At 36.0% G+C, this 241,515-nt stretch overlaps 1 protein-coding gene across 1 annotated transcript; it reads left to right on the top strand.

Annotated features, from left to right (window-relative positions):
• The first annotated feature begins 19,232 nt into the window (after positions 1–19,232).
• Positions 19,233–137,476, top strand: BMP5 (bone morphogenetic protein 5). Its single transcript, XM_030840979.2, has 7 exons — positions 19,233–20,445; positions 75,628–75,820; positions 98,405–98,553; positions 118,458–118,652; positions 130,251–130,327; positions 131,616–131,726; positions 135,476–137,476. Exons 1-7 carry the CDS (start codon positions 19,956–19,958, stop codon positions 135,623–135,625), a joined length of 1,365 nt encoding a protein of 454 aa, XP_030696839.1. The 5' UTR covers positions 19,233–19,955; the 3' UTR covers positions 135,626–137,476.
• The last annotated feature ends 104,039 nt before the right edge of the window (positions 137,477–241,515 follow it).

Here is a 241,515-nt window from a genome sequence, read left to right on the forward strand (position 1 = left end):
ATGCTATATTATAAAATATATATAATTGCATACATGTAAAATTACATATATATTATATTAATATGTTATAAAATTATATATAATTGCATATACATATGTGTGTGTGTTTAGAGGAGCAGTGGAAAACAAAGAGCTAGTGAAAAAGGTGCATCAGAAACTTCCCTAGAATACAAAGAGGAGAATCAGTCCCATATAATTCAGCAGAAGAAAAAATTTCATGGTGAAATAATGAGTCAACATTTTTAAATATTGTAATTACAGTAAGTCCCCTACATACAAACGTGTTCCATTCTGAGAGGGTATTTATAAGTCCAATTTGTTTGTAAGTCCAACAAAGTTATCCTAGGTACCCAACTAACACAATCAGCTATACAGTACTGTACTTTTCACACAAATAATACATAACAAACAAACACAAAAATAAAGAAAACACTTTTAATCCTACAGTACAGTACCTTGAAAAGTAGAGTAGTACAGTATAACAGCTGGCATACAGGGGCTGGCATTGAGTGAACAGGCAAGAAGAGGAGGTGGGAGATGGTAGAGCTGAAGGATCATCAGCAATAGGAGATGAAAGGCAAGCTGCAGTTTCACTCATGCCTGATGTTGATGGCAAAGGTTCCTTGCTGGATTCTATCTACCTCTTGAAAAAATGATCCAGTGATGTCTAGGTAGTAGCTCTTTTTTTCTCATCATAGATAACACGCTAGCACTGGATTGCATTCTGAATGGCTGCTGCAAACTTCGTGTACATACTGTTCTATATTCGGGTCCTGTGCCTCAAAAACTAACAGTGCTTCCTCAAATAAAGAAAATCCCCTTGCCATTTCCTGTGTCATGAATCTCTTTGGTTCTTCAGTTATTTTCACTTTTGTTTCCACCATTTCACTTGGTGCTTCTTAGCAGTAGCAGCTACATCACCATTGCTTTTACGCTTGCTTCCGGACATCCTGGGCTTGAAATAAAAATACTGTACTACCGTACTCTATACAATACTGTACGGTAAAGTACACAAAAGCACAACCACTTGTAGAGGATGCATGCACGTGACAATGTACACCAGACATGTGAACTAACTTATGTGATTGGACATGCGAATGCATGTTCATATCTTTGAAAGTTTGCAACTTGAAGGTTCATATGTAGGGGACTTACTGTACAGTGTCAAAATGCTGTTGAGATCTATCAGAGAAATCAAGAATGGAGAAAACTCATTTTCTAGTATAATTAGGATATCGCAGTTGACATGTAAGGGAACAGTTTCAGCTAAGTGGTGGAGAAAAAATCTTAATACTATAGTTGACAAAATGCATAGTGATAGAATTGTGGAAGTCCGGATAGGAGAGGGATTGAATGATAATTTGCAGGACTGGCAAGTGAAAGCAAAGAGTTTGTGTTATACTGAGACCAATGTGTATTTGTAAGGAGTGTGTGTTTGTCCAATGACTGACAATGGCTGATGGTGGAAAACATCCAAAAGGGAATGAGTGGTAAAGGATGATCTTGGGCAAAGTAAGACGTATGGATCCTTGCAAGTGGAGGAGATGGGAGAGGTCAAGGCATCTTTTCACAGAATATGGAAAAGAAAAAGAAAGTAGGTGGAGGCATGGAATCATCTTGAGGTAAAATGGGGATTCATTTCAGGTTTGTTAAAAGTTCTCAGTAAGTTATGACAATCAGCTGAAGATGGTAAGGTGAGTTTAGAATTGGGGTGGAAGGTTGAGAAGACTAGGCTAGTGGAGGAGCCACTGGGAACACATTAAACACAGAGTCAGCAATCTGGTAATAAATGACTTGTGGTGCAATGGTGAGGACTCAGCTGATAGAGCATGGTGCTGTGAACAGAAGCAGCAATCTGGTAATAAATGACTTGTGGTGCAATGGTGAGGACCCAGCTGATGGAGCATGGTGCTGTGAACAGAGGCAGAGAATACAGTCAGTAGGCATGACCTGAGGAATTAGTTCTGTTAGATGGGAATGTTAAAAATTTAAGGAGATGTTCCATTGGTCTCTGTGTCTTGTTTTTGTGCCAGTACCTTACTGTTTTGATTACTGTAGCTTTGTAGTGTAGTCTGAAGTCAGGGAGTGTGATTCCTCCAGCCACTGTGGAAAACAGTATGGAGGGTTCTCAAAAATCTAAAAATAGGACTACCATATAACCCAGCAATTCCACTCCTAGGCATATATCTGGAAAAGAGGAAAACTCTAATTTGAAAAGATACATGCACCCCACTATTCATAGAACACTATTTAGAATTGCCAAGGCATAGAAGCAACCTAAGTATCCATCAACAGATGAATGGATAAAGAAGACACACACACACACACACACACACACACACACACACACACACACACACAATGACGTATTACTCAGCCATAAAAAAGAATGAAATTTTGCCATTTGCAGCAACATGGATTCCCTTGGAGGGCACTATGCTTAGTAAAATAAGTGAGGCAGAGAAAGACAAATACTGTATGATATTACTTATATGTGGAATCTAAAAAGAGATAGATATAGAGAACACAGATGTAGAGAACAAACTTGTGTTTACCAGTGGGGAGAGGGTAGAGAGGAGGGGCAATTTGGGATGGGGGAAAAAGGGTTAGTATGGGATTATATGAAATCATGTGTGTGAAACTTTTGAAAATTGTGAAGCACTATCATAGAATTGAAAGAATTTTTCATTCAATAATAGAAAGTAAGGAGATGAGGAATTCAGAGACCTTGTGAATGGTCACACTGAAGTAAGTAATCATTTTAACTATGATGAGTAAGACAATGAAGAGTGAATGGATTGAGAAATATGGTGTAGAGATCAGAGGTAAAAATAGGAATAAAAACAATTTTAGCAGCTGTGAGGGCAACAGAGTAAAAAGCAGGAAAACAGGCAATTGTATTAGTGGAAAGAGAGTACCTTTGTTATTTGATGAGTATTTTTCTGCATTTTTGCTCCTCTAGCAGCCCATATGAAAGTGTTATCCTTAGATTCTGTGTGACCCCCAGACTTTTAGATTTCATAAGCCAATAAAATTTCAAATTCTAGTGACATAAAGTTGCTAGATTTTAAATTTATTTAAGGCCAATGAAAAAAAGAACTGCCGTCTGCTCTCACTATAATGTACTAAACATAAAAACACATTTTAATATAAAAAATCAGAAAAGGCAAAATCTCAGAATAAGAAAATAAATTTTTTTCCCAAGAAAGTACATTTTGCAATTATATTAATGCCTGAGCTTATATTTATATGCACATGTATATGCACCTATCTATCTATCTATCTATCTTTTGTCTTTAGTGTTGTATCATCATTAATGTAAATTATTTTTTGTTTATTTTGTCATAAAAGCTTACACGTCCACCTGGAACCTCAGAATGCCTCTTTGTTTGGAAATGTAATTTCCTTTGTAGATGTAGCTAGTTAAGATGAGATCATACAGGATTATGGCTTCTAAGGTCTGTCTGCTATAGCTAGGTCACTCTCGAGGTAGCCTTTGTGGGCTGGATCCTAACACAGTTCAACACATTGACTCTCCACCATCTGTGGCACAAATCTGGTCTATAGAAAACCCTCAAATAACTTTTGCTTTATTGAATTCTTGGAATAGGAGCCCATCTCAACTCAGCCACTGTCCTTTGCTCACCATTGGAACAATTAACAAATGATTTCTTGCCTTTAACATTTTCTAAGTGGGAGTAAAACACCATCCATTGCAACTCTCAACTCTAAGGCACACATGTTAAGTCCTCTGAAGGACTCATTGAAATCCTTGTAATTCAGTTTGTTGTTAGAAGCAGACACCCTCCCCTAAAAAGGAAGAGGGACCCTCAACACACTAGCAGTTTTCTCTACTTTTGACCACTGGCTACTCTTGAGGTGAAGGACTTATGGAATGCTTAACTGGTTTTTATAAACCTCCCTTGAACAATTTTATGTTTGATGTCTGATATTTGTCATCTTAAAGTGTTAGTTAAATCTTCCACCTTATCATCTTTTTACTTGTGATCAGCTGTTTAATGTTTCCTTCTTCCTTAGACTTTTACTTCTATGAGAGCAGAGACACCTTTTATTTTTCCTAACAAATGTATTCCCAGTACCAATCTAAATGACTAACTTATGGTAAGACAATAAATACAATATTTATTGAGCGAAAGAATGAATGAATGAAATTACAGAAGAAACATTTTTCCCCTGGTACTAAACTTTAAAACAAATTTTCCATGTGATGTTTTAAGAGCAATATATTTAGAGATGGACAGTGTCCTCAACATCAATATTATAGATGTTCTAAGCTAATATAGCTTATTTTACACTTCACCCTTAGATCAAGTTTTCTCAAGGAGTGGATGGATGACATGCCCATTAGATTATCTTTTCTAAATAGATTGTTTCTTAGCAGTTTTTAAAAATCAGAAATCAGAGTTTGATATTAATTTCTTTGATGAGTTGATATTTGTAAAGTTGATTGATGGTTGACCCATATTCTTCAGAAACTGGACCCTCAGGTGATATAATTTCACATTCCATTATGGTTGGTGAAATACTGGTACAAATACTTTTCCTAAGTTAAGGGACATCTCACTCATGTAAGAAACATTGCTACATAACAAATAACCCCGAAACTTAGAAGCTTAAAACAAAAAACATTTATTATTTCATAGTTTCTGTGGGTCAGGAATCTGACCCCAGCCTAAGTTGATGCCTATGGCTCAAGACCGCTAATGATGCTGCAGTTCAGCTGGTGGTGGTGGCTGTGGTATCCTCTGATGGTTTGATGGCAGTGGATGAGGGGAGAGATCTGCTTCCATGCTCACTCGTGTGGTTGCTGGAAGCCCTCCGTTCCTCATTTCACTGGCCTCCGCATAGGCTGATGGAATGCGCTCATGACAGGACAGCTGGTGGTTCGGGAGAGAGAGCCAGAGAGGGAGAAAGAGAGAGCACCTGCGATGGAGCCACAGTTTTTTTTTTTGTTTTGTTTTGTTTTTTACAGTACGCGGGCCTCTCACCGCTGCATCCCTCCCGCCGCGGAGCACAGGCTCCGGACGCGCAGGCCCAGCGGCCACGGCTCACGGGCCCAGTTGCTCCGCAGCACGCGGGATCTTCCGGACCAGGGCACGAACCTGTGTCCCCTGCATCGGCTGGCAGACTCTCAACCACTGCGCCACCAGGGAATAACCCCACAGTTTTTTTATTACCTAGTCTTGGAAGTAAGATCCCATTACTTCTTTTTATATATATATATTTTTTATTTAGGGACTTCCCTGGTGGTGTAGTTGTTAAGAATCCACCTGCCAGTGCAGGGGACATGGGTTTGATTCCTGATCTGGGACGATCCCACATGCCGTGGAGCAACTTAGCCTGTGCACCACAACTACTGAGCCCATGCGCTACAACTACCGAAGTCCGTGCACCCTAGAGCCAGTGTGCCCCAACTACTGAGCCCATGCACCACAGCTACTGAGGCCCGCACACCCTAGGGTTCACGTGCTGCAACTACTGAGGCCTGTGCACCTAGAGTCCAAGTGCTCCAAAACAAGAGAAGCCACCACAATGAGAAGCCCGAGCACCACAACGAGAAGCCTGTGTACCACAATGAAGAGTAACCCCTGCTCACCACAACTAGAGAAAGCCTATGTGCAGCAACGAAGACCCAAAGCAGCCAAAAATAAATTTAAAAATTAAAAAAATATATATTTTATTTATTTGGCTGCTCCAGGTCTTAGTCACAGCACGTGGGACCTAGTTCCTTGATCACAGATCCAACCTGGGCCCTCTGCATTGGGAGCGTGGAGTCTTAACCACTGGACCACCAGGGAAGTACCCCCATTACTTCTTTTACTCATAGAAGCAAGCAAGTCGATAAGTTCAACCCACATTTGAGGGGAGGCAATTACACTAGGGCACAAATACCAGGAAGCTATTTTAGAGGCTGCTTGTCGTACTCAAGAGGACCTAACTGCAAAGCTAGAATTGTCTTGAAGAATTCAAATTTCTGCATTGTAGATCATGTGAAAATTCTTCACTTCAATAATTTTAAAAACACTATTTGGCAACTTGCACATAGAATCCTTTTCTGATTATTTCAAGCAATATTTGATAGTACAGCAGTGGTGATCATCTGGGTAGAAGTTCCTAAAATCTGTCTAAAAATATTACATGGAGACCAAGACCCTAAGTTTCTTGAAGAGAAACCTGCCATAATGTTTTGCAGAGATTTCCAACACTTCCTTTTCATGTCTTTCACTTTATATTTTGTAGTGCATTTGGGTAAACTTCCCAGATAAATCTTCTAGTTCATTAAGTTTTCTTTTAGTTGTATCTTGTTGGTTGTTTAAATCATTCATTGATTTAAAAAATTTTTTGGTAATCATTAAAAAAAAATTCGATTAAATTTTTTCTCCAAATCATCCTATTCTTTTTTAAAATGTCCTGCTTTTTTTTTTTTTTTAAAAAAATATGGTTTTGATTTCTTCTGTTGTCTCTTTCCCCATTTTAAGCATATTTTGAAACAGTCTACTTCAGTTGGCTTCACTGCCTCTAGGCTGGCATGGGCAACACCTCTTGCTGTTTTATTTGATGACTCCTGCTATTGTTAGATTGTTTCTTTGTGCAGTTTGTAATTTGTGATTTTGAACTTCTCTTCAGTAAGGATATCCTCTGTTGGGATACTGTGCACCCTAAGAAGTGATGCTATGTACTCATGTTTGTTCAGTTGGTTTAGGACTAGTTTTTTTGTTTTTTGTTTTTAATTTCTAAGCTTGAGGATTCTACTATCATCCTTGAAGACTAGTATCGTGAAGTCTTTTGTTTTAATTTTTAAAGGGGAATTTTGTTTTTCCCACTAAGATCCTCAAGCCAAATCAAATATCCTTGTTACTTCCCCAGTGATTTTATCCCTTTCCTCTATCACTCAGGAGTCACTCTTTCATTTTCCTAGCTTTTTATAGGGATCTCAGGTCCTGCACCTAAATTCACATGTGCCAAGGTAATGTTCTTATCCCAAATAGGCATGTAATCTGTGGCCTCTAGTAATGAGGCCTTCCTTGAGTCTAATGACCCCCTGAACATCTACTGAGTCACTTTACAAAGTTTTGTTTTTCATTTCTCCTTTGTTGCTGGCTCCCAGGAATTTCTCTTTCTTTTCTTTAAATTCATATGTATACTTTTATTATTATTTTGATTATATGTTATTTACTGTTTTTCTACTTTTATAGCCAGAGGGCCATGTTGTAGGAACTGGACTAAAAAAATAGTATAATATGCTGTTCAACCAGTTCCTTTATTTACTTTATTTATAAAGTCTGTCTACTCTTCCATTCTTTATTTTCCTTGTTTTGTCCCCATGCTTAGAAAAACATCATAATTTCAGATCCTGCCCTAAATAAAATCTATGTCTATATATAGGCCTTTATTTCTTCTCACCCACCAATTAGTCCCTATATGTACCTAGGCACCTACTGTATCATTTCTTTTACCCTATAATTTAAAACTGTATACATAAAATACTTATGGGTGAGAAGGCATAAATCCCTCTAGCTGAAAGAAATGCAATATGTGATTCAGGGAATTTGAGTGTGTCATTGAAAAATCCTGTTCTGTCGGGTTTGGTATAAAAAGAAGTAATAGAAATATTCACAACAGAGCCCTAGGATATAAAAGTCCCTTTGTGTTTTTCATTACTGGGTCATTACTTGCCATTCTTTACAAAATAAACAGGAAGAATTGTTTCCAGGTTCTAAAGTTCAAGAGTTTGGGGACAAATTTGCAAAATACTTAAAAATAAAGGACCACAACTGAGGAACAAAAAACGAAAGATGGATATTTTCATACCAACAGAGATAGGATTATTATTTCTAAAAGCTGAAAGTATGTCTACACATTTTCATTAAAAAAACCTACAGTGAACTTCTGCAGCTTTACAATTTGTATAACCAAAAGGTGGCAGTGTTCCATTTGGTTTCCTCTGGAACCTCATTTTCTAGAAGTATAATTTTCAGATGTATTCTGTCTTTAATTTACACTTAAAACAAACATTAAGCAATATTACTCTTATCACATGTGCCAAAAGATAACTATGATTGAGAAGAAAAAAAATTTTTTTTGACAACAGGAACTTTAAAGGATTTATTGTATAGAATGCACTAACCTGAACAGCCAAAGAAACAACAAAAATAACCGGACATTTTTAAAATCAGCATATGGGTGATTCACATATAAGATATTCCATTTGTTATTCAATTATCTCTTTGGTCTACTCTGTCTTGAATATTAATTGATTCATTTTATAACACTATGCAAGCATAGGTTCATTTTCAGGTCTAACTAGTTAATGAGGAAAACAATTTGGCTTTTGTGTTCATAGGAGACAAAATATTTTCATCACTATGATTAAAATTTTTCTTCAACAAGCGAATAATAAATATTTAAGACCACTGATGAGTAGGTTGAAAATATATGCAAATATATTCTTAAGCTATTAATATTACAATGAAAGCAACTAAAATAAGTAATTGAAAACGATTTCAATCCCAAATCCTAAATCTGCTACAAAATCTTAAGTGAAAGCTTACATGAGGCAAAAACTCTTTTATGAGTGTATCCTGGCAAGAATTGACCTAACAGTCAATTATTATAAACAAAGTCCAGATTTCTTAATTAAAATACAAAATATTGGCTCTCCTTCTTAGACTGAAATAAGTTATGTCTTAAGGAGACTCTGCAATTACGGTGGCGCCTTCTATTGCCTCTGGTGGTCAGAGCCTGTCAGTATTTGCATAAAACCCTCTTTCTTAGAGGTTCGCAACAGTGCTGTGGATTGTTACTTCCTTAGCTAAAGCTTGGCATCAAAATTCTAAAACAGAAGTTGAGGAATCTTGTTTTGAGTTTGGTCCGAACACCAGAAAACTTTCATTTTTATTCTCATAAATGTGGGGAAAAAATAAACTCTTCCATTTATTATGTTTACATTTTTGGACTTGGGGATTTTATCTCTGTCCACCTACTATATATAAAAATTATAATTGGCTATATTTGGCAAATAATACTGACTACAAATTAATGAACCATCCATAGTACTTTTCACTTTAAAATTACTTTCAAAGACAGCCTTTATGTACTTAAATGATAGCTGTTTTTAGTTGGTGAGCCAAAATTAGTTTTTATACCTGATTTTATCAAAATGAGTAAACATTTTTTTCAGTTATCTGTGTTAGTGGCAAAGTCTTTTTAAATGACTTTACTTATTCCTTTAAACCTCCTTTACCATCTAACCTAAGAAAAATTTCTAGGACAGAACAGGTTTGACTAGTTTTTATTTCATCTTTCTTCTGTGTCCTTTCCTGTCAATTGAAAGAATGCAAGTGACAATAAAATTGTCTTCAGTTGGTCAAGGAGAGGAAGAGGAGAGAAAGTCATGAACTGATTTTTTCACCTTGGACTTGTATTACGATTGGTTTTGTTCATGGAGTATTTCTCAAGGTATTTATACAATCTGAAAAAGTGAAACTGTCTTTTCAGCTAAAGAAAACTACCATTAAAAGCATCTATTTCTAGATTCCTTTATTATAGCTCATCTGCTGCCCTTGGCTAGTGATGGTAAAGATCATATTGGCACAAGAAAACGTCCTTTAGGAGATTAGCATTTGGACCTTTTGTGTATTTAACTGTGGATGAATTTTGTTGTGCTGCATTATCAACGTGAAAACACTTTTGTGGACCAGTCACAATCATGGCCTACCTTCCATAGACTTTGATGCTGCATGAGTCAGGTAATTAGATGTGTAAATACTTATTGATTTGTTTAATGGTTGCTGTTGTTTAGCTACAGATATATGCTTAGTAAACATTTTTGAAACAGATGAATGAACATTCATTCTATTGGGTATTTATGTGCCAAATGCTGTGTGCAGGCATGCAGGGGTTGGGGAGGGGTGAAGGGTAGGTCTAGTGAGACATCTGAAGAAAATCCTGTCCTCCAGGAATTGGTCACTAAGCAGTGAAATCTAATGGTAACTGACATTTATTATTTATTATGTGCCAGGTCCAGTGCTAAGTTTTTTTTACACTTATTAACTCATTTAATCCTTATAAAACCCTATGTGGGAGGAACTGCAATTAACCCCATTTTACAGATCAGGAAACTGAGGCAAAGCCTGGTTACACAGCTAGGAAATAGTGGAGCCAGGATTCAAATTCTTTCTGGTTTCTGAGCCTAGGCTCTTAATCACTGTTTTATCTTGCCTTTCCAATGATAACAAGACACAGATTAATTCTTTTCCAAAATGTGCTGGTTGCAGATTAGTCCTAGGGTGTGTTTTGCAAAACAGCAGTCAGCTCATTAAATTTGCTTGGAAAATACTGCATACTATAACTCCTCTGCATCACCAGAGCCATTAAAATATCTTTGCTTATTCTATTGCTAAATGCTTTGGATCACCGCTCTGTAAAGGTGTTAGAATTGTTCAGTACATCTCTCAAAGACAGCATTCTGAGTAATAAATGCAGTGCCACTTTTTTTTAAGATGAAGTAACTGAAGCAGAGGTGTTAAGTGACCTTTCTCACCTGGAACAAAGCGGGCAGTACTGAGACAACTGCTTGAATCAATTCTGATCCGAAACCTAGTGCTCTAAATTGTGGAGAGCAAACTTCTCCTTTGTCTTTGCCCATATGCTTTGGACAATCCTTTTTCCCAGTTCTTGATCATGTGTGGCTTACTTGAGTCAAAGGTAAGCAAGCTAACTCTTCCCCTCTTTTCACTCACCAAGTTTCCATTAACACTAATGGAAAATCTCGGGGTAGATGTGCATTTTACATTTTCTTTCTTGTGCAGTGGAGGAGCAGTTAGCCAATCAAGGCTCTTTTTTTTTTTTGGCCACTGCACTGGGATACCCTAGGACCAGAATGGAGATGGGCTGATAAAACAGGGAGAGGATATCACCAAGGAGAGAGAGGCTTTGTGTCCTTTGAGCTGTTAGGAAATTGTATGTAAAGATAACCATAAAATTCCTGGCTTTGTCTACCTTTTTCTATTTGTAGACATCACAACCTTCTTTGGGAGAATGATCTTTTCATAGTAATTCTTAAGTGTTTTTCTCCCCATCCAGTGATTAAACAGTGGTACAAACATTGTCTCCAGTTATCAGTGAGTATCAACCAATGGAAAAGCTTACACAAATTGAATTCTACTGGGTCACTTGCCCATGATGAGTTATGAAATACATCAACTTTTACAAAGCATTTATTCATGTATTCTCTCCTTTAATGGGCTCAATCTTATGCATGCTGAGGTCTTGTTTTTTTTCTGATTTCACAGGTGAAGAAACTTAGATTCCAAAAAGTTACTCCTTCCTATTTATTCTCTAGTTGGATGATTCCAAAATGACTTTTCCAAGGTCATTCAGATAGTTAAGTGGCAAAACCAAGATATAAATCTAGTTTCCTGGCTGACATTCTCTGAACACGTGTTAAGTGATAAAGTATAGTGGGTGCCTAGGAAAAGATTCAAGCATCCAGATGGCATTTGGATACTTGCAAAGAAAATTGTATATAGATTATAGTGCAGTATATATTATAGGGCAGTGAGTTTTAAGCTCATGCCTTGTAGTTATTGATTTTACCCTTCTAAGTGCTTCTGATTCCATGTGTATGAATAATTCAGTACTTCATTCTGGTTAGAGGGGTCATGCCAGCAAGTTCTCCTGCAATCAAGCATCCATTAACATCTATAGATTTAGGAGAGAAAAGCTCAGGGTAACTGAACTGCTCCAGCCTTTCAGGGAAATAACTTTTCCCACCTAGAAAGCACTTGAAAAGCTTAAGCAGTCCTGAATGCTGCATATAAACCACTCAGTTTAAGGGACCTTATCAGATTGGTCTTTATCTAATGAGCCTTTAACTGATTTAGAAAGCATGTTTGAAAATATATGTAAATGAGTCGTATACCTACATATGAGGAATTCCTGGATTACATTAGAAATTGTAGCTGATTTGGCTTAACTTTCTTTTCCTTAAAATAATTGGAAGATAACATACAATTGATAAACATTATATCTAGAGAATTTTCTAGGAAAAGTATTAAAAGAAATTTTAGAAGACAATATTAAATCATATTTATCATCATCATTATCATCATTATCATATCATTTATCAATCATCATCATTATCATATCATTTATCAATATTAAATCATACTACATATATAATTAAGGCCTTCTATTAAAGAAATGTATCTCATGTCAGAATATAAAAACATTGAGAATAAGAAGTTAATGCTTTGGATTCAAAGATAATTATCCATTATGCTAGGTGTGGCCTGGCAGCAGGATATAATTTCAATACCTATTTAGGTTATTTTCTTATATTTTCACTATAACACTGCATATCACATTCAAATTCAGAGTTATTATTGTTGCTATTTTTAATATATTAGCCAGAAATATTAAAAAGTTGTGAACGTTTCAAAAGTATTTGTATCTGCATCTGAAAACACTGATCTAGAGTTGGATTGATAGGTTACAATATTTTCTTCTATTTCTCCTGAAACAGCTTAAAAGTAAAATGAATTTATCCAATGGGAAGAATATTATTGTACTGCAATTTAGTGTTATCACTGCCTTGCTAATGAACATACAGTGATAGAAAATACAACCATTCTAGAAGGAAGAAAGAAGTGGAGATTAGGAAGGGGGAGGGTAGGATTACCCTGCAGGAAGAGAGAGGTGGTGAAAGGTGAGAGATAAAGGAAACAGTCACATACTTGAAAGAGAGTTCTAGATAAGGGAGCTAGGCAGGATAAGGCTTTTAAAAATGGAGACACCAAGATAAAGAGTTTATTGTAAAATGGAAGAACAAAAGATATCAAGAGAATGCAAGGGTGAAGAAGAGAAAATCAATAGCTCTTAAATATAGAAAGTACCTGGGAAATGAGGATGGAGAGAAGTCCCAGTGTCAGAGGGAACTTCAGAAATGCATGTGCAGCTCTGAGGAACTTGTGTGCATTCACACACGAGCACACACACATACACACACACACACACACACACACACACACACGACACACACAACCCTCCAACAACCAGGACAGTAGGAAATTTTCAGAAATGAACATACCCAGTATAGGCATGAAGGACACCTGCTATGTGAGTTAAGATGACTATTTTTTAAAATTGAATTTTAAAGAGTTATGTAATGGAGCAGCCCTTGCGATTCACCTTACGTTATAATCCAAGAAGGAACTGGAAATGAGAGCAAAGAAGACTGTGCGATAAACAGATGTCATTTTGAGGAATATATTCTTTCTATGATGCAATAGCATTGTGTGTCTAAGAAATTGCATTTTAAGCCCAACATTCAAATACAGATATCTAAGGAAATTGTTCTAGAAACAACTAACCTCTAAATTTGGAAAGAGCGGGGGCTGTGTTTTATTCATTGCTATAGTAGGTGCTAAATAAGTTGTATTTAGTGTATAAACGGGTGCGAAACGTTTTTTGGATGCAAGCATTTTGTATGTCTTTAAAAATTTAAACAACAGTTTATTGCATACCAGAGAATCTTAGCAGCAGTCAAGGAAAAATCAAAGGTCTTGTTCTAATTTGGAAACTCTATTGTGATACTGAAACAACCTCTTATGTGTGTAGTGGTTTGAATGTTGCCAAGACTACTTGTTAGGGGTTCTTAAATTTGGCTACTTATTAATCAGTATTAAAAAATATACTGATGTCTCCTTAAGAGTTACGATTTAATTGGTCTTCTGTGTGGTCCAGCCGTTAGCTTTTGTGTGTGTGTGTGTGTGTGTGCTTTTTAAAATTAAGGCATAATTGACATACAACATTATATTAGCTTCAGATGTATAACATGATTCAATATTTGTATATATTGCAAAATGATCAATATAAAAAGTCTAGTTTAGTAAGATCTCCTCTCTTAGCAATGCCATTAGTATTTCTTAAAAGTTCTCCCTGATCCCCATTTATGATTGTAATGTGTAACCTGGTTTGAGAATTTATGTGTTAAAGGGATAGTGTTATATGCTTACAGCTTGAATATTAATCATTAATGTCCATCCTCATCATTATTAGTTATATTTCCCCAGCATATTTTGTCTTAGGGAACAGAGTTCATATCCTCTCATGTTGCAGAATAGGAATGGGTCTTGGGTGACATTTACACAATTTTTTTCTGTTGCTGTTGGACAGTTTTTGTGATATAATTGGGGCTAATTCATTAGGCTCTAAATTTATCCTAAAGCTTTACCTTAAAATGTTTGATGAGGCGTGTATGAAATAGTGTCTATTTCCTATTAAAAAAAAAAAGTGGAAAAGTAGGGCTATTTAATTAAAGCATTATAGATAATAGTAAGTATGCTATTGAGACACGTTTGTATTAGGTAAAGTAATTTAAAAATTTCCTTTGAATTGTCTCATTTTGAACATATCATGACTAGTGACATTTATAAATTGTATTTTCCACTGAGGACTAAATCACCATTCGTGGGAATTATGGGGATACAATGGTAGTCATGTCTTTCATTGATCTGTAAGACTCCTACAAATCTTGAATTGGTTAGTATGTTGGCAGATACTTCTAGAGTCTTCCATTCGCTAAAGTGTGAAGGATGAAAAATGTGGGTTGAAAGACTTTGACTTTGGGACTCCCCAGCATGCTTTATCAAACGCCTCTTCCCACGCTTCAGGCGTTTTCAGACTTCACTTCGTCCCAGTGTGTGTCTCAACTCTGTAGACTCTGCTCGAGTCTTGGCAGATGTGGTGTTCATTGCTAATGTCTGTTAAACAAAAAGTGGTCACTTTCATGGCTTCTTGCCTTGTAATATGGGTCATAAAAACAGCACCAAAACCCAAAACTAAATTAAACAAATAAGCCATTACAAGTCAAAGGAATGAGATATTAATTGACAGGAACAGAAGTTGCTCTTTTGGGTCAAAGGCCACTTTAATTCAGTGGGGAGTCACCTCATCAGAGCTCCCTGTAATGATAGACCAAGGTATTTTGCAAGTGCTAATGTGACTCATTACATGATGTTTTTTTGACATTTGCACTCTGATTCACAGCTGTGGGATGAGGCCTGTAATAGACCAGTTTCCTCATGAAAGGAACCTTCCCTGGTGTAGGTGAGCCTACCTGTTAAGAGATACAGCAATTTGTAAACGAGTGTGTTTAATGAATCCTTGTAACTTATAATGTTTCCAGAGACTATTGCCCTTAAAAAAGTCCCTGGAATATTGTTCATCTTTGTTAAAAAATTGTCTCTTCAACAAATATTGATTGAGCTGCTAATAGTACTGTTTGACACTGATGAACAAAATAAACTCAGCCCCTACTTTTATGCTGCTTGCATTCTAGCTAAACTCTCAAGGAAAAAGTAGAAATATCTCTTGATTAACAACCACATTTAAACAATAATTTTATGCCCTTAAATCAACTGAAACTGTAATATATGATTGTAAACTCTGTGAGGGCAAGTATCTTGTTTGATTTCTTTGTATATGTAAAGCATATAGCACATAGTAGTCACACATAGGCATTCAATAAATGCTTGTTGAATGAATAAATCATTCCAAATGCTGAGTTGTTGTGAATGAGTTTTTAAAATTATAAAGTGCTCTACAAATTAGATTATTCTTTCATGATTAACTATATAACTGCTTAATGGTCAACCTACCTAAATATTCTGTCAATTTGGATGATGGATAAAATATCTCCCCTAATCATTTGACTTACCAAATGTCTTGGGGTCAGTTAATTCGAGTCTATCTGTCAGATGAATCCTTAGAACAGTATTTTTCATTAACAGTGTTTCCTTTTTAATGATAAATGTTGGTTCATTCTCACTTAAGTAACTGCTAGACTACCTACTCTAATGAAATAATATAAAACAATCTTAGGAACATGTAATAATACAAAGCATATTGACACATCCTCTGTTCACTTACAAGTATTACATGATGTCACCATTCATTAAAAAAAATAATACTAAATATTTTAAACGTTTTGGGTCACTATCTTTTATTTTTCATCTCCAAGGTTTCTTTAACAACTATTAACCGGACAGAAAGTGGAGGCTGGTATAGCCTCCACAATTACAATCCCTTTCAGGTTACTGCAGGCAAATCCAAGTCAGATGGTGGTGTTGTAACACCACTCTTTTCCTTCAGACCTTTCCTATGCACACCATATTCTCTGTTTGTATATGTGCTATGTTTGAGTGAACGGAGAGCAATTTCATATCACAGATGCTGCTCTGCTCTGCACTTGTGCATGTGTTCACCAAGAAGATTCTAGAAGATGGTGTCTCCCCTGGACTCTCCCATGGCTGTAGCCTCTTCAACCTCCTAAGCATTCTCACCCCTCACTTCCTCCAACGCAATCTAAGATAGCTTCTGCTTAAGAATTTTAAGATCCTATTCAGATGATTTTGAATTGTTTTCGAACTTAAAAGATAATTTAGAAGTGCAGACACCACTGACATTGGGTATCTGTCTTTCACTGCAGTCACATCTTTCAGTTAGGAATTTTTGTTTCAAGGAGAAACCAACATAACAACAACAACAAAACCCGGAGTGAAGTAGAAAGACCCATCCAGAACAGCACAGAATTACAAATGCTCCAACTTTCTTTTGAAGGGCTGGGGAAAATGGGATCAGTCTATCCGTTGTCAGTTTGCATATCCATGGACTAAATATGTCCAATTTTTGTGAGGGAAAGAGAAAAATGAACAGGAGGAATGGCAGTGGGGAAGGACTTCTTCCATACATTCGATTATCTCTGTTTCCCACCAGAAGGCTTCTTATATTAGTATATACCTCAGGCAAATACTACGCCTGAGAGGTGGGTTTTTACGAAGGCCCCTCTTCTTGGAATGTGCTTATCTTTAGGAACAATTCTTGTGATGCCCTGGATGTTTCTCCTGTCCCAACTTATTTCATACTGAATATAGTTCTTCAGTCTGTTCAGTGACTTATGCGACTTTTAAATACATGCTCTGAAATTTGGAACGTTTATACCTTGCCATTGCAAAATACTTAATCTTCTAAATTGCTCTCACATATTGACTTAGATACACAACAACCCGGCAATCCCAACGATGTGGTAAAACACCTTTACTTTTAATTAAAAATGAATCTGACTTTTCGTTTGGCGGTTAGCATTTCCCCTCTCTTCCTGGAAGGTTTTTTTTCTTCTTTATTTTCTTTCTCTCTTTGCACATGTTGATCCTTTTGAAAAATGAATGTTTGCCAAATCTAGTCTGAGTTGGAAGGGAAGGTGGGGGGAGGGTGGATACGAGAAGTTCTGACCAAGAATGCTAGCAACTGATTTCCAGTCTAGAGGTAGGCTCTGTGCCTGGTGAAGCAATTAAATTACAATTACACTGATTGATATTATAAATCAGACTTTGGGAAAATGAGTTTGGGGGACTTGTGACACCTAGACTCATTTTTATTTTTATTTTTCTGTTGGATCTTAGGGAAAAAAGTCAGCATGTGTGGAAGATAAGAATTGTTTCTTCCTCAAGGGTAACCAATTTTTACTTGTAACTCTGCTGTGCTCTAGAGACAGGAAGCAAATTCATAACCTTGATCATTGCTTCTAAAATGTAGAGAGAAAAACTGTAGTATCCTTTATCTGGGATATGTTTAATAAATGCAGAGGAGAAATGGAGAAATTTTTTTATCCCCAAGTAATTGATTTGGATCTGCACCAATGGCCAAAAAGTTCTTAGTTTGGTTTGTACATGAAATCAACAGTTTCAAAAATTTTAGTGGTTTCAACCATTTCTTACTGAAACAGTATTCTTTCACCTCCTTTCAAACTACCCCACTGCTATTCAACGGATAGCGATGCTACAGACGTTCTCCATGTATGTCAGTATTTGGGTCTGCTACTGTGGTATCCTACCTGGCTATTAATAAAGTATTTTCAGTAGGGCAAATATTCAACAGTGTCATCAAGTTTGCAGTGAGTTTGCATAAGAAAAATTATGCAGACAATAAGATTCCACAAGCCCTTTTGGTATCTTGCCTTCACCAATAAATTGTAGATTTATGAGAAACATGGCTTTGCTTTAGACACTCAGAGGAAATATTTAAAAAGAAATTAAATAAGAAACCGGGTGCCTCTAGGTAGAGTAAAGGAAAAACATTAAAATTTCATAATAGCTTGAGAATTTGCTCGATAAATCTGCAACTGGTATCAGAATGCTATCCCAGACAATGAAAGTACTGTGAGCCCTAAGGTTAAGGGAGAGCTTGTAAGGAAAATTATAGCTGCACAAAAATGTTGTAGACTTCCAAATTTTAAAGGCATTAAACATTAAGGATAAACACCTACTTTGCTCATTTCCCCGGATTAAGTATGGTATTTTAGAAAGGTGTGCACTTTCCCCATTATACCCATCAGATTTTAAAAACACAAATTTCAGTCTGCATGTAGTCATGAAGAATATTTGACTTGTGTTTATTTGCATGGGTCAAGGCAAATCAAAGTACTGAGTACAACTTATGGGAAATATCTAATTTGTAAGTCAGTTTACATTTCAACTGAAATGACTTGAAAGTTGAGAATCATGACACCATTATCTTAGGCTATTTTTATTTCAAATGCACCGAGTTAACAAGAGAAATATGAATACACTTTTCTGCTTAAAATTTTGATGTTTAAAGATCATTATACCTGGGCTATCTCATCACCATTATGGAATTATTATAACTACTGCTTTGGGAGCTAGAATATATTTTCTGGTGGTGAATTCTCTACTGTATTTTATTCTAAAGAGATCTGGCTGTCATTAACAACAAATTAACCTCAATTTATGACGCTTCCTTTTATTTTTCAAGAAGTAAGCTTTAATAACTTATAAAAACTAGAAATAATCCCAAATACAGAACGGAGACATCTCATGCTAATTCAGCCACAACCTGAGACTTAATATAGAAGTGTATTAAATGTGTACTATTAAAAGAAAGATCTGAAAGGGTCCTCTATAAAATTGGTGACCAAATTTCCAGTCTGCCGCTTGAAAACTGGCTTTTTCCCCCGCAGAACTTATATGCTCCATGCATCACTGTGCTGTGTCAGATGCGTGCCTATAAAATTGCGAAAATGAAGTCTTTTCTGGTAGCAAAGGGGTTAAGTTCTTTTTGCTTTACCAGTTTCAAATTACAATGAGAAGCCTCTTCTTTCCCAGCAGGGTTGTGCTTACATTACTCTTTAGATCTCCCTTGAAGAGGGCTGGTATATTTGTGTCTGCTGGAGGTGGAATTAACAGTAAGAAGGAGAAAGAGAGTGAAGGGACTTTCAGGAAGGTTTGCAAGTAAATTCAGGAAAACACATTGACTTGAATAGTACAACCTTGAGTCTTGTTTTACACTAAGACGACACAAAAGATGTTAAAGTTATCACCAAGCTGCCGGACAAATATATATTCCAACACCAAGGTGCAGATCAGCATAGATCTGTGATTCAGAAGTCAGGATTTGTCTTGGAAAGAGCTCAAGGGTTGAGAAGAACTCAAGAGCAAGTGAAGATCACTTTGGGAACTACAGTTTATTAGAAGATCAACTTCCGTTCATTCAAATACCAAAGGCCTGATTATCATATATTGATATAGGAATGCATAGGTCATCTGATCAAATAATATTAGCCGTCTTCTGCTCTATCCATGCAGCAAAAACTCTTAACAACTGTGGATAACTGGAAATCTGAGTTTCAGCTTTCTTAGAAATAACTACTCTTGACATATTCCAATATATTAAAAATAGGGCAGGAAAATCAATGAGGATGTGTGTTCAGAAATGTCACTGTCATGAAGAATAGGTAAATTTGTTTTTCAGCTACTGGGGAAATATACCTCCTAAGAACTTAGATTTTTTTGTTTTTGTTTTTGGTAAGAGGACAAGAACGACTAAAAAATATCAACTTTTGCTTTTGGACAAAAATGCATCTGACTGTATTTTTATTTAGGGGTATTGTGGGTTTCCTCTGGAGCTGCTGGGTTCTAGTGGGTTCTGCGAAAGGAAGTTTGGGAGACAATCATGTTCACTCCAGTTTTATTTATAGACGACTACGGAACCACGAAAGACGGGAAATACAGAGGGAAATTCTTTCTATCTTGGGTTTGCCTCACAGACCCAGACCATTTTCACCTGGAAAACAAGCTTCCTCTGCACCTCTCTTTATGCTGGACCTGTACAACGCCATGGCCAGTGAGGAGAACCCCGAGGAGCCGGAGTACTCTGTGAGGGCATCCCTGGCAGCAGAGACCAGGGGAGCCAGGAAGGGCTCCCCAGCCTCTCCCAATGGGTACCCTCGCCGCATCCAGTTGTCTCGAACGACTCCCCTGACCACCCAGAGTCCTCCTCTAGCCAGCCTACATGATGCCAACTTTCTGAATGATGCTGACATGGTCATGAGCTTTGTCAATTTAGGTATGTTGTTCGTTTATTTGTTAATCTATGTTATTGCGAAGTGGACGTTTTCCTAATGGTAAAGTAGCTGCCTGGTAGGTGGTCATGTTTATATATAGTCATTTTCTATAACTCTCCTCTCCAGCTTCTGTTTCCTTTCTTTCATTGACATAAAATAAGATTTTGCCTTAGGCAACAAAGTCATATGTATATATATATTTAATATAAAAAGCTAAAATTAAACACATCGTTTGGGTAAATTTGGGTCTTTTCACATCTTGTTAAAATTTCAACTTTGCTTAAATGTATGAATAAACAGGCAATAGTTTAAAAAAAGGAGAATTTATGAGGATAGCTAAGCTATAGGCAAAATAATAGTCATAGTAATAATAATAATGATGATGATGATGCAAGTATTTACAGATGGAAAAGTAAAAGTGACATTCTGGACCATTTTTTGGTTAGTAATTTAAAAGGCATATAAGTGTAATTTATATGCCACTTAAGAACTCTCATTTTAGTGAGGAAACTACTGTGAAAATATTGATGTGAAATTAATTAAGTTTAAATAATATTGTAAAAGATTACTATCAAAGACTTTCAGGGATAGATTCTGAAATCCTGTGAAAAATATTTTGGAAAAGAAGTTTCAATCTAACATTTTTTAACTGTAATGATTAAAATATATTATACTTCTTTGACTTTTTTCAGAGGCAAGAGAAATGTAAAACATGCTATGATGCTTTACCTATACAGAACTTTCCTTGTCATTTAAGATAAAAAAATTTCAATTGAAAAATTCTTTAATTAACAGGATGGTTAGAGAATAATTTTAAAAATTATGTTTTAGTGCTGATACTGACGATACCTAGAAAATTGATATTGACAATATCAAATGATAAGTTAGTGCCCAGTATTTCATCTTGCAATAATATTAAAGAGTCACCACTTTAAAATGATTTTACAGGGGCTGTAATTTTCTTTAAATTTTTTAGTAGTGACTGAAGGTGAAAATTTACTATCTTTAAACATTCAAAAAAAAACCACATAGAGTGTATTTATTTTTGAAGACAAAACTTAATCAATAAATTTAATCAATTTTAATGTTATAACTTTTAAAACTTTATTTTAAAAGTGCAATCTACTTGGACTTAAAATTGACGTTTTATTACACACCTAATTTAAAACTTCCTCAAATAATATCTCAAAAAATAGTCTTTGAAAAGTCAGATAGCAACAAATCTTAATAACACATGATGCTTTTATAATATGTGTTGCTTAATATGCCCTGATCATTTGCTCTGAGCAATCCTAGCAGGAAGGATAAGGTGCCTAATAAATCATATGTTTCACGTTACAGGAGACAAAGCTCTCATTATAAGTTTTAGTAAGTCATCATTGGTTGCCTTAATCGGGTGTCATGGGGGCCTTTTCTTCTACATGTAATTAACAGGTTCCTTTGGAACTTTCAAGCCATTAAAATATATCTTAATTCTAAATTAGTTTGCTTTTTCTTCATGAGTGGCATGCAAATGTGACTCATGGTATGTTTGAATTTGTAGCAATTTCTCAAGCTTATTCATTAATTTAAGTAAGTTTTAATATTTTCATAGAAAAAATGCAATTTAGCATGATTTACATATTCATAAAATAAATCACTGAAAAAATCAGTTCAGGTCATCTAAAATCTGACAGGAAAGAATGTGTTATGTTATGTACTTTATAAAACAATAGCTCAGTCATGAATCTTTTCTAATAATATATTAAAATTGAATACTTTGATCATTCACAAGAGAGTGTATTTGTTTTTTCAGAAAGGAATGAAGTATGATTTTTGAACCCGTGCACCATTGATTTTTATAAATCTACATAGAATAAGAAAGCCAAAACCAATAATAAAGAGTTTTATTCAAGGACTTTTAGGACCATTTTTGTCATTAAAGAATACTTATATTTTTAAATCAGTAGACTTTTGATTATTTGTTTGGATTATAATAACAAAGCAGTTTATTAACTATACCATGAAATATAATTATTCATTTTACACTAGAGAAACAATACTGAATATAAGCTTCAGAAAATTTTTATTTATTTATATATTCTTATCATGCTTAACTTGCTGAGTAGTGATTTATCTTCAATAATAGACCGTATTGTTTTCTCCTTATTTAATAATTCCAAACGAAATGTCTCACATGAAATTACTGACAAATTGATTGTGATACTAAGTGAGTTTTTCCTAGTAGTCTCTGAGGAAAATTGACCCACAGTTTTATTTTATGATCTTTAGACCATGCCTTCTAATACGTCCAAAGCTTATAGTCAATCACTACTTAGTAAAAAGCTTTAACTTCTATATTTCTTCCATAATAAAATAGGTCAAAGTATACTTAGAAAAGGTAAGAGTGTAATATCATTATTAACGGTGCTAAGAATTTCAGTGCTTCTTACTGTAAAATTCATTAACCAATATTATCGTAAACTTTTTTCACTTTCTGTAAGACTCAAGAGGATTTTATTTTATTTTTTTAGTATCTTAAAAGATATGTATATAGTAGAGATTGAGGGCAAATGATCAAATTAGCAAGAGGCAAGGGATTTGTACTGAGGAAGTCACCTGATATTTAAAAATGTGAAAAGAATCTGTTGACATTTCCCATAACAAGTTGAATTATATAAAATGGATCTAGTAGCATCCTTGTTATTAATGCCTGCTGTGTCATTTTCAAGTCAAATAATGGATTTTCTACAATTATCTTGTCATTCAGAAAGACATTTTTTCCAATATAAGTTTTACTCACCAAGAACAATTAAATTTAATTCAAACTCTGAATCATAATTAAAAAAATATCTATTTTTTAAAATTTCAGATGAGATTAGTTTTATGTTCATAAGCATAAAATAGAGTAGAATTTACTAGAAGAAAAAACAAAATGTGAATAAATGGCCTCAAGGCCAATGTAAACAACTAAATATGAAACCAAACACATTATTCTGACCTTTAAATTATTTTAGTATTTGTTCACTTTGAAGAAACAAATATTAATTATTAATTGTGTGAAGAGAAACTTTCCACCTTATTTTATTCATTATTCTTAGGCCAACTTTTGTCAGTCTCATAGTCTATAGCTTTTACAGATTGACTTCTCTGCTTTCTCTCTAAAACTAATGAATATCAGTGGAATTTTGCTTAGTCAATTCCACACTATTTAGTTAGTAACAAAAATATCTTTCTGGTAAATTTTTTCTTTTTCAAAAATGTTAAGGGTTAGTTTATATATCAAATACCTTTGCAAATTAAAAGAATGATTAGGTAAGTTGCTTGCAACATTTAAGCATATCTCTAGTTTACATAAACAAGTAGTGTATTTTTAAGATCTTTTAGTTAGAAACCAATTTGATTACTTGGTGATCATAAAATTAAAATGACATAACATTGTAGATGTTTTAGAGGAAATTACAAAAATCAGTCAACATAGGAAATTCACTTTTGTATTATTCTTTGTCAACATGTATTTCCCTGATAAAGAGCTCCGGGTTTATTAATGGGCTTTGATCAGTTGGTTTGGAGTCAAATACTCAGATACAGTTCAAGAATGTATATTCATTCTCAAGCATAAAAGTATAAAAATGTGATGCTTACATTTTTTCATGTTTCATGACAACATATTTAACACGTTAAGGTATGAAATAGAAAAAAATGCTTAAACCCTTCTCCCCTATTTCCCCAAATCATTAAACTCCCTTGGTATTGGAAGAAAAAAAAATGCTTATGCCCTCAGTTGACAGCTTTGAAAGACATCTTTGATATTTATTGTTGGTTTTGGCTGACTCAAGTGCCCAGTGGAGAGGAATTTATACACAGATCTACCTAAAGATGCCTATCTATGTAGTCTCTCCAACAGGGTTATTAACACTTGTGTAACGTAAACACACCTATAAACACACACACAAATTTTTTTTTGAGGAAAGGGGGATGGGATGGAAGGAAAGATGATCTAAAACCATTATAGTACATATTCATGGATTATGCCTGGAATCACAAATGGTAATACTGGGTAAAACAATCATTCTTTACAACTTTTCACTTTTGAAGAGAAAAGAAGTCACTGAGGGTGGAGACTTTTTTCTCTCTTCTTCATCAACCCTTGGCATTCATGAATGCACCCCAGGGGGATTCTCGTTCTTCTCTAAAGCTATGTCCTTGCTGATTGATGGGCATGGCTGCAGAGATAGTTATAATCATAGTTTAAATAGAAGTTTTTTGCACGTTTGAACGGTCACTCACAAATCGCTAGTTTTAGAAGTTTAATCAGAAGTCATGGCCGGAGAGAAGAAGGTATGATAACACCTGTAGAAGGGCTTGGGGCTGCTCACCCACCATCTCCAGCTCCTTCCCTTTCATTCTTCCATTTTTGCAATATCACCTCTCTCTCTCCTCCCCACCTCCTGCCCCTCCCATTTGTTGGCCTTTCCTCTGTAGTTTTAGGGCCTCTCCAGCTTCAGGCTTTCTTGGCATCCCTCTCCTGACTGCCCCCACCCTTCCTGGGGTCTGCCTTTGGTCCTTGTTTCTTCGTGGCTAAAGGCTTAGATGAGCTGAAAATCAATTCGTCACAGCTCCATCATTGAGGTACAGTCTCCTGTTTTCTCTCCGTTGAGAAGGAAAAGGTTATGATGGGCCCATTGCAGCCTCCACCCATCAGGAGAAAAGCTCCCCAGGGCATCAGAACCTCTCTGGCTGTTGCATCCCCTTTAACTGTTTCTCTACCATGCCTTTCATCTTCGCCTCCTCACCTCTCCCCCAGGATCCCATGGACTGAATTTAATTGTTTTTGCCATTCTTATTTTATAACAGTATTAAAATTTAAAAGGGGAAATTCAAGGGCAAGTTAAAAAAAAAGGGAAAAACGCACCACTGAACAAAAATAACGCTAATCAAAAATGCGATCCATTTTTGGTTTATAAAACCCATTGGCTAATAGAATTTTTATGGAATACTCGTGGCACGTCTGTAAAGAAATGAGGATTTCCTTTGTTAAGTTGAAGAGAGATGTTGAGAGGGCATAAAGAGATCAAGAGTAACGGTTGGAGACAGAGAACAATGAGGATGAGATGGAGAGAGTAAAAGTATTTTTTAAAGCCCTGGAAAGGAGGAAAATGAATGGAATGAGTGTTAGGGGCCGTCTCTGGGCCTTGCAGGTGGAGGCTGTGGGGAAACCCTCTGTCTACCTCATCCTGACACTGCTGCTAGTACCACATCCCCAGCCACATCGGCTCCAGGGGGAAATCCTTTCATCCTTCTGGACTGAAACACCAAAGCGGGGCAAAGAGAGGGGGCGCTCTCAGTGTGTGTGTACAAGGAGCACACAGACGGGCTACTCACATTTACAGTCATAAATAACGTAGTAACTCAGCTTGAAAAAAACATAGGTTAAAGGAAGAGGCTTCCCTGATGCAGAGAGGGGCTGAGATCAGAGGAGCCACTGAAAGGCTGGGAGGGAAACAATGCATCCCTTGTTCTAGGGAATATTTATGAGTGCTTCTTTGCACCTTCAGTTCATATTTTATTGGCTGGGCTGTGGGGTTTCCCCATTTGCTCATCTCTTAAAATAATACCCTTGGCTAAGATATCCTTTAAAATACACCAGTCAGCCCTGACAACTGGCTCATTTATTTGGGGGGAGAAGGAAGCTGTTGTGATGTTGATGTCTAACGGGAATGTTTAAGATCCAGTCATGGAGCTTAAAATTATGACAGTGTGATAAAAATCATAGTGGGAGTATTCACCTGCCTTTTTTGGAGATGTTTACAAGAATCTATTCAACTAAGTAGTAACCCCAGGTTTGTACGAGTCTTATCTAAACGGCTGTGATAAAATGATAATCTAATAAGGTAGAAACAAAATCTGTTAAAGTGTACAATGTTTAAAACAAGCAAAAAATGTCATTTGTAGATTTGCAAGAAGGTTCTTTAGCGGTTTTGGGAGAAAAGGAAATAACAACAAACCTTCATAACCAAAGAAAGTACATATCTACACTTGGAAGGCAGTGAATTACATACACATTATACAAAACATAGAAACCCAGACCTTGTGTAATGTTAAATTGTTTGATTGGTATAGAAATGAAACAAAGGTTTAATTATTTAATAATTATTTTATAATTTCTAAGATGATGAAGATCCTTGCCTTTACGATGATGTGTCCTTTCATTTTACTTTTCATAAACAATGGAGTCTTGGGGCTTGCCTTACAAAAACAACCCTGCATTTTAGAAATAAATACATCTAATTATATTATCTCTTACATATTGTGTTTATTTAACTTCTTTCTGGAAGTAAATAACAATTTTATTGTTCTTGTGGTTTAACAGCTTTCCTTAAGTTGTTTGCAATAAAGAAAATAGTTTAAAGAGGTTAGATGCAAATCTCACTTAGATTTTATGCAGGCCTATGAAACATGTCAACATCAAAAGATTTATTAACATTTACAGACCCCTTCAGCTATGCTGTCCTGATATGAGAAATTCAATATTATTTGTTGCACACAGATTTCCTGACCTCAGTGAAACTTTGCTATTAGCCTTCCTATAGAGGGAGAGGCAGTCTATTTTCAGAATTCTGAGTCCATGGCATATTACTGCTCAAACGGCTTTAAGATTTAATTATAAATGAAACCTAATTGCAGAGTAGCATAGAAGAAGCCAGCATGCCTGGATTAGGATCCCATAGTCTACACTTTCTTGCAGGGTGACCTTGGGCAAGTTACATCTCACTGTGCCTCTCATTCCTTGCCTAAGAAGTGCTGCTGATAATAATACCACCTTCCTCCTTGGGTACTGAGAGGATTAAATGAGTTAATCACATACAATTTTAAGAAGAGTATTTGGAACCTAGTGAGACCTCACGAAATGGCCATTATTGTTACTGGAATTTCATTTGTAGCCAACATCTGTACCACATTTGCAGGAGCAGCTAAGTAATTCGCGGAGCCCAATGTAAAATGGAAACATGGGGCCACTTGTTTAAGAGTTATCAAGAATTCCAAGATGGTGGCAGCAGGGTATTAGACCCGATGCGGGACCCTCTTGAGTACATATTTGATGACATGTTACACTAGCAGGAATCAAGCCCTAGTCATCCTTTTCTTATCCCTAGTGGAAAGAGACAACATGCACAAAGTGCATCATTTGAGGAGAGTTTAATTAATGTTATAATATTTCTAATGTTGTAGGTGGGGTTTTCTGGAAAAACTGGAGATAATGCAGAATGTGGAAAAGCAGGGGAGCCTTCTTTCATGACTCCTAGGATGGAACGGGAGCAGAAACAGTTACCAGAAAGCTTAGAGGAGGACTGTAGAGGGAAGGCACCCTGACGGGAACAGTGGCCTTTGTGAGAACGATGCCAGACAACCAACCCCTATGGACTCAGCAGGGAGGGAGGTCAAGCAGTAAATACCCAGACCTTACTTTTCTGCTGCCTTTCCCATTGGCTGATCTTCACTGAAAGCCAAGGGCCGTGGAGCCCATTGGATCAGCTCCTGAAAAGTCAGCCTCTCCATGTAGAGAGCTGAGCAGAGAAACAGGGAGAGTGTATATTGAGACATCAACTGAAGATATTGGGGACAACTGGATAAATGCATATTGAATGTTTAGTCAACAGGAGTTCTAGAATCACTTCAATTTCAGTGCAAGTTACTGATAGGTATGTTAATCCTTGTCCTGGTCAATTTATTGCAAAATTTAAGAGATAATCATAATATAGTGTGAGAACTAATTATGTCACAAGTTGGTGAAGTGGCAAAAACAGGCATGGCATGCTGAAAAAAAATTCTTAAATTGTATCTGGATCAGTAATTTCACATGATATATTAAAACTGTTTTAGAGGAAACTGAAACTAGAAACAAAAGCCACAATACAAACAGCAGACTACCATTGCCAATCACAAAACTCAGTAAAGAAAGCGCTAGAATATACGCAGACTCATAGGGCAAATATAAAGGGCAATATGTGTTTTCAATCTCTAGGCCTGTTGATTCTCAATTCTATGTCATTCTTCCTGAAACGACCTGTGACTGTGTGTTAAAGTTTTGTGAATTCTGAGTGGAACCATATAAAATTCTCCACAGTGCATGTTGCAGGTAAAATTCATTTCAGGAGGAGGCAAATTCGGATGATTGTCTTTCCTCTTTGTTACCTTTCCTCTCCCCTAGCAGAGTTCCTGTGACTCACAGATGCGGAATTTCATGGGGGAGCAGGTGTGTCTGCTGTTTAGTTCTCATAAATAACCAACCTCTAAGCCTCGAGGCCAGAGCCATTCCCCTACCCTTTAATCCCAGAGGAGCTTTGAGTAGAACAGCTTCTTTCCAGTATAAACTGTTCCCCTTCAAAGCTTTGAAGGATGGAAATTTTAACCTGCTTTTACTTCTATAATTATCAAAAGCAGAGGAAGGGTGAGTTCGACTTGGAAATTATGTAGGCTCCTCTGCAAATAACTTTGATGCAGACATTGAAGACTCATTTAGTGAGGAAGAGGTGAAGGTCATCAATTCTATAAGCCTTATGGTTAATATTTTGTAGATGTTTTCTTTGCTCAGAGTGAGGAGGGGTTATTTGGTTCTCTAACCCTCTCAGGAGGGTTTAAGTGTAAGCGTTTTGGAGTCACACTGTTTCGAAAATCAGCTTTGCATTAACACCTGCATATCTTTGAAGAAACTAGTTCACTTCGTGGGACTATTCCCTCAACTGTAAAGTGGAGATCATAATGCAGAATTGTAGTTAGGACTTAATAAGGCAAGGGTATAAGTCTTTGAGCCGACATGAGCAAAGGATGCAATTAACGATCCCTATTGCTATTATAATTCCTTCTACTAGAGGGATATCCATGCTGTTCTAATGTTTCAGTTGGTGTTCTACGCCCAGTCCACCAGACATTGTCAGATAATTTTCTATCTGAAACTGTGGAACATTATGCACATGACTTTTGCTCCATCCAAAAGAAAATGAACTTGAATTTCAGGGACTCTGTCTTCAAATTGGTCAGTTGATGGGATCTGCTCCCTCCTTGGGGTGTCCAAGGAAAGGTCAGTTCATGACTGAGCCTTTGGGTAACTGTGGGGCTTCCCTGTGATCACCTGAAGGCAACACTTTCTGTGAGTTGCTGCTGAAAGGTGCTTTTCAGTTACTTTTTGTCCCTTTCCTAGAACGAACCCAACATTCTACTTTAGTTCCAGATATTACCTTGCTTGTTATGGAGAAGGGGAAACTGATGGCAGGCCAAAGTGATAATATAGAATTAGAAAACATGTGGGGGTGAAGGCTGGGCATTCTCTAAAAGACCCTTTTGAAAGACAGGAAGAAAAAATCTTGAGTTCGAAAGCTTATTTTCAGAAGCCAACTTGTGTTTTTCTTTAGTTTTAATTTTGCAAAAAGTTGATTCATGATGAAAATATTGGTGAATAAACTCCTGAACTCTAAAAGAGGAAAGCCATTCTGTTCAAATAATCATTCAATCCTGGCACTTTTAGTGTTGTCTGTTAATCAGATCATGTTTGAATTTATGATTTTCTAATTTGTAGCTGTTCTCATTACTATTTGTATTATTATTATCATTTTGTTTCTATTTCAAACAATTCAGCCTTAAGCATTTTGACTTTCCTAGACTATTTCTTTGGGTGTTTCTTTTGTTTTTCAGATGACAGTCAGATCCTTTTATTAATTTTCCTGAATTGCTTCTTGTTATAATATTTTAAAGCAAGATGGGAATTTATGAGTTTTATCCAAAAAGTCACACAAAAGGCCATGCATGAACTGTGGACCTCTGTTGATTACAGTATACATATTATAAAGTCATCACATAGACTTATGATATTTCCTAATATGTTGAGTGGGAAAATATGGATTTATTGTTTTTTCATTATTTGATAACATGCTAAAGATAAGTCATTACGATGCTCTTTGCTAAAGTTTTCATTGTGGTGAGTGAAGTTCTTAAACTAAAATATGGATTCCAAAATTTATTGACATGTTCAAATCAACAATTAGGATTTTTTTGTTCCATACTGCCATATCAAAAACAGTTAGCATTTTATAGTTATTTACTTGGAGGGAGAATTTATCAGAATTAAGCAAGCTGTTTATCATTGGTTTTTTTGTGTGTGTATGTGGTACATTTAAAGTATATGACATTGTCACATAATTTTAAATGATAGTATAGTTGTAGCAACAATGACAACAATTAAGTATAATTCCTGTGCTGGGAACTGGACTAAGTGATTTACACGCATTATTTTAGTTAATCTGTGTCTCAGTTTTATGGGTAAATATTTTTCTGTTCCCATTTATTGGTGTGAAAATTGAGACTCATCAGAGGTTAAATAACTAACAAAGGTCACCAACCTGGTAAATGGCAGAATCAGTACTAGGACCACGATCTGTCTGGCTATACTTTTTTTTGTTCTTTGTCAGTACTCTTTAGCTTAGGTAACCTACTTTTGAAATATATAGATAGCAGTGCAACTTCTAACAACAATAATCATCGTTTTCACTTTTCTACATCACTTTAGCATACAGCACTCAGGGAAGTGGATATGACCCCACAATACACATCTGTGAGCACTGGAGATCTGACAGGTCATTCATTCAGTCATTGGGCAAATGGAACTGACTACCTACTATTGGGTCAGGCACTGTGGAAAGACTCTGCCTGTCCCACTGCCAAGATCACAGGGCAAGAGGAACCAGGTCCAGGCCCAGAGTTCTTGATTCTTGTGCCAGAATTCTTTTGCTCAGTGTCACCAACTTTCAAGAAATCACACAAAAATTCCAGCACCAAGTAAAAAGAAAAGCACTAACAAGCATTATCTAAAAGAATGTGTTGCTTTGTTGTTGAAATAACCAGGCAGAATTAATCTCTTGTGTGCAGAGAAAATAGTTTTCAAACCTAAATTACTTTAAAGACAATTAAAAAAAAAGAGCTTCTTACCAGCAAACAGAACCTAAGGAAGCCTGTTAGTCCAAAAAGCATAAGGCAGAGGTAGAACCAATCTTCAGCAAAGCTTAGGGACTCTGAAACCTGCTGTGTAGCGGGTAGAACTTTACCAATAGGAGATATTTCCCCTAAAATCACCTAGTGATTTTAGGGGAAATATCTCAAAAGAAGGTTCACATTTTACACTGCATGCTTACTGCATGTTCCAGACCTAAGTGTGGCTTAAACATTCATTATTTATTTGTGCTGTACTTAGGAAATAGGGGTAAAGGTCATACAATTTTTCAACTTTAAGTTATTTGATCTGTCTAAATTTTGACCCCAGACCCTAACTTACTTCTTAATTTGTGTGCTAACAAGCTTGTGTTCAGTGTCTCCTTTGTCACTGTAGACACTGCACATGATGTGGATTCAGGATATAATGAGTCATTGAAGACACATTTTATCATGTAGGGAATAACAGAGAATTCCAAGAATTGGTATACAGATCTCTTGGATACATGTCTTTGAATCTACTCAGGATCCTGAGCATTAGACCATTATTACTTCAACTTGATTGTTGAGAAACATTGACAAATATTTTACCACTGTTTTACTCTTTACCAACAATCTGCTGTGACAATGAAATGAACTTATACAGCAAAATGTGGATCTAAGTCTCCTGGGGCTCCATGCCCCTGACTGGTGTTTACCTGTGAGTTCATATCAACAAACACCAGGTCATCAAAATGAAATGATAAAAGAAGCCCTTAAGATTTATAATGATTTCTGCTCTACTGAAATTCACTGTCTTCCACAGCTAACACTTATTTGGTGCTTATAAATTACCAGACAGAGTGCTAATAGCATTTCAAGTGCTAACATTTAATTCCCACAAAATTACCCTATTTTACAGATGAGGAAACTGAGATCCAGAGATGTTAAGGCATTGGTCCGAAGTACTACATCTTGTAAGAGGAGGAACTGGATTCAGAATCTAAGCTGCTCCCTGCTGTACTGTGTTGCCTTTGTAGATGCTGTTGGGAAGACTGTTGGTTGGGACATGGTTTGAATTCTATCAAGTTCTACATATTTTTCCAACACTTCCCATATTGGATTTGGAATATTTTTACTTCATTAGTAATGCTTTACATTTTAGGGAAAAAAAATTTCTAGTGATGAACTTACCAAGAGTGTTATCCCTGGAGTTGGACTCCTCCAGGCCTTCTTCTGAACTGGGATGTTTTGGCCTTCTGAAGGAGGCAAATCCTCATAATACTCACAAGGCAGAGGGAGGCAAGCATTTTGAAGACACCAGTGATACTGACCTTTGTGCCATGCAACCAGCTGGCCAGTAATGAGGAATGGAAAGGGGATTTGTGTTGATTCCCACCTTCCAAAGACAGACTTGGGATGAACAGGAGTAACGTTTGGCAAACTAGAAAAGAGGTAGAATTTCAAAGTTGCAAACAGTAACAGGCCTCAAAAACAATGGTTGGAGGTTGGAATTAAAAATCATGAGTTCATTTGGATGCCGGAAAACTATCAAAGTGCTGGCCAGTGTAGGAGGACACATAACAGGGCTGCCCTGCACCTAAGGAAGAGTGCCTTGTCACAGCTTTTCTGACCCAATCCTGGACTGGTCAGTGAATGTCATGAGATACCTACTAGAATAGAAGTTTGGGCTACAGGACCATCTACCTACAAGTGAGGAAATTCCTGCTGCTGCAGATGGGAACTCTGGCAGCTAGCCTCTGCTCCATCCTGCTAGTTGTGGCTGAAGTCTCCTCTGTATGCTATATAACTGAACACGCCACACTGAATGCATATCTCTTGATCTGTAGCAGCTACAGCCCTAATCTCTTGCACGTGTAAAGTGAGTGCCTTTCACATAACTCACTCATTGCCCCTATCTCACACCAAAGTTAAATCTATTATTTCTGCTTCTTACGTATTTTATAAATTATAAGCTAAGACCTTGGGATAATTAATTTTTTTTCCAAGAGAAAGTATTTCTGGGATGAAGTGTTTGAGGGCAGCTGCCCTCAGTTTCAGCTGCCCTCAGCCTCAATACCAAGCCAAGAAATCAAAAAAGGGCTTGTAAAAAGTAGGGATGATTGTTCATGTATCAACTCTTAGCAAAATGCCTGAGGTCTAATTTCTGCTTTGAAAAGCAAGTCAAGCGGTATCTGCAGAGTAACGATGAGCATCTAAGATGGCACCTGTTTCTTTTTAAAAATTCTGTTTTATTTCTCTCTCTTCCTCCCTTTACCTAACTGTTCCTACCCAATCAACCCATGGCCTGATTGTAAAGTAAGGGGAAGTGTGAACAATCTCAATATCTGACGTCTAAATATTTAGACTGAGATGTACTTAGAAGGTCAGAAGATAAAATTATTGTTTATGAATGGATCAAAAATCATTTTTAATTTCACTAACTTCACTAACATATAATAACTCAAGCCCATGCTGAATCATGATTGTTTAAATTTCTTGGGCACTTTCAATCACTGACTCTTTTTAATCAGAATTCTTAGTATTTGTAAGGTGATTTCATTGAAAGCATTTCAAGTCCTTCTAGGGAGTGAATCTGAAATTTTATAGTCAAATAAATTTGAAGGATGCTGAGAAACAGTAATTAAATAGAGTTTGATATTTCCAAGAGGAGACTTCTCAGTATCTTTATTATGCTAACGGGCATGGTGAATCTCTGCAAAGAGTATGTGGGTTATAGGGTTTCCTGTGCACATTGGACGCTGGAACTCTTCTGACAGAGCACCATGGGTACCTGGGATTACAGGGAACTCACTCTGACAAAAGCTCTTCCACGTGGAAATCCTGTTATATAAAAGCCATTTTGGAAATACGGCAAGCAGAGCATTATGATAAGCTAATTTGCTGACACCATGGCCACTTTATTTCCAAAATTAAGCAGGAAATAAAGACTTAGACGTAAAGAATGGACTTGAGGACATGGAGGGGAAGGGGAAGCTCGGACAAAGTGAGAGAGTAGCATTGACATATATACACTACCAAATGTAGAATGGATGGTTAGTGGGAAGTTGCTGCATAGCACAGGGAGATCAGCACGATGCTTTGTGACGACCTAGAGAGGTGGGATAGGGAGGGTGGGAGGGAGGTTCAAGAGGGAGGGGATATGGGGATATATGTATACATATAGCTGATTCACTTTGTTATACAACAGAAACTAACACAACATTGTAAAGCAATTATACTCCAATAAAGATATTTTAAAAAAAAGAAATTAAAAAAAGAAAAAAATCCATGACATTAAGAAAAACTAAAGAGGAACAGTTGAAATTATTTTTGATAATATATTTTCTTTAATCCAATATATCCAAATGTTACTGTTTCAATATGTATTCAATATAAAAAAATTAATGAGATATTAAAAATAGAAGGAAAAAGTTTAAATTCTATTATCTAGAATGACCATTGTTTATATTTTTATATATTTCTTTCCATACTTTTCAAACATACATTTTTCATAGAGTTGAGCAATGTTTATGCAATGTTGTACCCTTAGTTTATTCTTGATTTTTTAGTATATGACTTTTCTCATTTCTTTGCATGCTCTTTATGGGCATACTTTTAACGACAGTAATATTTCAGCTGAAAAATTCATTTGCGTAAACATTCTTTTACAGTTGGGCATGTAATTTTTCCAGTTTTTACTATTATATATTCCATTGTAATGGATATCTCTCTCTCTATAAGTGTTCATAAACATTTTTCATAATTTCTGATCATTTTTCTTAGAGTCTGTTCTTAAAAAGTGAATTATTAGAAAAAAAGGTATAATTGTCTTTTAAATCTCCTGAAAAATATTACTAAATTTTTTTTCAGTAAACTTCTTTCAATTACTCTTTGCACCAACAGTAAATGCTAGAACTATTTTATCATACTGAAACCTAAATTAAATCTAATATATTTACATTCTTGATAATCTTAAACATCTTTTTTTGAATTTGTATTTCTTCTAAGATTGATTCTTTTATATATCTATTGGCCATTTATATCGTTTCTTTGGGGAGTCATATTTTGATATTTTTGTTCATTTTTCTAGTTACTTTATCTCATTGTTGCTTATGCCTAGAAATTCCTCCTGTGCTTAGGTATTTAATAATTATTCACTTCTAATTTTTAAAATTTTTATGCTTTGATTTCTCGCTTTCCACCTCACTTGTCATTTGTGTATAACAGTCATGGGAAAACACTCCGTTATTTAAGAGTTTGGAAAATATTCCATCCACATCCCACTCTAGAAATAACTGCTCAAAGGTGCAATGTAGCTGATTCCTGGAATAGAAATCAAGAAGAATGGGGAATTCATAGTCTTCAAGGAACCACAGTTTGAGAATTAAAATCAGCTGAACAAATAAATTTGGTCTAAATAACCTTACACCCAAATAATCTCCTGTAATTTAATTATAAAACATGCATTTACAGATGACCTAAGAACAGAGCTGGCAGAGGGGTATAAGTATCTCATTGATTATAGTACTTAAAGGTGGCATTTGAGGATTGGAGAGAAAGAGCACTAAGTAAATATGCACATTATTTTTAAATTGATTAGCCATTGCCTGCATTTACCCACAAAAAAACATACTTTCTAGTTTAGTATCAAGTTTGTTTATTGAGTCTAAATCTCTTTCACAGAATCCCGAGATGGTTTGGAATTACTTTTGCCATCAGCCCTTGTTTAAATGATCACAATGATGTGGAATACTCATGACCCACTTCCAGCACCTTGACCTCTTTAGTACCTTCTTGGCTGATAGCTACATCTGAGATTTAGGAAAAGTGCCAGAATATGACTGCACTTTTGTTTTGGCTAAATCTGGTCTTTAAATCATGATTTTTCATTACATGTGTTCATCATCTTATCAATATCTCTTAGCCCTGAAAAGTTCAATACTGTATCATAGTGTATAGTTTTAAAAAAAGACATTTAAGCAACAGTTAGAAATCCAAATATTAGTACCATGGTGTCCTAACTGCTAAAATAACTCAGCTAAAGTGACAATCAAATAATTAGATAAATTCTGAATCAAGGAATAAAGTATATCACAGATATACAAGCAGAAGAAATTAAGGGTCAGAATTTTATATCAGCAAGTCTAAGGTCCAAGAAAAAATGAATGACATCGAACAGAGCAAGTCACTATGATCATGGACTATATAAAACAACAAAACTCCAGCATTGCCAAATCTTTATATGGGAAGTAATAAATCAAAATGCACAAAACAAAAATTGTTAAAAGTGGAAGTAAAAATTGATAAAAACAAATTTGTAGTATGAAATCCTACCATACAATTAAAACTACATGATAGAATACACACACACCCCCCCCACACACAAATATAAAACAAAAATGTACCTGACTAATACAATTAATGAAGTTAAATTAATTGACATATCTTAAGGATTGTACTTTGAAATATTTTGACATGTATCAAATTGTGTAGAGTATATACTTTTTCTGAGATTCCATGGACTGTTTACATAAATCACTAATTGGATGATACATAAATCCAAAATATTATAAAAGTTATGGAAAGCCAATAGGCACATAAAACCATGTTCAACGTCATCAGTCATTAGGGAAATGCTATTTAAAAGCACAGTAAGATGGCACTACACATCATAAAAATAGCTAAAAAGGAAAAAACAAAACAACAAAACCTCCCAGTACAAGTGCTGGTAAAGATATGGAGCTCTCATAAATTGCTGGTAGGAACACAAAATGACATAGCCACTTTGAAAAAAATCTTGGCAGTTTCTTATAATATTATACATACACTATCCATCGTGACCCCGATATTTCACTTCTAGGTATTTACTATAGAGAAATGAAATCCTAGGTTCACATAAAAACCTGTGCATAAATGTTTACAGAGGCTCTCTTCATAATTGCCCCAAAGTGCAAAGAACTTAAATGTCCTTCAGTGGCTGAATGGTTAAACAGGCGGTGGCACATCCATTCAATGGAATTCTCAACAATAAAAAGGAAAGAACTATTGATACATGTTAAGATATAGATGAATTTAAATTACATTTTTCTAAGTGAAAAACCACCAGACCCATATTGTATGATTTTATTTATATGAAGTTCTAGGAAAAGCAAAACTATAGAGATAGGGAACAGATGAGTGTTTGCCAGGGAGTAAAGATAGACAAGAGTTTGATTAGAGAGAAGCTGAAGGATGTTGATAGAACTGTTGTGAATCTTGGTTGTGGTGGTGGTCACAGACCTCTGCATTTGTCAAAAGCCACAGAACTAATGGCAGGTTTTACTTGTGAAAGTACGTTACAAAGAGGCAGTTATTTTATATACCATATTTACTGTTGAATATTCATAAAATACATAATAACTCTATTTAAAAATAAATTTCTTGGGCTTCCCTGGTGGTGCAGTGGTTAAGAATCCATCTGCCTATGCAGGGGACGGGGGTTCGAGCCCTGGACCGGGAAGATCCCACATGCCCACGTGCCGTGGAGCAATGAAGTCCGTGCACCACAACTACTGAGCCTGTGTTCTAGAGCCTGTGAGCCAAAACTACTGAGCCCACGTGCCACAACTACTAAAGCCCACATGCCTAGAGCCTGTGCTCTGCAACGAGAGAAACCACCATGAGAAGCCTGCACACCATAACAAAGAGTAGCTCCAACTCGCTGCCACTAGAGAAAGCCTGTGTGCAGCAATGAAGACCTGGTGCAGCCAAAAATAAATAAGTAAAATAAATAAATTTACAAATAAATAAATAAATAAATTTCTTGACAAATTAAGACAGAAATTAAATGTTTAAGATATAAATTTTAGAAAATACCATACATGAAAATTTATCAAAACATAAGAATGGTTGCCAAAGCTATACTCTAGGATAAATTCATGCCTTTAGAGCATTCATACTAAAAGGAAAAAAAAATAGAAATGAGTGTAGATTAATGAATTAAGTATTTTATTCAACATGCCCCATTAAGTCCTGAAAGGATAACATACAGAAATAAAAAAAATATATGGAATTAGAAGACAAACTATGAATTAATTCATTTAAATGCTCTTAATGTGAAAGGCCAAGTAATCAGTGAGGTTCTGGCAACTGTTATTATACAAAAAAAATTAAATAAATAAATAAAATGGAAAGAAAACAAATAGATAAATGATATATAATTATAAAGCCAACACTTTATGGAGTACTACGTTAATTCTATGCTAATAAGTTGAAAATCTTAATGAGATAGCTCAAGAATGAGAAATATGAATAGGTAAACAACACTGGTAGTTATTGAAAATTTGATTAAAATATTATTTTGTCAAAGATTTGGAGCTTTGTCATTTGGGGCAGGGGAGTGAACAAATTAAGAAACAGAAATGCAAATGTTAAATAAACTGGTCCAGAATGCTAAAAGAAATAGCTACAAAGTAATTTTTAATAAATTAGCAAACTTGGATAGGAAAATATGAAAAAGAGTCTTTTTCTGCATGGCAGAAATCTCAGTTAAAATTACTTGCAAATCAAAATCAAGAATCCTGTGGCAAAGTCTTAATTAAAATACTTGCAAATTGAAATTAATTTAAAATAGTCTTGTATCTTTACCAAATGAGTTTGATCCTAAAAATGAATGGATAATTTAGTATCAGGGAATCTGTCAATTCAAAGACTTACATAATCTTGATTGATGGCATACCTAGAATATTGACAATCAGAGTCATACACCTGGCTCCTCTGTCTGACAAATTATTTTCAATAATAATAATGAAATCAATCCAGTAAAATAAGACCACAAAGAAAATACAGTGAACAATTTCCTTATTGAATGACATATATAAACATATATATATGTATGTATTTTAATAAAATAATAAAAAATAAAAAAATACAGTATAATAAGAAAAGGGGTACTTGATTAACACTTTTAAATTACATTAATACATTTTTGGAAATAAAGGAAAATAAAGAAAAATACTGACAAATATCAATATTGGTCAAATACATAAGAAACAAGATTAGAGTTCTTCTGCAACTTTGTCAATGATTTTGTTAAAAGCAATCTTTTTATATTATTTTTGTAATTTGTAATTTACAATTACATTATTTTTCAGTATCAGTATAGCCATTTTCATCAATCTATGTTACTCCTACTTTATCAAAGTATAATTTTTGTAAATTATAGTTTTGAGAAGTTTCTTTCAGCACAGCAAGAGATATACAAATAGTTAAGGAAGGTCTTAAAACAAAAGGATAAATTTGAGATTCGTAAAAATCCCATTTCACTTTTCTGAAAATTGCAATACTGTCTGTCTGTGTTTCTTTGGGTTATTTCTAGTGGTTTTCAAAAGTTTTCATATTTGAAAATTTTGTGCTAAAATATCTTCATATTCAGAAAATTTATAATAAAATTCTGTTATATTTGGTAAAAACTTCTGAAGTTCAGAATTGTTCAGGCTCACTCTGGGTGCTATTTGTCTCCAAGTCATGTGATACTATGCATTCCTGTATTTAAACAGTATATTCAGTATAAATAATGAAAGCACAGTGATTGTAAAAAATATATATATAACTGAACTTAACTTCTTACTCACCCATGTGCATTGGGATTTGCTGTATAACCATCAGTTCTCCACATTAACATCCACATAATGAAATGTTTATTAAAGGATACAAAATAAAAATGTGCTAATTTGAAACTCACATATGAATTATGAAAATGCAACAGTAATAACAGCAATTTTTTGAACTCTGATCAACACAACATTTTTTCTGAGAGGAGTATTTTATCACTGAGAATTGCTGAGGCATGGTGATAATGAAAAGCAGAATGACTTATAGCTGGTTTTATTATTGTCTTTAATGAATCCCTTTCTTTCCTAGACCCGGCATGGATTGCTCTAACAGCCTACTCTTGGTACACCAATGATCTTCATAAAAAATTAATGGTGTACAATAAAATTCAATTCCCAATCCTGTTAGAGAGAGAGAGAGCGAGAGGGAGAGAGAGAACTGGGAATAGAAAGATATTTTACTCACATGGTAAAATCTATCATATATGAAAAACAAACATTTTAACACATTAGGCCTACACATTAGGCCTACACATTAGGCCTAACACATTAGGCCTAACTACAACAGCAGAAACACTTAAGTGTGCTGGTTATCACCATCAATAATTAACATAAATTTGGGAGTTCTGGAAAATGCCACGTCTAACTATACACCATTAACATTATTGTTCACTTTAGGAATCAACTGAAAAGGTACTAGAATAAAATTGGTTTGGCTAAATGTGCAGAAATAAAACTAAAATTAAAAATACACAGATTTCATGAAAATAAACAACAGTCAGTTAGAAACTGTAATGAAAAAATTACATCCCAATGACAGAAGTAACAACAAACACCAACACATGTAAAAAGTTTAATTGGAACCCTCCACGAGAATGTGTACAACCTTTATGGCTAAAGCCTTACATAAATAAAAAAAAAAGGTATAAATCAATTCAGAGACAAACTATTTCCTGAATGAGAAGAGAGATATAAAGTATTGTCTTTTTACATGCATATAGACTTATTATAATTCCAATTAAAACTCTTAACTGGATCTTCTTCCCTGGACCTTGACAAAATATATAAAGTTCATCTTGAAATGAAAATTAGTTAAGACCTAGTTGAACAGGAAGTTTAGGAATGTCCTACCATATGTTAATATACATTGTAAAGCCCTATCAAGTATTATAACATATTATAATGCTATGATAGTAGAAGTAGTATAGTATTTGTATATAACAGGGTATATATCCATGAAACAGGATAGCTAAGAAACAAACACTACCATAAATTATAATTTAATATACAATAAATGCACACTTAAAAATCAAATTGGAATTAATGTTTATTAGTTAATACCTTAATTTATTAATTGTTATTTATTTTGACATGTAACATTGTATTCGTTTTTGGTGTACAGCATAGTGATTTGGTATACGTATATATTGTGAAATGATTACCATAATATATTTAGTTAACATCTAACATCACACGTAGCTACCAAATTTTTTTTCTTGTGATAAGAACATTCAAGGTCCACTCTCTTAGCAACTTTCAAATATACAATGCAGTATTATTAACTGTAGTCACCATGCTGTACATATTAATGTTTACTTTGAAGCACTCATTGCGGGAAGAAATTCTGCTGTTAACAAAAGTGGAAAAAACTTGGGAAAAAGAGAGCTAGATTTAATTATATCACAAATGAGCAATTTCTCCACATAAGAAAAGGGGAATAGAAATAGAAGAACAACAACCAGTTGGATTAAAAATATATATATTTGGAATAAATATAAAATATAAATGTTAACATACTAGCTGTATAATGAGCTTATATAAATTAAAATAAGCACGAAGACTCTAATTGAAAAAAGAGGGAATATAATACAGATATGGATCAAACCACTGTTAAGGAATATATAATCTCTTATGCATACGTTTTAAAAATATATCACAGAATACCTGAGAAAAAATGAACCAAACTCTTAATTAGCTTAAACTCTGGAAATTAAATTCATAGTGATTTTCTAATTTTCTTCTTTATATACTTTGTTACTGTTTTTTCCAAGTGGTATATAATGTGTATGTATTTTTATCATCAGAAATAGATTTTATTAAAATACCTACACCAAAATCTTTTTACTATCTCCATTTCATATAAATTTCAGAGTTTTCTGCAAATCTTTCTTCCTTCTTCTCTCTTTCTTGAGCACCTATTATTTGCAAAGCAAGATTTTAAATAGCTTAGTTCCTGAATTAGGTCAATTTCATTCCAGTGAGGACAGATATATAAACAGAAATTTTTTCTAATTTTTTTTACTAAAGATGCTTGGTACTTGAAGTTTATTTTTTAAAATTTTTTTGATAACGGGAGATACGAAAATTTGGGTTAGTGTCTTTTTTTTCCTGAATTTACTGGAAAATTAATTTAATCTTCAACTTTTTTGTAGACTGATACACTCAAGATATCTTTGCAATAAAATATACTTCTTAAAAATCTGACAAAACCCAATCTTAAAAAGAAAGATTTTTGGGCTTCCCTGGTGGCACAGTGGTTGAGAGTCCGCCTGCCGAAGCAGGAGACACGGGTCCGTGCCCCAGTCCGGGAAGATCCCACATGCCACGGAGCGGCTAGGCCCGTGAGCCATGGCCGCTGAGCCTGCGCGTCCGGAGCCTGTGCTCCGCAACGGGAGAGGCCACAACAGTGAGAGGCCCGCATACCGCAAAAAAAAAAAAAGATTTTCATAATTTTAAAGTCGTTTTTCCTGTGATTTACTAGAGGAAACAGGTAGATTGCCTCTTATCAGATGCTTTCTATGACATCTGATCAGAGTAATAACGATGTAGACATGACTAGTGTTTAAAATGAACAAGTACTTTTTGTAATTCTTAATCCTTCTAGGTTGATTCTTATTTTTACCAAAATTATATAGGCACATGTTTTAAAGGTATGATACAAAATCTTGTTAAGAAAAAGCAGAAGTCCTCTCTATTTTCCAAGCCCTCAGATTCTTATGAGGGCCAGTGGCTCTGTGGCCAGTCTCTCTCTCCAGAAAGTTTCCAATAATATTCCCTGGGGCTGGAAGCCCACTTTCCATACTCCTTTCAGAGGTGCTATCACCCACTATCTCCAAGAAGGACCTGGCTCTGGACTCCTTCCATGGTCTCGGGGAATCTTTCTGTTCCATTTTGTGGTTCCTGCCCATCTCCCTTCAAAAGCATTTAGTCTCTCTGCATCTCTGACACACCTAGCATAATCCCATCAGTGACATTAAGTTACAGGCCTAAAAAAGCCAGGAAGGTTTTCTTTGTCTGTCATTAAACACAATCATCCCCTGAAGGAGAAGTTCACACAAAGAACTGCCTATCCGTTTGGAATGGGGAAAATTAAGAGAAGAAAATCATAAATGGCTCTCCTTTTTCTTTGTTCTGTTAAAATAGCAAAAGATGCAAACAAAACACAACAGAAGGATCAAAACAATAATGGTAATAGCCACCTTTTACCATGGCCGTGCTTTGCAATCCACAAAATGCTTGATGCTGAAAATACATTTTATCCTTTGAACCATTCTACACTATATCATGTATGTCCTGTTGTTTATGCCCCATTTGCAGATGAGGAAGCTGAGGTTTGAAGAAGCTAAGCAACCTCCCCAAAGTCACACTACTAATAAGTTAAGAAGATGGGATTGGAAATTATTCTATCCAACCACATGCCAAACAGCCTCCAGATATATACATTTAGTAGATGCTAAATAAATATTTGATGAAAGAATTTATGACAACAAACACATAGCTTATAGCACATGGCAGTGCTGCTGTCAGATAAGCATTATTGTGAGTGCTTTTGTTGGAAAAGAGCATATTGCTGTGAGTAGACAGAGGGGATGGTGGAAAACGCACACCAAATAAGGTTTATGTGGGGTCAGGCTTGCACTGGAATAGAGCTCTGTGGGGTAGAGTGGTGTGGAAATACAAGAGCATGCATGTGTGATTGGGGCCCAGCACCCCTGGTTAGGGATGAGGGAGGGGAAGGAGGGAGAGGAATAGATATGTATATAAGAAATCTATAATGCATATATGGTCTATAAATGTATATAAATCCACCTCTATATGTGTATAGGCTTCATGTCAGGTGAAAAGAATTAACTCTTATCTACTGCTTATCATTCACCAGGCATGTTCTAAACAATTTATATCTATTATCTCATTTAATCCTCAACAACATCGTTATTATATAAATACTATTATTAATCCCCATTTTACAGAGAATTAAAATATAGAAAAGTTAAGTCATTGGTCAAAGTTGCCCAACTAGTAAATGGCAACTGCAATTTGAATCCAGGTCCTCTAAGAAAAGGAGATGTATTTGAGAGAAACTGGAAGCTTCGCTCTAAAAGCAAAGAAAAATACAGCACTGACAGATCTTGACAATTACCATGTGTGCTGCAAAAGACTTCAGAATGTTCTTTGACCCTAAGTTCAAGAGAAAACGCTTGATAGAAAGTATATGTATTTAATGGAATACAATTTAGACTTTATTAATAGAGTAGATTATCAAGAATTGGGTGGAAATTGTCCTATTATAATGGTTGATCAGAAAAATCTAGGACTGTTTTCATTTCCTTCCCGTCTCCATGATTTAAAAGACATGTAGAGAAAGTTCAATAAATTCTTGGGAGATCACTGCAGGTTGTGAGCGTGTTCTAAATCATTTCATTAGTTCAGGAGCGCTTGAAGGAAATCTAAAAGCTTTCTATTACACAGAATAAAATTCAAACTCCTCGTCCCTAAGTAATTCAGTTTCTGGCTCGCTTCACTACATTTTGCCCTAACTCTTCCTGCATTTCACTGGGGTTCTAAGCTGCTTGTCCTTAAGCGAGTCAAACACCATTATGCCTCAGGGTCTTTGCACTGCCTAAATGTTCCTCCCCAGAGTATGTATGTGGCTTACTCTCACTTTACTTAATTGCCACTTCCTCGGAGAGCCCTTCCTTGACCAGAAAAAAATAAAAATAAAAATAAAACAGCACCCATATTACTCTCTATCCTCTTATTCTATATGAATGTATGCATGCATGCATGTATGTATACATACGTACACACATAAATTGCCTTTATCACCATCTGATGTTATTTCTGTATTCATCAATTCTTAGTCAGTCATTACAGTTTTCACCACTAGAATATGAACTCCGTAAGGACTGGGATTGTCAGTTTTGTTCATTGCTCCACCCCCAATCCCCAGAACTGTGTGTGGCACACAGTAGGCTCACAATAAATATTTCCTGAAGGGGGCTTCCCTGGTGGCGCAGTGGTTGAGAGTCTGGCTGCCGATGCAGGGGACGCGGGTTTGTGCCCCGGTCCGGGAAGATCACACATGCTGCGGAGCGGCTAGGCCCGTGAGCCATGGCTGCTGAGCCTGTGCGTCCGGAGCCTGTGCCACGCAACGGGAAAGGCCACAACAGTGAAAGGCCCGCGTACCACAAAAAAAAAAATTCCTGAAGGAATAAACAACTGATTAAATGATCAGCCTGGAGAAAGGAAAAATGCAGTAAGGCTAATCATTATCCTCAAATATTTGAATTGCTTTTGCACAGAAGTGTAATTTGACATAACCGGCAATAGCACTAAATTACTGGTGAGCCTAGTTGAGCACAAGATGAGGAAGGATTTTGTAACAGTCCCAGCTGTCAAAGATGAAGTGCACTGTTACAGGGAGTGTTTGTTTCCTGTCACCAAAGATATTCAAGCAGCGTCTGCCTAATTTCTCAGTTAAGATTTACAGGGGATCATGCTCAGACTAGAGGCACTTTAAGCGCTGGTTTAATCCCCAGTCTTTTTGACTGGATAGAAGAGGAAAATGGCTCCCACAGCACAGTCAAGCCATAATGTCTTAGGGCTGACAGACATGAGAGAACTTACAGAAAATGAAGTTGAAAGCTAGGAAGTGATAGTATGCCTTGCGAAAAAGTCCTCTGTGGCCATCCACTGACCACAAAGTCCCAGCTCCTCACTCAACAACAAATATTTATTGAGCTCCAATTATGTACCAGGCACTGTTTTCAATCCTGAGGTTACAGTAGGAAATGAGATAAACAAGGACTTTCTTCTCACTGGAATCCCATCTATCATTTGTAGATGACTTACGTACGTGTGTATAAGTGTATGTGTATATTTATATTGAGCTTATGAACAGGATGAATATATCAAATTATGAGTGGTGACAAAAGATAGAGTCAAAAGATAGAGAATAAAATGTAGTGACTGGGATGCAATGTTTTCTCTGTTTACAAATTTGCATTCTTTTGGACTTTGAATGATTACACCAGTGACAGCAATTGGTCAACCAGAAACCAGGAGTCAGCTGAATTTTTGCAGGATATTTATTTATACATTAGGGTGGTCTTCCAGGAAACAGAACAACAAACAGAACATTTTACAAGCAGTGTTATAGAAAGATACACAAAGAAGCATTCTGGGTGGAAGTAGAAACTTTTGGCCTCACACAAGGAAGTCTAAATGGAACTTAGGCTACACCAGAAGTTTTGACTAAGAAAGTAAATAAGAGTCTTTAAAAATTGTTTTAAAAATAATGGCTTAAGAGTCAAACCGCAAATGTTAGAATCATTTATCCTTCTAGGGAACATTAATTGGAATAAAATTAAAAGTACTTTTCATTAAGAATATTAGTGATATCTACAAAAAATCTATAGGCGTGATGTGACTTGCCCTTGGCCCCTTTTTGAAATTTTGGAGTGCAGTTTTTTTTTTCACAATGTTGGTCTGTATCACTGTTATTTTGTTAGTGGGGGTGCTAAACACCATATAAAAACGGACATTCCACACAGTGCAGAATTTTCTGCTTCTTACAAAAATTTCTAATTTCCTACTGGACATTCCTGTACGTGAAAAACCAAAACTAGATTCTAAACCCATTTAGCATAAAAATACCAAATATTTTGACATTTTTATACACACTGATTTCTCCACTAATGCATTTATTTTGTAAGTCAAAGGATGATGATACTAATTTTGTTTTTGTCCAAGATTTTAAGAGGCACCCTTTCCCATTTTGATAAATAATATGACTGATGGCAGTGTAAGTGTACATTTTAGGCTGTTGCATTTCTGGTGATGTAAACTTCTGACCATTTCTGCTGTACCTATAAATTACTTTATAATATTGATTTTATACTGATGTTTTGGAAACTATGAAGGTGGGTAGGATACATTATCTAAGAGTTTTATTTCAAGATAGAAAAAGACACATTACAAGATATTTAGCAGGAAAGAAAGTGTGGAGTCTGCCAGGGCTGAGAATGACAGGCCAAGACGGTAAGTTATGTTTGTGAATCCTGGGTTTGGTGAAGATAACTAGATGGGCTCGGGTATATTTTATTTTTTATTTTTACTTTTGACCACGCCACGCGGCTTGCGAGATCTTAGTTCCCTGACCGGGAATCGAACCCGCATCCTCAGCAGTGAAAGCCCCAAATTCCCACCACTGGATTGCCAGGGAATTCCTACAAGTGTATTTTAGAATGCATTGACTTTGCATTCCAGCTCCAGTACTTTCTAGCTGCAAACTTGGGCAAATAAATCTCTTGGAACCTCAGATTCCACATCTATAAAGTAGAAACGTAATTCCCACTATAGGAGATAATGGAATTGTCGTTACAGAAGGCTGGGGACAGGCCTGGTCCATAGTTAGCCTTCAGGGGTCACTTCCTCTCTCTGCCTTAGAGCTAAGATTTCATTTTGAAACTACCTTTTAACTCTAAATATTTACTTTTCTGTAATGAAAAGTATCCCAAACATAATACACCTACACTTAATTATAAAATGTCAACTGATGCTTAAATGTAATATACAGGAAGAATAAAATGAAAACTATTTTAAAATATTATATATTTAAATATATAAAGACTTGAGTCTTGCTTTAGTAGATGAAACAATAAAATAGTTGTTTGAACTTACTAGAAATGAAAATATTGGAATTTAAGAGACGTGATGTCAGAAGCCATTCTATTGAAAAAAACACATTGAAATAAAAGAGCAGACATTCAGGGAGATAGGAACATGTAAATTAGTGTAAAGTGATAAGAAACTGGGACATTAGCACACTATAAGAGAAAGAGGATGGTAATAAGTGTTTGGATAAGAGTTCAAGTTTAACTGAAGACAGGATACACAAGAAAAATGACCAAATATTGAGGTGGAGAAAATGAGGAACTATTATAATCTTCCCAGTGAGCATGTAAATAATGCCCTCAGGAGCCCTTTGGGTTGCCATCTGTTCTAGCCTACTTTGGGCAGCCTTTCTCTCTAATAATTTAGTGAGGACCATTCCAAACAATTACCATGTGTCCTCAGTAATAATAAGTAAAATATGACCAAAATGAAAATTATCCAATCAGTACTTGCATTTTCCTTTCCATTTTATTTTACTATCAATGTATCACATTTAGATTATACATTGGCTACAGTACAGAGTAGCAAGTCAGTACTTCAATAATTTCAAGACAATGTCTTTACTCAAGTCAGACTTCCCTCTCCATGTTGAACTTTCACTAAATTACTGGTATTTTCCTGTAAGTTCTTAAAAAAACTCTTCAGTATTGTTATGTGCTAAAGAATGCCCAGTTTGTATTTATCAAGGTTGAGTCTGGTGGCCATTCAAAGATGATGTGGGGCCCAAGACAGTTCTTCCTTGGAAGGGACTCCTGTGTGGGTCTTCCTACTAAATGTCACAGCTCTGTAAATTTCCAAACTCTAGGGACAGCATTGTGTTCTCTGAGGTTTTCTGTGCCTTAGTGTTACACCGACCAGGGTTCTTGGCCTCCTTAATCAATAGAAATTGATAAGAGGCCAGATAAGAAGTTCAGGCAAGGCTTTATTGGGGCCCCTGCTGCAGCAGAAGGGAACAAAAACAAGTAATGGGTTCCCTTGCTCACTCCCTAAGGGAGGCAAGCTGGTTCCTTATCTGGGGTGAGGGTAGGGTCAGGACCAGGTGTCGGGCCAGAGTGGGGGCTTAGGTGGTTTGTCCACCCCTTTTGTGGTGTCGAATGCAGGGGGTATGTGCTGTACCCTGCTTTTGCTCCCAGCTCTTCAAAAGTGGCAGTTGGGTTTTTGGTCTTTTTGTATTTTGTTGTCCATAATTTGTCCTAACTGCACATGCACGCAGTTAGTTTTAGTCCCTTATGGTTTCTTTGTGTTTTGTTGCTTGAGGAGATGTTTGTCCAGGTGCAAGCCCTGCAGCAGAGGGTCCCAGGTCCCTGGTCCCAGCCTGTCTCATTGGAACATTGGGGGTGGGGGTGGGGGTTGGGGAGGAGAAGGAAATGGATTTGGTGTTCTTCTTCCCAAATACTTGGTTCTAGAAAAGTATGAGAATGTGGAGTTAAAACAGCTACCTAATGGTACAGTATATGTTTCCTGATAATGAGAACTTCAGTAAACTGAGCCGAGGAGGTACACAGTATACCCTCCAAATTACAGAAGGACAGAAGCATGATACTCTATCTCTGTATGAGAGAAAACCAATTCTCACTTCCCTGAGTTTCTCTGAAAGGCTTCTTTTTGTGGTTTTGTGATAGGATCAACCTCATATTTTAATCCAAGTAAGTATATTGGCTATTTAACTATTTTTCAAGTAGCAATACTCTATTGCTATCATCTATAGCTCTGCTCAGTAAGTAAAAAAAATCTTACAGTTAGTAGGAGACACTCGTCTTCACAGTAAATGAATTGTCACATATTCACACTTTCATGGAAATCCCTCCACCTTCTGGTTGTTTCTCTACATCAAAGCATCCAGACGATAATTTTGTTTCAAGAGTTGCTTTATAGACTCATTTTACATTTCAGATGAATTTGCTATAGGATGATTTAGTTACTTACAGACGTCAAGTAATTTGTATGGTAGAATCATATCTTGGAATAATTCATAAAGTTCCATGTTTATTTTTCATTGTCTCAGTGTATCTGATTTATTGTGAAACTCGGATTTCTCGGCAAAAATATAAATCTCATTATAAGTGTCCACTGAAGTAAATATGACAGCTCTGTTTCTCATTATTGTGCATGTGCAGGGTAAAGATATTAGCCATAACATTTGGTGAATGTCCTCTAGGGGATTTCAAAGTTTAGTATGTTTCAAGTAACTTGCAGAATAGCATTTGTTTATGGTTTTTCATGTGTGTAGGAAATAATAAATACAGCTGACCATCATGTACATGGTGAATTAAACTGAAGCTACATGATATATACAAGGTGTCATGTTTTGGCTTTTGATAAACTTAAAATGAAGTTAACATGTCAAAATCAATATTTCAAAATATATCATTTTAGCTAAACATTTAAGTCTTTTAGAAAATATTTTGGTAGGTGTTAAACAGCATTATAGCTTTTTCTTAGATAAGTTTCATAAGTATTTCTCTGTAGAATTTCAAAATTACTTATAGCAAGAGTTAAACTGTACATTTACTAGATTTTAAAGGGCAAGAAAACGAAATTTCAGTAAGTTATGTAATTTATAAAATTGTTAATAAAAGTATTGGTATTCCATTTATTGAATAGCTGTTGAATTATAACGATCTGCTGTGAGTTATTGGAGTTTGGAAAACAATGTAATCTCTTTGTAGAACTCACAACATCACTCTCAAGGAAAAACGCCATCATAAAAAGGAAATTGCTTCTAGTTTAAATATACAGTCTTAAAAGTGAGTTCACAGGGCTTCCCTGGAGGCGCAGTGGTTGAGAGTCCGCCTGCCGATGCAGGAGACACTGGATCGTGCCCCGGTCCGGGAAGATCCCACATGCCGCGGAGCGGCTGGGTCCGTGAGCCATGGCCGCTGAGCCTGCGCGTCCGGAGCCTGTTCTCCGCAGTGGGAGAGGCTACAACAGTGAGAGGCCTGTGTACCGCAAAAAAAAAAAAAAAAAAAAAAAAAGAGTTCACAAATATGCATAATCTGTTGTAGCTATAAAATTGTGTAACTTTGTGGTACTATATCTTCCCTCAGCTGATAGTTGTTATTTTTAATTAAAAAAAAAAAACTCGCTCTCTTCAGATTGATCAGAGGAAAGAAAACCTGACAACGTTTTTATTCAATTATCCAAATCAAAATTCGATTGATGAGGCATGGTGACAGCAGTGCAGTTAAAAGAACTGATAAATTATCAGTGGACCATCTCCAAACTCTGCTTGCAAAACTTCTGGATGCAAAATCTTAGCGGGGGAAGTAGCTTAATGGAAAAGACAGAGCAATCAACTCCTTGGCTCCTGCTGTGTGCAGATAAATAAGACAACGTTTTATCCAAAGGGTGGGTGGGAACATCTTTAAACAAAAAACAACTCATCCTGTAGCATAAATGCTGATTCCTTTGTAGGCTTCTCCCTCTGTCCTCTCTCAGTGTATGTGTTGGTAGAGATGGAGCTACTGAGGGTCAAGTTTGACATTTTATAAAAAACCTGGTAACTGATACCTAATTAAAATTCAAGGACAATTTTTTTTTTACTTAAACAGAAGTATGATAATGTGAGTTTTTAAAATATTCAGAGAATTCAAATTTCCTGCAGAATATTATTTAGGGCAGGATATTAAGAGCCATGAAAATCTGCATTTGAATCTTGGCTCAGACAGTACTGAAAAGCCTTGTTAATTTATTCAGCATTCATTTATTAAGTGAATACTATGAATCAAAGACTGCATTTGGTATGATAGAACACCAAATAAATAATTTCTATTTCAAATTATATTTTTCTCTGAATATCAGATTACTCCACTGCATAGTGTAAATAATACTTCTTCCATTTTATTAAATAAAATAATTTTGTAAAGTCTCAGCTCAAAACTAGTACCTAATTTTTGTTATTAGAATAAAAAAATTTCACCAGAGTAGAAACTAGTCTATTATTCATGTCTGCTTTTCAGCTATTAAGGTTGAAATAACAAAGCCTGAAAAACAAATCTTATATAAAAAATTCATCAGGTGCTCAAATTATCTTCAGTAGCAACTTGACTTATTACAAACCCTTTTATCTAAACATAATTTATATTTTTAGATTTATATGTATATATTTTTACATTTTATTTGTTTTTTTGGCTGCGTTGGGTCTTTGTTGCTGCACACGGGCTTTCTCTAGTTGCGGCGAGTGGGGGCTACTCTTCGTTGCGGTGCTCAGTAGTTGTGGCTCGCGGGCTCTAGAGTGCAGGCTCACGAGCTTGTGGCGCACAGGCTTAGTTGCTCAGAGGCATGTGGGATCTTCCCGGACCAGGGATCGAACACATGTCCCCAGCATTTGCAGGTGGATTCTTAATCAACTCACCACCAGGGAAGTCCCTTAGATTTATACTTATTTAAATTTTATTTACAGCTTTCATTATTCCTAAATGATTGTGCTTATAGAAGAACCATCTCGTTCTTTAAATGCAGTCTAACCAAAGTGAAATTCATGACTCTATATATTAGAGTCATGCAGAAAAATATAAATTCTGCCCTTGGGAGAAAACATTACATCAAGCACGATCAAATGATTATGCCAGTATGCAAGTTATTGAAGTTTTTGCTCCAAATGCCATTATAGAGATGTATACTTATGCTTTAGTTGGCTGTATTTCTTGACTTCAGAAATGTATTAATTTATACAGTTTGTAAAATACTTAAATGATTAACTATTTAAAGGAAACTTAAAAAAAACTATACTTGTTCCAAGCATTCCAATGAACCAGCCAGTCTGCTTTAAAAGCTAATCATTTATCAGTGAGCCTAAAAATCATGTATCCCAACTGAGGATACTCAAAGAAAAAGTAGAAAGGTGTTTTTACATGGTAGAATGTCATCATGTAAATCATTTTCTTTTTTTAATTTAATAAGCCTATGAAAAAAGACTTTGGAAAAGTATTACTTTATTTTTATTTTATTTTTTGGCTTTAAAGTTTTCATAAAAAGTGGTATCAATGGCCAGGGAATAGATTTAATGATATTTATTCTTAGGAGACTACCTCTGGTACAGGGAAGCAGATTTTAGCCTCATAGCAAAGAAGTAATTAGATGAATGAGGAAAAATAACTCTTTAATGTTGATATATATTATTTTAGCTCAAACATTTAAAAAATACATAAATAACATATTTTTTCTCTAACCTTGACAGACTAACTGGTTTTAAACTTATATCTTCAATATTAAAAAACAAAATAAAACAAACTAAAAAAACCTAAGAAACTGGGGAAAAAATATCTGAGGCAACTTTTCTAGGCATTGGATGTCGGGCAGTGGAGGCTTATAATCTCCAAAGGAATGGGAAACACACAGGTGAGACCTACCCCTGCCCTGATTTTCTGTGTGGAGCAGTTTGGAGGCCTTAATGCAGGAAGGTGGAGTCTAGGCTGAGAGCAGCAGCCTGGGAAAAGGGGGTGTTTGAGGTCTGGGGCTCCTGGGGCAGCTGCAGTTTTCAGGGAAAGGTAGGGTAGATGAGTGAGCTGTGTGGAGGCACTGAGCTCCCCTCCAGAACTTGGTCAAGGGTTGGCCTCTACTTGTGCAGGCTGAGGCTCTGGGGAGAGGGCCGAGAGCAGCTGCCACTGTTGAACCAGAGATCAAGTCCTGGGTGGCACGGGAGATCCAGCCCAGCTAGTGCTGGAGAGACCTCGCTGACGTTCAGTTAGGACCCCAGAAAGGCCATACCTTAGGAGTAAGGATGCTTAAAGTAGGGCTCATACCCTAGAACTAAAGACAAACTAAGATCCACTCTAAGAAATCACAATTTCTTAATCATGAAGCCTGATAGAATTAAGAGGATTTATCAGAAATTTAATTTTCTATCAAAACAAAATTCAACAGCTTTTAAAGAAAGAAACGTACAGATTCTCTGCAATATATCATTTACAACGATGGCTAAAATAATGATATATCAATATTTTAGATGAATGAAAGAGGAGGAGTTCAAAGCAAGGCCACTGCATTCTAAGAAATATTAGAAGAAAATCTCCAGGGTCAGGCAAATAATATCACTATTGGGAAGGACATCTACACAAAATCTACAGTTAACATTCTACGGGAAGGTAAAACATTGGGTGATTTCCCTCTAAGTTAAGAAATAAGAATGCTAACCATGTCTATTCAACATTGTTATTGGAGTTGTTAGCCAGTAAATCATGTCAGGAGAAATAAAAGTCACAAAGATTACAAAAGAAGGAGTAAAACATCCTTTTTTTGCAGACACCATGAGCATGTACAAAATCCTTTTAAAAACTCGACATGATCACTAACCAAAAAATTAGTGGATTTAGTAAAGTCACAGAGTACAAGGTCAGTACAAAATAATAATTGTATTTTCATATCCTGGCATCTAACAAAAATTGGAAAATAAAATTTTAAAACAGTATTTACTACAGCATCAAAAATAAATTTAACAAAAGATATATGACCTCTATACTAAAAAGTATAAAACATAGCTGGAATAAATTAAGGAGATTTAAACAAATGAAGGGATAGACTGACCTCACTGAAATCTCGATGTTGTTAAGATGACGATCTTCCCCAACTTGAGTTATACATTCAATGTTATGACAGTCGAAATACCAATAGCCTTAAAAAATTCTAAATTGACAAACTGCTTTAGAAATGTATATGGAAACGCAAAAGACCTAGCATAGCCAAAATGTTCTTGGAAAAAGAAGATCAAAGATGGAAGACTTGTTATATAATTCAGGATTTAGTATGAAGTTACAGTGATTAAGACAATGTGGTATTTGAGTAAGAACTGACAAATAGAGCAATGGAACAGTAGAGATGCTGAAATAAACCCACAGAATTACATTCAAAGAATTTTTGACAAAGGTGCCAAGGAGGAAAGGAAAGGATATAGGAAAGGAAAGGATACAGGAAAGGAAAGGATACAGGAAAGGAAAGGATGGGAAAGGATAATCTTCTCAACAAACGGGGCTGAAACAACTGGGTAAATATCTAGAAAAAATGAACTTCAATTCCTACCTCACACTATACACATACTAATGGATAATTATAGATGGATCCTAGAATTAAAAGAAAAAGTTAAAATTATAATGCCCCTAGACAAATATAGGACAATATCTTTATGACCCTGAAAGAACTAAGTAACTCCCCTCTCTCTCTCTTTCTGTATATATATATATATATATATATATATATATATATATATATATATTCACATTTTACCTCAGTGTGAATGAGTTGTCTAAATCCTCTTTCTACCATGGATTAAAACATGCATGTTGGTAAGAGTGAGGCTACTCATGTGTTTAGAATAAAATTTTTTAAATGAAATAGCAACATGTGGGACTTTGAAATATATTCTTCTCCAAAAGACATTTCCTTTCATTTTATATTTTGCTGATTATTTTATATATATATATGGAAGAGGGAGATGGGGGAAGGGGAATGGAGAGAGTGAAGGAAGGAGGGAAGTTTTATTGGGTGTGGATGGCCTATAGTAGCTTCTAGTAGGTGTCATTTTACTACATTCTGAGTTTGTTGGACTATCAACAACCTTTATGCAGTCTCACTCTTGGTCCCCTGTCTTTTTCTTGGCCTCTGCCAAGATTGATTATGAAGCTTTAAGAAGCTTTAAGCTTTATTGATTATGAAGCTTTAAGAAGATAATGCCACAAGAAATAAAAAAGTGAAGGCACCTCATTAAAACGATATGTGATACTCAGTATGTCCTAAAAGTCACCTAGGAGATGGAATAGAAAGAAAATGGAACATGTATCAGTGAGCAAAGAAGAAGGCAAAATATCATTCTCTCCATCATTTCATATTTACCATATTTTCATTTTAGAAAATATTTAAAGCAGTCTAATTTAGGAGATAAGTTAAAACATCAAATGGAATAATAATTATTAAAGGACCTGTGGTGAACAGGTTACACTGGGAAAATTAGTCAAATATCATTCCCATAAAAACCATGGTATTAATATCTACTAGAGAAAGATTCCTAACACTTCAGCTATTGATACCTTTTTTTTCAAAATGGGTCAATCTAATAGTACTCTAAGATTTGTCCTCACTGTCATTTCTATACACCTATTTGTTAAAGTTTTGTTTTGAGTTGTGTGAAATTACAAAATGCAATTAAAAGGAAAAGGGATGTGGAACACATTGGTACTTATAAAGTTCCACAGAGGTATGGCAGCAAAAGCACCATGAAATGTGTGATCCTATAGATGTTTCTCTGGGGTAACGATAAGACAGAGAAATATTTTTTTAAATGATATAAGTAACTTGGAAGTCCAGATGGGGAGAATACCTCCAGAAGCTTTTAAAACACTATTTAATGTGATAGCTTAAAAAGACTGGACTGATTTGGTTCAAAATAACTGTCCATCTATCTTTATCTATCTATCTATCCATTTATCTATCTAAATTAGTTATATTTTATAAAATATAAAGGATTATTTTAAAATTTTTTGTAGTTATAGAATTTTCAGTATTTCTTCCCATACTTTTAATACCAAAAATGCACATTTGATAACATTATGCTTTATTAATTTAAAGATCTTTGTTTATTATTTATTTATTCTAGTCTTCCACAATTTCTTATGATTTGAATTTTTATATCCCTCAAGTTCAATGGAAGAAGTGTTTTTAAATTATGTTGTGAGATATTATTCAAGATAGATCTATCAACTTCCTAACACTGATGTTTCGCACTGAAATAAGAAATTACCAAAGTACAGCCATGGAAGTCCAGAATTGACAATGCTTTTTGAAATATGTTAGTTGGCACCAGGCTGAAGGGTGGGAGGGTAAACTAGATGATCTGGAAGGTGTTCCACTGATACTTACTTATGTTTGTTTGTTGGGGGGAGGTTCAGGTCTCTACAGCCTAGAGCCTGTCAACTGGGAATCTAGTCAGTGGACTAAAAATCTCATTCTTACCACTGATTCATCACAAAACTTTGTTCACCAAGACTTATCAAGTTAGATTTTCAGGCTGGACTGCTAGACCTAAACCCCATTAGAGTGTTGGAGGAAGGTGTTTGTTTGCTTGTTTTTGCTTTTGAAAGAGGCTCTCTAGTCTTTGTAAAAGGTTCTATGTATGCATATGGTCTCGGATTTGGTTAATGTTTACTTCTTAATGTTAACAGTTTTGCTGAAAAAAATTAATAACAATCACTTTTTAGGTTATTCTGAATTTTAGTTATAGATTTGTATACTGTATTTAATAAAAGGCATCTATAGCCCTTAATTAATTGCATAGTATACTTTAAATGCTTAATAAGCACCACTTGTAATTATAATAATTATTTGTTCTCTGATATTTTTGTGAGCCTTTCTAGATATCTAAACCAAGTTCACAAATTGTGTTAATTTGTTTTTGTTTTGTTTTGCTTTGTTTTTGTTGGGAAAATTGTGCCATGTAGCCTACGCTTAAATAAATAATAAGATGGTATTATTATTCCATTTACTATTGAAGGAAGAAAGAACAAATTCAGTGCTTTATTTGTGTTAAATCAAAATGTACTGCAAACATACCAACAGTGGTGTAGATGTGCCTAAATATTAGTTCGAAATTAGTGCCATTTAACTTTAAGTTCAGCTCTCTCTTTGGCTTTAAATTTAAATTGAAAACTGTAACACTTTCCTCCAAATAGTTTCTGACAGAAAATTCCTTTCTCAGTCCCTTGCCACTGAAGTGTTTTTCAAGTGTTGCAAATCTGCTCTCTCTCTGTTGCCTTTCCTCTTGAACACAATGAAGGCTAAAGCTGGCGTTCTGGAAAGGAAAAATAGGTGCCTGAAAACTGGACAGAATTCAAGCCTCAGGTAGAGGGAGATGGAAAAATAGAACTATATACCCTTGAGCTCTGAACAATGTAGTTTAGTCTTGAGCACAAAAGTCGTGCTTATAATATATATTCTGGTGCTTCCTGCACAACTTCAAGCTGAGAACCTTGCATGAAATAGGTGCTCAGCAAATATGAATGAAATGCGCTTTGGCATTTGAATTTATTTGCAAGGTAGTATGTAGTGCAAAAGGTAAAACAGCATTGCTTAACCAAGTCCAAGTTTTCCTGTACATATGCATTTTAAGTCAAAGAGACCACCTCCGCTCAATTAGGACATTTTGTCCCAATTCATAGTATACTTACTTTTGATGAAATCTTGCATTTTCTTATCTTTTCATTGTTGGGAATTTGGTGGAGGGAATTTGGGACAGGGTTTTGGTTCTCATACATTTATTTTTTTAGACAGTAAATTAAGTAAAAGGTGAATGTTTCCCTGTCAATTGGGTTACATCAAGTGACTAAATAGAGACTACTATTCACAAGAAAGTCTTCTCAAACGAACTGCACCCAGAATTTTGTACCATTTGCTTGGTACCTTCTGAACATTATAGAATCTGTTTCTGAAATCTCATCTGTGTTGTCAGCTTAAATATGTGTATGTGAACTGTAAGTTTGACTTTTTGGGGAGGGGTGTATTCTCCATGACACGGGGTACTGTATCTGCCACATACAAAAGTTCAATAAAATGAGAGAAGATTGAATTGAATAAAATAGAACTTTATTGATGTACATTTGATTTACAATGTTGTGTTAATTTCTGCTGTACAGCAAAGTGATTCAGCTATACATGTATATATCCTTTTTCATATTCTTTCCCATTATGGTTTATCACAGGATATTGAATATAGTTCCCTGTGCTATACAGTAGGACCTTGTTGTTTATTCATTCTATATATAATATTTTGCATCTGCTAATCCCAAATTCCCAGTCCATCCTTTCCCCACCTCCCAGCCCCATTGCAACCACAAGACTGTTCTCTATGTCTGTGAGTCTTTTTCTGTTGATAACTTTTTGTTCCTACCTTCTCTACCTCCCTTCTGTTCCCTAAACTTCTCTGCTGGAAATGGTGGCTGAATAATAAACATCCAATAAACGTTAGCTGAATTTCTCTCACTAAGTATACATCATATTAAATAAGATTATATGCATTTAGCATAATGTCTCATACATGTTAGTTATTATAATTTTATAATAATTATTATTACTACTGATTCTGAACATTCTAAGGCTTTGAGGCTAAGCTTCATAAATTCATCAGGATTCCATGATTGAATATAGAGTGTCCTGTGTGGTTTGAGTAAGAAGAAAGGAGACCCCGTAGCGTCTAACTTCTGCTCCATCATTAAGACAGTTAACACACAAACTCTGCTTTATTCTTCTGATGTTGCTCTTGATTGACATATTCTTTTGGCATCTCTTGCTTGAAGGTATCAGGTCATGAATATTAATAAGCTTTATTAACACCTTACTCTCTATATACGCATTCAGTTTCTCTTTCAACGGGTTCCTCAACCATTTCCATGACCATCGTCCGCTCTCTTTCACTGAATGATTCTTTCCATGACTATTTTCAGCTTTAGCTGGTGTCCTTCAAAAGCAAAAAAGAAGGAAACTAGTTTAACTGGAAATGTGTGAAATGTATCTTAGCTTTGGGATTACTTTTGTTTTCACTGTGAGTTAAGAGCAATGTAGAATAAACTGGTGATGTTCATATGCTTTCAGGATTATGCTAGTTTGCCCTAGTGAACCTACATCTAGGGGTGAGAAAAGCAAAACAGAATTTCAAGTGTATTTTCTGCTTCCACACAAGAGCCATTCTTGGTGTACTTAAGTGTGATTGTAGCAATAAAGCTTGCGTTTTGCAGAGTCTAAATATTCTGTGCTGTGGTGATCGACACATTAGGATTACTGAAAATGTTTCCTGGTGTTAGATATTCCAAATCACTCTGTGGTTTCTTCATAAAGGAAAGACGTCCAAAGGTAAAGTGAGAAACAGTAGAGTTTTGGAATTAGAATAAACACTGAGGCAGAGGATAAAGATAAACGTTCAAAAAGAAATTCTGTAGCCTCTTGGGAACATTTCCTAAGAGCGCTGATGTGGTCAGAACTGGATCTGAATGCATGCTTCAAGGATCACAGTAAACATGAACTTGGTTAAGTTATTTTTCTCTACCTCAATGACGTATTTTATTTTAATTGGATGTATTTCACATATAAGTAAATATAAAGCCAATTATTATTAAAACTAATAGGAAGCACAAAACTCCTTATTTAAGTCAAAGTGTTTAGACGAATGTTGTCAGAAGATGAGCTAAACAGAGCTTGTGAATAAAATTCTGGTTCAGTTTGCTTGGCAGTTTTTAATTGTCCTCCCTGGGGAGGTGGTGTCCTGGGAATTTAGGGGGCTGTAGTGTGGTGAGGCCAGGTATGACCCACTCAGCTGAAATGCATGAGGGCATGTGGGCTGTGTTGTAGTCTCAGCTTCTGGTCTCAGCGTCATCAACGGCCAACTTGGAGGAATACATCAAAATAGGAAAAACAAAATACTTCTATGGGAAAAGTGAGTATTCTCAGATGACCCAGACAGCAGGACTTTGAGGAGAGAGCAGGAACTTCATAAATACATGTAAGGAAAGCTACTTCTGGGTCCAAGTCTGGCTCAGGTTCACCTAGACTTTGTCAGAGTCAAAGGATGGTGTGAACGGGAAATGGGATCTTGTGATGTTAACCTTAAGGTATCTTTCTGTGGAGTCGCATGGCTCCAATATGGACTGTTTGTCGCTGTGTCCAGAGCACAGCTGTCATCCTGGGATCTCCCTTCATCATCATTCTGTGAATTATCTTTGTTTCTCCTCTGTCAAACCTCCTCTTTCCTGTAGCTTATGCCTTCATCTTCTTTCTGGCTGGTATGTTTTTTGCTTTTGTTTGTTTGTTTGCTTTTTGACTTTTTACTTGTGAAGCATTTATTTATTTATTTTTATTTCTTACTTTTTACTGTAGGTCCTTGTTGATGATCTATTTTAAATATAGCAGTGTGTACATGTCAATCCCAAACTCCCAATCTATCCCTTCATGCCACCCTTCCCCCCTGGTAACCATAAGTTCATTTTCTAAGTCTGCTTCTGATTTGTAAATAAGTTCACTTGTATCATTTGTTTTTTTTTTAGATTCCTCATATAAGCGATATCATATGATATTTGTCTTTCTTTGTCTGACTTACTTAGTATGATGTTTTGATGGAGCAAATTCTTCAGGAAATTCCAAAGAAATATTTTTTGGGAATCAAATTTTGGACACCTTGCAATGTCTGAAAGTATCCTTATTATACCTTCATATTTGATGGATAATTGAGTCGAATATAGAATTCTAGGGCGGAAATAATTTTTCATCATGATTTTGAAGGCATAGATGGCAGTGTTGTTTTTGAGAAGTCTAAATCCATTTTGATTCCTGATCCCTATGTATGTATGTAGCTTGTATTTTGTGTCCAGAAACTTGTAGAAACTTCGCTTTGTCTACAAAGCAGACATTTTCAATCCTGAGACTTTTGCACTTGGATCAGTGAACTGAATTATTTCTTTGATGATTTCTTCATTGTTTCCTGATCTCTCTTTATGGAACCACTATTATTAGGGCTAATTCTGAACTAATGCTTTTTTTCTTTCTTTCTTTCTTTTTTTTTTTCAGTCTTCCTCTCCTATTTTCCATTCCTTTGACTAATTGCTGTCCTTTTTGAAAATTTCTTCAACTTAATCTTTCAAACTGAGATTGATTTTCAACTTCATATCCAAGAGATGTTTTAGCATTGAGTATTTGTCTTTTACAGCATCTTGTTGTTTCACGGGTGCAAAAGCTTCTCTTGGCTCTCAAAAGATATTATGGTAGTTTTTAGTAATTTTTTTTCTTTTTATGAAATACCTACAAGTTCCTTTTAAAAAAAATCTACTCTTATCTCTATATTTAAAGGGAGAGAATTTTCTCAGCTATTAGTGATCTTTGCTTGTCAGCTCTTATTTAATTGCAAGAGATTAAAAAGCTGATTAGAAGCTCTTAGCATATGGGTGGAACTTGATATTATTTTTTATCTAAGATATTCGTGCTTTGCCATTTTGTGGAGACTTATTCTTTCTTCTGGGAATGGTCAGATTTCAATGAGAGGACCCTTTCATTCTCTCATCTGGAAGGCACAGGCCTGGGTGTCAACGTTCCAGAAATTGAGTGGAGAAAGAAGCCCAGAACTCAGCATTTAGTATGCATGGGTTGATCTAGTTCCTTTGTTTCCAGAATACTACATTCTCAACTGTGCTGGTGATGCCAGTTTTCCAGAAAACTTCCAAATTTCTGCTCATGCGGCCAGAGCACTCATTAGCACAGATGTAGAGGGTGATCTACGGATCCACCAGCTACTTAAACATCTAATACTCAAACATTCTTATTTTAACCCCACACTCATACCTGCTCTTCGTACTCACTTCTGGTACTAGGTCTCACCAGTTCCTGCCCATTTGGAGGAATATGTGGTTTAAATGAGGTTGGTATTTAGCTTTTCCCATTGCTGAATTTGTCTCTTTATGTAACAGTACATATGGGCTCGTTGGATGGATTATGAAGTAACATTGAGAACAAGTCCAACTATTAGCAATAAAACCATCAGAAAACAGGCCATCTGATAATTAATATAAAATTGGATTGGAGACTCAGGAAGTTATTAAATTTGAATCTAAAACGAGATCATCTGAGCTGGATCTCAGAAGACTTATTGTTCTTTCCAGGTGTGCATCTTAAGAATCTTGGAGGATTTGTATAGTTTGAACTCAAAACCAGATACTGCTCAATGATTCTTCTCAGAATTTTGCTCTGAGTTTTGTGGTTGGCCTGAAATCCCAATACAAAGGAAAAACCCAGGAGTGTGAAACCAGATCAACAAAAATATGAGACTTTTCACATGAAAACTCTGTGACCTGAGACCACTAAGGGTCCCTTGACTCTACAATGCGGTCTCATTCCATAAATGTGGGAAGGTCATGTGATTTCTTTATTGATTCTGGCACTTGTTACATCTTTATTAAATCTAGCACATGTTCTTAAGTAGGTCTCCAATTTTAGAAAACCTTTTTTAATACAATGTATTGACTGATCTAACTCACAGTTTTAATAATGTGCTGTAAAGAAATGTTAAACAGGTCATGTATTATGCATTCCAGTTTCTATCTGTAAATACTCAGGCGGATGAAATGAACTTTCACTTTCAAGGATGATGTTAGAAAAACATACCAAATAAAAGCAGTTCTAATAAATTTTTTCTAACAAAAAAGAAATTAACTAAAACAAAGCATATTTCTGAAAGGAGCAACTATTTTCAATATTTTGGGAAGAACATCAATAATATTATGAACATGTTATCAAAGACTTATATTACATATACATATTGTAGAGGAATGAAATTCATGTTTTCATGTAAATAGAGAAAAATTAATCAGAATGTATAAATGATTATATTATAATCAAAAGTGCATAAATATTACCATCTACAATTTATTCTGTAAATCATTCTAAGTACAATTCTATTGATAACCATAAAATGGACCAATGTTAATTTTTCTATTACTTTTTTCTCCTTCCTCAAGAATAATATGTCCATTGAAGAATCAGAGATTCTATTAGTCCAGGCTATGTCTTTAAGTACCAGTATAGCTAGTGGAAACAAAATAAATATAAGACATTAGCATTCTAAGTTATCATTATTTATTTGAATTCCTTTCAAAGAAGAAAGGGAAAAAGAAATATATCATTAGGAAGAATACTATTTCAAAACATGGGCAAGACTCATCCAAGAATAAATGGTTGAATTGTAAATCAACTAGACTTCAATTGAAAAAAAAAAGAATAAATGGTGGAGGGGTTTTTGCTTAAGCTGGATTAATGGGGTCTGCGTTTACTCTCCCTCCTGAAACAAACGAACAAACAGAACCAGAATCAGACATATATGCCTATATTTTTATAGTATTCATTTCCCATGTATATTGACCACCTACTATGTGCCAGAGACTGAGGTAGGAGCCGAGTATCCAGTAATGAAACAAGCAAAGCTGTTGTTGTGAAGCTTGAAATCTGGTGCTGGAGGCAGACAGCTATACGCACATGGTAGGAAGCAAACATGGGCCACCAGTGGCTGCTTGTGGTTCTTGCCTAAGCAGAACAGATAAATCAGGTACCTTTATATTAGGTATAGCGTATATAGGTAATACATCCATATACATCATTTTATTCCTTTTCCTGAAAACCTGTAAAACCATGTAACTGTGTTTCTAATAACTTGATCCAGTTTCAAGTACCAAACTTCCTGTACCAAACTTCACTGATGCAACCCATCAGGCAGAAAAAAATGTAGAGTTTGCTTTTGTTTAAAAATGATGGATTGAACCACAGATTGAACTTGAGTGAACTCTATAAAAGTTATCATACTGATTTAAAACTTAAAGGAGCTCATGTGAGAAAGACATTTATTTGTTTGTTCAGCTACAGAAATTCTCATATCCTTTCTACTATGCAAACTGTCTTAAACTTCCTTCATTTTCCCCCATAGAGAAATTCTGTACACATTTAATGTCAAGTTTTCTAGCTTTCCTCTTCTCCATTAAGTATAACTGTTCTTTTTTCTGGACAAGATGTTTCTGAAATTCTCCAAAATGAGCAGAGTACACTAAGAATGTGATATGAAAACAATCTTTTTTTTTACTATGTAAATAAAAACATGCAAACCCTAACTATTGATACACTTAGGGTGAGTGGTTTCACTTTGACATCATGTGTATCATGGCATCGAGAGATCTCTAAATTATAACCAAAGCAAGTGAGAACAGATTTCAGGCTCAGGGAAGAGCTATTAAGGGGATAATAGACTTTTGATGTCTGTCTTTTCACAGTAGCACAATGGCTAATTCCTGTGACCCCTGAACTTTTAGTGTCTCCTAACCAAGTATTGGCATTAATCTACTGCTCATCTGTCACCTATCACATTTGGGAGTCCCAGTCTCTGTTTTCAATTATCAGTCATTAGAGAAGGCCTTGAGCAATTTCAGAAGAAAACTCACAAAACCTTTGACCTGTTTTTGTCAGATAACTGCAAGTATTCATTGTAGATAAACTATCATTTCATTGTACCCAAGTATAAAGGAAGGTTCTTTGCTGTATATCACTTACTGTAACCTCTATCACCTTCAGGTGGTTAAAAATGGACTGTTTTATTTTACTGATGGAGGAGAAGGATTCACAAAGTCATTCAGTGAAATCTGGTGAGATTGGAATGGTTGACCTCTAGCTGCCAGGCAATCTACAAACCCCACAGATTTTTCCACTGAAGAAAACATGAGATAAATATTTACCAAAAGCTGATTATCAGATAGTTGTGTTTTTACATTGACTTCTTGTAGGTAAACACAAACTTTCTCAAATATTTATACATGGTGTAACTGAAATCCATTATTTACATACTAAGCATATCTACTCATCATTAAGTACTCATTTTTTATTACGCAAAATGAATTAATCAGGTACCATCCTCTGTGATTATTAATTCTAAACTGATTTTTGAAGTTTAACATTAATATCCAACCCACAAAAGATGAATATTTGCTTTAAATTCCAATTAATTATTTCCTGTATAAAATGCCTATAATCAAAAAAATAACAAAATATTTCCTATATGTCAGGATGTATTGTTGTCTTCAGGGATAAAAGTAAGTGACTTTCAGACTCCTTTAAAGAGGAAGTATGTCAGAACCAGCTAATCTGATTGGATTGGTGAATAATATATGAATGTCAAAAATGTGTTCTCTACCTTGTAGATGTGAAATATCTAAACAAGGTATCAAGTAAATACAATTATTTTCTAACTACCCACTCTTGTAAAAATCTAGACTGATTTTTTTAATGCTACTATAACACTATGTAAAAATTATATAGCTATAACTAAACAAATAACACAATTAAAAACTATAACACTATAACAAAATTATATAGCAAAATTAAAAAACCAAAAAATTTTAATTTTGTTATAACAAAATTAAAACACTATAACAAAATTAAAAAATGGTAATAGTCATCACCTTTATTAATATATCTATATTCCAGATAAAGAAATTGACATTTTGATCATCAGCGTGGCTACGTTTTAAGCCAGGTAGCAATTTTTTACAATTAAACTTTTATTGACTATTTACTGTATTAAAAGTCCTGTTTGTTGTATATGTAGAAATACAAAGGTAAGAGATAAAACAAAAAGAAAAACATGGATATTCCTATGAAGTATCTTACTCTATGGGATTAATCTAAGGTGACATAATAATTACAATGCAAATAGAAAATAATTCACACAATAGCCACTGCTTTTTGAGAACTTGCTCTGTTCCAGCCATTATGCTATGATCCTCTCTCTCAAATATTATTTAACCTCTACAGCACACTGTGGAGAAGGTCTTTCATGATTGACCTCCATTTTAAAGATGGATAAATAAAGGCTCAGGGATGTTGAGTATCTTTTCTAATATCACACTCTTTTAATAGGTTAGGGAACTAAGATTGAATTCAAATTCTTCTCACCTCAAATCCAACTGTTCACTGTGGTCCCATCATGACAGCTCTGTATTCGAAAGGGAGGAAGAGAACAAGGGCTCTGGGGCTCCCAGCAGGAGAAATTAATGTGGGTGAGAGTTTTCAAAGTAGTCTTTGTAGAATTCAAACTGGAGGTTTTAAGTAGAATTGGGATTTCAACCTCCGACATGTGGGAAGCATCTTAAGTTAGAGGATCTTAGGTCTAGGGTCCAGGTCCACCCTAGACCCAACATGTGCGATGACAATGAACAATTTATTATTCGCTCCTTTGGCCCTAAGCTTTCACATCTCTTTTCATCTATGTGAACTCCTTTCTCTCCCTGGTGATAATCCTTTAAGACCAAATTCAAAATGACCTCCCCTTGAAGCCTGCTGCACAGTTTGCTGCTCCTTCCTTTCTTATTCTGCCCCCACACATGTACCTCCCAAATCCCAACATGATTGTGCCACAACGGTACTTTTCTACATCTGTCCTTCTCATCCTGAGCTCCTATCTCTTTGCTTCTCAAATCTCCTTAACTATTAGGCTTTGGCCCAGAGCAGTTATCCAATCAATATTTGGGGCTTGAATAAAGTTAGAGGGATCACAGTGGCTATTTTTAGGATAATCAAGATGAGTATATATGGAATGTGAGAAAGAGAAAAGCAGCCCCCTGACAGCCAGGATTGGGATTGGATCAAATAAGGGAGAAAAAAAAATTGAAATATATTCATTTTAAGAAATCAATAATTATTGCTATTATTGTTTATTTATTATTGAACATATCAGTTTTCATACCAATGCTTGACATGTATCATTATTATTATTATTGTATTCTACTAACCCCTGAGGGCCGAGTGCTGGGCCCATCCAGTCTGAGGAGGGAGGGTAGACCTTGAGACCATCTTCCTCCCTGTTCCAAAGCTGTCTTACACAAAACTTAATTCTTTTTCTTTAAAATTTTATTGAAGTATAGTTGATTTACAACGTTGTGTTTAATTTCTTCTGTACAGCAAAAGTGACTCAGTTATACATATATATATATTCTTTTTCATATTATTTTCCATTATGGTTTATCACAGGATATTGAATATAATTTCCTGTGCTATACAGTAGGATCTTGTAGGACCTTGTTATTCATCCATTCTATATATAATAGTTTGCATCTACTAATTCCAAACTCCCAATCCTTCCCTCCTCCAGCCCCCTCCCCCTTGGAAACCACAAGTCTGTTCTCTTTAAGACTTAATTCTTTGTGTCCCTAAATCATTCATGTTTTTTAAATCAAAATAATATATAACTATTGGATCATTAATTCAATTTTGTAAATTTCAAAATTATGTGTTGTGTATTTAATTGATTCAGGAAATTAATTTGTTTAGCTATCATAGGACAACATTTAAATTATTTAACCATCTCACCTTTCTTTTGCAATTTTTCTTCCTTATAAAACTGTATTCATGAAGCATTTATGAATACCAGCAAGAGTATTTCAACTACAGGACATTCGAAAGTCAATTGAAATTGTTCTTTGAAACAAACCACTCAGGAGGACAATTTTCCCTTTTTCAAGTCACACATGGCTGTGGTATTAAGAGGCTCTTAGGGTTTCTGGAATCTGGAGTTTACCACACTCTCTGGGATGGTTATCCTTTCAAAGAAACACGTAACATGTGCATTCACTGACCAATGAATAGACCTTTATAGGACCAAGTTTATGTTTCTCAGTGGACTAGTCAGTGAAAGATGCCTTGCGGGATCTTGGTAGTCTCTTGTGGAGACATCTTGGTAGTCACAGGATAATTTTGCTTTCTTTCTTTCACTTTAAGATGTAACACAGATAAGTAATAATTCTATGAGTAATCTCTTAATGATTTTTTGCACTCAGCAGCAAACAATGATCTGTATTCTTTCAACAGCTGGCTGCACTCCTGGGAAAACGCTATCTTTGTCTTGCAGCTACTGATTCTATTTGAATCTTCCAAGTTACAGCCCTTGTGTGGGAGATTAAGACCGATTGCCCATGGATGCATCCCCTTAAGACAGCAGATAAATCACTAAATAGATAAAACTGCAATCCTCTGTTAATTAGTTCTACTCTTCAGATACTGTAGACAGCAAAATATTTAGTCAGGACATTTCTATCCAATTTCTGCTTATGATAAAGTCATTCAGAGAGGTGTCTGTTTGGAGAAAAGAGACTGCCATCAGTCATTAACTTCTGTTAAGTTATATCTCAAAAATAAAAGGCTTCAGCGTACGTCTTGTCTTTAAACACAAGAAGCTTAATCTTTGCAGAACTTTGGCAATTTAGAGCATTTAGAATGTAGTTTGGTGCTTCTATAAAGGCGATCCTGTTTCTTTTCACTCTCAGCCCATGACTCATGGAATGTGAGTCTTCTGATTCATACTTTACCTCTTGTATTCTTTGATGTTGCCACTGTTTTAAAAAACCAACCTATAAAAATAAATTCATTCTCTGGTTCTGTCAGTGTAGGTGACCTTTCAGTTGTTCTAGTTGGTTCATAGATGGAAATGTTTGGAAGACACAAAACCTGCTTCCTGGAGACAGAAGGAGGTACATTCCCTACCATCGTTATGATCATGTTTTGAGTGGTAAGCTGTATCAATTTTGCTGATTTTTGATGGTTTCTTTTCTGTAAGTCGGTGTGTATGTATATGCAGAAAGCAACTCTTTAATTTTTGTAGAGAGCACTGTGGACCACTATCAGCTCAGGTAAATAAACAACTCTGTGTTGATGGGCTTGTTTAATTTATGGTGATAGTCACTGGTTTACATGTAACGACCTTCAAAACAAGCATGTATCATAAATGACAGTGGGAGATGAGTGCAAGGCATCAGTGTCATGTTTTCATGGCTGTTTGGCAAAATACAGTCTGTTGATCTGGTTAGATATGTAAGAAGTTATGAAAATAGCCGTCTGGACAGGTGGTTGTGTTCTCTCTCTCTCTCTCTTTTTTTTAATGGTGTGTTGCTATCTGCTTTATAGCAAAGTGAATCAGCTATACATATACATGTGTTCTCTTTTTAAGTGCAGTTTTCAAAGGTGAATCAACTGATACAGGATGTGTGTTTTAAATCTAGCTATATTTGTTCCTAAACTCTCCTTTCCACTTCAAGTGAGAGAAATGGTGTCTATGGTATGGGATGAGGAAATGGTCTCCACCAGAGACACGTGTTAACCTCTTGGTCTCAGCCTGTTTTAACCCTTGTGTCGTTTTATCTCCTTGGACAAGTCTGGGTCTGGCTTGAGTGAGCTTACCCTTCTGCTTTTTTGTTTGTTTGTTTGTTTCACTTTGGTTTTTTTTGTCTTGTCTGGGAATGAGGAGATCTCTTCTAGCACTAAATAGGAACATAATTATGACTTTTATGGAGTCTGGCAGATTTTAATCTGGTAACACAGATTTTATTAGAAATGATAATAAAAGATGTTTTGGAAACTCACACATGGTTTTGTTGATGTAACATAGAAATGAAAAAGTGAGTTGAAATGTCCAAATATTTAATATACTATGAATCAAAACCCCCAAATAGTATACATTATAATGATTTTTTTCTATTTGTTTATTTGCTTATGTTTTAAGCTTCTCAAGCCATTTACAATTGCAATGTGTTATACAGCACACTGTAATTTATGGAGAAACATAATATATTTAATATATAAAATCATCACAATATGAACAAGGCAAAGATAGCTCCTATAAAAAGCTTACATCTAAAAAAAAAAAAAAAAAGCTTACATCTAAGGAATATGAAATGTGTGTGTCTGTTCTCTTTCATCTGTTTTGGTTGTGCTGTTTTTAAAATATAGTTGTAGGAAAAGTTGCATGCTAATAGAGATATTATATAATGCTAATTCAGGTCGTGAATACAATCACTTGCTTATTCATAAACATTTTCTTAGATAATAAATGGAATCAGTATTAAATAAGTGAATATGATACAACTTTTGCTAAGATAAAGATTGGAGGAAATGAGTTCTAGAAGGAGCGGAGTCCAGAATGTATGGCATCCTCTATAAGGTAGGAGCATCTCGTAGAGGAGAATGTAAGCATTGAAATATCAACTCTCCTGAGGGGATAATTAGATTAAAAAAACAAAACTACATCCAGAAAAAACAAACAAACACACAGGGTCCTGTTGTTGAGGGCTTTGCGAGTTGAAATCTTGACACTGGGTTGAAATCTCTTCTCTCCCAATTATAGGTTGTGGGTTCTTGAGCAAGTAATAGAAACTTATGGATATAAGTGAGTATTAAATAAAATACATGCCCTACCAAATGAGAGTTAAATAAATTATCATGCTCTCAGTCAATGGGAAATGCAGCAGGATGGTGCTGAGTGAAAAGACAGAACCAGCTTTTGATCTGTTCATAGTCTTTCATTCAGCCAATGTTTATTAGAAGACTTCTTCGGATCAGGCATTGTATTGTGTTAGACGCCAATTACACACTGATGATCAAACCCTTGCTTCTCCACATGTTCTCCACATTTTTGTATATTGCTGATTAACATTGTATGAATATACAGTTGAGTCTCGAACAACATGGGTGGGACTGCACGGGTGCACTTACATGTAGATATTTTTCAATAAATATATTGGAAAATTTTTTGGAGATTTGCAGCAATTTAAAAAACTCAGACATGAACAGCATAACCTAGAAATATCAGGAAAATTAAAAGAAAGTTAGGTATGTCATGAGTGCACAAAATATATGTAGATATACACATAACATACAAAATATGTGTTAATCAACTGTTTGTGTTATCAGTAAGGTTATTAGTAGTTAAGTTTTTGTGGGGTCAAAGTTATATGCAGATTCTTTGACTGCACAGGGAGTCAGTTCTCCTGGACCCCATACTGTTCAAGGGTCGTCACCTGTACTAACAACGAACTAGTCTCTAAGTAGGATGTCATTATGTAGGTGGTACGGACATTGAACAAAGATTTACAATGGGCTTTAGAAGACAGACATCTGTTATTGCCTAGCTGTCATCACCCAATTTCTTTTTTTTTTTTTTGGCATAAATGTATTTTATTTATTTATATTTTTATCACCCAATTTCTTATTCTTAAGTCAGGGATATTAATATTTGACACCTCCCTAGGTAACTGAGATTACCTTGTGAATATTTGTGACCATCTTTAGGAGTGCAAGGCTATATAAATACTACTTTTATTCCATTACTCACTGCAACATGTCCCATGGAATTTACCAGGGCAATTATAATTCAAAGCAGTAGGATATAGGAATTTGAATCACTGGACAAATCTGCACTACAACTTTATTCTGTGTGGTGTATTTAATATAAAATTTTATTAAACTCTTTGAAAATCTGCCCCCTTAAGGGGTTAGGTTAAAGAGCCTGGATCAGAAAGCTGAAATTTTATAATAACAGCTGAAATTCTAGCTTTCCACTTTATTACACTAACATCTCACAGGGGATTCCAGAACAGTAGATGACTTTACATAATATGAATTCAATACTCATCTGCATTATGCAGGTGCATGCTTTAGATTGGACCCTAACAAACTTATGTCAAAGCCCTTATGCCCAAGACTATAGTTATTTTTGTCTAAATTTCAAATATAAAATTGATTGTTAATGAAAAATTGAATAATGATTGTTATCACTTAGAATTTTGAATATTGACTTTCAGAATAGAGAATATATATTTTTGAATGACTGATGAATGCTTAGATCATAAAGTATGGAACTCCTCAAGCAGAGTCTGGGACAGTGTCACGTAGTCAAACACCAGGAACATTTCTGCAGCAAACCAGTAAGTTAAAGTGAGATAAATAGGGACTTTAAAGTCACCTCAAATCAGTTAATTTCCAGTTCTTCTGCCAAATGAAGTTGAAACCAAATTTTCAGTTTTCAGAGCTTTTTGGATTTTGGACTTGTGAATGCAAGATTTCAGATCACTCTTCTGTTTCTTTTTTTTTTTTTTAATTGAAGTATAGTTCATTTACAATGTTGTGTTAGTTTCAAGTGTGCAGCAAAATGATTCATACATATATTAATATATATTATAAATATATTCTTTTTCATTATAGGTTATTATAAAATATTGAGTATAGTTCCCTGTGCTATACAATAGGTCCTTGTTTTTTACTTATTTTATATATAGTAGTGTGTTTCTGTTAATCCCAAACTCCTAATTTATCAGATCTTTATTAAAGCATAAATACTTAGTAAATTAGGACAAAGTAGTAGTTTAGAAGCAGAAGCAGCCTATCCTGGCATTTAAGAACCATAGCTTGGTGGCATCAAATGCTTGGATTTAAATTCTTTGGCAAGGTATTTCTTTTCTCTGCCTCCTCGGTTTCTTCATCTTCAAAATGAGGAAGATAATAGAACCTACTTCATAGGTTGTTATGAAGTGTAATATGTTAATATCAATAAAATGCTTAGAGTGGTTCTATTTAAATACTGTTTCATGATGTCATCTACTTTGTTTAAATTAGGGTCAGAAAAGACAATTTTACAGTGAATTAAATGTAGTTCTTAAAAAAAAATATGTAGTTCTTTGTTGGGACTTCCCTGTTGGCTCAGTGGTTAAGAATCTACCTGCCAATGCAGGGGACATGGGTTTGAGCCCTGCTCCGGGAAGATCTCACGTGCTGCTGAGCAACTAAGCCCGGTGTGCCACAACTACTGAGCCTGCTCTCTAGAGCCTGCAAGACAAAACTACTGAGCCCGCGTGCCACAACTACTGAAGCCTACACGCCTAGAACCTGTGCTCCGCAACGAAAAGTAGTCTCCGCTCACCACAACTAGAGAAAGCCTGCATGCAGCAACAAAGACCCAACACAACCAAAAATAAATAAATAAAATTGATTCTTAAAAAAAAATGTAGTTTTTCTGTAAACAAGAGTTGTGGCTAGTTTTAATATTCATACGTACACTCTAGTTATTAGAGATCCAGTTTGTAGGTGTTTTCTGTCCTTACACTTTGGAGATGGAGACCCGTTCATAGCAGTCTACACTAACGCCAGCTGGAGCTCAGACAGAAAAGAGGTTTAAATTATGGACCAAAATAGGATCTTAAAAATGTAGTCATCCTCCTTATTTAGGGAAAGTTAATTAATGATCTCTCCAGGGGAATGGACCTCTCTTAGGACCAAGATAATGATACTTAAATAAAACAAAACCTCATGAGTCATGGGAGGTGGTGTTGGTGTAGCCAGGCAGCCCGAGAGCACTGTTCTCACCAAGTCCAGGTGTAGCTTACATTTTCCTCTTTGCTTGTGTAGGTATCTGAGATGGAGGTGGGGCTGAGCTCCTAGCTCTCTTAAACCATCTCCTACTCCTCTGGAGAAAATAAACCAGAGATTATTTTGGAGGATGAAGGCAAGGAATTGTGGGTTCCTTTGTCATGAACTTCCTCTCAGACATGGAGCCCTGTCTGGCACTAGAATTTAGGAGTCCAGCAGCCTGGGTTCCCAAAAATCACTCCTCGATGATCATGATTGCCTTCTCTCTTCCTTAACCTTGACCCTTCCTCTAGTTAAGGATCCCAAGTTTCATATATTTTTAGCAGTGTTGGTATCATTTCAATTAACCTCCTAAAGATATTTTTTGTGTCTTAATCCAATATTTGAACATTGTGAATTGTTTATATAGCATACATCTTTTATCTTCTTGTAACAACATTTCAGCAATGAAATGTCACTGGATATATTTTAAAAAATTATTGTAGGTTTGTGAGACACTTGGAACACAATGCTTTGCAGTGAATTTTTTTTGTAATCTGTCCTATATTATCTTAGGTAACTGAGATTTTGAGAAACCTACCAGCACTGAGAAACTTAATTCCATCAAATGATATTGCATTACTAAAAATGAACCCTTTTAATAGGTGGTTCCTTAAGAAAGATTTTGGTACCCAGCATGAGACAGGCTGTGACCTGGGACCTGGGACCCTTTGTTGCAGTGCTTGCACCTGGACAAACATCTCTCCTCAAGCAATAAAATACAAAAAAAACCTATAAGGGACTAAATATAGTTGCGTTCATGAGCAGTTGGGGCAAATTATGGACAACAAGATACAAAAAGGCCAAAAACCCAATTGCCACTTCTGAAGAGCCTGGAGCAAAAAAAGGGTGTCAGGAGCAAAAGCAAGGTACTGTGCATGCCCCCTGCACACAACACCACGTAAGGGGTGGGCAAGCCACCCCTCTGGCCCAACTCCTGGACACACCCCTACCCTCACCCCATATAAGGAACCAGCTTGCCCCAACTTGGGAGCAAGGAAGGGAAACTGTTACTTGTTTTTGCTCCCCCCTGCTATAGCAGGGCCCCCAATAAAGCCTTGTCTGAATTTCTTGTCTGGCCTCTTATCAATTTCTATTGATTAGGAAAGGCCAAGAACACTGCTCAGTAACAAGCATAGACTGTATCCAATAATACATCATTTTACAAAGCTGGATTATGTAATGATATGCCTGACACTGTCCTGAATCCCTCAACACTCCTTAATATTCCCAAGAGGAAAAATTCTCTGACCTCATTTGGTGGGAAGGTTGCTGAAGGCGGAAATATGTTCCTCTCTCAAATTTGCATAAGAACAGAGATCTTTGGGAGACTGGATGCTGCACCACGGGTTGGGGAGGTTGTACTCAATAATCTGTAAGAACTAATGAAAGTGCATTAAAAAAGATAGAGCTTTGCATTTGCTAAAAGGAGGAAAAACGTCACCCGGGAAGACACTTTAGAAACAATCTTTCTTGTGAAAATGCATTTGTTTTGTTTCCTTGACCTCTAAAATTTCATAAACACAGCCCCAGCTGTGCCAGCAGCTCCTCGGGCCTCCTTCCGACTTTCCTCCCTCAACTGTGCTAAATCTCACCATTGACTTCACCTGGAACTCTGGAGCTTTCTATCACAGAATGCTAATTCCTGTATGAAACCTTCTCTGTTCTGGTACTTGATACACACTAGTAATAACTTTACAACCTTCACTTTTAAAAACATTTTTGGATAACCTTTCCATTTAGGAGCCAGGAATTTGTATAAAACCACAGAGGTTATATTGCTTTTGAACTAAAGGCTGTTGGTTTGTGGAATTTCCTTCAACTGGAAACATATATGAGTCTGTGGTTTTATGTTTTCCCAGTTTTATAACATCCTGCTTGTTTGTTTTCAAAGTGAAAGAATTTACCATTAATTTCCATACTTTATAAAGGCCTAACTTTTTACTTCCTTTTTTTTTTTTCCAGTTGAAAGAGACAAGGATTTTTCTCACCAGCGAAGGCATTACAAAGAATTCCGGTTTGATCTTACTCAGATTCCTCATGGAGAAGCAGTGACAGCAGCAGAATTCAGGATATATAAGGACCGGAGCAACAGCCGATTTGAAAATGAAACAATTAAGATTAGCATATATCAGATCATCAAGGAATACACAAATAGGTATCAAATTTATATCTGACTTATTATCCTAGCAAATAAATGTTACATTGTAGTAAAATCCATTGATAACCCACGTTGTCTAGCAAGTCATGCTTCTTTGAATGTAATGGCATCAAGGCAGGTATAGACACATGAAAGATACATGTAACTGATCTGAAATGTGTCTTGTACATTTCACAGCTTTTCCTACTCCTTACACCAATCTGTGTGCTAGAGGGTCTCATGCTCCCCTGTATGTGATTTTCAGGCCCTTCATTTGTAAATGAGAAAACTTTCATTTTATTCTGCACATATGAAATTTATAATTAAGATGATTTAAATTACTTGTTGTTTTATAAATTGGAGATGAGTGGCTTTATTTTTCCCTGGCATAGTGTAAACTCTGTTTAGTGTTATGTGGATTTTGATGGAAGACATTGTATTTGCAATAGATTCTGACAGTTAACCTGTATGTCTTCTGTCTATAAAATGCTTAATTCAAAATGGTACAAAAATAGACAGAGAATCTGAAATACTGAATGTATGATAACCTCAGCTGATAATTACTGCAAATGAGCCATCACATATAAGAATTAGAAAGGGACTTTAGTGGTGTTTTCAGACCAGTGCAGAAATTGCTTGGGTAACACCTTTTACAAATGATTAGCACTTTTGTTGGACAGCTCTTACATTTTTAAAGAAAATTCTTATTGGAATATTATATTGAGGTGAAATTTGTCTTCCATTCATTAAATCTAGATTTTCCCTTTGATGAAATACTATGTCCTTGTTTGATGAGATAAATATTTAAAGACAGCTGTCATAAGCTCACTAAGGCCTCTTTCTCTCCTTACTGAATATTTCTAGTTCCTGGCCTTTGGATTTTTCTTGGTCTTCTAGTGAGTAGGATTTCTCAATGGGTGTTCCATAGAACACTAGCCCCTCACAATACTCAATGAAGAAAAAGAATAAAAAGCTTCTGGGTTCAAAAGCATTTGAAAAGTCTACTTGTTAGACCGTGTTTTAGGAGATTCACGATGCATATCAGAATAGTAAAGTCTTGCAAGGTCTTTATGGTAAAGAAACTTGTCAATTTGGTTTTTCCTAGTCTTCCTCAAAATTATTCGACTATGGAATCTTTTTCTTTGGGTCTGTAATACTTAATATCCTATGAAACACTGGTTTAGCAAGACACACCTTAATAAATACTGGTCTCTGTACACTGTTATTTTAAGAGCACTAATTTCAAGGCAGAAAGATCTCTGTTCTTTTCTCAGCTCTAACACGTACTAGCTATTTGTCTGTGGGTGAATTTTTTGTTTTTTGTGTTAAATCTCAATCCTGTGGTTCCAGTTATAAAATGAGGATACTAATTTTTTTCTCACAGGGACAGAGCCTGGCATACTACATTATTCTTTTAAATACTAAATAATGGGGGTGTCTTTTAAAATTAAATGACTAGAATTGAAAATAATGCTCCAAATACCATCTAATTATATTGCCATAGCTAACAAATATTTTATTTATAATTCTTCTTTTCTGCATCTGTTTCCACACTTGGGCTGGTGAGCTCCTTAAAGAAGGGATAGTGTCTTAAGTGATTTTTTTTTTTTTTTTTTTTTTTAGTCTCAGCACTATGAATTTGTTTGATACAGTTTTGAAATTATCATTACCCATGAATGGGATACTTCTTCCATGAACATATCCTAAAATACTTGAATTATCTTACCTTTTGACCATTCACAATATATTTTTATGAAAGTTGAATTTGTACTTGGTTATTCAACATACCAAGTATTTTTTACAGGAAATGTTTGTACAGCAGGCCCCTATTTATTAATTAATTGTTTGAAACTAAATATAGACATTTACACTGATCACAATTAAAGGTCCTAACTTTTATTTAGGTCCATTTTTCTATCTGCTCAGGATATATATATATATATATTTTGCGGTACGCGGGCCTCTCACTGTCGTGGCCTCTCCCGTTGCGGAGCACAGTCTCCAGAGGCGCAGGCTCAGCGGCCATGGCTCATGGGCCCAGCCCCTCCGCAGCATGTGGAATCTTCCCAGACTGGGGCACGAACCCGTATCCCCTGCATTGGCAGGTGGACTCTCAACCACTGCGCCACCAGGGAAGCCCTGCTCAGGATATTTTTGAATGTCATCCATTGAACTAGCTACCCTTTGAGGTTTCTTTCACTCTATTTTCTAAGTATGTTAACTACAGTTACATAATTTAAAACATAATAACAATGATGAGAATAAAGGACTAATAGAAGAGTCCATTGATAATAATATATAGATTTATTTATGAATGAACCCATGCTGATTTTTATTAATAATACATTTGAAATATTTATGAGTATTGATGCTTAATCAGATCTCATAATTTTTGGAAGTTTCATTTCTCTCTAAAAATGGAACATTTGTCTATCTTGAAACTTTGGTATTTCTCTAATTATAACTGATGTTAAACATATTATTTTCAATGTTTCTACAACTCCATCTGCCTGCTCTTTGAGTATTCTTGGGTATAATTTGGCTAAGACTTTACTTATTTTAACATGTGTACTTAATCTACTCTAAGATCCAGAATTTCACTGATACTTTTCCTAAATCTTTGAAAATGATTTCTAAAATCTAAAGTACATGTATCTCTTTGATTGGTGTTGTCTCACTCTACCATTCCAGACTCTAGGGTGGCAGAGATTGGATAGGATTCTACTCAATTTAATGAAAATTATTTTGAAATTTTTAATTCAGTAAATTCAATTCAATATTGATTCAATTCTACCAAGTTCACATTTTTTGAACATTTACTATTAAGTATTGTTGCTGAATTATGATTTTCTCCTGTAGGGTTATGCTATACCTATTGTCTTCTGTGTATTTGTTTTTGGTAATGGGTATGGAATTTTTTCCCCCAATTATTTGCTTCAATGTCTGAAACATACAAATGTACACATGCATACTGTACATTTCAATTTTATGTATCATTGACCAGGTGGGAGAATCTCTCACAAAATGCCTTCCTTATCTTTGAAAAAGGCAGTCATCCACTGTCAGTGGTTCGTTAATCCACAGTGTAAGAAAATGCAACCCTGTGCTGTGCTATTGTCTGTAAATCTAGGATCCCCTTTTAACACTCCACTTTCTCTGCCAAAGAAAGACATTTAAGGGACATAAGATATAGAAACAGCATATACGCCTCTTAGTGTATTTCAGGTTTCTGTGTAGAATTTCAAAGCCTTTGTAGAAAATGGTAGCATATAGTAATAAGAGCAGGGTCTTCGGAATTCCCACATGGGGAAATTGATGTACATCTTGGAGTCTCAGTTTAAAAATCTATAGACAAAAATAAAAGCAAAAATAAGCATTTCAGAACAATAAAAATATTTCAAATGATGTGGGAAAGACTGGTGCTTATCACAATGCAAAGACCAGAGTTGATACTTAATAAATATATCAGTTAACAGCTTAATAGGCGCAACTATTTTACTAGGATTTAGAGGGTTGTATACAAAGGGTAACCAAAAGTAGGTGGTTACTATAATAAGAGTAGCTACCATTTGCTACTGTTTATGTTAAGATAAAGTAAGCAAAATGATGCTAGGTGACTTTCCTTAATAAAAAATTAGCTGATCTTTGATTCATATGAAAGGAATTGGTACATTCTTAAGTCTAGTAATGAAATGAACACCACCCAACTTATGAGCAGTTGGAGCTATCTGTGAACTTGTTCCTGAAAACCCAAGTTTTAGATAAATAGTTAAATTCTCCTTTAAAATACAGTTCAAGGGGCCTCAGACATGAATCCGGGGTGCAGACTTCTGTCAAGCCCAAGTGGAGTCCTTGGCACTCTGGGTGCTGCAGGCAATGCAGATGGCCTGGCTCTGACTCTGAGGAGACAAGGCCACCCTGTGCTCCTCAGGCCACTGCCCGGCCCTTCTGGCAACTTTGGACCCCATTGCCGTGCATCAGCCAGGTGGTTCCAGGGACTTGGATGTCCGTGTCTTTTAGGGACCATTACTTCGCCAGTCACATGATTGCAGGATCTTGGTTCCCAGGCCAGAGGTCTGGCCTGAGCTCCTGTGGTGGGGGCTCTGAGTCCAAACCGCTGGACTAACAGAGAACCTCAGACCACATGGAATATCAATCAGAGTGAGGCCACCCAGAGGTCCTCATCTCAACACCAAGACTGAGCTCTATCCAACTGCCTGCAAACTCCAGTGCTGGACGTTTCAGGCTAAACAACCAGTAAGACAAGAATACAGCACCACTCATAAAAAACAAAAGAAAAAAAAGATCGACAGAAAATATGTTACAGATGATGGAGCAAGGTAAAAACCTACAAGACCAAATTTATTGAAGAAGAAATAGGTAACCTACCTGAAAAATAATTCAGAGTAATGAGAGTAAAGATACTCTAAAATCTCGGAAACAGAATGGAGAAAACACAAGAAACAGTTAACAAGGATCTAGAAGAACTAAAGATCAAACAAACTGTGATGAACAACATAATTACTGAAATTAAAAATACTCTAGAAAGAATCAATATAGAATAACTGAGACAGAATAACGGATAAGTGAGCTGGAAGATAAAATGGTGGAAATAACTGCCAGGGAGCAAAGTAAAGAAACAAGAATGAAAAAAATTGAGGACAGACCCACAGACCTCTGGGACAATATTAAACACACCAATATTCGAATTATAGGGGGCCTAGAAGAAGAAGAGAAAAAGAAAGGGTCTGAGAAAATATTTAAAGAGACTATAGTTGAAAACTTCCCTAACATGGGAAAAGAAATAGTCAATCAAGTCCAGGAAGCACAGAGAGTACCATACAGGATAAATCCAAGGAGAAACACATCAAGACACATACTAACCAAGCTATCAAAACTTAAACCGAAAGAAAAAATATTAAAAGCAGCAAGGGAAAAAAAACAAATAACATACAAGGGAATCCCCATAAGGTTAACAGTTGATCTTTCAACAGAAATTCTGCAAGCCAGAAAGGAGTGGTAGGACATATTTAAAGTGATGAAAGGGAAAAAACTACAACCAAGATTACTCTACCCAGCAAGGATCTCATTCAGATTAGACTGAGAAATTAAAACCTTTACAGATAAGCAAAAGTTAAAAGAATTCAGCACCACCAAATCAGCTTTACAACAAATGCTAAAGGAACTTCTATGCAGGAGACACAAGAGAAGGAAAAGACCTACAAAAACAAACCTAAAACAATTAAGAAAATGGTAATAGGAACATACATATGGATAATTACCTTAAATGTAAATTGACTAAATGCTCCAACCAAAAGACATAGACTGGTTGAATGGATACAAAAACAAGACCCGTACATATGCTGTCTACAAGAGACCCACTTCAGACTGAGGTACACATACAGACTGAAAGTGAGGAGATGGAAAAAGATATTCCATGCAATGGAAATCAAAAAAAGCTGGAGTAGCGATTCTCATATGATTCTCATATCAGACAAAATGACTTTGAAATAAAGACTATTACAAGAGACACAGAAGTACACTACATAATGATCAAGGGATCAGTCCAAGAAGAAGATATAACATTTGGAAATATTTATGCACCCAACATAGGAGCACCTCATTACATAAGGCAAATACTAACCGCCACAAAAGGGGAAATGGACAGTAACAAAATAATAATAGGGGACTATAACATCCCACTTTCATCAATGGACAGATCATCCAAAATGAAAATAAATAAAGAAACACAAGCTTTAAATGATAAATTAAACAAGATGGACTTAATTGATATTTATAGGACATTCCATCCAAAAACAACAGAATACACCTGTTTATGATAAAAACTCTGCAGAAAGTGTGCATAGAGGGAACCTACCTCAACATAATAAAAGCCATATATGACAAACCCAGAGCAACATTGTTCTCAATGGTGAAAAACTGAAACCATTTCCTCTAAGATCAGGAAAACAACACAGCTGCCCACTCTCACCACTATTATTCCACATAGTTTTGGAAGTGTTAGCCACAGCAATCAGAGAGGAAAAAGAAATTAAAAGATACAAATTGGAAAAGAAGAAATAAAACTTTCACTGTTTGCTAATGACATAATATTATAAATAGAGAATCCTAAAAATGCTACCAGAAAACTACTGGAGCTAATCAATGAATTTGGTAATGTAGCAGGATATAAAATTAATGCATAGAAATCTCTTGCATTCCTATACACTAATGATGAAAAATCTGAAAAAGAAATTAGGAAAACACTCCCATTTACCACTGTAACAAAAAGAAAAAAATATCTAGGAATAAACCTACCTATGGAGACAAAAGACCTGTATGCAGAAAACTATAAGGTACTGATAAAAGAAATTAAAGATGATACAAACAGATGGAGAAATATACCATGTTCTTGGATTGGAAGAATCAACATTGTGAAAATGACTATACTACCCAAAGCAATCTACAGATTCAATATAATCCCTATTAAACTACCAATGGCATTCTTCACAGAACCAGAACGAAAAATTTCACAATTTGTATGGAAACACAAAAGACCCCGAATAGCCAAAACAATCTTCAGAAAGAAAAATGGAGCTGTAGGAAACAGGCTCCTGGACTTCAGACTATACTACAAAGCTACAGTAATCAAGACAGTATGGTACTGGCACAAAAACAGAAAGACAGATCAATGGGACAGGATAGAAAGCCCAGAGATAAACCCATGCACATATGGTCACCTTATTTTTGTTAAAGGAGGCAAGAATATACAATGGAGAAAAGACAGCCTCTTCAATAAGTGGTGAGGCAAAACTGGACAGCTACATGTAAAAGAATGAAATTAGAATACTCCCTAACACCATACACAAAAATAAACTCAAAATGGATTAAAGACCTAAATGTAAGGCCAGACACTTAAAACCCCTAGAGGAAAACATAGGCAGAACACATTATGACACAAATCACAGCAAGATCCTTTTTGACCCACCTCCTAGAGAAATGCAAGTAAAAACAAAAATAAACAAATGAGACCTAATGAAACTTAAAAGCTTTTGCACAGCAAAGGAAACCATAAACAAGACGAAAAGGCAACCCTCAGAATGGGAAAAAAAAATTTGCAAACAAAGCAACTGACAAAGAATTAATCTCCAAAATATACAAGCAGCTCATGCAGCTCAATTTCAGAAAAAAAAGCAATGCATCCAAAAATGGGTGGAAGACCTAAATAGACATTTCTCCAAAGAAGAAATACAGATTGCCAACAAACACATGAAAGGATGCTCAACATCACTAATCATTCGAGCAATGCAAATCAAAAGCACAATGAGGTATCACCTCACACCATTCAGAATGGCCATCATCAAAAAATCTACAAACAATAAATGCTGGAGAGAGTGTGGAGAAAAGGGAACCCTCTTGCACTGTTAGTGGTAATGTGAATTGATACAGCCACCGTGGCGAACAGTGTGGAGGCTCCTTAAAAAACTAAAAATAGAATTACCATATGACCCAGCAATCCCACTACTGGGCATATACCCTGAGAAAACCGTAATTCAAAAAGATACATGTACCAGCATGTTCATTGTAGCTCTATTTCCAATAGCCAGGACATGGAATCAACCTAATTGTCCAATAACCAATAAATGGATAAAGAAGATGGGGCACGTATGTATAATGGATTATTACTCAGCCATACAAAGAAACGAAATTGAGTTATTTGTAGTGAGGTGGATGGACCTAGACCCTGTCATACAGAGTGAAGTAAGTCAGAAAGAGAAAAACAAATACAATATGCGAACACATATATATGGAATCTAAAAAAAAAAAAAAATGGCTCTGATGAACCTAGGGGCAGGACAGGAATGAAGACGCAGATGTGGAGAATGTACTTGAGGACACAGGGAGGGGGAAGTGTAAGCTGGGACGAAGTGAGAGAGTAGCATTCACATATATACACTACCAATTGTAAAATAGATAGCGGGCAGGAAGCAGCTGCATAGCACAGGGAGATCAGCTCGGTGTTTTGTGACCACTTAGAGTGGTGGGATAAGGAGGGTGTGAGGGAGACACAAGAAGGAGGGGATATGGGGATATATGTATGCACATATCTAATTCACTTTGTTATACAGCAGAAAGTAACAGAACACTGTAAAGCCATTATACTCTAATAAAGATGTAAAAAAAAAAATACAGTTCAAGAGGATGGGAAACTGCTTATCTATGAATTTATTTTACAGAAGTATCAGAGATATAGAAAATTAGAAAAGGATTCACATATAAATGTTTTTCACAGTATTGTTGGTTACCATAGCATAGACTGAGAACATTTTAATTTTAAACAGAAGAGAAAAAGTTGCACTTTGTTTCATGGAAAATGGAAATGCTATACTTCATAGAGCAAGTATAAATTGTATTTTAAAAATATATTAGTAACACTGGAAAGTGCTCAGGCTGTAATGTTAATTTAACAAAACAGGAAACAAACTTTATTTACACATAATATACATAATTATGTTAGGATGAATTCATGTGGAAAACAGATTGGAAGGAAGCAGCAAGTGTTCATTGAAAGCTTGCAGGTAATTTTAAATTTTAATTTTCCCCCTTTTCTGTACTTTCTAAATTTTTATAGTGAAAATTACTTTTGTAATCAAAACAAGCATAAGCATAGTTGAGCAAGTGAAGGTAATGAAACAACAGTATGTTACATGTTTCTTTACCAAATAACCATCCAAACATTTCCAGGTAGAGAGGGGTAAAAATCAAAACTAAACTGAACAAAATAAAGGATTAAAAAAATAAGTTGCTCTTATTTTCTTCTTAAGCTACAAGAGGCATTTTTTTTCCCACAGCAAATGAAGATAAATAAATTTTTTTCTTTCCCCTGTTTTATGGAAAATATTCCTGCCAATTGGGAACCTTGACTTTAATTCTCTGAAATTGAAGAGGAAGGATTAAAGATACTTCATTTATATATCATGTGATCACAGTAAAATGGAAAGAATTTCAATTTGAGAAACACATTTTAACATCCAAATATTATTTGTTGAGTATTTGTGTTTTCATATAGTTATCAAATCAAGAACTAAAATGGATATATGAAAATAAACTTGTACCTCTAGACATTTTCAAGCCTAAAGTCACCTCTTCAAACTTGTCTTCAAACTTGTGGATTTTATTTATGTACTGTTTCTTTTTTAAAATTTTTTTATTGAACTATAGTTGATTTACAATGTTGTGTTAGTTTCAGGTATAATGCAAAGTGGTTCAGTTATACATACGTGTATATACATATATATTTTTTTCTTCTACATTCTCTTCCATTATAGGTTATTACAAGATATTGACTACAGTTCCCTGTGCTATGCAATAGGTCCTAGTTGGTTATCTATTTTATATATAGTAGTGTGTAATAGTGTTTTGAATTAAACTAAGAAACAATTGAAAAGTCAGTGCAGACTGTACTCTTTAAGGCAGTGCATTTGACAATGCAGACGTGTGTGTGTGTGTGTGTGTGTGTGTGTGTGTGTGTGTATAATTTCACATATTTAAAGCTCACTTCCCATAACATATCATCTAGGAGTTTCAAGGTGGGGATCCTTGAAGTAATTTAGACCGATGTTTTATAGATATGTTTTATATTCAAGACGCTCTCTGGTCTGTTAACCATCTCATCTAGAAATCCTTTGACAATGTTATGTGATCAAATATGAAAGAGACAGACCCATGATGTCATCTCTTTTTGCACTTATTTATCTTAGCAAGACCTAAAACTCTTAAAATTATATGTTTTATTCCTACTATCTCCCACCTCCCTGTTTATCCCTACTCATATGTCAATGCGTGCCATTTAAAAGTGTTCTGATATTTATCCAAATCTTTATTTTTCTTGGTAAAAACTTAATACACATCGTTTCACTCATTTAATCTTTTCACGTGAAGCTGACAGCCCCAAATTCTGTGTAGAAGGCATTTCTCTTCAGTCACCCCTCACGTATCTGGCATTATTGGGAAATGAGGTTTCCACATGATTGAATTTTCCAGATAATTCAGCTGAGTTGGACATGCTTTTCCTGAGCAACTTACATGTGGCCAGCACAGGGTACACAAGGAGAGTAAATAAGATCCTTACAGTTCATAGCCTGAGGCAGGGGTTGGGGTTAGCTTGCCACACACAGGCTTTAATAACTATAATGCAATGCGCTAAGCAGTATGATGTAAGTATGTACTACGTGTTGTACAAATGAATACAAAATACAAATGAAGGGGAAATTAATTCTTCACATGGAAGGCTGAGGGCCCTTGGGGAAAGCCACTAGGAGGAGTTCACCCTTGAGTTGGGCCTTTGAAGATGAGAAAGAACTTTTTTTTTTAAGTCTATTTCTTTGACTTTTTAAAATTGAAGTATAGTTGATTTAAAATGTGGTGTTAATTTCTGCTGTACAGCAAAGTGACTCAGTTTTATATAAATATATATATATATATATATGTATACACACATATTCTTCTCCATATCCTTTTCCATTATGGTTTATCATGGGATATTGAATATAGTTCACTGTGCTATACAGTAGGACCTTGTTGTTTATCCATCCTATATATGATAGTTTGCATCTGCTAACCCCAAACCCCCAGTCCTTCCTTCCCCCACCCCTCCTCAACCTTGGCCACCACAAGTCTATTCTCTATGACTTGAGTCTTTTTCTGTTTCATAGATTGGCTCATCTGTGTCATATTTTAGATTCTACACAAAAGTGATATCATATGGTATTTGTCTTTCTCTTTCTGACTTACTTCACTTAGTATGATATTCCCTAGTTTCATCCATATAGCTGCAAGTGGCATTATTTTGTTCTTTTTTATGGCTGAGTAATATTCCATTGTATATATGTACCACATCTTTTTTATCCATTCATCTGTCAGTGGACATTTATGTTGTTTCCATGTCTTGGTTATTGTGAATAGTGCTGCTATGAACATAGGTACACATGTACCTTTTTGAATTATAGTTTTATCTGGATATATGCTCAGGAGTGGAGAATATTGTAACTCTATTTTTACTTTTATGAGGAACTTCCATATTGCTTTCCACAGCGGCTGCACCAAGGTACATTCCCACCAACAGTGTAGGAGAACTTTCTATAATGACAGAGAGAGAAAGAGAGGCAGAGACAGAGAGGGCACCTAGGAGAAATATTCCTAAGCATTAAAATGTTTAAATGTGTAAAGAATTAAATAGTGAGAACAATGCTAGTAGTCCTACTACTAAGAAAAGCAGTCAGCACTTGCCCACTTAATGGGCACTCAACATGCATCTGGCACCGCGCTAAGTGCTTTCCTTGAATTAATTTTTTTCACAATATATACATTTATATATTCCCCAAAGAAAATATGCTGTGTAGAATTCAACCTTTTCCTAATGTTCTGCTATGAATATCAATTTCTGTGCTCCACTGCGAAAATATTTTAAGCCAGCCTGCTAGCTGTCATTTGTCATCTTCCCTGCTTGGATATATTTAGTTGAGCTGTCATCATTCAAGTCCACAGTCAGTTTCACATTGACATCATTTCCCCCCTCCTGCTTCTCTAAGATTTTTGATTCTTCTGTGGACATACTTCAGGATACCCATCGACAATTTCCACCGAGGGAGATTTCATGAGCTCTTGAGAGCTGCATAACTAACACTCAGACGGTCAGTGCCGACTGCTCTAGGTATATAGGAGAGCACACAAGCATGGCTTGTGTTTCTGCAGTGTGCAGGGATCAAGCTCTAGTTCAGGTTCTCAGCTGAGGGGATTCAGCCCCCAAGAGACATGTAGCAATGTCTGGAGGCATTTTTGGTTGTCCCAGTTGGCGAGGGTGGAGGGATGAAGGGCTACTGGCACCCAGTGGGTAGGTAGTGGAAGATGCTGCTAAACCTTCTGCCATGAACAGGACACACCCCTACCCAATAAAGAATGATCTGGTCCAAATTTTCCCTAGTGCTGAGGTTGAGAAATACTGCTCTAGTTGTAGATTTAAGTTATAAACCTAAATTATGGGAATAATTTATGCCATGAAGTCAATTTTTCTCCGACTATTTCATATTTGGGGTCGTAAGAGTCATAATATGGAAGAGATCTTAGGAACCTGAACTGGGTGTATCACTCATTCATTAGAGGGCATTAAAAGTGGTTGGACTATGTATGTAATAGTCTCACTTCTTTGCTTCTTGTTGAGTGAGGCGCTCTCCCGTGTGTGTGTGTGTGTGTGTGTGTGTGTGTATTCAGTAGCCCATGTTTAGATCTCTCTGCAAGGGAAAAATATGGAATGATATAGTGCCAGGAAACCTGCTAACATTATCAGTATCTTGGCAATTTAAAAAATTCCACAGAGGGAAAAGTTATTGAATTTTCATAGTGGGAATTCAACTTGTTTTCCCATTTTTTGCCATTCAATTCCATCTAATATTACTATTTTACCAGCTTGCATATGTGCCTTTTAAATGTAAATACAGCATTGAATTAGATATTCTGAAAATTGGTGTTCTGTGAGATTTACAGAAGCTTGTTATTTCACATTTGTTTTGGGAGAAAAAATAATTGCCATCTGAAAATATCAATCAGCTAACAAAGTCAAATTCTAACACTTTTAAACCTGAAATTGCACATGAGAGAAGATTTTGACATTATAAGCCCCAGAGAATATCATTGATTAATTTGCATCCATTGTTAATGTGCTCTGTTTTAGAGCTGTATGTCAGGTTTCTCAGATGGTGTGGTGTATTTATGTCAGATATCCAGAGAAAGATGTATGCTTTCTTCTTGGGTGGCCATCATTACATTTCTACTAGGCATGATAAGCTATTCAGAGACAAAAGGAGATGGAAAGAGGTGAAAACGTCTTACTAGTAGAAAGTTTGGGAAAAGTGTAGATATCTCTGTTCTCTGTAAGGTTCATGCCTCGTGGAAATAGAACAGTATTTTAACTTTTGCTCTGAAATGTATCTGTATATCTTCCAGACAACTTCCCAAAGCTTTTCTTGGCAAGATTTAGAGCTTCTTGGTTAGACAGTAGAATGTTTATGCTCCTGGTTAACTGTTTCTTCTCTCTCTCTCTCTCTCTAATGTCTATATATACATACATATGTATGCATACATATAATTGAAACCATAAAAATCTAAAGAATATTTCTCTTTCATTATCTTTTGTTGATTACATAAATAATTTTACTTCCTTTTTGAAATGTTTTCAACTTCATTTTTTGCCTCTAATGGAATTTAGGGACAAAAGGTCATTATGGGCTATATGTATCAATAAATGTTACTAAATTTAAAGAAAATGAATGAATCTCTATATCTAAAATTTATAAGTGCAGGTTACTAAAGAACTTTGACAGTAATGATTGCATAAATCACTTCTGACCCTAATTTTGTCATGAAGCATAAGATATACAACTTATTATATACATACTTACCTGTCATAAATGTGTTTTGGTAAGAAAACTGCAATTATAGCAATTTGCATAATATTTTTATTTGTGTAGTTTTTTTATCCCTGCAAGGGATTTATGAGGTAGATTTTATTTTAATCTTCATTTAAAAAATAAACAAAACCTCAGAAAGATGACTTAAAGGGCATAATAATTTTTTCTATTACTAAGCAAAGCCTAAGTACAGCAAGTCATTGTTGAAATTTAGCAGATACCAATTCCACCTATAATTACAATCTTTTCTTTATAAAGGTAAACTTATAATGAGACTTCTCAGAGGAGCCATGAGTTCTACACTTTCTGCTCAAGTAATAATATACCAATGAGAACTGTTTGTTAACCATATTTAGAAACAAGCAGAAGGATTTATTTGCCACAAGCCTATGAAACAATATCCTTGATAAAATAGATTTTTGCAAAAGATGAATGGGGGTCCCATCCAAGGACTCATCTGATGTATATTAGTTTACCTAATTCCCCCTGCTGAGAAGTGATTTCATCTATAAAGAAGTTTTCACAATACACATGAACTCCAAGGACACTGTCATAGAGAAGTAATCAAGCACAAGCTTATTTTGGAAGATTTTCTGTGTTGTCCACTCACATTTCTTATTGTGTTGAAATAGTATAAGATGTTCTATCTTTTAAATATGTATTTAAATGTGTCCTATAAATATTTGATGTTTCTTGTGTTTACTAAAAATCCCTCTATTTTACTGTCCTTGTTCCTACTATTCCACATTATTTCTATTCTCCATATCTTAGTGAAGTTCATATTATAAAACTTTGCTTTAAATACATCACTTTCTTATCTTTTATTCACCCCTCAACCTACTGCAGTTTGATAACTCCACTCTACTGATTATCCACCAACGTTCTCCTTGCTACCAAATCTTCTAGACACTTTTTTGTTCTTCCCATTCTTCTCAGTATTTGATATTGCTGACCACCTCCTATTTAATATGAAATATTTAATCTCTGAAAACTAGGGGAGTGTATTAGTTTCCTAGAGCTGCTGTAACAAATTACCACAAACTTGGATGGCTTAATACAACAGAAATTTATTCTCTCACACTTCCGGAGATTAGAAGTCCAAAATCAAAGCTTTGTTAAGACAATACTCCTTCCAAAACCTCTAGGGGGAGATTGTTTTTGGCTTCTTCCAGCTTCTGGTAGCTCCAAATATTCCTTGGCTTGGGTCAACATAAGTTCCATCTCTGCCTTTGTCTTCATATGGCTGTCTTCCTTCTGTGTCTCTTCTCCTTTTCTTATAAGGGCAGCAGTCATTCTGGATTAAGACCCATGCTAATGACCTCATCTTAACTTGATTACATGGTCACTCCTTGGCTCCACGTCTACCACCTTGTTTTAGGCTGGTAGCTCAGCTCAATCTTTCAGTACTCCAATCCAAAAACCAATTATCTTTCAGTGTAAAGAGGGCAGTTAAAGGATGGTTTGGGACTAAAAAGGGAGCTACAGTGATATAAGAGAAAGTGTTCTGAAAATGGAATATAGAAACCTGGGTTCTGGTCTTCCAACTGGGTGAGTGACCATGGGGAATAATTTGATTTCTCTTTAAGTTTTCTCATCAATCAAATAACAGTTTGGCACATAATTTATATCCCACTTAATTCTAGCATTCAGTGATTTATTTTGTTCACTTTCAGAGGTAGACTCCCAGGCATTCCTGGTTATAATTTTTATTTGGGGCTTATAATGAGAATACTTCATTAATTCTGTTATTCAGCTATGTAGAAAGTAGAAGGAGTTAACATTTCAAGCATCCAAAACCACATAGTATGTTACTAAGCATGTTTGTGTACCTGATTATAAGAAGGATCATGAAGAAGAATATGATACGATAGTATAAAAATATTTGGTTTACTCAAGTTAAAGATCAAAGAAATTAGAGGAGGAAATTGAATATTTATATAATTGGATGTGTTTATAGACATAGATATATAATGAATATGATAGTAGCAGTTAAATAGTAAAAAGATATAATCGTCTATTAATATAATTATTTTTACATATTTTAATCACATTATATAAAATTTCATTAATGTAGTCATATTCCTTGTTTCACTTTGAAAATATATATGTAGAGACTTTTTTTTGTTGTTTTCTTTGTGGTACATGGGCCTCTCACTGCTGTGGCCTCTCCCGTTGCGGAGCACAGGCTCCGGACGCGCAGGCTCAGCGGCCATGGCTCACGGGCTCAGCCGCTCTGTGGCATGTGGGATCTTCCCGGACTGGGGCACGAACCCACGTGCCCTGCATCGGCAGGCGGACTCTCAACCACTGCACCACCAGGGAAGCCCTATGTAGAGACTTTTTTCAAACTTTTCACATGCACGTTTGACATCATCACTATAGCCATATTTTGAATCATATATCACGATATTACAAAGTTCATCGTCTTCAGATTCATCTATGTTGTTATAAAAGTAGCATTTTTTTGAGTCTGTGTATAATGCTGTCATCAGATATATTATGTTAACAAAAGCACTAATTCACACATTTTTTTGTTGTTGTTAGTTCGTTTTTAAGTATTTTTTATTGAAGCATAATTGACATATAACTTTATATTAGTTTCAGGTATACAATATAATGATCCAATATCTGCATATATTGCAAAATGATCACTGCAGTTAACTTCTGTCACCATACCTAGTTAGAAATTTTCTTTCTTGTAATTAGAACTTTAAAGACCTACTCTCTCAGCAACTTTCAAAATATGTAATACAGTATTATTAACTATAGACATTTACCATGCTGTACATTACAGTCCCATGAATTATTTATTTTATAACTGGAAGTTTACACCTCTGGACCTATTTCACCCATTTCTTTCACTCCCACTCCCTGCCTCTGGTACCACTAATCTATGTGCTTGGGCTTTGTTTGTTTGTTGTTTTTGTTTTGTTTTATTTTAGATTCCACATATAAGTGATAGTGTTTGTCTTTCTCCATCCGGCTTATTTCAATTATTATAATGCCTCAAGGTCCACTCATGTCACAAATGGCAAGATTTCATTCTTTTTATGGCAGAATAATATTCTATTGTGTGTGTGTATATATATATATATATATATATATATATGCCACATTTTCTGTACCCATTCATCTGTTGATGGACACTTAGGTAGTCTCCATATCTTGGCTATTGTAAATAATATTGCAATGAACATGGGGATGTGTATATCTTTTTGAGTTAGTGTTTTCATTTTCTTCAATAAATAACCATAATTACTGGCCCAAATGATAGTTGTTTTTTTTTTTCAATTTTTCGAGGTGCCTCCATACAGTTTTCTGTAGTGACTGCATCAACTTCCATTCCCACCAACAGTGCACAAGTGTTCCTTTTCCTCTATATACTCACCAACACCTGTTATTTCTTGTCTTTTTAATACATAATAGTCATTCTAACAGGTATGAAGTTATATCTCATTGTGGTTTTGATTTGCATTTCCCTGATGATTAGTGATGTTCAGCATCTTTTCATGTACTTGTCCATCTGTATGTCTTTGCCCATTTTTAAATAGATTTTTTTTTTTTTGCTATTGAGTTGTATAAGTTCTTTATATATTTTGGATAATAACTCCTTATCAGATATATGATTTGCAAATATTTTCTCCCATTCCACAGGTTGCCTTTTCATTTTGTTGATGGTTTCCTTTGCTGTGCAAAAGCGTTTTAATTTGATGTTGCTCCACTTGTTTATTTTTGCTTTTGTCACTTTTGCTTTTGGTGTCAGAGCCAAAAAAAAATCATTGCAAAGACCAATATCAAGGAGCTTACTGGCTATGTTTTCTTCTAGGAGTTTTATGGTTTTACATTCAAATCTTTAATTCATTTTAAGTTAAGGTTGTGTATGGTGTAAGATAACAGTCCTGTTTCATTCTTTTGCATGTAGCTGTCCAGTTTTCACAACACTTTGTTGAAGAGACTGCCTTTCCACGTTGTATATTCTTGGTTCTTTCATTGTAAATTAATTAACCCATATATGTGGGTTTATTTCTTGGCTCTTTATACTGCCCCATTGATCTATGTGTCTGTTTCTGTGCCAATATCAAATTCTTTTGATTAGTATAACTTTGTAAGTGTGATGCCTCTAGTTTTGTTCTTCTTTCTCCAGATTGCTTTGGTTATTTGGGTCTTTGTGTTTCTGTACAAATTTTAGGATTGTATGTTCTATTTCTGGGAAAAATGTCTGACATCCTAGGTAAAGATTCAACTAAAATTTCCTCTCTTCCAGATAGATCTTCAGATTATATTACATTTGGTCTTCACAAAATCTCTTAAGGCAGTGATTATCATACTATCTTTTAGGCATGGGGAAACAGAGGCTGAGGAATTCCTTTATTGTTCAAGCTCTATCTGGTCCCCAAATTCTAGTTTATTTTGTTACAATACACTTTATTTCTTCCAGTGTCATAGTCTTAGATATGTAAGACTCTTTATTTTTAAAAGAGTGGTAAGAATGATGATAACTCAAATTTTGCTAAATGTGGCTCCTGCTGCTCAGTCTTTAGTGAAGTTCCTACACTTTTCGTATTTTGACGCTCTCAAGGCATGTATACAAAACCCTTTCCTCTCTCAGTAAAATAAAAAGCACCCTTGCAAAGCAGTATCTTCAACCCTACCAATTTCCCATGAAAACATATGTTTAAACCTCTGGTCATGATTGAAGTAAGATATGTTCACATGTATTTGTATTGAATTCTAACTGTATCTACATATCTACATATTATTTTTTGCCTGTGATTAATTGTATTCAGTATATCTATATATTTCATATCCAATAAATCTGAGTGATGCAAATCCTTTATCTGTTCAATATGACTCTGTATTTAACAACTGCATGATAGATTCATTTAACTGTATGAGAAATTATTATGCTGATCTGTATCATACTCAAGACAAAGGTTCAAATTCTATCTGAAAAAGAAAAATACAAATTTTCATTATTATGAGTTATTTTGATCAATATAAATTGACTTTCACGTATTAGTCTTTGAAAACATTTCAATGTGGGCAATTGCTATAATGTCTATAAACACAGAATGTTCACATCCAGGATTATTCTTGCCTTTAAAAAATATTTTAAAATAGTATTATGGGTTGAACCATGTTCCTCTCTCTCCCCTATCCATATATTGAAGTCCTGGCCTCCAGTATCTCAGAATGTGATCTTATTTGGAAACAGACTCTTTAGTGAGGTAACTCAATTAAAATGAGGGTGAGTATTAATCCAATATGACTGGTGTCCTTATAAAAATGGGAAATTTGGATGCAATGATGTACACATAGGGAAAGTGATATGAAGATGCAGGGAGGAAACAGCCATCTACAAGCCAACGCGATTCTTCCCTCACAGCCCTCAACAGAACCAACCCTGCCAACACCTTGAGTTTGGACATCCAGCCTCCAGAACTGTGAGACAATAAATTTCTACTGTTTCAGCCACTCAGGCTCTGGTACTTTGTTATGGCAGCCTTAGGATACTAAAACAGTAACATTCTGAAATGCTTGCATACGTCCATGTAGGTGGACTTTATTTCCTTTACTAGAATACAGATTTTAATTTTAGTTTCATTACTGTAATTGTACATCATATAAAATAATTATATTATGGATTTATTTCTGCTACAAATGAATATATTTTTCTACATATATATTTTCTTTGTACTGCATTCCTTTTAAATACATTAATATTTTAAATTTTCTTTTATTAGATGTTGTAAGAATTTCTTAAAAAAATGGTAAAAGTGTTAAGGCAAGGCAACTTTAACAAGTTTATTTTATACTGCTTATAGGATATATTTAGTATATTCTGCTACTTCCAGGGAGGTAAGTTCTCTTCTTTAGTGGAATAATTTTATACTTCCAAAGAAATCATGTCTCGATTTCTACAGAATGGATAGGAATTTATTTTTAAGATGCTGTTATGAAAGTTGCTACATGAATGAAAATTACAAAATTATTACCATTGTGCTTATTAAAAATAGACTTGAGGACTTCCCTGGTGGCACAGTGGTTAAGAATCCACCTGTCAATGCAGGGGACATGGGTTCAATCCCTGGTCCGGGAAAATTGCACATACTATAGAGTAACTAAGCCCGTGAGCCACAACTACTGAGTCTGCACTCTAGAGCTCGTGAGCCATAAACCCATGTGCCAAAACTACTGAAGCCTGCATGCCCGAGGGCCCACGTGCTGCAACTACTGAGCCCGTGTGCTGCAACTACTGAAGCCCGTGTGCCTCGAGCCCGTGCTCCACAAGAGAAGCCACTGCAATGAGAAGCCACGTACCTTGACGAAGAGTAGACCCTGTTCGTCCCAACTAGAGAAAGCCCGCACACAGCAACAAAAACCCAATACAGCCAAAAAATAAATTAAAAAAAAAATAAATAGACTTGACTCTCCTAAAGCATATTCTCTTGTCTGTAGGTAGTGCAGAAGAGCTCTTTACACAAAAGGAAAGAGGAGAAATTAAAGAATAGAAGTTAACAGTCAAAAATAAAATAGTTTTGCTCAAGAATAGGAATCCATGAAGCTTATGAAGACAACCGATCATTCATAACTTTTCAGAGGTGAACTAGAAATATATGGATTTTTTCAAATCATACTGTTGGCCTAGGTTTATCTTCCAATGAATTAGATTTGCATCACTGAAATTCAGGTATTTAGGGTTTGCTTGGGTCTGTTGGCTGATGCTTTTTCTAAATATATTCATTAAAACTGAAACTGTTTTCCTCATAGACATGCTTAGCAGTGTTGAGACTTGAATATGAATAGTTAGAGAAATTTTTTTTCTGGAAAAGTAGCACAATTTAAAAATAATAGAAAATACACCTAAATAACTACATAAAGATATTTGTTAACTAGTTGAAATTGATCTCAGAATTTACCTCTTTGTTCTTTTTTGTTTTTCAAATGTTTATTTATATCACACCAAGGGATGGCATTTTATGCTTTGCAGAGTTTATTAGAACATCTTTACCATATTTCAAATGAAAGCAGGCTTTGAAAGCAGGGTAGCACTTGTGTATTTTCCAAGCTACAAGGTGAATTTTTCTTCTGTTTAAGAAGCTGATAACGTGATTAAGTTATTTTCAAGATTACAGTCTCAAAGACACTTTTTAAATATTTCAAAAATTTAAGAATAATCCGTATTTTCTTAGATTCTGTTTATTTGGTAGGTTTTCCAATTTAGGAGGAAGAGGGAGAATTTGATTTACATTCCACACACTGTGAAAATAATGGGTCCTTAAAATTCAAGTGGAATGAATTAATCTTTTCATTGAATTGTAGTATATGCCTGTCGTATGTCTGCGGTGACTCAAACTGATTCCTATATTGGATGTGAAAAAGTGTCTGTAACCCTCCTTTTGTAATCACTATGATTAAAATTGTGAAGGAGAATTAAAGCTGCATATTTTGGTGTACGGTAGCTGGACAATATAATTGATCATAAAACATTAATTTTAAGTTCTCTAGGTTAATGGAAGAATGGTATAAATCAAGTTTAATTAAAGAAATGGAGAGGTACCTTCTAAAATATTGACTGATATTCTTTACTTCTGCTATAGTTCAGTTTTCAATTATAGATTTTTTTCTAAGAAAATAATAAATATGCATGATTTGATTTTATCCAAAATTAGTTTTTTACATTTTGTAATCCACCTTTAAAGTGACTTCTAAGATACAGATAGATGGAAAATACAGTAGAATAGTATTTAACATAGCTTATTATGACAAAGCTCTGATCTTCCTCATATGAATAATATGCTGTCAGATTCAGCACAATCATAAAATGCATAATAGTGTATTTCTATTCTACTTTGATGGAGTTCCATTGTTTTTACCATCAACCTATCTGAGCCTTAATTTCATCAATATAAAAATCTATTGTAAAGATTAAATGTCACATAGAGAACAGGCCTGTGGTTGCCAAGGGAGAGGGGTGTGGGGGGGGGGAATGGATTGGGAGTTTGGGATTAGCAGATGCAAACTATTATATATAGAATGGATAAACAACAAAGTCCTACTGTATAACACAGGGAACTATATTCAATATCCTGTGATAAACTATAATGGAAAAGAATATGAAAAAGGATGTGTATACATATATGTATAACTGAATCATGTTTTTGTACAGCAGAAATTAACACAACACTGTAAATCAACTATACTTCAATAAAACAAATTAAAATAATGACTAAACATCAAAAAGATGTAGCACTTAGCTCAGAAGCTGCCTGTAGTAAGGATATAATAAATAAAATAATTCATTATAGTTTGACAAATACTCATACATTTGTAAATTTAATACTAAAGTTAAGATTGATAAATGTTAATAACAGTAACACTGTGGAGATTATCCTAAAACATACAAGTTTATATGCATAGGTACTACTGTCCCCAGGGGACTTGTGCACAAAGAAAGTGTTAAAGTGAGTCAGGGAAGAGCCATAGCTCAATCTACGGGATTTCTCCCTTAATCCAGTGGTATACTTGGTGACCCTCTCTTGGCCTCTGGGATCCATAAAATAATTAATTATAAAATAAAAATAGAAAATGAAATAAAAATGAAAAATATATGTAATAAAAATGGAAAAAAGTATAATGAAAGTGGTAAACAAAAGGAAAACTCCCTCTAAAACAGAGGCTTGCATCACAGCCTGCCTGCCCTCCATCTCCTTGGAGAATCCACATCCGTCCAGACTGGAGCAGCTACTTTCACTTCTGTCTCTATTCAGTTTAACCCTTGCTTGTGTACTTGCCAGTGTACTGCTACTTATAGGTAATGGTTTGGGAAAACACTGATTATCAGGGACGAAACCAAGACCACTAAGTCCCTTTGTAAAGGAAACTTGACAGTGAAGAGCAGGCAAATGGAAATTACTGTCAGATATTCCTAATCTGCACCAGGTTTGGGCTGAGATTCCAGCAATAAAAGGTTCTGTATCTTATTACTCATCACTTGAGTCCTTTGTTCCTCTTATCCTTTAATGAACTCCTGTTATTGTAAGAATGCTTTTGCAGTGTTTTCACTTAAGTGTAGGAAATGATGATCTTCATTCAAACCTGTAACTCTTTTTTGCTGTTCTCTTTCTTCTTTTAGGGATGCAGATCTGTTCTTGTTAGACACAAGAAAGGCCCAAGCTCTAGATGTGGGTTGGCTTGTCTTTGATATCACTGTGACCAGCAATCATTGGGTGATTAATCCACAGAACAATTTGGGCTTACAACTCTGTGCAGAAACAGGAGATGGTAAGCACTGAATTTCATAAATTTTGGGGAGTTCTGGTTTGGACACATTGAGAGTTACAGCTTTTTGTGGGATTTAACCAATGTATATTTTATACACACAATGTGCAAAGTGGTGCATTCTATAAGATAGGGCAATATATTGATTAGTTAACTTATTTATAAACACATTACCGAACACACGTTTATTGTCAGGCTCTGCAGTGGGTGTGGGGGGTAAAGAATTAAGTTCTGTTCCTGCTCTTGCAGTTTTTAGTCTTGTGTTGAAGACATGTATGCAAACAAGTAGAACAACTGTGATATAACAATACCAAAAGAAAGCGATGTATAAAATGCTATGGATCTATGTCTTGATTTTGTGGTGGTTACACAACTATATAATCTGTAAAAATGTATAGAACTGTACACTAAAGAAGAATGGATATTACCATATTCAAAGTATGTCTCAAAAACCTGTTTTATAAAAAGAAATATATATCAAAATAGATGATAGGGAAACAGACAAAGGACCTACCATAATACAGAGGAGGATGGGGATGGAACAAAAGAGTCATAAAAAAACTGCAGAAAATGATACTGAGTTAGGTCTTAACATATTATAATATTTGGTCAAAGTCAACAGCTCCAGAATCACTTCTGGGAGGGATCTGTTGACTGAAAAAAAAAAAAAAAGCACAACCTAAAAGTTGAGAGTTATATTTTACTTGGTGGACAAAACTGGGGACTTAAGCCCAGGACACAGCCTCTCAGATAGCTCTAAAGGAGAGCTCCAAAGAGGTAGGGGAGGAGCCAGGATATACAGGAGTTTTTACAACAAAGACCAGGTAGTCAGAACATCAAAAGATTATTGTTAATTAAAGAAAACCAGGCATCTCAAGTTAAGAAATTTATATATGGGAAGATGCAAGAGTCTGAAATCATTCCTTTGATATGCATCTCAGCTGTCTGGGGTCAGTATCATGTGCTTTCTCATCCTGAGTCTCCTCAGGGTGCACCATCAGGGGGCAGCTGCAGTGGCTGATGGTTTGATGGTGGGCATCCTGTTTCCACTCCAACTTCCCTCAGGGCTCACCATTGGGGTGGCTGCAGCTTGTTGGCTGCAACATCCTTTGTTTACTGATATGGCAGGTGTCATTCTTAGTCCACAGGTCTATAGGAAATCTTTTTTGAGAAGCTCCAGATGTTATTCTTATGCTCAGAAATGCTCACCGAGTAGCGATGTGCTGTGTGCTTGACTTGATGCTGGAGATAAAATAGTGAGCAAGTACAGAGATGGCTTCACGAGGCTTGCAGTTGAGTGAGGCATGAGGTAGTCAGCACATAATATTATTGAATGCACTTCGCTACACACTAAGAGTCCAATGGACTCTGAGTGCAGAACAGTGAGCAAATTCGAGCTACAGTCTTTTAAAGATCAGGAAGCTGTATCTAGGGGAAGAAATTGGAGGGCCCTATACTATTTAGTTCTAACTTGCTTTCAAGTCATCCTTTTCTCTCTGAGAACTACTTTATATTTTGTTTATCCTTTTCCTTTGATTGATTTCTCTTATATTTTAGGGGTAATTTTACTTTAAATGACATATTATTTATGTGATTTTTTGGAGCCTAAAATAAACTAACATTTCACTTCTTTCAAAGTTTTCCAAATTCTTTTTTTAAAAGTTAGGTTTGAGATACACAGCCTTTTGTTGCTCTTCTTTGGTTCTTTAATATTGTCTGATATGAAAATATTAAAATGATTAAATATGCTAGACAAGCTGGCCTTTTGTATTTAAGCCAGAGCAGACAGATCACTTTTTATTTGCAACAATGGAATCTGAATATGCTTACTTCTCAGCAAAAGTAATTGGAAGTCATGAAAAAATGAAACTCAGGAAAGTCTCCTTTCAAATTCATTTGTTGACTATTATTCATTTATTCATTTGTTCGACATAAAATCTTCGAGCGTCTATTCATGCAAGACAAAGTGTTAAGGAGACAATGACCTGGGAGACAGACAAATATAGCTACTTAAGAAAGACTAAAGTGCCCTAAATCCTAAAAATAGTGATATAATCAAGACACTATAGGAAACGTAAGGAGATGGTTAAGTCCAAATGGAGCCAAAGAACTGTGGTCCATGTAACTTCTGGGCTAGGTCAGCTGGGTAAGATTTCAAGAAATGAAGATGAGGAGGGAGAGGGTGTGGTGGTGAGAAAGGAGGAGAGAGGTAGTTCCTGGATGAGGAAACAATGTGAGTAAATACATAGAATGGCAAAAAGGCATGGTGTTGTCTAGAACATTCTGCAGTCCAGATTTGGCTAGAACAGCTTTCATGTATAAATATGATTGCAGATGCTATTAGGAAAGTGATTTGGAGACAAATGATGGAAGGCACATGACATCTAATTTATGTGTATATTCTTGTAACTTGACCACAGGTCATTAAAGAACTAGACTTGCTGCTTTAATCAATCAGAGTAACACTTTCATGATTACATATTTGAATGAATATCCATTTCATAAGGTCATGGATGTGTATTTCTGGTTCACAATGGTACCCTTGGTACTTGGCACCGTGCAGGTTGTAGGTATTAAAAACATGTTTTGAATGATTGTTGAATGAGTTTGTGACTTAAAAGGCTCTTATGGACCACCTGTCATTGAACATGTTACTCCTTTTTTTTTTAATTGATAGTGGATTTACAATGTTGTGTTAGTTTCTGGTGTTCAGTAAAGTGATTCAGTTATATATATATATATATATATATATATATATATACTTTTTCATATTCTTTTCCATTATGGTTTATTACAGGATATAGAATATAGTTCCCTGTGCTATACAGCAGGATCTTGTTGTTTATCTATTTTACATATATGAACATGTTACTTTTTTTTTTTTTTTTTTTGCGGTACGCGGGCCTCTCACTGTTGTGGCCTCTCCCGTTGCGGAGCACAGGCTCCGGACACGCAGGCTCAGTGGCCATGGCTCACGGGCCCAGCCACTCCGCGGCATGTGGGATCCTCCCGGACCAGTGCACGAACCCGTGTCCCCTGCATCGGCAGGCAGACTCTCAACCACTGTGCCACCAGGGAAGCCCGAACATGTTACTCTTAAGAAGACATTCCAAACTGTAAATTGGGGTGATTATTAACCAAACCAATTTGGTGTAACACTGAATTTTATACCACAAACCATGGTACAGATTAAAATCGTTTCAATCATAAGGTGAGGAGAAAGTCAGTGATATAAGTTATTAAATTTTGTTTATCTTGCTTCCACAAAGAAAAAATAGCTAAGAGATCTAAATATATTTGGAAATCAAAAGACTGTTGAAATCAAAAGTAACATCATGATTCCTCAGAGGACCTGTGGAAAGTACGTCAGTTTGTAAAATATTCTTTTTAGAAATTTGATAAGTGAACTGCCATGGATTTGGCAGGAGAGTTTAAGGATAGTCTATTGATTTTTTTCATGCAGACTAGATAATTCTCTGAGTTCCAAATGTCTGTTTCAGCTAAATAAAGCAAACATATGAGCAAGCAAATGGAAAGGAAACATTGCTGCTTCTTAACGGCAAAATCTAGAAATTCCATACAAGTGGTTGTATCCAATTGTGCTAAATCAGTTTCAGAATTTTCTAACACTCCCTCATGGTGGTTAATAACCCTCTATGATAAAATAGGTACTCTTTTTTTAGCAGCAAATGAGTAGATTTAGGTCTGTCTTATAATTTAAGATGTTCAGTTCCCTAAATTATAAACATACATTAATTACCTGGCTTGTTAGATCCTTATTAAAATTGTTAATAAAACTACAGTAATTGGTATCATATCCTATATATATATTTATATCCTATATATATATCTACTATACATATGTCCTATATATATATATATATATACACATACACAGACTTTATTACCCAGATAGCAATTTAATCTAGCTTTTAAGACTTGGGTTTTCTCCCCAAACAGTGTAATTTTCCATTGTTTGATGCTTTATATAGTTTAAACCTTCCAAGTAAATTAATTCATTTTTTTCAAATTTGGGTTTATAGAATAATTTAGAGATGGAAAAACAAAGATAGTATTTTTGGGATCATTAGAATGTCTTTTTAAAAACCCTATGTTTTCAGACATTTTAGGTTTGGCAATACTCAGAGTAAATTTTGCCAATGACTTTTTCCTTTCTATTCAAACCCACTTATATGTCAAGGAAAATTCAATCCGTATGTTTCTGATTCATTTGTATTCAAGTCATCAAAATGTTGTTTTGTCAGAGTATTGTTCAATGTCCAAGAAACAGTATAAGTTTCTTTTTTAATAAGACTCTAAAATCCGTTTTTCTTTGGACAAAGTTGTGGCGTAATTTCCAAGCGTATCAAGGTAAAAATTCAGATTTAAAGTCAGAGATTTCAAAGTTTCACTAAATTTTGTAGCCAAATCAAGAAAGAAAAAAAGATTTCAGAGGTATGAAACTATCAAATTAAATTCATTATCATTAATGCTTAAATATAATATAAAGAAATTTATAGTTATTGTTATAACTTAGAGTTTAAGGTTTTGATACTTAATTTAAATAAAGAGAATAAAGGAATAGAATTGATCCCTCCATTTTGGAAATATAAATTCTAAGAGAAATCGTTAGGAAAACTAGATTCAAATCTTGGCTCTGACAAAATACTTTACATTTTAGCCATAGCGTTAATTAAATGAGTGTAATGGTAATTACCTTCCAAGGACAGTGTGAGACTATATTAAGCAATAGTACCCGGAACATGGTGAGACAGGAATAAAGGTGTTTGAGTTGAACTGAAAGAGAAAATGCATAGAGAATTAACTCTACATGGTACTCCTTAAATTAGGATCACTTCTTTCATTGTGGAGATTTTACAGATGATTTAATAAGACTTTAGATAAATTCACAAATGATAGTCCACTGGAGAGAGGTAAGATTGTTGATATATGTTCTTAAATCTTGAGTTGGAAGCATAGTGTATAGTTATGTTATTAGGCGCAAGTCTAATAATTTTGGTTGATGAAATGATTATTGGTAGGAAGCTTTTAAATACCTCTGATCTAGGGTATGAAGCCAACAGAAATGAACATTCAGAGATATGTGTCATGATCAATTGATTGCTTATATTGGCTAGGTCTTCATAGGCACTGGAGAATATCAAATTATTAGTACTTAATATGGTAGTTTTCTTGAGGCCCAACAATTTTATTCTTATAAAAAAGTGACATGATTATTTTTGAGATAACTAACTGCATCAATGAATATAAGGGTAACGACCCTTGTTATAGGGTAATATATGAGGATAATTGATTAAAGGCTGGCGTACATAACTATCAGAAAAAATTTTCAACCCAGAGAAGCCTCAGTGTAAATTACTATCATTTGGCTTCATAAACCTATTAGCAAACATTACACATCAACATGGCTTCTTACAAGCAGTAGTTTAATGCTCATAGAAAACATGGTTAAAAAACATTGATCGTCTTTTTTAAAGTGTGGGACCCAAGAACTCCTAATATATGTTGTGCTAACTTTTTTAGCAAATTGCGTAAAATCCCCACTACATAAGTGATATTTCCCATAAAAAAAATCAGAAAATGAAGATACTCTATGAATTGATTGGAAACACATCATAGAAGACCTCTTTGAAAGTCAAGGAAACAAACCATTGTAATTATTGCCTCCTCAGGATATAGCCCGTATTGGTTAGCAGCTATATTTCCCAGACATTGTAAAGGGGTAAAGTTATAGCTTTTTATTTTTTTTTTGCTTGTTAGTACACAAAAGTTTTCTCCCTTCCATTTTTAGAAATTATATATGTACATAAATATATTGATATTTCAGAGCTTTTCTAAAAGCACCAACAATTTCATCCTCTTTTATTTCCACCAACATTATTATTCAAATTATAAAAAGGGTCTTAACTTCAGTTATCAGTACAATTAAACTGAAAGTGAGTATTTTAAAACTTTTATTACCCAGGGTTTTGCCATGTTCTCTACCTTTCCACTTGGAATTTTGGGGCTCATTCTTGCAAATTGACAACTGCCACACCTACATTAATAAGAAATGGGATTAGGTTTTCTTTTTCTACAACCTTGAACTGTTGCTTATTTCTATTGTTCCTTATTATGTGAAGAGTAGTTTAAAGCACTGATAAAATTTTTCTCCAAAATTGCAATATGCTGTGGTAGCTTTTAAATATGCTGTCTTAAATCAGATTTTTCAAAAATTCCATGACATCTTTCGAATTATAGAATATATACTCCTAATTAGAAAAATCTAGTTTATAATCTAAAGTCCTCATGTCATTATATATTAAATTAATATGTGAGTTACTAACTTGATATTCTTTTACTTTTATTAAATGTGAGCATCTGTCTGAGAGAGATGAGGAGTTCTTAATGAGATATCTGCTTAAATTTAGTTAAGTCCTGGAATCTGCTGCTTTTCAATGCAAGTATCTGATTAAATAAGTTTGCTGTGTTAACCTCAGATTCCCAAACACAGTCTTTTTTAACTCAGGGGAAAATTTTCCAAATTAAGCCCTTGTGTTGTCAGATGACTATTTATCTGTCTCAAGGGTCAAATGATCTATGTGGCTGGTTAATCTGAATATCAGCTGACATAGTGCTAATAAGTAGCAGAAGAAATTCAGAGATCAAGGGTGATATTTTTCTTTTTGTCCGGCTGTTTTGACTACAGTTTCTCATTATTATGTATCTCAGTTCAAAAAGTTGAATTATGTCCACTTATCGGAGGATCTCTTAAATATTTTGAGATTTGATAATATTCTCTTCCCTTATCTGAACTTTATCTTTTAAAGCAATTAAGTCTTTTTTGTTCATAAAACCATATGGCTCCCTGTTGCTGAATTTATGGTGCTGACAATTGGTTTCAAACAAATAAATGAGAGTCTCTACTTCCAAGAAACTGCAAAAATCGCATATCTTGCTAAATGTTCTGATAGGAAAAAGGAACATATACTCCTATGTTTGTTTTACATAAATATTAGTATAAATGAAGTACTTCTTTATGTTTAATGCTGAGGATAATTAGAGCGTACCTGCTTGACTTTCGGATGAATATTTAAGAATAAATTAGGAGGACAGTTGAAGAATAGTTATCTTCAAATACTTAAATAAATACAGTGAATAAGTAAAATTAAATTTTCCCTGTAGTCCAGAAATTAAATCAATGTGTGAAAAGGGCAGATTGAAGGCATAAGAATAAAGTGCCTAAGACCTGGGAGTTAATGGCTATGTAATTATTTGTATTGTGAGGGAATGAGCTCGTGTGACTAGAAGAATTCACTATTTATTTGACCTTTTGTCCGGGGATTATTATATTGCCTGTGATAATTTCTCAGGTAATTTTAATTTATATATTTACACTTTAAGCATTATACACATATAAATATTATATTCAGAGAGGGTACCGTGAATAGATATGTACCATCTTAAGGAGCTTGGTATTAAATAGTTTCATTCAAACCAAAACTTAAGATATTATATAAAATCAGAGATGGAGAAATGGATAAAGGGAAGTAAGAAATATTAGACATCTTTTGGGGTAAATGTGTGTGTGTGTTTGTGTGCGTGTGTGTATACAAAGAGGGGTAATACCCAGGCATAAACAAATTCCCAACTGATCACGTGAAGGATCAGATAAGTTCATAGCTGAACATCTATAATTATTAAGGTGTCTAGAGAGCTTTTATTACAACATTTTAGTATAATTATATTTTCTTTAAGTGCCACAATATATTTTTCAGTATCATAACGAAATGTAAAACTTAATCTAAATTTCTCCAGAACGTTTTAAAATGGCTTCTGTTTCTATCATATTTCTATAGAATTTTAAAAACACTAAAACATAAATAAATCTATGGCAATATGTCAGTTTCTAAGAAAGTCTTTTTTTTTTTTTGATATGAATCAAGCCATAAGAGAGATTTAAAAGATAGCTAAGCAAAACAACCGCCTTGGTCATTTTATGTGAATGATTCAGAAGAGTTTCCACTGAGAAGAATTCCTGTATCTTTATGGTAAAAATGACTAGATTTCTACTGAAAATAAATATGCCATAGATTTCCTCTGGGGTTTAAGATCAGTATTTGTTAATTTTCCAAACCCACGTAAGCTGTGACTTATGGATTTTCTAACTTGTGTAATATCTTAAAGCACATCAGAGAACATAGATCCTTCCAGTGTGCTCAGATTTTTGCTCCTTTCCCACTGCATAAAAATGAGCAAAATCATCAATATGCCTTTCATGGCTAGAGAACTAAACATAAATATAGGAGCACTGTTAAATTTCTACTTTGTTCAACCTAAGTTCTTATTAATTCTCTTAGTCATATACGATTTTTATAAACTATACTTTATGTATTTCAAACTCACTCAACTTAGCAAAAATTATTTTCTGTCTATACAAATAGCTGCTTTTTTTAAACCCTGATTTTGGCAGTACTTTTTTTTTCTTCCATGCTAATATTTCGTATTTTTTAGTTTTCATGATTAATTCAGGTTTTATTTGCTAGGTTCATCTGTAGTTCATATAAAATAAATATTCAAACCATGTATTTGCTGTGGTGGTCAATCAAAATAATATTAATAACTAACGGGACCTAATATTTCCTGAGCGTATTAGATGCCAGTCATTTGGTGAGCTTTTTAAGTGGAATGTCTACTTTATCTTTACTATTTTCCCATTTTGTACACAAGGAAACAGCCTTAGAAAGCTCAAGAATCTTACCCTTGAACCTAAAAATGATGTGTTTTCCAGATCTTCCAGATCCAGATCTTATACACTATGACTCTCACAAATGATATGAATTTTATATAAATTCCAAACTGAAAAAAATTAATGCATTTTTATAATTTCCAAACAGGACATGCTATTAATAATGATTGTTATAGAACAAAATTGAACTTTATGTTGGATCTGTTGGTAATTACCTTTGGGTTTTTATATTTTCTGTCTGGAATTTAACTGTGATCTGACCCACAACAGGTGACAGCATTTTTACCATATTTTTTTGTTTTTTTAAAATCTAACTACTTCAGTATTTCTTTTAGCTCCTTACACAATTATCATTAATTTGATAAATTTATAGACTGAAAAGAAGAAAGTAACTATTTTCCTTCCAGTGATCAGCTTCAACATGTAATTAAATTTAGCCAAATTTAATTTATTTTGAATTCTGTAACGAATGTCCCCCTCCTTTTGTGCCCTGTGTCACTCACTAATGTATTTTGCTAGGTTCTCCTTCTCTGTTTTCTCTCCTCTGTCTTACTGTCTTTAATCCACACTCCCCATCATAGAATCCTCATGTCTACCTCCCCCACCATCCTTTGTAAGTGTCAACCGGTACTCAAGTTTGTAGTTTCAATCACGGTGCAACAAACTGCATGCTAGTCAAGCATGCAGTTTCCAAAACATATTAATTGATTATTTTGCAAAAAGTCTGGATGAAATTCATCCTTTCTCTCATCTCGCCATTCCCCCTTCCCAGCATCAAGGCTGAAGGTGACCTGGTATTATTCCAGCCCTAAAGAGGACTCCCTGAATTGTATTTTTGGGAGCACATATTGAGGTAATTTTTTCCTCAAAAAATTGAAAAGAAAAATCTCTGGGAAATAAAACACGTTTTTAATTTTTCACTGTGTTTAGCTTTGCTTTTTAACTTTGTTTCCCTATGAGCAGAGGGTGAGCCATAACTGCTTTGCTAAAACTTCATATTTTGAACAAAATGGTTTGAATGTAATTTACAGATGCCTTAGTTCTTTAGAAAATGAAGAATCACGATGCTGGTTTCTTTTTAAATATCTATATCCATTTTGTTATCTCTATTGTATTTTTCTCTGGTTGGTACTCTGAAATGGGCATCCAGAGCCTAGTTTAATTTTGTATAATGATTGGTAGAGAGAAAATGGTTTTTCTTTAAAAATAGATTTGACTATAGAATATAATCAGTAATAAATTGGAAAACTTGGATTTGCTGTTTTACTATGTCTATTATATATACAGTGTTTTAAAACCAGGTTTTAAAGGCAACTTCCTTGTTTTAAGTTATAATATGTTTACATTTGAATGAGAGCCATTTGGTAAACATCATTTGCTTATCCAAATTTTAGCATCACAACCTAAAAACATACATGAAAAAGAATTTTGAAATCAATGATTTAAAGTAAGCGGATAAAACAGGAGTTAGTCCTCCTTCATTATCTGGTGAAAGAGGTATTTTACCATTTTTTAGATTTCCCTTAATGAAAAGGGATATGGAAGTGTTTGGCGACATCTGTATTTCTGTTTTGGATTTTCCCTAATTCAAAACAGTAACTGTGGAGCACCCATCTTGCCAAACAAATCCCAAGGTCAGAAACATATTCCAGTTTTTGTTGTTTGTTATATTCTCTATTCTAGGCTCTAACTCTGCTTTGACTAATGATATGAGGGGTAAATATGTTCATGGTAGTATTGATTTGGGGCCATGCAGAATATGAGATTCTCTGTATTCTCATCGTTCAGAGTTAACTCCGTCTCTTTCATTGTTCTTTCCCCTATAAGTTTAACATCGCTGAACATATTTCTTAAAGACATATTGCAGAACAAGGGCAGTGCTGGTTTTGCTTCATGAGTACAGAGCACAATGGGAAGAAGAGAGAGCCTTTAGTCTTTTAAGGCATCAGCAGTCACTGGTGCTGAGGCTAAACTTTGACTCAACTGGTGTAGACTCACAGGGACAAAGGAAAACCAAAACAAACCAAAGCATCTACCCACCAAAGCCAACGGTATATATTACAAGTGGGGATCAAAACTTGAAATTAGATGGAAAATACCTTAATAGGGAAATTACATGTCTCAGCTCCTTGAACATGGATTCCAACTTCTCTGTAGTCGAACTTGTCAAGTTTCAATTTGAGGGAAATGGAAAGTAGGGGGGGACCACCTGTGTTGTCATGGTTGGAAGGAGTGTTGAATGGTCTTCCCACTTATGAAGGAAAGTCTGACCTTAAACATCACAAAACCAGCAGCTACCACAGTGTCCTTGACAAACACAATATGTGTATAACTGCCAGACTCAGGAGATGGATGGATTCCTCCAATCTTTTCAAGGTGGGGAGCAGAGACCCAACAGGAAAGCATCAGCCCTAAACAATCTCTAACAAAGGGGAACTCTGTGTACTTAAAGGAATAGGGTAGTACTTAGGGTCGACAGGGCTGAGTTAAAAGCATGACCCTTGTCTGAGCCTTATTTTATTCATTTTAAAAATGTAACCATTGTTTTTTTGGGAGGAGTACATAAGATGATGTATGTAAAACAACTGATAAATTACCAAGCTTCAAAATGGCAGCTGTTGCTTCTTTCTTAACTTCAGAAAGACTGAACTGGCTCACCTTCCCAAATCCCAATTTCCCTGATGCTTTTGAAAGGCTTGCTTGTTATGACTTTTGGGTACCAGCTCTATTTATGAGTGGAGGTATTCAGATGATTTCTCTGTGCGGTGATAAACTGATCGAAACATGATAGTTCTATTTAGGCTGTGAGATCAGATTTGCTTCTGACCCATGCTGACCAAAAGATAAACACCTGGGAACCCAACTGTTATTTTGCATGCGGACAGGTCAGAAGGATGCTTTTGCTCTGGGCTCCACCATGAAATCATAGTGGCGTGAGGTCTCACTTGGTCCCTTATGTGGGGCAGGCCAGCTCACATTCTGCTGTTGCCAGAGACATGAGAAAAAGTGAAGAAAGATTCTGCTTCTCTTTGCTCAGAAGAATGTTTTGTGATCCAATCTTCATATGTGAAGGAAAGAACTAAGTCCCAAATGTCTTAATTCCACTTTTTTTTCTTTTTTTGGCAAAAAGTAGACACTTATCATGGTATATACATTACGTATTCAATATCAGGCCTTCACTATGTATTTTGGAAAACACATTTAATTCCTTTCACTCTTTCTCTTTATTAAGTGTCAAAATGATTTATTTCTCCTCCATTTTGGTAGTCCTTGACTATTCTAAAGATTCTAGACATAGCTTATGATCATTTCACAGGTTCATGTATCAAATTGAAAGGGAAGGTCAAACATTTAATGAACTATGTTTTTCTGTATGATAAAAGTTCTTTTTGAATAATATATCATATAAGCTGGTAAAAAAGAATGTTTCCTTTAGACACTCATAAATTTCCCAAGTAACTGCATTAAGTTCGTTGCAAAGTCTACTTTAATCCACTAGAGATAAAATGCAGAGTCTGAAATTAATTTCACTGCTATGAAACAAACTCAAATGCGTTTGACGTCTAAAAGTTTTTCTTCATTGATATCTTAACACGTAAAAATAGTTTTTGAAGACGTTTTGGTTGATTTCTGCTGAAACCCTGCTTTCATTATAGTTTTATTTAACTCCCCTGTGATTTTAAAGGAAAGAAGTATATGTGTGTGTGTACACATTTTTTTATTTTAAGAAGTCACATAATAACTGGAAAAGAGACTAAAAATAATTCACTCTTCCCATGGTTTTGTGAAAAGAATGTTTCTGCTTTCTTAAAATAAATGAGACCTGTAAGATCAACAGCTAACCAATCTTTTGGGGGCATGTGACAGATGATGTCTGTAAAACTCATAGGGCCTCAGGGGAAAGGCTCTCTATATAAAGAGAGGAGCTATTAAAAAGTAAGTGTGTGCTTATGTGAAGGTGAACTACAATTCCTAGTTTGAGATTCATATTTCCACTAGCTGAAAATAGGGTCCCGGTAAAAAGCATTTGTGGGACTTGTCACGCCTGAGACAGTAAGCCTCCACATTTCAGACCACATCCCATGGAAGGAGACTAATCCTTTTCCATCATCTCAGCCCCACCCTCAGTTCAATAAAAAATTTGAATATTCTGGAAAGCTTCCCCAACAAGGCCTAAACCTCTGGCCCTTCTCCTTTATGTTTCTTGGCCTTTCTTCCTCCAGGCAACCCCCCACCCCACCTTTCAGAAGTTTCTTGAGCTACAGTTCTCAACTATTTGCATTTTCCCCCCATCACGCTTTGAGCCATCATACCCGTGTTTCTGACCAAATATCCCAATTTCTTTACTAATCCCCATGACTTTCTCAGACGGCAGGGCATGAGAATCCCTTCTATAAACATTTTAGAAAGAACGGAAACTCTTTAAAAAATCTCTTCCTCCTTTAAACTTTATCCTTCCCATACTCCAATCCTAGAGGAAAATGAATTTCTTCTATTGCAGTGTTACCAGGAATTTACCAGGAATTGTAACTACATTTCTTGTCTGCAGATAATACTCAACCCCCCATTCATGTTAGCACATCAGGACATGGTCCCCTGTTGCCCTCTGTGGATGTCATACCCCCAATGTTTCTTCTCTATCATCAGCTACAGAATCTTATCCTTATTCACACATGTTATTACACTTGACCCTTCTTTTGTTTTTGATACTTTTTATTTTTATTATTTATTTTATTTTATTTTTGGCCGTTCGGGTCTTAGTTGCGACACATGGGATCTTCATTGAGGCACACGGGATCTTTTGTTGTGGCAATGGGCTTCTCTCCAGTTGTGGAGTGCAAGTTTTTCTCTCTCTAGTTGTGGCGTGCAGGTTCCACAGTGTGTGGGCTCTGTAGTTCGTGGCATGCAGGTTCTCTAGTTGAGGTGCATGAGCTCAGTAGTTGTGGTGTGTGGACATAGTTGTCCCTCAGTTGTCCCTCGGCATGTGGGATCTTAGTTCCCTGACCAGGGATTGAACCTGTGTCCCCTGCACTGTAAAGCAGATTCTTTACCACTGGACCACCAGGGAAGTCCTGTTACTTTTTAATAATGACTGTATAATTGTCAACATATAATTATATAGAACAAAGTGGTTATTTTTTAATTTACTCTTTTAAATGTTGGGATAAAGAAGAAAATGAAAAGATCTAGCAAAGAAATTGCATGATGAGCCTGGCTTGTTAAACAGAAGCCCAGAATCACCATGAAGAATCACTAAAAAAAAATGTAACTACCTTGTACTCTGAAGTTCAATACCAATATATTTTTTAACCAGTACCACATTACTGGGAGTTTTCAGTATCACTGAAATAGTTTAAAATCCCAGCTTTTCATTGTTTTCGTTTGAGATTGTAAGGCAATGTAAACCATCTTAAAATCAGGAAAATTCTGAGCAGGAATGTAAAATTTTATTTATGATACTTCAAATATCTGGCAGTAGGTCTGTGCTTTTACTATAAAACTAGAAACTATGCAAATTTTTCATCAAAGTATGACATAGTTGAAATTCATAGCAAGATTACAATTTGCTTAATTTAAGATTTCACTGGGTTAAAACGTATATGGAATTTAAGTAGACAAAATTCTATCTCCCCCACATTCCTTAAAATCTGATATAAAAATGATTTAGTCTATATGCCGAGTAGAGAATTCTGCACATTTTAAATCATCTGTTTCTAAAAAGGGTATGATTCCAGTATAATTTAGAGCCACGGAAACTATAATTTAAGAGTACCAGAATCAGATTTAATCACAGATTGAAACTAAGCAAAGAGCAAGAGAATATGTGAATGAGAAACAGCGCAGTGATTTGTTTTCTGTGAACTAGTCCACAAAGGATGCTGTAAGCGTCTTTTGAAAAGGTAATTTGTGCACAACTTTCATCACAGGTGTTTTGGGTTAAGAGTTCAATACTGTGGATTTATAGGAAAGAAAACAGTGGAATTTATGCTAACATCTTATAGTGATATCAACGTTTAGACTCTGATAAATCCTCAAGTGAATGTTTTTCAAATTGTGTATTCTGGAAGGAAACTAAATGCTCATATTTGGAACCACTTGTCCTTATAACATCAACATGTCTCTAAAGAGCTGTTTTGTCAGAGGCTCCTTTAATAACCCTGTTTTTAAAGAAATAAACATTTTGAAAGTCACATTTTCCAAAAAGAATGGTCTGAAATACAAAACTAGTGAGTTGGGGATGGCTCTTTGGCTTGCCAGCCTACTGTCTTGATGATTCTAAATTTGAAAATAGTTAGTTATGTCCTTAGGCAGATGTGAATACAATACCCTGACCCCCAGGCTTATATAAAGTTATAAGGATCAGAGGAGAAGATCTGGATGTCTTTAATCCATCTTCAGTTATGGCAAAATGTGTAAGTCAAAGCGCCAGCCTCACATACTATCTTCTTGATACCTGTGTGAAAAGAATAGTTATTTCTTTAGATGATACCATCCTAACCCCACCTTTATTCATTCTGTAGTTAATAAAACTGACAAATGCCCATATATTTGCTTCTCAAATTGCTTCTCTTCCCTCAGTACCTGTTGAGTAATTTCGAGATGAAAACAAGATGGCCAGGATAGGAATAGTTCTAAAAAACATTCACATGGAAAGATTTAATGGGCATTCTTTTCATAAATGCAAGAGATGATACCTCTGCCCGTATCAAACTCTGGACTCCCATATTTTTTCTCATCACCCTTTTATTTTATGATTCAAGAATTCTGTGATACAGAAACCTGGGATAATTGGGCACCATGTTTCTTTGGGTCCAGCTGTCATCAGTGAAATCACTGGAATGCTGGTATATCCTTCAAAGAAACTTTTCTATCTCCTCTCCCATTTGTGTGGGAGATCCCATGTGTATTTAAACTTGAATTGACTCCCAGCAATCAAGTTCTTCTCCCTCTCTTGCTCTCACCCCACCCATTTAGCAGATCACTACCCTTCCCTCTTCTTAGTGTACAATGTCAGATGTGACACAAGGGAAGTGTCCTCTTATTCTAGGACCATTTCATCCCATCATTTGCCCTGCCTCTCACTTTGGGACAGTTTTTTATCCACCTTAAAACTCCCAATGCCACGAAATTGCTGCTTTGCTTGCCTTTGAAATGCTACCACTCTCTGAAGCTGATGCTGGTACAGGAACTCATCTTGGACCTACCTACATTCTGGTGCTGCCATCTTGTACCATTGTGGAGTTACTTGGAAGCCACTCTTCTGAAGTAGGAAGAATCTTTGGCCACCACTTGTATCACACCATTAACCAAACTCCAAAGTAGGGCTCCCTTGCCCTCCCAGGATTTTACAGGGACTTTGGGTAAAAATAGGTCTGTTAGATTTTCTTGAATCCCCGGGTTCTTAAGAAGTTAATCATGCAAACATTGGAGCAAGGCCAGAAGGAACACTGAGTTACAGACTCAAAATCCCTGCTTCCTTATACTCACTGGGACATTGTTCTGAATCTGTACTCTAGGGGTTCACCTGTTCCTTCCGATGAGTTCTCTCCCTTCAGGTTTTTCTATTCTCTTCCTAATATATGCCTGGTGAATTTAGCTTACCCATGTTCTAGCTATGCCTAAACTTGTCTGAATCTTAAAATGATTAAGCTTGGATTCCAGCTGGTGTCCCTTATCACCCTTTTATTTTAATGCTCTTTTTATTACCCCAGGTTATGTTTATTTCCACTGTATATTCTTTTTTATTTTTTCAGTTATACATATGTATATTTATTCTTTTTCATCCTTTTCCATTATGGTTTATCACAGGATACAGAATATCATTCCCTGTGCTATGCAGTAAGATCTTGTTGTTTATCCATCCTATATATAATAGTTTGCATCTGCTATCCACTGTATTTTCAATCCTTAATGTATATATGTTTCCTACCTACTTTTTTTAATAAGTCAAAAATGAAGATTAGCTTTGAAAAATAAAACCACAGTAATACACACCTACATAGAGTTTTCCTAAATCAAAATGTTTTAGGTAGGTTTCTTTACTGATATATTTGCAGTATCTAAAACATCCTGTACCTTTAATAATAAAATTCAACATTGTTAAATAGATTTTACAAAATAGTCACTATTTTTAATACCTGCAATATAGTCTGGGTTTCTATTAGCACTTCTAAGAAAAATAACTGTTCAGCCCTATTCAAAAGGTTCAGTCAACATAATCAAGGGAGGTATAATGTGTCTGAAGGACAAGGTCATATAGTTAATGCTTCCACAGTGTAGCTCAAGATCAAGAGCCACTGAGTAAGTATGAACTTATGGAATCTTAATAGTCACATCATTGCTGAAGTGGAAAGGAAACCAAGAGGAAACTTAATAATATCAAAAGTTATTTTAAAGGGAGTTCACGTTGCTTTGAAGGGGACTTTGCTTCACACACAATATCTACCTTTGTAAAGCCCAAGAAACCCATATTTGTCACACACACACATCTTTACAGTTTTCAAAATATAAATCTTTAGAGCAGTCTTCTTTCTCCACAGATAAAAATGAAAATATTGAAAGTCTTTTGAATAATAACAAAAGGAATCCTCTTGCAAACCCAAGGAAACTTGGAACTCTGGGTTCAATGCTTATTTAACTGGAAAAGGGTCAGTGTGTATTGTGATGAATGGAAAACTGATTTTACTGCATTCCATTCATGGCCATCGTGTGGCAACCTATTTCAGTATTAGAAAGATCATATATTAAAAATTATTTCTGCAGTCATCCATGTATACAAGTAAAAATTTTGTTCCTGTTAAATTATCACTTCATTAAAACATCAAACTTAGAGCTCAACAAATACTTTTTATGTTGTGCTCCAAGACTGAAAAAAAATCCAAAATTTAAAGAACAGATCACCAGTTATTCTCTTCCATCACAGTCAAGTTTCTCAGTTCTGTTTTTTTTTTTTTTTTTTTCTTTTGCTGCACTCTCTGTCACTGGAAACATCTTAAACCAATTTCAAGTGCTACACCTGAATAAACATGTTGTAAAAGTGTTTATGTATTGAGGTGGGTCAGTTCAAGGTATGGTATTTGGCTGGAACTTCTAATTTCTCTTTTTACAGCAAAAGGGCTGCCAGAAGGAGGAAGTCTGAGCTGAATTAATACATTTGTTACAGTGGAAGTAGAATGGAAACTACTCCAACCACAAATCAAACTGCCTCTTTCATTTATGCCAGTGATATAGTTTTTCTAAGAAATATAGACTCTGGCATGGAGCCACTGTAAGTTTGCATTTAAAAGAGAAACCCATACGCTTATTTGTTTAAGGTTTACTGCTCTGATTATTTGAAAGTTCTTTCTCTGCTAGGACAGAGTGAAGTGGCATTTGGGAAGCCGGTGGCCATTTTCATATTTGTAAGAAAGCAACAAGTTTTCCCAATGAGCAATTGTTGGGGACGTTGATGGATGCTGCCTGCATTGACACACACGCATTTTTTTTAACCAATATCTCCACATTTAAAGGACCTCTGTGTTCCTCCCAACAGCTGCACAGACTCACATAACACAGTCTCCTTTTCTGATGGTAGAGGGTCCCTGCACAATACAAGTATACACAAAAGTGTTTATGCTGCCAAAATAAACTGTGTTAAGAGCAAGAGTTTATTTGCTAAAATGCCATTGATTTTAGGGACCTATTCCCTTTTCTTCCAAGGTGGGTCAGGTCTTAGAATGGACTGAGGCTACCCCACAGTCGTGACTGAATAAATATTTTAAGAAAACTGGCACATCTTTCTGGGTGCAAGGCAGGGCCAATCATGCACGTATTTGAAACCACATGATATATTACTCTGAAAAGATTGGTAACTTCTGTATCTGGAGTAGAATTTTTTTTTTTTTTTTGCGTGACTTTTGAGTAATTCTCACCTAAAAGTACAACTTAAGGTTAAACAGTTTGTCCTCTCTGGCTGATTTTCATTGAATTCAATATCAACTAATGGTTTTCTTTATATATGCACACACATATATACATATATATAATTTTCTGTGATAATTATTTTAAATGAGAAGATCATAGCAAGAGTGAATTGTAAAAAGGGGGAAATAGTAATATCTAACTCCTAAGGTATTTGTGGAATCACATTAAATAATGCATGGAAAACACTTAGAAAAATGCCTAGAGTACACAGCATGGGCTCCAAACATGTTTTTTTATAATGATAATACTTATCATTTATAATGATAAGAATTATTATTGCTATCCCAGAAGGAGAAATACTTTATCAACATCTACTCCTAGTCTCCAGGACACTTCTCACCCATTCCTGCCCAGGCCCTGGGTGCACTCCTTTTCTGATAAACAACCACTCCAGGGGCTCAAAAGGGTCTGGGACACAGGCTGGTTTAGAGACCAAGGTGAGTATCCAAGCTCACCTGGAATTTTTCTCCTTTCCTGAGCATCTCCAGGCTTGGTTTGCATCTTCTGAAATCCTTTCAGTAAACATAATTCGGGCATGTCCAAGTTCAGAAGGGGAGGGATTCCGTAATTTTCATGTTTGCTTCAAAATCCTTTACATGGAGAAAGACCTGGAGCTTACAGCAAATCTCCATCCCAGCAGGGGTTCTGGAAGGATCTTTGAAGAGCTTTAAGTAGATCACAGCTTTGTAAAGATCGATGGGCACAGGCCAGAGGTGAGGGGGCGAGGCTATCAACACTAATTAACACTGGAAAGTCTCCAAAGAAGCTGGTGAAAATAGAAACACCCAGCCAGCCTTTCAGATTTTATCACATGGAGGAAAATTATAAGGCACCTAATGCAGAAGCGCCTGTAGCTAATTTTTTGAAATTACTGTTTAACATGGACATTTCCAGGCTAATGGGAGTCAAGCCTTTCCATTTAGAACATTGCCAACTTCCAGGTCTGAGAAGGGACCATCAGTGAAGGCCTGACGGTGTTCTGTGGCCAAAGAGGGATACAAAATGGAAAATCAAGCATGGATAATTGTCTGTAATGGTAAACTTTCCATGTTTATAAGAATCTTTGGCCTGCAGAGAAAACATTCTGATAGTGTTTTAAAAAGTCTCCCTTTTTGCAAGTACCCTCTGAGTTCATTCCCATCAGGTAAACTTCATCTCTTCTTCATAAACCCAGTGCTCCTTCGCTCTGTTCTAGGACACAGCATCAATGTAAAGTCGGCTGGTCTCGTGGGAAGACACGGGCCTCAGTCAAAACAACCATTCATGGTGGCCTTTTTCAAGGCTAGCGAGGTACTTCTCCGATCTGTGAGAGCAGCCAACAAACGGAAAAATCAAAACCGCAATAAATCCGGCTCTCATCAGGATTCCTCCAGAATGTCCAGTGTTGGAGGTAAGCAAAAACCAGAGCAGCAGTTCTGCACAGAAAGTGGTGGGGTCATGTGTTGCAAATCAAGTAGCCACAATAAGTTTACCCTCTGGATATACCTTTATTTGGTCTATTAAATCATCCAGTGGTATTTCTCGCATCCCCCAAATGTTTCATCAGCAAATCACTCAGTAATTCATTTTAAAATACTGTAAGTAGGACTTGCCTTCATATGTTGAAAGATGCAGTTCAAATTAAAATCAAGCTGGCAGTAATAAAATTATGGAATGCCTACATCGACAAAGGCTAACCCAAACTGAACTCCACAACTTGTGAGCTGACCTTTCCAGGGCCTCTCAAATATAGATGGGTAACCAGGTATACTCAAAATAAAAAGATTTCTTTGGTACTTAAAACAGTACATGTGAATCATGAAGTTTAAATTTTTTATGACAAGAGAAGCAGGGAAGATTTTATGGTAACTGAAATAATATTTATATTTCCATTAATTATTTGGAGTGCTGTTATCTAGATAATTTGTTTTGAGTGTGTGTGTACACATACCTGCATATGTGAAATTGAACAAAATGTTACAAATGCACAATTGATCCCACTGTGCTTGCAATTTAATCTATTAATTGATAGAAAGGGAGATAAAAGTACAGTTGATCTGAACTCATCTGAGAAAATCTGAAGTAATTTAATAATATAATTTATACCATTAAGTACCTTGTTTAGTCCTGGTACAACAAATTTTCATAAGCTGTTCTTAGATGAAAATGATGGCTATTTTATTCCTAGGAATTGTCTTATATGAAAAATAAACCCATTTGAAGGGGAAACCTTGCCCTAGAACATTCCATCTAGTATGGCATATTTGTTCATTTGTAAAATGTGTATTCTTCTATGTTGATGGCCACCATATGTAGTGTACTTGTGAGGCACAGTGAATGAGCTGGTGAACAAAACAGATATGACCTCTGCATAGGGTATTTCAGAAAATTAGAATGTTTTGCTCTTCCAAAAAGACACACTTAGACAGTGTTTGCCATTATTCCTGAAAAAAATCTTCATTTTTTTCCCAATTGCTAGAAACTGACAAGTCATATTGTAATTTTTTATTACTCCAATATGCATGAGTGATAGATAAGATTATAAATGATTATAAATGAAACAAGAATATACAGAATTTTTTTTGAACCTGAGACACTCAACAAAAATACTAAGTGGAGCTCACTGGAACCCTCCTAGAGTGCAGGTACAGGAGAATCGTGTTAGAAAGAAGTCTGTTTTGTGCATCTAGCCACAGAAGCAGAGGGAAGAGTTCTATATGGAATTGCATCATACTGAATTACATGCTACGCAGAAAGCCATGTTTTAAAATAATTTTCCATCAAGTAAGTTTAACTGTCTCTTTCACTTGAAAGTAAAACGTGATATTAGTGCCTTATTACAAGGCTATTTTATAAAAATCTTCACAAGATATTTAGTTTGGCAAACATTGTAATGGCTTAATATGAAAGATGGAGAAAAATAACTTTCTAAGACCTTTTCTTCCTTGTAAATACTAGCCTGTCAAAGTTGTATATTTTTCTTTCCATGTAGAATGGTTCTGAAATGGGTTGAAATGTTTTTAATTTAATGTAGCAGACTGCATTAAGAAAAAGATTTGTTAAATCTTGAATAGACTAGTAAATAATTTTTGAGGAAATTACAAAGGAAAAAGGATAAGTTGCCTACGTATTATTAGAGCTCATAATGACTCTGGCAGAGGCGTTCCAGCAACTGAAATCATCCGAATCCTTCTCCCTATTGGTGAACTCTATTTATCTTCCCTTCCTGACCACAAGTAACAAATGTGCTTCTATAACTAGAGATGAATAAAACACATGGCACAGAAATCACGTAACTTTTCATCAGTTTCCTAACACCATTCAGAGTACAAAATTATTCTAATATAGACCAATATTTTCTTTTTAAAAGGTGTGTCATTGGCACCCATTTCTGTGAAATATGCAGTAGATGGTTTTGGAACATGCTCATATTTTGATAATAAGAAGAAAGAAAGTAGCTGGTTTGTGTGTATGAGACTTAACCTTTCAATAGTTAGTAATCAAGCAGACGGGAAAAAGTCTCATAGGATTTGGCCTGAAAGACAGGGGGTTAATATAAACATAAAATTTGATACTTAGGAGACTTGAAATGCCAGTGAAATTTTAAAATTATCCAAATATAAATAGTAAATGCTGTAATACTACTAGGCTTTTACAATAAAATACTGTGTGAAGACTCCATAACTAAGAACGGGGCCAGGAGGAAGAAGGGAGAGAGTCGTATTAGAAGTTTGCTTGGTTGCATTTTTTTTTTTTTTTTTTTTTGCAAAGCATATCCTCAAATGTTAAAAGTCTCCAACAGTGCAGGAGAACCCAGGTCATTCTTGCTGCCTTTACCTCATTTCTTTCTTCTTTCTTCTTTGTGGAGAGCCTAGAACAGGGTCTAACACAAACTAGCAACTTCACAAACACACGTTGAAGACCTTAACGTGTTGCCTGTATGGGAAAAACTAAGTTCCTTTTTCAGGTGCCTATGCACAGAACCACTGCTCCCAGATTTTCTGCAGAAATCCTCCCTCTTTGGTCCTCTTCAGGTTTTTGGCAAGAAAGTTGAGCAGACACTTTGTGAAAGATGTTGCTTGTTTCACGATGAGCCAGCACAGTTGATTTTCATTTGAACTTGGGTTTGGGGGTAAGAAAATGTAGGCATTAGCTAAATGTTAAGGGAGCCACCCTTTAAGATGGAAAGGCACCAAGTTGATAAGATTTTAAAGAACCTACCAAAAGCAAGATGCTGTTTTGAGCACTATATCATTGCCGAAAAAAATAGAACATTAAGAGTTTACAGGGCACATGGCAAGTCCTGATTCACTGCAGAACTGCTTGAAAAGGTGCTTATTGCAAGCTTGGTACTAGGGATCTTTGAAGGTGAATCCAATCATTGGTGCCCTGCCTGGAACCATGGTGATTTCTTAAGAAGTCTTTCAAAGAGGCATTAAAATGGGGACACTCTGGGGCTTTGCTGGCTGTCCAGTGGTTAAGACTCTGCGCTTCCACTGCAGGGGCAAGGGTTCGATCCCTGGTTGGGGAGCTAGGATCCCTCATGCTGCGTGCATGGTGCAGCCAATAAATAAATAAATAAATAAATAAATAAATAAAATGGGGACACTCTGCAACTCCCAACTCTTTGACAGGCACTATCTCTTGCCTAATGGATACAGTGTAAAATCATGCCTCTTGGACAAAAATATTAAAACCAGAAGGAAAAATTAATTGGGTTATTTGTTTAGACTGTTTTATATTATATAATTAATATACATTTTCATTATTTAAAAATAATCAAGTCTTCAATAAAGCTAAAATTCTCCTCTGATCACCTACACCTAATTCTTTTGAGATAGGTTATACTGATACACAAGTATCAACTTGATACATGTACTTCCAAATCTTTTCCTCCGTATATACATCACTTTTGGAGAATATATTTTGTTATGTTCTATATGTGTGTGTGTATATACATATGTATATATATGCACACACACATATATATTCTTTTTCAGATTCTTTTCCACTGTAGGTTATTACAAGGTATTGAATATAGTTCCCTGTGCTATACAGTATGTCCTTATTGCTTACCTATTTTATATATAGTAGTGTGTATATTTTAATCTCAAACTCCTAATTTATCTGTCCTCCCCCCATCCTCTCTGGTAACCATAAGTTTGTTTTCTACGTCTGTGAGTCTATTTTTGTTTTGTACATAAGTTGTATCATTTTTATTAGATTCCACATATAAGTGATATCACATAATATTTGTCTTTCTCTATCTGACTTACTTCATTTAGTATGATAATCTGAAGGTCCATCCATATTGCTGCAAATGGAATTATTTCCTTTCTTATGGCTGAATAATATTCCATTGTATATATTTACCACATCTTTTTTATCCATTCATCTGTCAATGGACATTTAGGTTTCTTCCATGTCTTGGCTATTGTAAACCGTGCTGCTATGAACATAGGGGTGCATGTATCTTTTCAAATTATAGTTTTCTCCTGATATATGCTGAGGAGTGGGATTGCACGGTCATATGGTAGTTCTATTTTTAGATTTTTAAGGAACCTCCATACTGTTCTCCATAGTGGCTGCACCAATTTACATTCTCACCAACAGTGCAGGAGGGTTCTTATTTTTACATACTTTTTAAGAGCAGTTTTAGGTTCACAAGAAGATTGAGAGGAAGGTACAGAGATTTCCCATGTACTCGCTGCCTCCACACATGCATACCTCCCCCATTATCAACATCACTCACCAGGATGGTGCGTTTCTTTCCAAAGATGAACCTACACTGAGACATCGCAATCACCCAACGTCTATAGTTTACCATAGGATTCACTCTTGTTGTCATATAGTTGGTCTTATGTGTTTTTAAACAACATATTTCAGCCATCTTTCAAAATGGTGACTTCATTTTTTTTTTAACTGCTACAATATATTCAGTAACGCTTGTATCAGAGTTTATTTAATCATGTCACTCTTAAAAAGAAATTTTGGTTGTTTTTAAATTGGAGCTTTCAAAATCAATGCTGCAGTGAAAATCCTGCAAAGCTGCATGTGTGAGAATGGTATTAATCTACATGGTTTTTCCAGTAATTAACACTAAAAGCTGGTATCTGTGCCCTGAATATGCAAAATTTTGAAAATCCCTTCTCAGACGACAATTGTTTTGGTTCCTAGATCTAGTCTGATAGATGTTTTTCATCTATCTATCCATCTGTACATTTATCTATCTATCATTCTGTCATTTAACCCTGTCCACTACTTCCTAGTTGTGTAATCTCGGAGACATGTCACGTCTCTCTGTGTCTGTTTCTTCATCTGTGAAGTGGAAATGCTAATACCTGCCTCATAAGGTAAAATTACATGAATTGTGAGGATTAAATTAGTTATTTAATGTGTGTAAAGAATGGAGAACAGCGGTACGTACTCATTCAGGTTTAGGCATTATCATTATTATTTGTCAAATTAAGGTTTGGTTTTTCAGAACTGGTACCTAAAAAGTTCAGACTTTTACATAAGAGAAGACTAGAAATCCTCTTTCTCTAATCAGTACCCATACCCCTGGTCACTTATTGTCAAATTTCTATCTAGAGAGAATTCTAGAGAGATAATTTATCCGGGCATGGTTCATTGTAAAATATTTATTCAGTGTTAAATAAGCACCCACAATGTGACAAGCAAGTATTAACTATATGCTCATGAAAGATGGGTAGCATAAGAATTTTGCTTCTTAAAAAGCGCTCCCACAGACAATGGGAAAGACATGCCCGCTAGTACTAATCAGGAGATAATTCCACTAGAGTAGGTACAAGGTAGTGTGGGAGAAGTAAGGATAGTGTGTGACTCATGAGAAAGAATAGACATTTTCCAGAAATGGAGGGGTGGGTGAAGCTATTTCAGACTTATGTGCACAGTTATAGAACCACGTACCAGTGTCCAATTGTCGGGTGTGCAGGTTCTTGTGCGAGAGCAGTGTGATGTCAGATAGAAAGTCATGCAGGGACCAAGTCATAACGTGTAGGTGCGTGATGGTCAGGAACTATGATGCTTCTGTGCAGGCAGTTGGAAAAAAAGGAGTCTCACAATCAGAAACACATTTTAAAAAGTTCAATTTGGCATCAAAATGATGGATGAGATGCCAAGGGGTAAAACTGAACGTGAAAATATGATTAAAAGTCTAGTCCCATACCCCAAACAGTGAAGATTGTAGATTGGAGAGAGAGGAAGTAGAAACCAAAATATGTGGAATGGAGCCGGCAGCACTCCAGAAATGGGCGTGTCAAGAGTAAGTGAAAGGTGTAGGAAAAAGACGCAGCTATGAGCCCCAATGGTTAGATGAAGCACAGGACTTGACACTGCCATGGAAACCAGGGTAAGAGAGAAACGTCAAGGATGGAGCCCCCAGTGGGAACATCAGCACTTTAGTATAGACAAAGGAGAAAAAGGAATTCCATAAACTAGGCAAAAGACTTAAGGTCAGAGAGGAAGGAGGAGACAGGGATGAAGGGTTATCCTAGGACCAAATTCCCAAAGAGGATGTCCGGGTAGTGTGAGGTGACCAAGAGTGCAAAGCACTTCTGCTAGGTTAACTAGGCTAGAGGTGTGTTGGTTAAAGGGGGTTGGGGATGGATTTAATGCAGGGTAGGAGGGTAAAAGAAAGAAAATCGAGAAACGTACTCAATTTTCTGTCTTGGGCCACTAGATGACTGGTTATCCTGTTAACCAAGTAGAAGGAATGTAAGGAGTATGAGGTCAGAAACAAAAATAGTGAGTCGGCGGCCTCTGGGAAACTTTCACACATAGATGTCTGGTAGGCATTCGGAGACTCACGTTTGTGGATGGGTTTTTATGTCAACGAGCTCTAAGGTGAGAATGTTTGTTGCATCATCCACAGAGGCTTTGCTAAGCAGAGTTAAGCAAACACACCAGACAGTTATTATGTTGTGGTGCCTGTTCTGTGTCACACACTCATACATAGACAAACACAATTATCCCTACATAAATAAATAACAGTAATTCCTACTGGGTCATACGTAAATTTGGGCGAGTCATTCACTGGATGTGGGAGATGGAGATTAAGCGAGAGTAGCAGTGGCATTTGAAATCCCTCATCTTTGGGGGGGATTGCTATTTGCTTGGGGTTTATCTACCCCCAAGGCCATATCAAAATTTACAGTATTGAACAGTCTACGGTAACACCATTCCTGCTATTTTACCTCTGATACCTTCATTCATTTGTCATTTTCATTTTCTATGAATTAATGAACATCCTGAAGCTGTGGGTGCTGACGTCCGTCCGTTATCTCCCTCTAGGAATTAAGTAAGAGAATGTTGACATCTCCTTTGCTTTGAAACACAGTATCTCATCATATTTGGCTTAAGCTGTTGATGTATTTAAATGTTAAATTCTATTTTGGATTTTTTTCTTCTCTTTTACAGATTCACCTACATTTTATTCCTTAAAGACACTAATGCTAGATTTTAAAGAAAAAAGAAACCCATACTGGTATATGGAGTTTTTTGGACTTATTTCTTTTGTGCCCTTCATAGCTAGGTTAGCATGTGTTTCTTTATTAGGTTGTTTCTTCAGGGACTACTGGACAGACCATTGAAGCCCTAACCCTATGTAGATCACAGGATATTTTTTGGGTTTTTGGGGTTTTTGTTGTTGTTGTTGTTTTGTTTTTTGCAGTACGCGGGCCTCTCACTGTTGTGGCCTCTCCCGTTGCGGAGCACAGGCTCCGGACGCAAAGGCTCAGCGGTCATGGCTCACGGGCCCAGCAGCTCTGCAGCATGTGGGATCTTTCCGGACCGGGGCACAAACCCATGTCCCCTGCATCGGCAGGCGGACTCTCAACCACTGCGCCACCAGGGAAGCCCTCAGGATTTTTTTAAATCATGTATTTAATTTTTTTTCTATGACAAAATAATCAAAAATTAAGAAAAATCAAACTAAGACAAAGATTAAATTTGCATTATTGGGGGATGAGGGGGAACTGGATGAAGGTAATCAAAAAGTACAAGCTCCCATTTATAAGATAAATAAGTTCTAGGGATGTAATATACAGCATGATGAATATGATTAACACTGCTGTACATTATATACAAAAGTTGTTAGGCGAGTAAATCCTAAGCGTTCTCATCACAAGGAAAACAATTTTCTATTTCTTTGATTTTGTATCTGTGTGAGATGATGACTGCTCACTAAACTTACTGTGATCATTACTTCATGATGTATGTGAGTCAAACCATTATGCTGTACACCTTTAAGTTGTACGGTGCTGTATGTCAATTACATCTCAATAAAACTGGAAGAAAAAAATATAGCTTGTAAAGATATAAATAAATTTGCATTGTTTCCAGAAATTGATCATAAACAAATTGGCATAAAGTATTTAACAATATTTTCAATATTTTGGAACTGGTTTCCCAATAGTATTACCATTAAGAGGGAAATACGTGTCTGCGATACCTGCCTTGTGGTTGAGGAATGCTAGCATACTTTTCTAGTGTTGGCTGTGGTTCCAGAACGTTTAGTAGTTTCTGGTGCGACTCTTCATTTCTACGCAGGTTTGTCAACAGCAGCATCATGTCCATCTCATTTTCATATTTGAAGGGCTGCCAATCACTATTTTCTAAAGATATAAATTTAATTTCTTTGCCTTTCCTCCCACAGTTTATTCTGCCAACCATTTAGCAAACCTAATTGCAGACTTTGCTGGTTTGGGTACAACATTTACTCAGTATCCATTCATTTTTATTTCTGACAGACTAAGCATATGGTCCTAATGCTCTATGAAATCAGACTCTTGGAACAAGATTCTGTTATAAATTTATTGCTCGTTACCTTTATGTGATGTTACATTATATACATCACTGAGCCTGCATGAAAAGCTGCATAGTTGAAACAGATCTATTTTGACTTTTGAGTTTGACTTTCTTTCTTTTTTTATAAACATGGAATTCAAATAACCTTAGACATAGTTTATGGCTTTTCAGATATACTTGAATGTGTTATTGGCTATAAGGTCTTTATTCACATTCCATGCCTTTCATTAAGACAAGGATAAATGAATAAATATTCCCATGACTGTCTGATGCAGGGTTCGGCAAAGTAAGGCCTAAGAGTCAAATCCAGCCATCACCTGTTTTTGTACCGCCCAATTGCTAACAATGGTTTTTACATTTTTAGATGTGTGAAAAATACTCGAAATAGAATAATACTTTGTTTCACTCAGAAATTATATGAAATTGAAATTTTAGGCTCCATAAGCAAAATTTTATTGCAATATAGCCATATCCATCCATTCACATACTATCTACGGCTGCTTTCATGCTACTGGGGCAGAGTTGAGTCACTGAGAGGGGGAAACTTGTAGCCTGAAATATATACTATCTGTCCTTTTTGAGTAAACGTTTGCTGGTCCCTGGTCTAATGCATAGCTGACTTTATTTTTAAAAAATTCTAAATATCAAGAAGTTTATGCATGGCTTCCCTGGTGGCACAGTGGTTGAGAATCTGCCTGCTAATGCAGGGGACACGGGTTCAAGCCCTGGTCTGGGAAGATCCCACATGCCACGGAGCAACTAGGCCTGTGAGCCACAACTACTGAGCCTGCGCATCTGGAGCCTGTGCTCCGCAACAAGAGAGGCTGCGATAGTGAGAGGCCCGCGCACCGCAATGAAGAGTGGCCCCCGCTTGCCACAACTAGAGAAAGCCCTCGCACAGAAATGAAGACCCAACACAGCCAAAAATAAATTTAAAAAAAATAAGAAGTTTATGCAGTCAAACTAATATTAGAATTAGTTATTCCTTTTCCCTAAAAATGATGCAGGGTTCAAACTTATCCATTTCATGGTATTATACTTATTATTACAGTACCCTTGTTTATTGCCTGGACAAACTTAACTCCATTTGCTATTTCAATTAGGAGAAAAGTTTACCCAAAGAAGAAGAATGCTAAGTTTCAAATAAATTCCCTTTTCTCCATTTTCTGTCATTATCTATATATTTAATTTGTTTTAATGAAGGTAATTGCACACAGGAATAACTCTGATCTAGAAGTAAAAGAGTCTCTGTGTTCAAATTTAATCATCATCTTGTTTTCTAGACTCACATTAAATAAATAATTAGTTGAAGTCACTGTGAAAGGCAGACGACAGGGCCCGTTAAGACAGGCCCCTTGGATCTTTGATGTGCCTACATTTTCTTAGAGGTTGAGGATAATTAAACTGGAAGGTGACACCTTAAGACAGGCTGCTCTTCACAGTGAACTGCTACATTGATTTACCAGAGACAACTGTCAGAGTGAAAGTAGCATTTATTCCTAGATGAAAACATTAGCTGTCTTCTTTGAAAATAAATTATTTTGTGGCTCCCATCACCCTAAATTTTTTCCTCTTTCATTTATTTGTGTTAGAAATAATTAAAATGGGTTAGCTTTTTGAATATTATTTATATAAATTATGAATAAACCCCAGAGACAATAATATAGAGAGATTTTTTGTGTTTCTGCAGTGTTTTACTTTATTCCAGACGTGATTGGGGATTCTCTATTCTTAATTCCTTTAATCAGTTATCAAAGGTTATGGGTTTTTCAGATTATATTCCAAAATAAGTCCTGGAAATCATGTATTTTCTTTGCTACAAGTCATTTCTGGAATATTCTGAGGAATTCATTCTTTGATTCCTCAAATATTTATTGAGTACTTACTGTGTGCCAGGCACTGTTCCTGAGATTTGGGGTATATCAGAGCACCAAATGGGACCAGACAAGATTTTTACCCTTGGGGAGCTGACATTCTAGAGGGAAGAAACAGGCAAGAACCAAAGTACATGATAAATAAGTAAATGGCGTAGCATATTAAGAGATGATCAGCAAAATGGATAAAAAAAAATCAGAGCAAGGCGGGAGAGAAATATCGGAGTGGGAGTTGGGATCTGAAATAGGGTAGTCAGTGAAGGCCTTGTTGACAAGATGATGCTTAAGCAAAGAACTGAAGAAGCTTTGAGACTTAGATAAGTAGATATCCAGGGGAAGAGCATTGCAGGGAAGGGGGATGGGATGAGAGTGAAGACCCCAAGGTGGGAGAAAGCGGACCTGTGCGCAAAACAACAAGGAGACGGTCATGGCCTGATATGGGAACCGCGGTGGGACATTTTGCTGGAGCGTGGCATAATTGAGCTGACTCTTGGCTGCTTTGATATGGGGGTGGGTTGGGGCAGGGCAGAGCAGGAAGAATAGCAGTGAGGATGTGGCAGTAATTCAGGAGAGAGATGGTGCTGGTTTGGACCAGAACCCATCATGGAGGTGGTGAGGGTGGGTGAATTTTGGATGTATTTGGAGGTGAAATGTGTAAGGATTTCCTGACAGATTGGATGTGGAGGTGAGAAATAAAATGAGTACGTTTTGACTCCAGTTTTTGTGTTTGTTTCTTTTGCCTGGGAAGTTGCTATCTGTCCTCTATAGGTGGAACTAGTTTGGGGGTGAGGGGGGAGGCAATCAGAAGCTCCACTTCGGGTATCCTGAGTTTGAGATATTTATTAAGATAAAATCAACTCTGTAGCATCCCAGTTGGTCCTCTCCCAGTGTTTGTCTCATGGAAGAATAAAAGAAGTGTTGTTTGAATATTTAATATACATGAATATAGTAAGCACCACTGTAGTTTGAGTGAATTAATGAAAGCATTCATTGAGTGCCAGGTGTCAGGCTGTTCACCATCACAACACAACACAAAGGATACAACCTGATCCTTGTTAGAACTTCTCAAGGTACATGGTGTTGTCTGCATTTTACAGAAGAAAACATTCAAGGCTAGTGACTTGCTTGAAGTTCACGTGGCTAGTAAGTGGCTTTTGAGATTCAAACTCATGTTTGAGATTCAAACTCATGTTTGAGATTCAAACTCATGTTTCACGACTTCATGACTTTTATCAGTGAACTCACAAAAGAAATATTAGTATACCTGATAGACTGCTGTTTGTTGAAAATCTGATTTTTATCTTCAGACTATAACACAAGTGAACAAAAACAAGCCTGTAAGAAGCATGAACTCTACGTGAGCTTCCGGGATCTGGGATGGCAGGTAAGAATGGTCAGCCAACATGGCTGCTTCTTTTTTGCTTTATTATCAATCCTGAATTACTCAGAATCTTTGTCAGGAATTTTTCCTATACAGTAACCAATTATTTTCGACGTGACTATTCAGTATATAGATTATCCACATCATTTTTATTTCTCCATTATCCTTTCACCATTGAAACATAACAGAGTTTATGGTTAAAAAAAAACAATTACGCTGAAGAAGAAATGCACACTTAGAGAGTGAAAAAAAAACCCCTGTTGTTTAAATATCCCCAAGTTTTCATTTTAATACCATTTTTCAGATTAACTCAAGCAATTTCCATTTGCCTCCTATGGTCCCAAACTATTGGTATAAGAAATAGAATCCTTGACTATGTCTCTGTCATAAGGTAGATCTACAGAAAAAAATTTTTTTCTTGTACTTAAAAATCTTATTGCTTTCTTTTACATCTGCTTCACAAACAGGGTGGGAAGGAGGATTTAACCAAAATAATTTTTAATGGCTCTGTGTTGAAATAGTTTAAATTGGATTGCCTAGATTACATTGGATCCTCAGAATATGAGCTATTATACTGAGAAATAATATTAACAAGTAAGCATTTTTAAATTTACATGAATTGTTCAATAATTTTACATCGGTGACAAGTTTTACGTCTCTGGAAAAAAAATCAGGGCCACCATTTTAAGTGCCAACTTTTTAGCTTCCTAAAATTTTTCACGTACATTGCTCAGGAATTTTCTCCAATTCATTTCTTTTAAAGAGACTATAAAGTTAACACATGAATGGAAAGAAAAATAGGACAAGGCACAAATCTTACAGCTTTAGGAGCTTGTCAAGCTTCTAAAGCAGGAATGAGTTAGTAAGAAGTAATGAGAATGATCTCAATTAAGTTTATTCTTCTTTTCCTTTCTGGTTCACTTGAACTTTCCAGAGTTCATCATTTCCTGTTTAAACAATATTTAGAATGCTATTTCATGATTAAGGCTTTATTCATGAATACATGGGTTAATACAGGCTATGAATATCTTACATAGTGACCTCTTGGGAGAAATTACAGAGGACAATTTCTTGTGAAAATATTTATACTTTTGTTGTAAACTTTAACTTAACCATAAATTAAGGGCTTGGGGGAGGCTGTCCTATTACAGTAATTGTTGGACCAAGAAGAGAAACCAATCCAGATTATATTATATTATATTATATTAATTATATTTGAGTATTCTTTAAGAATTGATTTTCTGTGTTTTTATTTTGGTGATATTATTTCTTCTCTTCTTGTGCATTTTAGGACTGGATTATAGCACCAGAAGGATATGCTGCATTTTATTGTGATGGAGAATGTTCTTTTCCACTCAATGCCCATATGAATGCCACCAACCATGCCATAGTTCAGACTCTGGTATGCTTTCTTTTTGCAGGATGGAAAGTGGTTTATTATGCAAACTTCCTATAAAGTTATTTCAAAGGAAAGCATCCATTTATAGTTAGAACTGCATTTTCTTCTCTTCTCAAACTCCTAAAGTAACAATTGTGCCAAAGTAACAATTGTCGATATAGTCAGGAAATTTAGGCTGGCCTAAAGAATAATTCTGATTCCAGAATGGGGAAGGATTCAGCGAGGAAAATTGGAGTAATCACATAAAGTGGTCATTGTGTACTGATTTTTTCATTAGACAATATGACTAACCACACAGGCGCTGTTTCTAACCTAACAATTCATTAGCAGTCATTGCAAAAGCATTGAATGACAGTTGTACTGAATTTCATCTGAGGGTTTTTTCTCTCATCATTTAAGAATGTTCTATAACGTACTTTGGTATTATGGAAGCTCTTCAATGTATTATAGAGTATAAGTAGAAGATTGGTTTCTATTTTTTGATACTTTTTTTTCTTTATAATCTTTAAGGTGGAAATTAGCCTTCCTTTTGTCCCTTCCACACTTAGGAATATAACAGTGACTTAATCTCTAATAATCTAGGCTTATTTTTGTGAAAAAGATAATGAAGTGTTTATTTCATCATCTCTAAATGGTCATACTGTATCTAATGAGCTCATGAAAACCCTTGAGAGTCTGATGTGCCTGCCTTACTGTGTGTGACTTGATATGTGGGGTGAGGGGAGGTCAGCCTCTGGAAGACTAGGGAGAGGCTTCTAGAAGATGCATAGCCTACATGATGTGATCCCACATTGAAGTTTGGGTTCATAGGAGCATTTCAACTAAAAGTTATTAGGACAGAAGGAAGGGAACACATTATTTTAGAATCAAGACAATGATGGGATGGGAGTAGAGTCACTTGGTGGATGGTAGTAGGAGAGCAGGAGCTATTAGAAGAACATCTGTCTTTGTGGGTGAGGCTTGTTTATGACCAACAGAGATAGTAACTATTAGAATTTGTGAGGAGTAAAAAGGTAAAAAGTTACCTTTTTTCACACTTAATTTACAATTTAAAGCTGATGGAAATAACATCCCAGTTTCCTTATGAATAAAGAACTGTATGTATACATTGACAGATTAAATCATTTGACTTGATGCTTTGCTGGCATCTTTCTGACCTCAGAGGTACTGCAAGATAGCTAGACACCAAAGATACATATCTATGGCAAGTAAAGCATAGATATTGTCAAAACCTTGGATTAGAGAGGAAATAGAGAGATAAAACAAATATATATTTTTAAAGGTAGTCATTTATAAATATTCTTTTTTTGCCCAAGTTTGAAGATATGCATTTATTTCACAATACAATCACATAAAATTATCAGGTTGCTTTTTAATAATGAATGGAAAACATTTGCTCATGTTTATCCTTCCCCAACACCGATTTTTCCACCCTAGATTTCTTTGATATATCATACCCAGAAAACCCATATGTCTAGGGAGAAACTCTTATTTCCTTCTTGATAACAACATTTATATTGATTTAAAGAAAACCTTAGTTTGCTATGGCTCTTATTTCACTGTCTAAAGTGAAGAACCAGAGTCTAAATTCCAACCAGCAGGCTCGCTCATGCTTGCTTTGATGTTGCCAGTGCCATAGAAATATTCTTCTTTTTATTGATTCTTGACCAATAAGTTTGCCATATGCAAAATATAGAGTAAATTCCTGGGGCTATTTTAAATTCTCATATTCCTTCATCTTTGCTATCTATAAATATAAGCACTTCTTGATATAGAATATCATTACTGGAGCAGGTATGTGGTACAAGGAAGGGTATATTGTATTCAAATTTCCTCCAGGAAAAGAATGTCTGTGGAGTCCAGCCTTCTATTCTTCTGTATGAGAATTCACATTCTGAAACGTGAGTCATCTGAAAACAATTGCAGAGAGAGGAGCGCTGCTGTCTCACACCTGAAAGGAAGAGGCCTGGTCACTGTCTTTCTGTCCAGTCACGACAGAACAGCCACTATTAGCCTATAGAGAAATGCCACTTAATTTCCCAGCAGTTAAGCTCTTTGTACTGTCAATGACTTAGAGAGCTTCATGTGTTTCCTTAGATATGCATCCAAGTTCCCTCAGGCTATACAATGCTTAAGTATGGAAAAAACTCTTTGTCAAATACCCCCCATCTCTCTCTTTTTTTCTTTTTTAAAAAATATATAATTATATACTGTCAGCTTTTAGGACTGTAGTCTAGAAGGCAGCGTCTAAAAACAAACATTTTTTAAAACACTGACACAGATTTGGAACAGGACCCTGGTCTGGATCACTGTCCTGGGATGTGGAGCATAAAGTCATCCCAGAACTTTAAGGGATGTGGGAAGTTTGGTGGGTTCCCCCCCACCCCGCCCCGGCATTGTACACTCTCTGTGTTTGTCCTATGAAGGACATGAAACAAGAAGACAGACGTGTTTGTTGTTAAAGGAGAGCAGGTTTGTGACAACTGTTTGAGAAATGATTGAAGAACAATCCCATTTTTTCAGAGTGATGGCTTGGTGAGGCGGTCCTTGAAGCAGGGGGTTATCCATCACTGGTGTGAGAGTTGAGGACGTTAAAGCCGAGGAGGGCTGCAGGCTGCATCTGAAATTGGGAGAAACCATCCAGCTTGCAGTTTTGTGAGGTCTTAGGAAATTTCACATCCGTGTCCGATCACCTCATTTTTCCTGCTGTGTCTGTCCATAGGCAGGGCTCCTATATCATTTCAGTCAGGAGGTTGTGCAGCCAAGATTCTAAGAGCTGTATTTTCTCTTTGTAGATCCCTAAGGACTCTGCAGTGGGACTTCCCATCAACTCCTCTGGAGGAAGGGTCGGGGGCAGCAGGGGTGGGTGGGAAATGGGGTACAGTGTTCTGGCTCCTTCCTTGATTATTGAACATCAGAGGCAAACCTGCCAGTCTGATCAAAGTGAGAACAAACCCTTTACTTAAGCATTTCATTGTCCATGTACAGCTGCCTTTTCAGGCTTTGGTGGGGAAGATGGATATTTAATTTTTAAAATATCTAGGCTCCTTGCCTCTGCTTTAGCTTAGCCTGCTTTTTGGCACTTGTCTAGGGGAGAAAGCAAGTCAAAGGATGTTACACTCTGGCCAATCTGATAAGAACTTATGGGGAGAATAGTTGAAATCATTGTTTTAAAGCAAGTATTGGATTTTACCTGGAGTTTATTTTGCTGTGATTTGTATGCTTCCTTTATCATGGAAAATGAAGAGTTGGCACAGCTTTTAATTTTATTGTCAAACAAAGTTATTGATTTACTGTTTAGTTATCCTTTCAAAAATAATTCTTAGATCCACATCTTTCTACAGTGCAGTGGTATGGCTTCATTGATTTTGCATTTAGAACTTCTGTATTTCTCATGAAGTAAATAGAAGTGGTCATTTTAACCAAAAGCAACCCAGTGCTAGTTGCCATGTTCTTTCCTCCAGGAAAATTTCCACTGAATATTCCATAGAGAGAGTTTTCCTTCCTTGGTAGAATATTTTTTAAAGCGCCAACATGTAATTAGAACTGGTGGGTCGAGTCTAGGTGTTAATACTTAAGAATACACCCTTCACTACCAGCCCTACCCCACCCTGCCATGGAACATAAACAGAAGAAAGAGAGGTAGCTTAAGGGGGTGCTGATAGTCAGTGATAAAACAAGAATATTACTTTCAAGCTGCAGACAAAATGTCTATCTTAATTCTTAAAGAACAAAATGTTTTTCCCCCCCAGGTTCATCTGATGTTTCCTGACCACGTACCAAAGCCTTGCTGCGCGCCAACCAAATTAAACGCCATCTCTGTGTTGTACTTTGATGACAGCTCCAATGTCATTTTGAAAAAATACAGAAATATGGTAGTGCGTTCGTGTGGCTGCCACTAATATTAGATAATAATGGTAATAAGAAAAAGATCTGTGTTAAGGTTTATGACTACAATAAAAAGTATCCTTTCAGATAAAAGGGGAATTTCATAAAATTAGTCTGGCTCATTTCATCTCTCTAACCTATGTACAATATCATGTATATAGTCACTTTTATTTATTTAAAGGTATATATTCTCCTTTGTGGATGCCTTTTCAATAAAATGTATTTTATAGGTCACTGCAGTATGCAATAGATCACACAGTCTAACTTTCAATAGGATATGCTGAGTCCAATTCCATTTCAACATTTTTTAAAGTATTACACTTTTTACATAATTTTCTGAAATTAGGCAGAACTCCTTTGACTGTTAAGTATTGTTGAAGGAAACTGAATGCATTTGGTTAGGCTGTGCCAATGAAAACTCTGATAGGATATTTATTTAGAAATAAAACTTAACAAAATAACCACCCCAAACAAAAATTCTTGGAGGAACACAATTTTTCTTTGAGAGTTTCTGCTTCGTTAGATAAAGTGAAATGTTGAACTGGATTTGAATAAATAAATGGGAGGCAGAACACAGAAGCTGAAAGGTTGCACATAATTGTCATAACTATTTGTTTGAACAGAATTGGTGTAACTGTAGGAAAGCGTTCCTTCTTGGCTCATGGGTTGTAAATTTTTCAAAGAGCTCAAAGCTTCAGGAATTCTGTGGAGACAGACTTGAGCCTGTGTCCATAACTTTCCAAGTTAACACTAAAAAAGCATAGTACAACCTTCTTACCTCAAATAAATCATGTCTGCCTATTATCTAGAACACTACTGCTGCAGACATTTTTTCAGATTTAAAAACAGTCCAAAATAAAGAAACATTTACATGTGCTCCCCTACCCTCCCCACAGACAAGAGTCACTGCATGCATAAAATATACCCGAGCAAAGAGGCCTACAGAGCCATTTTCTGTAGCTCTATTTTATAACTGAGTGTGCTGATTGATGGGATGCAAGGAATTTTATTTAGGGTAAAAGCACTGAAACTCAACTGGAGGAAATTACCCCAAATCCCAGAATGGCTTTGACAGAATTGCCATTTTGAAAGAACAGCTGAAATCCATTTTGCATATCTTGGAGAATGAGCTCATTGAAAACCTTATTTTCGAGGGGGATTTTGTAAACCTTCCTCCAAGCACAAATAATTCCAAATGGGAAGGTTCTGTTGTGTGTATGTGCATGTGTGTTCTTCCCTCGGAAATTAATTTATTTTCTCTCCCTTTTCTCTCTCTGCCTTTTAAGGCTTGTCTTTAACCCACTGACTTTTGGAAGAATGACATTTAGTGGAAAACTTGCTATTTATGTGGGCTCCACGGCTAGGATTATTTACAGTCCATCTAAAATATTCATAAAGCACCATTTATTAATCACCCTTTTGGACTTTTTAAGTAAAATTTGTATGAGAAATAGCTTTAAAATGTTATGGATTTGTTCGTGATTCAGGAATATTGCAATGTAGTTTTAAAATACAGTTTATCTTAAAGTAAATTTGATAATAACTCTATTTGGGGTACATTAAGTAATATATTTTTGAATTAATGGTATACCATTATAAGAATAAGAAACGAAAGTCTATTATATTATTCTTTAAATATGTTGTTTAAATATATTTCTATGTTTTAAAATACATTAAACTTGTGATGCTAGTTTTTATTGTGCTTCTTGATTTGGCTGTTTTTATTAAGAGGGATACGAAATGTCATAAATTGAGACTATAAGCATATCAGATGTAAAATGTTTGTGGATTACATGTTTTTAATTGCCAAAACTAGTTTTTGTGCTGTTGATAAATAACTCACTATTAAATGAGCAAAGCAACCATCCATGAATTAAATATTTTCTTGATCTGTTCAAACAACAAAGAAATATTTAATTTTTCTTTTTTTGTTTTCTTTTCCTTTTTCTTTCTTTTTTTTTCCTTTTTGGCCATGATATGTGGCTTGCAGGATCTTATTTCCTCAACCAGGGATCGAACCTGTGCCCCCTGCAGTGGAAGCGTGGAGTCCCAACCACTGGACCATTAGGGAATTCCCCAAAGAAATTTTTAAAATAGCAAAAATATGATTAGGTTGGGAAATTACCTTACTTATTCTCTTTCATTTAAAAAGGGAGATATTTGGCATTAGTATTTTCACATTTATATATATATATATATATATATATATATAGTGTGTATGTATATATATACACATATATGTGCACATATGGCCTGTTACATTATTCTCAAATAACTATTATAGTAAATTCTTAGTATTACTTTGAATACTCAAGCTATTAGCAGAAATCAGAATAATTTGACCTATTTTAACAGGATCCAAACTCTTCAGTTCTTTTTAGCTAGTTATGTATTGGTTTCTTTGTCTGTATGTTTTTAATTTTTCTCTTTTATAGGTATTTTGCTTTGTAAAGTGGTCCTAATCCTTTTTGAAGTTAGAAGGGCATCAATTACAAATACCCATGTTCTTTAAAACTAAGGCAAATATAAATTGTCTGCATTGAAGTAAAGAAAGAATACACAAAAAAGAAAATGCAAAATTATTTTTTTCTCAAGTAAAGAATTGTCATTTTATAATCCCTGTATCACCATCATTAAATCTGAGCCAGTGCCTACTGGCTACTATACAGTCTGGCAAACTTCATTTCTCAAGACATTTACAGTGAATGATTAGGTTCCTCTGTAGCTCCATTCAAGGCAGAAGAAATCCTCATTCCCAAACACAGGTCACTGTCTCATAACCATTCAATCAACTGCTCAATGGATCATACAGTCTTGCTCTCAGATTACCTGCTTTTCTATGTTTTTCCTTTTGCAGTTTTTTTTGTGTGTGTGGGGTGGGCGGTAGCTGGAACTTTTTGAACTTACAAGTGAAGATGCCTTTGATGATAAAGTAGATACATCGCTAAGTATACATCTATACATCTGAAATTTATCAAGTTTGGTTAAGATCATAACTGGAGAAAAAGTAGGAAAGTAACAATCAATGCTAATATTTATTCTTATGTACGCAGAAAAGTAACACTCTATCCAAGTTAGCAATTTTTAAAAAGCCAAGGTTCTGCAAAAATCACTTCCAAGTCTCTTGCCATATTTGTTAGAAGCTGTTTGAAAGATGGGGATTTCAAAGACAGGAGAACCTGGATCAGATACAGCCTTTAAAATTACACAGAAACTTCAGACTTTTAAAAACATGCACTTTAACCTTTGCATCTTAGTTTCAACTTTACAGAGGCAGCTAGCCTCCAATCAGTGGGGAGAGGATGGGGAGATGCACTTCAGCCTCAAATCCTGTGGCTTATATATAGGAGGGTAAGAGAGGAAACACTGCCAAACAGCCTCCTCACTAAGCATCTGGAAACAGGACCTAAGCTGATGGTTCAGTGGGTTGTGGTCAATGTTTTCTTCCCAGTTCATTGTGACTACATGGTGAAATACAATAGAACCGACCTAAAAAAACTACAGTGGTTATCATCCTGCAGATACCTATAGGAAAAGCCCAAACTAGGAAAATAATTTTCTACCTTGAGCCACAGGCCAATTAAGATGTCTTCAATTATGTATCTTTATACTTTCTTCATTAAAACACACAATACATACACACTTATAAGTGTATTTATTTAAATAAAACACATATACACACATACTTATATAAAGATGTATTGTTTTAAAGAAGAGAGAATAAAAACATGAATACAAAATCTTTTAAATGAACCCATAGAACTTCTGGGAAGGAAAAATATAATACTTAATTTAAACTTTATGGGATATGTTATGGGAAAAGTAGTGAGCTGAAAGACAGATCTGAAGGAATTATCTGGAAGGCAGCTTTGAGACAGATAAAGTGATAGAAAGTCAAAAAGAACTTAAAGTAAACTGAGTAATAACATCAATTTAATCTCTATTCCAGAGAATTGGGGACAATTTGAGGACAAACAGGTAATCACGATCCTCAAATTGCTCAGAAAAAATAGCTGTTATTTGGAATTCTCTACCCAGCAAAACTATTTCAAACATTAGGGCAAAAGAAAAATATTCTCAGGCAAAGAAAAATGAGAATTTACCACCAATGACAAAGCCACTGCTAAAGGTTTTACCTCAGAAAGAGCCAAAACTAACCCCAAAAGGAAATGTATACAAATATGATGAACAAGAAAATAGTAAACATGGGGATAGATTAAGATAAAAATGTCTAATAATTGTGGTTTATAACAGCAAGAGAGTTAAATGACATTAAATAGGGTTAACTACAGCAAAGTACAGTACAACTATAGAATGTATTATGGAAGGTGGATGGTCGGAAATATATGTTTTGTATTTTACTTGATGATAATGATTAAGTTAGACTGTTAACTACAGAACACAATGCATATTTTGAACCAGGGTTGGCAAACTCTTTCAGTAAAAAATGTGATAATAAATATTTAAGGCTCTGTGTTTCTGTTGCAACTACCTACCTCTGCTACTGCAGCGTGAAAGCAGCCATCCACCATATGTACACTAATATGTGTGGATCTGTTCCAATAAAACTTTATTTACAAAAACAGGTTGTAGGTAGGATTTGGCCCATAGGCTGTAGTATGCTGACATCTATTCTAAACCAGTAGAGGGAATAATTGCAATGTGGTAAAATGTAATCAATTCAACAAGATAAAAAAAAGAGAAAAGGATAAAAAGAAACATAGCAAAAAGGAAGTATTGCATATAATAATATGATAGAACTAAATCTGACATGGTCATATAGTATTAAATGTAAATGGACTAAAAAGATCACTATTACCAGATTGGATTTAAAATAATAACTTCAACAACTAGTTACATTCTGTTCAAAAGAGGCACACCTATGGGCTTCCCCGGTGGCGCAGTGGTTGAGAGTCCGCCTGCTGCTGCAGGGGACGCAGGTTCGTGCCTCAGTCCGGGAGGGTCCCACATGCCGCGGAGCGTCTGGGCCCGTGAGCCATGGCCGCTGAGCCTGCGCGTCCGGAGCCTGTGCTCCGCAGTGGGAGAGGCCAGCAGTGAGAGGCCCGCGTACCACAAAAAAAAAAAAAAAAAAAAAAAAAAAAAAAAAAAAAGAGGCACACCTAAAACTTAAAAACACAGGAAGGTTGAAAGTAAAATGAAGATAAATATATATCAGGCAATACCCATGACAGCAAAACTGGGTTAATCATATTAAGCCATTTCTAGGGAAATGAGGGTCAAAACATATCAATAAAACTTGTAATCACTATTGTCATTTCTAAGCTTAGATGTAAGACATAGGATTCCATTTCAGAGTCATACAAAGTAAAAATTGATAGAATTTCAAGGAGAAATTAAAACCGTACCTTTTTAGTGAGAGGTTTGAGCAAACCTCTCTCGCTAACTGACAGATTAAGAGAAAAATGATCAGCGAAGATAGAGCAAATATACCCATTTAACAAACATTAATTAATTAACATGTAGAGAACATTGAAGAATACACATTATTTTCCAGCAAATGTGGAAAATGTATGAAAATCGATCATTTCACCCAACTTCAAAAACTAAGGCTGCTAAGTCGAACCACTTTGGTGACAAGAATATGTGGGTGTATTGGAAGAATTTATTTCTCCCTTGTCTTTCTTGAGATATGCAAGTAAATAATGAACAGAGTGCATCCTTTAGAAAGATTGCATCTGTGGGGATAGAGCGCTTCCTTTTGAATATAAGGACATACTGTTAGATTAATAATTGTTTTTCTGGGTTTTTTTCCACCACTAAATTCCTTTAGAAGGATGGGAAACACATTATTATACTTTGTGCTTCCTCCATTCTTCAAAATTATGGTGTATTACTCTGTATTTTTTTAATCTAGAATTTTCTACAGAAGGTTAGATAATTGTAACAAATTATTTTAGGAAATGAGATAAAGAGAAATAAAATGGTAATTAAAACACAAAATTTTTAAAAAGGACATACTGTTGTTGCCTATTCAATTTTTGGCAAGTCTTCTCATAAAATAGTTTCTAGAATGGCTTTTAAAATTGCCTGTTTAAAATTAATAAACAAAAAAATGATTTTACCTTGGCATATAATATTATTTCTTAAGGTTATTAAGACTGGTCATTTGAAAACTAATTGCCTTTGAGATGAAGGTCTACAATACTCAACAACACTTGTTGATATCAGTAAGCCTGTCTAAGGTGTCCTACTTAGGACATGAAATAAAGCATAAGGAAATGAATAAGCAATTCTCCAAAGATGTTGTGAAAAAAAGGAAAAATATTTGAAAAATCTTGGCTATTGAACATAATGGATCCAATGAATCTCATCTCATACAAACCTCCTAGTGTTATTACTAAGTCAAAATAAATTAAAGTACTTTTTGTATCCCCAGTATGTGAACACAGCTTCCTGACCTTGATAACATTTTTTTCATTCCTGGGGAATGCCCTCCCTCAGTTCTGCCTGGTGATATTCTACCTATTCCTGGAGGCCCTTCTCATTTGCTACTTCCCTCAAAAAGACCAAATACACCAAACCAGATGTGTTTGATCCCTCTAATAAGCCACCACAGCCCTCTTACTTCTGAGACATGCTTCCCATTATGCCGGCTACTATAGTTATTTGGAAAAACCTTCTACATTGTAAGATGAAGACATTTACCATATCCACTCATTTATTAATTCCTTAAAAATTATCATGAAGATATTCTTGGAGCTGATGTTCTAGAAATGATTTGGAAATGAATAGCTTAATGTATTACTTTAATGGGAAACAGCAAACATAAAGACAATACTGTCAAAATTGAGATAGAAGGGATTAGATTCCTTATTTTATTTTATTTTATTAAAAAAAAAATTTTTGACCATACCAAGCAGCATCAGGGTTTTTAGGTCCCTGACCAGGGATCAAATCCATGCCCTCTGCAGTGGGAGCGTGGGGTCTTAACCACTGGATGGCCAGGGAAGTCTCGAGATTCCTTATTTTAAAATGAATGTCCCCAAAATATCTTTCACTTTTAGGGCATTCCATTCTAATCTCCATTTCATTAAGGTTTTTGTTTTTGTTTGTTTGTTTTTCCTGAGGTTTTATCTTGTTCTTTTGTTTGGAACATATTCCTCTATTTCTTCATTTTGCTTGACTTGCTGTGTTGGTTTTTATGCATTAGATGAAACAGCCCCCCTCTCTCAGTCTTGTAGGGTTGGCCTTGAGAAGATGATGAACCTCATTGTTCAGCCCTGCCCTAGCTCTTGGCCAGCTCTCAAACTTTCGTGATTGTCCAAGCAGCCTACTTTACTTGAATAGCTCCCAATAGTTGAAGGTGTGCCAAGACAGTCAGTGTTCCAAAGGGGAGGATCTCAGTCAGCACCTAGATTCAGGCTGATTGGCAGCTTGACCCTCAGGCAGCAGCTTTTAAGTGATGCAAATATACAAGGTCCTGTGGGACCAGAAGCATAAACCGTGCTCAGGGTCAGGAGATCTAGAGGTGTCCCCTGGCGACTGTTGCAAAAATCGGGGCTCCATAGGAATGTGTAAGCTCCTTTCTGGGAGTGAGCTGCACTGAGGCAGAGGGAGACTGCAAAGCTGGCGTTCCCCAGCCCACCTTCACTGAGGGCACCCTGTAGCCTCTAGATGTGTGTTGAACCTGAAGCTTGCCCCTCGGGTTAAACTCCAGGACAAGCAAGTCATCCTCTTTCAGACAAAGGCTAGGGGTGTGTTTCAGGCTGCTGTCTGTGCAGTGCCCTGGGGTGGTAGTTGGCCAAGAACTCTGTCCTGATTGTTACAGCCCTGTGGGACTCAGGAACACAAGGCCCCCTGGGCACCAGAGCCAGATGATGCAGACATGTCCCCTGGGGTCAGCTGCAAAATTCAGGGCAGCAGACATACACAAGCTCCCCTCCAAGAGACACTGGTGCTCTGAAGCAGGGCAGCCTATGTAAAATTGGTACCCACCCTCCGAGTTCTCAGGAAATGTTTACTGTCAGCCTTTAGATGTGTGTTTCATTAGAAGCCTGCCCCTCAGGTTGCAGCTACGACGATAAGATGACAATGTCTCAGGCTGTTGTCTGTGCAGTGCCCTGGGATGGCAGCCAGCCAAGAACTGTCTCTTCATCGTCACAGTCCCATGGGACCCAGGAAAGCAAGCCCCCCATGGCTTCCAGAGCCAGGTGATGAAAGGGCATCCCCTGGGTGGCAGCCACAGACACCGGTCACCAGATATAAAAACTGGGGCACCAGACATGGGAGATACTGGTCCTCTGGAGGATGTGGAGGGGATGTCCATTGGAGGGAGGCAGAGGCAGAGTGGGAAGATGGCCCTCAATGAAAAAAGGGGAAAAAAAGTAAAAGGAAGAAGAAAAAGAAAGAAAAAGAATAAAAAAGGAAGAAAAACGGAGAAAAAAAGGTAAAAGAAAAAAAATTTAAAGAAAAAAAACGAGCGAGAGATGGCCCCTGCTGGCTAATCCAGGCAGAGCGGGGAGGGGTAGCGGGAAGATGTGCCCCCTGGCCTCCATCCTGGAGGGTCTCAGCGGTCCCCAGTCCTCAGACCAGTGCTTTAAAATGAGCAAACGGGTGTCTCTTGCATCAAGTCCCGGGCGGTTTTCTAGGGCCTCCTCTGCTGGGCGGCAAGCCTTGCGCAGACTGGAGGAGGCGTCTTCAGCTCATGACAGGCCACGGGTTTTGTGCAGGAACCACTTAGTTTCTAAAGCCCATGTTCTGCGGGCTCCTCTCTCAGGTACTGGACGTGGGGAAGGATGCTTTGCTCCTGGGGAAGCCCGGGCGTGAGCTCCCTGCCAATTGCGGGTCCCTGCATCTGGGGTGGATTCACAGAGAGACTGTCCCAGCCTTTCCTACTCCCTTCCGGGGGGTTTCCCTCTCGTTTGTCCCATGTGAAGGGGTCTCTTCACCAGTTTTTATGTCTTTTTCAGAGGACATTTTTCCTATATAGCTGTAGATTCAGTGCGCCCCTGGGAGGAGGTGAATTCAGGATCTTACCCATCATGGTATTGAACCGGAATCTCTAATTCTACTCTGGATAAAACAAGGAGCATAATGGGGCCCACAGGATGATTACTTCTCAATTATAGGAAGAAAAAAGCCTCTGTAAGGAAGGAAGTGCTTCTGCCTCGTTCCTATAGAGAAAAAACAGAAGGGAGCACAGAGACAAGAGAAGTGATTTCTGTAGCATCTTTGGGAAGAGCAGTCCAGGGTCTTTCTCCTATGAACATGGCCTGGATAAGGGGAAGGAAGGGGGGACCACTTACTGAGCTTCAGCCGAGGCTGGATTGCACCAAGTCGTTGAGAGTTTGATTTGGGACATGTTAATTTCTGAAGGAACGGTCCAGAGACCGGTTAGAAACAGGCGTCCTGAGATTACAGGAGAGGTCCTGGCCAGACATATAAATCCGTAAGTCATCAACATGTGATGGTGTTTAAAACCACATGATCAGTGAGGTCACCACTGCAGATAGAGATACTGCAGTGAATGACAACCCTTCCTCACTTTCTCACCCACAGCTCATTCACGACGAGGTCTACCTGTGAGAAACAGGTATTGACATGAAGACAATCATGGTTCTGCTCCCATCTGCCAGGGGGCTTTATGAATCACCTTATCTCTGTTTACTGAGAAAAGTCAATTAGAACTCCCTAGAATTTACGCAGAAAATAAAATGTAGGTATTAGTGTACTAAACATATTTATATAACTTTTGTCATAATAATTTTTGCTGTGCATTTAAAAGAGTCCAAGGAGCTTCTGGAATGTGAATAGGGCAGTGAGATAAAACAGATAGATGAAACTAAATATCTGGGAACTGTTTGTATGAAATGTCATTGATATAAATGTTATATGCATATGAGTCCTTAATAAAGAACAAATTAAAAAGTAATGCATTTTGCCACAAATGAACCTATCTACAAAACATAAACAGACTCAGGGATATAGAGAACAGACTGGTGGTTGCCAAGGGGGAGGGGGTGAGGGAGAGGGATGGATTGGGTGTTTGGGATTAGCAGATGCAAACTATTATATATAGAATGGATAAACAACAAAGTCCTCCTGTATAGCACAGGGAACTATATTCAATAACCTGTGATAAACCATAATGAAAAGAATATTAAAAAAGAATGTATATATATGTATAACTGAGTCACTTTGCTGTGCAGCAGAAATTATCACATTATAAATCAACTATAGTTCAATAAAAACATTTTTTTAAGTCATGCATTATCTTTTATCAATTCTATATGTGTAATGGGGTGGGGGGGTAAGAGCCTTAATGATAGCATTAAAGTTTTAGGAGAGACATAAGGGAAGCATTTAAAATACTACTGAACATTGAAATGGCTCTCCAAGAAAATACTTTGAAAAACTCTATTGAAGTGCTGTTGATTTTTCATCATCCCTACTTCTCAACTTTGACGAGATACAATTCTGCCTGAACTCTTTGGCTGTAAGTTCCTTTGCATATTATTAAAATTTCTTTGGTTTACATAGCTTTACTTTGAGCTAAAGTATAACTATTTGCTGTTTGTAAAACTGAAGTTTTTTCTGCATTAGGACTTACTTGGTAAGAAAGTTTGTTTTCTAGAGAACTGCATACACTAACACCACATAATTTATATTACAAGGAAACAATATGAATACTAGTCCAACATTTTCTAGATGTTGCAGTATTAGTGTAACTATTCTGTAGGTGAACAATACTATTATTGGGTTAAGATGTGTTATTTATCATTAGATATAATCATGTACCACGTGTTAATACTATTTATAACAGTAGAACATATGGGTTTTTTTTTTCTGATACCTTTCTAGAATCTGTGCTGGTTGCTCTTATTTCAATTTTTACTAACTTTAAATATCAGTGCCTCAAATTTTGCCTCAGAGCCTGGAGAAGTCTTTAAAATATGTTCTGTGTTTTCTTTGTTTTATTATTCTAGGTTTCTAACAGTTCTCTTAGGAAGTGCTGTATCGTACATGATATTGTGGGAATTGATTCAGAAAAGTTTAGCCGACTCTGCTGAATATTTAATTAGAATGAACATTTTGAAGAAGTCTGTGTTCTCACTTTGCCTTTCAAGCCTCTACTAACAAAGATGTGGAAAGGACCAAACAATCACATCAGGAAGACAAATGCTTCCTCTGTTTGGAAATAAGTACGCTAAACCAGTTAACTCTAATATTATTTGTGAAAAAGAAAATGAAATTAGAAAGATGCTCGACCTGAAAAAGCTGTGTAAATTGACACATGTGTCATTCTTGATGGTCTAGGAAAAGTAGCTTTCCTTGTGAAAGATTTTAAGTTCCTACTTATTAAAATTACATGAGACACACTCTAAAGACAATACAAATTAAAACAATTGTTGAGAAAAAAGTATAGGAACAATCTAATAGAAAATTAGTAAAAGTTTGAACTGGCATTTCCCCCAAAAAGAAAGAGTTATGGCCAAGTAATATAAGCGACAATGTTCAACCTCACAACATTTATAAAAAAGCAGAGACCACAATGAGATAACATTTCACACCAGATTGGCAAATAGATTTTATCAAGAAATGTTTTAATATTGAGTGTGGGAGAGAATATGGATCATTACGCTGCTAATAAGAGTGTAAGTTGGTAAAATAATTTTGAAAACAATCTAGCTTAATCGTGTAAAGAATATTCACATATACTCTACCACCTAATGGTTCCTTTTCTAAATATTCACTATGGAAACACTTCTGGAGATCTGAACTAGGAAACGATACAAGAAGGCTTATAACAAAACTGTTTACCTTTTTTTTTTCACATCTTTATTGGAGTATAAATGCTTTACAATCTTGTGTTAGTTTCTGCACTATAACAAAGTGAATCGGCTATATGTATGCATATATACCCATACCCCCTCCCTCTTGAGCCTCCCTCGTACTCTCCCTATCCCATCCCTCTAGGTCATCACAAAGCACCAAGCTGATCTCCCTATACTATGTAGCAGCTTCCCACTAGCCATCCATTTTACATCTGGTAGTGTATATAGTCAATGCTACTCTCTCACTTCATCCCAGCTTCCGCTTCCCCCTCCCCATGCCCTCAAGTCCTTATTCCTTCCCTGCCACTAGGTTCATCCATACCGCTTTTTAAAATCTCATATATATGCATTAACATATGGTATTTTTCTTTCTCTTTCTGACTTACTTCACTCTGTATGACAGATTCTAAGTCCATCCACCTCACTACAAATAACTCAGTTTCGTTCCTTTTTACGGCTGAGTAATATTCCATTGTATATATGTGGCACATCTTTATCCATTCGTCTGTTGATGGACACTTAGGTCGTTTCCATCTCCTGGCTATTATATATAGTGCTGCAAAGAACACTGTGGTACATGTATCTTTTTGAATTATGGTTTTCTCAGGGTGTATGCCCAGTAGTGGGATTGCTGGGTCATATGGTAGTTCTATTTTCAGTTTTTTTAAGGAACCTCCTTACTGTTCTCCATGGTGGTTGTATCAATTTACATTCCCACCAACAGTGCAGGATGGTTCTCTTTTCTCCACACCTTCTCCAGCATTTACTGTTTATAGAGTTTTTGATGACGCCCACTCTGATCGATATGAGGTGATACCTCATTGTGGTTTTGATTTGCTTTTCTCTAATGATTAGTGATGTTGAGCATCCTTTCATGTATTTGTTGGCCATCTGTATGTCTTCTTTGGAGAAATGTCTGTTTAGGTCTTCCCCCCATTTTTGGATTGCGTTTTTTGTTTTTGTGATATTGAGCTGCATGAGCTGCTTGTATATTTTGGAGATTAATCCTTTGTCAGTTGCTTCATTTGAAAATATTTTCTCCCATTCTGAGGGTTGTCCTTTTGTCTTGTTTATGGTTTCCTTTGCTGTGCAAAAGCTTTGAAGTTTCATTAGATCCCATTTGTTTATTTTTGTTTTTATTTCCATTTCTCTAGGAGATGGGTCAAAAAGGATCTTGCTGTGATTTATGTCATAGAGTGTTCTGCCTATGTTTTCCTATAAGAGTTTGATAGTTTCTGGCCTTACATTTAGGTCTTTAATCCATTTTGAGTTTATTTTTGTGTATGGAGTTACAGTGTGTTCTAATTTCTTTCTTTTACATGTAGCTGTCTATTTTTCCAAGCACCACTTATTGAAGAGGCTGTCTTTTCTCCATTGTGTGTTCTTGCCTCCTTTGTCAAATATAAGCTGACCATATGCGTGGGGGTTTATCTCTGGGCTTTCTATCCTGTTCCATTGATCTGTATTTCTGTTTTTGTGCCAATACCATACTGTCTTGATTACTGTAGCTTTATAGTATAGTCTGAAGTCAGGGAAGCTGATTCCTCCAGCTCTGTTTCTATTAACATTGCTTTGGCTATTTGTGGTCTTTTGTGTTTCCATACAAGTTTTAAAATTTCTTGTTCTATTTCTGTAAAAAATGTCATTGGTAATTTGATAGGGATTGCACTGAACCTGTAGATTGCTTTGGGTAGTATAGTTATTTTCACAATATTGATTCTTCCAATCCAAAAGCATGGTATATCTCTTCATCTGTTTATATTATCTTTGATTTCTTTCATCACTGTTTTATAGTTTTCTGAGTACAAGTCTTTTGCCTCCTTATGTAGGTTTATTCCTAGGTATTTTATTCTTTTTGTTGCTATGGTAAATGGGATTGTTTCCTTAATTTCCCTTTCTGATCTTTTGTTGTTAATGTACAGGAATACAAGAGATTTCTGTGCATTAATTTTGTATCCTGCAACCTTACCAAATTCATTGATTAGTTCTAGTAATTTTCTGGTGGCATCTTTAGGATTTTCTATGTATAGGGTCATGTCATGGGCAAGCAGTGACAGTTTTACTTCTTTTTTTCCAATTTGTATTCCTTCTATTTCTTTTTCTTCTCTGATTGCTGAGGCTAGGACTTCCTGTACTATGTTGAATAATAGTGGCGAGAGTGGACATCCTCATGTTGCTCCTGATCTTAGAGGAAATGCCTTCACCATTGAGAATGATGTTTGCTGTGGGTTTGTCATATATGGCTTTTATTATGTTGAGGTAGGTTCCCTCTATGCCCACTTTCTGGAGAGTTTTTACTGTAAACAGGTGTTGAATTTTGTCAAAAGATTTTTCTGCATCTATTGAGATGATCATATGGTTTTTATTCTTTAATTTGTTAATATGGTGTATCACATTGATTGATTTGCATATACTGAAGAATCCTTGCATTCCTGGGATAAATCCCACTTGATCCTTTGGTGTGTGATCCTGTTAATGTGTTGTTGGATTCTGTTTGCTAGTATTTTGTTGAGGATTTCTGCGTCTATGTTCATCAGTGATATTGGTCTATAATTTTCTTTTTTTGTGATATCTTTCTCTGGTTTTGGTATCAGGGTGATGGTAGCCTGATAGAACGAGTTTGGGAGCATTCCACCCTCTGCAATTTTTTGGAAGAGCTTGAGGATAGGTGTTAACTCTTCTCTAAATGTTTGATAGAATTCACCTGTGAAGCCATCTGGTCCTGGGCTTTTGTTTGTGGAAGATTTTTAATTACAGTTTCAGTTTCATTACCTGTGATTGGTCTGTTTATATTTTCTAATTCTCCCTGGTTCAATCTTGGAAGGTTGTACTTTTTCAAGAATTTGTCCATTTCTTCCAGGTTGTCCATTTTATTGGCATATAGTTGCTTGTAGTAGTCTCTTAGGATGCTTTGTATTTCTGCGGTGTCTGTTGTAATCTCTCCTTTTGCATTTCTAATTTTATTGATTTGAGTCCTCTCCCTTTTTTGCTTAATGAGTCTGGCTAAAGGTTTATCAATTTTGTTTATCTTCTTAAAGAACCAGCTTTTAGTTTTATTGACCTTTGCTATTGTTTTCTTTGTTTCTATTTCATTTATTTGTGTTCTGATCTTTATGATTTCTTTCCTTCTACTAACTTTGGGTTTTCTTTGTTCTTTTTCTAGTTGCTTTAGGTGTAAGGTTAGGTTGTTTATTTGAGATTTTTCTTGTTTCTTGATGTGAGCTTGAATTGCTATGAACTTCCCTCTTAGAACTGCTTTTGCTGCATCCCATAGGTTTTGGTTCATCATGTTTTCATTGTCATTTGTTTCTAGGTATTTTTTGATATCCTATTTGATTTCTTCAATTATCTCTTGGTTATTTAGCAGTGCATTGTTTAGCCTCCATGTATTTGTGTTTTTACTCTTTCTTCCTGTAATTGATTTCTAATCTCAAAAGTGTTGTAGTCAGAAAACATGCTTGATATGATTTCAATTTTCTTAAATTTTCCAAGGCTTGATTTGTGACCCAAGATGTGATCTATTCTGGAGAATGTTCCATGTGCACTTGAGAAGGAAGTGTATTCTTCGTCTTTCAGGTGGAATGTTCTAAAAATATCAATTAAGTCTATCTGATCTATTGTGTCATTTAAAGCTTGTTTCCTTATTTATTTTCTGTCTGGATGATCTGTCTATTGGTGTAAATGGGGTGTTAAAGTCCCCCACTATTATTGCATTACAGTCGATTTCTCCTTTTATGGCTGTTAACGTTTGCCTTATGTATTGAGGCGCTCCTATGTTGGGTGCATAAGTAATTATAATTGTTATGTTTTCTTCTTGGATTGTTCCCTTTATCATTATGTAGTATGCTTCCTTATCTCTTGTAACAGTCTTATTTTAAAGTCTATTTTATCTGACATGAGTATTGCTACTCCAACTTCCTTGTGATTACCATTTGCATGGCATATCTTTTTCCATCCCCTCACTTTCAGTCTGTATGTGTCCCTTGGTCTGAAGTGGGTTTCTTGTAGACAGCATATATAAGGGTCTTGTTTTTGTATCCATTCAGCCCATCTTTGTCTTTTGCATGAAGCATTTAATACATTTACATTCAAGGTGATTATTGATATGGATATGTATGTTCCTATTACCATTTTCTTAATTGATTTGGGGTTTTTTTTGTGGGTCTTTTTCTTCTCTTGTGTTTCCCACTTAGAGAAGTTCCTTTAGCATTTGCTGTAAAGCTAGTTTGATGGTGCTAAATTCTTGTAGTTTTTGCTTGTCTGTAAAACTTTTGATTCCTCCATCAAATCTGAATGAGATCCTTGCTGGGTAGAGTAGTCTTGGTTGTAGGTTTTTCCCTTTCATCACTTTAAATATGTCCTGCCACTCCCTTCTGGCTTGCAGAGTTTCTGCTGAAAGATCAGCTGTTAATCTTATGGGGATTCCATTGTATGTTATTTGTTGCTTTTCCCTTGCTGCTTTTAATATTTTTTCTTTGTATTTAATTTTTGATAATTTGATTAATATGTGTCTCAGCATATTTCTCCTTGTGTTTGTCCTGTATGGGACTCTGTACTTCCTGGACTTGATTGACTATTTCCTTTCCCATGTTAGGGAAGTTTTTGACTATAATCTCTTCAAATATTTTCACAGACACTTTCTTTTTCTCTTCTTCTTCTGGGAGCCCTATAATTCGAATGTTGGTGTGTTTAATGTTGTCCCAGATGTCTTTGAAGCTGTCCTCAATTCTTTTCATTCTTTTATCTTTATTCTGCTCCCTGGCAGTTATTTCCACCATTTTATCTTCCAGCTCACTTATCCGTTCTTCTGCCTCAGTTATTCTGCTATTGAATCCTTCTAGAGTATTTTTAATTTCAGTTATTGTGTTGTTCATCATTGTTTGTTTGCTCTTTAGTTATTCTAGATCCTTGTTAAATGTTTCTTGTATTTTCTGCATTCTCTTTCTGGGATTTTGGATCATCTTTACTATCATTACTCTGAATTCTTTTTCAGATAGGTTGCCTATTTTGTCTTCATTTATTTGGTCTTGTAGATTTTTATCTTGCTCCTTTGTCTGTAACATATTTTTTTGTCATTTCTTTTTCTTTTCTTTTTTTTTTTTTTTTTTTTTTGATGAGTGTGGCTGTATTCCTGTTTTACTGGTTGTTTGGTCTGAGGCGTCCAGCACTGGTGTTTGCAGGCAGTTGTATAGAGCCAGATCTTTGTGCCAAGATGAGGACCTCCAGGAGGCCTCACTCCAATTAATGTTCCCTGGAGTCTGAGGTTCTCTGTTAGTCCAGCAGTTTAGACTTGGAGCTCCCTCCTTAGGAGCTTGGGCCTGACCTCTGGCCTGGGAACCAAGATCCTGCAAGCCATGTGGTGCAGCAAAAAAAAAAAAAAGAAAAAGAAAAAAGGAGCAGTACAATAACAAAGAATAAAAAAGAAAATAAAATTAGAAATAAAAAATGTATTAGGAAAAATAAAGATATAATTGAAACAACTACAACCAGGTAAAACAAAGCCACAACAGAAAAAAAAAAGGGGGGGGTGGGTGGGCGGATCAAGCCAAGAGGGGCAGAACAATAACAAAGTATAAAGAATAAAATAAAATTAGAAAAATAAAAGATTTATTAGATAAAATAAAAATATAAATGAATCAACAACAAGTTAAAACAGAACCCCAATCTAAAAGAGGAAAAAAGAAAAACAAAGGAAAAAAAAAACCTTGGCTATAGGGGCAGTGTTTAGGCAGGGATGGAACTTAGGCAGGGGCAGGGTTTAGGGTGGTGCAGGACCTGGGAGGGGGGCAATGACGTTTGAGTGTGGGGTGGGGCTTAGGCACAGGACCAACTCAGCTGGACAAGGCCTAAGTGGGGCAACATTCAAGTGTGGGGCAGGACCTCTGCTTAGGACCTGCGTGGAAGGGGAGAGGCAGCATGTCTAAAGGGGCGCCTCTGGAGTGTGAAGTTCCAGAGTTGGGAGGTAAGGCTCTGGATGAGGGTGTGTTGGTGGGGTTTAGGCCCAGCACAGTTGGAGGGGTTCTAAGAGGGGGTCTCCAAATGTAGCAGTAGGGCCGTGGGTGGGGGTGTAGGGGCGGGGCTTGGGCTCTTCACAGCAGGAGGGAGGCTCCAAGGGCAGAGGATTAGGCCCAGGAGCCCAACAGGCTCCCCGGTGCCTAAGTGAACAGGGAAAACACTGGCCGCATTCCCTTCCGTTCCACAGTCCCCCCCCCATGGTCTCCCCCAGGGTCTTCCCTGTCCCCACTGGACCCCTAACAGAGGGTGGGTCCCACTGGGTATAGGAACTCCTCCCCTCCCCAGCCACCCTTCAGGGGTGCCATTCCCAGATGTCTGGCCTTACTTTTGCTCCCCCTTCCCTCCTTCCCACTCCCTCAAGACCTGCATGGCAGGAGGGGGCTTCGGTGGGCAGGGGATCAGGCCTGGGATCTCAGCAGGATCCCAGTGGCCAAGTGGGCAGGGGAAACCTGGGCACGCTCCCTTTTGATCCTATGCCTTCCCAATGGTCCTCCAATTTCCCCCTTAAGGCATGGGATTCCTTCCCCTCCCCCAGCCAGTCCTCAAGTTGCCAGTCGTGTCCCTCCTCCACTTCTCCTCTCCCCTCACTCCCCCCTACACACCACGTCCTACTCAGTCGCTGGGGGTTCCTCCCATCCCCTTAGGTGTCCATGGTCCCCCACTGATGCCTGGTAGATGCCCTAGTTTTGAAGAGATGTGAATTCTGCATCCTCCTAGTCTGTCATCTTGACTCCGCCTTTCCAAAACTGTTTACCTTAGCAGACAATAATAAACGACCAAACAAATAAATGTCTGTATGTTACAACTAAAAACCTGGACAAGACAGAGATGTTTATCTATAGAAAATAGACAAATCGTATTGTACAGTAGGGAAAATGAGTTAGCCACAACTCTATAGACAAATCTCACAAGCATAATGTTGAAAAAATATATTGTAAAACATTATATATGGTATGATGTAAATTTTATAAACCTCAAAATAAAATCAAATAATATATTTCTGGTGTACATACATTAAAGAATAGCAAAGATAGCATATATAGAATGAATAATCAACAAGGTCCTGCTATATAACACAGGGAACTATATTCAGTATCCTGTGATAAACCATAATGGAAAAGAACATATGTATATGTGTATATATGTATAACTGAATCACTTTGCTGTACAGCAGTAATTAATACAACATTGTAATTCAACTATACTTCAATAAAAATACATTTTAAAAAAAGTATAGCAAAGATAAAACAAAAAGTCAAAATTCAAGAAAATAATTATCACAAAGGGAAGGGAAAATGATTTTAATTAAGGATGGGGCTATCCATAACATTATCTCTTAGTATGAATGGTAACATAAGTGGATGAGTTCAATAATATTTTAAAAATATATATATACATTGTGTTTCAGTTAGCTTTTGCTGTGTAAAAGAATAGGCTTGCGGGCTTCCCTGGTGGCGCAGTGGTTGAGAGTCCGCCTGCCGATGCAGGGGACACGGGTTCGTGCCCCGGTCCGGGAGGATCCCACGTGCCGCGGAGCGGCTGGGCCCGTGAGCCATGGCCGCTGAGCCTGCGCGTCCGGAGCCTGTGCTCCACAACGGGGGAGGCCACAGCAGTGAGAGGCCCGCGTAGCGCAAAAAAAAAAAAAAAAAAAAAAAAAAAAAAAAGAATAGGCTTGCATCTTAGTGGGATACTACAATGATTTATTAGCTCACAACTTTGTGGATCCATCATTTGGACTAGACTCAGCTGTGATTGTTCTACTGATCTTGCCTGGGCTCACTCCTGAAACTACAGTCAGCTGATGCATCTGCTGGGGCCAGATGTTCTAAAGCAGCCTCATTCCCATCTGGCAGTTGGTGTAGGCTCCTGTCAGCTAGGAGTGATAGGGTGGCCAGGCCCATGTTGTTAGCAGGCTAACCCAGGTTTGTTTCCATGCCAGTGGGCATAAGTTCACCAGGAGATGGTGTGTATAACCTCAGATACCACTTTCCCCTTAATCACTTCCCTAAGTAGGCTTTCTGGAACAGTTGCTTTCCCAGTGGTGTCTTTATGGATCAAGAGGGGTTTGATTCTATGTAAATTAATTGTGAATGGCTTAAGTGATACAAGGTATGCCTAAAAGCAAATGAAAACCACCAATAACAAATGTGAAGTTCCTCCAGGCACAGGGAGTTAGAGAAGAGGGAAGGAAGCCAGAGGAGCAGATTTTTATGTGCTAAAGTGAGGTTTATGGTAGATGGTGTTAATAGATCCACTTATTCACCTTCCCCTGTATCCACATTCCTTGTCATTGGACTGTGAGGTTCCTCTCACTAAAAGGTGAAGTGTGTTTCCACACTTCTTGCCTTTGAACTTGAGCCCATAACTTACTTTGTCTAATGGAAGATTGATGGGTGTGATATGAAAAAATCATTGGAAAGTACTTGCACAATTGGGCTTTCTCTATTGCGCCCCTACCAATGCCATAAGGATATGTTTAGACTAGCTTGCCGTTCCAGGAGAAAGATAAGAAACTCTGGAAGCTAGGAAACCATGCAAACATGAAAGAGCCCAGGCAAGATCAACAGAGTTGCTAAGTCTTGCTCAGCTTAGATCAGCTAACCCACAGGTGACTTGAAGACAGGTGAGTAAATAAATGTTTATTCCATACACTGCTGAGATGTTTGGGGTTGATTGTTACACAGCATTACTGTGGATTTAGCTTACTGATACAGAGCTATAAACATTGGGTGGAGTTTTGCTCCAAGGTCTCTCTTCTCTTTTTGATTAGCCCTGAGTTGTGGGTATCACTATGCTCTGGTTTCTCAAAAATTTTAGTTTGGGACAAGTGCAGAGATCTGTTTCATACAGCTATTTCTAGAATGAATGTCAATGTCCAATATCTCTCATATGTTTATTATTTTTCCAAGGGAATTAAACTCAAGATCTACTCTTAGAATCACATCCTGTATTCCATTAGGATAAAAAAGAAATCAAAATTGATTTTTGCTCTACATGTCAAATAATTTTCAATATGGTTATCAAATCACAAAGGTAATTATTATTATATTATTTAAACAAACAGCATTTACTTGCAGTTGGAATTAGTTTCAAAATTTCTTTTTCTTTAATTTTGTAACCAGTATATATATATAGTACTATATCACATACTTTATTTCCCATTAGTCCTCATGGCAATAAAGAACAACTGGTGAATTTTTGTTGAAAGTTCCCAAATTCCAAATTGTCACTATAGGAAGCTGAAAGTTGAGTTATTTCCCAAGGGTAATAAAAATTTTCCCCCTTATTTTGTGTCAAGAGAATACTAACAATCACAATTCTTTTATTTTATTTAATTAATTAATTTATTTATTTTTGTGGTACGCAGGCCTCTCGCTGCTCTGGCCTCTCCCATTGCGGAGCACAGGCTCCGGACGCACAGTCTCAGCAGCCAGGGCTCACGGGCCCAGCCGCTTCGTGACATGTGGGATCTTCCCAGACCGGGGCACGAACCCATGTCCCCTGCATCGGCAGGTGGACTCTCAACCACTGCACCACCAGGGAAGCCCTATTTTATTTTTTTAAAGTTAAAATTCTTTTTTTAGAAAACAGGGGTAGTTTGTAATTTAATTACATGGTAGAAGGATCCTGATACTTAGATATTGTCTTCTATCAGCTGGTATATTTTGTTCTATGAATATCTTTATAACTATTGGCCATTGTTCCTTATATGTTTTAATGAACATAGGTTATTTTTGAAAAAAATGGTTAATTATTTATTCTCTGGTGGGAGACATATGATAAAATAGTTTCATTTTAGAAATCCTTATAACTAGAAACTTTTCCAAAGGAGCATACCATGATGAATAAAATACATTAGAAAACTAGTTGCCCTGTTATGTTAGTTGATCTTGAGAAATATGATAGAGTAGAAAGACTACATTGCCCTTCACCTGTACCCATTCCTCTTCTTGAATATTTCCTTCTTAGAATATCATACCTATTCTGGTTACTTCTCTCCCAGGTATCTGGAAGGCTTATACCCTTCAAGAGTTCAGTTTAGACATGCCTGCATGGGTCCCTGCTGCCAGAATCCTCTTTTGTCTCTTCCTTGCACTGCTGGAGCAACCAAATACCATATACTAATGGTTACCAGTTTTGTTTGGTTCTGCTCTTATTGTATTTATGTCTGGGAAATCATAAATGTGGTGTCACTAGTTTAATGTCTCATCCAAGCTCAAGTAATATATTTCAGTTTCAACAGATTAAAGATTACATTGGTAGATACAAACTGTAGTTACAATTTGAACGTAAGTAGTTTGGTAATAGGAATTACAGAAATTATTCAGAGAGGAAGATTCTTTTATATAGGTGAGTCTTATGTTGCCACATACTGTACTTTTCTTGTCCAGGGCTCACCTCTCAAGGACTTATGCTCTGTAACATTGGCCTGGGACCCCTGGCTATACTGTATCTCACAGAAGTTCAAGAAATGGTATTTTGTCTGACATTTTCTAGGACAAAAACAACATTAGCAGCAACAATAAAATATAAATAACCTCCAAAATAGTAGAAGAAATAATTAACTATTGAGACTTGCTTAAAAATTCTGTATGCCATATAAAACCAGTGAAAAGGGAGTTCAATAAAAATAAATGCCCTTGGCAGTCTTTATATTAGCAGAGAAAAAAAATAGTTATATGCTTTTATCAATACAAAAAGAGCAAGAAGAAATTGATAATTGGCCCATATATCTAGTTTACCAAGCATCTCAATTAGTTTAATTTAGATGAGGATCTTTTACAAATAATGTACTAAAATTTTAAAATTTTGGCCTGTAGTTCTGGCTAATTTAATCACAATTTCTCTCATCTGGATTTCAGCATATCTAACAGAATTGAAAAACTGGAGCTATAGAGTTGATTTATAAACATTTTGTTAGGACACTAAAACCTCAACCTTACCCTAAAATCTTTGGATATAATTTAAACTCCAGGAAAATTAAGTGCTTTAGATTTAAATTTTAACCTTGAATATCTTCAAGAAAAATCCTAATAATCAAAGAAATGTAATTTTAAGTTCTCAATCACACTAGATACCTACAACTTGAGGTTGTTTTTTAGTTGGAATATAAGTGAGTATACTTTATAGGGTAGAAAATAATTTTATTTTGCCAATGGGATTAGAATCAACAATTTAAAATCTAAGATCATATAAAGTGTTAATATGAAAAATTAATTTCAAACCTCATCTCCTGAATCAATGAGAGCTTTGAATTCCCATCATGCAATTACCCACATTCCATATTAATTTACTAGGAAGGAAATGGAAGATGGGTGAAATAGTAAACAGCTGGTCAAATCTTTACATGTTTAAGTACCACATTGATGTAATGAAGTAGGTAATTACTTTTTCACATGGTGAAGATGAGACATAATATTTTTCTGCAAAAGCTGATTGGAAATGTTTTGTGGAACCAGGAAGAGTGGGTTGGTGGGAAGGAATTTGTACCTAAGTTTTTGTACCTGGATATTTTGACAGTACCATAGTTTCAAGGTAATTCCTTAACCAAACACAGTATCTCTTGAGCCAATTTAATGATTTAATTGCCAGAATTGTATTTTTATCAACATTAGCCTAATGAGGGTCAAAGTATTCAATTAATATATTAAATATTTTATATTTATTAAGTATATATGTATCTTATATTTAGGATTTTATATCTGTCCTACAGTATGGGACTGTAAGCTTCCAGAAGGCAAAGACTGTTTGAGTGTGTGTTGAATTATCGCAGTTATTTCTAGCAACTACCCAGGTGTCAATATATCATAGATATTGCTCAGGTGTCAATGAATTGATGAAAGAAAGAATGAATGGAACCATCTAACTCATTTAGGTTTTTTCACTTTTTAAGTAAAGGACAGTGGTCTAGACTTAAGAATGTGAGCTTATAATTTAGTATTTAGATTTGTGGGGTTTTATTTTTTCCTGTAAACTTTGCAAATTCAAAATTAATTACTCACCTCTTAATCTTTGATTTCCTTATACCATTTACATGGTTCCCTAGTACCAAACTAACAATACCCCAGATCTTTACCTCCAAAGGACACTTGATAACAGATGACCTTAGAAAATACCTTTAATCAGGTTCCATCACTTCATGTTAAGAGCTGTTTGAGTCCCATCTTGAAATATTAGTGAGAATTTGGCTGCCTTCTTCCCTATTTCAGTCAGATGGCCAATACCAAATTCCCTACATATTCTGAAGGTTCTTTCCTGACATGTTGTGCAAATCTTATGTTGCAAGAAATAGAAACTGACATCTTAGAAAAAACTGACTGTTCTAGATAGAAAACTAGAAATTATCACCATAGAAAAATCAATTGATTGCTCAAGATTGAGAGTTGGAAAATGGACATTTAGAGAGGTGTTACATCTCTGAAATCCGGAACGCACAATGACAGAGTGTCTAAAAGGAAGATGGGGTGAAGAGAGGTAGAGTGAATGTTGTCAGTGCTTATCCGAGAACACTTTTTTAAAAAAAATTTTATTTATTTTTATTTTCAGCTGTGTTGGGTCTTCATTGTTGTGTGCGGGCTTTCTCTAGTTGCTGCAAGTGGGGGCTACTCTTTGTTGCGGTGTGTGGGCTTCTCATTGAAGTGGCTTCTCTTGTTGTGGAGCACAGGCTGTGGGCACAGAGTCTTCAGTAGTTGTGGTTTGCGGGCTCTAGAGCGCAGGCTCAGTAGTTGTGGCACATGTGATTAGTTGCTCCATGGCATGTGGGATCTTCCCGGAGCAGGGCTCGAATCCGTGTCCCCTGCATTGGCAGGCGGATTCTTAACCACTGTGCCACCAGGGAAGTCCAAGAACCCTTTTTACAGTTTTGTGTTTTCTTCACCTCAAGCAGAGAGCCAGAAGAACCTGGGGGTTTACCTATAACTAAGAGTCAACGGGGGCACATATGCATCTCCAAGCTGCAGACCCCTTCCAGGTGAGGCAGTTCTAGCCCTGCAGGGTGCACCTGTGGGACCAGATCAGAGATGCTCTGATGGATTTCCCTGAGGTTTTAGCATGCCGATGTATTAGTTTCCCATTACCACTATAATAAATGACCACAAACTCATTGGCTAAAATTACATAAACTGAATATCATGAGTCCAAAATTGGCTCCTTTGGGCTAATAAAGTGTTAACAGTGTTGTCATCGAGCAGGAGGCCCTGCAGGAAGATTGTGTCCTTGTCTTTTCTAGATTCTAGATGCCATTTCTCAGTTTGTGGGCTCTTCATTCATTTCCATCTTCAAGGCCATCTTCCAGCATTTTCAAATCCCTCTCAGTCTGACTTCTGTCTCCCTCTTTCACTTTCCAGGGTGCTTGTGATTGCCTTTGGCCCATTTGGATAATCCAGGTAATCTGTCTATCTCAAGATCCTTAACTTAATCACAGCTGTAAAGTTCGTATTGCCATTGAGATAACTTATCCATAGGTTCCAGAGATTGGAATGTGATATTTTTTTTGGGGGGAGGGGTATCGAAACTCCCATGCTGGTTTCCCCCCCAAGCAGGATTTCCTCAGTAAAACACTTACATTGGAATCATTGTCTAAGGATATGTTTTGGGGGAACATGACCAAATACAGGGCATTTGGAAATAAAAAATGATGAATATCTATTAAAGCCAAGGTCTGTAATTGATTAAGGAAAGCTTCTGGTTTGCATGAATACCTCTCCTCCTACCCATAGTTTCACGAAAATGATTGGAACCAACATTTTAAATGAAGAACCCAAACACAATAGTATTGGAAAACAGGAAATAGAGCTACCAGTGGACCAGAAAGTTTAAACAAACCCTAGAAGCTAAAAAACAGGTGGGATAGAATTAATGGAGAAAACAGAGCAGAAGAATCAAAGCCAAGATTCCAGAAGTGAAAGAAATCAATCCTAATGGTGCCCATGAGAAATTCTAAGATCAGAGGCAATACAAAGACTGGGAGAGGGTCCTGGGAATCATCAGGGACATTAATTAATTAAATGACTGCTTTAGTAATAGTGGGGTCTGAAGAGACCTATTCCCTCTCCTGCCTCCTTTGCCATATTTGTGGATAACATGACTGACAACAGCTGTATTTGCCTCAAGGCTAGAACCTAACACCTGTCTGGGGAGATATTCTAGAATGAATTTGGGCCTGTGAGAGAAGTAGAGAAGGTTTTGAAATAACTCCAGACCTTTACATCAGACACTGAGAAAACACTAAAAAAGTGAGAGTGAGAAAGAAAAGAAGAAAAAAGAAAGTTCAATCTGGTAGTGAAATATAGTAAATCACTTTATCTCCAGAGTAAAAGTCTCTTTAATTTGATAATTAAAGGGATCTGTAGTCTGCCTACTCCATAATCAAGCACTCTACAGTGTATTGACCTGTTGATATGACCCAACTATCTAACAGAAACCAATAGTTGGGTCTCTGATTTAAGCTTTTGGGAAAATAGACAACACAACCAGAGAGAAAATCTATGAAATAACTTTGTACTTTTTGTGAACTAGGAACTAAGATTAACACATATTTGGAACACACACACACACACACAGACACATACACACACACACCATAAATAGATGGAAGAAAGTATACCCACTAACACCAAAGGAATTAAAAGCACCAAAGGAACTAAAAGTGATATATGGAACAAAGGGAATTTTACATTTCTAACAGGTGTATTCCTGGGCTCCTCAACTTTGGTACTATTGACGTTTTGGACCAGATAATTTTTCTAGTAGGTATTCCTGTGAATTGTAGCAACATCCCTGACCTATACCCACTAGGTATCAGTAGCAAACCTCATGACTGTGACAAGCAAATGTTGCCAAATGCCCCCTGGGAGGCTAATTCATGAGAAACACTGGGAGAATTCAGAGATTTGAGAGACTATTATAGAAATAAATTAAGAATAGATTGCTCCTGAAGAATGAACAATTTAGAAATCAAGACAGAAATTATAAGATATAAATATATTTTTCCCCAAATTGAAACAAATCAAATGAATAGACCAAAGAATAAAATGGGTCAGGCTAAAAAACCAAATGAGTGATCTATCTAAAAGTATGGAATAATGCAGAGCTAAATACAAATATGAAAATGACATGAGAAAAACCTGAGAGAAGATTGAAGATGGAGGTATTTAAAAACATGTCCAGAAGCAGAAGGAAAGAGACAAGAATACGGAAGAAAACAATCAAATAGATAATAAAAGAAAATTTCCCCAAGCTGCAGCAAGACATGGTTCTTCAAATTGAAAGGACCCAAAATTTCCCAAAGGAATGAACTAGGAAAGGTCTACACATGTATGTCTCCAATCTCAATGAAGAGAAACATTCCAAAATCTCTTTGGTAAACTGATTAAACACAAGAAATTGATTATACACAAATGAGTTAAAGATGAATCAATGGATCAAAGATAACATTGGACACTAGGAAACAATGGAGCAATGCTTTCAATTTCTTTCAAAAAATATTTTCAACTTAGAATTCTATACCAAATCATGTTGTCAAGAAAGTAGGAGGACAATGTAAAGACATTTAAAACTCAGAATATTTCCTGCTCATTTGTCTCTAATGAAGGTAAAATTTCTCAAGCAAAATTGAGAGCACAATAAGAAGAGGATGTCTTCAGATAAGAGTGACAGCTGATTATGACTATGAAAAAAAAAGAAAGCTGAAAAACCTAGTAGAGATCATGTTAGACCTTGGTGTCTGGGACATTCTCCTGTGGGTTTCAGGGACTTAGTGACATAGGAATGCATTTTCTTCTCTAGGGGCTTCATCCCCTTTCTTTATTCTGCATTAAAGTATATTTATGTAATTATAATACACTACATTTTTGTTTTATTCTTTATATATTAAAATGAATAGTATCATGTCATCTGCAAATAGTGACAGTTTTACTTCTTCCTTTCCAATTTGGATTCCTTTTATTTCTTTTTCTTCTCCTATTGCTGTGGCTAGTACTTCCAAACCTATACTGAATAAAAGTGGTGAGAATAGGCATCCTTACCATATGACCTAGCAATTCCACTCTGGGTATATATCCCAAAAGAACAAAAACCACTAATTCAAAGAGATACATGCACCCCAATGTTCATAGCAGCACTACTTACAATTGACAAGATATGAAAGAAACCTAAGTATACTGGAATAATATAATATAATGAAATATTATAATAATATAATGATAATATATAATAATAATAATGTATAATATAATATAATGGAATATTACTCAGACATAAAAAGAATGAAATTTTGCCATTTACAGCAACATGGATGGACTTGGAGGGCATTATGTTAAGTGACATAAGTCAGACAGACAACAACAAATGCTGTATAATATCACTTACATGTGGAATCTAAAAAATACAAGAAACTAGTGAATATAACAAAAAAGAAGCAGAGTCACATATATGGAGAACAAACTAGGGGTTACCAGAGGGGGGCAGGGGAAGGACAATATATAAGGGTGGAGCAGTGTGAGGTACAAACTACTGGGTGTAAGATAGGCTCAAGGATGTATTGTACTACATGGGGAATATAGCCAATATTTTGTAATAACTGTAAATGGAGTGTAACCTTTAAAAATTGTATATAAAAAAATAAAATCAGAAAACAAAATAAAATGAACTATTCATCAAATCCAATAAAACTATAATGGCATTTCTGTCCAGAATCATGTGATAATAACAGTTAATATAAAATGTAGATATAACTGTCCAAGTTACCTATTGCTGACCCAAAACCTAGTAGCTTGAAAGAACAATCATGTTATTATTATCTCTCATGGTTCAGGTATTGACGTGGCTCAACTACTCTGGGTCTCTCAGTGGCCACAGTCAGATTGTGGCTGGGCTTAGCATCATCTCCATTACTTCCTCACATGTCTGGAGGTTGATCCCAGCAGTCAGCTAGGACCTCAGCTGGGTCTGCTGGCTGGAACCTCTACACATGGCCCCTCCTTGTCATCTGGGTTTCTTCAGAGCCTGGTGGCTGAGTTCCAAGAATGAACACCCCAAGAGAACTATGAAAAAGCTGTGTTGTCTTTTATGATCTACCCTCGAAAGTCAAGTTACATTACTTCTGCTCTTTTCACAAGCACGTGAGGTTCAAGGGAAGGGAATGAACACCCCACATCACAATGGGAGGAGAGTCAAAATCACACTGTCAGATGAGGGGTGAAAGAGCTTATCTTGGAAAATAAAATTTGCCACAGTCAGCAGCACACTTGGGATGTAAGTGGAGGAGGGCAATGAAGTGCAATTTTGGTAAATCCCTCCTATTTTACAGTGGTTTAAGCAATAGGTACATTCTACATCGAAACAGAGAAATATTATTTAAAATCATAAATATAACACTAGATAATGTAAACAGCAGAATTTGCCAATTCTGGGAGAGCATCTGTGGGTAGGGAATGGGGTGGTAGAATTTTCTTTTTTAACTTTGCCTGTATTACTCTTTTAAAATTGTATATGAATTTTTATTTGAATATATATCTAGTAGAATACAATAAATTTCATAAACTTATTAATATAAAATAGTTTTATAAAAGAAAACTAAAAATGAGACAAGGTCAGTTTTCAACAATCATGGCCATTTATTTCATCTCAAACAACAAATATTCATTGGGCACTAACTGAATGCTTGTCCTTTGTAAAGGTCAGGAGATTTTAGGTATAAACACAGAGCTGGAAAGAAAGTTATCATTTATTTGGTCTAATTTCTTAATTTTGCAATGGGAAACTGTATCTAAGGGGAGGTGCTTTCTTTGCTCAGGATCATACAATTTTTTCCTAGTAAAACTGTTATAGGAAGAATTCTAAAGGTGTCCTCTCCTCCCAAGCTTTCCTTGCCTGGGTTATTTAATCACAGACTAATTTAGGCACTGCTGTTAAAGGACTTTGCATACGGAATTAAGATTGCTAGTTAGGAGACTTTAGAGTAGGGAGATTATCTTGGACTATCAGGGTGTGTCCAGTGTAATCACATGAACACTTAGAAGCAGAAGATGGAGACAGAAGAGCCACACAGAGAGATATAGCAGAAGAGGAAAGTGGGGAGGGGCAGCGGGAGGAGGAAGGTAAAGGGTGAGGGCCCTTGACCGGCATTGCTGGCTTGGAAGATGAGGAAGGAGGGCATGAGCCAGAGAATGTGGGCAGCCTTTAGAAGCTGTGAACAATCACAGCTGACAATCAGCAAGGAGATGGGAACTTCAGTCTTACACCCACAAGGAACAACCTGAATGACCTTGGAAGCAGATTCTTCCCTAGAGCATCCCAGTAAGAGCCTATCCTGCTGACACTTTGACTACAGCCTGTGTAAAAGAGAAACGAGCTGAGACTACTGATTTACAGAACTCAGAGTTAATAAGTTTGTATTTTTTTAAGCTGCTAAGTTTGTGGCAATTTGTTATGGCAGCAATAAAAAATAAATAAAAACACGAAAACTGAAATCAACACTTCATTTTATTCTTTTCAATGGACAAGAACTAGAAGAGGTAGTATCTTTACTCAAACTATTTACAATTTAGTTTGCTGAAAAAAACAAACAAACAAGTACATCTGAAAAGGAAATATAAAAATGAGGTAGTCCAATTGATAGTCCTGTACATGCCAGATTTTCTGTAGGTCATCCCTGGTAAGTTCCTTAAAGCCAGCCTGAGACAACAATACAACACCCACATTAGGTGACCACTCACAACCCTCCCTGCTCTGAGTCCATCTCCCTTACCGCTGTGGTTTCTGTGCTTCACGTTCTGATATGTCCTCTACTCCCCTGATTCTGACTCACGTCTAGAACTTACTAAACTCTGCTTCCAACTCCATTCTTGACCTCTTAAATGTCTCTTGTTTCCATATCCTTCCCAGCTTTTGGTAATCCCTTGCTTTCTCTGCCCATTCTCTGAGATCCAATGAACTGAAATGTGAATATTAGGTCAAGACACCAAGTTTGATTAAAGCTTCACTTTTATGATTATACCCGATAGTGTTAAAAACAGCAAAAGCTAGATTATAGAGTGAAATTTTAAGTCAGTAGACTATTTCTCACACAGGTTATGTTTTCCTTTGTGAAACTGGCATTTTTAAAAACAAAGTCCCAACTATATAGATCACAGACACTACAGTGAAGGGCATTCTATCTTGGCATGATTTATAGTCAAGTCTACATTTTAGTACTCTTTGTGTGTACATGTGTAGAAATGAATATATAGTGTTATTTCAAGTCATTGGGCTTCCAAATTAAAAAATGTAAAACTAAGTTATTTAGGTCAAAATCTGTAAATTGTTGAAATGTTCACAGTGATAATGCTGTGTATATAGAAATAAGAAGTAGCTGTGAATTTTACTACAACCAGAGTAGATGCCATTAATAAGTAATTCAAAAAAGCCAGCAAACTAAGTATTAAAATATGTGTGGGATTCATCATGTTTGAAAAAAGCATTGCATCCCTCAGCATTTAGAAATAAAGTTATCTTCCCCTTTTTCCACCAATAAACTTCATTTGTTAAATACCTGACTCTCGTCCCAGTCTATATTTATACTAATCATATAATTATGATTAATACCGTTTGCACAGGAAAGAAAGCTATGTGGAAAGCAGTTTTCAAAAAGCAAGTGTGTGGTCCAAAAATATGTACAAAGTTCGGGTTATTTTCTGTTCTTTTCCCATCTCTTTCCCCCCCCCCCCCCGCTTCTTCCCTTATCTGTTACAGAGAGTTCCTTAGAGATAGTTTGAAATTAAAAGAGTGCTGACACTTCCTCCTAACTCTTGGCGATTTAATAGTCATTCATATTACATCTGTACTGATTTCAGGTAATTTAATCATTTAGAAGGGCAGAAAATTGTAATTCTTTTCTCATTATTAGAGATGTTCCCCTTGGTTCTGAGGCTTCTTTAAATGGAAGTATACTTTCCTTTGACCTTGTCTCTCAAGAAACAAAATAAAATACACAGAAAATTGAAACTTACTTCTTCCCTTTGTAGTTTTGAAGGTTTCCATGGGAGTAAAGAGTTAAGAGTTTGCAGAATCTATATTAACGCATTTGGATTGGGTCCCTCAGTAGCATAAAGAATTCCAAAGCATTATGGCTTAGATTCTTATGTTTTTGTGTTTATTTCTGCCCCCCTCATCTCCCATAAATCACCTGGTTGAGATTGAATGAAATAACTCATTGTTTTTCCATGTGAAAAAACACCCATCAAGTAATATTTTCTGGCACTAAAAAAAGTCAAACTTTTAAGCTGGTTTGCTATCCACACATATACTCTAAGAATTAATCTTTCACAGATGTTCATTCTGCTTTGTTATATAGATTACTGATAGCTTTGGAAGGAATACATAAATATAGCTAATTATTTGCAATTTATTTATTCATCTAAAAGGTATTTTCTTTAAGTAATCTCCTTAGTTAATAAAGTATGTAATCTTAGGAATATCACACATAATTAATATATTCATGGCTAAATTCACATTGAATCATCCTCACCATGGCAACTATATAAAGGAATGAGACCGACATTTTTTCATGAAAGAAAAAGTTAGACTTTATTAAAATTAAAATTGTTTTACAAAGGTATTTGTGGAATGAATATACAAGACACAGACTGGTGGAAAATACTTGCAAAAAAGATATCTGATAAAGGACTTGTATCAAAAAATACAAAGAACTCGTAAAACTCAGCAATAAGACAAACAACCTAATTTAATAAATGAGCAAATGATCTGAACAGACCTCTCACCAAAGATGAAAAGGTGAATAAAAATGTTCAACATCATTTGTCTTTAGCTGTATTTGTTTCCTATTATTGCTGTAATAAATTGTCACAAACTTAGTGACTTAATCCAACACAAATTTATTATTTTACACTTTTGGAGGTCAGAAGTCCAAAATGGATTTTTTTAAATTAACATTTTTTTAAAATTGAAGTACAGTTAACTTAAAATATTCTGTTAGTTTCAGGTGTACAGCAAAGTGATTCAGTTATATATATATATATATATTTCTTTTCAGATTCTTTTCCATTATAGGTTATGAATGAGACTGATTTTTAATTGTCAATTTTTATTTCAGGACAAATGTTATCAATTAAAAATATTCATTTACCCAATGAAGTCCTTTTCAGTAACTTCAGCAATTAAAAAATTACACCCTTTGAGAATAGATTTTCTTTAGAATAAAAGAAGAAGAGAACTGAAATCTAAATTTGAAGCATAAATTGGTGGTTAAATTCATAATGCTCTTTGAGGTCAACATTTAAAAGGAGACAATGTTTTTACTGTGTTTGGTGAACTATCCCTACATAGTCCAGTGATATTAAATATGGAGATCTTTTAGGGTTTTTTTTTTAACATCTTTATTGGAATATAATTGCTTTACAACGGTGTGTTAATTCTTGTTTTATAACAAAGTGAATCAGCTATACATATACATATATCCCCATATCTCCAACCTTTTGGGTCTCCCTCCTACCTTTCCTATCCCACCTTTCTAGGTGGTCACAAAGCACCTAGCTCATATCCCTGTGCTATGCAGCTGCTTCCCACTAGCTATCTGTTTTACATTTGGTAATATATATAAGTCCATGCCACTCTCTCACTTTGTCCCAGCTTACCCTTCCCCCTCCCCGTGTCCTCAAGTCCATTCTCTATGTCTGAGTCTTTATTCCTGTCCTGCCCTTAGGTTCTTCATAACCTTTTTTTTTTTTTTAGACTCCATATATATGTGTTAGCATACGGTATTTGTTTCTCTCTTTCTGACTTACTACATTCTGTATGACAGTCTCTAGGTTAAATATAGAGATTCTTAAGGCTGACACTACAGAGGGCAACAGACAATTGTGCTGGATTTATGAGCTCTGTTGATTTGATTATGTTAAAATAATGTAATTTTTATATTATTATTATTTTTTAAAATCTTTATTGGGGTATAATTGCTTTACAATCGTGTGTTAGTTTCTGCTTTATAACAAAGTGAATCAGTTATACATATACATATATCCCCATGTCTCTTCCCTCCTGCGCCCCCCACTGTATCCAACCCCTCTAGGTAGTCACAAAGCACCAAGCTAATTTCCCTGTGCAATGCAGCTGCTTACCACTAGCTATCTATTTTACATTTGGTAGTGTATATATGTCCACGCCACTCTCTCACTTTGGCTCAGCTTACTCTTCCCCCTCTCCATATCCTCAAGTCCATTCTCTAGTAGGTCTGTGTCTTTATTCCTGTCTTGCCCCTAGGTTCTTCTGACCATTATTTTTTATTCTTTTAGATTCCATATATATATGTTAGCATATGGTATTTGTTTTTCTCTTTCTGACTTACTTCACTCTGTATGACAGACTCTAGGTCTATCCACCTCACTACAAATAACTCAGTATCTTTCCGTTTTATGGCTGAGTAATATTCCATTGTATATATGTGCCATATCTTCTTCATCCATTCATCTGTCAATGGACACTTAGGTTGCTTCTATGTCCTGGCTATTGTACTGCAATGAACATTGTGGTACATGACTCTTATTGAATTATGGTTTTCTCAGGGTATATGCCCAGTAGTAAGATTGCTGGGTCATATGGTAGTTCTATTTGTAGTTTTTTAAGGAACCTCCATACTGTTCTCCACAGTGGTTGTAAAAATTTACATTCCCACCAACAGTGCAAGAGAGTTCCCTTTTCTCCACACACTCTCCAGCATTTATTGTTTGTAGATTTTTTGATGATGGCCATTCTGACTGGTGTGAGATGATATCTCACTGTAGTTTTGATTTGCATTTCTCTAATGATTAATGATGTTGAGCATTCTTTCATGTGTTTGTTGGCAATCTGTATATCTTCTTTGAAGAAATGTCTATTTAGGTCTTCTGCCCATTTTTGGACTGGGTTGTTTGTGTTTTTGATATTGAGCTGCATGTGTTGCTTGTAAATATTGGAGATTAATCCTTTGTAAGTTGCTTCATTTGCAAATATTTTCTCCCATTCTGAGGGTTGTCTTTTCTTCTTGTTTATGGTTTCCTTTGCTGTGCAAAAGCTTTCAAGTTTCATTAGGTCCCATTTGTTTATTTTTGTTTTTATTTCTATTTCTCTAGGAGATGGGTCAAAAAGGATCTTGCTGTGATTTATGTCATAGAGTGTTCTGCCTATATTTTCCTCTAAGAGTTTGATAGTTTCTGGCCTTACATTTAGGTCTCTAATACATTTTGTGTTTATTTTTGTGTATGGTGTTAGGGAGTATTCAAATTTCATTCTTTTACATGTAGCTGTCCAGGTTTCCCAGCACAAATTATTGAAGAGACTGTCCTTTCTCCACTGTATATTCTTGCCTCCTTTATCAAAAATAAGGTAAACATACGTGCCTGGGTTTTTCTCTGGACTTTCTATCCTGTTCTATTGATCTATCTTTCTGTTTTTTTGTCAGTACCGTACTGTCTTGATTACTGTAGCTTTGTAGTATAGTCTGAAGTCCAGGAGCCTGATTCCTACAGCTCTGTTTTTCCTTCTCAAGATTGCTTTGGCTATTTGGGGTCTTTTGTGTTTCCATACAAATTGTGAACTTGTTTGTTCTAGTCCTGTGAAAAATGCCATTGGTAGTTTGGTAGGGATTGCATTGAATCTTTAGATTGCTTTGGGTAGTATAGTCATTTTCACAATGTTGATTCTTCCAATCGAAGAACATGGTATATCTCTCCATGTATTTGTATTATCTTTAATTTCTTTCATCAGTGTCTTATAATTTTCTGCATACAGGTCTTTTGTCTCCATAGGTAGGTTTATTCCTAGATATTTTATTCTTTTTCTTGCAATGGTAAATGAGAGTGTTTTCTTAATTTCACTTTCAGATTTTTCATCATTAGTGTATAGGAATGCAAGAGATTTCTGTGCATGAATTTTGTATCCTGCTACTTTACCAAATTCATTGATTAGCTCTAGTAGTTTTCTGGTGGCATCTTTAGGATTCTCTATGTAGAGTATCATGTCATTGGCAAACAGTGACAACGTACTTCTTCTTTCCCAGTTTGGATTCTTTTATTTCTTTTTCTTCTCTGATTGCTGGGGTTAAGACTTCCAAAACTGTGTTGAATAATAGTGGTGAGAGTGGGCAACCTTGTCTTGTTCTGGTTCTTAGTGGAAATGATTTCAGTTTTTCACCATTGAGGATGATGTTGGCTGTGAGTTTGTCATATATGGCCTTTATTATGTTGAGGTAATTTCCCTCTATTCCTACTTTATGGAGGGTTTTTATCATAGATGGGTGTTGAATTTTGTTGAAAGCTTTCTCTGCGTGTATTGAGATGATCATACAGTTTTTCTCCTTCAATTTTTTAATATGGTGTATCACATTGATTGATTTGCTTATATTGAAGAATCCTTGCATTCCTGGGATAAACCCCACTTGATCATGGTGCATGATCCTTTTAATGTGCTCTTGGATTCTGTTTGCTAGTATTTTGTTGAGGATTTTTGCATCTATGTTCACAGTGATATTGACCTGTAGTTTTCTTTCTTTGTGACATCTTTGTCTGGTTTTGGTATCAGGGTGATGGTGGCCTCATAGAATGAGTTTGGGAGTGCTCCTCCCTCTGCTATATTTTGGAAGAGTTTGAGAAGGATAGGTGTTAGCTATTCTCTAAATGTTTGCTAGAATTCACCAGTGAAGCCATCTGGTCCTGGGCTTTTGTTTGTTGGAAGATTTTTAATCACAGTTTCAATTTCACTGCTTGTGATTTGTATGTTCATATTTTCTCTTTCTTCCTGGTTCAGTTTCAGAAAGTTGTGCTTTTCTAAGAATTTGTCCATTTCTTCCAGATTGTTCATTTTGTTGGCATATAGTTGCTTGTAGTAATCTCCCATGATCCTTTGTATTCCTGCAGTGTCAGTTGTTACTTCGCCTTTTTCATTTCTAATTCTTTTGATTTGAGTCTTCTCCCTTTTTTTCTTGATGAGACTGGCTAATAGTTTATGAATTTTGTTTATCTTCTCCAAGAACCAGCTTTGTTTCATTGATCTTTGCTATCATTTTCTTCATTTCCTTTTCATTTATTTCTGTTCTGATATTTATGATTTCTTCCCTTCTGCTAACTGTGGGGTTTTTTTTGTTCTTCTTTCTGTAATTGTTTTAGGTGTAAGATTAAGTTGTTTATTTGAGAGGTTTCTTGTTCCTTAAGGTAAGATTTTATTGCTATAAACTTCCCTCTTACAACTGCTTTTGCTGCATCCCATAGGTTTTGGGTAATGGTATCTCCATTGCATTTGTTTCTAGGTATTTTATGTTTCCTCTTTGATTTCTTCAGTGATCTCTTGGTTATTAAGTAGTGTATTCTTTAGCCTCCATGTGTTTGTATTTTTTACAGATTATTTTTCCTGTAATTGTTATCTAGTCTCATAGCGTTGTGCTTGGAAAACATACTTGATACAATTTCAACTTTCTTCAATTAACCAAGGCTTGATTTGTGACCTAAGATATGATCTATCCTGGAGAATATTCCATGAGCACTTGAGAAGAAAGTGTATTCTGTTGTTTTTGGATGGAATGTCCTATAAATATCAATTAAGTCCATCTTGTTTAATTTATCATTTAAAGCTTGTGTTTCCTTATTTATTTTCATTTTGGATGATCTGTCCATTGGTGAAAGTGGGATGTTAGAGTCCCCTACTATTATTGTGTTACTGTTGATTTCCCCTTTTATGGCTGCTAGCATTTGCCTTATGTACTGAGGTGCTCCTATGTTGGGTGCATAAATATTGCCAAATGTTATATCTTCTTCTTGGATTGATCCCTTGATCATTATGTAGTGTGCTTCTTTGTCTCTTGTAATAGTCTTTATTTTAAAGTCTATTTTGTCTGATATGAAAATTGCTACTGCACTTTCTTTTGATTTCCATTAGCATGGAATATCTTTTTCCATCCTCTGACTTTCAGTCTGTATGTGTCCCTAAGTCTGAAATGGGTCGCTTGTAGACAGCCTATATATGCGTCTTGTTTTTGTATCCATTCAGCCAGTCTGTGTCTTTTGGTTGGAGCGTTTAATCCAGTTACATTTAAGGTAATTATTGATATGTATGTTCCTATTACCATTTTCTTAATTGGTTTGGATTTTTTATTGTAGGTCTTTTCCTTCTCTGGTGTTTCCTGACTAGAGAAGTTCCTCTAGCATTTGTTGTAAAGCTGGTTTGGTGGTGCTGAATTCTCTTAGCTGTTGCTTGTCTGTAAAGGTTTTAATTTCTCCATCAAATCTGAATGAGATCCTTGCTGGGTAGAGTAATCTTGGTTGTAGGTTCTTCCCCTTCATCACTTTAAATATGTCCTCCACTCCCTTCTAGTTTGCAGAGTTTCTGCTGAAAGATCAGCTGTTAACCTCATGGGGATTCCCTTGTATGTTATTTACTGTGTTTCCCTTGAGGCTTTTAATATTTTTTCTTTGTATTTAATTTTTGATAGTTTGATTAATATGTGTCTTTGCATGTTTCTCCTTAGATTTATCCTGTATGGGACTCTCTGTGCTTCCTGAACTTGTTTAAGTATTTCCTTTCCCATATTAGGGAAGTTTTCAACTATAATCTCTTCAAATATTTTCTTAGTCCCTTTCTTTTTCTCTTCTTCTGAGACCCTTATAATTTGAATGTTGGTGCGTTTAATATTGTCCCAGAGGTCTTTGAGACTGTCCTCAATTCTTTTCATTCTTTTTTCTTTATAGTGCTCTGTGGTAGTTATTTCCACTGTTTTATCTTCCAGGTCACTTCTCCGTTCTTCTGCTTCAATTATTCTGCTATTGATCCCTTCTAGAGAACTTTTAATTTCATTTATTGTGCTGTTCATCACTGTTTGTTTGCTCTTTAGTTCTTCTAGGTCCTTGTTAAAGTTTCTTGTATTTTCTCCATTCTATTTCCAAGATTTTGGATCATCTTTGCTATCATTATTATTAATTCTTTTTCAGGTAGACTGCCTATTTCCTCCTCATTTGTTAGCTCTGGTGGGTTTTTACCTTGTTCCTTCATGTGCTATGTGTTTCTCTGTCTTCTCATTTTGCTTAACTTACTGTGTTTGGGGTCTCCTTTTCACAGCCTGCAGGTTCGTAGTTCCTCTTGTTTTTGGTGTCTGCCCCCCAGTGACTAAGGTGTTTCAGTGGGTTGTGTAGGCTTCTTGGTGGAGACAATTAGTGCCTCTGTTCTGGTGGATGAGGCTGGATCTTGTCTTTCTGGTGGGCAGGTCCATGTCTGGTGGTGTGTTTTGGGGTGTCTGTGGCCTCATTATGATTTTAGGCTGCCTCTCTGCTAATGGGTGTGTTTGTTTTCCTGTCTCACTAGTTTTGCAAAGGGTGTCCAACACTGTAGCTTGCTGATCGTTGAGTAGAGCTGGGTCTTGGCACTGAGAAGGAGATCTCTGGGAGATTTTCACCATTTTATATTACGTGGAGCTTGGAGGTCTCTTGTGGACCAATGTCCTGAACTTGGTTCTCCCACCTCAGAGGCACAGCCCTTATGCCTGGGTGCAGCACCAAGAACCTGTCATCCACACAGCTCAGAATAAAAGGGAGAAAAGAAAGAAAGAAAGAAAGAAAGAAGGAAAGAAAGAAAGAAAGAAAGAAGAAGATAAAATAAAACAAAATAAAGGGGTTATTAAAATAAAAAATAATTATTAAATAAGTTTTTTTAAAAGTAATTAAAAAAAAAAAGAAAGAAGAGAGCAAACAAATCCACCAATGATAACAAATGCTAAAAACTATACTAAAAAAACAAAATAACCAGACAGACAGAACCCTAGGACAAATGTTAAAAGCAAAGCTACACAGACAAAATCACACATAGAAGCATACACTTAAACACTCACAAAAAGATAGTAAGAGAAAAATGTATATATATAATTGCTCCCAAAGTCTACCTCTTAAATTTGGGTTGATTCGTTGTCTATTCAGGTATTCCACAGATGCAGGGTACATCAAGTTGATTGTGGAGACTTAATCCGCTGCTCCTGAGGCTGCTGGGAGAGATTTCCCTTTCTCTTCTTTGTTCGCACAGCTCCTGGGGTTCAACTTTGAATTTGGCCCTGCCTCTGTGTGTAGGTCACCTGAGGGCATCTGTTCTTCACTCAGACAGGACGGGGTTAAAGGAGCAGCTGATTCGGGGGTTCTGGCTCACTCAGGCAGGGGGAGGGAGGGCTACGGAGTGCAGAGTGAGCCTTAAAAACTTTTTTTGGTTATTATATTATAATCATTTTTAGACAAGTCAAGCTACAAAACTCCCCCTCCCCCAACCAGTGTATACAGAATAGAATTTACCTCTCAATTTAGAACATGTGCTTTTAATATAAACCAATGACATCTTTCTACATGGGTAAATAATTTAACTATTTAGAATTCATTTCCTTTGCTTTAGCTGCAAACAGCCTGCTGAATTACATAAGTATAATTTTAGCTCTTCCCCTTGATTGCTTTCTCTGCAGGCACATTTAACAACAGAAATATAACATACCGTTTCTTAGAGGAATATTGCATAGAAAACCACATCCATAGGACATTAATATGTGTTCTAGGGGAAAAAAAAGAGATTTGACATATGTATTTGGGAAATACTGAGTTAAAGAAATTTAAACAGTTTTATTTATTGTAGGCATTCTCAGGACCTTTTAATAGACCGCTGTGCATTTTGAATTTCTACTAAGAAAATATACACTGCAAAAGAATATTTGGCAATGGACCTCTTTTTCCATAGGGACTTTCAAGGTAGTACTATTCTTTTGAACACTTTTGTGAAACATTGATGTAAGGAATAATGACTGTATAACTAATTTATTTATTGAAAAATAAATCTTGGATTATCTCTGACAAGTTTAGATGACAGGACATAGTCTCTGTCCTCAAGGATTTAGAGTTCACTGATTAAGCCAAACATAAACTCTTAAAAAATAATTTTAATAAAAAAATAATATTTTAAAATCTAGTGAAACTTACTCAAGAAGGAGAGAACAGAAGAAAGTTGGGCTGAGTTTGGCTGAGGCAGACAAGGGGAATTTCATATGATACTTGGTGTATCTGCTGACTCTCAAATTATTTGCCAGAAAAAAGAGATGTTTCATGTAGGCGAATATAAAATGTTTTGCAAGGCTTAGAACTACAAAGGACCTTAAACCATAAATGTACACAATATTAGATAGTTCATCCTTCTAGGATTGGGAGTTTGGGATTAGCACATGAAAACTATTACATATAGTATGGATAAACAACAAGGTCCTACTGTATATAGCATAAGGAACTCTATTCAATATCCTGTGATAAACCATAATGGAAAAGAATATGAAAAAGAATTTGTATATATATGTATAACTGAGTCACTTTGCTGTATAGCAGAAATTAACACAACATTGTAAATCAAATATGCTTCAATAAAATTAAAAAGAAAAAAAGTATCCATCCTTCTATATTCATTTCCTTTCTGCTTAGAAATTCTGTCACATATAGTCTACATAACATACTATTTAATAACTGGTACCTCGAATAGTGAAAAGCCAGAAAACATTTGCAAGCTCTATGCAAGTGGCTAGAAACTCAGATTAAAGAAAGAACCAAGCAGCGCCATCTTCTAGAACTGCCGTATGTCCGTGCATCCAGGAATAAGAAAAGATAAGCCTGTTTTTATGAAAGTTAATACAGACGACTGTCAGTTGCCAAACTCTTAATCCTGTGAGACGCGTAGCGTTTGATGAATGAGTAAAGTGCTGTGTCCACAGGCGTCATGCCCACCGCACCCTGTTGAGATGTGAAATTAAACAGAAACCTTAACGTGCCTACTGGTGTCTCACGGAATGAGGCCAGGCTCCGCCTTTGGGGTACCAGGTGCTACCGCCAGTTTTGACAGACTTAAAAACTTGAAATTCACTTCTGGGGGAAGATACTGAAATGTAGATTTAAAAATTGCTGGTTGCGGGGAAATAGCATTTAAGGTCAGAAGTTGTGTTTGGAAGATCGTGTATGAGTATTTTTGTATTAAAAAATTTAAAGGCTAAAAAAAAAAAAGGGGGAAGCAAATTATATGAACATTCAAAACAATTACCTCACAAAGATGGTGTAAGAATACAGATTTGTATGACAAGGGACATGGAACTTGAATACTTGTATAATTAACCTGATGGCTGATATTGGTTTTCTCACCACATGGTTAAGGGCAAGAAACCCAAATTTAAAATTTCATGTGATGATAGGAAGATTTTTAGACCATTGGTCTCCAAACTTCTAAAAATCATGAACTTTTATTAAAATTTTGTAGCATGAATACAATATTGCATATTTATTCATATGTAAATGATACACATAAACCACTGGAATAGCAGACAATAAATATTATGCAGTACACAAAATATACATTTAAAAGGAGATAAAATTATAATTTTAAAATAAATAAGATTTTGAAATAAATTTGGAATAAATTTATATATGTATATATATATATATATATATATTTTTTTTCCCCCTTGTGGTACACGGGCCTCTCACTGCTGTGGCTTCTCCCGTTGCGGAGCACGGGCTCTGGACGTGCAGGCTCAGCGGCCATGGCTCACGGGCCCAGCCGCTCCGCGGCATGTGAGATCTTTCCAGACCGGGGCACGAACCCGTGTCCCCTGCATCAGCAGGCAGACTCTCAACCACTGCGCTACCAGGGAAGCCCCATAAATTTATAGATTTGAAGTAAATATTTTAATAAAGTTTTAATTTACTTTATTAATGGTAAAAACCAATTTATCAATACTAATACTGCAGTAAGTGCAATGTAATTGAATTAATTATACAATTATTTTTAGAATCTTTGTTTAATAATGTGTGACAGAAATTTAAAGGTCTGTTCTGATTTCAAGATTTTTATTTTTAAGCTTGGTTTTGAAGCTGGCAGCTAGAAACAACAATTCAAAATGATACATTGATCCAACATTTTTGCTCTAATTTGGTTATTAAATTTCTATCTTCTTTGATATCAATCAGTTTTTCTTGCAAACTATTTTGAAGTTGTACCTTTTAACGATTTTAACAAACTAAGTTCTCACTGAAAATCTTGTTTTAAAAGTACTTCATAAACACCTTTTTCCCATAAGTTTACAAAATATGTACATAAAGTTTACAGATGATACACATTATTTTTGACCACCAAATCTTGGAATGATAAAAACATTTTCTAAAATGAATTCTCAAAATATCCTCTCATGTACTTCTTAAAAACATTATCTTTATCTTGAAGGTCACATAAAACATTTTCTTCACCACCCACTCCATATACACCTTTAGCAACATATAAATGTTAGCCAGTTATCACTTCAGAAAAGGTCAGCAAGTTTGGAACACTTGACTTCTTTCCTAAAAAACAAAAACAAAACTGTAATTCATTCTCATATTCTGTTTTTTCTCTCTCTCCTCCCTTCTTATTTGTTTTGGTGGACACATTTTTAAAACAATTATGAAATATATCATATACACAAAAGTGAATGAAAATGTACATGTGTAATTTAAAAACAATAAGAAGTATATGTCCATATAGCCCCTGTCACAGTGAAAGAAAGAACCTTAACTCTAGAAGTTCATCTCCTACTTTACTAGCCCTCTTTCAGAGTCATTCCTTATTCCCATCAGTTAATAACCACATGCTGAATTCACTTGCTAGTCTCACAGCTTTTATAAATATATATATATATATATTTATATCTGTATACACAATCTTGATAAATTACTTTGTTTCCCTTGTTTTTGACCTTTATATAAATAGAACTATACTATATATTTTATTTGTGACTTCTTTCACTCAACAGTACATTTTTGAGATTCTAATCTATTGCTGCCTGCTGTACAGTGTTCCACTGCATAAATACACAGACTTATTTGTCCATTTCATTGATCCGTTCATCTGGCCTTCATTTCTACTCCATCCCACAAAACCCTACACTTTCCTAGAAAAAAATCACCTAGAGTTGTTACCAGTGTTCATTACTTATAGATCTCTATTAATCAAAATCCTGGCAACTAGTTTTTTTTTTTTTTCACCATTTCTCTAGAATGCTTAACCTTTTCTTGGATAAACCAATTGACAAAGTTTATACTGGCAAATACTTAATTTTTAAAAATATTTATTTTCTTATTCACTAGTTGGACATATGAATTACACTGAACAAGTTATTTCTTCACTTCCCTCAGCCATCCCCAAATATTGTGGGAAATGTAACTCCCATATATGATTCCATCTTTATTCCACATGGCTTCCTCAAATCAGACGTTTTCATAACCTGGTACTGTTTCCCTGACTACAGTTGATTGGTACCTAGGGGGAACCCAAGATTGGCTACTCACACATTAACCTGTTGATTGGTCTAAAGATGAGTTTTGCCATAGTTTAACCAATCAGAGCTCCTCTCTCTGTGTCTGGGTCCCAGAGAGTGGAGCCATTCTCTCTTCAGTGACTGAATCTGTAAAAAGTTAAGCTCCAGATCTTTTGGCAGCCATGTGGACTAGAGAAGCTGAGGCCTTTGGTCTCCAGAGATAATCAGAAAAATGAAGCAGTGAAGCAATAAAGATAAAAGGAATGAAGCTGTGACACATGCTACAACATGGATGAACCTTGAAAACATTAGGCTAAGTGAAAGAAGCCAGAAGCCATTCCATTTATATGAAATGTTCAGAATAGGCAAATCTGTAGGGACAGAAAGAGGATTATTGGGTGACTAGGGCTGGGGGCAGGGAGAATGGGGAGTCACTGCTAATAAGTATGGGGTTTGTTTTGGGATAATGAAAAAGTTCTGCAATTAGATATTGGAGAGGTTTGCACAACCTCATGAATTATACACTGTAGAAGGATGAACTTTACGGTATATACATTATATCCCAAGAAAACTGCTATTAAAAAATGAATGAGGGAGAGATTTGGGAGTAGGAGTGAAGAAGAAAGAGAGTTCTGATAACAAACAAGTGGCTGGTTTTAGGCGTATTTAACATTTAGGAGCTCTTCTGATTCAAGATTGTGCCATAAATTGCTCATAAAACAGAGTTTGGTTTTCTTTCATTTCAAGTGAAAGGGGATATCATATCATTTTGAAATCATATCATTTTTATTACCCTGGTTTTGCATATGAGGAAATTGGACTCAGGATATTTAATACGCTAGCCTAAAATAAAGGGGAACTTACTTCACCCCATATACTTATTTAAATTTATTTCTATTGCCCTCTTTACAAGTTTAAGCCTATTGTAAATACATTTTTTCACATTTAGTATTCACTAATAATTTAATTTAATTGCTCTTTCCACTTCCCAATGTAGAATTATTTTGTTCTTGAGGTGAGTTTTTTTCTTCCTTCTTTTTTTTTTTTGCTTGTGTATTAATCACTAATCCTTCACTTACATTCTGCACCAAATGTGCATTTTCTTGGAACTACTTCCTAAGGCAAAGTCCAAAGAAAGACCAAGTAGCAGACACAAACTGTGACTATTTTAAGTAGGAATTAATACAAAGATACTATGTAATGCTTCCATACCACATGGAGCCAGAGGTAAGAATGTAGTCATTCCATCAACTTATAGAAACCAAGGACTAGGAAGCTGTTAGCTTTCTTGTGTGTACTTCTCTTGAGAAACTCTTTCTTTCCTCTCTTGCTCTGTAGACCAACTACCGCTGCTCTCCAGTCCACAGAGAATACAGATCTCATTCAATTCCAAAGATTATCCATTTCTTACTCTAAGCCAGGATTTCTTAACCTTTGTGCTATCAACGTTTTGGGCTGGATAATCTCCTTCTTTTTTTAATTAAGATAAAATTGACATATAACATTGTATTAGTTGCAGGTGTACAACATAATGATTCAATATGTATACATATTGCAAAATGATCACCACATATAGTTACATATTTTCCCTGGTGATGAGAACCTTTAAGATTTACTCTCTCAGAACTTTCAAGTATACACCACAATATTATTAACTATAGTCACCATGTTGTATATTGCATCCCAAGGACTTATTTATTTTATAGTTGGCAGTTTGTACCTTTTGACCCCCTTCACCTATTTTGTCCACGAATCTGTTCTCTGTATCTAAGAATTACTAATTCAGATTTTTGTTTGTTTGTTTTGCATTTCATAATTCAGTGAGATCATATGTTATTTGTCTTTCTCTGTCTGACTTATTTCACTTAGCATAATACCCTCTAGGTTTATCCATGTTGTTGCAAATGCAGTTTCCTTTTTTATAGTGAATAATATTCCATTGTATATATATACCACATTTTCTTTATCCATTTATTGATCAATGAACACTTAGGTTTTTCCTATATATATATATATATATATATATATTTTTTTTTTTTTTTTTTTTTTTTTTGCTGTTCGCGGGCCACTCACTGTTGTGGCCTCTCCCGTTTCGGAGCAACAGGCTCCGGACGCACAGGCTCAGCGGCCATGGCTCACGGGCACAGCCGCTCCGTGGCATGTGGGATCTTCCCGGACCAGGGCACAAACCCGTGTCCCCTGCATCGGCAGGCAGACTCTCAACCACTGCGCCACCAGGGAAGCCCTGTTCCAATATTTTGACTACTGTAAATAATGTTACAGTGAACATAGGGTTGCATATATCTTTTCAAGTTAGTGTCTTCATTTCTTTCAGGTAAATACCCAGAAGTAGAATTGCTGAATCATTTGGTAGTTCTATTTTTGAGGAATCTCCATACTGCTTACCATAGTGGCTGCACCAATTTACATTCCCACCAACAGTGCACAAAGGTTCCCTTTTCTCTGCATCCTTGTCAGCATTTGTTTTTTGTTGTCTTTTTAATAATAGCCATTCTGACAGGTATGAGGTAATATTTCATTGTGGTTTTGATTTGCACTTTTCTGATAGTTAGTGATGCTGAGCACATTTTCATGTAATTACTGGCCATGTGTATGTCTTCTTTGGAAAAATGTGTATTCAGGTCCTGTGCCTAATTTTTAATTGTTTTTTTTTTTTTTTTTTTTTTGCTATTCAATATAAGTTCTTTGTATATTTAGGATATTAACCCCTTATCAGATGTATTATTTGCAAGTATTTTCTTCCATTCTGTAGACTGCCTTTTCATTTTGTTGAGGTTTCCTTTGCTGTACAGTAGCTTTTGGGTTTGGTGTAGTTCCACTTATTTATTTTTGCCTTTGTTTACTTTGCTTTTTGTGTCAAATCCAAAAAAATCATTGTCAAGACCAGTGTCAATGAGCTTACCCCCTATGTTTTCTTCTAGGAGTTTTATAGCTTCAGAAAACTTTTTTAAATAAAAGGGAGTATTTAGAACCATTTTAAGGTCTGGTGGTAGGGTATTTGTTATATAATTGTGGTTCATCAATTATCATCAATAATTCTGTGTCTTAGAAGAATATGCAACCCTGTAAATTAAGTTAAAAACAACAAAAAAAAAAGCGAACAGGTAATAAGAAAGTAGGTAGACTTAAAAAGCCTTAATATCTGGGAGGTAAAAACAAAAATATTAACTGTGGTTATCTCTAGGTCATGGAATTATATATGAGATTTTCTTTGTACTTTTCTAATTGTTTTTACAAGTCACATATTGGATTTTAATCAGCATAAGGTTATTAACTTTGGGAAGCTAAATTAAAATAATACTAATTTAATGAATTCTTTAGTAAAATGCTATTCACTTCTTTGGGAACTTATTGTTTAGGTTAAAAAGTTTGTCAATCCTAAGCTAGTTTCAAGTAAGGTGTGACCTCTGAATGGTCATTTCTCAAGTGAGGAAGAAGTGGGATAAGCCCTAGTGAACAACCAGAATCAAAACAATAGAGTTCCTGAAATACTTCAAATTTATTTAGTCTGTGTCTGTGTGACACCCAAGTAAAGGCAGTCCTGGCAAATCAGACCATCCAGGAGCCAAACTCAATAAAATGTAAAAATCAGCCCCAAGAGGTTTTTGACAGGTTTTGATATCTAACCTGAAATTTCCCTTATTGCCTTGTCTTTGACAACAGCCTAAGGAGATAGAAAAGAATTTGGCTGGATTAAATATTTCTTTTTCAGAACAAGAAGAGTCTGTTAAGTGACTTTTTTTTTTTTAATGTTAGCATAGGCCTTGCTGTACCTATTTTTCTTTCTTATTCATTAACTTATAAAGAGAAAGTTCTAGCCTTTCCATGCTATCCATGATCCTTGGGGGAAAAGATTCAAAATATGCTTAGGAAAACCCCAAATATGTGTAAAATAAAGTCAGATCTCCTTACCATATCCTCTAAGGCCCTGTGAAAATTAGTGCCTGCAAGTTCTCTGAGATCAGGTTTGCTGGATTTCTGTCTGTTCCTTAAAAAAACACATATAAAATTTTAAAAAAAGAAAAGAAAAAAAAAGAAGAAAAAGCATATCTGAGAAGAAGGAAGAAGTAACAAGAAAGAAAAGATCCTGTGAAAACTGAGTTTCATCAAACTTTTGAAAAAAGTGAGACAAAATGTTGTAGTGGCGATTTCTATGCTGTGATGAATGGACTTTGAAAAGATTTATAAAAGAAAAAAGATTATTACGAAGTATTGTTATGTGTTACATAAACTTTTCAGCATTTGAAAGTGTATAGACATTTTATTGCTATTCTTTTATCAGTAAAAGAAGGGGTGGGGAATAAAAATCAGAAAAAAAAAAAAACATATCACATCCATTCCCCCACAGGACCTTTGCACCTGCTGCTCATTTTGCCTAGACAGTTTTTAACCCCAGTTCTCTCATGATTGATTCTTTTCCATCATTGAACCTTACACCAGGAGACACTAGTTTCAGGGAGGTCTACCTTGACAGGTGCCTTATCTACAGCAGGCTGCCCACCCACCTCTGTCACTCTCCTATTTCTCAGTTTTGTTGCTTGTTTATTTCTTTATTTACTGCTTGTCTCTTGTCAGTAGAATTTGTCTTCCCTCTGAGCCTGTAGAGTTACATTCTGTTTTGTTAACATTTGTATCCCCAATGCCTACAACTGCACCCAGCACCTATTAGACTCTAAATAATACTTACTGAATAAATGAATGAATAATCTCTGAATAAATGACATATAAAGCTATCAACAATAAATATAAACTTTTGCATGGGGTACTGTATTCATGTAGATTATTTTTCCTAAAAATAATATTGATAACTATATGGAGAAATAAGAAGGAAAAGAATAAAAACCAATTTAACTATAAAAATTAATGTCATAAGTTAGCACATCTTAAGTAAGTAATTTTCTTCTTATTTAAACTTTTGGCATTTTCTCTGAATATTATTTTCTTCATGAATAAATTATTGAAATCTATGTTAAAATGTGTGTGTGTGTGTGTGTGTGTGTGTTGTTTTTAGCCTTCATCTTCTGATAATACAGCAGTTTGATTTGGACAGATGGGAGATTTCCATTTTGCATTTTGGCCACATTCAGCCCTGATTTGTTATTGTTTGAAATTCTGAGAATGTTTTACACACGTTTACCAAAGAGAAACATTTGGCCTCTGATAAACTAATGACGAGCATGATATAAACGCTTGGGGAAGATGCTTCAGGATCCGTGCAGGAGATCTGCACATCTGTCTCCAGCTGTGCAGCTACTCAGAACCAAAATGACTAATCCCGCTCTGGCCACAGCCAGTAATTATTTTTACTGTTGATCTGAAGATCAAAGGTTATTCCCAGGAAGTAAGGCTAGGGCATTGGATTTTGCTATCTAAGGACAGTGGAGATTTATGAAGTCATCGTGGGGCTCACGGCTTGCACTTAACCTGGCGCTAATGCATATGGATGACAGCAGAAATGTAAACAGCCTTGATGTTATATTCATTATAATTGGCTCAAAGTAAATAAATCTACTGGTCTTGAATCATCTTTGCCCTTTTGCCTGGCCTCACATCCTGACCCCAAATGTTAGGAAAATCTGCAGCAACTATATCACACTTTTAAAAGAAAGTGTGTTACTCTCTGTATCCTTGCTCCTATTCATAACATTTTTTGACCCTCTCCTCATTAGGATTGTTTTACATTGAAAACTCACTTTCAATAACTTGCACAAGTGGGAACAGTCTAATTATCCTTATAAATTCATGAGAAATCTTAAAAAATAAGGGTTCAGTATTATTTTTTCATCAAGCAGAGTCTTACTCCTTGCAGTCAGTTTGTGTGATGTACTCTGTATTTTCATTGTTCTCTGATATCAAGCCAGACCATCCTGCAGGGGATGCTACGATGGGAAGTAATAAAATATTTATCAAGGACCTGCTGTATTGAGGCCACATTTATAAACATACATATATGTCATGCATATTTTCAAGATATACATACACCTTTAAAAATTATTTTAACCTTATATATCATACACAAGAGGAAAATCATTTATGGCTAAGAACAAACATTTAAATTTTAAGAGTGTATACTTTGTATATATACAGTAAGCTCCTCTTTTTTTGAAATTTTAAATTTTTATTGGAATATAGTTGATTTACAATGTTGTGTTAGTTTCAGGTGCAGCAAACTCCTCTAAACTTTAGCGGGAATGTTGGAGCCTATGTACACACTGAAAAGAACATATGGATTTGGGCACATACCAAACTTAGCAGGGATTTTTTGACTTTGATACACTGCCTTAATGCATTAATATTTTAATTTGTCACCCCTAAGGAAATAGACGATATACTGTCCCCAAAGTTTCACGGCATTTTATTTAAAAATTACTTTCACACAGTAGTGAATATACTCTAAGTGTGTATTTAAAATATCTATATTTAACTATCCCAGAAATGATACCAATAGTATTTATTTCTCTTTAAATCTCTATCTCTTTGAAACAAAACACTCCCTCAGCCAGCACTAATCTTGGTGTCCATAATATATCCATGGTAACAACCCATACAGTGGGTATTTCTCAGCATTGTAGCTAGCTAGAGTTGTCACCTACTTCATGTTATTAAAGTTACAAAACCAATCTAAAAGCCCTCTCCTCTCTATTAGTAATTTATCCATCTTACTAGCTTTATGATTTAAATTCAAAAGTCATTTATCAATGAAATATGTAGGGAGAAAAGCAGCTAATTCTCTGAGTTCACCATTTCAGCCATAAAATTTTCTCTAAGAAAGGCTGAGATTTAGAGTGTTACAAGGATTTCTAGCTACTTTCAGGCATTTTTGGCTCTTCTTTGGCAAAATGCTACTAGTTAAATGGACAGTTAAATAGTTTTCAAGAATTAATGACATTTAGATATAGTTTGCATCTGTTTTTCTTTGAGTTTTCGTTCCTTCCTTCCTGCCTCCCTTCCTCTCTCCCCCTTTCTTCTTTCCTCCCTTTCTTCCTTTCTTTCTTCTTTCTTTCTTTTTTTCTTTTTCTTTCTTTCTCTTTCAAGCAAAGGATATTGAAAATCTTTTAAATACTTGCTAATATTTTCAGCTTTTAATTGTTGTGAAAGCTTGACATGGTCCCATGATTTCCTTCTCATTTTGCTTATTGGTAGTAAAGTTATTGAAGATCCCAGAGTTATAATCTGTGATGTAAATTTTAATGGGTAGCATTTATTTAAATATCAGCATGGAAACACCTTCTTTGAATGGAAAGTCACGAATATATGTAGGTGGCTTGTTTCGCTCCATCATTTCTCTTGGTGTGACTTGTTACAGAGGATCTGAAATATACTGGTCCTTTTCCAGACAGAGAAGCTTAGCAACAGATCTTAACTAAATATAACAACTATTCTGCAATCCAGAATTTGATTCATAAACCTGCTTTTTCTCCCTTAATAACCATGTTAGTCTCAAAAAATATTTCAATTGGATTTTACGATTTCAGTGACTTATATTTCAGAGTGACTATGTCTTCACTACAGCTGCTCTTCCTTTGTTGGATTTCTCTCCTACATTCTCTCCATGGCTATGTTCCACCTCCAGAGATGAATCAGCATCTCAGACATAGCATCATAAATGTTATCAAGTAGATGCTCTATGATGATAAATATAGGAGATGCTTCTCTTTTCTCCATGTCTCCTAAATGTCCAGTCACAGGGGAGTTAAGGAGACATGGAGAGAGGAGATGGAGCTCAAGGGCTCTGCTGTGTTTTCCTGGGTGTTATGTGCATCACCACATGCCTGAGGAAATCAGCCACTAACCATGGGTGCATAGGTCCAAACTCTTTCCAAATTGCCTGTCATTGACTCTGTGTATTACAGAGCAAAACTTTTGTCAGTTGGTTGTATTCAGCCCTTATGTGTATTCAGTATGGTCAGTCTTTCTGGATTTATTGGGAATATCATTATCTCCCTCATTCTTCCTCCCACCCAAGAAAGACATCTCTACTGGGGAACCACACTCATAAAAATGCAGCCCACACTAAGCACCTCTCCCCCACTCTTGTTTCTCTACCACTTCTGGCTTATTCCCTGAAATTCCCCATCCAACTAATGTGCTACAGAGCTTAATCTGAAGTATCCATAGCTCAGGTCTCAAATACAGATTTAGTTTGGGATCTGCCTGTCAGTCTGTTGATTATGGCTAACTGCTATCGTGTGGTAGGTAGGCATGATGCTAGACATTTAATATACATTATTTCCTTCAGTTCCTACAACTGAAAGTGGGCATTATTGTCCTTATTTATAGATAAGTGAATTGAGACCCCCCCAAATGATAAGTAAAGGACAGGATTAGAACCTATATCTGCTATGATTCAAAATAAATCCTTTATAAATCATACAATATGGTCTCTAGCAAAGTCAAAATGATGATTTCAGTGCTTACTTCTATAGTTATGCTGGATTAGAAAATCTAGTCTGCTCTTCAGTGAATCTTTAATTTTTTTCTTTGTTTTGATGTAATTACTAATTTGTGATTAGGAGCATTCCAAGAAGGATAAGAATTCCCTGGGTGGCTAGATTTTTTCCTCAAGTCATTAGAATATAAATTTTATTTATATAAGCTTCTACACAAATTTCATCTTCTTGGGAGGGACATTCTTTTATTTTGAATAGAAATTTTATTTCTGTAGCCCTTATAGAAATTGCATATAACAGGCACTCAATAAATTCAACAAATGTTTACCCAAAACTATAAATTCCAGTTGACTTTAGAAAGAGGTCAAGGGAGGTAGAAAAACATTTGACTTCTTTCACGAACTATTTCTAATTGCTGACAGAGAATGAGTATATATGGGCACAAGATTCTATTGTTCACTCTGTAATTCACAAATCTACATCATTCTTCCCAGGACTTTTCTCCATAAGGATTTCTTTGATTTTATTAAGTCCAGTGAAATATGGAATCTTTTGTGAAAGTGTGGAAAGCGTTTGTGTAGGTTATGACAAGAGGGGATCATGGATTTAGGTAGAGGTGAGGCTGCACAAGAGAAAAAATGCTTATTACGGAATTCATTATCTAGTGTAATGACTTATTAAGTAGTATGAGATAACTTCCTAAAGAAGGAAGGACATCTTATCTCCCTTCCTCCTGCCACACACACACACACACACACACACACACACACACACACACACACACCCCCCACAAAGCTCCATACCCAAAGGCATATACACTACAATTTTTCCCAGGTACAAATTTGCTTGAGCTAATTAACCACTTTGGGATGCAGCTACATTCTCCTTTTCCATTCCAAAGCCACAAAACATTAATTAAGTAACGACTGATGGGCACCGTGCCAAATCAGGGCACCCAAGGGCAAATGGCATGTGGCTTTTGAAGAGCTCATGGCTCCAAAGAGGAGACTGGATAGTAAAAGACTATTACATAAAGACACTATTTAAAAATGCTATGAGAGGTGATGATTGGAGCATTTATCAAGGGCATCTTAACTCAGGATCATCATTCAAGGAAGATGCATTTATGCTGAATTTTGACCTGATTAAATTAGGTGTTTATACTGCAGTGTTCAGTTCCTTTAAGTGGCCTCAGCAGGTAATGGAACTTTCTTGAATGTGAGTTTTAGTTAGAGGAGAATGAACACTTTTAGAATATGAAATGCTTCCCCAAAGCATCTCTTTATCTCCCACACCAGCTTCCTGGACTTGGAAAACGTCTCTTCTCCGAGATTCTATATAAGGATCCTAACCAATTGCTTGAGATCCACTTTGCTTCTTGTTATTGGTTTTCCACAGCACAGTCAAGTAATAATACGTCATGTTTGTTCATGTACTTTCATGATTCAAATCTTTCAGTGATGTCCCAGTGTCCTTAAGAGAAAACTCCTTCAAACAGCTGACACATCCCTGTGATCTGCTCCCTTCGCAGCTCTCCAGCCCATCTGGCACCATGTTGTGGTCACTTTCTGCTGTTGGCAAACTTGCCCTTTTGATCCATTGTATTTATCCAGCCAGCAGATGGCTGGATTCAAGCCCCCCCACACTCCCAACCCCCCGCCACCCACCATCTACCAGCTGTCTGTCCTTGGGCAAATTGCCTAACTTCTCTGCACTTCAGTTCTCTGTCTGTAAAATGAGGATAAGGATCTCCCCATCTCCCTCACAGTGTGAGGATTATACAAGTAAAAGCATAGAAAGGCACATGAGAGCAACTAAGAGTTTTAACCTATTATCATTTACTGAGAGCTTGTGATATGCAGGAAGCTCTATGAGACATTTTGTATATTCTATACATTGTTACTTTCAATCTTGATCCAATCTCTCTTCCTTTAGTAGCTCTATGAATGCCAAAATTTCCTATACATTGCAGCACTCCAAAGGGGGAAAAAAGAAACACTCCAAAGAAAAAAAGACAAAATAAAATTGGGCAAAAAAATTGGCATTTCTTTTAAAAAATCAAATGAATCCCCAGGCATTAGACAAAAAGATTACTCAACATTTTCACAATTTAAAATTTTAAATCACATGTATGGTCTAAAGGAAGATAAAATCAAAAGTGTTTATTTTTGTACAATCTTTTTTCAGGGGTAAATTTTATATTTTCATTAAATTTTTTCAAAGGTTATTAAAGTATAGTTGATTTACAGTGTTGTGTTTAATTTCTGCTGTACAGCAAACTGTGACTCAGTTTTATATATATATATATAATATATATGTATACTTTTTCATATTCTTTTCCATTCTAGTTTATCACAAGATATTGGATATAATTTCCTGTGCTATACAGTAGGACCTTGTTGTTTTCAAATGTTTTTAATATCACAGGCTTCCAGATCCAAAAATGTCATCAGACCAATATTGGCAATGGTTCCTGGCAAATTTAATGAATGCTTTCAAACAGTTGACAGTATGTCTTTCCATAAGTGTGTTAAGTACTTTTCAGATGGATAGTTCACTATTATCTCCAGACTTCAATCTATGAAGCTTATTCAAACTTCCTCCTGACCAATGTTTACCTACATTTCTGAAAAATAAGCATAGTTCCCTAATTAAGTATCAGGGAATTTGAAAGATACTGTCTCATTTTTAATAGAAAACAAAAAAGTCTAGTTACAAACCAACCTACCTACTAAAAAGTATCCTGAGGCTTATGTGCACTCATGAGTTTAAGTTGAATATTTCTTAGAGAAATGTACCTGTACCTAAGATGAGCCATTAAAAGAAAGTTACAGGGCTTCCCTGGTGGCGCAGTGGTTGAGAGTCCGCCTGCCGATGCAGGGGACATGGGTTCGTGCCCTGATCCGGGAAGACCCCACATGCTGCGGAGCAGCTGGGCCCGTGAGCCATGGCCTCTGAGCCTGTGCGTCCGGAGCCTGTGCTCCGCAACGGGAGAGGCCACAACAGTGAGAGGCCCGCCTACCGCAAAAAAAAAAGAAAAGAAAAGAAAAAGAAAGTTACATAACTCAGCATCAATTTCAAACCTAATGTCAAAGGAGATTAAAACCATCCTTAAGAAATCTTACCAAACAGCATGTAAGTGAATTCACAATCTTCTGTTGATTTTGTCTGTGTGTCTGTGTGTGTGTGTGTGTAATTGTGAAGTGAGCTTGACAACTACCTACAGGGTTCTAGGAAATAAAAGCACGCAAGTCCAGTCCATCTTATTGCCTCTTTGCCTTCTTGTTTCAGCTTCGGGGAGCCCAGCAGTGCACGTGTCTCTGTCACTCAAGGCTAAAGTGGGAGTGGTACCAAGGAGCACTTTCTCACTCTTTTCTCCCTTTTGTATCACATCTTCCACCTCCCCCCAGTCTTACTCTCCTGCCTTGCCTGCCCCTACCTCATTCCTTTCACTGGCCTCAGGAAAATACTTCTCACTGACTCACGGGTAGAAGGCATGGATCAAACTCTTTAAAAATACACAGTTTTCAAAATAAGAAACATGAATTTGGCTCCATCATTGCTGTTGAACAGAACGGTAGTGTATGATGTTTGACGTTAAGGCAACACTGTGGGGATTTGGAAAGGGCCAGTGGAAGGGCTTATGAATGTGAACCTATATGTAAATTCAGAAAAGTCTTCCTATAAGCCCTTTAATCGTGGCACTTTTCAAAAGAATCAATGTATGCTCCTTCTTGCTGAAAAGAAGATGGGTAATCCACACGTTATGTTTTCCAACTCCTTTGAACATGGTGTCAATGGTTTTTCTGATGCTATTCATCTTGTAGTAGAACTTCATAAATTCTACATAAAATGCATAAGTAGACCATTAAAACGTGTGGGAAAAGTTCCCTTCTATTACTACTTTTATAACAAGAAAAACCCTGTCTCTTGTTCTGTGAGTTTTTTACTCACATCTTGCTCAGGTAATCATTTCAAAGTTTTAAAAGTATGATACAATACTAGTGTTTCTTTTCTTTTTTATCCTCTCTTCATTTTGAAAATCTAGACTGAGTTTTTGTTCTTAAACACATTGAAAAATATTTCCAATTAAAAAAAAACAGTGTTAAACTGAATTTTATTTAATTGTGTGGAAATGAATTACATGGAGTTGTATTACAAAAATACTTAAAGAATGGTAAGTTTGAAAAGGTAACAGATTATTTAATAGATCAAAAACCTTAGTAATCAGGAGTAATACTGCTGAAGTGGAGAGAAAATATTAGATCACATGAAAGAGCTTTCTGAATTTACTGAAGCTAAACCAAGTCAAGTGCTATAATAAGAAAAGGCTGAGAATTTTGATAGATGGTTTATGGTTGCTTCTAAAATAAGTAATCTGTGAGATTCTCATTTTATGAATTAGAATGCCTATTGTCTTCTAATATAATTTCACAAGATCTTTTAGATTAGTGAAAACTACAAAATAACTTTAAAGAGGAGAGCTTTTGGTTAAGTATTAGGATCAGGATGGAATTGTAGAGAAAGGACTCTATTGAGGGCAAGGGAAGTAGATAATAGCCAAGTGTAAGAAGGAAAGAATTTAAATGTTCTAGCTTTAGAAGAAGGCTTCCATAAGGAATGAGGGCCATCCACCAGAAGACAGCATTTCCATGTCATATATATATTTCTGGGTTAAGTAACTGATCCTAAGTATCTTTAAATCCAATTCATTGCACTGTGGTAGAGGAAAGGCTGGTTTGTAATCTCCATTATTACACAGGAGTAGGAACAGCCAGCCATGGAAGGTGACAAGCAATGTGCATGCTGGAAATGCCATCAATACAATGTATGTCTTCTTTTTTTAGAGGCTTAAAACAACGCAAAGTTATTATCTTGCTGTTCTATAGGTTATAAATCTAACATGGGTTTCACTAAGCTAAAATAAAAGTGTTGTTGGCAAGGCTGCATTTCTTTTTAGAGGCTCTGGTGGAGGATCCATTTCCTTGATCATTCAGGATGTTAACAGAATTCAGTTCCTTACAGCTGTAGGACTAAGGTTCCCATTTCCATGCTGGCCATTCATAGCTTCTAGAAGGCACTTGAATTCCTTGGCTATGGTCCCCTTCCCTTATCTTTTTTTTAACCATTTTTAAAAATTGATGTATAGTTAATTTACAACGTTGTGTTAGTTTCAGGTGTACAGCAAAGTGATTCAGTTATTTTTCACATTCTTTTCTGTTATAGGTTATTACATGATATTGAATATAGTTCCCTGTGCTATACAGTAGGTCCTTGCTGTTTATCTGTTTTATATAGAGTAGTCTGTATCTGTTAATCCCAAACTCCTAATTTATGTCTTATTGTTAAGCATTGCCCTCTTTAGAAACTGTCAAATCATAAAAAATCCTTTAAGAGTTCTCGATAAGGAGAGGATCCTGGAGCAACACAAGAGATTCTGAAGTGGTGACATGCTCTGAAGGGGATCATGTTAGTTCCAGTCACTTGCCTGGAGGTTTGGATGAGGCTCTCCCCGGCTGCAAGGTGTGGGGAATCTGGAGGGGGTCTTGAGTCTGAGCGGTGTTAGATTCGATCATTCCTATGGCTCCTCAGTAGAAGAAGGTATACATTGATATCTCCCTTGAATTGCAATTTTAAAAAGCCAATGTCTGCTAAACAGAATGTTCATTAATTTATTGTTTCCAATAGATACGGAATTAAAGAGTAGAATTCAGTTTTGTATTAGGAGACACTTTGGAACTATCGAGGCTAAGGAAACTTTAATACTATTAGGAAGAAAGATATTTTTATAAAGGAAATGTTCAGAGCTTCATAGCTTTTAACCTGGGTAGCAATAAACAGACAGTAGTGAAAGTTTGGTACTAATTCAATAGTTGAAATGGAAAGCAGAGGAAAAAAAATAGCTCCAGTTCCAGACTTTGGGAGATTCAGTTTGTGAAATGGCCTAATACCACGTGGATATGAAAACCAATACTCTCATTACGATTTACGTGGAAAGGAAGGTTCTCAGCTAATTTTACTCAGTAACACACCATGGTTGTTCAGTGTTTATCATCAATCATCCATCCATTTTGTTCTTTCACCACCTGAGATTTACAGAAGGCAGGTATAATCACAGTACTTTATTCTCTGGCACTTTTATCCTTACATCTTTTAATATACTACTGCTTCATGTAGATTTAAATCAAGAAATAGAGATCAAATGCTAGTTTTTTATTTCACACATTTGAAGGTTGAAGGGTAAGTGTATTTTTTAGCTGGGCTTTCTAAATTCTTAGTCTTCTTAGGCTTTGGGAAATGGAAAAGAAACTTGCCTTGGCATTCTATGTGGTGTCATTTGGATCCTTGATTTTCTGGCTTCAGTTTGCATGCTAAGGATTTGGCATAGTGAGGCCAAGACCATTATAAATAGACTCCTGGCTTCTGAAATACTGGGAGCATTATGTTCATAATGCAAGAAAGCTTGAAAGCATTGCTTTCATTATAATTGGAGCTGCTCTAACAATCCTGCAGACGTACTGTTTATATCTGGATTTATTTTTCTCAATCTTTCTTTGTAAAAGCCTTGCGTTTTTATTTTGTAGATGGCTGAAAAAAATGGTTAAAATGAAATCAAGATGTGACAGTGCCAGAAAGATGTGTAGGCCATGAAATATGATGACTTAAAAAGTTGGTTTTTGTCCCTACATCATCCAGGCTTACCACTTACACTATTCACACGCATTGGAGACCTGCCATCTTTCTACTTTGCAGTAGGAAAAAATGGCCCAGAGGCTTCCTCTTTATATATTTATGTGGGTGGGAAAGGAAATCCTCTGGAAAAGTCACTTTGGTAAAAGTTATTGTCATTTCTGTGCAAATGAATCTCAATACACATAGAAAATTTTAAATTGTTTTCTGAATTGATTTATTTTAAACTGAATTGAGCAAATAATTCGACTATCACATGGACAGACTGAGCAACAAACACTCAGTTATGACAGGTTGTAGTTAAGATGTAGGTAAGAAGTACATTTGTGGTGAAGGGTGCTGTTTAAACATAGAAGGGACTCCTTTCATGGCTATCCTTCTAGAGACAAGTAAAAATGTAATTTTTAGGGAAATTCCTTGAAAATCACCTGTGATAACCCTCATGTCTGTAGCCTAGTTTTCTAGCCCTAAATTCAGATTCCAAGGTTTTTAGCTTAAACAACTGGAAGAATGGTTTTGTCTGAGGATGAATATCACAGATCATTAGATGTATGAGGTTTGAATTCAATAGCAAATCTCAGTAGAAATAGAAATTGAGATCTGTCAGCATTTCTATGGTATTTATAGCCAGGAGACTGGCTGAGATCAGCTAGGAAGTCAGTGCAGATAGAGAAAAGAAGATGAAGAATGAGCCTTGGGATTCTGCACACGCGGTGTCTGGGGATATGGGGTGAAACAAATAAAGGGAGCTGAGAAGGAAGAGCAGGTAAATTAGGAGGTAAATGAAGAGATTGTGACATCCTGGAAGCCAAGTGAAAAAGCGTATTAAACTGAATCTGGCCTCTGTACCCCAATACCAAATTAAAACTCGGAGACAGAGTTTTGGGTGAAGTAGAACAGAATAGCTTTATTGCTTTGCCAAACAAAGGGGGCCACAGTGGGCTAATGCCCTCAAAATTGTGTGTCCCAACCTGGAGGGCGTAGTGAGGAGTTTTACAGTAATGGTTCTGATTGGTTGATGGTGAGGTAAGCGGGAGTCAGCATCATCAACCTTCTGGTTCCAACCAGTTTGTGGGCTATGTGCGTGTGGGCAGCATATAGTTAACTTCTCCCACCTGGTGGGGGTTTCAGTATCTGCAAAACAGCTCAAAGATATTGTTGTGTATATCCATTGATGAGGACCCAGAACTCTGCTCCCAAGGCTGCACTATTGTTTCTCTTGACTGTTCATTCCTCCCTTGTCTCTGCATCCCCTCCCTTCCCTAATTAATAAATGCTCGGACCTGCTCCATTGGAACTCAGGGAAGGTCATGGAGGCTGAATGAAGCCTGTTTCTTGTAATCAAGAAACAGGGGACACAGGAAGGCTTTTGTGCCCAGTATCCCCAGGGGGTCCTACTCGGTATCAGTGTCCTAAGGGGTCCATTAAGGTGAGGGCATAGAACTGAGCACTGGACTTATCTGTGTGGAGGTCATGCTTACTCTTAATGGACAAAGGGTGAGGGCAAATGTTTGTTTGGAGTGGGCTTAAAAAGAAACTGGGAGGGAGGGAGAGACAAGTGTAGGTACTTCCATCCTTAAATGCTCCTCCTGTCTATGTCCTTGTCTCCTGGCAGACCTTCCTCAAGACAGAAGCTACAGTGATCCATTTAAAATGGAAGTCAGATGTGGTCGCTTTCTACTACAAACTTTCCCATTTTATGGAGAATGAGAACCTTATCTGGCTCCTCCATTATGTTTCTGACATCCTCTCCCCTGTTTCCCTGGCTCCCTCCCCTCCAACCGTTGCTTCCTGCCTAAAGCCTCAAGCTTCTGCACCTTTGTTCTCGATCTGCCTTTTAGTTGAGATGCCCTTCTTCCAAATATCCACAACCTTCCATCTTTCCATGAATGTCATTTCAGTGAGGCTTTTTTTGGGAGATTCTATAGAAACTCAGACTCCCCTTCGTCACCTCCCACACATATACTCACTTTTTGGACTTAACTTTTGTCCTAGGCAATAGCTAACATATTTTACGTATTTATCCACTTCATTGCTTGCCTCTCTCTCCACGAGGTCAGCTTCATAAGGGCAGGAATTATGTGTTTTTTTGTATCCTAGTGTATTCCATGTACTTAGAACACCACTCATCACCCAGTGGGAATGCAATAAATATTTGCTGAAAAAGTAAATGAGACATGCCATTCATCTCTTTATAAAATAAAACAAATCTTTGTTGTAGTTTTCTCAGAGTAAAGATAAACTCCAGCAAATAACATCACCGTTTATTTCCAAATCCTTGGATGAAACATTTATGACTACCTTAAATGACATAAATATAAATAATAATTGATGAACTTATTACAGAAGATCTGTATTTTAAAGGAAATTCAAAGATAAAATAAAAAACAGATTAATGAGCCTTGACATATATATAAAACTAGAAAATTATATAGTTTGAAAATATTTATTAAAAGTGAAAGGATGTTAAAACATGACATTTGATGATTATTTTTGCTTCTATGAGATTAGTAAACTAAACTATTAGAGAGTAGCTTTCTTTTTTTTTTTGGAGACAACACTCAGGTACACACTTTCTTAGACTAAAAATGATCTGAAATGTTTTTTCAATCATGAGGACTGCTGTCATTAAAGAAATGTTATTGAATGGTTTTACAATATATAAAACTGAAAAAATAATTAGATTCCAGGAAATATAGAGATTTCTGGAAGTCAATAAGAAATACTAAAACAAAAATTAAAAAGCTGATAGTAAAGTGAAAGAAGACTACTATAGGCAAATTGCCAAAGAAGAAAGCAGAATGGTTAATAAACTATTGACAAAATTCTCAACTGCCGTAGAATTTAGGAAAATGCTTATTAATACAATAATGAAATACTACTTTATATCCAGATCAACACATATTTAAAATCTGAAAATGCCAAGTATTTGTTAGGTTAAGGAAGAAAACTCTGTTGGAAGGAAAGTAAACTGATACAATCAACTTGGCAATTTCTACGAAAGCTGAAATACGCACATCGTATGATCCAGCTTTTCTATGTGAGTGAAGCACAATGGCCATACCTTAAAACTCCAATTAAGTTGACTTTGTTATAATCCTAGGGAGACAGGAATGGAATGTATTTGGAACCAAGAAAGCTGAAATCTAATCAACTGTATTGTAGTCTGTTTGGAGGCTTCTGAATTAAGAGATGATAGATGGTTAGCTTGGAGGCTAGAAACAGGGAACATAAAGGTTAAAACAAAGTATTAATGTACCTCTGGTACTACCTGTGAAAGAAGATAAAGGGTCAGTTGGGATGAATTCCTTGCATCACTGGGTTAGTGTTTGTCTTTATTGCAGGGTTTTAAAATCTTGGCTTTTTGGACTTTGTCATGGCTGGTGGCGGGGGGTGGGGAGCTGCGTCTTATGCAATGTAGGATGCTTAGCTGTATTCCTGGTCTCAATTTACTAGATGCCAGTAGTACTCCTCAGTTGTGACAATTAAAAATGTCTTCAGACTTTGCCAAATGGTCCTGAGAGGTAGAAGAATTTGGCTCCCCTGTAGGGAGTTGCACTGATCAACTGCCATGAATATTTCATTTGACCTGAAAGTAATAGTCCTGATTCCATAAATTGGCATTCCTACTAAAGATGATATTGTTCTCTCTAAATCTTGTGTTCACTAATGAAAATTCAATTTCTTGACTTTCAAAACTGGGGGCCAAAACCTTGAAATGGTGAACACACACCCACATATTGTCACCCTTTCAAAGCCTGCTTATATCCAGGATGACGATGTCATGGTTCTTTTAACTGCAACAGCAGCCAGTAAGATTTTGGCACACTCAGTCCCTTCTAAGAATCTATAATAATGAAACTGGAAGAAATTAAGACAAAGATTTATGTACCGAGAATTCATAGCTATTAATCCATAATAATGATTATATTAATCTCTTTCTATCACTGTGATTCAACTGATAAAAATGGAGCTAAATCTACATAAGAAAAAGCAAAAGAAAACAAAACAAAAAAACAAAGTATGAGTAACATATTTGTATATTTAACAAAATTTCGGGAAGGGCAAACGGGGAGCTGGATTTATGCATGACTGGATCCAGAAACCCAAATAATGTCAACACACACTCGTTCTAATTTTGTCATCCTTGCTTCTTGTAAATTGACTTCTCTCAATATGTAGCTGAGTGTTCCTATATGGGGTGGAGCATGAATACTATTGAAAGGTATTTTTAAGTCATCCAGCATCCAAAGATAAGCACTACTAAGACTTTCCTTCCAGGATTCATGTATGTAATTGTTTGCATACATAACACCCCTGAACACACACACACACACACACACACACACTCACACACACACACAAGTACACATAGTTATTTGGGGAGAAAACTGGGTATTTACAGTTTTGTTGCTTGCTTTTGTTACTTAGGACTTTTTTATGAAGATTCCCTGGTTCTTAAATTTTATTTGAAAATGATGTTCAAAGATTGCCCTGTGATTCATTCCATCTACCTTTACATAACCATTTCCTGCAAGGTGCTTTCAAAATTTAAGATGATTTCAATGTTTCATTATTATAATACAAAATAAATGCTGAAATAAAAATAATCAGATACACATTTCCAGCTATAAAATAAATGTCATGGGGATGTAATGTATAGCATGGTGACTGTAGTTAACAATACTGTATTGCATATTAAAAAGTCACTAAAAGAGCTGATCTTAGAAGTCTTCATTACACGCACAAAAAAAAAAAGACAGAAAAATTCTGTAACTGTATGGTGATGGATGTTAACTAGACTTTTTGTGATGATTATGTCACAATGTATACAAATATCAAATCATGATGTTATACACCCTATACTAATATAATGTTATATGTCAATTTTACCTCAAAAATATTTCTCATTGTGTTCTAGAACAAATTCCTAGAAACAGAATTCATGGGTCAAAGGATATGTACATATTTGAGATCTGTAAAAATGATTGCCAAAGTTGAGGAAGTTGTTCTGATTTAAACTTTCACCAGCATTGTATGAGAATGATTTTATTACTATAAATCTGCCAACATTGGGAGTTATAATTCACAAATATTTTTGCCAACTTGACAGATACTTTAATTTGCTTAAATAATTCTTCATGTGTTTATTATCAATTTTTATATCTTATTTTGAGAATTGCCTAAGTCCGTGATTGCAATGAACATGGGATGTTTTTCTTTTCTTTATTGATTTAGAAGTTATATTTATTTTAAAAATTTATTAGCCCTTTATCATATATGTGGCAAAATTTTTAATGTGTTTCTATATTGTAATTTTGTGATGTTTTGATATAAAATAATTTCAGATTCATATGTAGTCAAATTATCACTTTTTTATTTTCCATTTTCCACAGTCACCAATACCCACTGTCAAATTTAGACATTATTATAACTGCAGTACCTGCACAGATCTAATTTCAAGCATACTTCCCTTTACAACTTTCCAGTTCACTCCCTCTAATGCCCCAACTCTAGTAATTCTCCTTCTCTACAGGACTTTCTCTCCACCAGTCCCTTTACCTTTCTCTCTCCTTCAAGTCCTGATTTCCCTCCTTATCCAGCAAAAAGCTCATCAAGACCATAACTCCCCAGAATACATTGTAACCTCCCTCGACCTCTTATTCTACCTTTGGCCTATTCAAAGAACCTCTTGATTGGATTCAACTCTAGACTGTGGCCACAAGACTCAATGTGATGGGAGAAAAATATGGCCGTGTTGACTGGTTTCCCAATAAATCAATGACCACCAACCTCAACTGGGACTTTTCGCCGCAGTCATATTATAGTTCCTTAAACTGTTAATATGCTTCTCCCCTCCAAACTACCAGCGATGACCTTGATTGCTATTTCACTAAGGAAATAGAAGTAATCGGCAGAGGATCCATGTTCCCTAACTATCACAAGGAACACTCTGCCAAACCTCTGTTCCTATGGATGTCTTGTCCCTGTTCCTATGAAAGGACGATGTTACATTTAGTCTCTTCAACCCAGTTCCTCTCCCAGATGATTACTTAATTCCAGAAACAGCTCCCTCTGGGTACCACAGTGTAATTGCATCTAAGTTGTCATTGTCCAGGGACCAGATCAGACTTGTGAACCTGCAGAGAATTCAGCACGCATTCTGAGGGTACTACGTGGTCACAGGGCTTGCTTCTCTACCACATTGAGATGACCCAAGCCCCTCAGTCCTTTAATAGATTCAGACAAAATACGGGAGACAACCCAAGGATGGGGGAGTATTGAAAGACTCCCTTTCCCCATCAGAGTCTGAGTCACCAGTTAAAAACTATATCAAACAGAAGATACTATCATACCTTTTCAAAAAACTCTTTGAAAGTTTTTGAAAGAGTCAAATTTTCTCTATTCTCTTCTACTTATCTTGGTGTAGACATTTTTTGTTAGCACTTTTGAATAGTATAATAAATTTTCAGCACACAAAATAAATTTCTAGTTAAAGATGTAGTTGAGTGCCATCTTTCTTATTCTGTCTGAACAGTATTAATATGAACTGGTAAATACAATGATGTAAGTGCCAAATTTCAGTGAACAGAAGTAAAGCAATTCCACCAGTATGTTAAATAGCTAGAAAGTATTTCTGAATAAATACCTGAATTCTGAAGTAGCAACTTTATTTCTGTAACAGTAAATTTGAGGCTATTTATTGTCACACTTACTCAGAACAAAATCTGTTATACATATTCCTTAATACCCCTGATGGATATCCTCTTGCAGAAGTACATATGACCTACCAATACAGCTAGCATAGGAGTCACACAGGGTCATTTGTAACAATAAATAGGAGGCAGAGAGACAGAAAAGTATATTTTGCTTACAATAAATTAGAGTAACTAATCATCCACCTCTCCTTCTTTCCTTTAGGGTGTATTGAGGGTGGGTGGGAGAGGCTCTTATATTTTTCTTCCGAGCTAAGCCACACCCTAGTCTCATCGGCCCATCCATACTGCTCTTAGCTGCATCATGGAAAACTTTTTACTTTATGACTGGTCACTGCCTGGAGTCTTCAGACCCAGGTCCCTAAATACATACTACTCTTCCCCAGAAGAAGGAGCAGGGAATCTGTTGTGGGGTAACGTGCCTTCAATTTCCGACCTTGTCCCTTTCTCTACATCACCACCACTCAACCTATAATTTTATCAGACTTTTCTCCAAATTTAGTGGCAGGATTGATTTGCCTGAGGACTCATCACCTTCTCATCACTACACCTTAATCAATCAAGAGACGAATGATTCCAAAGCCCCATATGATTCATCATTAAAACTCACGTCCTCCTGAATGGTACTGGGAGTGCTGGGCTTGGTCCTTCTACATCTCACCAGGGGACCTGGAATTCTTCTGATACCAGTGACAGCTCTCCACTGGTGTGGCTTATTCTCCACATAGTCTGTAAAATAACTGTAGACCCTCTTCACACTCCCCTGTCCTAAAGATAAGTATTCATTCTCACGGCAGCAGAGTTTAACTCTATAGTCAAGAAAGAAAATTATCTTTCTAACTGCTTCATCCTTATCCCCCACATGGTAGGAGTTCATCCACCTTGAAGAATGGGTGTTGAGGGAGGTGCACAATGTAAACTTTTCATTTAAGCTTTCGAAAAATGACTGAGTTCATAAAATGAACATTTCATAAGCACCAATAATCTACAGGCACCGGATTCTAAAGCAGGAAACCTTGGTGCAAAGCTCTTGTCGAGTACACTCCCAACCTCCTGTCCTTGGTCCAGCATTCAGGATGCCACATTGTAATTACCTGTTTACTTGCACAAATTTTCCTTCAGATTATGTGCATCCTGAAGGTGGGGATGTTCTTTTCTCTCTCTTGTCACCTGCATTTAGCACAGTGTGTATTACACAGTGTACATATTGTGTACACCATTAGCACATTTAGAGTAGTTGCTTAATATGTATTTTTGAATGAATGATTATAAATCTTATAACAAGATCATTGACATTTTAGAGAGAAAAACAGATATCTATCCACGTAACTAGTTTAAAATTGTGTGGAGGGATAATATATTGAGAGGTTGTTTTGTGGTTTATTTTTGTTGCCATGGAGACAGAAAAGCATGCCAGGTACATTTGCCCCTTGGAAGAGCCCCAAGGTGTCTATATAGACCTGTGTTCTGAATTCTAGGCTCCTTTTTAGTGGGATGGAAAACAAGAGTTCCTTTGTGTTTCTCAAAATTCCTTGATGATAATCCCTACACAGGTTGTATCTTGGAGGTTGAAGCCCACTGAGAAACTCACGCCAGGAATTGATTAAGTGGAACGTACTTGATCCAGGAGGGCAAGACTTGGGATCCTCCCTCTCAGGGCCGTGGGAGGGATAGATGTGTCCAATGCCTGGGGAGGCTGCACCCTCAGCTATGGTCCCAGAGCTCAAGACGTCTTCTTAGTGTGGAAGGACTTTCTCAGTGAAGAGAAGACGATGCTTGTCTGCCCAATCTAAGTCCCTAAAAGAAAGTCCCTTATAACCTCAGCAGTTTTCTAGTCATGGTCTATATTGGGATTGGCTGGCAATTGAGGGCTTGCAACCAAAGTTAATGTGCTGCAAACTGTTCTAGAATAATCCAACCTCATGAATGACAGATGGACAGATGAAGTGATTGAGGAGACAGCAGTGAACAATTCATTTTTTCCAGGGACTTAAGTGTGGGAGGGAGAGATATGAAACTTAGAATGAATCTGTAAGTGTCAATTAGAAATAGAAGGGGAAAAGAGCGTAAGCAAAAGTGTGGAAGTAAGAAGATGTATGTTGAAAGAAAAGCACTTTGTTGGGTGTGACTACTGCAGTGCTTACCGATGTTTGCTGGGCATGAGAACAACACTTACTGTTCTCATATATGGTGCATATGCCAAGGACCTCACTGAGATAGCCTGAATCAGTGGGTCTCGAGTGGGCTCTATTATGTGGATATAGAAGAAGTTCTACAGGTGTGTTTGATGCACTCAAACAGGTGAGAAACATAGGGATAGAGGTGGAATTATCAGGAAAGAATCATGGGACGTTAGCCAGAATCTAGATAGAACTGGATTTTGAAGAATGTTAAACAACTCGCTCAAAAGTTTGGATTCTGAATGGAGGGAATTATATCGTCCTCTGTGTATTGCATATATTTTATTATATTGGCATGTGCCATTTTTGTATTTTATATTGTTACTCTTTTTATCATTTATCAAAAGTGCCCTCCTTCCTTCCATCCTTCCTTCATTTAACAAACACATTTTGAGCACCTATCATGGGTTAGACACCGATGTATGGCTGTGGGTATAAAATAAATAATCCCTGATTTCAGGAAGTTCTTAGTATGGTTCTCTTAATACTTTACTAGACTTTTAGTAAAAAATGAACCATTACTTTACAATTTAGAATTTATATCAACCAATTACTTGTATAGGGAAGCATAACCTATTTCCAGCAAAAATCCATATTTTCCCACAAAGACATTGAACATTTTTACTTCTGAAAGCAAAATTCTGCCTTTCACAGATATTTTAAGGAGGAAAATACTAACCTGATTAAATCATAAGATCATTGTCATGAAATTCTAAATGAAACTTTAAAACCCTTACTACCCTGGCTGGCCTTTCTAATTTAAATATTTACTATGCATAATTAATATCTTTAAGAAATTTCATTCTTATTAGGCTCTTAAAGAGTGGTGTATTAACTATGACTAATACTACTTTTTGATTTCAAAAATCTATTTTATATGACATTAAAGAAGCTACACAGCAACTTTTAAAAATTAAAAAAAAAGAGTGGTGATTGAAGTAGTTTTTGACAGTATTTTGTTCTACATAACCTGATATATTCAGTGTGTGTGTGTGTGTGCATGCGCGCACACACACTTCCAGGTAGAATTACGGTTTCAAATAATTAAGGCTTTAGATTCGGACCTCAGAAAATAACTTAATTCTATACTATGACACTTCTTTCTGTGGTAGGTTAATCTTCTATAACTCCATTTTGAAAAGTTGTGTTGTGGTTATTCCAAAACTCCTTCACATAGAAGCATCTCAAAAGAATAAAGCATTAATCATAAGGAACTGAAAGAACACATTTCTTCCCTCATGAACATGTTGGTCAGTCATGAAAAAGCCAAAGAAATATATTTCATAAAATGCTGAAATAACATATGGAAAATGTGTGAGGCTAAAACTACCACACAATTGAAGGTAAATGCCCGCATTTCTTTGTATCATGAGCATGACCCTCAGTGTACAGAAGATACCTGTTTTGATGGTGGATTTCCCGTAGGAAGGAACACTGTGTGGCCTGTGTTCTACTTAACGAGAAGCACCAGAGGCCTTCCCAGATGTTCCACTGCCTAAGCCCAGCAGCGGGCTGACATCAGATGTGCGGGCAAGGCCACCTGCTGGCTCCACTCCTGGCTCCATGGGAGATTTGCATTCCTGTGGCCTGTTGCTCTGCAGGACCCCTCTCAGCACCTCCCAGTCCCCTAGCCTGGTTAATACCACGGAAGCCTTCCAGCCATGAAGTCTCTTTTCTGTTTTAACATCAGCTCACAAGAGTGAGGGGTTCTTGCCATGATTTCTTTGCTTAGAGTATGATGTTTTTACTTCATTGAGGCCACATAAAAGGAAATGCTTTTCCATGGGCTGGATTAAGAAAAAATAAATGTCTTCTTGCCTAAAATCATGAACAGATAGTTTGTTCTTTTGTGAAGATAATGCTCCTCACTTTAATCTGCAAATAATGTGTTAGACCAAAAATATAAATCTTGACAATATTGACAACCATAAAATGTTTCGATTTTATTGCTTTTATATATATATATATATATATATATATATATATATTTGGTCAACAGAGTAAGTCACTTGAGTGTGTTAAGATCAGACAGCAAAGGTGGTGATGGGATTCCTCTATAAACCTAAGACATTTCAGGTTTCAGAGAGGAGACATTGCAGGCGGCAACAGAGGTGAGAGGATGATTGATAACACTGCAGTGCAGAGTGTACTGAGAACACAATGAGAAAGCGGACGCTGTCATCAAAGGAACTTGCCAAAGGGTGGATTTTTAAATTCTTTTAAGAACAGAAAAGCTAATGGGAATGTATGTAGGTAGATTTGGTCCATTGCCCATGAGAAATTGAAACAACGTCTTACACCAAGCACTAATGTCAGAGGTACTGACATTATTTATAGGATGCATCTTTATTGTTTCTGTTAAATAGTGAAGGCTTCATATTAAAATGGCAAATTTATATTTATTTCTGTACTTATAGGTTAAAATACAATATGTCTGATTCTTAAGCTACCTAAAACATTTTGCATATATCTTTCTGGGTATAAGGTACAATTATTTAAATTGAATCAACATTTTTTAAGATACAACAAGTAATTCATAAGGGAAAGCTTTCACTTTTTTGAGGTTTTCTAATGTGTCAATAGGTTTCCATATACAAGCCATTTATCATGGATCGAGATTTCATAGATGATAAAAGACAGAATTTCCACACAGCATTTAAACCTACTTGGACCTTGATTTTAAATAATGTCATCTGTGACCTAAACAACCATAGGTGTTCTAATAGAAACATGGTGTAATAAATTTAATCCTTTAAAATATGTTGATAGCATTGTTTTTAAAATAATCACTGCCATTTTCTCCAAAGATAACTCATTGAAGGTTACCTATAATGGGGTAATTTAAAAATTTTTAATATAATTGAAAATGTTATGTTATTATTTATATTTATTCCATAGAATACTATGATTTTTTTTTATTTTTAACATCTTTATTAGAGTATAATTGCTTTACAATGGTGTGTCAGTTTCTGCTTTATAACAAAGTGAATCAGTTATACATATACATATGTTCCCATATCTCTTCCCTCATGCATCTCCCTCCCTCCTACCCCTCTAGGTGGTGACAAAGCACCAAGCTGATCTCCCTGTGCTATGCAGCTGCTTCCCACTAGCTATCTATTTCACGTTTGGTAGTGTATATATGTCCATGCCACTCTCTCACTTTGTCCCAGCTTGCCCTTCCCGCTCCCCATATCCTCAAGTCCATTCTCTAGTAGGTCTGTGTCTTTATTCCCGTCTTGCCCCTAGGTTCTTCTGACCATTATTTTTTATTTTCTTAGATTCCACATATATGTGTTAGCATACAGTATTTGTTTTTCTCTTTCTGACTTACTTCACTCTGTATGACAGACTCTAGGTCTATCCACCTCATTACAAAAAACTCAATTTCTTTCCTTTTTATGGCTGAGTAATATTCCATTGTATATATGTGTCACATCTTCTTTATCTGTTCATCTCTTGATGGACACTTAGGTTACTTCCATATCCTGGCTATTGTAAAAAGACCTGCAATGAACATTTTGGTACACGACTCTTTTTGAATTATGGTTTTCTCAGGGTATATGCCCAGTAGTGGGATTTCTGGGTCGTATGGTAGTTCTATTTTTAGTGTTTTAAGGAACCTCCATACTGTTCTCCATACTGGCTGTAAAAATTTACATTCCCACCAACAGTGCAAGAGGGTTCCCTTCTCTCCACAAACTCTCCAGCATTTATTGTTTGTAGATGTTTTGAAGATGGCCATTCTGACCGGTGTGAGACGATATCTCATTGTAGTTTTGATTTGCATTTCTCTAATGATTAATGATGTTGAGCATTCTTTCATGTGTTTGTTGGCAATCTGTATATCTTTTGGAGAAATGTCAGTTTAGGTCTTCTGCCCATTTTTGGATTGGGTTGTTTGTTTTTTTGATATTGAGCTGCACGAGTTGCTTATCTGTTTTAGAGATTAATCCTTTGTCAGTTGCTTCATTTGCAAATACTTTCTCCCATTCTGAGGGTTGCCTTTTCATGTTGTTTATGGTTTCCTTTGCTGTGCAAAAGCTTTGAAGTTTCATTAGGTCCCATTTGTTTATTTTTGATTTTATTTCCATTTCTCTAGGAGGTGGGTCAAAAAGGATCTTGCTGTGATTTATGTCATAGGGTGTTCCGCTTATGTTTTCCTCTAAGAGTTTGATAGTATCTGGCCTTACATTTAGGTCTTTAATCCATTTTGAGCTTATTTTTGTGTATGGTGTTAGGGAGTGTTCTAATTTCATTCTTTTACATGTAGCTGTCCAGTTTTCCCAGCACCACATATTGAAGAGGCTGTCTTTTCTCCACTGCATATTCTTGCCTCCTTTATCAAAGATAAGGTGACCATATGTTTGTGGGTTTACCTCTGGGCTTTCTATCCTGTTCCATTGATCTATATTTCTGTTTTTGTGCCAGTACCATATTGTCTTGATTACTGTAGCTTTGTAGTATAGTCTGAAGTCAGGGAGCCTGATTCTTCCAGCTCCTTTTCCCTTCTCAAGACTGCTTTGGCTATTCGGGGTCTTTTATGTTTCCATATAAATTGTAAATTTTTTTGTTCTAGTTCTGTGAAAAATGTCAGTGGTAGTTGGATAGGGGTTGCATTGAATCTGTAGATTGCTTTGGGTAGTAGAGTCATTTGCACAATTTTGATCCTTCCAATCCAAGAACATGGTATATCTCTCCATCTATTTGTATCATCTTTAATTTCTTCCATCAGTGTCATAATTTTCTACATATAGGTCTTTTGTCTTCTTAGGTAGATTTATTCCTAGATATTTTATTATTTTTGTTGCAATGGTAAATAGGAGTGTTTTCTTAATTTCACTTTCAGATTTCTCATCATTGGTGTATAGGAACGCAAGAGATTTCTGTGCATTAATTTTGTATCCTGCTACTTTACCAAATTCATTGATTAGCTCTAGTCATTTTCTGGTAGCATCTTTAGGATTCTCTAGGTATAGTATCATGTCATCTGCAAACAGTGACAGGTTTACTTCTTCTTTTCCAAATTGGATTCCTTTTATTTCTTTTTCTTTTCTGATTGCTGTGGCTAAAACTGCCAAAACTATGTTGAATAATAGTGGTTAGAATGGGCAACCTTGTCTTTTTCTTGATCTTAGTGGAAATGGTTTCAATGTTTCACCATTGAGGACGATGTTGGTTGTGGGTTTGTCATATACGGCGTTTATTATGTTGAGGAAAGTTCCCTCTATATCTTCTTTCTGGAGGGTTTTTATCATAAATGGGTGTTGAATTTTGTTGAAAGCTTTCTCTGCATCTACTGAGATGATCATATGGTTTTTCTCCTTCAGTTTGTTAATATGGCGTATCACATTGATTGATTTGTGTATATTGAAGAATCCTTGCATTCTTTGGATAATCCCCACTTGATCATAGTGTATGATACTATTAATGTGCTTTTGGATTCTGTTTGCTAGTATTTTGTTGAGGATTTTTGCATCTATGTTCATCCATGATATTGATCTCTAGTTTTCTTTCTTTGTGACATCTTTGTCTGGTTTTGGTATCAGAGTGATGGTGGCTTCGTAGAATGAGTTTGGGAGTGTTCCTCCCTCTGCTATATTTTGGAAGAGTTTGAGAAGGATAGATGTTAGCTCTTCTCTAAATGTTTGATAGAATTCGCCTGTGAAGCCATCTGGTCCTGGGCTTTTGTTTGTTGGAAGAATTTTAATCACAGTTTCAATTTCAGTGCTTGTGATTGGTCTGTTCATATTTTCTATTTCTTCCTGGTTCAGTCTCAGAAGGTTGTGCATTTGTAATAATTTGTCCATTTCTTCCACATTGCCCATTTTATTGGCATATAGTTGCTTGTAGTAATCTCCCATGGTCCTTTGTATTTCTGCAGTGTCAGTTGTTACTTCTTTTTCATTTCTAATTCTATTGATTTGTCTTCTCCCTTTTGTTCTTGATCAGTCTGGCTAATGGTTGATCAATTTTGTTTACCTTCTCAAAGAACCAGCTTTTCGTTTTATTGATCTTTGTTATGGTTTCCTTCATTTTTTTTCATTTATTTCTGATCTGATCTTTATGAGTTCTTTCCTTCTGCTAACTTTGGGGGTTTTTTGTTCTTATTTCTCTACTTGCTTTAGGTGTAATATTATGAACATGTATAAATTTTCATTTTATTTTATTTCTACTGAGTTTATATGTCTTATTACTCCAGCATACACATACATATTGATTTATAAACTAAATTAATATGACTAATATAAATAGGGAAAAACAATAATATTTGAATGAAAATGAAATTGAAAAAATCAAGCAAGTATAAAATCTTTCAAAACCAACAAAAATTCTGAATAAAAAGTCAAAAGAGATTATAAAAATTCTCAGTGATGTTTCAAAGGAAGTACTTTGTGGGATTCATTTCTTACCAAATAATCATTTTGCCAAAAAACCTTATCTAATTAAATAGTTTCTTATAAATTTCTTTCAGCTGAATTGCATGTCCTTATTTTGGAGCTGGGGAACATAAAACAGGGTAGTCAAGAGATTTGTGTCATAGGGTAAATTAAAAGGCATGCTTAATTCCAAATCTTGAGCATTGTATTAATAAAAACGTGCAGTTTTTCTAAAGCAATGGAAAGCACTGAAGGTTTCATTGGATAGGAGAGCAACATCATAAATGTGATCTTTAAGTAAAATCACTGTTGGCATTGTGGTCAATGGACTGAAAGGGACAGAGTTAATTGAGCTGAAAACAAGTCTTGATGAGCAAAGACTCATTTGTGTTTTGCTTTATGTGTGAGACTCTAGTTTCAGGCTTGGTTTAATGCAACAGGGCATTTTTCCTGGAAAAGTTGTTTTCACACCAGAGGACTTTCCCAGTGGTACTTACAACCTTTCTAGCATCATTACACAAGGACACCGTCCAAAGAAAGGCATTCTCTTTCCCATTGATTTGTTTCATATGTTTGGATATTGACTACAGAGGTATGAGGGGTTTTATTTGAAAAACAATACAACTGCTGCTAAAACTCACTTGAAAAGAATTGCAACTCTGTAGACCCTGGAGTGTGTAGGTAGACAGTCTTCAGTTCCATTATTTCACCATTTTTATTGGAAGATTTCATTATGAAACCACCTGCTTAATATCTATCTTGAAGATATTGCAGCACTGCTCCTTATTATAGCGTTTCATTTTGGCTATTATCTGCTTAGAGTGGGAAATTAGTCTTTGGAGATACAAGTCCTCATTAGAAATTTAGTAAGGGAAAATATGTAACCTCTTTATTACAATCTATTCTGTGAAAGGAAAGCAGGTGCTATTAAGACCTTCAGTTTTAAGCTAATGTGGAGTAAGAAGCAGTGTTAATCACAGTGTGATCTCTGCACAAGCAACATGGGTACCTCATTGCAGCCCAAGCCTCCTAAATCAGAGCCTGCATGTTAACGTGATGGCCACATGACCCAGAGCCAATTAGAGTGTAATAGCAACACCGTAGAGAACACACGAGGCACCTAAGCCCAGCGAGTGAGGTACATGGGTGTGCACTGTGCATGTGGGTATTCATAGGAGAAACTACACCCAACTTATCATACAAAATACAAATAAATATTTAATAATACTTATGTGTTGGGGATCTGTCCACTCTCTTCCTTTTCTCCTTTTCCCCCATCTCATTTGTTTCCTAACTAGTTAATACAGAGAATTCTGGCGAAGCCTTGTGTCTTTTTTCAGACTCTGTACTTTCCAAGGACAGGAGCAAACTGAAACGTCAATAAGATGATTGTTTTTCTAAATGATAGAAAACTAGTTTTTTTTTAAACTAAATGGCAGTGAATGAGATCACATCCCATCAAAACAGCCACCTTCTCTTTGTGGCTTCTCCTTTTTTGCTCAGTATCACTAGGCAGGTCGGATGTCACAAGCTCTATACCTGACAATGCAGGTCCGTTTTATTATTACTTCACTTCTAGTCCTTCTAGTTGGTCCCCTTAAGACCATAAATCATAAATAAATTTTGTATTTATCCCCTGTGTTTTCTTTTATTCCACATGCCATTTTTCTGGTGTGTATAATAATATGCAATGGGGCTCTACAGCTTGTGCCATTGGTCTTTTCCTGTCCTTGGTAAATTCAAAAGTCTTTGCAGCTATATCTCCATTTTTAATCTAGGTGAAGAATAATGATAAAGGATTTAGAAGAGAAAGGCAAGGATAGACCTGGAATGACCCTTCCAGAGTAAATATATTGGCCCATGCCAAATATTTAAATCCCTACTTAATATTATTGTAATAGGGAAAAACAAATCTGGCTTTATATTAGATCTGTTCCTTTTATTTTAACCCTGTGCTTTGTTGCCTGTGTTTAGTCATGCTGGCTCTGCACCTTTTGTAAAAGAATGTTGCCTATAGTCTGAAATATACAGGATAGCCTGTTCTCAGGGCTCTGACCTTTAAGAGTCCATTCATATAGAGATAAAAAGTTGCAGAACAGAGTATAACATTCCTCTTGTTGGAGGTTTACAGGAATATCATGACCTGACCTATGGGGACAGCTGCCAGAACAAAAGATTTTGACTCCAGAAAGTTTGTAACAACCAGCCATGCCCCTCCCTCACCTTGCCTTTAAAAGGACTTTGTTGAAACCCTTCTGAGAGTTAGGGGTTTTTGAGCACAAGCCACCGTCTCGTTGCATGGCCCTGCCTAAACATTTTTCTGCTCCAAACTCGGACGTTTTGGTTTGTTTGGCCTCACTGTGCATCAGGATAATGTCAGTAACATTATCTCAGCCATAGCTCTTGCCTTTCAAAATACCAGCCATCCATGAGGTGATGTCCTGACCCAGAGAGGTTAATAATTCTTCACATGAGGTAGCTTTCTGGCTGTTAACATACCATGTAGGTGTTTTCAGCATGGTGTTGTAGGAAGATTCTGGGGGCTGTGGTGTGTCCTTGAGTCTAGTCTGTGGTACAAGGACACAGTCTCACTAGGTGCCTGCAGATAAGTTATCATCATCATCAATACCACCATCATTGTCAGACCCTAATATTAGGATCTTTCACATGACAGGTGGAAGAACTGAGTCAGCCAAGATGCCTAAAATATATGCTTCCTATCATTACCTATGGGATAAATGTGAGAATGAGACAAGATGCATGTGAACAGCCATGGAAAGAGAGCATTGCCACTGTGATATTATCATTTGAAGGTTGCTTCACACTTACTCTCAATTACTAAAGATTGAGCTGTAAATAGATGTGATTAGGTTATTTGGCAAAATAAATACCTCTTTATGTAATCATTTGATAGCAGGGATAGTCTGAAGTAGGATTATAGCATTCTGTGACACATTTAAGACATATTTTAATTGAAGAATGACTGTAACGGAATGCCCAACCAGAGAAATCTCAAAAATCCTTTCGAATCTAAAATAGCAGCCAGTCACATATATACAATGGAATATTACTCAGCCATAAAATGAAACGAAATTGAGTTATTTGTAGTGAGGTGGGTGGACCTAGAGACTATCATACAGAGTGAAGTAAGTCAGAAAGAGAAAAACAGATACAGTATGCTAACACATATATATGGAATCTAAAAAAAAGAAGAAAAAAATGTTCCGAAGAACCTGGGGGCAGGACAGGAATAAAGACGCAGACGTAGAGGATGGACTTGAGGACATGGGGAGGGGGAAGGGTAAGCTGGGACGAAGTGAGAGAGTGGCATGGATATATATACACTACCAAACGTAAAATAGATAGCTAGTGGGAAGCAGCCACATAACACAGGGAGATCAGCTTGGTGCTTTGTGACCACCTAGAGGGGTGGGATAGGAAGGGTGGAAGGGAGACGCAAGAGGGAGGAGATATGGGGATGTATGTATATGTATAGCTGATTCACTTTGTTATACAGCAGAAACTAACACACCATTGTAAAGCAATTATACTCCAATAAAGATGTTAAAAATAAAATAAAATAAAATAAAATAGCAGCCAGTAGGTATTAGTAGATTTTAGTATTGTAAGAAAAACTGTCTTGGGTTTAGATGTGTGAGTTTTAAAGGGGTAAATTTCTCCTTACAGTATACCTCAGACTGTTAAAGTATTATACAGGACATATTTTGTAAAGTCATATCATTGACTTTTTCTGTTATCCGGGCTTGATAAAGCCTAGGAAATAACAATTAGATGACATTTGCTAACACTCAGATTATATCTACCATAATACCACCTCTCTCCACCATTGTAACTATGTGCTAACTGCCACTGTGTCCAAGTATATGAAGTCATAAATAAGCCCCAAGTGTTAAGCAAATACAAAAGCAGACATAACATTTTTCCCTGCATATGGGAACCATCTCTTATGAACTTAATTTCAATCAAGATAGGCAGTTTAAATTGTTTCTCGATTTCCTTTGTTAAGAAACTATTTATATTCTTAAAAACAAGCTTTCACTTGTGGTTCTTACATGAAAACAGTGAACAACTTAAACATTTTGCAAACTGGAGAGTTCTAGTACACATGTTTGTCTGAAGCATTTTTTGAAAGAAAGTGTATGAGGATTATAATAACTTTGGATATTTCAGGTGCTATAAAGATTAGTCTCCACATTCGGTCTCATGCTGGGCCTGCACTGACGTTATTAAGTTTGGGCAAATGTGTAGAGTGAGTGAAGGAAATGTTTGGAAATGGGCCATGCAGAAGGGGTGAGGAAAAGCCAGACATTTAGGCTACCCTGTTGCCATCAGCACTTCCTCAGTGCAAGGCTATTTAATGAACTTAGCATTTACAGATTTTTACTAGTGTCAAAATTTTGGAAGGCATCTTGTTTGAATATTCACACTGTTTTGCTTTTCTTACAAAAGAAGAAGAAAAGAATTGAAAGAGCATTTGCTACACCTCTGTATTGCCAGTACTTTATAGTAGCTGCAGTGTAGCACCTTATTTTTTGTTTATCTTTGCCTGTTTTTATGTTGTCCCTTAACTGAGCATAAGAATATCGTTTCTCTGACATGCAGAATTGTACTTTGATGGTCATTAAAAGTTTGGAAATGAGTGGTGTTTGGTATTAACCAGCTGTGGCCTTGAGTGATGAAATTCTAAAAATATGTAGTGTGCCTTCTCAAAAAGCATATGCCTTAAATATGTAGAAGTAATTAAACACATAAGACCAAACTTTAGGCAAAATTGGCAGAAGGTGCTGTAAGCATCCCGTTCTTGACTCGAGGGACTGTAGTACAGGAGCTGGAGACTTTGATATGTAAATGGAAATAATTGCATAACTATCAATTCTCAAATGAACAATAAAATAAAAACATTCCTATTTTATTTATTTAATTTTGTCTGTGTCAGGTCCTCGTTGCTGCACGCGGGCTTTCTCTCGTTGCGGCGAGCGGGGCCTACTCTTCGTTGCTGTGCACGGGCTTCTCATTGCAATGGAGCACCGGCTCTAGGTGCGTGGGCTTCAGTAGGTGTGGCTCGCGGGCTCTAGAGCGCAGGCTCAGTAGTTCTGGCGCACGGGCTTAGTTGCTCCGCGGCATGTGGGATCTTCCTGGACCAGGGATCGAACCGTGTTCCCTGCATTGGCAGGCAGATTCTTATCTATTGCACCACGAGGGAAGCCCCTATTTTACATGCAGAAATAATAAAAATGAGCACATGCACACACCCAAAGAATGCCATAATTAGGTCAGATCTATTAAAGGAGTCTTAAGGATTTCAAGAAGGTTGATGCAAGACAGAAAAGAAAGTCAGTGACTATCACTGTGTATGTCTCCTGCCTAAATTCATTAACTGCTTGTTATTTCACTCACTTTGTTGATCTTTCAAATGCCTTAGGAACCTAGAATCCCAAGAATTACAATAAGATAGCTAGTCATTACAGCTTTAAAACAAACAAATAAACAAACAAACATTCCTGGATACCTTAGTCAGTTAGAACATAGCCACTGACACCTGAGAAGATTCATAATTTATTCCAAGAATGAAAAACTTTTTATTATTACTATCAGTGTAATTGGAAAGAATAAGAATAGACCAGATAAAAATGTTTGCATTTTTTCTTTTGCCTGTGTTAAAACATAAAATTTATTCTTGAAACTCCCTGTAAAGAGTTTTTAGTATATTCTATACTAATTTTAATGACTATGTTCTACCTTATGCCTATGTTTACATGGAACTTTTCATTTAAGTATTTTAATCAAAAATATTTATTTAGCGTACTATCAGATGATGCAACAAAAAAAATACTACTTAGGCACAAGTAAATGTTTTTGTTTCTTTCCTGGAGAATGTATTGGAGTGACTCGGTTTTTGTCTTTTATGAAATTGTTTAAAAATAGTTTCAAACATTAACTCATGGATTTTTTCTTTTAGCTTCAAAAAATATGGGGTCATTATATCAGCTCAGCAGATGTCAAACCTAAATTTCTCTTGTCATAATTGAAGCCTGTCTCCTCTTCCTCCTCGTTCACTGGGAAAAGAGAACAGCTGTTGGACATCACCCTCTTACAATAACTGTTTCCTCCTTAACTTTGTCTTTTTCAGTTCATTTGAAAACCTCAAGTCCTAATTTTCCTCATAGGTCCTATTATTCTTGCTAAAATTGTTGGATGTGATCTTAGAGTCACACTGCCATGGCCTCACATGTGGGGAGCCCCAAATTGAGAAGAGTTGCCTCAAAAAGACCACATTTATCACAAAGGTATGGTTGCCTAGCTCATTTGCATAACATTTCAAGTAATTATGATAATACCATAGAGGAATGGTACATTACATTTACAGATTCCATGTGATTCTTTCCTTGTTTTTCACAATTTAGTAATTTTGTATTGCATTTCGTTTAAATCAGTTCTTCTTGTGACTTATGACCTAGATTAATTTAAGTATTTTTGAAATCATTCATTCTATCTTAGATTAGGTATTTTATTTGTAAGTAGAGGTCAGAACGAGTCATGGAACTATCTCAGTTTTCCTGAAAAGTTACCCTACTAATTCACTAAAGTCCTTGTTGGAGTCAGAATATATAGAAATAATGACATCTAGAGAAAAATTTGAAAATGGTGATATGTATCTACACATTTTCATGTACAAACATTGCAAAATGTGAGTAACTTTTGAAGCAATCTCTTTCTTCCCTCCTTACTCTCAAACTTCTGAATCTATTTTTATTCTATTTGTATTCATAGATGTTAACTGTATATATGCTACACATGTATGTATATGTAGATATGTATATATATTATATATATATATATATATTTCAGCAGTTAAAAGCATGGGTTTTGAGTTTTACCTTTGGCATTTATTAACTCTCTGATTCACATGGAAGTACTGAATATTTTTAAACCTCAGTCTCTTCATCTATAAAATGACAAAACCAAAGCTGACCACAATATCACAGGGTGGCTGTGGGAATTAGGTGGGCTGATACATTTGATACTTTGTAAAATATCTGACACACAATGAACATACAATACGTATTATCACTAGCACTGCAATTCTATTATTATTTTTATTATTATCATCATCCCCTGAGTGACATCACCACTGACATAGAGTTCTCTGTTACACATTACTCATACTTTAGTTGTAATGTATTAGTGACCTTAGGAATATTTTAACATGACTGCTTTCCAATCCTGTATTTTTGTTGTTATTGTTTACTTGCTTGTTTAAATCTGTTAATGGTTGTTTACTATCTTCTCACAAGCTGTATATTTACACCTGTGCTCTTTAAAGCATTACTTCTGTCTTGGTTTAACGTTTTTTGGTCACACTGCATCCTTTGTCTTTATGTGGGTAGTGTTTTTTTATGTTCGACAATCATAGAACACAGGAAGAAGACAATAACCATATAAAACAACTAATACAGGCTCAATGAAGCTCACAGTTGGAGGCTGGCTCTCCACAATATGTCTACTTTGTTTCTAAACAATAAACTTAGGCTGAGTATAGCTAGATTCCCCATGTAGAGAGGAACCCCGTTTCCTGTCTCCCTTGACATTTACACAGGAGCTACAAGGAGGCAGAGCCTCACTCAACAGAGTTGGAAAACTCTGGACTTTCAAGCTGACTCTGAAATCATGTTGGCAAGAGAAACACTTTCTATTTGGACAATGGCTCCCTAGAAAGTTTGCATATTAGTATTTATATCAGTGGAGGTCTTGGAGCTCACTTTGCTAAGCTTCTTCTAGAGCTTCTGAGGAAGACTGTTAGGGTCATCCACTGGCTAAACTGAGTCATCAATGATGATTATCTATTTGAGAAAATTGGAAATCTTAGTCCAGCAGAACTTAAAAAAAAATTCCAATATTTGTGTGCCTCACAGTTTTCCATGCTAATGGGTAATACTTAGAGTCAAATAGTTCCTATGGCAAAACCAATCATTTTACATTTAGCATGCAGGAGTGCTAATTATTAATAACCCAAAATGGAAAATTCAAGTGGGATACAGGCTCCTATAAAGAATAAAATCGATAGACTATTATAATATACAATTACATAATAGTAATTTTAGTGAGGTATAGGCACTCTTGAATAGTCCTTCTTATGTTTAAACCTGATGTTAAGTAATAAGACATGTCGGTGAATGTCAATTTCAAAGTGTCTACATCCCAAATTGGCCTTGTTATTCTTTTCCATTATTACATACTCTTAATCTCTGAAAGAAACAGGGTTTTTCAGGAGAAACAGTATATTTGAGCCCTTTGGCAAGAAAATGCAAGATGTATTCAAGGAAAGAGGAAGTGGTTCCATTTGATTATAATTGGAGGCTTAGTAAGGAAGCCAATAGTGTGGGTTAGGAAGTTAGATTAGGTATAAATGATGCAAAATCTGGAAAGCCAAAACAAGGAATTAAAGTGTACTCTTTAGGCTAAGAATTTGAGCATAATAAGTACACTTTTATTTTATAAAACTTAAATTCATGAAATTTATTTTTTATATTTATTCTAGACAACATGGAAGACATAGAAAAGTATGCAGACTAAATTTTAAGGCAACAGAAAATTTTCAAAGTAGTATACTAGTTTATTTCTCTCTCCTCTCTTTTCTATAAAAGTATTTTTAAACACGATCAGGATAATACGGATTTTTAAAAAATTAAGATTAGTTTTTGAAAAGGTAATACATTATTAAGGTTTAAGATTCAAAAAGCACAGAAAGGGTATACATTGAAAAGCTCCCTCTCAACTCTGTTCCCCGGCACCCAGTTCTGCCCCCCAAAGTGTCAATTCACTCACCCTCCCAGGCTGATCACAAGCACACATCCACACAAACACGTGTCCTTACCTGCTAGCAGATTTTTACTTTCTTTTGTACCATACCTTTTTCAACTAACAATGTATCTTAGAGATCATTCCACATCAGTATCCAGAGAGCTTTCTCATTTATCTAATGTTCATATGGAATCTTATTACATGAATATTTTGTAATTATTTAAATAGTACCTCTTTGATGGACTGTATTGACCAAATAAGCTAGATGTTATTGCAGTAACAACGATAAAAATCCCCAAGTCTCAGATGTATATATAACAGAAGTTTAATCTGGGTATCTGACTCCATCTATTCCTTCCTCCAAGGACTGAGTTGAAAGCCTCTACCATTTAAAACTAAATAAGTGACAAATCTCAAGGTTAAGTTCTTACATATCTTTGCTGGTTTTCTGTCTACTAGTTCTATCTGTTACTGAGAGAGGAGTGTTGAAGTCTTCAACTAGAGACTAAAATCTTTAATTCTCCTTTCAGTTCCATCAGTTTTGGTTTTATGTCAAAGCTCTTTAGTTATGTGCTTGTATTACTTTTCTATTGCTCATAACAAATTACCACAAACTTAGTGGCTTCAATCAACTTCATTTATTACCTCAGGGTTCTGGAGGCAGGAGTCCAGGAGGGCTTGACTTGGTTCCAAAGAGAAGGGAAGGAATGGTCAAGTCACCACAAGTTTGGTGATACTCTGAATTTTAGGGCGTTTCCTCTGCCCATCTGGTGTGTCCACTTTTCGTAGTCCTCCAAGTGTGGCACATTCAACCTGTGCAGGTTTTATAGTTGTTCTCAGGGAAGGAGACAGGGCGGCATGTGTTTACTCCCACTGCACCCAGACCCAGAACCCCCAACTTGGGGTTCTTAAATATAAATGATGGAAGTTGACTCTGGCAGTTTTTTGTTTTTAGGTTATTGGATAATATAAGGAATTGGGAGTGTTGAAGAATGAGTCTAGAGGCCATGCTCCAGTGACAATGCTGCTAATTCCGTCACGGAACCTGCTTAACCAGGGAACAGCTTAGCAGGGAACAGAAATTCGGGTTTTCAACAATGGCTACCGCTGCCAGTAGGAAGTCAATCTCCATGTCCAGAACCTAAACCACTGTTCATCTTCATCTCCAATGTTTTCTTGCTCAAGCCACTCATTCTAAATCCAAGCCTCTCATAGGTGAATCTAATTTATGAAAATCATGTCACACACCTTTATGTGCAAATCAAGTCCCATGCCTGTATTTTTAACACTAAAAGGCCATGGAAGTGAGTTCTATGGGTACTGCCTCATGGAGGGAAATCCCTTCGGCACACTGAGGATGTTCAAAACGTGTTGGGCAACCAGGAAATGTGAAAAATGTCTACTGCATTTTGAATATATTGTATAAAGCAAAAGAAACTTTGATCCTGCCTTATTTACTAACACTGTGTAATCAATTTTGCTGATAAAAGTACTAATGTGTTTTGTATACCTAGAAGGTTTAATGAAATTAACTGGTATTTTTAAGTGCTTTTATTGTGACATTGACCATAGATTGATGAGAAAAACATTATATAGATACTGGTACTATTGTGCTTAAGAATTCATAATGTCACGTTTCCATTATAGGACTGTGCTATAAACAAACACACACACACACTGGATTCTTGCCCTCTGTAGTATTTACATCTTAATGTGTAGTGGTTAAGAGCACAGACTTTGAAGTGAAAAAAGCCTGCCTTGTACCCTCTCCTGTTAATAGCTGAGCAATCTTGGGCAAGTTAACTTCTCTGCCCCCATGCTTTGTATTTGTAAAATGAGGGTGATAATGTCAGTTCCAAGCTCATAGAATTACTGAGAAGATGAATGGAGATCAATGTAAAGCCTGGTACATAGTAAATGTTCAGTAAATTTTAGTTATGCTTAATATTATGAATGCTTTTTCTTTGATATGATAATAAAATGTATTCATTTTATCTCCTAAGATACTCAAAGAATCTTCAATGTCGAGTAAAATGAAAGTATCTGTTTGCAACAAGTGGATATTTTTTGATTCATTATGTACTCTTAGTAAGTGAGTAGAAATAAATTGAAAGGCTTCTAAATGTTAAACAGGTCCACCTTCTTGTATATTGTGGTCTTAGCAGGTAGCTGGAATCTGGACTATCTCTGCTGGAAACCCTTATGCTTATCTTCAAACAGAAGTCACAGGGCTCTTCAAAGTCAAGAAGTCAGGGCAAAGGTCAATGGAAACTCAGCTCATGATTATTATAACCTAGTCTGTATAAGCACATCATGTACAGAAGTCCAAACTTTTGAAAAATATTGTGAATGTTTTTTGGCTTCTGTGGCTAATGTTATGATAAAAGAGACTCGACTGCAATGTCTTTTGGTCCTTCCTCCCTGTCTGTTTAAGGGTGTTCCATGCAGCTTTGGCAAATAATGTTTCCAAAATTTTGAAATGTTTAACTGGTGCAGCTTTCTGAACTGGCTGACTCCCATGCAGTAAGATTTATTTCCTTTCGGTATAAATCAAACGTTTAAGATGATAGCTCAGAGAAGATAATTGAGATTTTATTGCTTTGGAAAGAATATCTGTGTGAGTCCTTCATACTCTGTTAGAAAATATTAACAGAAAATTAATTAATCCTGCTATGAATCTGTGATAATTTGTGGCCTGGTCTCCCATAATAAAAAAATAAAACTCTAATCTTTACTAAGCTTTAACATGTAACATTAGATGTAACATGTAGGTTTTATTTTTTTCTTTCACATGGCAACAAGCGAAAAAAAGAATGTAAGTGTTTTTGCTTAAGGTCTTAGAAAAAGTGCCTCCCCTGACTAACTCAGAAAAAGTACCTCCCCTGACTAACTCAGGCACTTCGGAAAGATCACTGATTTCTGATACTTTGAGTGGATAAAATGTGGTTTTCCATGAAGAGGGTTAACTTATTACTGAGGACCCTGTGGATTAATTCTTGAAATGGGATCCTATTTCTGGCATATTGCAGAGTTTTGTTAATGCTGGGCTTAGGCCCTATTTGTAAAAATTATTTTCATGGCTGAGTCACGTTGGTTCCATTACTTTTTAGCATACAATTGGGGCTGCAGAGTCTCTAATTGTTTCAGAACCAAAGAAGAGGGTTTACAAAAGTGTGTTCCTGTGGAGGGAAAGCTTGGGAGCTGAGAATTTATGAGCATAGGGGTTCCCTTCTCTATGTTCTGTCATTGTCAGAAGCGTATGTTCTTGCCAAGGGAGCAGTAGATTCTTGTATGGATATTGTGGGGCCATGTGGCCCTTCCTGTAGGTTTCGGATTTACAGATTTGTCCAACTTCATAGTGGCTGTATTACATTGTTTTGTCTTTATAATAAAAAAAAAAATTTATTGAAGAATAATTCACTTACAACGTTGTGTTAGTTTCAGGTGTACAGCACAGTGATTCAACTATACATACATATATGTCTATTTTTTTTCAGATTCTTTTCCCTTATAGATTATTCCAAAATATTGAATATAGTTATAGTTCCCTATGCTATAAAATATAAACTAGAGCGCAGGAAAATAGACATTTCAATGATACTTTCCATTGATTTACCAAATTTTAGAGTAGGTTACATCGAGGATTTTTAACAATGATTTCAAAAACTTCCTCCTGTAACTAGATCAGTTCACAGGACGATCTTTTGCACCACAGCTGAAATTTGAGACAGATGACTTTTCAGTAATGTTTTAATTCCAGTTAAAAGCTCAAGAGGATTTCCCAAGAAGAACAAAAGGAAGGGTTTGGAGCTGACTTGGATGAGAAAGCAACTTCTCCAGCTGCAAAATTGTTGCATGGGGGAAGCAGACAGATCATGTGCTAGTGAAATTAGCAAGAAAGGGGAACCCCTTGTTTCTGCCCTGGAATCTCCTCCTAAATCTTATATTCCCCAGTCACCTGTAATCTGACTACCATTTCCCTGTCCACAACATAAAGGAACAGCCTAATTAGGAAAATGTGCGTACTTGAAAATTACCTTGTAGCTGCTGTGATGAATTAAAACATCAATGACTCAACCAGGGAGTATATTCTTACTTTATGGTCACAACCTTATTTGGAGTAAATCACATCACCTAATTATTATCCACCATACTTTTCAGTTTCTATTTAAGAAGATAACAGTTTGCTTCTAAAAATCAAACCAAAAACATCGAAAAGATTGTCCATGAAGGCAAAATTAAAATTTTCTTGCATGATTTAGATACACGTCTATCCCCTTAACATAGAGATGTAAAACCATGCAGTAGGCAGCTCCTAAACAGCCTGAACGATTTCCATTTCCTTGTATTCATACTCTTGTATAATCCCTTCCATTTGAGTATGGTCTAAACTTATTCACTCACTTCTAAAGAATTGTATATGGTAGAAGGAATAGAGTGACACTTCTAAGTTTTGCTTATTTAAAGGATCATGACTTTTTCTTGGTCTCTCTCTCTCTCTCTGATCACTCGCTCTGGGAGAGGCCAGCTGCTATGTAGGTGAGGAGTTGCTATGTGTGTGGAGAGGCCAACGTAGCAAAGGACTGAGGGCGGCCAACTATGATATAAGTGAGCTTGGAAGTGAATCCTTAGTGCTAATGAAGTTTTGAGATGACTACAGCCTGGCTAGTAATTTGTACTGATTCATGAGAGACCTTGAGCCAGAGGCATTCACCTAAGCTTCATCCAGATCCTAACTCACAGAAATTTGTACATAAAAGTTAATTCTTCTAAGGCTCCAAGTTTGGGGGTAATTTGTTACCTGACCATAATAGATAGCTAAATCAAAATATTTCAGTTGATTGTTTAAAAATGTAACATTTTACTTAATAGACATAGCTTTGATAGTATATTCACTAATGCTTATCTGCACATATGTAATTCATCTCTGTCGATATTTGAAAAGTAAGTTTCTCTCTCATCCTTTGCTCCCCATTCTCCGGTGCCCTTTCCAAGAAGTAACCACTGTTACTGTTTCATGTATCCATCTGAAGACAGTCAATACATGGATAAATAAGTATGGTTATACATCTTTCAAAAATACATAGTAGCCATCCACATAACTATTATACCTGTTGCTTTCCAGGTTAGAGACATGTTTTAGAATCAAGTTATCAATTGCCTTATTGTTTTTAATGGCTACATGCCATAATTCATCCATCAAATTCCCAACTGATGAACATTTTGGTTTATAGTATATTGCTATCACAAACAATGCTAAAATGAACATCTTGTATTTATGCCTATAGGATAACATTTTCAAAAAGTGGAATTGCTATGTCCAAAGATTTTAAAAAATTTTTAGTTTAGATAGATGTTGCCCAGCTTTCCTCTTTGAACTTTGTTTCAGTTTACACTCCCACCAACAATGTAAGACAATGGTCACTTCCCCACACTTTTATTAACATGGTTCTCCAACTTTTATCTTTGTCAGTCTCAAAGTCTAAATAAATAAGTTCTTAAGATCTAATATTAATTACAAGTGTGGTTGAACATCTCCCAAGATATTTAAAAACCCTCTGTATTTCCTTTCCTATGAACTGTGTATTTATATTCTTTCCCCATTTTAAAAAATCAGATCTCTGACTTTTTTCTTTGTGATTTATAGAAGCATTTCTTATTTAAGGACATCAGTCTTTTATCTATTTTATATGTTCAAAGTTTTTGCCCCATTGGTTATTTGTTTTTCTATTATTATTATTTTTTGTGTGTGTGTGTAAGCGGACATGGAATTTTGAGATAACTGAACCAGTCATCAAAAGATGATTAATGGGAGTTCATCTGTACTTAGATCACTTTGTGTTTATTGAGGGCCACCTACAAAGTGTCAGCAGAAGGCTTTATGGATGAACAAGGATGAGTCACTTTCCTTTGGTGATATCACTTGTGCAGGGGCATAGAAAAAACTTCAGGGAAGTGCTGTAGTTAGCGTTTCATTTTGAAGAAGCCACAACCATAACAAAGACAAAACTGTTCAGCAGATCGAGGGGGAGGAAGGCAACTGAAGGGACCTGGGCAAATTTAAAAAATAGAAAAAAAGTAAAAGCAATGTGAGAGGCATTAAGTACACTGGTTTTGTCCCTGACTTTCTGAAATGGCAGACAGAATGCCGAACTACTTGTTAATTATGTAACTAAACTTACATAACTACTTACTAAATACTTACTAAATATTTGTTAGTCATTCAGGTATGTCAGGTGCATTATTCAGAATTCAGTTCACTAACCAGCTGTTCAATTGACTCCTTCCTGAATTGGGGGGAGGGTCTAGCCTGGATGAAAACACTAAAGGATGCATTTACTTTTTTTTTTTTTTTTTTGCGGTACGTGGGCCTCTCACTGTTGTGTGGCCTCTCCCGTTGTGGAGCACAGGCTCCGGACGCGCAGGCTCAGAGGCCATAGCTCACGGGCCCAGCTGCTCCACTGCATGTGGGATCTTCCCGGACTGGGGCACGAACCTGTGTCCCCTGCATCAGCAGGCGGACTCTCAACCACTGCGTCACCAGGGAAGTGGCCCGGATGCATTTATTTTGAAGTAGCTTTGCCCCTCTATGACATTGGTACCATAATACCCTGTGAATGTAGTGTATTAAATGAATTGTGAATTCTGCAGCCCTCTGTCATGTGGTCAGAGAGTGATATTTCCAAAATATAAAGAGAGATTAGTAACTATATGATCTTACAGCTACATTATAAACTGCCACATCTCTGAGAAATGTTTTGGTAACTTTATGCCTGGAGGGTACTGTGGGGTCATTTACCTCTCAGTTGTATTGAGGAAGGATTATCTGGTACCTACACAGCATAAAGTGAAGAGTGAAGATCCATGCTGTGGAACTTCAGGCAAATTCACTGTTTTATAAGAAAATCAACATCCCAGAAAATGTAAAAAATGTAAATATATCAGTAAACCAGTCAATGAAAAATTATACTTCATGTACACCTCTTGAACAGAGGAAGAAAGAATATGATAGATATCTGAAAGGTACGGAAAATCACCAGCTTCTAATTGCATTTCCTTCCCTTCTCAGTTACTTGCCAACCACCAATTAAGCAATTACACCAGTTATTTTCTTTAGCATTCACTTTGACCTCTAAGACATATGTTTCTGATTCTACTTCTGTAGACTGGGTTGCCCCCTTAGAGAGAAGGAGAGAGAAAGAGAGACAGACAGAGAGACAGAGAGAGAGCGAGAAAGAGAGAATAGATTCACAGGTTTTCATTCCTGAGAGTCTTTGAGACTGTAATTGAGACAATATCCAATGAAATCATACACTGTTTCAGTTAGGTGTATCATATAATTCTATTGCATTATTCATTTAACAAATAGCCATTTGCCCTTCCCTGCTCCCACTCTCTATTTTTTTTCTGTATTCTCTCTCTCAAGGAATGACATCTCCAACCAGTCAATTACATAAGCCCGAAATATGGAAGTAACCCTTAACATGACTCTCTCTCTCACCACCTATATCCTCCCATGAGTGATAGATTATTTCTCCCAAATATTCCTTGTATCTCTCCACTTCTCTTCATTTCCCCTCGTATCACTCAAGTTCAATCTACTATATGAATACATATTTTATTTTATATATTATAATAAATGGTATATATATGTGCCATTTTCTTTATCTATTCATCTTTTTTTTTTTTTTTTTTTTTTTTGGGTTCGCGGGCCTCTCACTGTTGTGGCCTCTCCCGTTGCAGAGCACAGGCTCCGGACACGCAGGCTTAGAGGCCATGCCTCACAGGCCCAGCTGCTCTGCGACATGTGGGATCTTCCCGGACCGGGGCACGAACCTGTGTCCCCTGCATCGGCAGGCGGACTCTCAACCACCACACCACAAGGGAATCCCTCTATTCATCTATTAATGGAGACTTAGGCTGTTTCCATATCTTGGCTAGTGTGAATAATTCAACAGTGTACATGGGAATGCAAATATCTCTTCAAAATTTTTATTTCCTTTGTATATAAACCCAGAAGTGGGATTGCTGGATTATATGGTAGCTCTATTTTTAATTTTTTGAGAAAAATCTATACTTTTTCCCATAATGGCTGTACCAGTTCATATTCCCACCAACAGTGCACAAGGATTTCCTTTTCTCCACATCCTTCCCAACACTTGTTATCTTTTGTCTTTTGGGTAATAGTCCTTCTAACAGGTGTGAGGTGATATCTCATTGTAGTTTTGATTTGCATTTCTGTGATCATTAGTGATATTGAGCGATTTTCATATACGTGTTGGCCATTTGTATGTCTTTTTTTTTGATGTCCATTCAAGTCATCTGCCCATTTTTTAATTTTTTTTTTTTTTTTTTTGCTATTGAGTTGTTCAAGTTCCTTGTTTATTTTAGATATTAACTTCTTATCAGATGTATGGTTTGCACATATTTTCTTTCATTCCATGGTTGGCTCTTAACTCGATTATTTCCTTTGCTGTGCAGAAGGCTTTTAGTTTGATGCAATCCAACTTGTCCATTTTTTCTTTTGTTGCCTGTGTTTCTGGGGTCATATTCAAAAAGCCATTGCTCAGACCAATGTCAAGGAGATTTTTCCCTGTTTTCTTCATAGTGAAAACTATGAAATTAGTTTCATAGTTTCAGGTCTAACACTTATGTCTTTAATCCATTTTGTGTTGATTTTTATAAATGGTATGAGATAAGGATCCCAGTTCATTCTCCTGCATATCGATATCCAGTTTTCCCAACACTGTTGAACAGACTGCCATTTCCCTATTGTATGTTCTTGGCACTCTTGTTACAGATTTCTTGACTGTAAATGCATGCATTTATTTATTTATGGGCTCTCTATTATGTTTCATTGGTCTATATGGGTGTTTTGATGCCAGTATGATACTGTTTTGATTACTATAACTTTGTAATATATTTTGAAGACGGAATGTAACCCCTCCAGCTTTGTTCTTCTTGCTTAAAGTATCTTTGGCTATTTGTAGTCTTCTGTGGTTCCATATGAATTTTAGGATTTTTTTTCTATTTCTTTGAAAAAATGGCATTGGAATTTTGATAGGGATTGGATTGAATCTGCAGATCACTTTGGGTATTATGGACATTTTTACTATATGAATTCTGCCAATTCATAAACATGGGGTATTTTTCCCTGTATTTGTATCTTCTTAAATTTCTTTCATCAGTGTTTTATGGGTTTCAGTGTATAGATCTTTCACTTCCTTGGTTAAATTTATTCCTAAGTCATACTCAACAGTGAAAAGCTGAAAGCTTCTCCTCTAGGATCAGGAACAAGTCAAGGATGTTCCCTCTCACCACTTCTCTTCAACATATAGCGGAATTCCTAGCCAGAGCAATTAGACAAGGAAAAAAGAAAGCATCCAAATTAGAAAAGAAGAGGTAAAATTGTCTCTGCTTGCAGATGACATGATATTATATACAGAAAATCCTAAAGACTCCAGACACAAAGACACACAAAACTGTTAGAACTAATAAGCAAATTTGGTAAAGTTGTAAATACAAAATCAAAAATACAAAAATCAGTAGCATTTTATACACTTGCAGTAAACTCTTTGAAAAAGAAATTAAGAAAACAATGTCATTTACAATTGCAACAGCCTTTTAACTGTTCTCCCTCAACCCGCTTACAAGTTGCCTCCTACTCTTTTTCATCCCACAGAAACCAGAGTAATATTTTTAAGTTTAAGTCAAGTTGTGTCATTTCTCTACTCAGAAAATTCTAGTAGATGAACTAATAGATGAATTAATTGTTTGCTACTAAGTCATTGTCCTGTTAGTAATAGTATCAGTGGTAGTAAAATGTTATCAGTAAAAGTAGTGATGGTAGTGCTCATGCCAGTGATAAAAATGTTGTTGTAACCTAAATGCCCATCATCGGATGAATGGATAAAGAAGACGTGGCACATATATACAATGGAATATTACTCAGCCATAAAAAGAAACGAAATTGAGCTATTTGTAATGAGGTGGATAGACCTAGAGTCTGTCATACAGAGTGAAGTAAGTCAGAAAGAGAAAGACAAATACCGTATGCTAACACATATACATGGAATTTAAGAAAAAAAAATGTCATGAAGAACCTAGGGGTAAGAGAGGAATAAAGACACAGACCTACTAGGGAACGGACCTGAGGATATGGGGAGGGGGAAGGGTGAGCTGTGACAAAGCGAGAGCGAGGCATGGACATATATACACTACCAAAGGTAAGGTAGATAGGTAGTGGGGAGCAGCCGCATAGCACAGGGAGATCAGCTGGGTGCTTTGTGACCACCTGGAGGGGTGGGATAGGGAGGGTGGGAGGGAGGGAGATGCAAGAGGGAAGAGATATGGGAACATATGTATATGTATAACTGATTCACTTTGTTATAAAGCAGAAACTGACACACCATTGTAAAGCAATTATACCCCAATAAAGATGTTAAAAAAAAAACTCAAAAAAAAAATGTTGCTAGTGGTAATAACCACTAGTATTTAGTGAGATTGCACTATATGTCAGGCACATGAATTATTTAATCCAATCACTCAACTATCCTTTCAGTAGGTAAAATTAGCATTTCATGAGTAAGAAAACAAGCAAAGAAAGTTTAAATAATTATTACTAATTACAATTAGAATTTACAGAGCAATTACATATGAACTGAAAAAAATAGTCTTTATCTTTCAGATGTAAATATTATTTCAGAGTTCACTTGGGCTGCTAGGAAACACAGATTTAGAATAGTGGCTCATCTTTAACAATATTTAGGACTGTATGGTATAAATTTAGTGTTTATTATACTCCTGGCTTTATTTTTCTGTTCTTATTTTCCATTTATTTTAATTTCCTAAACCCTTTAATCAATCTGTTTTACTGTATATACTTTCGAAAACTACTAGGCTACCTAAAAAAAAAAAAAAAAAAAAAAAAGGTCAGGGATACATCAAAATAAATTTTTCCCTTGCCCTATTTCTTGTCATTTGTAGAAGAACCTGTAGATTAGGCAGGCTTACCACCTACACTTTACATATGAAGAAATAAAGTTTTCAAGAAGTTCACGATAATAGTTCAAGATAATAACAGTTGAAAATGAAAAATCCAGGACTCAATTCAGATTGAACTTTTCTTTTTTTTTTACTTTGTTGTTTTGTTTTGTTTTGAGGTTTACTTTTCTGGTATTGAACTGCTCTTTGTCATTTAAGTTAGTTTGGCAAATATTGATAAACTTTTTCTCAATGGGATGAAATTCCTGTTTCTAAAATGTCTTTATTTCTAATTTCTAGTATCACTTTGTCCTACTCTATACTCCTAACCAAACTGTAGTAAAATGATCAAGATTGCAATGTTGACATAATTGTATCAGTTTTAGGCATTGAATTCTAGAGCCAAAGTCATTTAGAGCACGTGAAGATGAGGTTTGTAGTTCCAACGTTTGGCTGTAGTATGGGTAAAATAAATGATGCTTTGGGCAGCCACTGGGCAATCTTCCCTGTATACCTTCTCACTGACCTTTGCCTTGAACTCACAAACCCACTGTCGTGACAAATGGTTTACTCTCAATTCTCTACTGGGTAATTTTGTCAACAACGTTGTACATTTATGTATGTGTGCACATCAAATTGTAGAAGAAAGACCAGTGGGCATATGTGTCATTTTAATATTTATCCTGTGCTTCATTATTCCAGGAGAAATACAGAAAACTAGATCATCAGATGTCGTCTCTACTCAGATAACCATTTACTAGTTCTCCGGCTGAAACATTTAAATGAGTATTAACAGAGATGTTCAGAGAAGAGAAGAAATGTCTTGAATGTGTATATTTCAAAAAGAGAATCATCTCTTTGTTTTTATTTTTCAATTGACTTTTTAAAAGTCACTTTTCAAATGTGTTTTTTGTGGGAGAAGTAATTTTATTATCACACTTCTTTCAACTTTTGAGGGACAATTGAATTGGGGTTTTAAAAGTTTGTATCATGGCAGGAGGCTTCTTACAGCATCCCTCACCCCAGGGAGTCTGTCAGACATGAGTAATGGTGCCAGGAACCCTCTTCCATCCACCTTCTTATACAGCACTTTTTTCCTTTTATTAAATTTGTTAAACAGTTCATCACCTTGGTCTCTAAACTTTCTTTCTTTACTATTGCACAGATTTTTAAATGATACTATTTGGTCTGCAATTGTTATGAGAAAAATACCTGGGGGACCTGGTGTGAATACAAGGCACCTCTTGGTTTGAACTCTCTAGAGGCATATTATTATTCACATGTTAGTTTAACACATCCCCACAGGCAACAGCTCATTGCTTAAACTTAAGAAATATGAATCTTTACACTATGCCATAAGCTATTTAGCTTACCAGCAATTGAGTTGAAAAGATTTAGGTTGTGAGTCCAGCTGTAACATCGGAAACAAAGCATTTATAGTAAGAAGGACATATGGAAATTCAAGAGAGCTACCAAAGGCAAAGCCAGGAAACTTCGACCGTCTGTTCTCAGTGAGAACGTGTTACTATAAGTTGGACTCATTCTTCATATTATCCTTCAAAGTTCTATTGCTATCTCTACTGAATTCCATCCGGATCTCTATCTGAAGATTGATGTGTCTGCTATGCCTCATATTTATAGAATATTATCGATACAACAACCTTTTAGAAATGCTCAAAATGTCTATTTCTAATTTCGAATATTTTTGACCAATCCTTGCTTATATCTCCCTTGGAGATGGTCTCAGTTTTATTAACGTGTGAGTAGGTTCTGTAACACATCCTGAGTCATATTACTGATTGGTTTTGAAGGTGAAAAACACATCCTAAAAGCCAGTGCTTCCCTTGATGATGAGATTTACAGTTTCAGCATTTCAGAGTGGAGTCTGGATCTATCCAGTGGTTCAATGCACTGTGGAAGAACTTCTGGGTGCCTCCAGTAGTTGAACATCTGGGTCAGATGGCAGGAAATGCTAGCAGACAAGCCAGCTTCCCAGAGTAGCTTCTGTGCTCCATTCTCTTGGCTACAACAATTCTCTAAAACTTTAACTCTGCTCCTCTGGTCACATTCTTTATGACACATCACCATATCTCTGTGTTCAGGGTCAAAAAACTGAGACAAATAATTTTTCATTCAGAGTTTCTGCCCTGACACTAGAGCCCCCTTTATTCTACCCCTGCCACGTTCCCCTAGAGATGAGTAAAGATGAAATACTGCTTTTGATGCCTGGCAGAGAATTCAAAGTGATGGACCTTCTCCGCAAACGTAAGCAAAAGTGAAAATTGACCTTCTGTAAAAATGGCATCTAACTGACAGCTAGTATGCATTTTTGGAAAGAAGGTACATAGTCTTAGTAATTTGATATGATTGTCAATTCAACCACAGAAAATTAAATAAAATATATATGAAATTCAGTTCCTTTTTTTCAGCTAGTATATTCCACTAAAATGGAGTGTTTCTCACCGAGGACACTTAGCTAGGCTTGGAACATCTGTTCTTCATCATATGTAACTTCTAGAGAACTTGCCTAGCTCTCTGATTTCTGATGTTGCAGACTAAGTTATGGGCTGGCCTTTACCTAATCAGTGTTTCCCTTAGCTGTGTAATTATGTGAATTCAAAGCTAGGTCTCCGTTGTCTGTTTAGCTTTCTATTGCACGTGGATGGAAAGAGAAAATTTACACGGAAAAAAGTTCCACATATAGTTCAATTCTTCTATTTTTGTTGTCAGGGCATACAATTTTTTTCTGTAAATTACAGCTCTCCAGAATGATGTGACTACACATGTATTAGAATCAGATCATTTTGTCTATCCAGATGATATAGTTTTAAGTGTTTTGTCTAGGTCAGTTTATTTCCAGTTTGTAGGAACATCTAACTATCCCTTAGGGAGGGTTTGAGTTATTGCATTCGGAGGTTTGTTTACTTGGAGACTCAGGATATGTGTGCCTTAAAGATGATAAACTGTCTCAGTTATTTTTAGAATATGTAGAAATCGTCATCTCCAAATTACTTTCATGTGATGCAATTTTCCACCCTCATATTAAACAGTGTTTGATTGTATTCACAAAAGGCCCCATTAGGTGGTGAGCAAGAGAAGTAAAACATATTCTAGGGACTAAAATGATCTTCCAAGATATCTTCCTTTTTCCAGGATAAGAACTATGTACCACAAATGGATGTGAATTTACTTGGAGTGTCATGAGGGTTACTACTATTTCAACCAAGTAAGGTTTTGGAATTCAGGAGAGGTCTCAACAGAGTGATCTACTTAGGAAGGAGCTCTGATGTGTTTCCCTTCATTATCACAGACATTTGGCTGCAGGAATGTTGGGCAGAATCATCTTAGTTATTTTAGAAATGTCATTGATCACTTCTGGCTATGTGGATTAAGATGTTCCAAGTCATTTCTCCAATTCCTCTTTGTCTTAAATTCCTGCTGGGTTCGCAGTAGTAACCTTGAGGAAAGAGTGCTAAAGTCAAGTGGCAAAACCTTACTCAGGGATTCTGAGGTTTCAGACATAAAGCTACTCTGTTATCTCCCTTTCCTTCCTATTTCTTTTACTCTTGCTGGCTGTTGTAGCCAAACAGATGTTTCAGCAAACATTGAGCAGACACACACACACACACACACACACACACACACACACATTTTCAGTAAAATCTATATCTATATATCTATCAATTTTATTATATCTGTCATCTGGCTAATGGCCTCCCTACTTTCAACTGCTGGTTGACACTTAATCCAGGATGCCCTGTTCTGAGTCTCACTCATCAACTTTGCTTTCTGTCTTTGACAAGGAGGCTTCAATGCTGTTTTTAGCAAACATTTCACCTTCTTTCAGGTAAAAAAAAGTGATGGTAAAACTTTAGACAAAAAAATTAAAAATTTAATTCTTTCATAAGTGTGAAAGTGTTGACAGTAATAATATACGAGACTACATTACTGATTTGAGTGTAATATTTGCTAAAAGGCAGGCTGAAGCAATTGTCAAAGCTAGATGTTTTGAGATTTGCAAATTTCTTTGGAAGATATTTTCAACACCTGAGGAAACTGGCTTAGAAGAAAAACAATTTTTTGGCACTTTTATCTCTCCTTGCCGAAATTCAGTCACCAAAGTTTGGCCAAAATACAATTTTAATGTTTTTAGATTTCTACATTCCTCATCACTTCTCATTGCCCATAGTTTAATGAGTCCTTTCAGAGTTTTTCAATGATTATTCTTGCTATAAAATTGTAATCTCTTTGGTCTGTTCTGCTCACCAACATTGACTTACTTTTTCTAAAAACACTATTTGCTTGCATCACTTTATTTTTTTTTTATATTTATTCTTTGCATCACTTTATCTTGCTTAAAAACCAAGTTGTTCCCTGAGCCTGCTGTATGAAGGTTGAATTTTTCAGATTAACTTTAATGTTTTTTTTTTTTGGCATAATATCATTCCTCAATAGTTTCCTGACCTCATTTTCCATCTTTTCATACATCTACCTTCTACTTGCATTCAATTGGTTTCTTCATTGTTTCATGGTCATCATTCTCATTTTGACTTTTATTCCTAAATTATACTCATTTATGTACTTGGAATTCTCTCTTTGATTATTTAAACACACCCTTCTTCTGAGGCTACGTATTTCTCTTCCATGAACAATTAATGACTAGACAAACTCATTTTGGCCTACTCATTTTTTTGATTCCTGTAACTCAAGGACACACTTAACCACATATTAGACCATAGACATTCTCATATTTACATTGGTGGTTTTGACCTTTGCAAGATCACAAAAGTCCATGTAATTTTTCCATGTAACTTGGTGAGGCAGACCTCTGAATCATACAGGTTTGAGGCTGGTGTGGGCTAGTGAGTCACTTACTCGTCAGCAAACTGGCCGATACCTTAGTCCTTTGCTTTATATTCACATTACAGTCTTTTGTAGAGTAATAAAATTTAACACCCCCCAAATGCAAATCCTTGCCAATACAGAGATTCAAACAGGACTCTAGATGATCCTCTCAGAGATGGCGAGGGCTTTGTGCTTTATGTGGCTTCCTCTTTGCTTCTGTATAGATATGTGGTCTGCCCAGCCAGTCAATAAAATTCACAGGAGAATGAACTATTCCAGAAATCTCTAGAAGGGTCCAAGGAAGAATACAATAATACCTTTACTAAACCAAAATGTATTGATTACCTACCAGACATGGTACCTGTTACTGTATTTTACTCATGCTCAGGACCTCAGCATCCCCTGTGATATGACATATGCTATCATGTAAATATGTACAAAATTCACCTGTCTCTCAATTGATGTGCTGAATAGGTCCCTTAGAAAGAAAGTTAGTACCTCCAAAAAACTTAAACTGACATGACTTTATCATAAAAATCTAAAATGGAACAAGAAATCTATTCTGTTAGTTTGATCCAAAATGTGAGGCTTGCTTTTTTGATATTTTATGCAGAAGAAAAATAAAATTTCAATTAATGAATTACATATATTATAGAGAGCTTTATTTAAAATTTAAATATAGATAATAATTATTAGTTAACAAAAACTACATATATAACATAAACATATTAAAATATGTTCATTCAATTAATAAACATACAGTGGTTATGCCCTGATTAATTTAGCTTATTATGACTAGCTATGTTATTTGCCATTTTCTCTCAGTATAAAAATTCTTACATATGATGGATTAGAACTTTATTTACTCTTCTTCGGATTGCCATCGTATGGTATATTTTTACTAAGGTGAAATGTGAAGCAAGTAAAAATGGTCCTCTAACCTTTTTTTTGTTTTAAATGCATCCTTCAGCTTGGCTCAAATGTCGTTAGACGTTCACTGCTTCTTTATTGGGCAGCCTTCTTGATGTATTGATCTATTTCAGTCCTGGCCTCAGTTAAAATTTTTAAAAAGAAAGAAAAACCTCAATGCTTAGGAAACACAGGAATTCACAGAGATTATTCTCAATGCAGGAGTATGAGAACACAAGAAAGGCTAATAGAATAAAACATATCCTTGAAGTGTTCTGCCCCTTCCTTTGCTATTCTTCAGGATTTCTAAACTACAGTGTCAGTACCAGACCTGACATAAGAGAGCAGGGAGTATAAACATTATTACACCAAACTTAATTTGTACTTAAAATGTATTCCTTTACTTATCACGTTGTATTCAGAACACATGAATCCACTCCAGAGTCAGTTGTGGAGGCGGTACCCAGTAATGGTACAAAGGAAATCAATAAATTGTTACTGTTTTTTCATATGAAGTACTTTATTTTATTTCCAGTTTACATTTTTAAATGTATGAGACAATTGCTCTAACAATAGCATCCTTTAGTTCTCACTTAGAATCAGGGGACTTAATGGGAAATGCACTGTGGTGCAGGGGTCCTGAGTACCAATGCCAGGTGTGGGCTATCTGTTGGACAGCACACTTCTGAAAGATTCTGTACTGGCATCTTGGCTTTTGGCAGACAACCATGATCTTAGTGTCTTTACCGTATTTTTTCTTTCCTGGGGGAATTGTTCTTAGTTGTAGTGGTGTGAATAGTTCATTACAAGGTATTCATTAACTCCTTGGTTTGTGGAGGAATCAAAAGCATTTAATTGACCAAATTTAAGTCTAGGTAGGCTACAGAAATCGTCCACTCTTTCAGTTTTGGTTTGAATTTGAAATCTGTGAAAAGTCATTAGAATCAGTTGCCTTATTAACTCTGCAGAAATATAATTCTTAGTTTATATTAAAAGCAAAATTATTGCTTCTCTGGTGGCGCAGTGGTTGAGGGTCCACCTGCTGATGCAGGGGACACGGGTTCGTGTCCCAGTACGGGAAGTTCCCACGTGCTGCGGTGCGGCTGGGCCCGTGGGCCATGGCCACTGAGCCTGTGCGTCTGGAGCCTGTGCTCCGCAACGGGAGAGGCCACAACAGTGAGAGGCCTGCGTACCGCAAAAAAAAAAAAAAAAAAAAAAGCAAAATTACATTTTTTAGATTCTGTTTTACAGGAAGTACTCATTTGATGCATTTATGCACAATTCTTCTACATCAAAACATTTTTCACTACAAGTACTACGCATATTCAACCTCATAATACGTGAGTGCATGGAAACAAGCATGAAAGTTCTTGCATCCAGCATGCTATCAATTTTATCTTCTTTGTGACATCCCTCTTAGAATCCTCCCTCCTCCCACCTCAGTGTTACTGGCTTGTTCCGGAGGGCTGCCGATGGTCTCCGTCATCCTGTAATCGATCCATCATCCCAGGAATCCATGTTTTCCCCTTTTCTGGTTTTGTCTTCTCTTTGGAGGAAACACCTCCTCTGGTAATTTCCTGAGAAAAGTTGAGTGAGAAGTCAAAACTTCAAAACTTTGCACGCCTGAGAAATGTCATTAGCTCCTTTTCATATCGGATACAGGTTCACTGGGTGTATAATTCTGGTTGAGAATTATTTCCCTTCAGCATTTTCAACGTGTTTAGTTTTCAGTGCCTTTAAACTTTCAATGGTTTTTAGCTTCTTCTGCTCCAGTGCAAGAAAAAGTTACTTTTATTACTAAAATTACTAAAAAGGTAACTTAAAAGTTACTTATCTAACAGTCCTATAACGTTCTCACTCCAAGTACTTTGCATATGAACTCTTCTTCCCTTTCTTCTCCTCTCTGTAAGCTTTTATGATATTTGTTGTTAGAGTTGTAAGTTTTCAAAATCATATACCCTACGTCAGTCCTTTTTAAACTATTGTGCAGTAATCTGGAATATTAATGTTCCTAACTTTTAAAACAATTCTTGAATTATTTATCTGAAAATTTCTTCTTTTTTTTCTGTCTTCTCTTTCTTAAATGTCTCTTACACTATTTATACTCGAATTCTTAGACTTATTCTCAAATTTTGTTATCCTTTCCTTTCTATTTTTTTCTCCCTGTTTTATTGTCTTTGATTCTGGAGGATTTTCTCAGTTTATCTTCCAATGTTTCCATTCAGTTTTTCATTTCTGTTATTGTATTTAAAATTTCCAATAGCACTTTTGTCATTGTTGTTAAAGATTCTGTTTCTATAACTATAGTTTCTTGTTACATAGTGAAATATGGTCTCTTATCTCTCCAAGAATATTAAATAAGTTTTCATGAGCTTTTATTCTTTTGTCTTTACTGGTTTGGGGTTTTCCTCCTTAAATTTAAAAAAAAATCTGTTTTGGTCTCAGTTTTCTAAGTGCTTCTTTCATATGAGAGTTAAGACTGTTCTTGACTTTTAGTTTTTTTAAAATTTTTATTGGAGTATAGTTGATTTACAATGTTGTGTTTGTTTCGGGTATACAGCAAAGTGAATCAGTTATACATATACATATATCTGCCCTTTTTCTTTTTTAGATTCTTTCCCCATATAGGCCATTACAGAATACTGAGTAGAGTTCCTGTGCTACATAGCGGGTTCTTATTAGTTATTTATTTTATATGTAGTAGTGTGTATGTGTCAATCCCAATCTCCCAATTTATTGCTCCTCCCCTTATCTCCTGGTAACCATAAGTTTGCTTTCTACATCCGTGACTCGACTTCTGTTTTGTAAATAAGGTCATTTGTACCTTTTTTTAGATTCCACATATGATACTTACCTTTCTCTGTCTGACTTACTTCACTCAGTATGACAATCTGTAGGTCCATCCATATTGCTGCAAATGGCATTTTATTCTTTATTATGGCTGAGTAATATTCTATGCATATGTGTACCATATCTTCTTTATCCATTCTTCTGCTGTTGGACATTCCGTTTGCCTCCATGTCCTGACTATTGTGAATAGTGCTGCAATGAACATTGGGGTGCATTTATCTTTTTGAATTATGGTTTTCTCTGGGTGTATGCCCAGGCATGGGATTGCTGGCTATACCAATTTACATTCCCACCAACAGTATAGAAGGGTTCCCTTTTCTCCACACCCTCTACAGCATTTATTTGTTTGTAGATTTTTTGATGATGGCCATTCTGACTGGTGTGATATGACACCTCATTGTAGTTTTGATTTGCATTTCTCTAATAATTAGTAATGTTGAGCATCTTTTCATGTGTTATTTTGCCATCTGTATGTCTTCTTTGGAAAGATGTCTAACTTTTTCCTAGTTAGGAATTAGCTCCTATAAAGCTAGTAGGAAGTTCCATGTTCAAAAATAGGTCTTTTCTGACATAGGAAACAAACTTATGGTTTCCAAAGGGCAAAGGAGAGGAGGGATAAACTGGAAGTTTGGGATTAACAGATACACACTACTGCATATAAAATAGGTAAGAAACAGGGACCTACTGTATAGTGCAGGGAACTATATTCACTATCTTGAAATAACCTATAATGGAAAAGAATCTGAAAAACAGTATATATATATATACACACACACATATATGTGTGTATATACATATATATATATATATATATATATATATATATATAAAATAGACTGGGCAGCTTAAATAACAAACTTTTATTTCTCACAGTTCTGGAGGCTGGGAAGTCCAAGTTCAAGGTGGCAGCAGATTTTGTGTTCGGTAAAGACCCTTTTCTTGGTTATCAGACAGCTACCTTCTTCCTTATTGCTGTATTCTTTGTGTATGGTGGGGAGGGAGAGAGAGAGAAAGAGAGAGAGCGTGTGTTGGCTTTTGCTCTTCTTATAAGGGCACTAATATCATCATGAGGGATCCATGCGAGAGATCCTTCCTCATGACATAATTACCTTCCAAGGGCCCCATCTCCAAATACTATCACATTGGGGGTTATGGATTCAACATATAAGTTTTGAGGGGACACAATTCAATCCACAGCATATAATCATTTTAAATGAAATTTATTTATATAATGCATCTACACATTTCCACATATAAGGCTGTATATAATATTAAATAGAAAAATAGCATGGTAAAAATGTGTATATTTTGAAAAAATACAATATTAAAGTCATATTAGTATTTAATCATACTATTTTTCAGAATATAACATCTTTTTGGTCACTAAAACAGAAATATTAGTACTTTTCAATATCCTTAAATGCAACTTTAAGAATTGTTATTCAAACAAATTTTATAACACTCTAGGTCTTCCACAGTGTGAGTTTTAGAAATTATTTTAGGTGAGACTGGAAGGAAGACAGATATTTTTCTTTGATTTTCCCACATGCATTGGATGAAAAAAACATTAGGAAAAGAGGCATTATCTTACCAGAATGAATTGGGCTTTTATTTTCTCTTTCTTTTGATGCAATTTTTCTTTTTTAAAAAAAATATTTATTTCTTTGGTTGTGCCAGGTCTTAGTTGCAGCAGGGAGGCTCCTTAGTTGTGGCTCACGGGCTCCTTTGTTGCAGCTCATGGGCTCCTTCGTTACAGCATGTGAACTCTTAGTTGCAACATGCATGTGGGGTCTAGCTCCCTGACCAGGGATGGAACCTGGATCCCCTGCATTGGGTGTGCGGGTTCTTAACCACTGCATCACCAGGAAGTCCCTGATGAAATTTTTCTGACTGGTATTCTTGGCTGCCTTAAGATCAACTGTAGATGAGTTAGCTCAGTGCTCTTCTAACTGCTTTTCCGTTCTCAGTACCTTTGTCTAAATGATCTGGTTCTTTAGCAGAAATACATAGATGTTAGCAGCATTTCAATCTGGAGCAGGGCAAGGGAGAAACTAAACATGCACAAATTTTCTGGAACCACTGACTTATTCACCAGTAAACTTAGAATTTATCTCTGACAGAGACAAGTGCAGGGTGTTGACTGTCTGTAAAGATAATATATGTAACTGTGGGATCCCATGAAAGGGATATTAAAAGACACTCTAAGACTTTTGAAGGAAGGTCAGAAGTTAATTGCTGGCAATAGATTCCAGCTGACCAAGGAAATGGTTTAGAATAGGACCAACTCTGTGTAATAATTGAGAAAACTGGGGAGACTGCCAAGATTTGTATCCTAGATGCTTACTAAAATAAGTAAATTAACATTTACTAAGAAGATAGAAAATGATTTCGGTCCAGCAGGAAGAGGGGCTAGAGTTAGCTACATTAAAAGAAAAAATGCATTTTTAAAAAATATTGTTTTTCAGATGAAAGTAGAAATCACAATTAGAGGAACAGGAAGGCTTACTTTCTCTTCATCTCACAAATATTTAATATCAGAGAATTTCAAAGAATCTTCTGCCTTGCAGGTTGGGTTCTGAAAGAAGTAGAGTTTTGAGATGTAGTTTAGCTGAAGTTAAAGAGTGCTCTTGGGATCAACAGGTGGAAAAAGAAGGAGATATAAACAAGAGTGAATAGAGGAAAAAGTCAGGCCTTGTGACAGTCACAACGAACCCCACCCAGGGAGCTCTGGTGCTGGTGGCCTTTGCTGTGTCTCCAGTTGGCTGAGGTGCTAGAGCTTTATACCCATACCTTGGTGTAGAAATATAGATCAGCCTTCTTTGGGGAGACCTGCCAAAAAATCCCTAGAAAAATTTGCTTAACTCTTAGTTTACACTGTGCTGAATATTAAATGAAGAACTGTGAGTAGGTAGTCCATGAAATGCTGATTGACTAATGAAAGAATTTTGGACCAGGAATCCAGGTATTTGGGTTCAAATCGTGCCTCTGCCATTAACTGA

Source organism: Globicephala melas, chromosome 11, assembly GCF_963455315.2.
Source record: "Globicephala melas chromosome 11, mGloMel1.2, whole genome shotgun sequence".
Classification (NCBI taxonomy): Eukaryota; Metazoa; Chordata; class Mammalia; order Artiodactyla; family Delphinidae; genus Globicephala; species Globicephala melas.

Excerpts from the sequence above, each read along its gene's own strand:
- BMP5 (XM_030840979.2), top strand. The coding sequence starts at position 19,956 with ATGCATCTGACTGTATTTTTATTTAGGGGTATTGTGGGTTTCCTCTGG. Across the intron at positions 75,821-98,404 it reads ATCAAGGAATACACAAATAG|GGATGCAGATCTGTTCTTGT; the intron begins GTATCAAATTTA and ends TTCTTCTTTTAG. Across the intron at positions 130,328-131,615 it reads TCCGGGATCTGGGATGGCAG|GACTGGATTATAGCACCAGA; the intron begins GTAAGAATGGTC and ends TGTGCATTTTAG.